The sequence below is a fragment of the Macaca fascicularis genome, chromosome 14 (genome assembly GCF_037993035.2).
Source record: "Macaca fascicularis isolate 582-1 chromosome 14, T2T-MFA8v1.1".
Lineage (NCBI taxonomy): Eukaryota > Metazoa > Chordata > Mammalia > Primates > Cercopithecidae > Macaca > Macaca fascicularis.
In genome coordinates this window covers 12,645,119-12,924,840 of record NC_088388.1, presented here as the reverse complement: position 1 = coordinate 12,924,840, position 279,722 = coordinate 12,645,119, and the positions used below count along the sequence as shown (strand labels likewise).

The 279,722-nt window shown below is 50.0% G+C and overlaps 13 protein-coding genes and 1 long non-coding RNA gene across 125 annotated transcripts in view; 11 read left to right on the top strand and 3 right to left on the bottom strand.

Annotated features, from left to right (window-relative positions):
- Positions 1 to 1,931, top strand: part of LOC135967002 (pepsin A-1-like) — a 9,699-nt gene extending 7,768 nt beyond the window's left edge. Inside the window, exons 7-9 of the mRNA XM_074012543.1 lie at positions 163 to 307; positions 409 to 507; positions 1,619 to 1,931. Of these exons, the coding sequence (XP_073868644.1) occupies positions 163 to 307; positions 409 to 507; positions 1,619 to 1,768 (394 nt within the window). The 3' untranslated portion in view covers positions 1,769 to 1,931. The remainder of the gene's footprint in view (positions 1 to 162; positions 308 to 408; positions 508 to 1,618) is intronic.
- A 10,761-nt stretch (positions 1,932 to 12,692) lies between these two features.
- LOC135967000 (pepsin A-like) lies at positions 12,693 to 22,534 on the top strand. The gene is made up of 9 exons (XM_065528111.2): positions 12,693 to 12,799; positions 13,281 to 13,443; positions 15,709 to 15,826; positions 16,694 to 16,812; positions 17,489 to 17,688; positions 19,620 to 19,736; positions 20,760 to 20,904; positions 21,006 to 21,104; positions 22,227 to 22,534. The coding sequence occupies exons 1-9, from the start codon at positions 12,744 to 12,746 to the stop codon at positions 22,374 to 22,376; spliced, it is 1,167 nt and encodes a 388-aa protein (XP_065384183.2). The 5' UTR covers positions 12,693 to 12,743; the 3' UTR covers positions 22,377 to 22,534.
- A 10,793-nt stretch (positions 22,535 to 33,327) lies between these two features.
- Positions 33,328 to 42,981, top strand: LOC135966999 (pepsin A-1). The gene is made up of 9 exons (XM_065528110.2): positions 33,328 to 33,383; positions 33,749 to 33,911; positions 36,150 to 36,267; positions 37,134 to 37,252; positions 37,929 to 38,128; positions 40,060 to 40,176; positions 41,200 to 41,344; positions 41,446 to 41,544; positions 42,667 to 42,981. Exons 1-9 carry the CDS (start codon positions 33,328 to 33,330, stop codon positions 42,814 to 42,816), a joined length of 1,167 nt encoding a protein of 388 aa, XP_065384182.1. The 3' UTR covers positions 42,817 to 42,981.
- Positions 42,982 to 53,792: 10,811 nt separating this feature from the next.
- On the top strand, positions 53,793 to 63,579 carry LOC135966998 (pepsin A). Its single transcript, XM_065528109.2, has 9 exons — positions 53,793 to 53,848; positions 54,330 to 54,492; positions 56,758 to 56,875; positions 57,743 to 57,861; positions 58,538 to 58,737; positions 60,669 to 60,785; positions 61,809 to 61,953; positions 62,055 to 62,153; positions 63,276 to 63,579. The coding sequence occupies exons 1-9, from the start codon at positions 53,793 to 53,795 to the stop codon at positions 63,423 to 63,425; spliced, it is 1,167 nt and encodes a 388-aa protein (XP_065384181.2). The 3' UTR covers positions 63,426 to 63,579.
- Positions 63,580 to 74,325: 10,746 nt separating this feature from the next.
- Positions 74,326 to 84,494, top strand: LOC135967249 (pepsin A-1-like). Its single transcript, XM_065529699.2, has 9 exons — positions 74,326 to 74,432; positions 74,914 to 75,076; positions 77,662 to 77,779; positions 78,644 to 78,762; positions 79,442 to 79,641; positions 81,573 to 81,689; positions 82,713 to 82,857; positions 82,959 to 83,057; positions 84,180 to 84,494. Exons 1-9 carry the CDS (start codon positions 74,377 to 74,379, stop codon positions 84,327 to 84,329), a joined length of 1,167 nt encoding a protein of 388 aa, XP_065385771.1. The 5' UTR covers positions 74,326 to 74,376; the 3' UTR covers positions 84,330 to 84,494.
- A 10,865-nt stretch (positions 84,495 to 95,359) lies between these two features.
- LOC135966996 (pepsin A-4) lies at positions 95,360 to 104,062 on the top strand. The gene is made up of 9 exons (XM_065528101.2): positions 95,360 to 95,466; positions 95,828 to 95,990; positions 98,256 to 98,373; positions 99,255 to 99,373; positions 100,053 to 100,252; positions 101,143 to 101,259; positions 102,283 to 102,427; positions 102,529 to 102,627; positions 103,750 to 104,062. Exons 1-9 carry the CDS (start codon positions 95,411 to 95,413, stop codon positions 103,897 to 103,899), a joined length of 1,167 nt encoding a protein of 388 aa, XP_065384173.1. The 5' UTR covers positions 95,360 to 95,410; the 3' UTR covers positions 103,900 to 104,062.
- Positions 104,063 to 123,595: 19,533 nt separating this feature from the next.
- On the top strand, positions 123,596 to 133,294 carry LOC135966997 (pepsin A-1-like). The gene is made up of 9 exons (XM_074013526.1): positions 123,596 to 123,702; positions 124,068 to 124,230; positions 126,477 to 126,594; positions 127,459 to 127,577; positions 128,255 to 128,454; positions 130,386 to 130,502; positions 131,526 to 131,670; positions 131,772 to 131,870; positions 132,982 to 133,294. Exons 1-9 carry the CDS (start codon positions 123,647 to 123,649, stop codon positions 133,129 to 133,131), a joined length of 1,167 nt encoding a protein of 388 aa, XP_073869627.1. The 5' UTR covers positions 123,596 to 123,646; the 3' UTR covers positions 133,132 to 133,294.
- A 7,403-nt stretch (positions 133,295 to 140,697) lies between these two features.
- Positions 140,698 to 178,492, bottom strand: VWCE (von Willebrand factor C and EGF domains). 47 transcript variants are annotated; one of them, XM_074013488.1, is made up of 22 exons: positions 178,106 to 178,222; positions 174,830 to 174,924; positions 174,612 to 174,701; positions 174,149 to 174,277; positions 173,742 to 173,839; positions 169,927 to 170,043; positions 165,738 to 165,850; positions 165,424 to 165,482; positions 164,734 to 164,862; positions 163,760 to 164,202; positions 163,584 to 163,677; positions 161,515 to 161,597; positions 158,674 to 158,854; positions 156,567 to 156,652; positions 155,237 to 155,354; positions 153,429 to 153,514; positions 150,999 to 151,095; positions 149,546 to 149,628; positions 147,179 to 147,269; positions 147,013 to 147,095; positions 146,545 to 146,635; positions 140,698 to 141,701 (listed from the first exon to the last, which is right to left on the bottom strand). In XM_074013488.1, exons 7-22 carry the CDS (start codon positions 165,755 to 165,757, stop codon positions 141,064 to 141,066), a joined length of 2,382 nt encoding a protein of 793 aa, XP_073869589.1. In that variant the 5' UTR covers positions 165,758 to 165,850; positions 169,927 to 170,043; positions 173,742 to 173,839; positions 174,149 to 174,277; positions 174,612 to 174,701; positions 174,830 to 174,924; positions 178,106 to 178,222; the 3' UTR covers positions 140,698 to 141,063. The 47 variants fall into 47 exon arrangements, 31 of the variants coding, with proteins under 31 accessions (XP_073869589.1, XP_073869585.1, XP_073869587.1 ...); XM_074013484.1 differs by lacking the exon at positions 165,424 to 165,482 and having other exon boundaries at positions 165,734 to 165,850; positions 178,106 to 178,492; XM_074013486.1 differs by lacking the exon at positions 165,424 to 165,482 and having other exon boundaries at positions 165,734 to 165,850; positions 169,990 to 170,043; positions 178,106 to 178,492.
- Positions 178,493 to 178,577: 85 nt separating this feature from the next.
- On the top strand, positions 178,578 to 182,342 carry LOC141408442 (uncharacterized). The gene is made up of 2 exons (XR_012423184.1): positions 178,578 to 179,107; positions 180,903 to 182,342. It is a non-coding gene; the product is annotated as an uncharacterized lncRNA (long non-coding RNA).
- Positions 182,343 to 182,348: 6 nt separating this feature from the next.
- DDB1 (damage specific DNA binding protein 1) lies at positions 182,349 to 218,612 on the bottom strand. The gene is made up of 27 exons (XM_005577677.4): positions 218,420 to 218,612; positions 217,050 to 217,198; positions 215,441 to 215,557; positions 214,840 to 215,061; positions 211,941 to 212,055; positions 210,471 to 210,568; positions 208,842 to 209,000; positions 207,291 to 207,374; positions 206,579 to 206,695; positions 205,876 to 205,978; positions 199,966 to 200,041; positions 199,759 to 199,867; positions 197,795 to 197,973; positions 197,532 to 197,695; positions 197,347 to 197,454; positions 196,984 to 197,191; positions 194,841 to 194,936; positions 194,636 to 194,747; positions 193,159 to 193,282; positions 192,655 to 192,819; positions 191,841 to 191,935; positions 186,441 to 186,611; positions 185,948 to 186,057; positions 185,485 to 185,654; positions 185,160 to 185,262; positions 183,721 to 183,844; positions 182,349 to 183,131 (listed from the first exon to the last, which is right to left on the bottom strand). The coding sequence occupies exons 1-27, from the start codon at positions 218,478 to 218,480 to the stop codon at positions 183,048 to 183,050; spliced, it is 3,423 nt and encodes a 1,140-aa protein (XP_005577734.1). The 5' UTR covers positions 218,481 to 218,612; the 3' UTR covers positions 182,349 to 183,047.
- Positions 218,613 to 218,751: 139 nt separating this feature from the next.
- TKFC (triokinase and FMN cyclase) lies at positions 218,752 to 232,110 on the top strand. 27 transcript variants are annotated; one of them, XM_074013496.1, is made up of 20 exons: positions 218,752 to 218,824; positions 218,940 to 219,169; positions 219,504 to 219,606; positions 220,139 to 220,250; positions 223,478 to 223,667; positions 224,589 to 224,699; positions 224,777 to 224,958; positions 226,609 to 226,687; positions 226,996 to 227,085; positions 227,636 to 227,670; positions 227,749 to 227,833; positions 227,930 to 228,019; positions 228,518 to 228,634; positions 229,033 to 229,152; positions 229,313 to 229,450; positions 230,419 to 230,525; positions 230,659 to 230,762; positions 230,907 to 230,940; positions 231,053 to 231,142; positions 231,547 to 232,110. In XM_074013496.1, exons 4-20 carry the CDS (start codon positions 220,248 to 220,250, stop codon positions 231,697 to 231,699), a joined length of 1,728 nt encoding a protein of 575 aa, XP_073869597.1. In that variant the 5' UTR covers positions 218,752 to 218,824; positions 218,940 to 219,169; positions 219,504 to 219,606; positions 220,139 to 220,247; the 3' UTR covers positions 231,700 to 232,110. The 27 variants fall into 27 exon arrangements, 25 of the variants coding, with proteins under 25 accessions (XP_073869597.1, XP_073869604.1, XP_073869600.1 ...); XM_074013503.1 differs by having other exon boundaries at positions 219,504 to 219,623; XM_074013499.1 differs by having other exon boundaries at positions 218,940 to 219,184.
- Positions 232,111 to 233,802: 1,692 nt separating this feature from the next.
- Positions 233,803 to 247,425, bottom strand: CYB561A3 (cytochrome b561 family member A3). Of its 27 annotated transcripts, none has more exons than XM_065528104.2 (8): positions 247,303 to 247,425; positions 245,241 to 245,341; positions 242,311 to 242,406; positions 241,092 to 241,290; positions 238,306 to 238,514; positions 237,509 to 237,663; positions 235,844 to 236,000; positions 233,803 to 235,289 (listed from the first exon to the last, which is right to left on the bottom strand). In XM_065528104.2, the coding sequence occupies exons 2-8, from the start codon at positions 245,241 to 245,243 to the stop codon at positions 235,266 to 235,268; spliced, it is 843 nt and encodes a 280-aa protein (XP_065384176.1). In that variant the 5' UTR covers positions 245,244 to 245,341; positions 247,303 to 247,425; the 3' UTR covers positions 233,803 to 235,265. The 27 variants fall into 27 exon arrangements, 22 of the variants coding, with proteins under 22 accessions (XP_065384176.1, XP_065384175.1, XP_073869617.1 ...); XM_065528103.2 differs by having other exon boundaries at positions 233,803 to 234,639; XM_074013516.1 differs by lacking the exon at positions 245,241 to 245,341 and adding an exon at positions 244,686 to 244,876.
- Positions 247,426 to 247,778: 353 nt separating this feature from the next.
- Positions 247,779 to 257,342, top strand: TMEM138 (transmembrane protein 138). Of its 11 annotated transcripts, none has more exons than XM_015434643.4 (6): positions 247,779 to 247,950; positions 249,957 to 250,223; positions 251,744 to 251,915; positions 253,578 to 253,653; positions 253,925 to 254,033; positions 256,362 to 257,342. In XM_015434643.4, exons 2-6 carry the CDS (start codon positions 250,096 to 250,098, stop codon positions 256,375 to 256,377), a joined length of 501 nt encoding a protein of 166 aa, XP_015290129.2. In that variant the 5' UTR covers positions 247,779 to 247,950; positions 249,957 to 250,095; the 3' UTR covers positions 256,378 to 257,342. The 11 variants fall into 11 exon arrangements, with proteins under 11 accessions (XP_015290129.2, XP_015290128.2, XP_005577726.3 ...); XM_074013521.1 differs by having other exon boundaries at positions 247,904 to 248,257; XM_045371967.2 differs by lacking the exons at positions 253,925 to 254,033; positions 256,362 to 257,342 and adding exons at positions 249,189 to 249,573; positions 254,077 to 254,537 and having other exon boundaries at positions 247,904 to 248,257.
- A 14,375-nt stretch (positions 257,343 to 271,717) lies between these two features.
- TMEM216 (transmembrane protein 216) lies at positions 271,718 to 278,679 on the top strand. Of its 4 annotated transcripts, none has more exons than XM_005577657.4 (5): positions 271,718 to 271,750; positions 272,305 to 272,406; positions 272,960 to 273,052; positions 277,606 to 277,807; positions 278,096 to 278,679. In XM_005577657.4, the coding sequence occupies exons 1-5, from the start codon at positions 271,738 to 271,740 to the stop codon at positions 278,109 to 278,111; spliced, it is 426 nt and encodes a 141-aa protein (XP_005577714.3). In that variant the 5' UTR covers positions 271,718 to 271,737; the 3' UTR covers positions 278,112 to 278,679. The 4 variants fall into 4 exon arrangements, with proteins under 4 accessions (XP_005577714.3, XP_065384152.1, XP_065384153.1 ...); XM_065528080.1 differs by having other exon boundaries at positions 277,558 to 277,807; XM_065528081.1 differs by having other exon boundaries at positions 271,718 to 271,764.
- Positions 278,680 to 279,722: the final 1,043 nt, after the last annotated feature.

The following is a 279,722-nucleotide window of genomic DNA, read 5'->3' as shown; positions in this document are numbered from 1 at the left end:
AATGAATGCAGGATGAATGAATGTGTAAACGAGAGGAACAGAAATTTCACTCACTGGCCAATGGATGGGTGGGGAAGAAATGTCTGGGGTCACCTCCTGGTTCCTCCTTGGAGAGATGTACCCCTGAGGGCTCAGGAACCTTCACTTGCTTCTTGCCCTCAGCATCACCATGAACGGAGAGGCCATCGCCTGCGCTGAGGGCTGCCAGGCCATTGTTGACACCGGCACCTCTCTGCTGACCGGCCCAACCAGCCCCATTGCCAACATCCAGAGCGACATCGGAGCCAGCGAGAACTCAGACGGCGAGGTGAGTCCAGCCCCGACGGCTCTGTTCTACACTCAAATAGTGGGTGTGCCAGGCACACGGGACCAAAACCCTTGTAACTTTTCTCACCTCACTCTTTCCAGATGGTGGTCAGCTGCTCAGCCATCAGCAGCCTGCCCGACATCGTCTTCACCATCAACGGAGTCCAGTACCCTTTGCCACCCAGTGCCTACATCCTGCAGGTGAGGGGGCTCTGGACCATCCACTAGAGGGGCTCACACAGAATGTGGCCACAGAGTCCCCTCTGCAGAGGGAAAGTGCGCTTCCACGAGCTGAAGCCGAGAGGCAGAGGCAGACGAACATCTGCCCCAGACAGCTCCGGAGGGAAGGAACAGATTGAAAACAAACGCAGGAATAAGAACTTGGATACAGCCCCCTAAGGGAACAAGTGAAGCAAAGGTTAATGGAGGGAAAAGAGGATTCTATTTGGACCCCTGGGTCCAAGTCCTGGGTCTGAATTACCAGCCCATTGATTCTGAGCAAGCCATAGCTCATCTCAGCCTCAGTTTTCTCATCCAAAATGTAGACATGGCAGCTTTCCCCACCCTCAGAGTGCGGTTAGGTTAACCAAGTGAGACTGATCACATCAGAGCTACCAAGGGTTGGGTAAAGGGAAATCCTCATTTCCATAGGCTGGGGCTTCCGACAAACCTACCATCTCTACCAGGTAGCAAATCTTTAGCTGTACGAGCCACAGGAAAACTCTCCCTTCTATTACTATAACGTCAGGTGGAAAACTGATTTTGCCAGTGGACTGATGTTACTCAACAAGAAGCACTGATGCCTGGGCTCCCCCAGTGATTTGATTACATTAGGAGAGGGCAAGGCCTGAGCAATGGGATGGGGCTACGGGGGTTCAAAGCTCCCCAGGTGACGTGCAGACAAGGTCACAGCCCAGTGACTTAGTGAGGCAAGAGGCTAACAGCTCCTCCGGTTTGCCCCTGGTCGGGATCACAATAATCATGAGAAAAGGCTGTGTGGGCTGAGTTTTCACACTCCTTCCTACCAGCTGAATTCTCCCCAAGGCCTTAGCTCTGATGCTGATGTCAGGGTTCCTGTGCCTGCCAGAAACGCCAGATAATGTCCAGTAATGCGTAGAAACCAATCGTGCTGTGGACAGCTTCTACAGGCCAACTCCAGGCCAACAACAGCCGAGTCCCTGGACACTGAGCCAGGAAGCTCCTCCTTGCACATGCCTTGCAGCTGGACATGGGCGCCCTGGATGTTTATCACCCAGTGCCTGTCACTGCTGAATCGGCGTCTCAACTCCACTTTTATTCTCCTTTTCTCCAGAGCCAGGGCAGCTGCATCAGCGGCTTCCAGGGCATGGACGTCCCCACCGAATCTGGAGAGCTTTGGATCCTGGGTGATGTCTTCATCCGCCAGTACTTCACTGTCTTCGACAGGGCAAACAACCAGGTCGGCCTGGCTCCCGTGGCTTAAGCCCAAGTCTTTCCAGCCACCTCCCAGGAAGATCTGACCTCCGTCCTCTGCCCACTTTAGATGTATCTAATTCTCCTGACTGTCCTTCCCAGGGGAGTGTGGAGGTCTTGGTCCTGTTCCCTGTCTTACCAATAATGTAGAATAAAAACATAACCTACTGAAACAGGTTTTGTGGAGCCGCTTCTCTTTGCTGGTCTTTTTCCTTCACATCACTGGGGTTAGAACGCCAGGGCAGGGACCAAAATGACCACATCCACTTGGATGGCAGCCAACAGGGTGACCCCAGCAGCGGACACTTCATGGTAGAGCCAGGAAGACAGAGGCCTGCAGGGGGCTGTGCTGGAAGCATCATAAAAAGACCTGGGGGCCAAAAATGCTGGGCTCATTCTCTTCTCATAGAAGGGACAGTGAGAGCTGAGATCGTGCCATTGTACTCCAGCCTGGGCAACACAGAGAGACTCCATCTCAAAAAAAAAAAAAAAGAAAGAAAAGAGAGAGAAAAAAAGAAAAAATAGCACTGAAGCTCTTAGTTGAGGGAGTCAACTTCTTACTTCTGCCAAAACCAGTAAGAGATTATGACAAGGCTGGGAGCAGTGGCTCATACCTGTAATCCCAGCACTTTGGGAGGCTGAGACAGACAGGTCACAAGTTTGAGACCAGCCTGGCCAACATGGTGAAATCCCGTCTCTACTCAAAATGCAAAAATTAGCTGGGCGTGGTGGTGCGTGCCTGGAATCCCAGCTACTCGGGAGGCTGAGGCAGGAGAATCGCTTGAACCGGGAAGGTGGAGGTTGCAGTGAGCTGAGATCGCACCATTGCACTCTAGCCTGGGCAACAGAGTGAGACTGCAGCTCAAAAAAAAGGAGACAAAGATCATGAGGAAAAGAAAGCAATCAGGAGAGACAGGAGAGGTGGACACTAATGGCGACGTCCCTAAGTAGACAGGATAGGGCAGTGTTGTCTACAAGACATGGACAGGAGAAGTGGAAGAAGCTGACACCCCACAATCTTCCAGGACGCCCCTGTGATTCGCTGGTGACCAAGACTCACTGTCAATCTCCCGCAGGGTCCCAGGCACAAGACCCTGAACACATCTGTTTCCCCGTCTGTAACAAACAGAATGGTGTTCCACTTCCCTGAGCAGAGGCTGTGAGACAGAGAATTAAGCACGCTCAGTAGCATATATGCCCTAGAAAGGTAAAGAGGAAATGGAGCAGTTTCTCAGACTGAGCTTGGTAGCAAAACGTACAATGGAAAACATAGTTTCAAAATAAGTACAGAACACACTACGTTCCAGGCCCTTCCCCAGGGCTCACCAGCTACAGTTCCCAATCAAAGGCTCTGATAAGTCCTGCTGCAAAGTGATCTGTTTCATTTTAACTCAGCTCAGCTTGATCTCAGACTCTCTCTTGCTAGGAAGTCTATTACAGCCCTGGGCCTCTCAGCATGCACACTGGGAAAATTTCCATAGCTCCTGCTTCTGGTAACAGCCAACCCAGGCTGTCTGCTGAAGGCAGGGCCAGAGGCTGGAGCTGGGCTGTAGGAGGGCCAGGGATGATCTCCAACGCCCAGTCTCCCCGGGGTCACTCTCACCCTCCCAAGCCCACTTTCCATAGCTGAGTCAACTTTATGAAACATACATTTCGTCTCATCCCTTCCTTGCTTAAAACTCTTAATGCCTTCTTGCCATTGCCTTTGGAACAAAACAGCAAATCTTTGGCATAGTTCCAGGTCCTGTGTGCTCCTTTCCCTTAAAACCTTCCCTTCCTCACTCTGATCCCACTGCCCTGAGCTCCCTCCACCCTGGCTCCCACGGCCACGATAACCCAAGTGCTTTCCCACCTGAGACTTTGCACATGTTGTTTCCTTTGCCTGGGTTGCCTTTCCCTCTTTCTTGCCTTGCTAACACCTAGCATCTGCAGACGTGGCTTAAATGTCACTTCCCAACCAGGTGCGGTGGCTCACACATATAATCCCAGCACTCTGGGAGGCCGAGGTGGGCAGATGAACTGAGGTCAGGAATTGGAGACCAGCCTGGCCAACATGGTGAAATCCCATCTCTACTAAAAATACAAAAAATTAGCTTGGCGTGGTGGCGGGCACCTGTAATCCCAGCTACTCGGGAGGCTGAGGCAGGAGAATCGCTTGAACCCAGGAGGCAGACGTTGCAGTGAGCTGAGATCACGCCATTGTATTCCAGCCTGGGCAAAAAGAGTGAAACCCACCTCAAAAAAAAAAAGTCACTTCCCTGTAAAAGTGATCAGCCCTCCCTGACCACTCTCCCATAGAGCCTGGGCCCACCTTATCCCTCATGGTACTTGGCACGACTTGTAACGACACATTTAAGTGTTTCAGATTCACAAGGGCAGGGATGGTTATCGTATTTAGGGTTGAAGCCTGAGCAGAAAGAACAGGGCTTGGCACATAGTAGGTGGTCCCTAAATTGTTGCTGAATGAGTGAGTAGCGACGATGTTTTAAAAGGAAACAACTCAGATCGGATGAGAGTATGAGATGTGGATAGGGTTTGAGGAAGGCCACGTGAATGACAACAGGGGGGTCAGCTCCCACCCCCACCAACATTCCATCCTCCTCACATTTTGTCATGGGATAAGCAGGTGGATATCTCAAGTTTCTGGGAAGGAATTTCACCCTGTCCTGGCTCCTTTGCTGGATTTGTTTTTCTGACATTTCCCACGTAGCTACTTTGAAGCTAGGCAGTGTGCTAGGCTCCAGGGATACGGGTAGGCCTTCCTGGATGCTATCTGTTCTCCTGCGCCTGGCCCCATCCTTTCTTCCTCCCCCATCTCAACCCCAACAGCTACAGCTCAGCCTCTCTCTCCCAGCACCTCTTTCATTCCCACCCTGGGATTCCCGAACCCAGCCAGCATCTAAAGAGCTTCCTCGTTAGACAGATCATTTGACCGGAAAGCCCTGTGCCAACATATCCGAAGGGATCCTCCCTATGTTGCTGCACGAGAGACGGTGAATTCACAAGCCTTTACTGCAGTCTCAGGTCTCTGCTTCATGCATCTTCCTCTAAGGCCTTGGGGGTCTAAGCACAGCTCCTTCTGTTCTTTTCATTCACACTCGTCCAGGAGTGTTATTTTAATCTCACAGGTCTCCTGCCCCATCCATCCTCACCTGTCCCAAATGATCACTCCACACATTGCTGGTGGAAGTGTAAATTGGCACCACCCTAAGGAGCATGATGTGGCTGTTTCTGTCAAAACTTGAAGGGGTGGCCTGCCCCTCCACACCTGTGGGTGTTTCTCGTTAGGTGGAACGAGAGACTTCAGAAAAGAAATGAGACACAGAGACAAAGTATAGAGAAAGAAAAAGTGGGCCCAGGGAACCGGCGCTCAGCTTACAGAGGACCCACGCCAGCACCAGTCTCTGAGTTCCCTTAATATTTACTGATAATTATCTTTACCATCTTAAAGATAAGGGAGTGGCTGGACAATAGGATCATGGTAGGGAGGAAATCAGCAGTAAGACATATGAACAAAAATCTCTGTGACATGAATAAGTTTAAAGGAAAATGCTGTGCCTTGAGATGCATATGCAAACATCTCCATAAACCTTTGAGCAGCATTGTTTCAGCCTATCACATGGGGAGAAACCTTGGACAATACCTAGCTTTCCTAGGCAGAGGTCCCTGCGACCTTTGGCCTTGTACGTGTCCCTGGGTAGTTGAAATTAAGGGAATGGTGATGACTTTTAACCAGCAAGCTGCCTTCTGGCACTTGTTTAACAAAGACACATCCTGCACAGCCCAAAATCCATTAAACCTTGAGTCACCACAGCACATGTCTCTTGTAAGGACAAGGTTGGGGGAAGGGTCACAGATTAACAGCATCTCAAATACAGAACAAAATGGAGTCTCTTATATCTACTTCTTTCTATATAGACACAGTAACAGGCTGATCTCTTTCTTTTCCCCACAAAAACTAAAAATGCATATGCTGGCCGGGCTCAGTGGCTCATGCCTGTAATCCCAGCACTTTGGGAGGCTGAGGCAGGTGAATCACCTGAGATGAGGAGTTTGAGACCAGCCAGGTCAACATGGTGAAACCTCATCTGTACTAAAAATACAAAATTAGTCGGGCGTGGTGACACATGTCTGTAATTCCCAGCTACTTGGGAGGCTGAGACAGGAGAATCTCCTGAACCTGGGAGGCAGAGGTTGCAGTGAGCCAAGATGGCGCCATTGCACTTCAGCCTGGGCAACGGAGCGAGATTCTGTCTCCAAGAAAAGCAAAAGAATGATCAATGTTCAAGACGATAAATATGCTAATTACTCTGATCTGATCACTAAACATTATATGTACGGAAACACCCCTATGTACCCATAAATATGGACAATTATTACATTTGAATTAAAAACAAAGGAGCCAGGCACAGTAGCTCACGGTGTAACCCCAGCACTTGGGAAGGCCAAGGTGGGAGGACGGCTTGAGCCCAAGAGTTCAAGACCAGCCTGAGCAACACAGCAAGACTTCATGTCCATTATTTTTAATAAATAAATAAGAGGAAAAGAACGAAGATATATATTATAAGAGAATATTCATAGAGCACTGTTCCTAAGAACCCCACACTGGAAGCTACCCAAATGCCTAGGAACTGAAAAAGAGATAAGTAAAGGGTATATTGATGCAGTGGAATAATACATAGCAATGAACAGGACTGAGTAACAACTCCACACGACACCAGTCGCGGATGCCTCAACTAAACATGATTTTGAGCAAAGAAGCTCAATGCAAATAAAGTGCTTGTTATGTGGTACTGCTTATCAAAAGTACAAAAACAGGTGAAGTGTATCTTTGCTGTTTGGATATTAGAGTAGTGATATGCTTGGTTTGGCACTGGGGTAGTGACTGGGAAGAGCCTGGGGTGCGGTCCGGGGGTACCTGACATGCTCTTTTGCTGGGTCTGGGTTGTGGTTACATGCGTGTGCTTGGTTTGTGAAAATTCATCAAGCTATTTCTTACGATATGCACCTTTCTGTGTGCATACAATATTTCAAGAAAGGTTTAAAAATGATAACGTAGATTTCTAAAAAATTACTTGCAAAATACAGGACCACGGTATTTCTTTTAAAAGCAGGTTCAGGGTACAGATAAAGTAGCACAGCAGATGTGAGCTGAGCTCATCAAAACGGGTTGGTTGCAAAGCAACATGTGCCATATCTTGTGGTGCTATATTTGCAAGTAAACCAATATATTAATTTACTATGCTAACGGTGCTCAGCGCTGGGTAGCGGGGTTATAAGTCATTTCACAATTTTTCTTTACCTATGAATAATCTAAAATGATCGTGTATTACTTCTATAGTTGAGCCAAAAATGTTATCATAAATTTAACTTTAAAAACCTGCTTGCATCTTTGGAGAAACAGCCCAGCTCTGGGACTGGGGAGTAGAAAACACATTGTTCTCTTTGTTGTTGGAAGATCGTGTCCCTGGGGTGAGACCTTGATTGAAAGCTGCTAGGGGACCAGCCGCCACAATGCTTATCAGACCAGCTCGATAACACTTACCCTGCTTAAGTGCTCTGTCTCAGTCTTGCCATAATTGGGTTCCTTAGATCTCATTGCATTGCTTGATTTGATTCGTTCATGGAACATTTCTGAACACCTGGGCCCTTGGCAGGGGCTACCCTGCATCAGAGACACTGCAACCAGTGCCCCTGAAAGCCAGGCACTACCATACTGAGGACCAGGCAGGGCTAATGGCAAAATAAACGTTGTTATCTAATCTTTCTGCCGGGCCAGTCTGGTACAATGAGATGATGTGGCTTCCTTGCTGGCAGCCACAGATCAGCCCTGGCTGACAATCAGATCTCATGGGAGCATGTGATGGCAGAATCAGGATTCCCTTTTCCATCCCAAGGGTTCCTCTGGTAACAGGGGCTGAGTGGAATGGCTTCTCCAAGTGCTCCTGGGATGGAGGCTGCAGCCATCATGGAATGTACATGTCACACACTAACCCATGAACAGAAACCGGGTGGATGTACATGGTCACACAGTCTGGTCAGGGACCAGAGTCCCCTGAGACCCAGGTTCAGCTCCCACCTGTGTCATTACTTGGTTATGTGAACCTGCACTGATCACTTAACCCCTCTGAGCTATGTCATTTGGGAAAAACTGGGGGTAATCGTATAATAATTTTTTTTAAAATAATTCAAAGCATTCAGAAAAGCACAAAGAGCCACAGAAATATAAGCACTGCTGTGTTGAGGGAGGTTTGCAGATGACCTGACCAACAATGTCACCTTTCCCCTTTTCAGATCACTCACATTGCCTGAGCAGAAAACCACCTAGCAGAGCACTGAAAAGGTCTCAAAACACAGAAGAGCAAGAGGCAGCCAGGTGGATCTTTCTGGAGATTTCAACGAGGTGTCCAGTCCTGTTTTCTATTGCTGAAGACACTGATGACAATTTAACACACATTTCATGACTTACAACAACTCACATTGACTATCTCACAGTTTCTGTGGCTCAGGAATCCAGGCTCCATACAACTGAGGCCTCTGTCAGTCAGGGATGTCAGCCTGGTCTGTGGTCTCATCTGAGGCTCGACTGGAGAAGGATCTGCTTCCATGCTCACATGGTTGCTGGAAGGATTCAGTTACTTACAGATTGTCACACTGAAGGCCTCAGTTCCTTGCTGGCTGTTGGCTGGAGGCCACCCTTGGTTCCTTCCCCTTGGGCCTCTTTATAGGGCAGCTTTCTTTCTCAGAGCCAGCAAGGGGAAGAGTCTATACAGAGAGTGTGCTAGCAAGACACAAGCTATGGAGCCTGTATAATGTAATCGCAGAAGCAACGTCCCATCTACTTTGCTGTATCCTGTTGGTTAGAAGCAAGTCCTGCCTACACAAAAGGGGAGGGGATTACACAGGGGTGTGAACACCAGCAGCATGAATAATTGAGGGCCATCCTAGAGTCTCTCTGCCATACCCCTGAATTGGTGGCAGCAAGCATACCAGCGCCCCTCAGGATGCTAAAATCTCCAATGTGGAGAAACATTAACATCTTCACCAATCCGAGAGCTTCCCCTCAATGCGATCCAAATATCCATCCAGGTGGAAAGAAAGAGCCCCTTCCACACCAGCTTTCCCTTGAACTGATCACAAACGCACCAAAGGCACGGCCTATTCCTACCATGCTCAGGGATGTACCCCCAGCAGCTAGAGCATCCCTGCACGGTACACAGCGAGTGCACAATCAGGCATTCGAATGAATGTGTTAAGGTGCTTGCAGGTTTCTGCCTGGGGCATCTTCCTTCTGCTTCCCAAATATACTTCTCCTCTGCTCAAAATTCCCATGTGGGCCCAAGACAAGCTGTGCCCCCAAAACCAGCACCCATCCTTGGGCTCCAAACTCCCTCCCTTCCATCTGGTGGCAGCCTTGAGTGAGGGGATTCCATCTGGTGCCCCCAAAACTTAGGCAGGCATCGTCAGGACCATCAAGTTCTTCATATGACTGCTAGGATCAACCCATACTTAAGGTGATGGATACTCCAAATACCCTGACTTGATCATTACTCTTTCTATGCATGTAACACAATATCACAGGTACCCAAAAAATATGTAAAATATTATGTTTCCATAAAGAGAGAGAGGGCCAGGTGTACTGTGGTTCACTGTAATCCCAGCACTTTGAGAGGCTGAGGCAGGTGGATCACTTGACCCAAGCAGATGGAAACCAGCCTGGGTCACATAGTGAAGCCCTGTCTCTACAGAAAATACAAAAGTTAGCTGGGTGTCGTGGCTCATGCCCTTAGTCCCAGCTACTTGGAGCCTGAGGCCAGAGGACTGATTAAGCGTGGGAGGTTGAGGCTGCAGTAAGCCATGACCATGCCACTACATTCCACCCTGAGTGACAGAATAAGACCCTGTCTCAAAAAAAAAAAAAAAAAAAGAGAGAGAGAGAGAGAGGCTTGAGAGGGAGGAAAGAGAGAGGAAGAGAAGCAGGCACCTGAAGACGTGAACGTGGGAAATACAAGGGCTAGTCATACTGGAGAGAGATTGACAGTTAAAAAAACAAACAAACGGCCGGGCGCGGTGGCTCAAGCCTGTAATCCCAGCACTTTCGGAGGCCGAGACGGGGGGATCACGAGGTCAGGAGATCGAGACCATCCTGGCGAACATGGCGAAACCCCGTCTCTACTAAAAAAAAATACAAAAAACTAGCCGGGCGAGGTGGCGGGCGCCTGTAGTCCCAGCTACTCGGGAGGCTGAGGCAGGAGAATGGCGTGAACCTGGGAGGCAGAGCTTGCAGTGAGCTGAGATCCGGCCACTGCACTCTTGCCTGGGCGACAGAGCAAGACTCCGTCTCAATTAAAAAACAAACAAACAAACAAACAAACAAACAAAAGAAAAAATAATGAGCCCAGGATTCACATTTGGGGCACAAACATGTCAACTAACAGGGAAGTCTGAAATGTCCACGTGTTTCCTACTAACCACCACTGTCCCTGAACTTATTCACACTGCCCACTTCTGAATACTTACCTGGAGGCACTAGGGGTAACTTGGAGATTTTATAGAACCTGTAGCTCTTATGGCTGGACAGTCTGAGGATTCCCCAGGGGATGTGATTTCAGAACAAGACCCTGAGACAGGGCTTCCTATCTACCTGGGGACCACCCCACTCCCCTGTCCTCCTCCCCAGTAATTTATGCATCAGAGTTTTCACTCTACTTTGTCCACTGAATAAAAGCTCACAAAGTGGAGGATCCATTACGTTGGTAAGCATCCTCTTTTTTGTTGTTGGTGGTGTTGTTTGTTTGTTTGTTTGTTTGTTTTTTTGAGACGGAGTCTAGCTCTGTCGCCCAGGCTGGAGTGCAGCGGCAGGATCTCCGCTCACTGCACTGTCCGGAATTAGTTCCTTCCGGTGGGTTCTTGCTCTCGCTGAATTCAAGAATAAAACCTCGGACCCTCATGGTGAGTGTTACAGTTCTTAAATATGGTGAGCCCAGAGTTTGTTCCTTCACATGTTCAGATGTGTCAGGAGTTTCTTCCTTCCGGTGGGTTCGTGGTATCACTGGCTTCAGCAGTGAAGCTGCAGACCTTCTCGGTGAGTGTAACAGCTCTTAAAGGTGGCGTCCAGAGTTGTTCCTTCCTCCCGGTGGGTTCCTGATCTCACTGGCTTCAGGAGTGAAGCCGTAGACCTTTGCAGTGAGTGTTACAGCTCATGAAGGTAGTGCAGACACAGAGAGTGAGCAGCAGCAAGATTTATTGCAAAGAGCGAAACAGCAAAGCCTCCACAGCCTGGAAGGGGACCCGAGCGGGTTGCCGCTGCTGGCTCCGGTGGTCTGCTTTTATTCCCTTACTTGGCCCCACTCACATCCTACTGATTGGTCCATTTTACAGAGATCGGATTGGTGCATTTACAATCCATTAGCTAGATACAAAAGTTCTCCAACTCCCCACCCCATTAGCTAGACACACAGTGCTGACTGGAGCATTTACAAACCTTTAGCTAGCAACAGAGTGCTGATTGGTGCATTCACAATCCTTTAGCTAGACACAAAAGTTCTCCAAGTTCCCACCCGACTCAGAAGCCCAGCCGGCTTCACCTCTCACAACCTCTGTCTGCTGGGTTCAAGCGATTCTCCTGCCTCAGCCTCTCGAGTAGCTGGCATTACAGGCACCCACCACCATGCCCAGCTAACTTTTCTACTTTTAGTAGAGATGGGGTTTAGCTATGTTGGCCAGGCAGGTTTTGAACTCCTGACCTCTGGTGATTCACCTGCCTCAGCCTCCCAAAATACTGGCATTATAAGCGTGAGCCACGGCACCCAGCTAAGCATCCTCTTTCTAAGTCACTCACCCACGAGTATGAATTCTTTGCCCAGATTGCTTTGCTCCATTGTAGCTGATTTCAGCCCAGTTGTAAGCCTGGAGCACCTGGAGAAATCACACCCAGGTGGGATCCCAAAGGTGGAGAGGGTGGGAAGGGAGCAAAAGAAAGAGAAGGGGTGCAGAAAGAGAGGGACACAGATTCCAAAGAAATACCTGGCCGGTCGATCTCAAGTTTGCCTCCTCCAGGAAGGGAAGGCAGCATTCTGGCGGTGCTCTCTCCCTCCTCCCCCATGTACTGCGCACATCTCCTTCCCAGACTCAGCCCAGTTGCCACCAAAAGCAAGCTAGAAGTCCCATAGGCTACTCACATGCCCAACAACCCCACACAATGACACTAAACTGGGGAATTGTGTCCTGAGTCCCAAATGACCGACCCCCCAGTGTGCTGTGACTAAGCAGTGACCACAAGCAGTACCACCTATCACTGAGTCGGGGAGCTGCTCTCTAAGAACCCCAGCGGCGTGCCCCACGGGGACAAATCAGGCCACCTGGGGCTCCTTCCCATCTGTCTGTCCAATGCTGTGCTAAACACACTTGTAACCAACTTTGTGGAAATGCTCAGCTTGTAAAATGTTAATGTGGGCCCTTGTCAATGCTAAAGAAATAAGCCTGTGACTGGGCGACAGAACAAAACTCCATCAGAAGAAAGAAAAAGAAAGAGAGAGAGAGAGACAGAGAGGGAGGGAGGGAGGGAGGAAGAAAGGAAGAAAGAAAAGAAGGGAGGGAAGGAGGGACAGAGGAGGGAAGGAAGGAAGGAAGGAAGGGGAAGGGGAAGGGGAAGGGGAAGCAAAAGAAAAGAAAAACTAAGCCTTCAGGCCATTGCTTCTCTCTCCCTCTGCGGGTCAACCCCCATGGCAACCTCCCACCCCCGCCCCTGTCCGCAATGGCGCAAGGTTACAATGGAAAGTGCCTCCACTGGAACAGTCTCAGAACTGTTCTCGGGGCAGCGACAATCTTATCAGGAGCTTTTCTGTTTGGGATCAGGGGAACGGGTGACTTTCCAAGAGGCCGATAAGGCAGGACCCAAGTTGCATATAAGGGGCAGCTCATGCTGCTGCTCTGCACCTTCCTCCCGTCTTGCTTCTCCCTGGAGTTGGGACCTGGGAAGAACCATGAAGTGGCTGCTGCTGCTGGGTCTGGTGGCGCTCTCTGAGTGCATCATCTACAAGTGAGTCCCAGTGGCATGGGTGTGAAGACGCCTGCCTCTCACATCGCCCTTCTTTACTCCTGTGTCTTCCTTCTTCCCTTTTTTCTCTCTCTGTCTTTGGCTGTCTCCATCCCCCTTTTCTGCTTCTCTCTCCAACCTTTGGGAGGCAGCTCTGCAGACCTGGTTAAAACTCGGGCCCAGCCCGAGTCTGGTTCCCAGCTCCATCCCTAGTCAACTTAACTTCTTTGCATTATTGCACAGACGTGGGAGCATCTCCCTTCCTTCCATCTTCCTCTCTTAGACCAGCTGGTTAAGAGTCCAGCCTGGGTTTGGTTCCAGCTCCACCACTAGGCAGCTGAACTTCTTTGCATTATTGCACAGAAGTGGGAGCGTCTCCCTTCCTTCTTCCTCTCTTAGACCAGCTTCCCTTCCCTTCTGGGGCTGCCACAGAACCCGGTGAGCAGAATCCTTGCCTAATTCCTCTTCCTCCTCCAAACCACAGGGTCCCCCTCGTCAGAAAGAAGTCCTTGAGGCGCAACCTGTCCGAGCATGGCCTGCTGAAGGACTTCCTGAAGAAGCACAACCGCAACCCAGCCAGCAAGTACTTCCCCCAGGCAGAGGCGCCCACCCTGATAGACGAACAGCCCCTGGAGAACTACCTGGATGTGAGTGTGTGGGCAAGCGGCGGGGCCGGCTCTGAGGACTTGGCCGGCAGGAAAGAGTGTTTCCCTGGGGTCTTGGAGGATGGGCCGGGGCTCTGAGGCTCCAGGCAGTGACCCAGGGTCTGCCCCTAGGTGTCAGTGGCCCCGGGCAGGCAGGAAAGTTCACAGAGCTGTTGCTTCTTGTTCATTCATTCATTCCTTCACTTGTTCATGCAATGTTCATTTCTTCTGAGCGCCTCGTTAAATATCAGGGCCTCTGTGGGGCTCAGGAGGAAACAGCAGTGAGCAAAGTCATAGCCAAGGAGAGAAAGACAGTAATCAAGGAGTCTTGCAAAGCAATGAAAAGAACAGGCAGCAGGAGGACCACAGAGTGAAGGTGTCACACTACGAGACTCTGCCACTTGGGCAGGGAGCCTCCGCGGAGCCATGCAGGAAGAGCGGGAATATCCAATAGAAGACAGAACTCCGCACAGCCTGATCACTTGTGCCGAACCCTGTGCAGGCGGGAGCACAGGGCATTTGAAGGAGAGCCCAGAGGGAGGGAAGAAGGGTGCTGCAGACTGCGGCCCGAGGAGCCGAGGGGTGGACGGAGAGAGGCTCCATCCTAACTGCCACTGATTTATCTCAAACAGGGGGTGACAAAATCAGATCCGAGTTTCAGAAAGATCACTCTGACTTTATTATTTCAGAGCCGACAGCAAACACCCTGCCTTCCCACAGATATCGTATGTCCCCTCTGTGCCTGGCACAGGGCAGAGGGCACAGAGCAGTGATGCCTGTGGTTCAGAGATTGGCCTCCGCCATCCAGCAGACCTAGTGCAAATGTGGGTTCTAGCGCCTCTAAGTCACAGGACCTTGGCCAAGACATTTAAATCCTCTGAGCCCGTTTCTTGGTCTGGAAAACAAAAACACTAATATCTACCAACAGAGGTTGTTGCCAGGAATTCACGCAATCATGTTTTCTGGAGTGCTTAGCATGGGGTCTGGCAGGCCCTTGGTAAGAGGCTTAGTTAGTGCATTTATTTAGTTAACAAATATTTGGCAAATATTGGCACCTCTCTATGTGCCAGAGGCTATGCAAGTGGCCAAAACAATGGTGAATAATCAAAGTTCCTGGAGCTTATATTCTACAGGGGATGACAGATAAGCAAGCGTGGAAGATAATTTCAGGTACTGATGAGGGCCAAGACAAATTAATTAATTGGACTATGGGGAAAAAGAAGATCGAAAGGGAGCAAATTTAGATAAAGTGGTCACAGAAGGACTGTTGGTAGAGGGGACATTTGACTACACCCGAATGATTGATTTTTGAAAAAAAAGATCAGCCAAAGAAAGATCTAGAATAAACATTTTCCTAGCACAAGGAATAGCCAATGCTAAGGCCCTGGGGCAGGAGTGACTAGTCATCACCAAAGAACAGCAAGCAGACCAGTGTGGCGAGAACAGAGCCGGCAAGGGGGGAAAGTGCTGCCACTCAGAATAAAAATACTGGTTGGTTGGCTGAGGTGGGTGGATCACTTGAGGTCAGGAGTTCAAGATCAGCCTGGAAACATGGTGAAACCCTGTCACTACTACAAATACAAAAATTAGCCGGGCGTGATGGCACACACCTGTCATCCCAGCTACTTGGGAGGCTGAGGCAGGAGAATCACTGGAACCCAGGAGGCAGAGGCTGCAGTGAGCCGAGATCGTGCCACTGCACTCCAGCCTGGAAAACAGAGCAAGACTTGCCTCAGAAAAAAAAAAGAAGAAGAAAAATACTGGCAATGCCCTTTCTTGCAACCTGCTCACACATCTAGATGTAGAAATAAGAAAACCAGCCAGGTTTCCATCTTTAGGTGGCTTGCTTAGCTTCTGAAAAACAATTTAAGGCACAAGCACTTAAGCTGTCACTTGCCCGGTGCTAGAAGATTCCACCCCCATCCTCTGAGATTCCATCCTCTGAGAACATGTGCTGTAAGGATGGGAAGACTGTGACAGACAAGACAATGGCTGAAGAGGGAACAGCAGACTGTTAGATGCTTGTGGTGCTTAGGAGAGAGCAGAAGGTAAATTGGGGGAGCAATCAGGGAAGACTTCAAGGAGGAAGGGACGCCAGGGCTGGGCTTAGAAGGATGAAGGCAGTGGCTGGGAAGAGAAAGACAAGAACTGTGAGGAGGGAAGGAAAAGGTAGAGAGGGCAACCGAGGAGGTGACCCAGAGAGAGCCCCTAGGGAGGCCCTGACAGAGAGACCCCGGTCCATGAACTGTGCTGTCCCGGCCTCGGCAGGTGGAGTACTTCGGCACTATCGGCATCGGAACCCCTGCCCAGGATTTCACCGTGATCTTTGACACCGGATCCTCCAACCTGTGGGTGCCCTCAGTCTACTGCTCCAGTCTCGCATGCAGTAAGTTCCCAGCCTGCCCCACCCCACTCTCGCTCCCCAGCACCAGCTGACCCTGGGGAACCCTGGACACCCGTGGGCTTCTGACAGCTCCCACCTCAAGCCTGCTGGAGCCACTCGACAGGCATTTACTGAGCACCTACTACGTGCCAAGCACTGGGCGCAGGTGCTCCACGGGGTAAAGGGATGAGTGATACGATCCCTGCGGTCAAAGATTTTCCAGTCTGTGGGGAAGAGAGAAGCTCCCCAAAATACCCACAGCCTGGGAGAGGAAATGTAGGGGCCCAAAGCAAGACAGGGCCAACGGGCTGTAGAATAGCCCGCTAGGAAAGAGTCCAGTGTGAGGAAATGGCTCCAAAGCCTGGCCCGGACAGGCTAGAGGTGAGTGCTGAGCTCCTTTAAAAAAAAAAAAGAAAAATCATTGGTTGCTAATGAAAGAGAGCTTGTCTTTGGAAGTCATGAACAATGTGTGTTGTGGGTTCCTTCCTCTTCTAATGTTTTCACCTGAGTTTTAATTAAGATGGGGTGCCTGTGTCATCATCCACATAATGGGAGCACTGGCCGCGGGCTGGGGGGTGAAAGCGCTCGTCACTGGGTAGCCACCAGCCTGCTCAGCTCAATGTTGGCCTTGGGGAGTCCCCGGTAGGCCCTTGGGGTTTCCTGGGTACCTGCCATCAGTGAAGGGTCCCAGGAGTTCAATGAGACAGGACAGAACATGGGGTCTCTTGGGGTCCAAGGGTCTAGGGGAAAAGGTCACTGCTCACCTCCAGAGCCCTTCCTGGGGCCAGGGCACCCCATCCCAGGAAGACATCCCAGCCTGTGACCTTCACCCAGCTCTCAGAGACTGACAATCACTGCTTGCCGTTGCAGCCAACCACAACCTCTTCAACCCTCAGGATTCCTCCACCTACCAGTCCACCAGCGGGACACTCTCCATCACCTACGGCACCGGCAGCATGACAGGCATCCTCGGATACGACACTGTCCAGGTGGGCGCCTGCAGGCTGCCGCTGCATCCCGCCATCAGGCACCCCCAGAATCAGCTTATTCCAGCACGATGAGTCTTGGTGATCACAAAAGTAACCTGATTGGGGGTACGGGCTGGGGGAGAAGCAGCAGAGATGTCACAGACGTTGCTAGCTCGGGTGGCAGTGAGTAAAAGGGTGGGCTGCCGGGAGCCATAAGCCAGCCTCAGCTCCACCCAAGCAGAATGTTATGGAGGGTGGAGAGAGTCAGTAAAGGCTCAATTCTAACTGGCACCTCCTCCTCTTCCTCCTTCTCCCAACCTGCAGCCCCCCCACGTCCTCAAATCTCCACAAGCCCTCTCTGCTACTTTTGGGGCATGGCAGGGGTCAAAGGCCCTGATTCGCCCGGGGTCTGCTTTGCATTTCTTCATCCGTAACACAAACACACAGTGAATCTGTTCTCCAGCAAAATCTCACACTGAGTCATAGACCGTGGCCATCTGCAGATCAGCTGCCATGGTTACCTCCAGCAGAGGAACGAGCATTCCAGGAGACAGTCCCTCTCCCCTCCTTCTGGGCTGATGCCCTAGAAGCCAAGTCCTGCATGGGATGAACCAGGGCAGCTGTGGGCCTGAGGCTGGCACCCAGAGCTCAGTGGACATGACCTGATGGTGAACATCATCTCGGTTCCCCCACCCAGGTTGGAGGCATCTCAGACACCAATCAGATCTTCGGCTTGAGCGAGACCGAACCCGGCTCCTTCCTGTATTATGCTCCCTTCGACGGCATCCTGGGGCTGGCCTACCCCAGCATTTCCTCCTCCGGGGCCACACCCGTCTTTGACAACATCTGGGACCAGGGCCTGGTTTCTCAGGACCTCTTCTCTGTCTACCTGAGCGCGTAAGTTGGGTGGAGAGGGGCCTCCTCCCACCTCCCCCTCCAGAGGTCACAGTGTTCTGGCCCAGCAGCAGCTGTTCAAGGCTGGCTGCGATGGAGAGGGTCTTGGGAAGCAAGGGATTTGGAAAGTCAATTTTTGAGGCTAGAGAAATGTGTCTTTGGAGAGTGATAGTGCCAAGTCTCTCTCTGACGGGCCATGTGCACTCCATCTCATTTACCAGCATCTTTATCCCCTTGATGTGCACAACTCAAATGTCCTCAGCCATTTGCCCCTCAGTGCCAGTTCCCTCATCCTTGGCCCCCAAAGATGCCACTGAAATGAATACACTTGGCCAGACACGGTGGTTCATGCTTGTAATCCCAACACTTTGGGAGTCTGAGACATGAGGATCACCTGAAGTCAGGAGTTCAAGACCAGCCTGGTCAACATGGCAAAACCCTGTCTCTACTAAAAAATACAAAAATTAGCCAGGCGTGGTGGCAGGCACCAGTACACCCAGCTACTCGGGAGGCTGAGGCAGGGAGAATCGCTTGAGCCTGGGAGGCGGAGGTTGCAGTGAGCCAAGATTGTGCCACTGCATTCCAGTCTGGGCAACAGAGCGAGACTCCATCTCAGAAAATAAATAAATAAATAAACAAAGTGAATACACTTAAAACAGAACAAAATTCCATAACACAAAAATGAAAAGATTTGATCAAGATATATCATGGATGATGACATTTTTAAATCATGAAAGCAAGTTTCTTTTGTGATTTAATAAAACCTAGGTTCCATTTGTGACCGTGGGCTAATTCTAGGAATGAACAAAGAAATACATGAACAAACAAACAAATGAACAAAGAATAAATCAAATGTCAATTTGGGCTGAGTAGAGTGTTACGCAAGAATATCTGAGGGCATCATCCACTTTCTTAAGACACTCAACGTTCCTCTAACACTCACGAACGTCCTCGTCTTTTGAAAGGATTTGCCGTCATTCACTTGTTTCCTCGGTTCGTAACTACACATCTAGGTCCTCGCTATATAGCATTACACTGTGAGACGTTCACAGCAAAGGTGGGTGGGTTCAGTGAGGGGGTCATGTTTTATACATGGCCAGTTCTCCGATGACTGATTTCTTATTGCCATCTACATTTGTTCTGCATCTACCCTGAAACTGCAAAGATTTAGAAAATGAATATTGAAATAACAAGGACTCCTGCAATTTACAACAGGAAGGCTCTTTGTCATGTGTTCCTCTTGGCCAGTTGATGTTCAAGGTGGCTCTGAAACATAATCTGCCTTTATGAGCACTTAAATATTTCACGTGGGGCCGTTGTATCTCCCCAGCTAGATCTGAGTCTCTCAATCTGGGCATTATTAACATTTCAGACCAGCATAAGTCCTTGCCAGGGACTGTCCCATGCATTGTAGGACATTTGGCAGCATCCCCAGCCTCTAAACATTAGATGCCAGTAGCATCCACTACCCCCACCCAATCAATCCAAAATGTCTCCAGACATTCCCCTGGGGGCAAAACTGCTCCCAGCTAAGAACAAGAGATCTCCACCATCAAGTCCTTAAGAGCCGACACTGTCACCCATTCACATCCCTGGGGTCGCCATGGCAACTAGAGTGAGTACCACAGTGGAAACCACACATCAACCTAAAAGACCCGTGTTCTTCCAAACGTAGTTCCACCACTCCCCCGCTGTGTGACCTTGGGCAGGTGACCTCACCTCCCTCAGGCTCAGTGTCCTCATGGTAAGTGGAAATAACAGTGACAGTGTCCACTGCGTGGGCCCTGGCCTAAGAGGACAAGAAACCACATTTGTCACACCCCAGGACAGCCTGCCAAGTGCCCAATCAAGGGTAGCTCCGAGGAGCCAACAGCAGATGTTCACAGAAATGAACGAACAGAGAAATTCATGTCTTCTTCCCTCACTTTCCACAGCGATGACCAGAGTGGCAGCGTGGTGATATTTGGTGGCATTGACTCTTCTTACTACACTGGAAGTCTGAACTGGGTTCCTGTTTCTGTCGAGGGTTACTGGCAGATCTCCGTGGACAGGTGGGACTGCCACAGATAGGCAGCATCCAGGCCTGGGCCCCACATCCCATTTCCTTATGGATTCATAGCTAACCAGCTTTCCAGAATCCCCCCAGGGAGAGCTGACACAGGGGAACACACTCCAGGGGGAAGGCGGAAGTTGGCCCGGCCAGAGAAACCATAGAAAGACACGTCCCGGGCGGAGGAGGGAAGAGCTGTCTGGGAAGCCGAGACTCTGCAAGCGTCAGATAGCCAATGTCCTAATAGTCACGGAGGCAGAACAATCCACCGGCATCCCTGGGGAAAGCTGGGCAACCACCTGTCCACACATCTCAATTTAACGGGCCTGGGAACCAGCAATGCTCCTCCCACTCGAAGAAATGTGTCACTTTCAGTCTAGAAGTAGGGCAAAATGGCTAAGAAATTGTGTGAAGTCATTTCTCAAGAGTGAACAATTCTCCAGGACAAGGACTTTCGGTACTAAAACCGGGACCATCCCAGGCAAACCAGGACACATTGATCACCTCATGTCTGCCCAGCCATGCTAGCATTTCACCAGTTCCTCCAACTCCTGCCCCAGCCCTCTGGTCTCTGTCCCTCCCCGCATACCGTCCCCTGTTGATGTCCTCCTTCTCTCTTCACCTGCCTGGAATCCCTGGGTGTCTGCTCCCCTGGCTGCTTCCCTCCACCGCCTCTCACTCTGGACGCTGTTTTGTTCCCTGCCGCACGCCTGGCTTATCATCCTGCCCTTCTGCCACCATAACTTATCTTGCCAGCCAGGCCGGGAGCTCCCTGCAGCCTGGAACTGTGAGGCTGTCTGGTTTAGCTTTGCGTTTCCCATGCCTGGCAGAGAGTGGGCACTTGCAAAATATTTGTTGCATAAATGAATGCAGGATGAATGAATGTGTAAACGAGAGGAACAGAAATTTCACTCACTGGCCAATGGATGGGTGGGGAAGAAATGTCTGGGGTCACCTCCTGGTTCATCCTTGGAGAGATGTACCCCTGAGGGCTCAGGAACCTTCACTTGCTTCTTGCCCTCAGCATCACCATGAACGGAGAGGCCATCGCCTGCGCTGAGGGCTGCCAGGCCATTGTTGACACCGGCACCTCTCTGCTGACCGGCCCAACCAGCCCCATTGCCAACATCCAGAGCGACATCGGAGCCAGCGAGAACTCAGACGGCGAGGTGAGTCCAGCCCCGACGGCTCTGTTCTACACTCAAATAGTGGGTGTGCCAGGCACACGGGACCAAAACCCTTGTAACTTTTCTCACCTCACTCTTTCCAGATGGTGGTCAGCTGCTCAGCCATCAGCAGCCTGCCCGACATCGTCTTCACCATCAACGGAGTCCAGTACCCTTTGCCACCCAGTGCCTACATCCTGCAGGTGAGGGGGCTCTGGACCATCCACTAGAGGGGCTCACACAGAATGTGGCCACAGAGTCCCCTCTGCAGAGGGAAAGTGCGCTTCCACGAGCTGAAGCCGAGAGGCAGAGGCAGACGAACATCTGCCCCAGACAGCTCCGGAGGGAAGGAACAGATTGAAAACAAACGCAGGAATAAGAACTCGGATACAGCCCCCTAAGGGAACAAGTGAAGCAAAGGTTAATGGAGGGAAAAGAGGATTCTATTTGGATCCCTGGGTCCAAGTCCTGGGTCTGAATTACCAGCCCATTGATTCTCAGCAAGCCACAGCTCATCTCAGCCTCAGTTTTCTCCTCCAAAATGTAGACATGGCAGCTTTCCCCACCCTCAGAGTGCGGTTAGGTTAACCAAGTGAGACTGATCACATCCAAGTGAGACTGAGCTACCAAGGGTTGGGTAAAGGGAAATCCTCATTTCCACAGGCTGGGGCTTCCGACACTCCTACCATCTCTACCAAGTAGCAAATCTTTAGCTGTACGAGCCACAGGAAAACTCTCCCTTCTATTATTATAACGTCAGGTGGAAAACTGATTTTGCCAGTGGACTGATGTTACTCAACAAGAAGCACTGATGCCTGGGCTCCCCCAGTGATTCTGATTACATTAGGAGAGGGCAAGGCCTGAGCAATGGGATGGAGTTGCGGGAGTTCAAAGCTCCCCAGGTGACGTGCAGACAAGGTCACAGCCCAGTGACTTAGTGAGGCAAGAGGCTAACAGCTTCTCCGGTTTGCCCCTGGTCGGGATCAGAATAATCATGAGAAAAGGCTGTGTGGGCTGAGTTTTCACACTCCTTCCTACCAGCTGAATTCTCCCCAAGGCCTTAGCTCTGATGCTGATGTCAGGGTTCCTGTGCCTGCCAGAAACGCCAGATAATGTCCAGTAATGCGTAGAAACCAATCGTGCTGTGGACAGCTTCTACAGGCCGACTCCAGGCGAAGAACAGCCGAGTCCCTGGACACTGAGCCAGGAAGCTCCTCCTTGCACATGCCTTGCAGCTGGACATGGGCGCCCTGGATGTTTATCACCCAGTGCCTGTCACTGCTGAATCGGCGTCTCAACTCCACTTTTATTCTCCTTTTCTCCAGAGCCAGGGCAGCTGCATCAGCGGCTTCCAGGGCATGGACATCCCCACCGAATCTGGAGAGCTTTGGATCCTGGGTGATGTCTTCATCCGCCAGTACTTCACTGTCTTCGACAGGGCAAACAACCAGGTCGGCCTGGCTCCCGTGGCTTAAGCCCAGGTCTTTCCAGCCACCTCCCAGGAAGATCTGACCTCCGTCCTCTGCCCACTTTAGATGTATCTAATTCTCCTGACTGTCCTTCCCAGGGGAGTGTGGAGGTCTTGGCCCTGTTCCCTGTCTTACCAATAATGTAGAATAAAAACATAACCTACTGAAACAGGTTTTGTGGAGCTGCTTCTCTTTGCTGGTCTTTTTCCTTCACATCACTGGGGTTAGAACGCCAGGGCAGGGACCAAAATGACCACATCCACTTGGATGGCAGCCAACAGGGTGACCCCAGCAGCGGACACTTCATGGTAGAGCCAGGAAGACAGAGGCCTGCAGGGGGCTGTGCTGGAAGCATCATAAAAAGACCTGGGGGCCAAAAATGCTGGGCTCATTCTCTTCTCATAGAAGGGACAGTGAGAGCTGAGATCGTGCCATTGTACTCCAGCCTGGGCAACACAGAGAGACTCCATCTCAAAAAAAAAAAAAAAGAAAGAAAAGAGAGAGAAAAAAAGAAAAAATAGCACTGAAGCTCTTAGTTGAGGGAGTCAACTTCTTACTTCTGCCAAAACCAGTAAGAGATTATGACAAGGCTGGGAGCAGTGGCTCATACCTGTAATCCCAGCACTTTGGGAGGCTGAGACAGACAGGTCACAAGTTTGAGACCAGCCTGGCCAACATGGTGAAATCCCGTCTCTACTCAAAATGCAAAAATTAGCTGGGCGTGGTGGTGCGTGCCTGGAATCCCAGCTACTCGGGAGGCTGAGGCAGGAGAATCGCTTGAACCGGGAAGGTGGAGGTTGCAGTGAGCTGAGATCGCACCATTGCACTCTAGCCTGGGCAACAGAGTGAGACTGCAGCTCAAAAAAAAGGAGACAAAGATCATGAGGAAAAGAAAGCAATCAGGAGAGACAGGAGAGGTGGACACTAATGGCGATGTCCCTAAGTAGACAGGACAGGGCAGTGTTGTCTGCAAGACATGGACAGGAGAAGTGGAAGAAGCTGACACCCCACAATCTTCCAGGACGCCCCTGTGATTCGCTGGCTGACCAAGACTCACTGTCAATCTCCCGCAAGGTCCCAGGCACAAGACCCTGAACACATCTGTTTCCCCGTCTGTAACAAACAGAATGGTGTTCCACTTCCCTGAGCAGAGGCTGTGAGACAGAGAATTAAGCACGCTCAGTAGCATATATGCCCTAGAAAGGTAAAGAGGAAATGGAGCAGTTTCTCAGACTGAGCTTGGTAGCAAAACGTACAATGGAAAACATAGTTTCTAAATAAGTACAGAACACACTACGTTCCAGGCCCTTCCCCAGGGCTCACCAGCTACAGTTCCCAATCAAAGGCTCTGATAAGTCCTGCTGCAAAGTGATCTGTTTCATTTTAACTCAGCTCAGCTTGATCTCAGACTCTCTCTTGCTAGGAAGTCTATTACAGCCCTGGGCCTCTCAGCATGCACACTGGGAAAATTTCCATAGCTCCTGCTTCTGGTAACAGCCAACCCAGGCTGTCTGCTGAAGGCAGGGCCAGAGGCTGGAGCTGGGCTGTAGGAGGGCCAGGGATGATCTCCAACGCCCAGTCTCCCCGGGGTCACTCTCACCCTCCCAAGCCCACTTTCCATAGCTGAGTCAACTTTATGAAACATACATTTCGTCTCATCCCTTCCTTGCTTAAAACCCTTAATGCCTTCTTGCCATTGCCTTTGGAACAAAACAGCAAATCTTTGGCATAGTTCCAGGTCCTGTGTGCTCCTTTCCCTCAAAACCTTCCCTTCCTCACTCTGATCCCACTGCCCTGAGCTCCCTCCACCCTGGCTCCCATGGCCACGATAACCCAAGTGCTTTCCCACCTCCAGACTTTGCACATGCTGTTTCCTTTGCCTGGGTTGCCTTTCCCTCTTTCTTGCCTTGCTAACACCTAGCATCTGCAGACGTGGCTTAAATGTCACTTCCCAACCAGGTGCGGTGGCTCACACATATAATCCCAGCACTCTGGGAGGCCGAGGTGGGCAGATGAACTGAGGTCAGGAATTGGAGACCAGCCTGGCCAACATGGTGAAATCCCATCTCTACTAAAAATACAAAAAATTAGCTTGGCGTGGTGGCGGGCACCTGTAATCCCAGCTACTCGGGAGGCTGAGGCAGGAGAATCGCTTGAACCCAGGAGGCAGACGTTGCAGTGAGCTGAGATCACGCCATTGTATTCCAGCCTGGGCAAAAAGAGTGAAACCCACCTTAAAAAAAAAAGTCACTTCCCTGTAAAAGTGATCAGCCCTCCCTGACCACTCTCCCATAGAGCCTGGGCCCACCTTATCCCTCATGGTACTTGGCACGACTTGTAACGACACATTTAAGTGTTTCAGATTCACAAGGGCAGGGATGGTTATCGTATTTAGGGTTGAAGCCTGAGCAGAAAGAACAGGGCTTGGCACATAGTAGGTGGTCCCTAAATTGTTGCTGAATGAGTGATTAGCGACGATGTTTTAAAAGGAAACAACTCAGATCGGATGAGAGTATGAGATGTGGATAGGGTTTGAGGAAGGCCACGTGAATGACAACAGGGGGGTCAGCTCCCACCCCCACCAACATTCCATCCTCCTCACATTTTGTCATGGGATAAGCAGGTGGATATCTCAAGTTTCTGGGAAGGAATTTCACCCTGTCCTGGCTCCTTTGCTGGATTTGTTTTTCTGACATTTCCCACGTAGCTACTTTGAAGCTAGGCAGTGTGCTAAGCTCCAGGGATACGGGTAGGCCTCCTGGATGCTATCTGTTCTCCTGCGCCTGGCCCCATCCTTTCTTCCTCCCCCATCTCAACCCCAACAGCTGCAGCTCAGCCTCTCTCTCCCAGCACCTCTTTCATTCCCACCCTGGGATTCCCGAACCCAGCCAGCATCTAAAGAGCTTCCTCATTAGACAGATCATTTGACCGGAAAGCCCGGTGCCAACATATCTGAAGGGATCCTCCCTATGTTGCTGCACAAGAGACGATGAATTCACAAGCCTTTGCTGCAGTCTCAGGTCTCTGCTTCATGCATCTTCCTCTAAGGCCTTGGGGGTCTAAGCACAGCTCCTTCTGTTCTATTCATTCACACTCGTCCAGGAGTGTTATTTTAATCTCACAGGTCTCCTGCCCCATCCATCCTCACCTGTCCCAAATGATCACTCCACACATTGCTGGTGGAAGTGTAAATTGGCACCACCCTAAGGAGCATGATGTGGCTGTTTCTGTCAAAACTTGAAGGGGTGGCCTGCCCCTCCACACCTGTGGGTGTTTCTCGTTAGGTGGAACGAGAGACTTCAGAAAAGAAATGAGACACAGAGACAAAGTACAGAGAAAGAAAAAGTGGGCCCAGGGAACCGGCGCTCAGCTTACAGAGGACCCACGCCAGCACCAGTCTCTGAGTTCCCTTAATATTTACTGATAATTATCTTTACCATCTTAAAGATAAGGGAGTGGCTGGACAATAGGATCATGGTAGGGAGGAAATCAGCAGTAAGACATATGAACAAAAATCTCTGTGACATGAATAAGTTTAAAGGAAAATGCTGTGCCTTGAGATGCATATGCAAACATCTCCATAAACCTTTGAGCAGCATTGTTTCAGCCTATCACATGGGGAGAAACCTTGGACAATACCTAGCTTTCCTAGGCAGAGGTCCCTGCGACCTTTGGCCTTGTACGTGTCCCTGGGTAGTTGAAATTAAGGGAATGGTGATGACTTTTAACCAGCAAGCTGCCTTCTGGCACTTGTTTAACAAAGACACATCCTGCACAGCCCAAAATCCATTAAACCTTGAGTCACCACAGCACATGTCTCTTGCAAGGACAAGGTTGGGGGTAGGGTCACAGATTAACAGCATCTCAAATACAGAACAAAATGGAGTCTCTTATATCTACTTCTTTCTATATAGACACAGTAACAGGCTGATCTCTTTCTTTTCCCCACAAAAACTAAAAATGCATATGCTGGCCGGGCTCAGTGGCGCATGCCTGTAATCCCAGCACTTTGGGAGGCTGAGGCAGGTGAATCACCTGAGATGAGGAGTTTGAGACCAGCCAGGTCAACATGGTGAAACCTCATCTGTACTAAAAATACAAAATTAGTCGGGCGTGGTGACACATGTCTGTAATTCCCAGCTACTTGGGAGGCTGAGACAGGAGAATCTCCTGAACCTGGGAGGCAGAGGTTGCAGTGAGCCGAGATGGCGCCATTGCACTTCAGCCTGGGCAACGGAGCGAGATTCTGTCTCCAAAAAAAGCAAAAGAATGATCAATGTTCAAGACGATAAATATGCTAATTACTCTGATCTGATCACTAAACATTATATGTACGGTAACACCCCTATGTACCCATAAATATGGACAATTATTACATTTGAATTAAAAAGAAAGGAGCCAGGCCCAGTAGCTCATGGTGTAACCCCAGCACTTGGAAAGGCCAAGGTGGGAGGACGGCTTGAGTCCAAGAGTTCAAGACCAGCCTGAGCAACATAGAAAGACTTCATTTCCATTGTTTTTAATAAATAAATAAGAGGAAAAGAACGAAGATGTATATTATAAGAGAATATTCATAGAGCACTGTTCCTAAGAACCCCACACTGGAAGCTACCCAAATGCCTAGGAACTGAAAAAGAGATAAGTAAAGGGTATATTGATGCAGTGGAATAATACATAGCAATGAACAGGACTGAGTAACAACTCCACACGACACCAGTCGCGGATGCCTCAACTAAACATGATTTTGAGCAAAGAAGCTCAATGCAAATAAAGTGCTTGTTATGTGGTACTGCTTATCAAAAGTACAAAAACAGGTGAAATGTATATTTGCTGTTTGGATATTAGAGTAGTGATATGCTTGGTTTGGCACTGGGGTAGTGACTGGGAAGAGCCTGGGGTGCAGTCCGGAGGTACCTGACATGCTCTTTTGCTGGGTCTGGGTTGTGGTTACATGTGTGTGCTTGGTTTGTGAAAATTCATCAAGCTGTTTCTTATGATATGCACCTTTCTGTGTGCATATTGTATTTCAAGAAAGGTTTAAAAATGATAACGTAGATTTCTAAAAAATTACTTGCAAAATACAGGACCATGGTATTTCTTTTAAAAGCAGGTTCAGGTTACAGAGAAAGTAGCACAGCAGATGTGAGCTGAGCTCATCAAAACGGGTTGGTTGCAAAGCAACATGTGCCATATCTTGTGGTGCTATATTTGCAAGTAAACCAATATATTAATTTACTATGCTAACGGTCGTTAGCGCTGGGTAGCGGGGTTATAAGTCATTCCACAATTTTTCTTTACCTATGAATAATCTAAAATGATCATGTATTACTTCTATAGTTGAGCCAAAAATGTTATCATAAATTTAACTTTAAAAACCTGCTTGCATCTTTGGAGAAACAGCCCAGCTCTGGGACTGGGGAGTGGAAAACACATTGTTCTCGTTGTTGTTGGAAGATCATGTCCCTGGGGTGAGACCTTGATTGAAAGCTGCTAGGGGACCAGCCACCACAATGCTTATCAGACCAGCTCGATAACACTTATCTTGCTTAAGTGCTCCGTCTCAGGCTTGCCATAATTGAGTTCCTTAGATCTCATTGCATTGCTTGATTTGATTCGTTCATGGAACATTTCTGAACACCTGGGCCCTTGGCAGGGGCTACCCTGCATCAGAGACACTGCAACCAGTGCCCCTGAAAGCCAGGCACTACCATACTGAGGACCAGGCAGGGCTAATGGCAAAATAAACATTGTTATCTAATCTTTCTGCTGGGCCAGTCTGGTACAATGAGATGATGTGGCTTCCTTGCTGGCAGCCACGGATCAGCCCTGGCTGACAATCAGATCTCATGGGAGCATGTGATGGCAGAATCAGGATTCCCTTTTCCATCCCAAGGGTTCCTCTGGTAACAGGGGCTGAGTGGAATGGCTTCTCCAAGTGCTCCTGGGATGGAGGCTGCAGCCATCATGGAATGTACATGTCACACACTAACCCATGAACAGAAACCGGGTGGATGTACATGGTCACACAGTCTGGTCAGGGACCAGAGTCCCCTGAGACCCAGGTTCAGCTCCCACCTGTGTCATTACTTGGTTATGTGAACCTGCACTGATCACTTAACCCCTCTGAGCTATGTCAGTTGGGAAAAACTGGGGGTAATCGCATAATAATTCTTTTTAAAAATAATTCAAAGCATTCAGAAAAGCACAAAGAGCCACAGAAATATAAGCACTGCTATGTTGAGGAGGTTTACAGATGACCTGACCAACAATGTCACCTTTCCCCATTTCAGATCACTCACATTGCCTGAGCAGAAAACCACCTAGCAGAGCACTGAAAAGGTCTCAAAACACAGAAGAGCAAGAGGCAGCCAGGTGGATCTTTCTGTAGATTTCAATGAGGTTTCCAGTCCTGTTTTCTATTGCTGAAGACACTGATGACAACTTAACACACATTTCATGACTTACAACAACTCACATTGACTATCTCACAGTTTCTGTGGCTCAGGAATCCAGGCTCCATTCAACAGAGGCCTCTGTCAGTCAGGGATGTCAGCCTGGTCTGTGGTCTCATCTGAGGCTCGACTGGAGAAGGATCTGCTTCCATGCTCACATGGTTGCTGGCAGGATTCAGTTACTTACAAATTGTCACACTGAAGGCCTGACTTCCTTGCTGGCTGTTGGCTGGAGGCCACCCTTGGTTCCTTCCCCTTGGGCCTCTTTATAGGGCAGCTTTCTTTCTCAGAGCCAGCAAGGGGAAGAGTCTATACAGAGAGTGTGCTAGCAAGACATAAGCTATGAGCCTGTATAACGTAATCGCAGAAGCAACGTCCCATCTACTTTGCTGTATCCTGTTGGTTAGAAGGAAGTCCTGCCTACACAAAAGGGGAGGGGATTACACAGGGGTGTGAACACCAGCAGCATGAATAATTGAGGCCATCCTAGAGTCTCTCTGCCATACCCCTGAATTGGTGGCAGCAAGCATACCAGCATCCCTCAGGGTGCTAAAATCTCCAATGTGGAGAAACATTAACATCTTCATCTATCAGAGAGCTTCCCCTCAATGCGATCCAAATATCCATCCAGGTGGAAAGAAAGAGCCCCTTCCACACCAGCTTTCCCTTGAACTGATCACAAACGCACCAAAGACATGGCCTATTCCTACCATGCTCAGGGATGTACCCCCAGCAGCTAGAGCATCCCTGCACGATACACAGTGAGTGCACAATCAGGCATACAAATGAATGTGTTAAGGTGCTTGCAGGTTTCTGCCTGGGGAATCTTCCTTCTACTTCCCAAATATACTTCTCCTCTGCTCAAAATTCCCATGTGGGCCCAAGACAAGCTGTGCCCCCAAAACCAGCACCCATCCTTGGGCTCCAAACTCCCTCCCTTCCATCTGGTGGCAGCCTTGAGTGAAGGGATTCCATCTGGTGCCCCCAAAACTTAGGCAGGCATCGTCAGGACCATCAAGTTCTTCATATGAGTGCCAGGATCAACCCATACTTAAGGTGATGGATACTCCAAATACCCTGACTTGATCATTACTCTTTCTATGCATGTAACAGAATATCACAGGTACCCAAAAAATATGTAAAATACTATGTTTCCATTAAGAGAGAGAGGGCCAGGTGCACTGTGGTTCACTGTAATCCCAGCACTTTGAGAGGCTGAGGCAGGTGGATCACTTGACCCAAGCAGATGGAAACCAGCCTGGGTCACATAGTGAAGCCCTGTCTCTACAGAAAATACAAGTTAGCTGGGTGTGGTGGCTCATACCCTTAGTCCCAGCTACTTGGAGCCTGAGGCCAGAGGACTGTTTAAGCGTGGGAGGTTGAGGCTGCAGTAAGCCATGACCATCCCACTACATTCCACCCTGAGCGACAGAATAAGACCCTGTCTCACAAAAAAAAAAAAAAAAAAGAGAGAGAGAGAGAGGCTTGAGAGGGAGGAAAGAGAGAGGAAGAGAAGCAGGCACCAGAAGACGTGAACGTGGGAAATACAAGGGCTAGTCATACTGGAGAGAGATTGACAGTTAAAAAAACAAACAAACGGCCAGGCGCGGTGGCTCAAGCCTGTAATCCCAGCACTTTGGGAGGCCGAGACAGGGGGATCACGAGGTCAGGAGATCGAGACCATCCTGGCTAACACGGCGAAACCCTGTGTCTACTAAAAAAAAATACAAAAAACTAGCCGGGCGAGGTGGCGGGCGCCTGTAGTCCCAGCTACTCGGGAGGCTGAGGCAGGAGAATGGCGTGAACCTGGGAGGCGGAGCTTGCAGTGAGCTGAGATCAGGCCACTGCACTCCAGCCTGGGCGACAGAGCGAGACTCCGTCTCAATTAAAAAACAAACAAACAAACAAACAAAAGAAAAAATAATGAGCCCAGGATTCACATTTGGGGCACAAACATGTCAACTAACAGGGAAGTCTGAAATGTCCACGTGTTTCCTACTAACCACCACTGTCCCTGAACTTATCCACACTGCCCACTTCTGAATACTTACCTGGAGGCACTAGGGGTAACTTGGAGATTTTATAGAACCTGTGGCTCTCATGGCTGGACAGTCTGAGGATGCCCCAGGGGATGTGATTTCGGAACAAGACCCTGAGACAGGGCTTCCTATCTACCTGGTGACCTACCACCTCCCCTGTCCTCTTCCCCAGTAATTTATGCATCAGAGTTTTCACTCTACTTTGTCCACTATATAAAAGCTCACAAAGTGGAGGATCCATTGCGTTGGTAAGCATTCTCTTTTTTGTTGTTGGTGTTGTTTGTTTGTTTGTTTGTTTGTTTTTTTGAGACGGAGTCTAGCTCTGTCGCCCAGGCTGGAGTGCAGTGGCAGGATCTCCGCTCACTGCACTGTGTCCGGAATTGGTTCCTTCAGGTGGGTTCTTGCTCTCGCTGAATTCAAGAATAAAACCGCGGACCCTCATGGTGAGTGTTACAGTTCTTAAATATGGTGAGTCCGGAGTTTGTTCCTTCACATGTTCAGATGTGTCCGGAGTTTCTTCCTTCCGGTGGGTTCGTGGTATCACTGGCTTCAGCAGTGAAGCTGCAGACCTTCTCGGTGAGTGTAACAGCTCTTAAAGGTGGCGTCCAGAGTTGTTCCTTCCTCCCGGTGGGTTCCTGATCTCACTGGCTTCAGGAGTGAAGCCGCAGACCTTCGCAGTGAGTGTTACAGCTCATGAAGGTAGTGCAGACACAGAGAGTGAGCAGCAGCAAGATTTATTGCAAAGAGCGAAACAGCAAAGCCTCCACAGCCTGGAAGGGGACCCCAGCGGGTTGCCGCTGCTGGCTCCGGTGGTCTGCTTTTATTCCCTTACTTGGCCCCACTCACATCCTGCTGATTGGTCCATTTTACAGAGAGCAGATTGGTGCATTTACAATCCATTAGCTAGATACAAAAGTTCTCCAACTCTCCACCCCATTAGCTAGACACACAGTGCTGACTGGAGCATTTACAAACCTTTAGCTAGGCACAGAGTGCTGATTGGTGCATTCACAATCCTTTAGCTAGACACAAAAGTTCTCCAAGTCCCCACCCGACTCAGAAGTCCAGCCAGCTTCACCTCTCACAACCTCTGTCTGCTGGGTTCAAGCGATTCTCCTGCCTCAGCCTCTCGAGTAGCTGGCATTACAGGCACCCACCACCATGCCCAGCTAACTTTTCTACTTTTAGTAGAGATGGGGTTTCGCTATGTTGGCCAGGCAGGTTTTGAACTCCTGACCTCTGGTGATTCACCTGCCTCAGCCTCCCAAAATACTGGCATTATAAGCGCGAGCCACGGCACCCAGCTAAGCATCCTCTTTCTAAGTCACTCACCCACGAGTATGAATTCTTTGCCCAGATTGCTTTGCTCCATTGTAGCTGATTTCAGCCCAGTTATAAGCCTGGAGAACCTGGAGAAATCACACCCAGGTGGGATCTCAAAGGTGGAGAGGGTGGGAAGGGAGCAAAAGAAAGAGAAGAGGTGCAGAAAGGGAGGGACACAGATTCCAAAGAAATACCTGGCCAGTCTCAAGTTTGCCTCCTCCAGGAAGGGAAGGCAGCATTCTGCCGGTGCTCTCTCCCTCCTCCCCCATGTACTGCGCACATCCCCTTCCCAGACTCAGCCCAGTTGCCACCAAAAGCAAGCTAGAAGTTCCATAGGCTACTCACATGCCCAACAACCCCACACAATGACACTAAACTGGGGAATTGTGTCCTGAGTCCCAAATGACCGACCCCCCAGTGTGCTGTGACTAAGCAGTGACCACAAGCAGTACCACCTATCACTGAGTCGGGGAGCTGCTCTCTAAGAACCCCAGCGGCGTGCCCCACAGGGACAAATCAGGCCACCTGGGGCTCCTTCCCATCTGTCTGTCCAATGCTGTGCTAAACGCACTTGTAACCAACTTTGTGGAAATGCTCAGCTTGTAAAATGTTAACGTGGGCCCTTGTCAATGCTAAAGAAATAAGCCTGTGACTGGGCGACAGAACAAAACTCCATCAGAAGAAAGAAAAAGAAAGAAAGAGAGAGAGGGAGGGAGGGAGGGAGGGAGGAAGAAAGGAAGAAAGAAAAGAAGGGAGGGAGGGAGAGACAGAGGAGGGAAGGAAGGAAGGAAGGAAGGAAGGGGAAGGGGAAGGGGAAGCAAAAGAAAAGAAAAACTAAGCCTTCAGGCCATTGCTTCTCTCTCCCTCTGCGGGTCAACCCCCATGGCAACCTCCCACCCCCGCCCCTGTCCACAATGGTGCAAGGTTACAATGGAAAGTGCCTCCGCTGGAACAGTCTCAGAACTGTTCTCGGGGCAGCGACAATCTTATCAGGAGCTTTTCTGTTTGGGATCAGGGGAACAGGTGACTTTCCAAGAGGCCAATAAGGCACGACCCAAGTTGTATATAAGGGGCAGCTCATGCTGCTGCTCTGCACCTTCCTCCCGTCTTGCTTCTCCCTGGAGTTGGGACCTGGGAAGAACCATGAAGTGGCTGCTGCTGCTGGGTCTAGTGGCGCTCTCTGAGTGCATCATCTACAAGTGAGTCCCAGTGGCATGGGTGTGAAGACGGCTGCCTCCCACATCGCCCTTCTTTACTCCTGTGTCTTCCTTCTTCCCTTTTTTCTCTCTCTCTCTTCGGCTGTCTCCATCCCCCTTCTCTGCCTCTCTCTCCACCCTTTGGGAGGCAGCTCTGCAGACGTGGTTAAAACTCAGGCCCAGCCTGAGTCTGGTTCCCAGCTCCAGCCCTAGTCAACTTAACTTCTTTGCATTATTGCACAGAAGTGGGAGCGTCTCCCTTCCTTCCTTCTTCCTCTCTTAGACCAGCTTCCCTTCCCTTCTGGGGCTGCCACAGAACCCGGTGAGCAGAATCCTTGCCTAATTCCTCTTCCTCCTCCAAACCACAGGGTCCCCCTCGTCAGAAAGAAGTCCTTGAGGCGCAACCTGTCCGAGCATGGCCTGCTGAAGGACTTCCTGAAGAAGCACAACCTCAACCCAGCCAGCAAGTACTTCCCCCAGGCGGAGGCGCCCACCCTGATAGACGAACAGCCCCTGGAGAACTACCTGGATGTGAGTGTGTGGGCAAGCGGCGGGGCCGGCTCTGAGGACTTGGCCGGCAGGAAAGAGGGTTTCCCTGGGGTCTTGGAGGACGGGCCAGGGCTCTGAGGCTCCAGGCAGTGACCCAGGGTCTGCCCCTAGGTGTCAGTGGCCCCGGGCAGGCAGGAAAGTTCACAGAGCTGTTGCTTCTTGTTCATTCATTCATTCCTTCACTCGTTCATGCAATGTTCACTTCTTCTGAGCGCCTCGTTATATGTCAGGGCCTCTGTGGGGCTCAGGAGGAAACAGCAGTGAGCAAAGTCATAGGCAAGGAGACAAAGACAGTAATCAAGGAGTCTTGCAAACCAATGAAAAGAACAGGCAGCAGGAGGACCACAGAGTGAAGGTGTCACACTACAAGACTCTGCCACTTGGGCAGGGAGCCTCTGCGGAGCCATGCAGGAAGAGCGGGAATTTCCAAGAGAAGACAGAACTCCGCACAGCCTGATCACTTGTGCCGAACCCTGTGCAGGCGGGAGCACAGGGCATTTGAAGGAGAGCCCAGAGGGAGGGAAGAAGGGTGCTGCAGACTGCGGCCCGAGGAGCCGAGGGGTGGACGGAGAGAGGCTCCATCCTAACTGCCACTGATTTATCTCAAACAGGGGGTGACAAAATCAGATCCGAGTTTCAGAAAGATCACTCTGACTTTATTATTTGAGACCCGATAGCAAACACCCTGCCTTCCCACAGAAATCGTATGCCCCCTCTGTGCCTGGCACAGGGCAGAGGGCACAGAGCAGTGATGACTGTGGTTCAGAGATTGGCCTCTACCATCCAGCAGACCTGTTGCAAATGAGGGTTCTAGTGCCTCTAAGTCACAGGACCTTGGCCAAGACATTTAAATTCTCTGAGCCTGTTTCTTGGTCTGGAAAACAAAAACACTAATACCTACCAACAGAGGTTGTTGCCAGGAATTAACGCAATCATGTTTTCTGGAGTGCTTAGCATGGGGTCTGGCAGGCCCTTGGTAAGAGGCTTAGTTAGCGCATTTATTTAGTTAACAAATATTTAACAAATATTGGCACCTCTCTATGTGCAAGTTGCCAAAACGATGGTGAATAAGCAAAGTTCCTGGAGCTTATATTCTACAGGGGATGACAGATAAACAAGCATGAAAGATAATTTCAGGTACTGATGAGGGCCAAGACAAATTAATTAATTGGACTATGGGGAAAAAGAAGATCGAGAGGGAGCAAATTTAGATAAAGTGGTCACAGAAGGACTGTTGGCAGAGGGGACATTTGACTAGAGACCCGAATGATTGATTTTTGAAAAAAAGATCAACCAAAGAAAGATCTAGAATAAACATTTCCTAGCACAAGGAATAGCCAATGCAAAGGCCCTGGGGCAGGAGTGACTAGTCATCGCCAAGGAGCAGCAAGCAGACCAGAGTGGCGGGAACAGAGCCGGCAAGCGGGGGAAATGCTGCCACTCAGAAGAAAAATACTGGTTGGTTGGCTGAGGTGGGTGGATCACTTGAGGTCAGGAGTTCAAGATCAGCCTAGAAACATGGTGAAACCCCGTCACTACTACAAAAACAAAAAATAGCCGGGTGTGATGGCACACACCTGTCATCCCAGCTACTTGGGAGGCTGAGGCAGGAGAATCACTGGAACCCAGGAGGTGGAGGCTGCAGTGAGCCGAGATCATGCCACTGCACTCCAGCCTGGACAACAGAGCAAGACTTGCCTCAGAAAAAAAAAAGAAGAAGAAAAATACTGGCAATGCCCTTTCTTGCAAACTGCTCACACATCTAGATGTAGAAATAAGAAAACCAGCCATGTTTCCATCTTTAGGTGGCTTGCTTAGCTTCTGAAAAACAATTTAAGGCACAAGCACTTAAGCTGTCACTTGCCCGGTGCTAGAAGATTCCACCCCCATCCTCTGAGAACATGTGCTGTAAGGATGGGAAGACTGTGACAGACAAGACAATGGCTGAAGAGGGAACAGCAGACTGTTAGATGCTTGTGGTGCTTAGGAGGGAGCAGAGGGTAAACTGGGGGAGCAATCAGGGAAGACTTCAAGGAGGAAGGGACGCCAGGGCTGGGCTTAGAAGGATGAAGGCGGTGGCTGGGAAGAGAAAGACAAGAACTGTGAGGAAGGAAGGAAAAGGTAGAGAGGGCAACCGAGGAGGTGACCCAGAGAGAGCCCCTAGGGAGGCCCCGACAGAGAGACCCCAGTCTATGAACTGCCCTGTCCCGGCCTCGGCAGGTGGAGTACTTCGGCACTATCGGCATCGGAACCCCTGCCCAGGATTTCACCGTGATCTTTGACACCGGATCCTCCAACCTGTGGGTGCCCTCAGTCTACTGCTCCAGTCTCGCGTGCAGTAAGTTCCCAGCCCGCCCCACCCCACTCTCGCTCCCCAGCACCAGCTGACCCTGGGGAACCCTGGACACCCGTGGGCTTCTGACAGCTCCCACCTCAAGCCTGCTGGAGCCACTCGACAGGCATTTACTGAGCACCTACTACGTGCCAAGCACTGGGCGCAGGTGCTCCACGGGGTAAAGGGATGAGTGATATGATCCCTGCGGTCAAAGATTTTCCAGTCTGTGGGGAAGAGAGAAGCTCCCCAAAATACCCACAGCCTGGGAGAGGAAATGTAGGGGCCCAAAGCAAGACAGGGCCAACGGGCTGTAGAATAGCCCGCTAGGAAAGAGTCCAGTGTGAGGAAATGGCTCCAAAGCCTGGCCCGGACAAGCTAGAAGTGAGTGCTGAGCTCCTTTAAAAAAAAAAAGAAAAATCATTGGTTGCTAATGAAAGAGAGCTTGTCTTTGGAAGTCATGAACAATGTGTGTTGCGGGTTCCTTCCTCTTCTAATGTTTTCACCTGAGTTTTAATTAAGATGGGGTGCCTGTGTCATCATCCACATAATGGGAGCACTGGCCGCGGGCTGGGGGGTGAAAGCGCTCGTCACTGGGTAGCCACCAGCCTGCTCAGCTCAATGTTGGCCTTGGGGAGTCCCCGGTAGGCCCTTGGGGTTGCCTGGGTACCTGCCATCAGTGAAGGGTCCCAGGAGTTCAATGAGACAGGACAGAACATGGGGTCTCTTGGGGTCCAAGGGTCTAGGGGAAAAGGTCACTGCTCACCTCCAGAGCCCTTCCTGGGGCTAGGGCACCCCATCCCAGGAAGACGTCCCAGCCTGTGACCTTCACCCAGCTCTCAGAGGCTGACAATCACCGCTTTCCCTTGCAGCCAACCACAACCTCTTCAACCCTCAGGATTCCTCCACCTACCAGTCCACCAGCGGGACACTCTCCATCACCTACGGCACCGGCAGCATGACAGGCATCCTCGGATACGACACTGTCCAGGTGGGCGCCTGCAGGCTGCCGCTGCATCCCGCCATCAGGCACCCCCAGAATCAGCTTATTCCAGCACGATGAGTCTCGGTGATCACAAAAGTAACCTGATTGGGGGTACGGGCTGGGGGAGAAGCAGCAGAGATGTCACAGACGTTGCTAGCTCGGGTGGCAGTGAGTAAAAGGGTGGGCTGCCGGGAGCCATAAGCCAGCCTCAGCTCCACCCAAGCAGAATGTTATGGAGGGTGGGGAGAGTCAGTAAAGGCTCAATTCTAACTGGCACCTCCTCCTCTTCCTCCTTCTCCCAACCTGCAGCCCCCCCACGTCCTCAAATCTCCACAAGCCCTCTCTGCTACTTTTGGGGCATGGCAGAGGTCAAAGGCCCTGATTCGCCCGGGGTCTGCTTTGCATTTCTTCATCGGTAACACATACATACAGTGAATCTGTTCTCCAGCAAAATCTCACACTGAGTCATAGACCGTGGCCATCTGCAGATCAGCTGCCATGGTTACCTCCAGCAGAGGAACGAGCATTCCAGGAGACAGTCCCTCTCCCCTCCTTCTGGGCTGATGCCCTAGAAGCCAAGTCCTGCATGGGATGAACCAGGGCAGCTGTGGGCCTGAGGCTGGCACCCAGAGCTCAGTGGACATGACCTGATGGTGAACATCATCTCGGTTCCCCCACCCAGGTTGGAGGCATCTCGGACACCAATCAGATCTTCGGCTTGAGCGAGACCGAACCCGGCTCCTTCCTGTATTATGCTCCCTTCGACGGCATCCTGGGGCTGGCCTACCCCAGCATTTCCTCGTCCGGGGCCACACCCGTCTTTGACAACATCTGGGACCAGGGCCTGGTTTCTCAGGACCTCTTCTCTGTCTACCTGAGCGCGTAAGTTGGTTGGAGAGGGGCCTCCTCCCACCTCCCCCTCCAGAGGTCACAGTGTTCTGGCCCAGCAGCAGCTGTTCAAGGCTGGCTGCGATGGAGAGGGTCTTGGGAAGCAAGGGATTTGGAAAGTCAATTTTTGAGGCTAGAGAAATGTGTCTTTGGAGAGTGATAGTGCCAAGTCTCTCTCTGACGGGCCATGTGCACTCCATCTCATTTACCAGCATCTTTATCCCCTTGATGTGCACAACTCAAATGTCCTCAGCCATTTGCCCCTCAGTGCCAGTTCCCTCATCCTTGGCCCCCAAAGATGCCACTGAAATGAATACACTTGGCCAGACACGGTGGTTCATGCTTGTAATCCCAACACTTTGGGAGTCTGAGACATGAGGATCACCTGAAGTCAGGAGTTCAAGACCAGCCTGGTCAACATGGCAAAACCCTGTCTCTACTAAAAAATACAAAAATTAGCCAGGCGTGGTGGCAGGCACCAGTACACCCAGCTACTCGGGAGGCTGAGGCAGGGAGAATCGCTTGAGCCTGGGAGGCGGAGGTTGCAGTGAGCCAAGATTGTGCCACTGCATTCCAGTCTGGGCAACAGAGCGAGACTCCATCTCAGAAAATAAATAAATAAATAAACAAACTGAATACACTTAAAACAGAACAAAATTCCATAACACAAAAATGAAAAGATTTGATCAAGATATATCATGGATGATGACATTTATAAATCATGAAAGCAAGTTTCTTTTGTGATTTAATAAAACCTAGGTTCCATTTGTGACCGTGGGCTAATTCTAGGAATGAACAAAGAAATACATGAACAAACAAACAAATGAACAAAGAATAAATCAAATGTCAATCTGGGCTGAGTAGAGTGTTACGCAAGAATATCTGAGGGCATCATCCACTTTCTTAAGACACTCAACGTTCCTCTAACACTCACGAACGTCCTCGTCTTTTGAAAGGATTTGCCATCATTCACTTGTTTCCTCGGTTCGTAACTACACATCTAGGTCCTCGCTATATAGCATTACACTGTGAGACGTTCACAGCAAAGGTGGGTGGGTTCAGTGAGGGGGTCATGTTTTATACATGGCCAGTTCTCCGATGACTGATTTCTTATTGCCATCTACATTTGTTCTGCATCTACCCTGAAACTGCAAAGATTTAGAAAATGAATATTGAAATAACAAGGACTCCTGCAATTTACAACAGGAAGGCTCTTTGTCATGTGTTCCTCTTGGCCAGTTGATGTTCAAGGTGGCTCTGAAACATAATCTGCCTTTATGAGCACTTAAATATTTCACGTGGGGCCGTTGTCTCTCCCCAGCTAGATCTGAGTCTCTCAATCTGGGCATTATTAACATTTCAGACCAGCATAAGTCCTTGCCAGGGACTGTCCCATGCATTGTAGGACATTTGGCAGCATCCCCAGCCTCTAAGCATTAGATGCCAGTAGCATCCACTACCCCCACCCAATCAATCCAAAATGTCTCCAGACATTCCCCTGGGGGCAAAACTGCTCCCAGCTAAGAACAAGAGATCTCCACCATCAAGTCCTTAAGAGCCGACACTGTCACCCATTCACATCCCTGGGGTCGCCATGGCAACTAGAGTGAGTACCACAGTGGAAACCACACATCAACCTAAAAGACCCGTGTTCTTCCAAACGTAGTTCCACCACTCCCCCGCTGTGTGACCTTGGGCAGGTGACCTCACCTCCCTCAGGCTCAGTGTCCTCATGGTAAGTGGAAATAACAGTGACAGTGTCCACTGCGTGGGCCCTGGCCTAAGACGACAAGAAACCACATTTGTCACACCCCAGGACAGCCTGCCAAGTGCCCAATCAAGGGTAGCTCTGAGGAGCCAACAGCAGATGTTCACACAAATGAACGAACAGAGAAATTCATGTCTTCTTCCCTCACTTTCCACAGTGATGACCAGAGTGGCAGCGTGGTGATATTTGGTGGCATTGACTCTTCTTACTACACTGGAAGTCTGAACTGGGTTCCTGTTTCTGTCGAGGGTTACTGGCAGATCTCCGTGGACAGGTGGGACAGCCACAGACAGGCAGCATCCAGGCCTGGGCCCCACATCCCATTTCCTTATGGATTCATAGCTAACCAGCTTTCCAGAATCCCCCCAGGGACAGCTGACACAGGGGAACACACTCCAGGGGGAAGGCGGAAGTTGGCCCAGCCAGAGAAACCCTAGAAAGACACGTCCCGGGCGGAGGAGGGAAGAGCTGTCTGGGAAGCCGAGACTCTGCAAGGGTCAGATAGCCACTGTCCTAATAGTCACGGAGGCAGAACAATCCACCAGCATCCCTGGGGAAAGCTGGGCAACCACCTGTCCACACATCTCAATTTAACAGACCTGGGAACCAGCAATGCTCCTCCCACTCGAAGAAATGTGTCACTTTCAGTCTAGAAGTAGGGCAAAATGGCTAAGAAATTGTGTGAAGTCATTTCTCAAGAGTGAACAATTCTCCAGGACAAGGACTTTCGGTACTAAAACCGGGACCATCCCAGGCAAACCAGGACACATTGATCACCTCATGTCTGCCCAGCCATGCTAGCATTTCACCAGTTCCTCCAACTCCTGCCCCAGCCCTCTGGTCTCTGTCCCTCCCCGCATACCATCCCCTGTTGATGTCCTCCTTTTCTCTTCACCTGCCTGGAATCCCTGGGTGTCTGCTCCCCTGGCTGCTTCCCTCCACCGCCTCTCACCCTGGACCCTGTTTTGTTCCCTGCCGCACGCCTGGCTTATCATCCTGCCCTTCTGCCACCATAACTTATCTTGCCAGCCAGGCCGGGAGCTCCCTGCAGCCTGGAACTGTGAGGCTGTCTGGTTTAGCTTTGCGTTTCCCATGCCTGGCAGAGAGTAGGCACTTGTAAAATATTTGTTGCATAAATGAATGCAGGATGAATGAATGTGTAAACGAGAGGAACAGAAATTTCACTCACTGGCCAATGGATGGGTGGGGAAGAAATGTCTGGGGTCACCTCCTGGTTCCTCCTTGGAGAGATGTACCCCTGAGGGCTCAGGAACCTTCACTTGCTTCTTGCCCTCAGCATCACCATGAACGGAGAGGCCATCGCCTGCGCTGAGGGCTGCCAGGCCATTGTTGACACCGGCACCTCTCTGCTGACCGGCCCAACCAGCCCCATTGCCAACATCCAGAGCGACATCGGAGCCAGCGAGAACTCAGACGGCGAGGTGAGTCCAGCCCCGACGGCTCTGTTCTACACTCAAATAGTGGGTGTGCCAGGCACACGAGACCAAAACCCTTGTAACTTTTCTCACCTCACTCTTTCCAGATGGTGGTCAGCTGCTCAGCCATCAGCAGCCTGCCCGACATCGTCTTCACCATCAATGGAATCCAGTATCCTGTGCCACCCAGTGCCTACATCCTGCAGGTGAGGGGGCTCTGAACCATCCACTAGAGGGGCTCACACAGAATGTGGCCACAGAGTCCCCTCTGCAGAGGGAAAGTGCGCTTCCACGAGCTGAAGCCGAGAGGCAGAGGCAGACGAACATCTGCCCCAGACAGCTCCGGAGGGAAGGAACAGATTGAAAACAAACGCAGGAATAAGAACTCGGATACAGCCCCCTAAGGGAACAAGAGAAGCAAAGGTTAATGGAGGGAAAAGAGGATTCTATTTGGATCCCTGGGTCCAAGTCCTGGGTCTGAATTACCAGCCCATTGATTCTCAGCAAGCCACAGCTCATCTCAGCCTCAGTTTTCTCCTCCAAAATGTAGACATGGCAGCTTTCCCCACCCTCAGAGTGCGGTTAGGTTAACCAAGTGAGACTCATCACATCCAAGTGAGACTGAGCTACCAAGGGTTGGGTAAAGGGAAATCCTCATTTCCACAGGCTGGGGCTTCCGACAAACCTACCATCTCTACCAAGTAGCAAATCTTTAGCTGTACGAGCCACAGGAAAACTCTCCCTTCTATTATTATAACGTCAGGTGGAAAACTGATTTTGCCAGTGGACTGATGTTACTCAACAAGAAGCACTGATGCCTGGGCTCCCCCAGTGATTCTGATTACATTAGGAGAGGGCAAGGCCTGAGCAATGGGATGGAGCTGCGGGAGTTCAAAGCTCCCCAGGTGACGTGCAGACAAGGTCACAGCCCAGTGACTTAGTGAGGCAAGAGGCTAACAGCTTCTCCAGTTTGCCCCTGGTCGAGATCAGAATAATCATGAGAAAAGGCTGTGTGGGCTGAGTTTTCACACTCCTTCCTACCAGCTGAATTCTCCCCAAGGCCTTAGCTCTGATGCTGATGTCAGGGTTCCTGTGCCTGCCAGAAACGCCAGATAATGTCCAGTAATGCGTAGAAACCAATTGTGCTGTGGACAGCTTCTACAGGCCGACTCCAGGCCAAGAACAGCCGAGTCCCTGGACACTGAGACAGGAAGCTCCTCCTTGCACGTGCCTTGCAGCTGGACATGGGCGCCCTGGATGTTTATCACCCAGTGCCTGTCACTGCTGAATCGGCGTCTCAACTCCACTTTTATTCTCCTTTTCTCCAGAGCCAGGGCAGCTGCACCAGCGGCTTCCAGGGCATGGACGTCCCCACCGAATCTGGAGAGCTTTGGATCCTGGGTGATGTCTTCATCCGCCAGTACTTCACTGTCTTCGACAGGGCAAACAACCAGGTCGGCCTGGCTCCCGTGGCTTAAGCCCAGGTCTTTCCAGCCACCTCCCAGGAAGATCTGACCTCCGTCCTCTGCCCACTTTAGATGTATCTAATTCTCCTGACTGTCCTTCCCAGGGGAATGCGAAGGTCTTGGCCCTGTTCCCTGTCTTACCAATAATGTAGAATAAAAACATAACCTACTGAAACAGGTTTTGTGGAGCTGCTTCTCTTTGCTGGTCTTTTTCCTTCACATCACTGGGGTTAGAACGCCAGGGCAGGGACCAAAATGACCACATCCACTTGGATGGCAGCCAACAGGGTGACCCCAGCAGTGGACACTTCAAGGTAGAGCCAGGAAGACAGAGGCCTGCAGGGGGCTGTGCTGGAAGCATCATAAAAAGACCTGGGGGCCAAAAATGCTGGGCTCATTCTCTTCTCATAGAAGGGACAGTGAGAGCTGAGATCGTGCCATTGTACTCCAGCCTGGGCAACACAGAGAGACTCCATCTCAAAAAAAAAAAAAAAAGAAAGAAAAGAGAGAGAAAAAAAGAAAAAAATAGCACTGAAGCTCTTAGTTGAGGGAGTCAACTTCTTACTTCTGCCAAAACCAGTAAGAGATTATGACAAGGCTGGGAGCAGTGGCTCATACCTGAAATCCCAGCACTTTGGGAGGCTGAGACAGACAGGTCACAAGTTTGAGACCAGCCTGGCCAACATGGTGAAATCCCGTCTCTACTCAAAATGCAAAAATTAGATGGGCGTGGTGGTGCGTGCCTGGAATCCCAGCTACTCGGGAGGCTGAGGCAGGAGAATCGCTTGAACCGGGAAGGTGGAGGTTGCAGTGAGCTGAGATCGCACCATTGCACTCTAGCCTGGGCAACGGAGTGAGACTGCAGCTCAAAAAAAAAGAGACAAAGATCATGAGGAAAAGAAAGCAATCAGGAGAGACAGGAGAGGTGGACACTAATGGCGATGTCCCTAAGTAGATAGGACAGGGCAGTGTTGTCTGCAAGACATGGACAGGAGAAGTGGAAGAAGCTGACACCCCACAATTTTCCAGGACGCCCTGTGATTCGCTGGTGACCAAGACTCACTGTCAATCTCCCGCAAGGTCCCAGGCACAAGACCCTGAACACATCTGTTTCCCCGTCTGTAACAAACAGAATGGTGTTCCACTTCCCTGAGCAGAGGCTGTGAGACAGAGAATTAAGCACGCTCAGTAGCATATATTCCCTAGAAAGGCAAAGAGGAAATGGAGCAGTTTCTCAGACTGAGCTTGGTAGCAAAACGTACAATGGAAAACATAGTTTCAAAATAAGTACAGAACACACTACATTCCAGGCCCTTCCCCAGGGCTCACCAGCTACAGTTCCCAATCAAAGGCTCTGATAAGTCCTGCTGCAAAGTGATCTGTTTCATTTTAACTCAGCTCAGCTTGATCTCAGACTCTCTCTTGCTAGGAAGTCTATTACAGCCCTGGGCCTCTCAGCATGCACACTGGGAAAATTTCCATAGCTCCTGCTTCTGGTAACAGCCAACCCAGGCTGTCTGCTGAAGGCAGGGCCAGAGGCTGGAGCTGGGCTGTAGGAGGGCCAGGGATGATCTCCAACGCCCAGTCTCCCCGGGGTCACTCTCACCCTCCCAAGCCCACTTTCCATAGCTGAGTCAACTTTATGAAACATACATTTCGTCTCATCCCTTCCTTGCTTAAAACTCTTAATGCCTTCTTGCCACTGCCTTTGGAACAAAACAGCAAATCTTTGGCATAGTTCCAGGTCCTGTGTGCTCCTTTCCCTCAAAACCTTCCCTGCCTCACTCTGATCACACTGCCCTGAGCTCCCTCCACCCTGGCTCCCATGGCCACGATAACCCAAGTGCTTTCCCACCTCCAGACTTTGCACATGCTGGTTCCTTTGCCTGGGTTGCCTTTCCCTCTTTCTTGCCTTGCTAACACCTAGCATCTGCAGACATGGCTTAAATGTCACTTCCCAACCAGGTGTGGTGGCTCACACATATAATCCCAGCACTCTGGGAGGCCGAGGTGGGCAGATGAACTGAGGTCAGGAATTGGAGACCAGCCTGGCCAACATGGTGAAATCCCATCTCTACTAAAAATACAAAAAATTAGCTTGGCGTGGTGGCGGGCACCTGTAATCCCAGCTACTCGGGAGGCTGAGGCAGGAGAATCGCTTGAACCCAGGAGGCAGACGTTGCAGTGAGCTGAGATCATGCCATTGTATTCCAGCCTGGGCAAAAAGAGTGAAACTCCACCTCAAAAAAAAAAAGTCACTTCCCTGTAAAAGTGATCAGCCCTCCCTGACCACTCTCCCATAGAGCCTGGGCCCACCTTATCCCTCATGGTACTTGGCACGACTTGTAACGACACATTTAAGTGTTTCAGATTCACAAGGGCAGGGATGGTTATCGTATTTAGGGTTGAAGCCTGAGCAGAAAGAACAGGGCTTGGCACATAGTAGGTGGTCCCTAAATTGTTGCTGAATGAGTGATTAGCGATGATGTTTTAAAAGGAAACAACTCAGATAGGATGAGAGTATGAGATGTGGAGAGGGTTTGACAAAGGCCAGGTGAATGACAACAGGGGGGTCAGCTCGCACCCCCACCAACATTCCATCCTCCTCACATTTTGTCATGGGATAAGCAGGTGGATTTCTCAAGTTTCTGGGAAGGAATTTCACCCTGTCCTGGCTCCTTTGCTGGATTTGTTTTTCTGACATTTCCCACGTAGCTACTTTGAAGCTAGGCAGTGTGCTAGGCTCCAGGGATACGGGTAGGCCTTCCTGGATGCTATCCGTTCTCCTGCGCCTGGCCCCATCCTTCCTTCCTCCCCCATCTCAACCCCAGCAGCTGCAGCTCAGCCTCTCTCTCCCAGCACCTCTTTCATTCCCACCCTGGGATTCCCGAACCCAGCCAGCATCTAAAGAGCTTCCTCATTAGACAGATCATTTGACCGGAAAGCCCTGTGCCAACATATCCGAAGGGATCCTCCCTATGTTGCTGCACGAGAGACGATGAATTCACAAGCCTTTGCTGCAGTCTCAGGTCTCTGCTTCATGCATCTTCCTCTAAGGCCTTGGGGGTCTAAGCACAGCTCCTTCTGTTCTTTTCATTCACACTCGTCCAGGAGTGTTATTTTAATCTCACAGGTCTCCTGCCCCATCCATCCTCACCTGTCCCAAATGATCACTCCACACATTGCTGGTGGAAGTGTAAATTGGCACCACCCTAAGGAGCATGATGTGGCTGTTTCTGTCAAAACTTGAAGGGGTGGCCTGCCCCTCCACACCTGTGGGTGTTTCTCATTAGGTGGAACGAGAGACTTGAGAAAAGAAATGAGACACAGAGACAAAGTATAGAGAAAGAAAAAGTGGGCCCAGGGAACCGGCGCTCAGCTTACAGAGGACCCACGCCAGCACCAGTCTCTGAGTTCCCTTAATATTTACTGATAATTATCTTTACCATCTTAAAGATAAGGGAGTGGCTGGACAATAGGATCATGGTAGGGAGGAAATCAGCAGTAAGACATATGAACAAAAATCTCTGTGACATGAATAAGTTTAAAGGAAAATGCTGTGCCTTGAGATGCATATGCAAACATCTCCATAAACCTTTGAGCAGCATTGTTTCAGCCTATCACATGGGGAGAAACCTTGGACAATACCTAGCTTTCCTAGGCAGAGGTCCCTGCGACCTTTGGCCTTGTACGTGTCCCTGGGTAGTTGAAATTAAGGGAATAGTGATGACTTTTAACCAGCAAGCTGCCTTCTGGCACTTGTTTAACAAAGACACATCCTGCACAGCCCAAAATCCATTAAACCTTGAGTCACCACAGCACATGTCTCTTGCAAGGACAAGGTTGGGGGTAGGGTCACAGATTAACAGCATCTCAAATACAGAACAAAATGGAGTCTCTTATATCTACTTCTTTCTATATAGACACAGTAACAGGCTGATCTCTTTCTTTTCCCCACAAAAACTAAAAATGCATATGCTGGCCGGGCTCAGTGGCTCATGCCTGTAATCCCAACACTTTGGGAGGCTGAGGCAGGTGAATCACCTGAGATGAGGAGTTTGAGACCAGCCAGGTCAACATGGTGAAACCTCATCTGTACTAAAAATACAAAATTAGTCGGGTGTGGTGACACATGTCTGTAATTCCCAGCTACTTGGGAGGCTGAGACAGGAGAATCTCCTGAACCTGGGAGGCAGAGGTTACAGTGAGCCGAGATGGCGCCATTGCACTTCAGCCTGGGCAACGGAGCGAGATTCTGTCTCCAAGAAAAGCAAAAGAATGATCAATGTTCAAGACGATAAATATGCTAATTACTCTGATCTGATCACTAAACATTATATGTACGGAAACACCCCTACGTACCCATAAATATGGACAATTATTACATTTGAATTAAAAAGAAAGGAGCCAGGCACAGTAGCCCACGGTGTAACCCCAGAACTTGGGAAGGCCAAGGTGGGAGGACGGCTTGAGCCCAAGAGTTCAAGACCAGCCTGAGCAACACAGCAAGACTTCATTTCCATTGTTTTTAATAAATAAATAAGAGGAAAAGAACGAAGATGTATATTACACGAGAATATTCATAGGGCACTGTTCCTAAGAACCCCACACTGGAAGCTACCCAAATGCCTAGGAACTGAAAAAGAGATAAGTAAAGGGTATATTGATGCAGTGGAATAATACATAGCAATGAACAGGACTGAGTAACAACTCCACACGACACCAGTCGCGGATGCCTCAACTAAACATGATTTTGAGCAAAGAAGCTCAATGCAAATAAAGTGCTTGTTATGTGGTACTGCTTATCAAAAGTACAAAAACAGGTGAAATGTATCTTTGCTGTTTGGATATTAGAGTAGTGATACGCTTGGTTTGGCACTGGGGTAGTGACTGGGAAGAGCCTGGGGTGCGGTTCGGGGGTACCTGACATGCTCTTTTGCTGGGTCTGGGTTGTGGTTACATGCGTGTGCTTGGTTTGTGAAAATTCATCAAGCTATTTCTTACGATATGCACCTTTCTGTGTGCATACAATATTTCAAGAAAGGTTTAAAAATGATAACGTAGATTTCTAAAAAATTACTTGCAAAATACAGGACCATGGTATTTCTTTTGAAAGCAGGTTCAGGGTACAGATAAAGTAGCACAGCAGATGTGAGCTGAGCTCATCAAAACGGGTTGGTTGCAAAGCAACATGTGCCATATCTTGTGGTGCTATATTTGCAAGTAAACCAATATATTAATTTACTATGCTAACGGTGCTTAGCGCTGGGTAGCGGGGTTATAAGTCATTTCACAATTTTTCTTTACCTATGAATAATCTAAAATGATCATGTATTACTTCTATAGTTGAGCCAAAAATGTTATCATAAATTTAACTTTAAAAACCTGCTTGCATCTTTGGAGAAACAGCCCAGCTCTGGGACTGGGGAGTGGAAAACACATTGTTCTCTTTGTTGTTGGAAGATCGTGTCCCTGGGGTGAGACCTTGATTGAAAGCTGCTAGGGGACCAGCTGCCACAATGCTTATCAGACCAGCTCGATAACACTTATCCTGCTTAAGTGCTCTGTCTCAGTCTTGCCATAATTGGGTTCCTTAGATCTCATTGCATTGCTTGATTTGATTCGTTCATGGAACATTTCTGAACACCTGGGCCCTTGGCAGGGGCTACCCTGCATTACAGACACTGCAACCAGTACCCCTGAAAGCCAGGCACTACCATACTGAGGACCAGGCAGGGCTAATGGCAAAATAAACGTTGTTATCTAATCTTTCTGCTGGGCCAGTCTGGTACAATGAGATGATGTGGCTTCCTTGCTGGCAGCCACAGATCAGCCCTGGCTGACAATGAGATCTCATGGGAGCATGTGATGGCAGAATCAGGATTCCCTTTTCCATCCCAAGGGTTCCTCTGGTAACAGGGGCTGAGTGGAATGGCTTCTCCAAGTGCTCCTGGGATGGAGGCTGCAGCCATCATGGAATGTACATGTCACACACTAACCCATGAACAGAAACCGGGTGGATGTACATGGTCACACAGTCTGGTCAGGGACCTGAGTCCCCTGAGACCCAGGTTCAGCTCCCACCTGTGTCATTACTTGGTTATGTGAACCTGCACTGATCACTTAACCCCTCTGAGCTATGTCAGTTGGGAAAAACTGGGGGTAATCGTATAATAATTATTTTTAAAATAATTCAAAGCATTCAGAAAAGCACAAAGAGCCACAGAAATATAAGCACTGCTGTGTTGAGGGAGGTTTGCAGATGACCTGACCAACAATGTCACCTTTCCCCTTTTCAGATCACTCACATTGCCTGAGCAGAAAACCACCTAGCAGAGCACTGAAAAGGTCTCAAAACACAGAAGAGCAAGAGGCAGCCAGGTGGATCTTTCTGGAGATTTCAACGAGGTGTCCAGTCCTGTTTTCTATTGCTGAAGACACTGATGACAATTTAACACACATTTCATGACTTACAACAACTCACATTGACTATCTCACAGTTTCTGTGGCTCAGGAATCCAGGCTCCATTCAACTGAGGCCTCTGTCAGTCAGGGATGTCAGCCTGGTCTGTGGTCTCATCTGAGGCTCGACTGGAGAAGGATCTGCTTCCATGCTCACATGGTTGCTGGAAGGATTCAGTTACTTACAGATTGTCACACTGAAGGCCTCAGTTCCTTGCTGGCTGTTGGCTGGAGGCCACCCTTGGATCCTTCCCCTTGGGCCTCTTTATAGGGCAGCTTTCTTTCTCAGAGCCAGCAAGGGGAAGAGTCTATACAGAGAGTGTGCTAGCAAGACACAAGCTACGAGCCTGTATAATGTAATTGCAGAAGCAACATCCCATCTACTTTGCTGTATCCTGTTGGTTAGAAGCAAGTCCTGCCTACACAAAAGGGGAGGGGATTACACAGGGATGTGAACACCAGCAGCATGAATAATTGAGGGCCATCCTAGAGTCTCTCTGCCATACCCCTGAATTGGTGTCAGCAAGCATACCAGCATCCCTCAGGGTGCTAAAATCTCCAATATGGAGAAACATTAACATCTTCACCAATCCGAGAGCTTCCCCTCAATGCGATCCAAATATCCATCCAGGTGGAAAGAAAGAGCCCCTTCCACACCAGCTTTCCCTTGAACTGATCACAAACGCACCAAAGGCACGGCCTATTCCTACCATGCTCAGGGATGTACCCCCAGCAGCTAGAGCATCCCTGCACGGTACACAGCGAGTGCACAATCAGGCATTCGAATGAATGTGTTAAGGTGCTTGCAGGTTTCTGCCTGGGGAATCTTCCTTCTACTTCCCAAATATACTTCTCCTCTGCTCAAAATTCCCATGTGGGCCCAAGACAAGCTGTGCCCCCAAAACCAGCACCCATCCTTGGGCTCCAAACTCCCTCCCTTCCATCTGGTGGCAGCCTTGAGTGAAGGGATTCCATCTGGTGCCCCCAAAACTTAGGCAGGCATCGTCAGGACCATCAAGTTCTTCATATGAGTGCCAGGATCAACCCATACTTAAGGTGATGGATACTCCAAATACCCTGACTTGATCATTACTCTTTCTATGCATGTAACACAATATCACAGGTACCCAAAAAATATGTAAAATATTATGTTTCCATAAAGAGAGAGAGGGCCAGGTGTACTGTGGTTCACTGTAATCCCAGCACTTTGAGAGGCTGAGGCAGGTGGATCACTTGACCCAAGCAGATGGAAACCAGCCTGGGTCACATAGTGAAGCCCTGTCTCTACAGAAAATACAAAAGTTAGCTGGGTGTCGTGGCTCATGCCCTTAGTCCCAGCTACTTGGAGCCTGAGGCCAGAGGACTGATTAAGCGTGGGAGGTTGAGGCTGCAGTAAGCCATGACCATGCCACTACATTCCACCCTGAGTGACAGAATAAGACCCTGTCTCAAAAAAAAAAAAAAAAAAAAAAAAAAGAGAGAGAGAGAGAGAGGCTTGAGAGGGAGGAAAGAGAGAGGAAGAGAAGCAGGCACCTGAAGACGTGAACGTGGGAAATACAAGGGCTAGTCATACTGGAGAGAGATTGACAGTTAAAAAAACAAACAAACGGCCGGGCGCGGTGGCTCAAGCCTGTAATCCCAGCACTTTCGGAGGCCGAGACGGGGGGATCACGAGGTCAGGAGATCGAGACCATCCTGGCGAACATGGCGAAACCCCGTCTCTACTAAAAAAAAATACAAAAAACTAGCCGGGCGAGGTGGCGGGCGCCTGTAGTCCCAGCTACTCGGGAGGCTGAGGCAGGAGAATGGCGTGAACCTGGGAGGCAGAGCTTGCAGTGAGCTGAGATCCGGCCACTGCACTCTTGCCTGGGCGACAGAGCAAGACTCCGTCTCAATTAAAAAACAAACAAACAAACAAACAAACAAAAGAAAAAATAATGAGCCCAGGATTCACATTTGGGGCACAAACATGTCAACTAACAGGGAAGTCTGAAATGTCCACGTGTTTCCTACTAACCACCACTGTCCCTGAACTTATCCACACTGCCCACTTCTGAATACTTACCTGGAGGCACTAGGGGTAACTTGGAGATTTTATAGAACCTGTAGCTCTCATGGCTGGACAGTCTGAGGATTCCCCAGGGGATGTGATTTCAGAACAAGACCCTGAGACAGGGCTTCCTATCTACCTGGGGACCACCCCACTCCCCTGTCCTCCTCCCCAGTAATTTATGCATCAGAGTTCTCACTCTACTTTGTCCACTGAATAAAAGCTCACAAAGTGGAGGATCCATTACGTTGGTAAGCATCCTCTTTTTTGTTGTTGGTGGTGTTGTTTGTTTGTTTGTTTGTTTGTTTGAGACGGAGTCTAGCTCTGTCGCCCAGGCTGGAGTGCAGTGGCAGGATCTCCGCTCACTGCACTGTCCGGAATTAGTTCCTTCCGGTGGGTTCTTGCTCTCGCTGAATTCAAGAATAAAACCTCGGACCCTCATGGTGAGTGTTACAGTTCTTAAATATGGTGAGCCCAGAGTTTGTTCCTTCACATGTTCAGATGTGTCCGGAGTTTCTTCCTTCCGGTGGGTTGGTGGTATCGCTGGCTTCAGCAGTGAAGCTGCAGACCTTCTCGGTGAGTGTAACAGCTCTTAAAGGTGGCGTCCAGAGTTGTTCCTTCCTCCCGGTGGGTTCCTGATCTCACTGGCTTCAGGAGTGAAGCCGTAGACCTTTGCAGTGAGTGTTACAGCTCATGAAGGTAGTGCAGACACAGAGAGTGAGCAGCAGCAAGATTTATTGCAAAGAGCGAAACAGCAAAGCCTCCACAGCCTGGAAGGGGACCCGAGCGGGTTGCCGCTGCTGGCTCCGGTGGTCTGCTTTTATTCCCTTACTTGGCCCCACTCACATCCTACTGATTGGTCCATTTTACAGAGATCGGATTGGTGCATTTACAATCCATTAGCTAGATACAAAAGTTCTCCAACTCCCCACCCCATTAGCTAGACACACAGTGCTGACTGGAGCATTTACAAACCTTTAGCTAGCAACAGAGTGCTGATTGGTGCATTCACAATCCTTTAGCTAGACACAAAAGTTCTCCAAGTTCCCACCCGACTCAGAAGCCCAGCCGGCTTCACCTCTCACAACCTCTGTCTGCTGGGTTCAAGCGATTCTCCTGCCTCAGCCTCTCGAGTAGCTGGCATTACAGGCACCCACCACCATGCCCAGCTAACTTTTCTACTTTTAGTAGAGATGGGGTTTAGCTATGTTGGCCAGGCAGGTTTTGAACTCCTGACCTCTGGTGATTCACCTGCCTCAGCCTCCCAAAATACTGGCATTATAAGCGTGAGCCACGGCACCCAGCTAAGCATCCTCTTTCTAAGTCACTCACCCACGAGTATGAATTCTTTGCCCAGATTGCTTTGCTCCATTGTAGCTGATTTCAGCCCAGTTGTAAGCCTGGAGCACCTGGAGAAATCACACCCAGGTGGGATCCCAAAGGTGGAGAGGGTGGGAAGGGAGCAAAAGAAAGAGAAGAGGTGCAGAAAGAGAGGGACACAGATTCCAAAGAAATACCTGGCCGGTCGGTCTCAAGTTTGCCTCCTCCAGGAAGGGAAGGCAGCATTCTGGCGGTGCTCTCTCCCTCCTCCCCCATGTACTGCGCACATCTCCTTCCCAGACTCAGCCCAGTTGCCACCAAAAGCAAGCTAGAAGTCCCATAGGCTACTCACATGCCCAACAACCCCACACAATGACACTAAACTGGGGAATTGTGACCTGAGTCCCAAATGACCGACCCCCCAGTGTGCTGTGACTAAGCAGTGACCACAAGCAGTACCACCTATCACTGAGTCGGGGAGCTGCTCTCTAAGAACCCCAGCGGCGTGCCCCACGGGGACAAATCAGGCCACCTGGGGCTCCTTCCCATCTGTCTGTCCAATGCTGTGCTAAACACACTTGTAACCAACTTTGTGGAAATGCTCAGCTTGTAAAATGTTAACGTGGGCCCTTGTCAATGCTAAAGAAATAAGCCTGTGACTGGGCGACAGAACAAAACTCCATCAGAAGAAAGAAAAAGAAAGAGAGAGAGAGAGACAGAGAGGGAGGGAGGGAGGGAGGAAGAAAGGAAGAAAGAAAAGAAGGGAGGGAAGGAGGGACAGAGGAGGGAAGGAAGGAAGGAAGGAAGGGGAAGGGGAAGGGGAAGGGGAAGCAAAAGAAAAGAAAAACTAAGCCTTCAGGCCATTGCTTCTCTCTCCCTCTGCGGGTCAACCCCCATGGCAACCTCCCACCCCCGCCCCTGTCCGCAATGGCGCAAGGTTACAATGGAAAGTGCCTCCACTGGAACAGTCTCAGAACTGTTCTCGGGGCAGCGACAATCTTATCAGGAGCTTTTCTGTTTGGGATCAGGGGAACGGGTGACTTTCCAAGAGGCCGATAAGGCACGACCCAAGTTGCATATAAGGGGCAGCTCATGCTGCTGCTCTGCACCTTCCTCCCGTCTTGCTTCTCCCTGGAGTTGGGACCCGGGAAGAACCATGAAGTGGCTGCTGCTGCTGGGTCTGGTGGCACTCTCTGAGTGCATCATCTACAAGTGAGTCCCAGTGGCATGGGTGTGAAGACGCCTGCCTCTCACATCGCCCTTCTTTACTCCTGTGTCTTCCTTCTTCCCTTTTTTCTCTCTCTGTCTTTGGCTGTCTCCATCCCCCTTTTCTGCTTCTCTCTCCAACCTTTGGGAGGCAGCTCTGCAGACCTGGTTAAAACTCGGGCCCAGCCCGAGTCTGGTTCCCAGCTCCATCCCTAGTCAACTTAACTTCTTTGCATTATTGCACAGACGTGGGAGCATCTCCCTTCCTTCCATCTTCCTCTCTTAGACCAGCTGGTTAAGAGTCCAGCCTGGGTTTGGTTCCAGCTCCACCACTAGGCAGCTGAACTTCTTTGCATTATTGCACAGAAGTGGGAGCGTCTCCCTTCCTTCTTCCTCTCTTAGACCAGCTTCCCTTCCCTTCTGGGGCTGCCACAGAACCCGGTGAGCAGAATCCTTGCCTAATTCCTCTTCCTCCTCCAAACCACAGGGTCCCCCTCGTCAGAAAGAAGTCCTTGAGGCGCAACCTGTCCGAGCATGGCCTGCTGAAGGACTTCCTGAAGAAGCACAACCGCAACCCAGCCAGCAAGTACTTCCCCCAGGCAGAGGCGCCCACCCTGATAGACGAACAGCCCCTGGAGAACTACCTGGATGTGAGTGTGTGGGCAAGCGGCGGGGCCGGCTCTGAGGACTTGGCCGGCAGGAAAGAGTGTTTCCCTGGGGTCTTGGAGGATGGGCCGGGGCTCTGAGGCTCCAGGCAGTGACCCAGGGTCTGCCCCTAGGTGTCAGTGGCCCCGGGCAGGCAGGAAAGTTCACAGAGCTGTTGCTTCTTGTTCATTCATTCATTCCTTCACTTGTTCATGCAATGTTCATTTCTTCTGAGCGCCTCGTTAAATATCAGGGCCTCTGTGGGGCTCAGGAGGAAACAGCAGTGAGCAAAGTCATAGCCAAGGAGAGAAAGACAGTAATCAAGGAGTCTTGCAAAGCAATGAAAAGAACAGGCAGCAGGAGGACCACAGAGTGAAGGTGTCACACTACGAGACTCTGCCACTTGGGCAGGGAGCCTCCGCGGAGCCATGCAGGAAGAGCGGGAATATCCAATAGAAGACAGAACTCCGCACAGCCTGATCACTTGTGCCGAACCGTGTGCAGGCGGGAGCACAGGGCATTTGAAGGAGAGCCCAGAGGGAGGGAAGAAGGGTGCTGCAGACTGCGGCCCGAGGAGCCGAGGGGTGGACGGAGAGAGGCTCCATCCTAACTGCCACTGATTTATCTCAAACAGGGGGTGACAAAATCAGATCCGAGTTTCAGAAAGATCACTCTGACTTTATTATTTCAGAGCCGACAGCAAACACCCTGCCTTCCCACAGATATCGTATGTCCCCTCTGTGCCTGGCACAGGGCAGAGGGCACAGAGCAGTGATGCCTGTGGTTCAGAGATTGGCCTCCGCCATCCAGCAGACCTAGTGCAAATGTGGGTTCTAGCGCCTCTAAGTCACAGGACCTTGGCCAAGACATTTAAATCCTCTGAGCCCGTTTCTTGGTCTGGAAAACAAAAACACTAATATCTACCAACAGAGGTTGTTGCCAGGAATTCACGCAATCATGTTTTCTGGAGTGCTTAGCATGGGGTCTGGCAGGCCCTTGGTAAGAGGCTTAGTTAGTGCATTTATTTAGTTAACAAATATTTGGCAAATATTGGCACCTCTCTATGTGCCAGAGGCTATGCAAGTGGCCAAAACAATGGTGAATAATCAAAGTTCCTGGAGCTTATATTCTACAGGGGATGACAGATAAGCAAGCGTGGAAGATAATTTCAGGTACTGATGAGGGCCAAGACAAATTAATTAATTGGACTATGGGGAAAAAGAAGATCGAAAGGGAGCAAATTTAGATAAAGTGGTCACAGAAGGACTGTTGGTAGAGGGGACATTTGACTACACCCGAATGATTGATTTTTGAAAAAAAAGATCAGCCAAAGAAAGATCTAGAATAAACATTTTCCTAGCACAAGGAATAGCCAATGCTAAGGCCCTGGGGCAGGAGTGACTAGTCATCACCAAAGAACAGCAAGCAGACCAGTGTGGCGAGAACAGAGCCGGCAAGGGGGGAAAGTGCTGCCACTCAGAATAAAAATACTGGTTGGTTGGCTGAGGTGGGTGGATCACTTGAGGTCAGGAGTTCAAGATCAGCCTGGAAACATGGTGAAACCCTGTCACTACTACAAATACAAAAATTAGCCGGGCGTGATGGCACACACCTGTCATCCCAGCTACTTGGGAGGCTGAGGCAGGAGAATCACTGGAACCCAGGAGGCAGAGGCTGCAGTGAGCCGAGATCGTGCCACTGCACTCCAGCCTGGACAACAGAGCAAGACTTGCCTCAGAAAAAAAAAAGAAGAAGAAAAATACTGGCAATGCCCTTTCTTGCAACCTGCTCACACATCTAGATGTAGAAATAAGAAAACCATCCAGGTTTCCATCTTTAGGTGGCTTGCTTAGCTTCTGAAAAACAATTTAAGGCACAAGCACTTAAGCTGTCACTTGCCCGGTGCTAGAAGATTCCACCCCCATCCTCTGAGATTCCATCCTCTGAGAACATGTGCTGTAAGGATGGGAAGACTGTGACAGACAAGACAATGGCTGAAGAGGGAACAGCAGACTGTTAGATGCTTGTGGTGCTTAGGAGAGAGCAGAAGGTAAATTGGGGGAGCAATCAGGGAAGACTTCAAGGAGGAAGGGACGCCAGGGCTGGGCTTAGAAGGATGAAGGCAGTGGCTGGGAAGAGAAAGACAAGAACTGTGAGGAGGGAAGGAAAAGGTAGAGAGGGCAACCGAGGAGGTGACCCAGAGAGAGCCCCTAGGGAGGCCCTGACAGAGACACCCCGGTCCATGAACTGTGCTGTCCCGGCCTCGGCAGGTGGAGTACTTCGGCACTATCGGCATCGGAACCCCTGCCCAGGATTTCACCGTGATCTTTGACACCGGATCCTCCAACCTGTGGGTGCCCTCAGTCTACTGCTCCAGTCTCGCATGCAGTAAGTTCCCAGCCTGCCCCACCCCACTCTCGCTCCCCAGCACCAGCTGACCCTGGGGAACCCTGGACACCCGTGGGCTTCTGACAGCTCCCACCTCAAGCCTGCTGGAGCCACTCGACAGGCATTTACTGAGCACCTACTACGTGCCAAGCACTGGGCGCAGGTGCTCCACGGGGTAAAGGGATGAGTGATACGATCCCTGCGGTCAAAGATTTTCCAGTCTGTGGGGAAGAGAGAAGCTCCCCAAAATACCCACAGCCTGGGAGAGGAAATGTAGGGGCCCAAAGCAAGACAGGGCCAACGGGCTGTAGAATAGCCCGCTAGGAAAGAGTCCAGTGTGAGGAAATGGCTCCAAAGCCTGGCCCGGACAGGCTAGAGGTGAGTGCTGAGCTCCTTTAAAAAAAAAAAAGAAAAATCATTGGTTGCTAATGAAAGAGAGCTTGTCTTTGGAAGTCATGAACAATGTGTGTTGTGGGTTCCTTCCTCTTCTAATGTTTTCACCTGAGTTTTAATTAAGATGGGGTGCCTGTGTCATCATCCACATAATGGGAGCACTGGCCGCGGGCTGGGGGGTGAAAGCGCTCGTCACTGGGTAGCCACCAGCCTGCTCAGCTCAATGTTGGCCTTGGGGAGTCCCCGGTAGGCCCTTGGGGTTGCCTGGGTACCTGCCATCAGTGAAGGGTCCCAGGAGTTCAATGAGACAGGACAGAACATGGGGTCTCTTGGGGTCCAAGGGTCTAGGGGAAAAGGTCACTGCTCACCTCCAGAGCCCTTCCTGGGGCCAGGGCACCCCATCCCAGGAAGACATCCCAGCCTGTGACCTTCACCCAGCTCTCAGAGACTGACAATCACTGTTTGCCGTTGCAGCCAACCACAACCTCTTCAACCCTCAGGATTCCTCCACCTACCAGTCCACCAGCGGGACACTCTCCATCACCTACGGCACCGGCAGCATGACAGGCATCCTCGGATACGACACTGTCCAGGTGGGCGCCTGCAGGCTGCCGCTGCATCCCGCCATCAGGCACCCCCAGAATCAGCTTATTCCAGCACGATGAGTGTCGGTGATCACAAAAGTAACCTGATTGGGGGTACGGGCTGGGGGAGAAGCAGCAGGGATGTCACAGACGTTGCTAGCTCGGGTGGCAATGAGTAAAAGGGTGGGCTGCCGGGAGCCATAAGCCAGCCTCAGCTCCACCCAAGCAGAATGTTATGGAGGGTGGAGAGAGTCAGTAAAGGCTCAATTCTAACTGGCACCTCCTCCTCTTCCTCCTTCTCCCAACCTGCAGCCCCCCCACGTCCTCAAATCTCCACAAGCCCTCTCTGCTACTTTTGGGGCATGGCAGGGGTCAAAGGCCCTGATTCGCCCGGGGTCTGCTTTGCATTTCTTCATCCGTAACACAAACACACAGTGAATCTGTTCTCCAGCAAAATCTCACACTGAGTCATAGACCGTGGCCATCTGCAGATCAGCTGCCATGGTTACCTCCAGCAGAGGAACGAGCATTCCAGGAGACAGTCCCTCTCCCCTCCTTCTGGGCTGATGCCCTAGAAGCCAAGTCCTGCATGGGATGAACCAGGGCAGCTGTGGGCCTGAGGCTGGCACCCAGAGCTCAGTGGACATGACCTGATGGTGAACATCATCTCGGTTCCCCCACCCAGGTTGGAGGCATCTCGGACACCAATCAGATCTTCGGCTTGAGCGAGACCGAACCCGGCTCCTTCCTGTATTATGCTCCCTTCGACGGCATCCTGGGGCTGGCCTACCCCAGCATTTCCTCCTCCGGGGCCACACCCGTCTTTGACAACATCTGGGACCAGGGCCTGGTTTCTCAGGACCTCTTCTCTGTCTACCTGAGCGCGTAAGTTGGGTGGAGAGGGGCCTCCTCCCACCTCCCCCTCCAGAGGTCACAGTGTTCTGGCCCAGCAGCAGCTGTTCAAGGCTGGCTGCGATGGAGAGGGTCTTGGGAAGCAAGGGATTTGGAAAGTCAATTTTTGAGGCTAGAGAAATGTGTCTTTGGAGAGTGATAGTGCCAAGTCTCTCTCTGACGGGCCATGTGCACTCCATCTCATTTACCAGCATCTTTATCCCCTTGATGTGCACAACTCAAATGTCCTCAGCCATTTGCCCCTCAGTGCCAGTTCCCTCATCCTTGGCCCCCAAAGATGCCACTGAAATGAATACACTTGGCCAGACACGGTGGTTCATGCTTGTAATCCCAACACTTTGGGAGTCTGAGACATGAGGATCACCTGAAGTCAGGAGTTCAAGACCAGCCTGGTCAACATGGCAAAACCCTGTCTCTACTAAAAAATACAAAAATTAGCCAGGCGTGGTGGCAGGCACCAGTACACCCAGCTACTCGGGAGGCTGAGGCAGGGAGAATCGCTTGAGCCTGGGAGGCGGAGGTTGCAGTGAGCCAAGATTGTGCCACTGCATTCCAGTCTGGGCAACAGAGCGAGACTCCATCTCAGAAAATAAATAAATAAATAAACAAACTGAATACACTTAAAACAGAACAAAATTCCATAACACAAAAATGAAAAGATTTGATCAAGATATATCATGGATGATGACATTTTTAAATCATGAAAGCAAGTTTCTTTTGTGATTTAATAAAACCTAGGTTCCATTTGTGACCGTGGGCTAATTCTAGGAATGAACAAAGAAATACATGAACAAACAAACAAATGAACAAAGAATAAATCAAATGTCAATTTGGGCTGAGTAGAGTGTTACGCAAGAATATCTGAGGGCATCATCCACTTTCTTAAGACACTCAACGTTCCTCTAACACTCACGAACGTCCTCGTCTTTTGAAAGGATTTGCCGTCATTCACTTGTTTCCTCGGTTCGTAACTACACATCTAGGTCCTCGCTATATAGCATTACACTGTGAGACGTTCACAGCAAAGGTGGGTGGGTTCAGTGAGGGGGTCATGTTTTATACATGGCCAGTTCTCCGATGACTGATTTCTTATTGCCATCTACATTTGTTCTGCATCTACCCTGAAACTGCAAAGATTTAGAAAATGAATATTGAAATAACAAGGACTCCTGCAATTTACAACAGGAAGGCTCTTTGTCATGTGATCCTCTTGGCCAGTTGATGTTCAAGGTGGCTCTGAAACATAATCTGCCTTTATGAGCACTTAAATATTTCACGTGGGGCCGTTGTATCTCCCCAGCTAGATCTGAGTCTCTCAATCTGGGCATTATTAACATTTCAGACCAGCATAAGTCCTTGCCAGGGACTGTCCCATGCATTGTAGGACATTTGGCAGCATCCCCAGCCTCTAAACATTAGATGCCAGTAGCATCCACTACCCCCACCCAATCAATCCAAAATGTCTCCAGACATTCCCCTGGGGGCAAAACTGCTCCCAGCTAAGAACAAGAGATCTCCACCATCAAGTCCTTAAGAGCCGACACTGTCACCCATTCACATCCCTGGGGTCGCCATGGCAACTAGAGTGAGTACCACAGTGGAAACCACACATCAACCTAAAAGACCCGTGTTCTTCCAAACGTAGTTCCACCACTCCCCCGCTGTGTGACCTTGGGCAGGTGACCTCACCTCCCTCAGGCTCAGTGTCCTCATGGGAAGTGGAAATAACAGTGACAGTGTCCACTGCGTGGGCCCTGGCCTAAGAGGACAAGAAACCACATTTGTCACACCCCAGGACAGCCTGCCAAGTGCCCAATCAAGGGTAGCTCCGAGGAGCCAACAGCAGATGTTCACACAAATGAACGAACAGAGAAATTCATGTCTTCTTCCCTCACTTTCCACAGCGATGACCAGAGTGGCAGCGTGGTGATATTTGGTGGCATTGACTCTTCTTACTACACTGGAAGTCTGAACTGGGTTCCTGTTTCTGTCGAGGGTTACTGGCAGATCTCCGTGGACAGGTGGGACTGCCACAGACAGGCAGCATCCAGGCCTGGGCCCCACATCCCATTTCCTTATGGATTCATAGCTAACCAGCTTTCCAGAATCCCCCCAGGGAGAGCTGACACAGGGGAACACACTCCAGGGGGAAGGCGGAAGTTGGCCCAGCCAGAGAAACCCTAGAAAGACACGTCCCGGGCGGAGGAGGGAAGAGCTGTCTGGGAAGCCGAGACTCTGCAAGGGTCAGATAGCCAATGTCCTAATAGTCACGGAGGCAGAACAATCCACCGGCATCCCTGGGGAAAGCTGGGCAACCACCTGTCCACACATCTCAATTTAACGGGCCTGGGAACCAGCAATGCTCCTCCCACTCGAAGAAATGTGTCACTTTCAGTCTAGAAGTAGGGCAAAATGGCTAAGAAATTGTGTGAAGTCATTTCTCAAGAGTGAACAATTCTCCAGGACAAGGACTTTCGGTACTAAAACCGGGACCATCCCAGGCAAACCAGGACACATTGATCACCTCATGTCTGCCCAGCCATGCTAGCATTTCACCAGTTCCTCCAACTCCTGCCCCAGCCCTCTGGTCTCTGTCCCTCCCCGCATACCGTCCCCTGTTGATGTCCTCCTTCTCTCTTCACCTGCCTGGAATCCCTGGGTGTCTGCTCCCCTGGCTGCTTCCCTCCACCGCCTCTCACTCTGGACGCTGTTTTGTTCCCTGCCGCACGCCTGGCTTATCATCCTGCCCTTCTGCCACCATAACTTATCTTGCCAGCCAGGCCGGGAGCTCCCTGCAGCCTGGAACTGTGAGGCTGTCTGGTTTAGCTTTGCGTTTCCCATGCCTGGCAGAGAGTGGGCACTTGCAAAATATTTGTTGCATAAATGAATGCAGGATGAATGAATGTGTAAACGAGAGGAACAGAAATTTCACTCACTGGCCAATGGATGGGTGGGGAAGAAATGTCTGGGGTCACCTCCTGGTTCATCCTTGGAGAGATGTACCCCTGAGGGCTCAGGAACCTTCACTTGCTTCTTGCCCTCAGCATCACCATGAACGGAGAGGCCATCGCCTGCGCTGAGGGCTGCCAGGCCATTGTTGACACCGGCACCTCTCTGCTGACCGGCCCAACCAGCCCCATTGCCAACATCCAGAGCGACATCGGAGCCAGCGAGAACTCAGACGGCGAGGTGAGTCCAGCCCCGACGGCTCTGTTCTACACTCAAATAGTGGGTGTGCCAGGCACACGGGACCAAAACCCTTGTAACTTTTCTCACCTCACTCTTTCCAGATGGTGGTCAGCTGCTCAGCCATCAGCAGCCTGCCCGACATCGTCTTCACCATCAATGGAATCCAGTACCCTTTGCCACCCAGTGCCTACATCCTGCAGGTGAGGGGGCTCTGGACCATCCACTAGAGGGGCTCACACAGAATGTGGCCACAGAGTCCCCTCTGCAGAGGGAAAGTGCGCTTCCACGAGCTGAAGCCGAGAGGCAGAGGCAGACGAACATCTGCCCCAGACAGCTCCGGAGAGAAGGAACAGATTGAAAACAAACGCAGGAATAAGAACTCGGATACAGCCCCCTAAGGGAACAAGTGAAGCAAAGGTTAATGGAGGGAAAAGAGGATTCTATTTGGATCCCTGGGTCCAAGTCCTGGGTCTGAATTACCAGCCCATTGATTCTCAGCAAGCCACAGCTCATCTCAGCCTCAGTTTTCTCCTCCAAAATGTAGACATGGCAGCTTTCCCCACCCTCAGAGTGCGGTTAGGTTAACCAAGTGAGACTGATCACATCCAAGTGAGACTGAGCTACCAAGGGTTGGGTAAAGGGAAATCCTCATTTCCACAGGCTGGGGCTTCCGACACTCCTACCATCTCTACCAAGTAGCAAATCTTTAGCTGTACGAGCCACAGGAAAACTCTCCCTTCTATTATTATAACGTCAGGTGGGAAACTGATTTTGCCAGTGGACTGATGTTACTCAACAAGAAGCACTGATGCCTGGGCTCCCCCAGTGATTCTGATTACATTAGGAGAGGGCAAGGCCTGAGCAATGGGATGGAGCTGCGGGAGTTCAAAGCTCCCCAGGTGACGTGCAGACAAGGTCACAGCCCAGTGACTTAGTGAGGCAAGAGGCTAACAGCTTCTCCGGTTTGCCCCTGGTCGGGATCAGAATAATCATGAGAAAAGGCTGTGTGGGCTGAGTTTTCACACTCCTTCCTACCAGCTGAATTCTCCCCAAGGCCTTAGCTCTGATGCTGATGTCAGGGTTCCTGTGCCTGCCAGAAACACCAGATAACGTCCAGTAATGCGTAGAAACCAATTGTGCTGTGGACAGCTTCTACAGGCCGACTCCAGGCCAAGAACAGCCGAGTCCCTGGACACTGAGCCAGGAAGCTCCTCCTTGCACGTGCCTTGCAGCTGGACCAGGGCGCCCTGGATGTTTATCACCCAGTGCCTGTCACTGCTGAATCGGCGTCTCAACTCCACTTTTATTCTCCTTTTCTCCAGAGCCAGGGCAGCTGCACCAGCGGCTTCCAGGGCATGGACGTCCCCACCGAATCTGGAGAGCTTTGGATCCTGGGTGATGTCTTCATCCGCCAGTACTTCACTGTCTTCGACAGGGCAAACAACCAGGTCGGCCTGGCTCCCGTGGCTTAAGCCCAGGTCTTTCCAGCCACCTCCCAGGAAGATCTGACCTCCGTCCTCTGCCCACTTTAGATGTATCTAATTCTCCTGACTGTCCTTCCCAGGGGAGTGTGGAGGTCTTGGTCCTGTTCCCTGTCTTACCAATAATGTAGAATAAGAACATAACCTGCTGAAACAGGTTTTGTGGAGCTGCTTCTCTTTGCTGGTCTTTTTCCTTCACATCACTGGGGTTAGAACGCCAGGGCAGGGACCAAAATGACCACATCCACTTGGATGGCACCCAACAGAGTGACACCAGCAGCGGACACTTCATGGTAGAGCCAGGAAGACAGAGGCCTGCAGGGGGCTGTGCTGGAAGCATCATAAAAAGACCTGGGGGCCAAAAATGCTGGGCTCATCGTCTTCTCATAGAAGGGACAGTGACAGCTGAGATTGTGCCATTGTACTCCAGCCTGGGCAACACAGAGAGACTCTGTCTCAAAAAAAAAAAAAAAAGAAAGAAAGAGAGAAAAAAAAAGAAAAAATAGCACTGAAGCTCTTAGTTGAGGGAGTCAACTTCTTACTTCTCCCAAAACCAATAAGAGATCATGACAAGGCTGGGAGCAGTGGCTCACACCTGTAATCCCAGCACTTTGGGAGGCTGAGACAGACAGGTCACAAGTTTGAGACCAGCCTGGCCAACATGGTGAAATCCCGTCTCTACTCAAAATGCAAAAATTAGCTGGGCGTGGTGGTGCGTGCCTGGAATCCCAGCTACTCGGGAGGCTGAGGCAGGAGAATCGCTTGAACCGGGAAGGTGGAGGTTGCAGTGAGCTGAGATCGCACCATTGCACTCTAGCCTGGGCAACAGAGTGAGACTGCAGCTCAAAAAAAAGGAGACAAAGATCATGAGGAAAAGAAAGCAATCAGGAGAGACAGGAGAGGTGGACACTAATGGCGATGTCCCTAAGTAGACAGGATAGGGCAGTGTTGTCTACAAGACATGGACAGGAGAAGTGGAAGAAGCTGACACCCCACAATCTTCCAGGACGCCCCTGTGATTCGCTGGTGACCAAGACTCACTGTCAATCTCCCGCAGGGTCCCAGGCACAAGACCCTGAACACATCTGTTTCCCCGTCTGTAACAAACAGAATGGTGTTCCACTTCCCTGAGCAGAGGCTGTGAGACAGAGAATTAAGCACGCTCAGTAGCATATATGCCCTAGAAAGGTAAAGAGGAAATGGAGCAGTTTCTCAGACTGAGCTTGGTAGCAAAACGTACAATGGAAAACATAGTTTCAAAATAAGTACAGAACACACTACGTTCCAGGCCCTTCCCCAGGGCTCACCAGCTACAGTTCCCAATCAAAGGCTCTGATAAGTCCTGCTGCAAAGTGATCTGTTTCATTTTAACTCAGCTCAGCTTGATCTCAGACTCTCTCTTGCTAGGAAGTCTATTACAGCCCTGGGCCTCTCAGCATGCACACTGGGAAAATTTCCATAGCTCCTGCTTCTGGTAACAGCCAACCCAGGCTGTCTGCTGAAGGCAGGGCCAGAGGCTGGAGCTGGGCTGTAGGAGGGCCAGGGATGATCTCCAACGCCCAGTCTCCCCGGGGTCACTCTCACCCTCCCAAGCCCACTTTCCATAGCTGAGTCAACTTTATGAAACATACATTTCGTCTCATCCCTTCCTTGCTTAAAACTCTTAATGCCTTCTTGCCATTGCCTTTGGAACAAAACAGCAAATCTTTGGCATAGTTCCAGGTCCTGTGTGCTCCTTTCCCTTAAAACCTTCCCTTCCTCACTCTAATCCCACTGCCCTGAGCTCCCTCCACCCTGGCTCCCACGGCCACGATAACGCAAGTGCTTTCCCACCTGAGACTTTGCACATGTTGTTTCCTTTGCCTGGGTTGCCTTTCCCTCTTTCTTGCCTTGCTAACACCTAGCATCTGCAGACGTGGCTTAAATGTCACTTCCCAACCAGGTGCGGTGGCTCACACATATAATCCCAGCACTCTGGGAGGCCGAGGTGGGCAGATGAACTGAGGTCAGGAATTGGAGACCAGCCTGGCCAACATGGTGAAATCCCATCTCTACTAAAAATACAAAAAATTAGCTTGGCGTGGTGGCGGGCACCTGTAATCCCAGCTACTCGGGAGGCTGAGGCAGGAGAATCGCTTGAACCCAGGAGGCAGACGTTGCAGTGAGCTGAGATCACGCCATTGTATTCCAGCCTGGGCAAAAAGAGTGAAACCCACCTCAAAAAAAAAAAGTCACTTCCCTGTAAAAGTGATCAGCCCTCCCTGACCACTCTCCCATAGAGCCTGGGCCCACCTTATCCCTCATGGTACTTGGCACGACTTGTAACGACACATTTAAGTGTTTCAGATTCACAAGGGCAGGGATGGTTATCGTATTTAGGGTTGAAGCCTGAGCAGAAAGAACAGGGCTTGGCACATAGTAGGTGGTCCCTAAATTGTTGCTGAATGAGTGAGTAGCGACGATGTTTTAAAAGGAAACAACTCAGATCGGATGAGAGTATGAGATGTGGAGAGGGTTTGAGGAAGGCCACGTGAATGACAACAGGGGGGTCAGCTCCCACCCCCACCAACATTCCATCCTCCTCACATTTTGTCATGGGATAAGCAGGTGGATATCTCAAGTTTCTGGGAAGGAATTTCACCCTGTCCTGGCTCCTTTGCTGGATTTCTTTTTCTGACATTTCCCACGTAGCTACTTTGAAGCTAGGCAGTGTGCTAGGCTCCAGGGATACGGGTAGGCCTTCCTGGATGCTATCTGTTCTCCTGCGCCTGGCCCCATCCTTTCTTCCTCCCCCATCTCAACCCCAACAGCTGCAGCTCAGCCTCTCTCTCCCAGCACCTCTTTCATTCCCACCCTGGGATTCCCGAACCCAGCCAGCATCTAAAGAGCTTCCTCGTTAGACAGATCATTTGACCGGAAAGCCCTGTGCCAACATATCCGAAGGGATCCTCCCTATGTTGCTGCACGAGAGACGGTGAATTCACAAGCCTTTACTGCAGTCTCAGGTCTCTGCTTCATGCATCTTCCTCTAAGGCCTTGGGGGTCTAAGCACAGCTCCTTCTGTTCTTTTCATTCACACTCGTCCAGGAGTGTTATTTTAATCTCACAGGTCTCCTGCCCCATCCATCCTCACCTGTCCCAAATGATCACTCCACACATTGCTGGTGGAAGTGTAAATTGGCACCACCCTAAGGAGCATGATGTGGCTGTTTCTGTCAAAACTTGAAGGGGTGGCCTGCCCCTCCACACCTGTGGGTGTTTCTCGTTAGGTGGAACGAGAGACTTCAGAAAAGAAATGAGACACAGAGACAAAGTATAGAGAAAGAAAAAGTGGGCCCAGGGAACCGGCGCTCAGCTTACAGAGGACCCACGCCAGCACCAGTCTCTGAGTTCCCTTAATATTTACTGATAATTATCTTTACCATCTTAAAGATAAGGGAGTGGCTGGACAATAGGATCATGGTAGGGAGGAAATCAGCAGTAAGACATATGAACAAAAATCTCTGTGACATGAATAAGTTTAAAGGAAAATGCTGTGCCTTGAGATGCATATGCAAACATCTCCATAAACCTTTGAGCAGCATTGTTTCAGCCTATCACATGGGGAGAAACCTTGGACAATACCTAGCTTTCCTAGGCAGAGGTCCCTGCGACCTTTGGCCTTGTACGTGTCCCTGGGTAGTTGAAATTAAGGGAATGGTGATGACTTTTAACCAGCAAGCTGCCTTCTGGCACTTGTTTAACAAAGACACATCCTGCACAGCCCAAAATCCATTAAACCTTGAGTCACCACAGCACATGTCTCTTGTAAGGACAAGGTTGGGGGAAGGGTCACAGATTAACAGCATCTCAAATACAGAACAAAATGGAGTCTCTTATATCTACTTCTTTCTATATAGACACAGTAACAGGCTGATCTCTTTCTTTTCCCCACAAAAACTAAAAATGCATATGCTGGCCGGGCTCAGTGGCTCATGCCTGTAATCCCAGCACTTTGGGAGGCTGAGGCAGGTGAATCACCTGAGATGAGGAGTTTGAGACCAGCCAGGTCAACATGGTGAAACCTCATCTGTACTAAAAATACAAAATTAGTCGGGCGTGGTGACACATGTCTGTAATTCCCAGCTACTTGGGAGGCTGAGACAGGAGAATCTCCTGAACCTGGGAGGCAGAGGTTGCAGTGAGCCAAGATGGCGCCATTGCACTTCAGCCTGGGCAACGGAGCGAGATTCTGTCTCCAAGAAAAGCAAAAGAATGATCAATGTTCAAGACGATAAATATGCTAATTACTCTGATCTGATCACTAAACATTATATGTATGGAAACACCCCTATGTACCCATAAATATGGACAATTATTACATTTGAATTAAAAACAAAGGAGCCAGGCACAGTAGCTCACGGTGTAACCCCAGCACTTGGGAAGGCCAAGGTGGGAGGACGGCTTGAGCCCAAGAGTTCAAGACCAGCCTGAGCAACACAGCAAGACTTCATGTCCATTATTTTTAATAAATAAATAAGAGGAAAAGAACGAAGATATATATTATAAGAGAATATTCATAGAGCACTGTTCCTAAGAACCCCACACTGGAAGCTACCCAAATGCCTAGGAACTGAAAAAGAGATAAGTAAAGGGTATATTGATGCAGTGGAATAATACATAGCAATGAACAGGACTGAGTAACAACTCCACACGACACCAGTCGCGGATGCCTCAACTAAACATGATTTTGAGCAAAGAAGCTCAATGCAAATAAAGTGCTTGTTATGTGGTACTGCTTATCAAAAGTACAAAAACAGGTGAAATGTATCTTTGCTGTTTGGATATTAGAGTAGTGATACGCTTGGTTTGGCACTGGGGTAGTGACTGGGAAGAGCCTGGGGTGCGGTCCGGGGGTACCTGACATGCTCTTTTGCTGGGTCTGGGTTGTGGTTACATGCGTGTGCTTGGTTTGTGAAAATTCATCAAGCTATTTCTTACGATATGCACCTTTCTGTGTGCATACAATATTTCAAGAAAGGTTTAAAAATGATAACGTAGATTTCTAAAAAATTACTTGCAAAATACAGGACCACGGTATTTCTTTTAAAAGCAGGTTCAGGGTACAGATAAAGTAGCACAGCAGATGTGAGCTGAGCTCATCAAAACGGGTTGGTTGCAAAGCAACATGTGCCATATCTTGTGGTGCTATATTTGCAAGTAAACCAATATATTAATTTACTATGCTAACGGTGCTCAGCGCTGGGTAGCGGGGTTATAAGTCATTTCACAATTTTTCTTTACCTATGAATAATCTAAAATGATCATGTATTACTTCTATAGTTGAGCCAAAAATGTTATCATAAATTTAACTTTAAAAACCTGCTTGCATCTTTGGAGAAACAGCCCAGCTCTGGGACTGGGGAGTAGAAAACACATTGTTCTCTTTGTTGTTGGAAGATCGTGTCCCTGGGGTGAGACCTTGATTGAAAGCTGCTAGGGGACCAGCCGCCACAATGCTTATCACACCAGCTCGATAACACTTATCCTGCTTAAGTGCTCTGTCTCAGTCTTGCCATAATTGGGTTCCTTAGATCTCATTGCATTGCTTGATTTGATTCGTTCATGGAACATTTCTGAACACCTGGGCCCTTGGCAGGGGCTACCCTGCATCAGAGACACTGCAACCAGTGCCCCTGAAAGCCAGGCACTACCATACTGAGGACCAGGCAGGGCTAATGGCAAAATAAACGTTGTTATCTAATCTTTCTGCCGGGCCAGTCTGGTACAATGAGATGATGTGGCTTCCTTGCTGGCAGCCACAGATCAGCCCTGGCTGACAATCAGATCTCATGGGAGCATGTGATGGCAGAATCAGGATTCCCTTTTCCATCCCAAGGGTTCCTCTGGTAACAGGGGCTGAGTGGAATGGCTTCTCCAAGTGCTCCTGGGATGGAGGCTGCAGCCATCATGGAATGTACATGTCACACACTAACCCATGAACAGAAACCGGGTGGATGTACATGGTCACACAGTCTGGTCAGGGACCAGAGTCCCCTGAGACCCAGGTTCAGCTCCCACCTGTGTCATTACTTGGTTATGTGAACCTGCACTGATCACTTAACCCCTCTGAGCTATGTCATTTGGGAAAAACTGGGGGTAATCGTATAATAATTTTTTTAAAAATAATTCAAAGCATTCAGAAAAGCACAAAGAGCCACAGAAATATAAGCACTGCTGTGTTGAGGGAGGTTTGCAGATGACCTGACCAACAATGTCACCTTTCCCCTTTTCAGATCACTCACATTGCCTGAGCAGAAAACCACCTAGCAGAGCACTGAAAAGGTCTCAAAACACAGAAGAGCAAGAGGCAGCCAGGTGGATCTTTCTGGAGATTTCAACGAGGTGTCCAGTCCTGTTTTCTATTGCTGAAGACACTGATGACAATTTAACACACATTTCATGACTTACAACAACTCACATTGACTATCTCACAGTTTCTGTGGCTCAGGAATCCAGGCTCCATACAACTGAGGCCTCTGTCAGTCAGGGATGTCAGCCTGGTCTGTGGTCTCATCTGAGGCTCGACTGGAGAAGGATCTGCTTCCATGCTCACATGGTTGCTGGAAGGATTCAGTTACTTACAGATTGTCACACTGAAGGCCTCAGTTCCTTGCTGGCTGTTGGCTGGAGGCCACCCTTGGTTCCTTCCCCTTGGGCCTCTTTATAGGGCAGCTTTCTTTCTCAGAGCCAGCAAGGGGAAGAGTCTATACAGAGAGTGTGCTAGCAAGACACAAGCTATGGAGCCTGTATAATGTCATCGCAGAAGCAACGTCCCATCTACTTTGCTGTATCCTGTTGGTTAGAAGCAAGTCCTGCCTACACAAAAGGGGAGGGGATTACACAGGGGTGTGAACACCAGCAGCATGAATAATTGAGGGCCATCCTAGAGTCTCTCTGCCATACCCCTGAATTGGTGGCAGCAAGCATACCAGCACCCCTCAGGATGCTAAAATCTCCAATGTGGAGAAACATTAACATCTTCACCAATCCGAGAGCTTCCCCTCAATGCGATCCAAATATCCATCCAGGTGGAAAGAAAGAGCCCCTTCCACACCAGTTTTCCCTTGAACTGATCACAAACGCACCAAAGGCACGGCCTATTCCTACCATGCTCAGGGATGTACCCCCAGCAGCTAGAGCATCCCTGCACGATACACAGTGAGTGCACAATCAGGCATTCAAATGAATGTGTTAAGGTGCTTGCAGGTTTCTGCCTGGGGAATCTTCCTTCTACTTCCCAAATATACTTCTCCTCTGCTCAAAATTCCCATGTGGGCCCAAGACAAGCTGTGCCCCCAAAACCAGCACCCATCCTTGGGCTCCAAACTCCCTCCCTTCCATCTGGTGGCAGCCTTGAGTGAGGGGATTCCATCTGGTGCCCCCAAAACTTAGGCAGGCATCGTCAGGACCATCAAGTTCTTCATATGACTGCTAGGATCAACCCATACTTAAGGTGATGGATACTCCAAATACCCTGACTTGATCATTACTCTTTCTATGCATGTAACACAATATCACAGGTACCCAAAAAATATGTAAAATATTATGTTTCCATAAAGAGAGAGAGGGCCAGGTGTACTGTGGTTCACTGTAATCCCAGCACTTTGAGAGGCTGAGGCAGGTGGATCACTTGACCCAAGCAGATGGAAACCAGCCTGGGTCACATAGTGAAGCCCTGTCTCTACAGAAAATACAAAAGTTAGCTGGGTGTGGTGGCTCATGCCCTTAGTCCCAGCTACTTGGAGCCTGAGGCCAGAGGACTGTTTAAGCGTGGGAGGTTGAGGCTGCAGTAAGCCATGACCATCCCACTACATTCCACCCTGAGTGACAGAATAAGACCCTGTCTCAAAAAAAAAAAAAAAAAAAAAAAAGACAGAGAGAGAGAGGCTTGAGAGGGAGGACAGAGAGAGGAAGAGAAGCAGGCACCTGAAGACGTGAACGTGGGAAATACAAGGGCTAGTCATACTGGAGAGAGATTGACAGTTAAAAAAACAAACAAACGGCCGGGCGCGGTGGCTCAAGCCTGTAATCCCAGCACTTTCAGAGGCCGAGACGGGGGGATCACGAGGTCAGGAGATCGAGACCATCCTGGCTACACGGCGAAACCCCGTCTCTACTAAAAAAAAAATACAAAAAACTAGCCGGGCGAGGTGGCGGGCGCCTGTAGTCCCAGCTACTCGGGAGGCTGAGGCAGGAGAATGGCGTGAACCTGGGAGGCAGAGCTTGCAGTGAGCTGAGATCAGGCCACTGCACTCTTGCCTGGGCGACAGAGCAAGACTCCGTCTCAATTAAAAAACAAACAAACAAACAAAAGAAAAAATAATGAGCCCAGGATTCACATTTGGGGCACAAACATGTCAACTAACAGGGAAGTCTGAAATGTCCACGTGTTTCCTACTAACCACCACTGTCCCTGAACTTATCCACACTGCCCACTTCTGAATACTTACCTGGAGGCACTAGGGGTAACTTGGAGATTTTATAGAACCTGTAGCTCTCATGGCTGGACAGTCTGAGGATTCCCCAGGGGATGTGATTTCAGAACAAGACCCTGAGACAGGGCTTCCTATCTACCTGGTGACCTACCACCTCCCCTGTCCTCCTCCCCAGTAATTTATTCATCAGAGTTTTCACTCTACTTTGTCCACTGAATAAAAGCTCACAAAGTGGAGGATCCATTACGTTGGTAAGCATCCTCTTTTTTGTTGTTGGTGGTGGTGTTTGTTTGTTTGTTTGTTTGTTTGAGACGGAGTCTAGCTCTGTCGCCCAGGCTGGAGTGCAGTGGCAGGATCTCCGCTCACTGCACTGTCCGGAATTGGTTCCTTCCGGTGGGTTCTTGCTCTCGCTGAATTCAAGAATAAAACCGCGGACCCTCAGGGTGAGTGTTACAGTTCTTAAATATGGTGAGTCCAGAGTTTGTTCCTTCACATGTTCAGATGTGTCAGGAGTTTCTTCCTTCCGGTGGGTTCGTGGTATCACTGGCTTCAGCAGTGAAGCTGCAGACCTTCTCGGTGAGTGTAACAGCTCTTAAAGGTGGCGTCCAGAGTTGTTCCTTCCTCCCGGTGGGTTCCTGATCTCACTGGCTTCAGGAGTGAAGCCGTAGACCTTTGCAGTGAGTGTTACAGCTCATGAAGGTAGTGCAGACACAGAGAGTGAGCAGCAGCAAGATTTATTGCAAAGAGCGAAACAGCAAAGCCTCCACAGCCTGGAAGGGGACCCGAGCGGGTTGCCGCTGCTGGCTCCGGTGGTCTGCTTTTATTCCCTTACTTGGCCCCACTCACATCCTACTGATTTGTCCATTTTACAGAGAGCGGATTGGTGCCTTTACAATCCATTAGCCAGATACAAAAGTTCTCCAACTCCCCACCCCATTAGCTAGACACACAGTGCTGACTGGAGCATTTACAAACCTTTAGCTAGCAACAGAGTGCTGATTGGTGCATTCACAATCCTTTACCTAGACACAAAAGTTCTCCAAGTCCCCACCCGACTCAGAAGCCCAGCCGGCTTCACCTCTCACAACCTCTGTCTCCTGGGTTCAAGCGATATTCCTGCCTCAGCCTCTCGAGTAGCTGGCATTACAGGCACCCACCACCATGCCCAGCTAACTTTTCTACTTTTAGTAGAGATGGGGTTTCGCTATGTTGGCCAGGCAGGTTTTGAACTCCTGACCTCTGGTGATTCACCTGCCTCAGCCTCCCAAAATACTGGCATTATAAGCGTGAGCCACGGCACCCAGCTAAGCATCCTCTTTCTAAGTCACTCACCCACGAGTATGAATTCTTTGCCCAGATTGCTTTGCTCCATTGTAGCTGATTTCAGCCCAGTTGTAAGCCTGGAGCACCTGGAGAAATCACACCCAGGTGGGATCCCAAAGGTGGAGAGGGTGGGAAGGGAGCAAAAGAAAGAGAAGAGGTGCAGAAAGAGAGGGACACAGATTCCAAAGAAATACCTGGCCGGTCGGTCTCAAGTTTGCCTCCTCCAGGAAGGGAAGGCAGCATTCTCCCGGTGCTCTCTCCCTCCTCCCCCATGTACTGCGCACATCCCCTTCCCAGACTCAGCCCTGTTGCCACCAAAAGCAAGCTAGAAGTCCCATAGGCTACTCACATGCCCAACAACCCCACACAATGACACTAAACTGGGGAATTGTGTCCTGAGTCCCAAATGACTGACCCCCAGTGTGCTGTGACTAAGCAGTGACCACAAGCAGTACCACCTATCACTGAGTCGGGGAGCTGCTCTCTAAGAACCCCAGCGGCGTGCCCCACTGGGACAAATCAGGCCACCTGGGGCTCCATCCCATCTATCTGTCCAATGCTGTGCTAAACACACTTGTAACCAACTTTGTGGAAATGCTCAGCTTGTAAAATGTTAACGTGGGCCCTTGTCAATGCTAAAGAAATAAGCCTGTGACTGGGCGACAGAACAAAACTCCATCAGAAGAAAGAAAAAGAAAGAGAGAGAGAGAGACAGAGAGGGAGGGAGGGAGGGAGGAAGAAAGGAAGAAAGAAAAGAAGGGAGGGAGGGAGGGACAGAGGAAGGAAGGAAGGAAGGAAGGGGAAGGGGAAGGGGAAGCAAAAGAAAAGAAAAACTAAGCCTTCAGGCAATTGCTTCTCTCTCCCTCTGCGGGTCAACCCCCATGGCAACCTCCCACCCCCGCCCCTGTCCGCAATGGCGCAAGGTTACAATGGAAAGTGCCTCCACTGGAACAGTCTCAGAACGTGACTTGGGGCAGCGACAATCTTATCAGGAGCTTTTCTGTTTGGGATCAGGGGAACGGGTGACTTTCCAAGAGGCCGATAAGGCACGACCCAAGTTGCATATAAGGGGCAGCTCATGCTGCTGCTCTGCACCTTCCTCCCGTCTTGCTTCTCCCTGGAGTTGGGACCTGGGAAGAACCATGAAGTGGCTGCTGCTGCTGGGTCTGGTGGCACTCTCTGAGTGCATCATCTACAAGTGAGTCCCAGTGGCATGGGTGTGAAGACGCCTGCCTCTCACATCGCCCTTCTTTACTCCTGTGTCTTCCTTCTTCCCTTTTTTCTCTCTCTGTCTTTGGCTGTCTCCATCCCCCTTTTCTGCTTCTCTCTCCAACCTTTGGGAGGCAGCTCTGCAGACCTGGTTAAAACTCGGGCCCAGCCCGAGTCTGGTTCCCAGCTCCAGCCCTAGTCAACTTAACTTCTTTGCATTATTGCACAGACGTGGGAGCATCTCCCTTCCTTCCATCTTCCTCTCTTAGAACAGCTGGTTAAGAGTCCAGCCTGGGTTTGGTTCCAGCTCCACCACTAGGCAGCTGAACTTCTTTGCATTATTGCACAGAAGTGGGAGCGTCTCCCTTCCTTCTTCCTCTCTTAGACCAGCTTCCCTTCCCTTCTGGGGCTGCCACAGCACCCGGTGAGCAGAATCCTTGCCTAATTCCTCTTCCTCCTCCAAACCACAGGGTCCCCCTCGTCAGAAAGAAGTCCTTGAGGCGCAACCTGTCCGAGCATGGCCTGCTGAAGGACTTCCTGAAGAAGCACAACCGCAACCCAGCCAGCAAGTACTTCCCCCAGGCGGAGGCGCCCACCCTGATAGACGAACAGCCCCTGGAGAACTACCTGGATGTGAGTGTGTGGGCAAGCGGCGAGGCCGGCTCTGAGGACTTGGCCGGCAGGAAAGAGTGTTTCCCTGGGGTCTTGGAGGATGGGCCGGGGCTCTGAGGCTCCAGGCAGTGACCCAGGGTCTGACCCTAGCTGTCAGTGGCCCCGGGCAGGCAGGAAAGTTCACAGAGCTGTTGCTTCTTGTTCATTCATTCATTCCTTCACTCGTTCATGCAATGTTCATTTCTTCTGAGCGCCTCGTTATATGTCAGGGCCTCTGTGGGGCTCAGGAGGAAACAGCAGTGAGCAAAGTCATAGCCAAGGAGAGAAAGACAGTAATCAAGGAGTCTTGCAAACCAATGAAAAGAACAGGCAGCAGGAGGACCACAGAGTGAAGGTGTCACACTGCGAGACTCTGCCACTTGGGCAGGGAGCCTCCCGGGAGCCATGCAGGAAGAGCGGGAATTTCCAAGAGAAGACAGAACTCCGCACAGCCTGATCACTTGTGCCGAACCCTGTGCAGGCGGGAGCACAGGGCATTTGAAGGAGAGCCCAGAGGGAGGGAAGAAGGGTGCTGCAGACTGCGGCCCGAGGAGCCGAGGGGTGGACGGAGAGAGGCTCCATCCTAATTGCCACTGATTTATCTCAAACAGGGGGTGACAAAATCAGATCCGAGTTTCAGAAAGATCACTCTGACTTTATTATTTGAGAACCGACAGCAAACACCCTGCCTTCCCACAGATATTGTATGTCCCCTCTGTGCCTGGCACAGGGCAGAGGGCACAGAGCAGTGATGACTGTGGTTCAGAGATTGGCCTCCGCCATCCAGCAGACCTGGTGCAAATGTGGGTTCTAGCGCCTCTAAGTCACAGGACTTTGGCCAAGACATTTAAATCCTCTGAGCCCATTTCTTGGTCTGGAAAACAGAAACACTAATATCTACCAACAGAGGTTGTTGCCAGGAATTCACGCAATCATGTTTTCTGGAGTGCTTAGCATGGGGTCTGGCAGGCCCTTGGTAAGAGGCTTAGTTAGTGCGTTTATTTAGTTAACAAATATTTGGCAAATATTGGCACCTCTCTATGTGCCAGAGGCTATGCAAGTGGCCAAAACAATAGTGAATAATCAAAGTTCCTGGAGCTTATATTCTACAGGGGATGACAGATAAGCAAGCGTGGAAGATAATTTCAGGTACTGATGAGGGCCAAGACAAATTAATTAATTGGACTATGGGGAAAAAGAAGATCGAAAGGGAGCAAATTTAGATAAAGTGGTCACAGAAGGACTGTTGGTAGAGGGGACATTTGACTACAGACCCGAATGATTGATTTTTGAAAAAAAGATCAGCCAAAGAAAGATCTAGAATAAACATTTTCCTAGCACAAGGAATAGCCAATGCAAAGGCCCTGGGGCAGGAGTGACTAGTCATCACCAAAGAACAGCAAGCAGACCAGAGTGGCGGGAACAGAGCCGGCAAGCGGGGGAAATGCTGCCACTCAGAAGAAAAATACTGGTTGGTTGGCTGAGGTGGGTGGATCACTTGAGGTCAGGAGTTCAAGATCAGCCTGGAAACATGGTGAAACCCCGTCACTACTACAAAAACAAAAAATAGCCGGGCGTGATGGCACACACCTGTCATCCCAGCTACTTGGGAGGCTGAGGCAGGAGAATCACTGGAACCCAGGAGGCGGAGGCTGCAGTGAGCCGAGATTGTGCCACTGCACTCCAGCCTGGACAACAGAGCAAGACTTGCCTCAGAAAAAAAAAAAAAGAAGAAAAATACTGGCAATGCCCTTTCTTGCAACCTGCTCACACATCTAGATGTAGAAATAAGAAAACCAGCCAGGTTTTCATCTTTAGGTGGCTTGCTCAGCTTCTGATAAACAATTTAAGGCACAAGCACTTAAGCTGTCACTTGCCCGGTGCTAGAAGATTCCACCCCCATCCTCTGAGAACATGTGCTGTAAGGATGGGAAGACTGTGACAGACAAGACAATGGCTGAAGAGGGAGCAGCAGATTGTTAGGTGCTTGTGGTGCTTAGGAGAGAGCAGAGGGTAAATTGGGGGAGCAATCAGGGAATACTTCAAGGAGGAAGGCACACCAGGACTGGGCTTTCAGGGATGAAGGCGGTGGCTGGGAAGGAATGACAAGAACTGTGAGGAAGGCCGGGCGCGGTGGCTCAAGCCTGTAATCCCAGCACTTTGGGAGGCCGAGACGGGCGGATCACGAGGCCAGGAGATTGAGAGACGATCCCGGCTAACACGGTGAAACCCCGTCTCTACTAAAAAATACAAAAAAAACTAGCCGGGCGAGGTGGCGGGCACCTGTAGTCCCAGCTACTCGGGAGGCTGAGGCAGGAGAACGGCGAAAACCCGGGAGGCGGAGCTTGCAGTGAGCTGAGATCCGGCCACTGCACTCCAGCCTGGGTGACAGAGCAAGACTCTGTCTCAAAAAAAAAAACAAAACAAACAAACAAACAAAAAAAGAACTGTGAGGAAGGAAGGAAAAGGTAGAAAGATGGGCTGAGGAGATGACCCAGAGAGAGCCCCTAGGGAGGCCCCGACAGAGAGACCCCAGTCTATGAAATGCCCTGTCCCGGCCTCGGCAGGTGGAGTACTTCGGCACTATCGGCATCGGAACCCCTGCCCAGGATTTCACCGTGATCTTTGACACCGGATCCTCCAACCTGTGGGTGCCCTCAGTCTACTGCTCCAGTCTCGCGTGCAGTAAGTTCCCAGCCCGCCCCACCCCACTCTCGCTCCCCAGCACCAGCTGACCCTGGGGAACCCTGGACACCCGTGGGCTTCTGACAGCTCCCCCCTCAAACCTGCTGGAGCCACTTGACAGGCATTTACTGAGCACCTACTACGTGCCAAGCACTGGGCGCAGGTGCTCCACGGGGTAAAGGGATGAGTGATATGATCCCTGCGGTCAAAGATTTTCCAGTCTGTGGGGAAGAGAGAAGCTCCCCAAAATACCCACAGCCTGGGAGAGGAAATGTAGGGGCCCAAAGCAAGACAGGGCCAACGGGCTGTAGAATAGCCCGCTAGGAAAGAGTCCAGTGTGAGGAAATGGCTCCAAAGCCTGGCCCGGACAGGCTAGAGGTGAGTGCTGAGCTCCTTTAAAAAAAAAAAAGAAAAATCATTGGTTGCTAATGAAAGAGAGCTTGTCTTTGGAAGTCATGAACAATGTGTGTTGCGGGTTCCTTCCTCTTCTAATGTTTTCACCTGAGTTTTAATTAAGATGGGGTGCCTGTGTCATCATCCACATAATGGGAGCACTGGCCGCGGGCTGGGGGGTGAAAGCGCTCGTCACTGGGTAGCCACCAGCCTGCTCAGCTCAATGTTGGCCTTGGGGAGTCCCCGGTAGGCCCTTGGGGTTGCCTGGGTACCTGCCATCAGTGAAGGGTCCCAGGAGTTCAATGAGACAGGACAGAACATGGGGTCTCTTGGGGTCCAAGGGTCTAGGGGAAAAGGTCACTGCTCACTCCAGAGCCCTTCCTGGGGCCAGGGCACCCCATCCCAGGAAGACGTCCCAGCCTGTGACCTTCACCCAGCTCTGAGACTGACAATCACCACTTGCCGTTGCAGCCAACCACAACCTCTTCAACCCTCAGGATTCCTCCACCTACCAGTCCACCAGCGGGACACTCTCCATCACCTACGGCACCGGCAGCATGACAGGCATCCTCGGATACGACACTGTCCAGGTGGGCGCCTGCAGGCTGCCGCTGCATCCCGCCATCAGGCACCCCCAGAATCAGCTTATTCCAGCACGATGAGTCTCGGTGATCACAAAAGTAACCTGATTGGGGGTGCGGGCTGGGGGAGAAGCAGCAGAGATGTCACAGACGTTGCTAGCTCGGGTGGCAGTGAGTAAAAGGGTGGGCTGCCGGGAGCCATAAGCCAGCCTCAGCTCCACCCAAGCAGAATGTTATGGAGGGTGGAGAGAGTCCGTAAAGGCTCAATTCTCTACTAGCACCTCCTCCTCTTCCTCCTTCTCCCAACCTGCAGCCCCCCCACGTCCTCAAATCTCCACAAGCCCTCTCTGCTACTTTTGGGGCATGGCAGGGGTCAAAGGCCCTGATTCGCCTGGGGTCTGCTTTGCATTTCTTCATCCGTAACACAAACACACAGCGAATATCGGTTCTCCAGCAAAATCTCACACTGAGTCATAGACCGTGGCCATCTGCAGATCAGCTGCCATGGTTACCTCCAGCAGAGGAACGAGCATTCCAGGAGACAGTCCCTCTCCCCTCCTTCTGGGCTGATGCCCTAGAAGCCAAGTCCTGCATGGGATGAACCAGGGCAGCTGTGGGCCTGAGGCTGGCACCCAGAGCTCAGTGAACGTGACCTGAGGGTGAACATCATCTCGGTTCCCCCACCCAGGTTGGAGGCATCTCGGACACCAATCAGATCTTCGGCTTGAGCGAGACCGAACCCGGCTCCTTCCTGTATTATGCTCCCTTCGACGGCATCCTGGGGCTGGCCTACCCCAGCATTTCCTCGTCCGGGGCCACACCCGTCTTTGACAACATCTGGGACCAGGGCCTGGTTTCTCAGGACCTCTTCTCTGTCTACCTGAGCGCGTAAGTTGGGTGGAGAGGGGCCTCCTCCCACCTCCCCCTCCAGAGGTCACAGTGTTCTGGCCCAGCAGCAGCTGTTCAAGGCTGGCTGCGATGGAGAGGGTCTTGGGAAGCAAGGGATTTGGAAAGTCAATTTTTGAGGCTAGAGAAATGTGTCTTTGGAGAGTGATAGTGCCAAGTCTCTCTCTGACGGGCCATGTGCACTCCATCTCATTTACCAGCATCTTTATCCCCTTGATGTGCACAACTCAAATGTCCTCAGCCATTTGCCCCTCAGTGCCAGTTCCCTCATCCTTGGCCCCCAAAGATGCCACTGAAATGAATACACTTGGCCAGACACGGTGGTTCATGCTTGTAATCCCAACACTTTGGGAGTCTGAGACATGAGGATCACCTGAAGTCAGGAGTTCAAGACCAGCCTGGTCAACATGGCAAAACCCTGTCTCTACTAAAAAATACAAAAATTAGCCAGGCGTGGTGGCAGGCACCAGTACACCCAGCTACTCGGGAGGCTGAGGCAGGGAGAATCGCTTGAGCCTGGGAGGCGGAGGTTGCAGTGAGCCAAGATTGTGCCACTGCATTCCAGTCTGGGCAACAGAGCGAGACTCCATCTCAGAAAATAAATAAATAAATAAACAAACTGAATACACTTAAAACAGAACAAAATTCCATAACACAAAAATGAAAAGATTTGATCAAGATATATCATGGATGATGACATTTTTAAATCATGAAAGCAAGTTTCTTTTGTGATTTAATAAAACCTAGGTTCCATTTGTGACCGTGGGCTAATTCTAGGAATGAACAAAGAAATACATGAACAAACAAACAAATGAACAAAGAATAAATCAAATGTCAATTTGGGCTGAGTAGAGTGTTACGCAAGAATATCTGAGGGCATCATCCACTTTCTTAAGACACTCAACGTTCCTCTAACACTCACGAACGTCCTCGTCTTTTGAAAGGATTTGCCGTCATTCACTTGTTTCCTCGGTCCGTAACTACACATCTAGGTCCTCGCTATATAGCATTACACTGTGAGACGTTCACAGCAAAGGTGGGTGGGTTCAGTGAGGGGGTCATGTTTTATACATGGCCAGTTCTCCGATGACTGATTTCTTATTGCCATCTACATTTGTTCTGCATCTACCCTGAAACTGCAAAGATTTAGAAAATGAATATTGAAATAACAAGGACTCCTGCAATTTACAACAGGAAGGCTCTTTGTCATGTGTTCCTCTTGGCCAGTTGATGTTCAAGGTGGCTCTGAAACATAATCTGCCTTTATGAGCACTTAAATATTTCACGTGGGGCCGTTGTATCTCCCCAGCTAGATCTGAGTCTCTCAATCTGGGCATTATTAACATTTCAGACCAGCATAAGTCCTTGCCAGGGACTGTCCCATGCATTGTAGGACATTTGGCAGCATCCCCAGCCTCTAAACATTAGATGCCAGTAGCATCCACTACCCCCACCCAATCAATCCAAAATGTCTCCAGACATTCCCCTGGGGGCAAAACTGCTCCCAGCTAAGAACAAGAGATCTCCACCATCAAGTCCTTAAGAGCCGACACTGTCACCCATTCACATCCCTGGGGTCGCCATGGCAACTAGAGTGAGTACCACAGTGGAAACCACACATCAACCTAAAAGACCCGTGTTCTTCCAAACGTAGTTCCACCACTCCCCCGCTGTGTGACCTTGGGCAGGTGACCTCACCTCCCTCAGGCTCAGTGTCCTCATGGGAAGTGGAAATAACAGTGACAGTGTCCACTGCGTGGGCCCTGGCCTAAGAGGACAAGAAACCACATTTGTCACACCCCAGGACAGCCTGCCAAGTGCCCAATCAAGGGTAGCTCCGAGGAGCCAACAGCAGATGTTCACACAAATGAACGAACAGAGAAATTCATGTCTTCTTCCCTCACTTTCCACAGCGATGACCAGAGTGGCAGCGTGGTGATATTTGGTGGCATTGACTCTTCTTACTACACTGGAAGTCTGAACTGGGTTCCTGTTTCTGTCGAGGGTTACTGGCAGATCTCCGTGGACAGGTGGGACAGCCACAGACAGGCAGCATCCAGGCCTGGGCCCCACATCCCATTTCCTTATGGATTCATAGCTAACCAGCTTTCCAGAATCCCCCCAGGGACAGCTGACACAGGGGAACACACTCCAGGGGGAAGGCGGAAGTTGGCCCAGCCAGAGAAACCCTAGAAAGACACGTCCCGGGCGGAGGAGGGAAGAGCTGTCTGGGAAGCCGAGACTCTGCAAGGGTCAGATAGCCACTGTCCTAATAGTCACAGAGGCAGAACAATCCACCAGCATCCCTGGGGAAAGCTGGGCAACCACCTGTCCACACATCTCAATTTAACAGACCTGGGAACCAGCAATGCTCCTCCCACTCGAAGAAATGTGTCACTTTCAGTCTAGAAGTAGGGCAAAATGGCTAAGAAATTGTGTGAAGTCATTTCTCAAGAGTGAACAATTCTCCAGGACAAGGACTTTCGGTACTAAAACCGGGACCATCCCAGGCAAACCAGGACACATTGATCACCTCATGTCTGCCCAGCCATGCTAGCATTTCACCAGTTCCTCCAACTCCTGCCCCAGCCCTCTGGTCTCTGTCCCTCCCCGCATACCGTCCCCTGTTGATGTCCTCCTTCTCTCTTCACCTGCCTGGAATCCCTGGGTGTCTGCTCCCCTGGCTGCTTCCCTGCACCGCCTCTCACCCTGGACCCTGTTTTGTTCCCTGCCGCATGCCTGGCTTATCATCCTGCCCTTCTGCCACAATAACTTATCTTGCCAGCCAGGCTGGGAGCTCCCTGCAGCCGGGAACTGTGAGGCTGTCTGGTTTAGCTTTGCGTTTCCCATGCCTGGCAGAGAGTGGGCACTTGCAAAATATTTGTTGCATAAATGAATGCAGGATGAATGAATGTGTAAACGAGAGGAACAGAAATTTCACTCACTGGCCAATGGATGGGTGGGGAAGAAATGTCTGGGGTCACCTCCTGGTTCCTCCTTGGAGAGATGTACCCCTGAGGGCTCAGGAACCTTCACTTGCTTCTTGCCCTCAGCATCACCATGAACGGAGAGGCCATCGCCTGCGCTGAGGGCTGCCAGGCCATTGTTGACACCGGCACCTCTCTGCTGACCGGCCCAACCAGCCCCATTGCCAACATCCAGAGCGACATCGGAGCCAGCGAGAACTCAGACGGCGAGGTGAGTCCAGCCCCGACGGCTCTGTTCTACACTCAAATAGTGGGTGTGCCAGGCACACGGGACCAAAACCCTTGTAACTTTTCTCACCTCACTCTTTCCAGATGGTGGTCAGCTGCTCAGCCATCAGCAGCCTGCCCGACATCGTCTTCACCATCAATGGAATCCAGTATCCTGTGCCACCCAGTGCCTACATCCTGCAGGTGAGGGGGCTCTGGACCATCCACTAGAGGGGCTCACACAGAATGTGGCCACAGAGTCCCCTCTGCAGAGGGAAAGTGCGCTTCCACGAGCTGAAGCCGAGAGGCAGAGGCAGACGAACATCTGCCCCAGACAGCTCCGGAGAGAAGGAACAGATTGAAAACAAACGCAGGAATAAGAACTCGGATACAGCCCCCTAAGGGAACAAGTGAAGCAAAGGTTAATGGAGGGAAAAGAGGATTCTATTTGGATCCCTGGGTCCAAGTCCTGGGTCTGAATTACCAGCCCATTGATTCTCAGCAAGCCACAGCTCATCTCAGCCTCAGTTTTCTCCTCCAAAATGTAGACATGGCAGCTTTCCCCACCCTCAGAGTGCGGTTAGGTTAACCAAGTGAGACTCATCACATCCAAGTGAGACTGAGCTACCAAGGGTTGGGTAAAGGGAAATCCTCATTTCCACAGGCTGGGGCTTCCGACACTCCTACCATCTCTACCAAGTAGCAAATCTTTAGCTGTACGAGCCACAGGAAAACTCTCCCTTCTATTATTATAACGTCAGGTGGGAAACTGATTTTGCCAGTGGACTGATGTTACTCAACAAGAAGCACTGATGCCTGGGCTCCCCCAGTGATTCTGATTACATTAGGAGAGGGCAAGGCCTGAGCAATGGGATGGAGCTGCGGGAGTTCAAAGCTCCCCAGGTGACGTGCAGACAAGGTCACAGCCCAGTGACTTAGTGAGGCAAGAGGCTAACAGCTTCTCCGGTTTGCCCCTGGTCGGGATCAGAATAATCATGAGAAAAGGCTGTGTGGGCTGAGTTTTCACACTCCTTCCTACCAGCTGAATTCTCCCCAAGGCCTTAGCTCTGATGCTGATGTCAGGGTTCCTGTGCCTGCCAGAAACGCCAGATAATGTCCAGTAATGCGTAGAAACCAATCGTGCTGTGGACAGCTTCTACAGGCCGACTCCAGGCGAAGAACAGCCGAGTCCCTGGACACTGAGCCAGGAAGCTCCTCCTTGCATGTGCCTTGCAGCTGGACCAGGGCGCCCTGAATGTTTATCACCCAGTGCCTGTCACTGCTGAATCGGCGTCTCAACTCCACTTTTATTCTCCTTTTCTCCAGAGCCAGGGCAGCTGCACCAGCGGCTTCCAGGGCATGGACGTCCCCACCGAATCTGGAGAGCTTTGGATCCTGGGTGATGTCTTCATCCGCCAGTACTTCACTGTCTTCGACAGGGCAAACAACCAGGTCGGCCTGGCTCCCGTGGCTTAAGCCCAGGTCTTTCCAGCCACCTCCCAGGAAGATCTGACCTCCGTCCTCTGCCCACTTTAGATGTATCTAATTCTCCTGACTGTCCTTCCCAGGGGAGTGTGGAGGTCTTGGCCCTGTTCCCTGTCTTACCAATAATGTAGAATAAAAACTTAACCTACTGAAACAGGTTTTGTGGAGCTGCTTCTCTTTGCTGGTCTTTTTCCTTCACATCACTGGGGTTAGAACGCCAGGGCAGGGACCAAAATGACCACATCCACTTGGATGACACCCAACAGAGTGACCCCAGCAGCGGACACTTCATGGTAGAGCCAAGAAGACAGAGGCCTGCAGGGGGCTGTGCTGGAAGCATCATAAAACGACCTGGGGGCCAAAAATGCTGGGCTCATTCTCTTCTCATAGAAGGGACAGTGAGAGCTGAGATTGTGCCATTGTACTCCAGCCTGGGCAACACAGAGAGACTCCGTCTCAAAAAAAAAAAAAAAAAGAAAGAAAGAAAGAGAGAAAAAAAAAGAAAAAATAGCACTGAAGCTCTTAGTTGAGGGAGTCAACTTCTTACTTCTCCCAAAACCAGTAAGAGATTATGACAAGGCTGGGAGCAGTGGCTCATACCTGTAATCCCAGCACTTTGGGAGGCTGAGACAGACAGGTCACAAGTTTGAGACCAGCCTGGCCAACATGGTGAAATCCCGTCTCTACTCAAAATGCAAAAATTAGCTGGGCGTGGTGGTGCGTGCCTGGAATCCCAGCTACTCGGGAGGCTGAGGCAGGAGAATCGCTGGAACCGGGAAGGTGGAGGTTGCAGTGAGCTGAGTTCGCACCATTGCACTCTAGCCTGGGCAACAGAGTGAGACTGCAGCTCAAAAAAAAAAAAAAAGAGACAAAGATCATGAGGAAAGGAAAGCAATCAGGAGAGCCAGGAGAGGTGGACACTAATGGCGATGTCCCTAAGTAGACAGGATAGGGCAGTGTTGTCTGCAAGACATGGACAGGAGAAGTGGAAGAAGCTGATACCCCACAGTCTTCCAGGACGCCCCTGTGATTCGCTGGTGACCAAGACTCACTGTCAATCTCCCACAAGGTCCCAGGCACAAGACCCTGAACACATCTGTTTCCCCGTCTGTAACAAACAGAATGGTGTTCCACTTCCCTGAGCAGAGGCTGTGAGACAGAGAATTAAGCACGCTCAGTAGCATATATGCCCTAGAAAGGCAAAGAGGAAATGGAGCAGTTTCTCAGACTGAGCTTGGTAGCAAAACGTACAATGGAAAACATAGTTTCTAAATAAGTACAGAACACACTACGTTCCAGGCCCTTCCCCAGGGCTCACCAGCTACAGTTCCCAATCAAAGGCTCTGATAAGTCCTGCTGCAAAGTGATCTGTTTCATTTTAACTCAGCTCAGCTTGATCTCAGACTCTCTCTTGCTAGGAAGTCTATTACAGCCCTGGGCCTCTCAGCATGCACACTGGGAAAATTTCCATAGCTCCTGCTTCTGGTAACAGCCAACCCAGGCTGTCTGCTGAAGGCAGGGCCAGAGGCTGGAGCTGGGCTGTAGGAGGGCCAAGGATGATCTCCAACACCCAGTCTCCCCGGGGTCACTCTCACCCTCCCAAGCCCACTTTCCATAGCTGAGTCAACTTTATGAAACATACATTTCGTCTCATCCCTTCCTTGCTTAAAACTCTTAATGCCTTCTTGCCATTGCCTTTGGAACAAAACAGCAAATCTTTGGCATAGTTCTAGGTCCTGTGTGCTCCTTTCCCTCAAAACCTTCCCTGCCTCACTCTGATCCCACTGCCCTGAGCTCCCTCCACCCTGGCTCCCACGGCCACGATAACCCAAGTGCTTTCCCACCTCCAGACTTTGCACATGCTGTTTCCTTTGCCTGGGTTGCCTTTCCCTCTTTCTTGCCTTGCTAACACCTAGCATCTGCAGACGTGGCTTAAATGTCACTTCCCAACCAGGTGCGGTGGCTCACACATATAATCCCAGCACTCTGGGAGGCCGAGGTGGGCAGATGAACTGAGGTCAGGAATTGGAGACCAGCCTGGCCAACATGGTGAAATCCCATCTCTACTAAAAATACAAAAAATTAGCTTGGCGTGGTGGCGGGCACCTGTAATCCCAGCTACTCGGGAGGCTGAGGCAGGAGAATCGCTTGAACCCAGGAGGCAGACGTTGCAGTGAGCTGAGATCACGCCATTGTATTCCAGCCTGGGCAAAAAGAGTGAAACCCACCTCAAAAAAAAAAAGTCACTTCCCTGTAAAAGTGATCAGCCCTCCCTGACCACTCTCCCATAGAGCCTGGGCCCACCTTATCCCTCATGGTACTTGGCACGACTTGTAACGACACATTTAAGTGTTTCAGATTCACAAGGGCAGGGATGGTTATCGTATTTAGGGTTGAAGCCTGAGCAGAAAGAACAGGGCTTGGCACATAGTAGGTGGTCCCTAAATTGTTGCTGAATGAGTGATTAGCGACGATGTTTTAAAAGGAAACAACTCAGATCGGATGAGAGTATGAGATGTGGAGAGGGTTTGACAAAGGCCACGTGAATGACAACAGGGGGGTCAGCTCCCACCCCCACCAACATTCCATCCTCCTCACATTTTGTCATGGGATAAGCAGGTGGATATCTCAAGTTTCTGGGAAGGAATTTCACCCTGTCCTGGCTCCTTTGCTGGATTTCTTTTTCTGACATTTCCCACGTAGCTACTTTGAAGCTAGGCAGTGTGCTAGGCTCCAGGGATACGGGTAGGCCTTCCTGGATGCTATCTGTTCTCCTGCGCCTGGCCCCATCCTTTCTTCCTCCCCCATCTCAACCCCAACAGCTGCAGCTCAGCCTCTCTTTCCCAGCACCTCTTTCATTCCCACCCTGGGATTCCCGAACCCAGCCAGCATCTAAAGAGCTTCCTCATTAGACAGATCATTTGACCGGAAAGCCCTGTGCCAACATATCCGAAGGGATCCTCCCTATGTTGCTGCACAAGAGACGATGAATTCACAAGCCTTTGCTGCAGTCTCAGGTCTCTGCTTCATGCGTCTTCCTCTAAGGCCTTGGGGGTCTAAGCACAGCTCCTTCTGTTCTTTTCATTCACACTCGTCCAGGAGTGTTATTTTAATCTCACAGGTCTCCTGCCCCATCCATCCTCACCTGTCCCAAATGATCACTCCACACATTGCTGGTGGAAGTGTAAATTGGCACCACCCTAAGGAGCATGATGTGGCTGTTTCTGTCAAAACTTGAAGGGGTGGCCTGCCCCTCCACACCTGTGGGTGTTTCTCGTTAGGTGGAACGAGAGACTTCAGAAAAGAAATGAGACACAGAGACAAAGTACAGAGAAAGAAAAAGTGGGCCCAGGGAACCGGCGCTCAGCTTACAGAGGACCCACGCCAGCACCAGTCTCTGAGCTCCCTTAATATTTACTGATAATTATCTTTACCATCTTAAAGATAAGGGAGTGGCTGGACAATAGGATCATGGTAGGGAGGAAATCAGCAGTAAGACATATGAACAAAAATCTTGTGACATGAATAAGTTTAAAGGAAAATGCTGTGCCTTGAGATGCATATGCAAACATCTCCATAAACCTTTGAGCAGCATTGTTTCAGCCTATCACATGGGGAGAAACCTTGGACAATACCTAGCTTTCCTAGGCAGAGGTCCCTGCGACCTTTGGCCTTGTACGTGTCCCTGGGTAGTTGAAATTAAGGGAATGGTGATGACTTTTAACCAGCAAGCTGCCTTCTGGCACTTGTTTAACAAAGACACATCCTGCACAGTCCAAAATCCATTAAACCTTGAGTCACCACAGCACATGTCTCTTGCAAGGACAAGGTTGGGGGTAGGGTCACAGATTAACAGCATCTCAAATACAGAACAAAATGGAGTCTCTTATATCTACTTCTTTCTATATAGACACAGTAACAGGCTGATCTCTTTCTTTTCCCCACAAAAACTAAAAATGCATATGCTGGCCGGGCTCAGTGGCGCATGCCTGTAATCCCAGCACTTTGGGAGGCTGAGGCAGGTGAATCACCTGAGATGAGGAGTTTGAGACCAGCCAGGTCAACATGGTGAAACCTCATCTGTACTAAAAATACAAAATTAGTCGGGCGTGGTGACACATGTCTGTAATTCCCAGCTACTTGGGAGGCTGAGACAGGAGAATCTCCTGAACCTGGGAGGCAGAGGTTGCAGTGAGCCGAGATGGCGCCATTGCACTTCAGCCTGGGCAACGGAGCGAGATTCTGTCTCCAAAAAAAGCAAAAGAATGATCAATGTTCAAGACGATAAATATGCTAATTACTCTGATCTGATCACTAAACATTATATGTACGGAAACACCCCTATGTACCCATAAATATGGACAATTATTACATTTGAATTAAAAAGAAAGGAGCCAGGCACAGTAGCTCACGGTGTAACCCCAGCACTTGGAAAGGCCAAGGTGGGAGGACGGCTTGAGCCCAAGAGTTCAAGACCAGCCTGAGCAACACAGCAAGACTTCATTTCCATTGTTTTTAATAAATAAATAAGAGGAAAAGAACGAAGATGTATATTATAAGAGAATATTCATAGAGCACTGTTCCTAAGAACCCCACACTGGAAGCTACCCAAATGCCTAGGAACTGAAAAAGAGATAAGTAAAGGGTATATTGATGCAGTGGAATAATACATAGCAATGAACAGGACTGAGTAACAACTCCACACGACACCAGTCGCGGATGCCTCAACTAAACATGATTTTGAGCAAAGAAGCTCAATGCAAATAAAGTGCTTGTTATGTGGTACTGCTTATCAAAAGTACAAAAACAGGTGAAATGTATCTTTGCTGTTTGGATATTAGAGTAGTGATATGCTTGGTTTGGCACTGGGGTAGTGACTGGGAAGAGCCTGGGGTGCGGTCCGGGGGTACCTGACATGCTCTTTTGCTGGGTCTGGGTTGTGGTTACATGCGTGTGCTTGGTTTGTGAAAATTCATCAAGCTATTTCTTACGATATGCACCTTTCTGTGTGCATACAATATTTCAAGAAAGGTTTAAAAATGATAACGTAGATTTCTAAAAAATTACTTGCAAAGTACAGGACCATGGTATTTCTTTTAAAAGCAGGTTCAGGGTACAGATAAAGTAGCACAGCAGATGTGAGCTGAGCTCATCAAAACGGGTTGGTTGCAAAGCAACATGTGCCATATCTTGTGGTGCTATATTTGCAAGTAAACCAATATATTAATTTACTATGCTAACGGTGCTTAGCGCTAGGTAGTGGGGTTATAAGTCATTTCACAATTTTTCTTTACCTATGAATAATCTAAAATGATCATGTATTACTTCTATAGTTGAGCCAAAAATGTTATCATAAATTTAACTTTAAAAACCTGCTTGCATCTTTGGAGAAACAGCCCAGCTCTGGGACTGGGGAGTGGAAAACACATTGTTCTCTTTGTTGTTGGAAGATCGTGTCCCTGGGGTGAGACCTTGATTGAAAGCTGCTAGGGGACCAGCCGCCACAATGCTTATCAGACCAGCTCGATAACACTTATCCTGCTTAAGTGCTCCGTCTCAGGCTTGCCATAATTGGGTTCCTTAGATCTCATTGCATTGCTTGATTTGATTCGTTCATGGAACATTTCTGAACACCTGGGCCCTTGGCAGGGGCTACCCTGCATCAGAGACACTGCAACCAGTGCCCCTGAAAGCCAGGCACTACCATACTGAGGACCAGGCAGGGCTAATGGCAAAATAAACGTTGTTATCTAATCTTTCTGCCGGGCCAGTCTGGTACAATGAGATGATGTGGCTTCCTTGCTGGCAGCCACAGATCAGCCCTGGCTGACAATCAGATCTCATGGGAGCATGTGATGGCAGAATCAGGATTCCCTTTTCCATCCCAAGGGTTCCTCTGGTAACAGGGGCTGGGTGGAATGGCTTCTCCAAGTGCTCCTGGGATGGAGGCTGCAGCCATCATGGAATGTACATGTCACACACTAACCCATGAACAGAAACCGGGTGGATGTACATGGTCACACAGTCTGGTCAGGGACCAGAGTCCCCTGAGACCCAGGTTCAGCTCCCACCTGTGTCATTACTTGGTTATGTGAACCTGCACTGATCACTTAACCCCTCTGAGCTATGTCAGTTGGGAAAAACTGGGGATAATCGTATAATAATTCTTTTTAAAAATAATTCAAAGCATTCAGAAAAGCACAAAGAGCCACAGAAATATAAGCACTGCTGTGTTGAGGGAGGTTTGCAGATGACCTGACCAACAATGTCACCTTTCCCCTTTTCAGATCACTCACATTGCCTGAGCAGAAAACCACCTAGCAGAGCACTGAAAAGGTCTCAAAACACAGAAGAGCAAGAGGCAGCCAGGTGGATCTTTCTGGAGATTTCAACGAGGTTTCCAGTCCTGTTTTCTATTGCTGAAGACACTGATGACAATTTAACACACATTTCATGACTTACAACAACTCACATTGACTATCTCACAGTTTCTGTGGCTCAGGAATCCAGGCTCCATTCAACTGAGGCCTCTGTCAGTCAGGGATGTCAGCCTGGTCTGTGGTCTCATCTGAGGCTCGACTGGAGAAGGATCTGCCTACATGCTCACACGGTTGCTGGCAGGATTCAGTTACTTACAGATTGTCACACTGAAGGCCTCAGTTCCTTGCTGGCTGTTGGCTGGAGGCCACCCTTGGTTCCTTCCCCTTGGGCCTCTTTATAGGGCAGCTTTCTTTCTCAGAGCCAGCAAGGGGAAGAGTCTATACAGAGAGTGTGCTAGCAAGACACAAGCTACGAGCCTGTATAATGTAATCGCAGAAGCAACATCCCATCTACTTTGCTGTATCCTGTTGGTTAGAAGCAAGTCCTGCCTACACAAAAGGGGAGGGGATTACACAGGGGTGTGAACACCAGCAGCATGAATAATTGAGGGCCATCCTAGAGTCTCTCTGCCATACCCCTGAATTGGTGGTAGCAAGCATGCCAGCATCCCTCAGGGTGCTAAAATCTCCAATGTGGAGAAACATTTTCATCCTCACCAATCTGAGAGCTTCCCCTCAATGCGATCCAAATATCCATCCACGTGTAAAGAAAGAGCCCCTTCCACACCAGCTTTCCCTTTAACTGATCACAAACCCACCAAATGCATGGCGTATTCCTACCATGCTCAGGGATGTACCCCCAGCAGCTAGAGCATCCCTGCACGGTACACAGCGAGTGCACAATCAGGCATTCGAATGAATGTGTTAAGGTGCTTGCAGGTTTCTGCCTGGGGAATCTTCCTTCTACTTCCCAAATATACTTCTCCTCTGCTCAAAATTCCCATGTGGGCCCAAGACAAGCTGTGCCCCCAAAACCAGCACCCATCCTTGGGCTCCAAACTCCCTCCCTTCCATCTGGTGGCAGCCTTGAGTGAGGGGATTCCATCTGGTGCCCCCAAAACTTAGGCAGGCATCGTCAGGACCATCAAGTTCTTCATATGACTGCTAGGATCAACCCATACTTAAGGTGATGGATACTCCAAATACCCTGACTTGATCATTACTCTTTCTATGCATGTAACACAATATCACAGGTACCCAAAAAATATGTAAAATATTATGTTTCCATAAAGAGAGAGAGGGCCAGGTGTACTGTGGTTCACTGTAATCCCAGCACTTTGAGAGGCTGAGGCAGGTGGATCACTTGACCCAAGCAGATGGAAACCAGCCTGGGTCACATAGTGAAGCCCTGTCTCTACAGAAAATACAAAAGTTAGCTGGGTGTGGTGGCTCATGCCCTTAGTCCCAGCTACTTGGAGCCTGAGGCCAGAGGACTGTTTAAGCGTGGGAGGTTGAGGCTGCAGTAAGCCATGACCATCCCACTACATTCCACCCTGAGTGACAGAATAAGACCCTGTCTCAAAAAAAAAAAAAAAAAAAAAAAAGACAGAGAGAGAGAGGCTTGAGAGGGAGGACAGAGAGAGGAAGAGAAGCAGGCACCTGAAGACGTGAACGTGGGAAATACAAGGGCTAGTCATACTGGAGAGAGATTGACAGTTAAAAAAACAAACAAACGGCCGGGCGCGGTGGCTCAAGCCTGTAATCCCAGCACTTTCGGAGGCCGAGACGGGAGGATCACGAGGTCAGGAGATCGAGACCATCCTGGCGAACATGGCGAAACCCCGTCTCTACTAAAAAAAAATACAAAAAACTAGCCGGGCGAGGTGGCGGGCGCCTGTAGTCCCAGCTACTCGGGAGGCTGAGGCAGGAGAATGGCGTGAACCTGGGAGGCAGAGCTTGCAGTGAGCTGAGATCCGGCCACTGCACTCTTGCCTGGGCGACAGAGCAAGACTCCGTCTCAATTAAAAAACAAACAAACAAACAAACAAACAAAAGAAAAAATAATGAGCCCAGGATTCACATTTGGGGCACAAACATGTCAACTAACAGGGAAGTCTGAAATGTCCACGTGTTTCCTACTAACCACCACTGTCCCTGAACTTATCCACACTGCCCACTTCTGAATACTTACCTGGAGGCACTAGGGGTAACTTGGAGATTTTATAGAACCTGTAGCTCTCATGGCTGGACAGTCTGAGGATGCCCCAGGGGATGTGATTTCAGAACAAGACCCTGAGACAGGGCTTCCTATCTACCTGGTGACCTACCACCTCCCCTGTCCTCTTCCCCAGTAATTTATGCATCAGAGTTTTCACTCTACTTTGTCCACTCTATAAAAGCTCACAAAGTGGAGGATCCATTGCGTTGGTAAGCATTCTCTTTTTTGTTGTTGGTGTTGTTTGTTTGTTGGTTTGAGACGGAGTCTAGCTCTGTCGCCCAGGCTGGAGTGCAGCGGCAGGATCTCCGCTCACTGCACTGTGTCCGGAATTGGTTCCTTCCGGTGGGTTCTTGCTCTCGCTGAATTCAAGAATAAAACCGCGGACCCTCATGGTGAGTGTTACAGTTCTTAAATATGGTGAGCCCGGGGTTTGTCCCTTCACATGTTCAGATGTGTCCGGAGTTTCTTCCTTCCGGTGGGTTCGTGGTATCGCTGGCTTCAGCAGTGAAGCTGCAGACCTTCTCGGTGAGTGTAACAGCTCTTAAAGGTGGCGTCCAGAGTTGTTCCTTCCTCCCGGTGGGTTCCTGATCTCACTGGCTTCAGGAGTGAAGCCGCAGACCTTCGCAGTGAGTGTTACAGCTCATGAAGGTAGTGCACACCCAGAGAGTGAGCAGCAGCAAGATTTATTGCAAAGAGCGAAACAGCAAAGCCTCCACAGCCTGGAAGGGGACCCGAGCGGGTTGCCGCTGCTGGCTCCGGTGGTCTGCTTTTATTCCCTTACTTGGCCCCACTCACATCCTGCTGATTGGTCCATTTTACAGAGAGCGGATTGGTGCATTTACAATCCATTAGCTAGATACAAAAGTTCTCCAACTCCCCACCCCATTAGCTAGACACACAATGCTAACTGGAGCATTTACAAACCTTTAGCTAGGCACAGAGTGCTGATTGGTGCATTCACAATCCTTTAGCTAGACACAAAAGTTCTCCAAGTCCCCACCCGACTCAGAAGCCCAGCCGGCTTCACCTCTCACAACCTCTGTCTGCTGGGTTCAAGCGATTCTCCTGCCTCAGCCTCTGGAGTAGCTGGCATTACAGGCACCCACCACCATGTCCAGCTAACTTTTCTACTTTCAGTAGAGACAGGGTTTCTCTATGTTGGCCAGGCAGGTTTTGAACTCCTGACTTCAGGTGATTCACTTGCCGCAGCCTCCCAAAATACTGGGATTACAAGCGTGAGCCGCGGCACCCAGCTAAGCATCCTCTTTCTAAGTCACTCACCCACGAGTATGAATTCTTTGCCCAGATTGCTGTGCTCCATTGTAGCTGACTTCAGCCCAGTTATAAGCCTGGAGCACCTGGAGAAATCACACCCAGGTGGGATCTCAAAGGTGGAGAGTGTGGGAAGGGAGCAAAAGAAAGAGAAGAGGTGCAGAAAGGGAGGGACACAGATTCCAAAGAAATACCTGGCCTGTCTCAAGTTTGCCTCCTCCAGGAAGGGAAGGCAGCATTCTGCCGGTGCTCTCTCCCTCCTCCCCCATGTACTGCGCACATCTCCTTCCCAGACTCAGCCCAGTAGCCACCAAAAGCAAGCCAGAAGTGCCATAGCCTAGACAGATGTCCAACAACCTCACACAATGAACTTATGTGGGGAATTGTGTCCTTAGTCCCAAATGACCGAACCCCCAGTGTGCTGTGGATAAGCAGTGACCACAACCAGTACCACCTATCACTGAGTCGGGGAGCTGCTCTCTAAGAACCCCAGCTGCATGCCCCACTGGGGCACATCAGGCCACCTGGGGCTCCTTCCCATCTGTCCAATGCTGTGTCAAACGCACTTGTAACCAACTTTGTGGAAATGCTCAGCTTGTAAAGTGTTAATGTGGGCCTTTGTCAATGCTTAAGAAATAACTCTGTGACTAAGCGACAGAGCAAAACTCAGTCAGAAAGAAAGAGCAAAAGAATGTCAGAAAGAAAAAAGGAAGAAAGAAAGGAAAGGAAAGGAAGGAAGGAAGGGAAAGGAGGGAAGGATGGAAGGAAGGAAAGAGAAAGGAAGGAAGGAAGGAAGAAAGAAAGAGAGAGAGAGAAAGAAAGAAAGAAAGAGAAAGAAAGAAAGAAAAGAAAGAGAGAAACAGAGAAAGAAAAAGAAAGAAAGAGGTAGGGAGGAAGGGAGGTAGGAAGGAAGAAAGGAAGGAAGGAAGGAGGGAAGGAAAGAGAAGGAAAAGAAAAGAAAAACTAACCCTCCAGGCCATTGCTCCTCTCTTTCCCTGCGGGTCCACCCCCATGGCAACCCCCCCCACCCCCACAATGGTGCAAGGTTACAGTGGAAAGTGCCTCCGCTGGGACAGTCTCAGAACTTGGCTCGGGTCAGCGACAATCTTATCAGGAGCTTTTCTGTTTGGGATCAGGGGAACGGGTGACTTTCCGAGAATGATAAGATGGGACCCAAGTTGTATATAAGGGGCAGCTCATGCTGCTGCTCTGCACCTTCCTCCCGTCTTGCTTCTCCCTGGAGTTGGGACCTGGGAAGAACCATGAAGTGGCTGCTGCTGCTGGGTCTGGTGGCGCTCTCTGAGTGCATCATCTACAAGTGAGTCCCAGTGGATTGGGTGTGAAGACGCCTGCCTCCCACATCGCCCTTCTTTACTCCTGTGTCTTCCTTCTTCCCTTTTTTCTCTCTCTCTCTTCGGCTGTCTCCATCCCCCTTCTCTGCCTCTCTCTCCAACCTTTGGGAGGCAGCTCTGCAGACGTGGTTAAAACTCAGGCCTAGCCTGAGTCTGGTTCCCAGCTCCATCCCTAGTCAACTTAACTTCTTTGCATTATTGCGCAGACGTGGGAGCGTCTCCCTTCCTTCTTCCTCTCTTAGAACAGCTTCCCTTCCCTTCTGGGGCTGCCACAGCACCCGGCGAGCAGAATCCTCGCCTAATTCCTCTTCCTCCTCCAATCCACAGGATCCCCCTCGTCAGAAAGAAGTCCTTGAGGCGCAATCTGTCTGAGCGTGGCCTGCTGAAGGACTTCCTGAAGAAGCACAACCTCAACCCAGCCAGCAAGTACTTCCCCCAGGCGGAGGCGCCCACCCTGATAGACGAACAGCCCCTGGAGAACTACCTGGATGTGAGTGTGTGGGCAAGCGGCGGGGCCGGCTCTGAGGACTTGGCCGGCAGGAAAGAGAGTTTCCCTGGGGTCTTGGAGGATGGGCCGGGGCTCTGAGGCTCCAGGCAGTGACCCAGGGTCTCCCCCTTGATATCAGTGGCCCCGGGCAGGCAGGAAAGCTCACACTCAGAGCTGTTGCTTTTTGTTCATTCATTCATTCCTTCGCTCGTTCATGCAATGTTTATTCCTTCTGAGCTCCTCGTTACATGTCAGGGCCTGTGCTGGGCTCAGGGGAAAACAGCGGTGAGCAAAGTCATAGTCTAGGAGACCAAGACAGTAATCAAGGAGTCTTGCAAACCAATGAAAAGAACAGGCAGCAGGAGGACCACAGAGTGAAGGTGTCACACTGCGAGACTCTGCCACTTGGGCAGGGAGCCTCCGCGGAGCCATGCAGGAAGAGCGGGAATATCCAAGAGAAGACAGAACTCCGCACAGCCTGATCACTTGTGCCGAACCCTGTGCAGGCGGGAGCACAGGGCATTTGAAGGAGAGCCCAGAGGGAGGGAAGAAGGGTGCTGCAGACTGCGGCCCGAGGAGCCGAGGGGTGGACGGAGAGAGGCTCCATCCTAACTGCCACTGATTTATCTCAAACAGGGGGTGACAAAACCAGATCTGAGTTTCAGAAAGATCACTCTGACTTTATTATTTGAGACCCGACAGCAAACACCCTGCCTTCCCACAGATATCGTATGTCCCCTCTGTGCCTGGCACAGGGCAGAGGGCACAGAGCAGTGATGACTGTGGTTCAGAGATTGGCCTCTGCCATCCAGCAGACCTGGTGCAAATGTGGGTTCTAGCGCCTCTAAGTCACAGGACCTTGGCCAAGACATTTAAATCCTCTGAGCCCGTTTCTTGGTCTGGAAAACAGAAACACTAATATCTACCAACAGAGGTTGTTGCTAGGAATTAACGCAATCATGTTTTCTGGAGTGCTTAGCATGGGGTCTGGCAGGCCCTTGGTAAGAGGCTTAGTTAGCGCATTTATTTAGTTAACAAATATTTAACAAATATTGGCACCTCTCTATGTGCCAGAGGCTATGCAAGTTGCCAAAACGATGGTGAATAAGCAAAGTTCCTGGAGCTTATATTCTACAGGGGATGACAGATAAGCAAGCGTGGAGGATAATTTCAGGTACTGATGAGGGCCAAGACAAATTAATTTATTGGAGTATGAGGAAAAAGAAGATCGAGAGAGGGCAAATTTAGATAAAGTGGTCATGGAAGGCCTGTTGGCAGAGGGGACATTTGACTAGAGACCTGAATCATTGATTTTTGAAAAAAGGATCAACCAAAGAAAGATCTAGAATAAACATTTTCCTAGCACAAGGTATAGCCAGTGCAAAAGCCCTAGGGCAGGAGGGACTGCTCATCGTCAAGGAGCAGCAAGCAGACCAGTGTGGCGAGAACAGAGCCAGCAAGGGGGGAAAATGCTGCCACTCAGAAGAAAAATACTGGTTGGTTGGCTGAGGTGGGTGGATCACTTGAGGTCAGGAGTTCCAGACCAGCCTGGAAACATGGTGAAACCCCGTCACTACTACAAATACAAAAATTAGCCGGGCGTGATGGCACACACCTGTCATCCCAGCTACTTGGGAGGCTGAGGCAGGAGAATCACTGGAACCCAGGAGGCAGAGGCTGCAGTGAGCCGAAATCGCGCCACTGCACTCCAGCCTGGGTGACAGAGCGAGACCCCGTCTCAAAAAAAAAAAAAAAAAAAAAAAAAGAAGAAAACTACTGGCAATGCCCTTTCTTGCAACCTGCTCACACATCTAGATGTAGAAATAAGAAAACTGGCCAAGTTTCCATCTTTAGGTGGCTTGCTTAGCTTCTGATAAAAAATTTAAGGCACAAGCACTTAAGCTGTCATTTGCCCAGTGCTAGAAGGTTCCATCCCCATCCTCTGAGAACATGTGCTGTAAGGATGGGAAGACTGTGACACACAAGACAATGGCTGAAGAGGGAACAGCAGACTGTTAGATGCTTGTGGTGCTTAGGAGAGAGCAGAGGGTAAATTGGGGGAGCAATCAGGGAATACTTCAAGGAGGAAGGCACACCAGGACTGGGCTTTCAGGGATGAAGGCAGTGGCTGGGAAGGAATGACAAGAACTGTGAGGAAGGAAGGAAAAGGTAGAGAGATGGGCTGAGGAGATGACCCAGAGAGAGCCCCTAGGGAGGCCCCGACAGAGAGACCCCGGTCTATGAACTGCCCTGTCCCGGCCTCGGCAGGTGGAGTACTTCGGCACTATCGGCATCGGAACCCCTGCCCAGAATTTCACCGTCGTCTTTGACACCGGCTCCTCCAACCTGTGGGTGCCCTCAGTCTACTGCTACAGTCTCGCATGCAGTAAGTTCCCAGCCTGCCCCACCCCACTCTCGCTCCCCAGCACCAGCTGACCCTGGGGAACCCTGGACACCCATGGGCTTCAGACACCTCCCCCCTCAAACCTGCTGGAGCCACTCCACAGGCATTTACTGAGCACCTACTATGTGCCAAGCACTGGGCGCAGGTGCTCCACGGGGTAAAGGGATGAGTGATATGACCCCTGCGGTCAAAGACTTTCCAGGCTGAGGGGAGAGAGAAGCTCCCCAAAATAACCACAGCCTGGGAGAGGAAGTGTAGGGGCCCAAAGCAAGACAGGGCCAAAGGGCTGGAGGAGAGCCCGCCAGGAAAGAGTCCAGTGTGTGTGAGAAAATGGCTCCAAAGCCTGGCTAGGACATGCTGGAGATGAGTGCTGAGCTCGTTTTTTTAAGAACAAAAAAATTTTAAAAATGATTGGTTTGCTAACGAAAGAGAGTTTGTCTTTGGAGGTCATGAGCAATGTGTGTTGCGGGTTCCTTCCTCTTCTAATGTATTCACCTGAGTTTTAATTAACATGAGGTGCCTCTAGCTTCTTCCACATCGTAACAGGAGCACTGGCCGGGGGCTGGAGCGTGAAAGCGCTCATCACTGGGCAGCCACCAGCCTGCTCAGCTCAACGTTGGCCTTGGGGGGTCCCCAGCAGGCCCTTGGGGTTGGCTGGGGACCTGCCATCAGTGAAGGGTCCCAGTAGTTCAATGAGACAGGACAGAACTTGGCGTCTCTTGGGGTCCAAGGGTCTGGGGGAAAGGTCACTGCTCACCTCCAGAGCCCTTCCTGGGGCCAGGGCACCCCATCCCAGGAAGACATCCCAGCCTGTGACCTTCACCCAGCTCTCAGAGGCTGACAATCACCGCTTTCCCTTGCAGTGGACCACAACCTCTTCAACCCTCAGGATTCCTCCACATACCGGGCCACCAGCAAGACAGTCTCCATCACCTACGGCACCGGCAGCATGACAGGCATCCTCGGATATGACACTGTCAAGGTGGGCGCCTGTAGGCTGCCGCTGCATCCCGCCATCAGGCACCCCCAGAATAAGCTTATTCCAGCAAGATGAGTCTCGGTGATCACAAAAGTAACCTGATTGGGGGTGCAGGTCGGGGAGAAGCAGCAGAGATGTCACAGACGTTGCTAGCTCGGGTGGCAGTGAGTAAAAGGGTGGGCTGCCGGGAGCCATAAGCCAGCCTCAGCTCCACCCAAGCAGAATGTTATGGAGGGTGGGGAGAGTCCGTAAAGGCTCAATTCTCTACTAGCACCTCCTCTTCTTCCTCCTTCTCCCGACCTGCAGCAGCCCCCCCACGTCAGGAAATCTCCACAAGCCCTCTCTGCTACTTTTGGGGCATGGCAGAGGTCAAAGGCCCTGATTCGCCCGGGGTCTGCTTTGCATTTCTTCATCCGTAACACAAACACACAGTGAATCTGTTCTCCAGCAAAATCTCACACTGAGTCATAGACCGTGGCCATCTGCAGATCAGATGCCATGGTTACCTCCAGCAGAGGAACGAGCATTCCAGGAGACAGTCCCTCTCCCCTCCTTCCGGGCTGATACCCTGGCAGCCAAGTCCTGCATGGGATGAACCAGGGCAGCTGTGGGCCTGAGGCTGGCACCCAGAGCTCAGTGAACGTGACCTGAGGGTGAACATCATCTCGGTTCCCCCACCCAGGTTGGAGGCATCTCGGACACCAATCAGATCTTCGGCTTGAGCGAGACCGAACCCGGCTTCTTCCTGTATTTCGCTCCCTTCGACGGCATCTTGGGGCTGGCCTACCCCAGCATTTCCTCCTCCGGGGCCACACCTGTCTTTGACAACATCTGGAACCAGCGCCTGGTTTCTCAGGACCTCTTCTCTGTCTACCTGAGCGCGTAAGTTGGGTGGAGAGGGGCCTCCTCCCACCTCCCCCTCCAGAGGTCACAGTGTTCTGGCCCAGCAGCAGCTGTCCAAGGCTGGCTGCGATGGAGAGGGTCTTGGGAAGCAAGGGATTTGGAAAGTCAATGTCTGAGGGTGGAGAAATGTGTCTTTGGAGAGTGATAGGGCCAAGTCTCTCTCTGTCGGGCCATGTGCACTCCATCTCATTTACCAGCGTCTTTGTCCCTTGATGTGCACAACTCAAATGTCATCAGCCATTTGCCCCCCAGTGCCAGTTCCGTCGTACTTGGCCCCCAAAGATGCCATTGAAAGTGAATACACTTGGGCAGGCGCAGTGGCTCATGCCTGTAATCCCAGCACTTTGGGAGTCTGAGACGGGAGGATCACCTCAAGTCAGGAGTTCAAGACCAGCCTGGCCAAAGTGGCAAAACCCCGTCTCTACTAAAAAATACATTCCCCTGGGGGTGAAACTCCTCCCAGCTAAGAACAAGAGATGTCTACCATCAAGTCCTTAAGAGCCGACACTGTCACCCATTCACATCCCTGGGGTCGCCATGGCTACTAGAGTGAGTACCACGGTGGAAACCACACACTCAACCTAAAAGACCCGTGTTCTTCCAAACGTAGTTCCACCACTCCCCCGCTGTGTGACCTTGGGCAGGTGGCCTCACCTCCCTCAGGCTCAGTGTCCTCATGGTAAGTGGAAATAACAGTGACAGTGTCCACTGCGTGGGCCCTGGCCTATGAGGACAAGAAACCACATTTGTCACACCCCAGGACAGCCTGCCAAGTGCCCAATCAAGGGTAGCTCTGAGGAGCCAACAGCAGATGTTCACACAAATGAACGAACAGAGAAATTCATGTCTTCTTCCCTCACTTTCCACAGCGATGACCAGAGTGGCAGCGTGGTGATATTTGGTGGCATTGACTCTTCTTACTACACTGGAAGTCTGAACTGGGTTCCTGTTTCTGTCGAGGGTTACTGGCAGATCTCCGTGGACAGGTGAGACTGCCACAGACAGGCAGCATCCAGGCCTGGGCCCCACATCCCATTTCCTTATGGATTCATAGTTAACCAGCTTTCCAGAATCCCCCCAGGGAGAGCTGACACAGGGGAACACACTCCAGGGGGAAGGCGGAAGTTGACCCAGCCAGAGAAACCCTAGAAAGACACGTCCCGGGCGGAGGAGGGAAGAGCTGTCTGGGAAGCCGAGACTCTACAAGGGTCAGATAGCCACTGTCCTAATAGTCACGGAGGCAGAACAATCCACCAGCATCCCTGGGGAAAGCTGGGCAACCACCTGTCCACACATCTCAATTTAACGGGCCTGGAAACCAGCAATGCTCCTCCCACTCGAGGAGACGTGTCACTTTCAGTGTAGAAGTAGGGCAAAATGGCTAAGAAATTGTGTGAAGTCATTTCTCAAGAGTGAACAATTTCCCAGGACAAGGACTTTCGGTACTAAAACCGGGACCATCCCAGGCAAAGCAGGACACATTGATCACCTCATGTCTGCCCAGCCATGCTAGCATTTCACCAGTTCCTCCAACTCCTGCCCCAGTCCTCTGGTCTCTGTCCCTCCCCGCATACCGTCCCCTGTTGATGTCCTCCTTCTCTCTTCACCTGCCTGGCATCCCTGGGTGTCTGCTCCCCTGGCTGCTTCCCTCCACCACCTCTCACCCTGGACCCTGTTTTGTTCCCTGCCGCACGCCTGGCTTATCATCCTGCCCTTCTGCCACCATAACTTATCTTGCCAGCCAGGCCGGGAGCTCCCTGCAGCCTGGAACTGTGAGGCTGTCTGGTTTAGCTTTGCGTTTCCCATGCCTGGCAGAGAGTAGGCACTTGCAAAATATTTGTTGGGTAAATGAATGCAGGATGAATGAATGTGTAAATGAGAGGAACAGAAATTTCACGCACTGGCCAATGGATGGGTGGGGAAGAAATGTCTGGGGTCACCTCCTGGTTCCCCCTTGGAGAGATGTACCCCTGAGGGCTCAGGAACCTTCACTTGCTTCTTGCCCTCAGCATCACCATGAACGGAAAGACCATCGCTTGCGCTAAGGGCTGCCAAGCCATTGTTGACACCGGCACCTCTCTGCTGACCGGCCCAACCAGCCCCATTGCCAACATCCAAAGCGACATCGGAGCCAGTGAGAACTCAGACGGCGAGGTGAGTCCAGCCCCGACGGCTCTGTTCTACACTCAAATAGTGGGTGTGCCAGGCACACGGGACCAAAACCCTTGTAACTTTTCTCACCTCACTCTTTCCAGATGGTGGTCAGCTGCTCAGCCATCAGCAGCCTGCCCGACATCGTCTTCACCATCAATGGAATCCAGTATCCTGTGCCACCCAGTGCCTACATCCTGCAGGTGAGGGGGCTCTGGACCATCCACTAGAGGGGCTCACACAGAATGTGGCCACAGAGTCCCCTCTGCAGAGGGAAAGTGCGCTTCCACGAGCTGAAGCCGAGAGGCAGAGGCAGACGAACATCTGCCCCAGACAGCTCCGGAGGGAAGGAACAGATTGAAAACAAACGCAGGAATAAGAACTCGGATACAGCCCCCTAAGGGAACAAGTGAAGCAAAGGTTAATGGAGGGAAAAGAGGATTCTATTTGGATCCCTGGGTCCAAGTCCTGGGTCTGAATTACCAGCCCATTGATTCTCAGCAAGCCACAGCTCATCTCAGCCTCAGTTTTCTCCTCCAAAATGTAGACATGGCAGCTTTCCCCACCCTCAGAGTGCGGTTAGGTTAACCAAGTGAGACTGATCACATCCAAGTGAGACTGAGCTACCAAGGGTTGGGTAAAGGGAAATCCTCATTTCCACAGGCTGGGGCTTCCGACACTCCTACCATCTCTACCAAGTAGCAAATCTTTAACTGTACGAGCCACAGGAAAACTCTCCCTTCTATTATTATAACGTCAGGTGGGAAACTGATTTTGCCAGTGGACTGATGTTACTCAACAAGAAGCACTGATGTCTGGGCTCCCCCAGTGATTCTGATTACATTAGGAGAGGGCAAGGCCTGAGCAATGGGATGGAGCTGCGGGAGTTCAAAGCTCCCCAGGTGACGTGCAGACAAGGTCACAGCCCAGTGACTTAGTGAGGCAAGAGGCTAACAGCTTCTCCGGTTTGCCCCTGGTCGGGATCACAATAATCATGAGAAAAGGCTGTGTGGGCTGAGTTTTCACACTCCTTCCTACCAGCTGAATTCTCCCCAAGGCCTTAGCTCTGATGCTGATGTCAGGGTTCCTGTGCCTGCCAGAAACACCAGATAATGTCCAGTAATGCGTAGAAACCAATCGTGCTGTGGACAGCTTCTACAGGCCGACTCCAGGCCAACAACAGCCGAATCCCTGGACACTGAGCCAGGAAGCTCCTCCTTGCACGTGCCTTGCAGCTGGACCAGGGCGCCCTGGATGTTTATCACCCAGTGCCTGTCACTGCTGAATCGGCGTCTCAACTCCACTTTTATTCTCCTTTTCTCCAGAGCCAGGGCAGCTGCACCAGCGGCTTCCAGGGCATGGACGTCCCCACCGAATCTGGAGAGCTTTGGATCCTGGGTGATGTCTTCATCCGCCAGTACTTCACTGTCTTCGACAGGGCAAACAACCAGGTCGGCCTGGCTCCCGTGGCTTAAGCCCAGGTCTTTCCAGCCACCTCCCAGGAAGATCTGACCTCCGTCCTCTGCCCACTTTAGATGTATCTAATTCTCCTGACTGTCCTTCCCAGGGGAGTGTGGAGGTCTTGGCCCTGTTCCCTGTCTTACCAATAATGTAGAATAAAAACATAACCTGCTGAAACAGGTTTTGTGGAGCTGCTTCTCTTTGCTGGTCTTTTTCCTTCACATCACTGGGGTTAGAACGCCAGGGCAGGGACCAAAATGACCACATCCACTTGGATGGCACCCAACAGAGTGACCCCAGCAGCGGACACTTCATGGTAGAGCCAGGAAGACAGAGGCCTGCAGGGGGCTGTGCTGGAAGCATCATAAAAAGACCTGGGGGCCAAAAATGCTGGGCTCATCGTCTTCTCATAGAAGGGACAGTGAGAGCTGAGATCGTGCCATTGTACTCCAGCCTGGGCAACACAGAGAGACTCCATCTCAAAAAAAAAAAAAAAAAAGAAAGAAAGAAAAGAGAGAGAAAAAAAGAAAAAATAGCACTGAAGCTCTTAGTTGAGGGAGTCAACTTCTTACTTCTCCCAAAACCAGTAAGAGATTATGACAAGGCTGGGAGCAGTGGCTCACACCTGTAATCCCAGCACTTTGGGAGGCTGAGACAGACAGGTCACAAGTTTGAGACCAGCCTGGCCAACATGGTGAAATCCCGTCTCTACTCAAAATGCAAAAATTAGCTGGGCGTGGTGGTGCGTGCCTGGAATCCCAGCTACTCGGGAGGCTGAGGCAGGAGAATCACTTGAACCGGGAAGGTGGAGGTTGCAGTGAGCTGAGATCGCACCATTGCACTCAAGCCTGGGCAACAGAGTGAGACTGCAGCTCAAAAAAAAAAAAAAGAGACAAAGATCAGGAGGAAAAGAAAGCAATCAGGAGAGACAGGAGAGGTGGACACTAATGGCGATGTCCCTAAGTAGACAGGATAGGGCAGTGTTGTCTACAAGACATGGACAGGAGAAGTGGAAGAAGCTGATACCCCACAGTCTTCCAGGACACCCCTGTGATTCGCTGGTGACCAAGACTCACTGTCAATCTCCCGCAAGGTCCCAGGCACAAGACCCTGAACACATCTGTTTCCCCGTCTGTAACAAACAGAATGGTGTTCCACTTCCCTGAGCAGAGGCTGTGAGACAGAGAATTAAGCACGCTCAGTAGCATATATGCCCTAGAAAGGCAAAGAGGAAATGGAGCAGTTTCTCAGACTGAGCTTGGTAGCAAAGTGTACAATGGAAAACATAGTTTCAAAATAAGTACAGAACACACTACGTTCCAGGCCCTTCCCCAGGGCTCACCAGCTACAGTTCCCAGTCAAAGGCTCTGATAAGTCCTGCTGCAAAGTGATCTGTTTCATTTTAACTCAGCTCAGCTTGATTTCAGACTCTCTCTTGCTAGGAAGTCTATTACAGCCCTGGGCCTCTCAGCATGCACACTGGGAAAATTTCCATAGCTCCTGCTTCTGGTAACAGCCAACCCAGGCTGTCTGCTGAAGGCAGGGCCAGAGGCTGGAGCTGGGCTGTAGGAGGGCCACGGATGATCTCCAACGCCCAGTCTCCCCGGGGTCACTCTCACCCTCCCAAGCCCACTTTCCATAGCTGAGTCAACTTTATGAAACATACATTTCGTCTCATCCCTTCCTTGCTTAAAACTCTTAATGCCTTCTTGCCATTGCCTTTGGAACAAAACAGCAAATCTTTGGCATAGTTCCAGGTCCTGTGTGCTCCTTTCCCTCAAAACCTTCCCTGCCTCACTCTGATCCCACTGCCCTGAGCTCCCTCCACCCTGGCTCCCACGGCCACGATAACCCAAGTGCTTTCCCACCTCCAGACTTTGCACATGCTGTTTCCTTTGCCTGGGTTGCCTTTCCCTCTTTCTTGCCTTGCTAACACCTAGCATCTGCAGACGTGGCTTAAATGTCACTTCCCAACCAGGTGCGGTGGCTCACACATATAATCCCAGCACTCTGGGAGGCCGAGGTGGGCAGATGAACTGAGGTCAGGAATTGGAGACCAGCCTGGCCAACATGGTGAAATCCCATCTCTACTAAAAATACAAAAAATTAGCTTAGCGTGGTGGCGGGCATCTGTAATCCCAACTACTCGGGAGGCTGAGGCAGGAGAATCGCTTGAACCCAGGAGGCAGACGTTGCAGTGAGCTGAGATCATGCCATTGTATTCCAGCCTGGGCAAAAAGAGTGAAACTCCACCTCAAAAAAAAAAAGTCACTTCCCTGTAAAAGTGATCAGCCCTCCCTGACCACTCTCCCATAGAGCCTGGGCCCACCTTATCCCTCATGGTACTTGGCACGACTTGTAACGACACATTTAAGTGTTTCAGATTCACAAGGGCAGGGATGGTTATCGTATTTAGGGTTGAAGCCTGAGCAGAAAGAACAGGGCTTGGCACATAGTAGGTGTGAAACTAGGCCTCATAAAACTTAGAAACTAGGCCTCATGTAGAAAAAATTAACACCAGGTGGCTCTGGATAGGGTCCCACCCTGTCTCGATAAGGACCAACCCTGATAGGGTCCCACCCTGCCAATTCTGGGAAACAACCTCATGGGGTCCCATCCTGCCAATTCCGGGGGTCCCACCTTGCCTCGAAGTTCCCGGAATCAACAACTCCAGGAAAAAACCTCATAAGGTCCTGCTCTAACCAATTAGCATAAGACACCTTGCTCAGGCCATAGCTAGACCCAATCATTTTGCGCCTTAAGCTTTGTTTGAATTTCGCGCCATAAGCTGTGTTTGAACTTGTGTTTGCCTATATAAACAGCCTGTAACAAGCAGTCGGGGTCCCAGGGCCAACTTAGAGCTTGGGACCCTAGTGCGCTAGTAATAAATAACTCTCTGCTGTGAATCTCGTGTCGGTGATCCTTCGCGGCGACCCCTGCCCAGGAGGGAATCGACAGTTCGGTTCCAACCTTTGGTGCGTTGGCCAGGAAGTGGGGTCGTCCGACGACCCCCGACCCATCCGGCGGAGACCCATCTGGCCTGGGCCACGGAATGCTGACTGAATGGACCCACCAGGTACTTTCGTTTTGTTCTGTCTGTCTTGCCGGCTAACTCTGAACTCTGGGGAGTACTCCTTCTGAATTAAGTGGGGAAGGGGGACATACGTGTCCGGCACCTTCCCACTTACGCCCCGGGGGACGCCCTGGCGGTAGTCTGGGAGAAGGCTGACGACTCAGTGAGCCTCCTCAAATCTGTAGGCAGGTCGCCCCTGCCATCTGAATATTTTGTGATCTTGTGGCGCCACTCTCTGGCCGCGTGTCTTCTCCTTACTTGTCTGGTCTTTATTTTTGTTACTTTCGTTTTGTCCTTGTTATACGTGGACGAAATGGGACAGACGTTGACGACTCCTTTGTCTCTAACCCTGACTCACTTCCCTGACGTCCGGGCTCGAGCCCACCACCTCTCTGTAGAAGTCCGCAAGGGACGATGGAAAACATTCTGCTCGTCCGAATGGCCAACCCTCCATGGGGAGTGGCCCCGGGACGGAACATTTAACCTCTCAATTATCTTGCAGGTTAAAGCAAAAGTGATGGATCCTGGGCCACTCGGACACCAGGACCAGGTGGCCTACATAATTATTTGGGAGGATCTGGTCCGAAATCCTCCCTCTTGGGTGAAACCCTTCCTCCATTCCCCTTCCCCATCCCAATCTACCCTCCTTGCCTTAGAAGCCCCAAAGAATCGGAATCCGGACCCGCCTAAGCCAGTCCTCCCAGATGAACCCCAGAGGGATCTCCTCCTTCTTGACCCCCTGCCTCCTCCACCTCAGAACCCCCTTCTGGGACCTCCACCTTACACTTCACCCTTGCCCCCTGTCTTGTCCCCAGCTCTTTCCTCTACCGCCTCGGCCCCTACCCTTTCTCCAACTTCTCCCTCGGCCCCTCCCTCCACCCCGTCTCCTTCTCCAGCCCCTCCCAAGCTCACCCCTCGGACGCCGCCGCCAACACCTCCACGTCTCCGCTTGCGGTGGACTGAGGACCCAGATGGCCCTTCCACTTGGCAATCCTCCCTTTTTCCCCTCCGTACTGTCAATCGCATGGTCCAGTACTGGTCCTTCTCTGCCTCTGACCTCTACAACTGGAAAACCCATAACCCTTCCTTTTCCCAAGACCCCCAGGCCCTAACCTCGTTGATAGAATCCATTCTCCTCACTCACCAGCCCACTTGGGATGATTGCCAGCAACTCTTGCAGGTCCTCCTAACCACTGAAGAAAGGCAGCGAGTCCTCCTGGAGGCCCGGAAAAATGTGCCAGGACCAGGAGGCCTCCCAACCCAACTTCCCAATGAAATAGACGAGGGATTTCCCCTCACCCGCCCAGACTGGGACTATGAAACGGCACCAGGTAGGGAGAGTCTCCGAATCTATCGCCAGGCTCTGTTGGCGGGTCTCAAAGGGGCAGGAAAGCGCCCCACAAATTTGGCCAAGGTAAGGACCATAACTCAGGAAAGGGACGAGAGCCTGGCAGCCTTCATGGAAAGGCTTCTGGAAGGGTTCCGAATGTATACCCCATTCGATCCAGAGGCCCTAGAACATAAGGCTACCGTAGCTATGGCATTCATAGACCAAGCTGCATTAGATATAAAAGGAAAACTCCAAAGACTAGATGGAATCCAAACCTATGGATTACAGGAATTGGTTAGGGAGGCAGAAAAAGTATATAATAAGAGAGAAACCCCTGAGGAAAAGGAAGCCAGGTTAGCGAAGGAACAGATGGAGCGAGAGGATCGTAGGGACTGAGTGAGGGATAAGCATTTAACAAAAATCCTGGCGGCAGTTGTGAGAGAGAAAGGACCAGGGAGAGAGGGAGAGAAGCGGAGGCGGCCAAAAGTGGAAAAAGACCAGTGTGCCTACTGCAAAGAACGGGGACATTGGATTAAAGATTGCCCCAAGCGTCCTAAAGACCAAAAGAAACCTGCCGCTGTCCTCACCCTAGGTGAAGATAGCGAATAGGGGTGTCAAGGCTCTGGAGCCCCCCCCCGAGCCCCGGCTAACTCTCTCTGTAGGGGGGCATCCCACCACCTTCTTGGTGGACACAGGGGCCCAACATTCAGTTTTGACAAAGGCAGATGGGCCCCTGTCTTCCCGCACATCCTGGGTCCAGGGGGCAACAGGGGGAAAATTGCACAAGTGGACTAACCACCGGACAGTTAATCTTGGACAAGGAATGGTGACACATTCCTTCTTGGTGGTACCTGAATGCCCCTACCCCCTCCTAGGGCGAGATCTTCTGACCAAGCTCGGAGCCCAAATCCACTTCTCTGAGACTGGGGCCCAAGTATTAGATCGGGACGGTCAGCCCATCCAAATTTTAACTGTGTCTCTGCAAGATGAGCATCGGCTTTTCGACGCTCCAGTCATCACTAGCCTCCCCGATGTTTGGTTGCAAGACTTTCCCCAAGCTTGGGCGGAAACGGGAGGACTCGGGCTAGCTAAGTATCAAGCCCCAATCATAATTGATTTAAAGCCCACGGCGGTGCCCGTGTCTATCAAGCAATATCCCATGAGCCGAGAGGCTCATATAGGAATTCGGCAGCACATTAACAAATTTCTAGAACTCGGAGTGTTGCGACCTTGTCGCTCGCCCTGGAACACTCCTCTTCTGCCAGTAAAAAAGCCTGGTACTCAGGATTACAGGCCTGTCCAAGACTTGAGAGAAATTAACAAAAGAACCATGGACATTCATCCCACGGTCCCCAATCCTTACAACTTACTCAGCACCTTAAAACCAGGCTATAACTGGTATACAGTGTTAGATTTAAAAGATGCTTTCTTCTGTTTACCTCTGGCCCCCCAAAGCCAAGAACTCTTTGCCTTTGAGTGGAAGGATCCTGAGAAAGGAATTTCGGGCCAATTGACCTGGACCCGGCTTCCCCAAGGATTCAAGAACTCTCCCACTCTCTTCGATGAGGCTCTTCATCGAGACCTGACCGACTTCCGGACCCAAAATCCAGAAGTGACTCTACTCCAGTATGTGGATGACCTCCTCTTGGCTGCTCCTACAAAGGAAATCTGTATACAAGGTACCAGGCATCTACTCCAGGCACTGGGTGAAAAAGGATACCGGGAATCCGCCAAGAAGGCACAGCTCTGTCAGACCAAGGTAACATATCTGGGGTATATCCTGAGTGAAGGGAAAAGGTGGCTCACCCCTGGGCGCATAGAGACAGTGGCTCGCCTTCCACCACCACGAAATCCCAGGGAGGTACGTGAATTCTTGGGAACTGCTGGGTTCTGTCGCTTGTGGATACCCGGTTTTGCTGAACTGGCCGCCCCCCTTTATGCACTCACCAAGGAGAGCACCCCTTTCACCTGGCAGACAGAGCATCAATTGGCTTTTGAGGCACTAAAACAAGCACTCTTGTCTGCCCCGGCCCTTGGGTTACCGGACACCTCAAAGCCCCTTACCCTCTTCCTGGACGAGAGGCAAGGGATTGCCAAAGGGGTCTTGACCCAAAAATTAGGGCCTTGGAAAAGACCGGTAGCATACCTGTCTAAAAAGCTGGACCCTGTGGCGGCCGGCTGGCCCCCGTGTCTTCGTATCATGGCAGCCACCGCTATGCTGGTCAAGGACTCTGCTAAGTTAACCCTTGGGCAGCCACTGACTGTTATTACCCCACATGCTCTAGAGGCCATAGTGCGGCAGCCCCCGGACCGATGGATAACCAACGCACGCCTAACCCACTACCAGGCCCTCCTACTGGACACGGACTGCGTCCAGTTTGGCCCTCCGGTCACCCTAAACCCTGCTACGCTGCTGCCGGTACCAGAAGACCAACCAAGCCCACACGATTGTCGGCAAGTACTGGCTGAGACCCATGGAACACGGGAAGACCTTAAAGACCAAGAACTCCCAGACGCGGATCACACCTGGTATACAGACGGCAGCAGTTACCTTGACTCAGGTACCCGGAGGGCGGGAGCGGCGGTAGTAGATGGCCACAACACCATTTGGGCACAATCACTACCTCCTGGCACGTCTGCACAGAAGGCTGAGTTAATAGCACTAACCAAGGCCCTAGAGCTGTCCAAGGGAAAGAAAGCTAACATTTATACTGATAGCCGGTATGCCTTTGCGACGGCTCATACTCATGGAAGTATCTATGAAAGAAGAGGTCTCCTAACCTCAGAAGGAAAGGAAATCAAGAACAAAGTTGAAATAATTGCCTTATTAAAAGCCCTTTTTCTTCCTCAAGAAGTGGCTATAATTCACTGCCCCGGGCATCAGAAAGGACAGGATCCAGTCGCAGTAGGAAACAGACAGGCTGACCAAGTAGCCAGGCAAGCCGCCATGGCGGAAGTACTGACCCTAGCCACAGAACCTGACGAAACCAGCCACATAACTATTGAACATACTTATACCCCAGAAGACCAGGAAGAAGCAAAGGCCATAGGGGCTATAGAAAACAAAGACACTAAAAACTGGGAAAAAGGAGGAAAAATAGTCCTTCCCCAAAAGGAGGCCCTGGCAATGATCCAGCAGATGCATGCCTGGACACACTTGAGTAATCGAAAGCTAAAATTACTGATTGAAAAAACTGACTTTCTAATCCCAAAGGCAAGTACCCTCGTAGAACAAGTGACATCTGCCTGTAAAGTCTGTCAGCAGGTAAACGCTGGGGCTACCCGAGTGCCAGAAGGGAAACGAACTCGTGGTAACCGCCCAGGAGTCTATTGGGAAATAGACTTCACTGAAGTAAAACCTCACTATGCTGGATATAAGTACTCACTGGTGTTTGTAGATACCTTTTCAGGATGGGTAGAAGCCTACCCCACCCGGCAAGAAACGGCACACATAGTAGCCAAGAAAATTTTGGAAGAAATCTTTCCTAGATTCGGACTTCCCAAGATAATTGGGTCAGATAACGGGCCGGCCTTCGTTTCTCAGGTAAGTCAGGGGCTCGCCAGGATATTGGGGATTAATTGGAAATTACATTGTGCCTATAGACCCCAGAGCTCAGGACAGGTAGAAAGAATGAATAGAACAATAAAAGAGACCCTTACTAAATTGACCTTAGAGACTGGTTTAAAAGATTGGAGACGCCTCCTATCCTTAGCTCTGTTAAGGGCCCGAAATACGCCTAACCGTTTTGGGCTCACTCCATATGAAATCCTCTACGGAGGACCTCCCCCTTTGTCAACCTTGCTTAATTCCTTCTCCCCCTCCGATCCTAAGACTGACCTACAGGCCCGGCTAAAAGGACTCCAAGCAGTACAGGCCCAAATCTGGGCCCCCTTGGCAGAACTGTACCAACCAGGACATCCACAGACCAGTCACCCCTTCCAGGTGGGAGACTCTGTCTACGTTAGACGGCATCGCACTCAAGGACTAGAGCCTCGGTGGAAAGGACCCTACATTGTTCTCCTGACCACGCCCACAGCCATAAAGGTTGACGGAATCTCCACTTGGATCCACGCATCCCACGCCAAGGCTGCTCCAGAGACGCCCGGACCAACTCCACCTAAGACATGGAAACTCCGACGCTCCGAGGACCCGCTCAAGATAAGACTCTCTCGTATCTAGCCCCTTGCTTATTACTAGCCCTCCTTCCCTGCGTCGCTGACAGTAATAACCCCCACCGGCCATATAACCTGACCTGGCAGGTAATTGATTTTAGTACTCATGAGGTCTTAGATAAAACCTCAAAAATTGCTCCTTTGGGGACTTGGTTCCCTGACCTCTATTTCAACCTAGACAAAATAGCAAAGATAGATGACATGGAAGGAGGAGAATGGAGAAAACAGGCTAGAAGGGTGTCCGTAAGCCGGAACGGGTTCTATGCCTGTCCCGGATTCAGGACAGGAGAAATGAGAAAAACTTGTGGAGAAATAGATGCCCTGTTTTGCACTAGTTGGTCCTGTATAACTACTAATGATGGAGAATGGAAATGGGCCACGAAACCCTGGTACATAACCATGTCCTTTGTCCAGCGCTGCACCAGAACCCGATATTCAAAAACTTGCAATCTGGTCTGCATCAAGTTTGAAGATGCAGCAAAATCTGATAACCATTGGATATCCGGGTTAATATGGGGCCTATATTTATACCAAAAGCCACTGTATGGAATCCCTATCCAAATCAAATTAATAGTCAACCCTATCACGGCCCCTGTCGCAGTAGGACCAAACCAAGTTTTATCAGAAACAAGGAAGCCCCTGGTTCCTGCACCAAGAGAGCCCCAACCAAGAGCTCCTAAAAGCACTTCCCCGCCCTTAATCTCCACCTCCTCTAAACACACACCCTCAGCCCAAAACGTCACCCGTGGGCCCCTTGACCTGGGAATAGGTGACAGGCTCCTAAATCTCATAAAAGGCTCCTATTTCGCTTTAAACCAGACAAAGCCAGAATTTACCTCCTCTTGCTGGCTATGTCTGGCAACAGGCCCCCCCTTACTATGAAGGCATCGCCTCCACTAATAATTTCACTAACTCCGCCAATCCTACTGGATGCGCATGGGAACAACAAAGAAAACTAACCCTGGCTGAAGTTTCTGGGTCGGGAACCTGCATAGGCCAAGTGCCCCCTAGTCATCAGCATCTTTGTAATGTAACCTTGACAGTACCCAGCTCCAATCACTATTTGGTCCCCTCCGAGACGGACTGGTGGGCTTGCAACACTGGACTCACCCCCTGTGTATCCACAGCCGTTTTTAGCAGTGGCACCCACTATTGCGTGTTGGTACAAGTTGTTCCCCGAGTATACTATCACTCTGGAGACTCCTTTGATCTCCTTTGAGCAAAAAACTCATACTAGACCAAAGAGAGAACCTATCTCCCTCACCCTCGCCGTAATGTTAGGAATTGGGGTAGCGGCTGCAGTTGGGACCGGGACAGCAGCCCTAGTGCATGGTAACCATCATCTGCAACAACTTAGAGTAGCCATAGATGAAGACCTTAGAGCCATAGAACAATCTATCACAAAACTCGAAGAGTCCTTGACCTCTCTGTCTGAAGTTGTATTACAAAACCGACGAGGACTAGAAATTGTCTTTCTGAAAGAGGGCGGGCTCTGTGCAGCCCTGAGAGAGCAATGTTGTTTTTATGCAAATCATTCAGGAGTAGTTAAAGATTCTATGGCAAAACTAAGAGAAAGATTAGACAAGAGGAAAAAAGAAAGAGAATCTCAGCAAAATTGGTTTGAAAATTGGTACAACCAATCCCCTTGGCTTAGCACCCTAATCTCCACCATATTAGGACCCCTCATCCTGCTCACGCTCATTCTGACTTTCGGGCCATGCATACTCAACCGCTTACTCACCCTTATTAAAAATAGATTAAACATAGTACATGCTATGGTTCTGACCCAACAATACCAGACCCTCAGGACTGAAGAAGAGGCTCAAGATTGAGCCTCTGACACAAAAAGAGGAGGGAATGAAACTAGGCCTCATAAAACTTAGAAACTAGGCCTCATGTAGAAAAAATTAACACCAGGTGGCTCTGGATAGGGTCCCACCCTGCCTCGATAAGGACCCACCCTGATAGGGTCCCACCCTGCCAATTCTGGGAAACAACCTCATGGGGTCCCACCCTGCCAATTCCGGGGGTCCCACCTTGCCTCGAAGTTCCCGGAATCAACAACTCCAGGAAAAAACCTCATAAGGTCCTGCTCTAACCAATTAGCATAAGACACCTTGCTCAGGCCATAGCTAGACCCAATCATTTTGCGCCTTAAGCTTTGTTTGAATTTTGCGCCATAAGCTGTGTTTGAACTTGTGTTTGCCTATATAAACAGCCTGTAACAAGCAGTCGGGGTCCCAGGGCCAACTTAGAGCTTGGGACCCTAGCGCGCTAGTAATAAATAACTCTCTGCTGTGAATCTCGTGTCGGTGATCCTTCGCGGCGACCCCTGCCCAGGAGGGAATCGACAGTTCGGTTCCAACAGTGGTCCCTAAATTGTTGCTGAATGAGTGATTAGCGATGATGTTTTAAAAGGAAACAACTCAGATAGGATGAGAGTATGAGATGTGGAGAGGGTTTGACAAAGGCCACGTGAATGACAACAGGGGGGTCAGCTCCCACCCCCACCAACATTCCATCCTCCTCACATTTTGTCATGGGATAAGCAGGTGGATTTCTCAAGTTTCTGGGAAGGAATTTCACCCTGTCCTGGCTCCTTTGCTGGATTTGTTTTTCTGACATTTCCCACGTAGCTACTTTGAAGCTAGGCAGTGTGCTAGGCTCCAGGGATACGGGTAGGCCTTCCTGGATGCTATCTGTTCTCCTGCGCCTGGCCCCATCCTTCCTTCCTCCCCCATCTCAACCCCAGCAGCTGCAGCTCAGCCTCTCTCTCCTAGCACCTCTTCCATTCCCACCCTGGGATTCCTCAACCCAGCCAGCATCTAAAGAGCTTCCTCGGCCGGGCGCGGTGGCTCAAGCCTGTAATCCCAGCACTTTGGGAGGCCGAGGCGGGTGGATCACGAGGTCAGGAGATCGAGACCATCCTGGCTAACGTGGTGAAACCCCGTCTCTACTAAAAATACAAAAACTAGCCGGGCGTGGTGGCGGGCGCCTGTAGTCCCAGCTACTCGGAGGCTGAGGCAGGAGAATGGCGTGAACCTGGGAGGCGGAGCTTGCAGTGAGCCGAGATCGCGCCACTGCACTCCAGCCTGGGTGACACAGCGCGAGACTCCGTCTCAAAAAAAAAAAAAAAAAAAAAAAAAAAAAAGAGCTTCCTCATTAGACAGATCATTTGACCAGAAAGCCCTGTGCCAACATATCCGAAGGGATCCTCCCTATGTTGCTGCACGAGAGACGATGAATTCACAAGCCTTTGCTGCAGTCTCAGGTCTCTGCTTCATGCATCTTCCTCTAAGGGCCTTGGGGGGTCTAAGCACAGCTCCTTCTGTTCTTTTCATTCACACTCGTCTAGGAGTGTTATTTTAATCTCACAGGTCTCCTGCCCCATCCATCCTCACCTGTCCCAAATGATCACTCCACACATTGCTGGTGGAAGTGTAAATTGGCACCACCCTAAGGAGCATGATGTGGCTGTTTCTGTCAAAACTTGAAGGGGTGGCCTGCCCCTCCACACCTGTGGGTGTTTCTCGTTAGGTGCAACGAGAGACTTGAGAAAAGAAATGAGACACAGAGACAAAGTATAGAGAAAGAAAAAGTGGGCCCAGGGAACCGGCACTCAGCTTACAGAGGACCCACGCCAGCACCAGTCTCTGAGTTCCCTTAGTATTTACTGATAATTATCTCTAACATCTTAAAGATAAGGGAGTGGCTGGACAATAGGATCATTGTAGGGAGGAAATCAGCAGTAAGACATATGAACAAAAATCTCTGTGACATGAATAAGTTTAAAGGAAAATGCTGTGCCTTGAGATGCATATGCAAACATCTCCATAAACCTTTGAAGAGCATTGTTTCAGCCTATCACATGGGGAGAAACCTTGGACAATACCTAGCTTTCCTAGGCAGAGGTCCCTGCGACCTTTGGCCTTGTACGTGTCCCTGGGTAGTTGAAATTAAGGGAATGGTGATGACTTTTAACCAGCAAGCTGCCTTCTGGCACTTGTTTAACAAAGACACATCCTGCACAGCACAAAATCCATTAAACCCTGAGTCACCACAGCACATGTCTCTTGCAAAGACAAGGTTGGGGGTAGGGTCACAGATTAACAGCATCTCAAATACAGAACAAAATGGAGTCTCTTATATCTACTTCTTTCTATATAGACACAGTAACAGGCTGATCTCTTTCTTTTCCCCACAAAAACTAAAAATGCATATGCTGGCCGGGCTCAGTGGCTCATGCCTGTAATCCCAGCACTTTGGGAGGCTGAGGCAGGTGAATCACCTGAGATGAGGAGTTTGAGACCAGCCAGGTCAACATGGTGAAACCTCATCTGTACTAAAAATACAAAATTAGTCGGGTGTGGTGACACATGTCTGTAATTCCCAGCTACTTGGGAGGCTGAGACAGGAGAATCTCCTGAACCTGGGAGGCAGAGGTTGCAGTGAGCCGAGATGGCGCCATTGCGCTTCAGCCTGGGCAACAGAGCGAGATTCTGTCTCCAAGAAAAGCAAAAGAATGATCAATGTCAAGACTATAAATATGCTAATTACTCTGATCTGATCACTAAACATTATATGTACAGAAACACCCCCATGTACCCATAAATACGGACAATTATTACATTTGAATTAAAAAGAAAGGAGCCAGGCCCAGTAGCTCATGGTGTAACCCCAGCACTTGGAAAGGCCAAGGTGGGAGGACGGCTTGAGCCCAAGAGTTCAAGACCAGCCTGAGCAACATAGAAAGACTTCATTTCCATTGTTTTTAATAAATAAATAAGAGGAAAAGAACGAAGATGTATATTATAAGAGAATATTCATAGAGCACTGTTCCTAAGAACCCCACACTGGAAGCTACCCAAATGCCTAGGAACTGAAAAAGAGATAAGTAAAGGGTATATTGATGCAGTAGAATAATACATAGCAATGAACAGGACTGAGTAACAACTCCACACGACACCAGTCGCGGATGCCTCAACTAAACATGATTTTGAGCAAAGAAGCTCAATGCAAATAAAGTGCTTGTTATGTGGTACTGCTTATCAAAAGTACAAAAACAGGTGAAATGTATCTTTGCTGTTTGGATATTAGAGTAGTGATACGCTTGGTTTGGCACTGGGGTAGTGACTGGGAAGAGCCTGGGGTGCGGTCCGGGGGTACCTGACATGCTCTTTTGCTGGGTCTGGGTTGTGGTTACATGTGTGTGCTTGGTTTGTGAAAATTCATCAAGCTGTTTCTTATGATATGCACCTTTCTGTGTGCATATTGTATTTCAAGAAAGGTTTAAAAATGATAACGTAGATTTCTAAAAAATTACTTGCAAAATACAGGACCATGGTATTTCTTTTAAAAGCAGGTTCAGGTTACAGAGAAAGTAGCACAGCAGATGTGAGCTGAGCTCATCAAAACGGGTTGGTTGCAAAGCAACAGGTGCCATATCTTGTGGTGCTATATTTGCAAGTAAACCAATATATTAATTTACTATGCTAACGGTCGTTAGCGCTGGGCAGCGGGGTTATAAGTCATTTCACAATTTTTCTTTACCTATGAATAATCTAAAATGATCATGTATTACTTCTATAGTTGAGCCAAAAATGTTATCATAAATTTAACTTTAAAAACCTGCTTGCATCTTTGGAGAAACAGCCCAGCTCTGGGACTGGGGAGTGGAAAACACATTATTCTCGTTGTTGTTGGAAGATCATGTCCCTGGGGTGAGACCTTGATTGAAAGCTGCTAGGGGACCAGCCGCCACAATGCCTATCAGACCAGCTCGATAACACTTATCTTGCTTAAGTGCTCCGTCTCAGGCTTGCCATAATTGGGTTCCTTAGATCTCATGGCATTGCTTGATTTGATTCGTTCATGGAACATTTCTGAACACCTGGGCCCTTGGCAGGGGCTACCCTGCATCAGAGACACTGCAACCAGTGCCCCTGAAAGACAGGCACTACCATACTGAGGACCAGGCAGGGCTAATGGCAAAATAAACATTGTTATCTAATCTTTCTGCTGGGCCAGTCTGGTACAATGAGATGATGTGGCTTCCTTGCTGGCAGCCACGGATCAGCCCTGGCTGACAATCAGATCTCATGGGAGCATGTGATGGCAGAATCAGGATTCCCTTTTCCATCCCAAGGGTTCCTCTGGTAACAGGGGCTGAGTGGAATGGCTTCTCCAAGTGCTCCTGGGATGGAGGCTGCAGCCATCATGGAATGTACATGTCACACACTAACCCATGAACAGAAACCGGGTGGATGTACATGGTCACACAGTCTGGTCAGGGACCAGAGTCCCCTGAGACCCAGGTTCAGCTCCCACCTGTGTCATTACTTGGTTATGTGAACCTGCACTGATCACTTAACCCCTCTGAGCTATGTCAGTTGGGAAAAACTGGGGGTAGTCGCATAATAATTCTTTTTAAAAATAATTCAAAGCATTCAGAAAAGCACAAAGAGCCACAGAAATATAAGCACTGCTGTGTTGAGGAGGTTTACAGATGACCTGACCAACAATGTCACCTTTCCCCATTTCAGATCACTCACATTGCCTGAGCAGAAAACCACCTAGCAGAGCACTGAAAAGGTCTCAAAACACAGAAGAGCAAGAGGCAGCCAGGTGGATCTTTCTGGAGATTTCAACGAGGTTTCCAGTCCTGTTTTCTATTGCTGAAGACACTGATGACAACTTAACACACATTTCATGACTTACAACAACTCACATTGACTATCTCACAGTTTCTGTGGCTCAGGAATCCAGGCTCCATTCAACTGAGGCCTCTGTCAGTCAGGGATGTCAGCCTGGTCTGTGGTCTCATCTGAGGCTCGACTGGAGAAGGATCTGCTTCCATGCTCACATGGTTGCTGGCAGGATTCAGTTACTTACAAATTGTCACACTGAAGGCCTGACTTCCTTGCTGGCTGTTGGCTGGAGGCCACCCTTGGTTCCTTCCCCTTGGGCCTCTTTATAGGGCAGCTTTCTTTCTCAGAGCCAGCAAGGGGAAGAGTCTATACAGAGAGTGTGCTGGCAAGACATAAGCTATGAGCCTGTATAACGTAATCGCAGAAGCAACGTCCCATCTACTTTGCTGTATCCTGTTGGTTAGAAGCAAGTCCTGCCTACACAAAAGGGGAGGGGATTACACAGGGGTGTGAACACCAGCAGCATGAATAATTGAGGGCCATCCTAGAGTCTCTCTGCCATACCCCTGAATTGGTGGCAGAAAGCATACCAGCATCCCTCAGGGTGCTAAAATCTCCAATATGGAGAAACATTAACATCTTCACCAATCAGAGAGCTTCCCCTCAATGCGATCCAAATATCCATCCAGGTGGAAAGAAAGAGCCCCTTCCACACCAGCTTTCCCTTTAACTGATCACAAACGCACCAAAGACATGGCCTATTCCTACCATGCTCAGGGATGTACCCCCAGCAGCTAGAGCATCCCTGCACGATACACAGTGAGTGCACAATCAGGCATTCAAATGAATGTGTTAAGGTGCTTGCAGGTTTCTGCCTGGGGAATCTTCCTTCTACTTCCCAAATATACTTCTCTGCTCAAAATTCCCATGTGGGCCCAAGACAAGCTGTGCCCCCAAAACCAGCACCCATCCTTGGGCTCCAAACTCCCTCCCTTCCATCTGGTGGCAGCCTTGAGTGAAGGGATTCCATCTGGTGCCCCCAAAACTTAGGCAGGCATCGTCAGGACCATCAAGTTCTTCATATGAGTGCCAGGATCAACCCATACTTAAGGTGATGGATACTCCAAATACCCTGACTTGATCATTACTCTTTCTATGCATGTAACAGAATATCACAGGTACCCAAAAAATATGTAAAATACTATGTTTCCATTAAGAGAGAGAGGGACAGGTGCACTGTGGTTCACTGTAATCCCAGCACTTTGAGAGGCTGAGGCAGGTGGATCACTTGACCCAAGCAGATGGAAACCAGCCTGGGTCACATAGTGAAGCCCTGTCTCTACAGAAAATACAAGTTAGCTGGGTGTGGTGGCTCATGCCCTTAGTCCCAGCTACTTGGAGCCTGAGGCCAGAGGACTGTTTAAGCGTGGGAGGTTGAGGCTGCAGTAAGCCATGACCATCCCACTACATTCCACCCTGAGTGACAGAATAAGACCCTGTCTCAAAAAAAAAAAAAAAAAAAAAAAGAGAGAGAGAGGCTTGAGAGGGAGGAAAGAGAGAGGAAGAGAAGCAGGCACCAGAAGACGTGAACGTGGGAAATACAAGGGCTAGTCATACTGGAGAGAGATTGACAGTTAAAAAAACAAACAAACGGCCGGGCGCGGTGGCTCAAGCCTGTAATCCCAGCACTTTGGGAGGCCGAGACAGGGGGATCACGAGGTCAGGAGATCGAGACCATCCTGGCTAACACGGCGAAACCCTGTGTCTACTACAAAAAAATACAAAAAACTAGCCGGGCGAGGTGGCGGGCGCCTGTAGTCCCAGCTACTCGGGAGGCTGAGGCAGGAGAATGGCGTGAACCTGGGAGGCGGAGCTTGCAGTGAGCTGAGATCCGGCCACTGCACTCCAGCCTGGGCGACAGAGCGAGACTCCGTCTCAATTAAAAAACAAACAAACAAACAAACAAAAGAAAAAATAATGAGCCCAGGATTCACATTTGGGGCACAAACATGTCAACTAACAGGGAAGTCTGAAATGTCCACATGTTTCCTACTAACCACCACTGTCCCTGAACTTATCCACACTGCCCACTTCTGAATACTTACCTGGAGGCACTAGGGGTAACTTGGAGATTTTATAGAACCTGTGGCTCTCATGGCTGGACAGTCTGAGGATGCCCCAGGGGATGGGATTTCGGAACAAGACCCTGAGACAGGGCTTCCTATCTACCTGGTGACCTACCACCTCCCCTGTCCTCTTCCCCAGTAATTTATGTATCAGAGTTTTCACTCTACTTTGTCCACTATATAAAAGCTCACAAAGTGGAGGATCCATTGCATTGATAAGCATTCTCTTTTTTGTTGTTGGTGTTGTTTGTCTGTTTGTTTGTTTGAGACGGAGTCTAGCTCTGTCGCCCAGGCTGGAGTGCAGCGGCAGGATCTCCGCTCACTGCACTGTGTCCGGAATTGGTTCCTTCCGGTGGGTTCTTGCTCTCGCTGAATTCAAGAATAAAACCGCGGACCCTCACAGTAAGTGTTACAGTTCTTAAATATGGTGAGCCCGGAGTTTGTTCCTTCACATGTTCAGATGTGTCCGGAGTTTCTTCCTTCCGGTGGGTTCGTGGTATCGCTGGCTTCAGCAGTGAAGCTGCAGACCTTCTCGGTGAGTGTAACAGCTCTTAAAGGTGGAGTCCAGAGTTGTTCCTTCCTCCCGGTGGGTTCCTGATCTCACTGGCTTCAGGAGTGAAGCCGCAGACCTTCGCAGTGAGTGTTACAGCTCATGAAGGTAGTGCAGACCCAGAGAGTGAGCAGCAGCAAGATTTATTGCAAAGAGCGAAACAGCAAAGCCTCCACAGCCTGGAAGGAGACCGCTGCTGGCTCCGGTGGTCTGCTTTTATTCCCTTACTTGGCCCCACTCACATCCTGCTGATTGGTCCATTTTACAGAGAGCGGATTGGTGCATTTACAATCCATTAGCTAGATACAAAAGTTCTCCAACTCCCCACCCCATTAGCTAGACACACAGTGCTGACTGGAGCATTTACAAACCTTTAGCTAGGCACAGAGTGCTGATTGGTGCATTCACAATCCTTTAGCTAGACACAAAAGTTCTCCAAGTCCCCACCCGACTCAGAAGCCCAGCCGGCTTCACCTCTCACAACCTCTGTCTGCTGGGTTCAAGCGATTCTCCTGCCTCAGCCTCTCGAGTAGCTGGCATTACAGGCACCCACCACCATGCCCAGCTAACTTTTCTACTTTTAGTAGAGATGGGGTTTCACTATGTTGGCCAGGCAGGTTTTGAACACCTGACCTCTGGTGATTCACCTGCCTCAGCCTCCCAAAATACTGGCATTATAAGCGTGAGCCACGGCACCCAGCTAAGCATCCTCTTTCTAAGTCACTCACCCACGAGTATGAATTCTTTGCCCAGATTGCTTTGCTCCATTGTAGCTGATTTCAGCCCAGTTATAAGCCTGGAGAACCTGGAGAAATCACACCCAGGTGGCATCTCAAAGGTGGAGAGGGTGGGAAGGGACCAAAAGAAAGAGAAGAGGTGCAGAAAGGGAGGGACACAGATTCCAAAGAAATACCTGGCCGGTCGGTCTCAAGTTTGCCTCCTCCAGGAAGGGAAGGCAGCATTCTGCCAGTGCTCTCTCCCTCCTCCCCCATGTACTGCGCACATCTCCTTCCCAGACTCAGCCCAGTTGCCACCAAAAGCAAGCTAGAAGTCCCATAGGCTACTCACATGCCCAACAACCCCACACAATGACTCTAAACTGGGGAATTGTGTCCTTAGTCCCAAATGACCGACCGCCCAGTGTGCTGTGACTAAGCAGTGACCACAAGCAGTACCACCTATCACTGAGTCGGGGAGCTGCTCTCTAAGAACCCCAGCGGCGTGCCCCACTGGGACAAATCAGGCCACCTGGGGCTGCTTCCCATCTGTCTGTCCAATGCTGTGCTAAACGCACTTGTAACCAACTTTGTGGAAATGCTCAGCTTGTAAAATGTTAACGTGGGCCCTTGTCAATGCTAAAGAAATAAGCCTGTGACTGGGCGACAGAACAAAACTCCATCAGAAGAAAGAAAAAGAAAGAGAGAGAGAGAGGGAGGGAGGGAGGGAGGAAGAAAGGAAGAAAGAAAAGAAGGGAGGGAGGGAGGGACAGAGGAGGGAAGGAAGGAAGGAAGGAAGGAAGGGGAAGGGGAAGGAGAAGCAAAAGAAAAGAAAAACTAAGCCTTCAGGCCATTGCTTCTCTCTCCCTCTGCGGGTCAACCCCCATGGCAACCTCCCACCCCCGCCCCTGTCCGCAATGGCGCAAGGTTACAATGGAAAGTGCCTCCACTGGAACAGTCTCAGAACTGTTCTCGGGGCAGCGACAATCTTATCAGGAGCTTTTCTGTTTGGGATCAGGGGAACGGGTGACTTTCCAAGAGGCCGATAAGGCACGACCCAAGTTGTATATAAGGGGCAGCTCATGCTGCTGCTCTGCACCTTCCTCCCGTCTTGCTTCTCCCTGGAGTTGGGACCTGGGAAGAACCATGAAGTGGCTGCTGCTGCTGGGTCTAGTGGCGCTCTCTGAGTGCATCATCTACAAGTGAGTCCCAGTGGCATGGGTGTGAAGACGGCTGCCTCCCACATCGCCCTTCTTTACTCCTGTGTCTTCCTTCCTCCCTTTTTTCTCTCTCTCTCTTCGGCTGTCTCCATCCCCCTTCTCTGCCTCTCTCTCCACCCTTTGGGAGGCAGCTCTGCAGACGTGGTTAAAACTCAGGCCCAGCCTGAGTCTGGTTCCCAGCTCCAGCCCTAGTCAACTTAACTTCTTTGCATTATTGCACAGAAGTGGGAGCGTCTCCCTTCCTTCCTTCTTCCTCTCTTAGACCAGCTTCCCTTCCCTTCTGGGGCTGCCACAGAACCCGGTGAGCAGAATCCTCGCCTAATTCCTCTTCCTCCTCCAAACCACAGAGTCCCCCTCGTCAGAAAGAAGTCCTTGAGGCGCAACCTGTCCGAGCATGGCCTGCTGAAGGACTTCCTGAAGAAGCACAACCTCAACCCAGCCAGCAAGTACTTCCCCCAGGCGGAGGCGCCCACCCTGATAGACGAACAGCCCCTGGAGAACTACCTGGATGTGAGTGTGTGGGCAAGCGGCGGGGCCGGCTCTGAGGACTTGGCCCGCAGGAAAGAGGGTTTCCCTGGGGTCTTGGAGGACGGGCCGGGGCTCTGAGGCTCCAGGCAGTGACCCAGGGTCTGCCCCTAGGTGTCAGTGGCCCCGGGCAGGCAGGAAAGTTCACAGAGCTGTTGCTTCTTGTTCATTCATTCATTCTTTCACTCGTTCATGCAATGTTCACTTCTTCTGAGCGCCTCGTTATATGTCAGGGCCTCTGTGGGGCTCAGGAGGAAACACCAGTGAGCAAAGTCATAGCCAAGGAGAGAAAGACAGTAATCAAGGAGTCTTGCAAAGCAATGAAAAGAACAGGCAGCAGGAGGACCACAGAGTGAAGGTGTCACACTACGAGACTCTGCCACTTGGGCAGGGAGCCTCCCGGGAGCCATGCAGGAAGAGCGGGAATTTCCAAGAGAAGAAGACAGAACTCCGCACAGCCTGATCACTTGTGCCGAACCCTGTGCAGGCGGGAGCACAGGGCATTTGAAGGAGAGCGCAGAGGGAGGGAAGAAGGGTGCTGCAGACTGCGGCCCGAGGAGCCGAGGCGTAGACGGAGAGAGGCTCCATCCTAACTGCCACTGATTTATCTCAAACAGGGGGTGACAAAATCAGATCCGAGTTTCAGAAAGATCACTCTATTATTTGAGACCCGACAGCAAACACCCTGCCTTCCCACAGATATCGTATGTCCCCTCTGTGCCTGGCACAGGGCAGAGGGCACAGAGCAGTGATGACTGTGGTTCAGAGATTGGCCTCCGCCATCCAGCAGACCTGTTGCAAATGAGGGTTCTAGTGCCTCTAAGTCACAGGACATTGGCCAAGACATTTAAATCCTCTGAGCCTGTTTCTTGTCTGGAAAACAAAAACACTAATATCTACCAACAGAGGTTGTTGCCAGGAATTAACAGAATCATGTTTTCTGGAGTGCTTAGCATGGGGTCTGGCAGGCCCTTGGTAAGAGGCTTAGTTAGTGCATTTATTTAGTTAACAAATATTTAACAAATATTGGCACCTCTCTATGTGCCAGAGGCTATGCAAGTTGCCAAAACGATGGTGAATAAGCAAAGTTCCTGGAGCTTATATTCTACAGGGGATGACAGATAAGCAAGCGTGGAGGATAATTTCAGGTACTGATGAGGGCCAAGACAAATTAATTAATTGGACTATGGGGAAAAAGAAGATCGAGAGGGAGCAAATTTAGATAAAGTGGTCACAGAAGGACTGTTGGCAGAGGGGACATTTGACTAGAGACCTGAATGATTGATTTTTGAAAAAAAGATCAGCCAAAGAAAGATCTAGAATAAACATTTCCTAACACAAGGAATAGCCAATGCAAAGGCCCTGGGGCAGGAGTGACTAGTCATCGCCAAGGAGCAGCAAGCAGACCAGTGTGGCGGGAACAGAGCCGGCAAGCGGGGGAAATGCTGCCACTCAGAAGAAAAATACTGGTTGGTTGGCTGAGGTGGGTGGATCACTTGAGGTCAGGAGTTCAAGATCAGCCTGGAAACATGGTGAAACCCCGTCACTACTACAAAAACAAAAAATAGCCGGGTGTGATGGCACACACCTGTCATCCCAGCTACTTGGGAGGCTGAGGCAGGAGAATCACTGGAACCCAGGAGGCGGAGGCTGCAGTGAGCCGAGATCGTGCCACTGCACTCCAGCCTGGACAACAGAGCAAGACTTGCCTCAGAAAAAAAAAAGAAGAAGAAAACTACTGGCAATGCCCTTTCTTGCAACCTGCTCACACATCTAGATGTAGAAATAAGAAAACCAGCCAGGTTTCCATCTTTAGGTGGCTTGCTTAGCTTCTGATAAACAATTTAAGGCACAAGCACTTAAGCTGTCACTTGCCCAGTGCTAGAAGATTCCACCCCCATCCTCTGAGAACATGTGCTGTAAGGATGGGAAGACTGTGACAGACAAGACAACGGCTGAAGAGGGAGCAGCAGATTGTTAGGTGCTTGTGGTGCTTAGGAGAGAGCAGAAGGTAAATTGGGGGAGCAATCAGGGAAGACTTCAAGGAGGAAGGGACGCCAGGGCTGGGCTTTGAAGGATGAAGGCGGTGGCTGGGAAGAGAAAGACAAGAACTGTGAGGAAGGAAGGAAAAGGTAGAGAGGGCAACTGAGGAGGTGACCCAGAGACAGCCCTTAGGGAGGCCCCGACAGAGAGACCCCGGTCCATGAACTGCCCTGTCCCGGCCTCGACAGGTGGAGTACTTCGGCACTATCGGCATCGGAACCCCTGCCCAGGATTTCACCGTGATCTTTGACACCGGATCCTCCAACCTGTGGGTGCCCTCAGTCTACTGCTCCAGTCTCGCCTGCAGTAAGTTCCCAGCCCGCCCCACCCCACTCTCGCTCCCCAGCACCAGCTGACCCTGGGGAACCCTGGACACCCATGGGCTTCAGAGAGCTCCCACCTCAAGCCTGCTGGAGCCACTCAACAGGCATTTACTGTGCACCTACTATGTGCCAAGCACTGGGCGCAGGTGCTCCACGGGGTAAAGGGATGAGTGATATGATCCCTGCGGTCAAAGATTTTCCAGTCTGTGGGGAGAGAGAAGCTCCCCAAAATACCCACAGCCTGGGAGAGGAAATATAGGGGCCCAAAGCAAGACAGGGCCAACGGGCTGTAGAATAGCCTGCTAGGAAAGAGTCCAGTGTGAGGAAATGGCTCCAAAGCCTGGCTAGGACAGGCTAGAAGTGGGTGCTGAGCTCCTTTAAAAAAAAAAAAGAAAATCACTGTTTGCTAACGAAAGAGAGCTTGTCTTTGGAAGTCATGAACAATGTGTGTTGCGGGTTCCTTCCTCTTCTAATGTTTTCACCTGAGTTTTAATTAAGATGGGGTGCCTGTGTCATCATCCACATAACAGGAGCACTGGCCGCGGGCTGGGGGGTGAAAGCGCTCGTCACTGGGCAGCTACCAGCCTGCTCAGCTCAATGTTGGCCTTGGGAGTCCCCGGGAGGCCCTTGGGGTTGCCTGGGGACCTGCCATCAGTGAAGGGTCCCAGGAGTTCAATGAGACAGGACAGAACCTGGGGTCTCTTGGGGTACAAGGGTCTAGGGGGATAGGTCACTGCTCACCTCCAGAGCCCTTCCTGGGGCCAGGGCACCCCATCCCAGGAAGACGTCCCAGCCTGTGACCTTCACCTAGCTCTCAGAGACTGACAATCACTGCTTGCCGTTGCAGCCAACCACAACCTCTTCAACCCTCAGGATTCCTCCACCTACCAGTCCACCAGCGGGACACTCTCCATCACCTACGGCACCGGCAGCATGACAGGCATCCTCGGATACGACACTGTCCAGGTGGGCGCCCGCAGGCTGCCGCTGCATCCCGCCATCAGGCACCCCCAGAATCAGCTTATTCCAGCACGATGAGTCTCGGTGATCACAAAAGTAACCTGATTAGGGGTACGGGCTGGGGGAGAAGCAGCAGAGATGTCACAGACGTTGCTAGCTCGGGTGGCAGTGAGTAAAAGGGTGGGCTGCCGGGAGCCATAAGCCAGCCTCAGCTCCACCCAAGCAGAATGTTATGGAGGGTGGAGAGAGTCCGTAAAGGCTCAATTCTCTACTAGCACGTCCTCCTCTTCCTCCTTCTCCCAACCTGCAGCCCCCCCACGTCAGGAAATCTCCACAAGCCCTCTCTGCTACTTTTGGGGCATGGCAGGGGTCAAAGGCCCTGATTCGCCTGGGGTCTGCTTTGCATTTCTTCATCCGTAACACAAACACACAGTGAATCTGTTCTCCAGCAAAATCTCACACTGAGTCATAGACCGTGGCCATCTGCAGATCAGCTGCCATGGTTACCTCCAGCAGAGGAACGAGCATTCCAGGAGACGGTCCCTCTCCCCTCCTTCCGGGCTGATGCCCTGGAAGCCAAGTCCTGCATGGGATGAACCAGGGCAGCTGTGGGTCTGAGGCTGGCACCCAGAGCTCAGTGGACATGACCTGATGGTGAACATCATCTCGGTTCCCCCACCCAGGTTGGAGGCATCTCGGACACCAATCAGATCTTCGGCTTGAGCGAGACCGAACCCGGCTCCTTCCTGTATTATGCTCCCTTCGACGGCATCCTGGGGCTGGCCTACCCCAGCATTTCCTCCTCCGGGGCCACACCCGTCTTTGACAACATCTGGGACCAGGGCCTGGTTTCTCAGGACCTCTTCTCTGTCTACCTGAGCGCGTAAGTTGGGTGGAGAGGGGCCTCCTCCCACCTCCCCCTCCAGAGGTCACAGTGTTCTGGCCCAGCAGCAGCTGTTCAAGGCTGGCTGCGATGGAGAGGGTCTTGGGAAGCAAGGGATTTGGAAAGTCAATTTTTGAGGCTAGAGAAATGTGTCTTTGGAGAGTGATAGTGCCAAGTCTCTCTCTGACGGGCCATGTGCACTCCATCTCATTTACCAGCATCTTTATCCCCTTGATGTGCACAACTCAAATGTCCTCAGCCATTTGCCCCTCAGGGCCAGTTCCCTCATCCTTGGCCCCCAAAGATGCCACTGAAATGAATACACTTGGCCAGACACGGTGGTTCATGCTTGTAATCCCAACACTTTGGGAGTCTGAGACATGAGGATCACCTGAAGTCAGGAGTTCAAGACCAGCCCGGTCAACATGGCAAAACCCTGTCTCTACTAAAAAATACAAAAATTAGCCAGGCGTGGTGGCAGGCACCAGTACACCCAGCTACTCAGGAGGCTGAGGCAGGGAGAATCGCTTGAGCCTGGGAGGCGGAGGTTGCAGTGAGCCAAGATTGTGCCACTGCATTCCAGTCTGGGCAACAGAGCGAGACTCCATCTCAGAAAATAAATAAATAAATAAACAAACTGAATACACTTAAAACAGAACAAAATTCCATAACACAAAAATGAAAAGATTTGATCAAGATATATCATGGATGATGACATTTTTAAATCATGAAAGCAAGTTTCTTTTGTGATTTAATAAAACCTAGGTTCCATTTGTGACCGTGGGCTAATTCTAGGAATGAACAAAGAAATACATGAACAAACAAACAAATGAACAAAGAATAAATCAAATGTCAATTTGGGCTGAGTAGAGTGTTACGCAAGAATATCTGAGGGCATCATCCACTTTCTTAAGACACTCAACGTTCCTCTAACACTCACGAACGTCCTCGTCTTTTGAAAGGATTTGCCGTCATTCACTTGTTTCCTCGGTTCGTAACTACACATCTAGGTCCTCGCTATATAGCATTACACTGTGAGACGTTCACAGCAAAGGTGGGTGGGTTCAGTGAGGGGGTCATGTTTTATACATGGCCAGTTCTCCGATGACTGATTTCTTATTGCCATCTACATTTGTTCTGCATCTACCCTGAAACTGCAAAGATTTAGAAAATGAATATTGAAATAACAAGGACTCCTGCAATTTACAACAGGAAGGCTCTTTGTCATGTGTTCCTCTTGGCCAGTTGATGTTCAAGGTGGCTCTGAAACATAATCTGCCTTTATGAGCACTTAAATATTTCACGTGGGGCCGTTGTATCTCCCCAGCTAGATCTGAGTCTCTCAATCTGGGCATTATTAACATTTCAGACCAGCATAAGTCCTTGCCAGGGACTGTCCCATGCATTGTAGGACGTTTGGCAGCATCCCCAGCCTCTAAACATTAGATGCCAGTAGCATCCACTACCCCCACCCAATCAATCCAAAATGTCTCCAGACATTCCCCTGTGGGCAAAACTGCTCCCAGCTAAGAACAAGAGATCTCCACCATCAAGTCCTTAAGAGCCGACACTGTCACCCATTCACATCCCTGGGGTCGCCATGGCAACTAGAGTGAGTACCACAGTGGAAACCACACATCAACCTAAAAGACCCGTGTTCTTCCAAACGTAGTTCCACCACTCCCCCGCTGTGTGACCTTGGGCAGGTGACCTCACCTCCCTCAGGCTCAGTGTCCTCATGGGAAGTGGAAATAACAGTGACAGTGTCCACTGCGTGGGCCCTGGCCTAAGAGGACAAGAAACCACATTTGTCACACCCCAGGACAGCCTGCCAAGTGCCCAATCAAGGGTAGCTCCGAGGAGCCAACAGCAGATGTTCACACAAATGAACGAACAGAGAAATTCATGTCTTCTTCCCTCACTTTCCACAGCGATGACCAGAGTGGCAGCGTGGTGATATTTGGTGGCATTGACTCTTCTTACTACACTGGAAGTCTGAACTGGGTTCCTGTTTCTGTCGAGGGTTACTGGCAGATCTCCGTGGACAGGTGGGACTGCCACAGACAGGCAGCATCCAGGCCTGGGCCCCACATCCCATTTCCTTATGGATTCATAGCTAACCAGCTTTCCAGAATCCCCCCAGGGAGAGCTGACACAGGGGAACACACTCCAGGGGGAAGGCGGAAGTTGGCCCAGCCAGAGAAACCCTAGAAAGACACGTCCCGGGCGGAGGAGGGAAGAGCTGTCTGGGAAGCCGAGACTCTGCAAGCGTCAGATAGCCACTGTCCTAATAGTCACGGAGGCAGAACAATCCACCAGCATCCCTGGGGAAAGCTGGGCAACCACCTGTCCACACATCTCAATGTAACGGGCCTGGGAACCAGCAATGCTCCTCCCACTCGAAGAAATGTGTCACTTTCAGTCTAGAAGTAGGGCAAAATGGCTAAGAAATTGTGTGAAGTCATTTCTCAAGAGTGAACAATTCTCCAGGACAAGGACTTTCGGTACTAAAACCGGGACCATCCCAGGCAAACCAGGACACATTGATCACCTCATGTCTGCCCAGCCATGCTAGCATTTCACCAGTTCCTCCAACTCCTGCCCCAGTCCTCTGGTCTCTGTCCCTCCCCGCATACCGTCCCCTGTTGATGTCCTCCTTCTCTCTTCACCTGCCTGGAATCCCTGGGTGTCTGCTCCCCTGGCTGCTTCCCTCCACCGCCTCTCACCCTGGACGCTGTTTTGTTCCCTGCCGCACGCCTGGCTTATCATCCTGCCCTTCTGCCACCATAACTTATCTTGCCAGCCAGGCCGGGAGCTCCCTGCAGCCTGGAACTGTGAGGCTGTCTGGTTTAGCTTTGCGTTTCCCATGCCTGGCAGAGAGTAGGCACTTGTAAAATATTTGTTGGGTAAATGAATGCAGGATGAATGAATGTGTAAACGAGAGGAACAGAAATTTCACTCACTGGCCAATGGATGGGTGGGGAAGAAATGTCTGGGGTCACCTCCTGGTTCCTCCTTGGAGAGATGTACCCCTGAGGGCTCAGGAACCTTCACTTGCTTCTTGCCCTCAGCATCACCATGAACGGAGAGGCCATCGCCTGCGCTGAGGGCTGCCAGGCCATTGTTGACACCGGCACCTCTCTGCTGACCGGCCCAACCAGCCCCATTGCCAACATCCAGAGCGACATCGGAGCCAGCGAGAACTCAGACGGCGAGGTGAGTCCAGCCCCGACGGCTCTGTTCTACACTCAAATAGTGGGTGTGCCAGGCACACGGGACCAAAACCCTTGTAACTTTTCTCACCTCACTCTTTCCAGATGGTGGTCAGCTGCTCAGCCATCAGCAGCCTGCCCGACATCGTCTTCACCATCAACGGAGTCCAGTACCCTTTGCCACCCAGTGCCTACATCCTGCAGGTGAGGGGGCTCTGGACCATCCACTAGAGGGGCTCACACAGAATGTGGCCACAGAGTCCCCTCTGCAGAGGGAAAGTGCGCTTCCACGAGCTGAAGCCGAGAGGCAGAGGCAGACGAACATCTGCCCCAGACAGCTCCGGAGGGAAGGAACAGATTGAAAACAAACGCAGGAATAAGAACTTGGATACAGCCCCCTAAGGGAACAAGTGAAGCAAAGGTTAATGGAGGGAAAAGAGGATTCTATTTGGACCCCTGGGTCCAAGTCCTGGGTCTGAATTACCAGCCCATTGATTCTGAGCAAGCCATAGCTCATCTCAGCCTCAGTTTTCTCATCCAAAATGTAGACATGGCAGCTTTCCCCACCCTCAGAGTGCGGTTAGGTTAACCAAGTGAGACTGATCACATCAGAGCTACCAAGGGTTGGGTAAAGGGAAATCCTCATTTCCATAGGCTGGGGCTTCCGACAAACCTACCATCTCTACCAGGTAGCAAATCTTTAGCTGTACGAGCCACAGGAAAACTCTCCCTTCTATTACTATAACGTCAGGTGGAAAACTGATTTTGCCAGTGGACTGATGTTACTCAACAAGAAGCACTGATGCCTGGGCTCCCCCAGTGATTTGATTACATTAGGAGAGGGCAAGGCCTGAGCAATGGGATGGGGCTACGGGGGTTCAAAGCTCCCCAGGTGACGTGCAGACAAGGTCATAGCCCAGTGACTTAGTGAGGCAAGAGGCTAACAGCTCCTCCGGTTTGCCCCTGGTCGGGATCAGAATAATCATGAGAAAAGGCTGTGTGGGCTGAGTTTTCACACTCCTTCCTACCAGCTGAATTCTCCCCAAGGCCTTAGCTCTGATGCTGATGTCAGGGTTCCTGTGCCTGCCAGAAACGCCAGATAATGTCCAGTAATGCGTAGAAACCAATTGTGCTGTGGACAGCTTCTACAGGCCGACTCCAGGCCAACAACAGCCGAGTCCCTGGACACCGAGCCAGGAAGCTCCTCCTTGCACGTGCCTTGCAGCTGGACCAGGGCGCCCTGGATGTTTATCACCCAGTGCCTGTCACTGCTGAATCGGCGTCTCAACTCCATTTTTATTCTCCTTTTCTCCAGAGCCAGGGCAGCTGCACCAGCGGCTTCCAGGGCATGGACGTCCCCACCGAATCTGGAGAGCTTTGGATCCTGGGTGATGTCTTCATCCGCCAGTACTTCACTGTCTTCGACAGGGCAAACAACCAGGTCGGCCTGGCTCCCGTGGCTTAAGCCCAGGTCTTTCCAGCCACCTCCCAGGAAGATCTGACCTCCGTCCTCTGCCCACTTTAGATGTATCTAATTCTCCTGACTGTCCTTCCCAGGGGAGTGTGGAGGTCTTGGCCCTGTTCCCTGTCTTACCAATAATGTAGAATAAAAACGTAACCTACTGAAACAGGTTTTGTGGAGCTGCTTCTCTTTGCTGGTCTTTTTCCTTCACATCACTGGGGTTAGAACGCCAGGGCAGGGACCAAAATGACCACATCCACTTGGATGGCAGCCAACAGAGTGACCCCAGCAGCGGACACTTCATGGTAGAGCCAGGAAGACAGAGGCCTGCAGGGGGCTGTGCTGGAAGCATCATAAAAAGACCTGGGGGCCAAAAATGCTGGGCTCATTCTCTTCTCATAGAAGGGACAGTGAGAGCTGAGATCGTGCCATTGTACTCCAGCCTGGGCAACACAGAGAGACTCCGTCTCAAAAAAAAAAAAAAAAGAAAGAAAGAAAGAAAAGTAAAAATAGGGCACTGAAGCTCTTAGTTATGGGAGTCAACTTCCTACTTCTCCCAAGCCAATAAGAGATTATGACAAGGCTGGGCGCAATGGGTCACGCCTGTAATCCCAGCACTTTGGGAGGCTGAGATGGACAGGTCACCTGTGGTCAGGAGTTTGAGACTAGCCTGGCCAACATGGTGAAACCCCGTCTCTACTCAAAATGCAAAAATTAGCTGGGCGTGGTGGTGCGTGCCTGGAATCCCAGCTACTCGGGAGGCTGAGGCAGGAGAATCGCTTGAACCCGGAAGGTGGAGGTTGCAGTGAGCTGAGATCGCACCATTGCACTCTAGCCTGTGAAACAGAGCAGGACTCCATCTCAAAAAAAAAAAAAAAGAGAGAGAGAGAGAGATCATGAGGAAAGGAAAGCAATCAGGAGAGACAGGAGAGGTGGACACTAATGGCGACATCCCTAAGTAGACAGGATAGGGCAGTGTTGTCTACAAGACATGGACAGGAGAAGTGGAAGAAGCTGACACCCCACAGTCTTCCAGGACGCCCCTGTGATTCGCTGGTGACCAAGACTCACTGTCAATCTCCCGCAAGGTCCCAGGCACAAGACCCTGAACACATCTGTTTCCCCGTCTGTAACAAACAGAATGGTGTTCCACTTCCCTGAGCAGAGGCTGTGAGACAGAGAATTAAGCACGCTCAGTAGCATATATTCCCTAGAAAGGTAAAGAGGAAATGGAGCAGTTTCTCAGACTGGGCTTGGTAGCAAAATGTTCAATGGAAAATATAGTTTCAAAGTAAGTATAGAACATGCTACATTCTAGGCCCTTCCCCAGGGTTCACCAGCTACAGTTCCCAATCAAAGGCTCTGACAAGTCCTGCTGCAAAGTGATCTGTTTCATTTTAATTCAGCTGAGCTTGATCTCAGACTTTCCTGGATCCTATCTGTTCTCCTGGGTCTGGCCCCATCCTTCCTTCCTCCCCCATGTCAACCCCAGCAGCTGCTACTCAGCCTCTCTCTCCCAGCACCTCTTCCATTCCCAACCTGGGATTCCCGAACCCAGCCAGCATCTAAAGAGCTTCCTCATCAGACAGATCATTTGACCAGAAAGCCCCGTGCCAATGTATCCGATTCGATCCTCCCTATGTTGCTGCACAAGAGAAGATGAATTCACAAGCCTTTGCTGCAGTCTTAGGTCTCTGCTTCATGCATCTTCCTCTAAGGGCCTTGGGGGTCTAAGCACAGCTCCTTCCGTCCTTTTCATTCACACTCGTCCAGGAGTGTTATTTTAATCTCACAGGTCTCCTGCCCCATCCATCCTCACCTGTCCCAAATGATCACTCCGACACATTGCTGGTGGGAGTGTAAATTGGCACCACCCTAAGGAGCATGATGTGGCTGTTTCTATCAAAATTAAAGAAGCATATACTGGCCGGGCGCAGTGGCTCATGCCTGTAATCCCAGCCCTTTGGGAGGCCAAGGCAGGCAAATCACCTGAGGTGAGGAGTTTGAGACCAGCCAGGCCAACATGGTGAAACCCCTTCTCTACTAAAACTACAAAATTAGGCCGGGCACGGTGGCTCACGCCTGTAATCCCAGCACTTTGGGAGGCCAAGGTTGGCGGATCACGAGGTCAGGAGATCGAGACCATCCTGGCTAACATGGTGAAACCGGGCCTCTACGAAAAGTACAAAAAATGAGCTGGTTGTGGTGGTGGGAGCTTGTAGTCCCATTAGTAGGGAGGCTGCAGCAGGAGAATGGCATGAACTCAGGAGGTGGAGCTGGCAGTGAGCCAAGATCGTGCCACTGCACTCCAGCCTGGGTAACAGAGCAAGACTCCATCTCAAAACAACAAGAAAAATACAAAATTAGCCAGGTATGGTGACACATGTCTGTAATCCCAGCTACTTGGGAAGCTGAGGCAGGAGAATTGCTTGAACCTGGGAGGCGGAGGTTGCAGTGAGCCGAGGAGATGACCACACCGCCCTCCAGCCTCAGCAACAAGAGTGAAACTCCATTTTAAAAAAAAAAACCATATGCCTTTTGGCTCAGTAACTTCACTTCTGGAAATTCACCTTAAAGATACACTTGTACGTGTGCAAAACGATATAAGGACATGATTCCTTGCAGCATCATGTGGAAAAGCAAGATTTGAAATGACCGAAAAGTCCATCCACAGGGGTTGCTTCAACAGCTTATGCTGGATCCACACAATGTACAGCTGGAAAAGGAAAAAGCAAATGTGCTCACTAGGTGCTAAGATGGAAAGTTTTTTGTTGGTTTGTTTAAGACAGAGTCTTGCTCTGTCTCCCAGGCTGGAGTGCAGTGGCGCGATCTCAGCTCACTGCAACCTCCACCTCCCAGGTTCAAGCAATTTTCCCGCCTCAGCCTCTCGAATAGCTGGGATCACGGGCGCCTGCCACCACACCCAGCTGATTTGTGTATTTTTAGTGGAGACGGAGTTTCACCATGTTGGCCAGCCTGGTCTGGAACTCCTGACCTCATGATCCACCCACCTCAGCCTCCCAAAATGCTGAGATTACAGATGCGAGCCACTGCGCCCAGCCTCAGAAAGATCTTAAAAAGAAGGTAAGTTAAAAAAACAAAGTGAATTATGTGATTTTGAGCCTCTGAAAGTTTGTCCTACTTAGAAACCTACTGTGACTTGCCTTCAGGCCATGCATCTAATAACCTTCAAAATCGGGTCTCTTGAAACAGATTTGATCATTCTGCCCTTTGGGAAGCTCCCAGGTGCAAGGGAAACTGAGGCCATAGAATAGGCTTCCAACACACCCCCATTCTGTTCTGTTTCTCAGAACCCTGAAAGTGGAATCCTAGCTCAGGAAAAATGCAGGGTGTCTCCATCCAAGAACAAACACCCCCTTGCTTGTTGGAGCCCAGGCTCCTGAGAATTCGAAGCAGCTCATCCCATTAAAGGCACTGCACACCCCGCTGGGGGCTTCAGGTGGACTCCTGCCTCCTGGTGCACTGTGGTTTATCGTGGGCAGAACATGTTCTTACCTGGCCCAGTGAGAGCCCTGGCCCAGCCCTCCACCGATGGCTCCTGCACCTCTGCCCCAAGAGTTTTCTGGTGCCTGGGGACGAGCAGAAAGGCAGGCTCAGTACTACGGCAAGGCCAGCTGGGTGTGCTAGAGAGCCAAGAGCCCAGGACGAGGCTCCACCAGTGAGGGACGAAAGCTGAGGGACAACTACTGGTGCATCTTCACACCCTTGGGGGACAATCCTGAGGCAAGGCATGGGCTCCACATTCTCTCAGAGGGTCCCTAGAAGGACAAAGTGCCATTTGCCTATAGCTGTAACCGGCTCATCAATGCCCCTTGGTCTTTTTCTCTTGGCTCTCATCCGAATACCATCTCCGGGTCTGCTTTAGGGGGAACCCAAACTCAAATAGTGTTCACAGGGACCCTCCTCAACTGTGGGCCATCAGCTGTCTCTCCAAACGCCAGCAGGAAAACCTCATCAGGTGACATGTGAAGCGAAGGAAAAATGCCTGGACTGGGAGTCAGAAAAATGGGGCTCTCCTCCCATTCAGCCGTCATAATCTGTGTAGCCTTAGAACACTCTCCTAACTTCTCTGAGCCTCTGCTTCTCAGCTGTGATACTGGATGGGGAACAGTCCAGTTAAGCCTGTTTTTATACTTGGAAAAACTTAGGAAAATTGTTTACAGCTGTCCCCTTGCCCCACCCCCCACTAACCTTTTTTCTTTCTTTTTTTTTTTTTTTTTTTGAGACAGGGTCTTGTTCTGTCACCCAGGTTGGAGTGCAGTAGTGTGATCTCAGCCCACTGCAACCTCTGCTTCCTGGGCTCAAGTGATTCTCCAGCCTCAGCCTCCTTAGCAGCTGGGACTGCAGGCATGCGCCACCACGCCTGGCTAATTTTTGTATTTTTGGTAGGGATAGGGTTTTGCCATGTTGCCCAGGCTTGTCTCAAATGCATGAGCTCACAGCGATCCACCTGCCTCAGCTTCCCAAAGTGCTGGGATTGCAGGCGAGAACCAAAGCGCCCGACTTTTTTTTTTTGGGGAGATGGAGTCTCACTCTGTCATCCAGGCTCTGGAGTGGAGTGGTGCAATCTCGGCTCACTGCAACCTCTGCCTCCTGGGTTCAAGCGATTCTCCTGCCTCAGCCTCCCAAGTAGCTGGGACTATAGGCACGTACCACCATGCGCAACTAATTTTTGTATTTTTAGTAGAGATGGGGTTTCACCATATTGGTCATGCTGGTCTTGAACTCCTGACCTCGTGATCCACCTGCCTCAGCTTTCCAAAGTGCCAGGATTACAGGCATGAGCCACAGTGCCCGGACTCCTTTTCTTTTTTTTAACATTCAAAATGAACATTATTGACATGAGTCCTATTTGCAGAGGCAGGTAGGGGGGACTAGTATTAAACTTAAATTGCATGCTAACTTATTGCATAAAAGAATAGCAATGAGGAAACTGACACTAATTTTTAGCCACTATCATTTTGACAGATGGACTTGTTTGAAAAGTTGCAGCATGGGGGCAATGAGCACTCTAGGCTTTCATCCTGAAATCAGACCCCATGTGGCATCACTAAGCCCGGTGGGCTGTAGCAAGCTTAGGGGCCACAGGGCCACAAGTGTAAACCACTGAGACTTACGGAGGCATTATCACACGTCAATGTCACAACTCCATAAAGCAGACCTGTTATTATCCCCATTGTCCAAATAAGGGAGCAAAAGCCAGGCACGATGGCTCATGCTTGTAATCCCAGCACTTTGGGAGGCCAAGGCGGGCAGATCACCTGAGGTCAGTTTGAGACCAGCCTGGCCAACGTGGTGAAACCCTGTCTCTACTAAAAATACAAAAACTGGGCATGGTGGTGCACGCCTGTAATTCCAGCTATTCGGGAGGCTGAGGCAGGAGAATCGCTTGAACCTGGGAGGCAGAGGTTGCAGTGAGCCAAGATCACGTCACTGCACTCCAGCCTGGGTGACAGAGCACGACTCCATCTCAAAAAATAATAAGGGAGCAGAGACCTAATATCCCACAGCTAGTCCAGCAGAGCGAGGTTCACACTTGAGTTTCATAGGCCCCAGACCTCACTCATGACCATGACCCTTTGTATCTTACTGGACAAAACAGTCTCTTAAGTCCTTTGCCTCTCCAAACTCTTTGGTTTCCATGCTCCTATCTCCCACATTCATTATTCCTGCCACCATGCTCAGGTGAGAGGCCTGACTACACTGTCATCCCGACTGGATACCAGGTTGCCTTTGCAGCCAGGGAACACTTCAGCAGACGCTTCGCCCTGGGACACAGAGTGAGCAGCAGGATAGAGAAGGGCTCAGAAGAGGGCGGCCTCCGCAAAGTGACAGGCTATGCCCTGGGGGTGCTTTCACTCTGCAGCCTCCATGGGTTTCAGCGGCAGCAAGTGTGGGGCCGCATGCCTGTAATCCCAGTACTCAGGGAGGCTGAAGTGGGAGGATTACTTGAGCGTAGGAGTTCAAGACCAGTCTAGGCAACACAGCAAGACCCTGTTTCTACAAAAATTTTTTAAAAATTAGACAGGCGTGGTGGCGTGTGCCTCTAATCCCACCCACTCGGGAAGCTGGGGTGGGAGGGAGGCTTGAGCCCATGAAGTTGAGGCTGCAGTGAGCCCTGATCATGCCACTACACTCCAGCCTGGGTGACAGGGCAACATCCTGTCTCAAAAAAAAAAAAATGGTAGCAAGTGGTGACTTGGTGACAGGGCCGCTTCTGCTTCCTAGCCCCACATCACTTCCCTTATCACAAATCCTCATTCCCCCATTCATGATGGCACTGTCCTCTTCCCATCTCTCATGCACACTGTGCTGCACTGCTCAGACCCCCTGCTAGGACTGAAGGATCAATCTCCGCAGAAAGCCCTGCCCCGTGGCCCCAGCTCAGGACAGCTCTGAAGGGCCAGCCTAGCCCCAGAGCTCCCAGAGGGGGCTGGCTGGGGCTTCGAGAAGGCCCAGCAGCCCTACTCTCCCTCCCCGCTCCTTCCCCTCTGCCCACAGGTGTTCATGCTGAAAACACGTCTTAAGAAACTGCTGGCCCGGCCAGGTGTCGTGGCTCACGCCTGTCATCCCAGCACTTTGGGAGGCCAAGGCAGGCAGATCACCTGAGGTCAGGAGTTCAAGATCAGCCTAGCCAACATGGTGAAACCCCATGTCTACTAAAAATACAAAAACTTAGCCGGGTGTTGTGGTGGGTGCCTGTAATCCCAGCTACTCAGGAGGCTGAGGCAGGAGAACTGCTTGAACCCGGGAGGCAGAGGTTGCAGTGAGCCAAGGCCTCACCATTGCTCTCTAGCCTGGGCAACAAGAGCGAAACTCCGTGTCAAAAAAGAAACTGCTGGCCTGTCATTTAGTCTCAGAGATTCCTTCCCAGAAGCAAGTCCCCTCCATCATCTTTTCCCTTCTCACTGTGGAAGACCCCCAGTGTCTGCATGGTATTCCATGGTGTACATACTACGCAGCCATAAAAAAGAATGAGATCATGTCCTTTGCAGGAACATGAATGGAGCTGGAGGCCATTATCCTTAGCAAAGTTATGCAGGAAGAGAAAACCAAATACGGCATGTTCTCATTTGTAAGTGGGAGTTAAATGATGAGAACACATGCACACATACAGGCGAACAGCACACACTGGGGTCTACGGAAGGGTGGAGGGAGGGTAGAGGGAGAGACTTAGGAAAAATAACTAATGAGTACTAAGCTTAATCCCTGGGTGATGAAATAATATAATCTGTATGACAAATCCCTGTGACACAAGTTTAACTATATAATAAACCTGCACATGTACCCCTGAACTTAAAATAAAAGTAAAAAAAAAGAAACAGAAACTAAAATCATGATCTTGGGGAAAAAAATAAAAAGAAGTCTCCCAATATAAAAGGCCGCCAAGTGCTTACAGGAGACCCTTTCCCAGCCCAGTCACAATTTAGTGCCAGCTTTTCTCCCCAGCAGTGGGGTAAAGGTGGGCGCTCACTAACCACCTGTGGACTTGGGGCCACGTTTCCCACCTTCCCACAGGTAAGTGGTGAATGAGCAGTGCAGCCTGGGGAAACCGAGACAACCTTTAATCAGGAAACCTCAGGGGGACGCATGACACCTGGCGGTACAGGCCCAGTGAGTGGAATCCCAGCCGGACGTGACTCTTCCTCTAGGAGAACTTGGCAGCCCCCGACCCTTCTCAAAAGATGAGCTGGCCACGCGGTCCAGGGAGGATGCTGACAGTGGAAACCACTTCCTCCATTCTTACAGCACATTCCAAACACTTCCTGGGAACAAGGTTACATCCAGCCTTGGGGGTCTTCCATCCTCACCAGGGCCCCTGCAGGAGGGAGCCCAGGCATCCCCACTAGGTTCACCCTTGGAGCCACTGGCAGAGTGTCCTCTCTCCTGAGTCTCCCGGACACAGTGACCGGCTTACATGGTGGACTCTTCCCCCTGAGAGGCCCCCACTGGGGGCTGCTGGGGGCCGTGGTGGGTGGTGGCTGCAAGGGCTGCAGAGAGTCTAGAGGTGGTGGAAGAAAGCGTGCGAGTCCCGAGGAGGGTGATGGGGGTCTTCGAGGGGCTGGGGTCCATCATGGAAAGTGCTGAAGCTTCTGTCAGGAGGGTGGCAGGCAGAGGAGGCCACCTGGATGCTATCTGGGCCCCAGAGGCTGAGAATGAGTGCTCTGGAGTCACAGGAGGTGGCTGAGGAGCCCCTGGGGAAGCTAGAGGTAGAGTGGGGGCTCCTGGAGGGGTCGAAGGCCCTGGTGAGAGTCGAGGGGAGGCCCCAGGCTCCCCTGGGAAAGTGCCTGTGGGCCCCAAAGCGGGTGAGTGTAGACCAAGAGCTCCTGCTGGGCTTGTAGGTAAAGTCTGTGTTTTTGTCAAGTTCGTTCTTAAAAGGAGCTGAAGCAGAGGGAGCGCTGGCCTCGAGAGTGATGCTATTGGGGTCCCAGTGCAGGAGCTACAGTTGACAGGGGCCTCAGTGTCTCCATGCAGGCTCCTAGCAGCTTTGCTGAACGCCACATTTCCGTGAGCGGAGAGCCCCTGCTTTTCTTCCAGGGGAGAAAGGGAATCTAGAGAGAGGAGGGCGAAACGAGATGCACAATGGTTCTCTCCAGTGGCCAAGGTGGCTCTGGGACAAGGTACGCCAGGGACACCCAAGCTCTGTCCTCAGAGGGGCCTCAGCACACCTGGTGAGGACCGGCCAGCAACTGCCTCCAGGAAGGGAAGACTGAAGGAGCCATGAACGGAGGGAGGCAGGCAGTTAGCTGTGTGACCTCACACAAGGCATGCAACTCCCCCGGGCCTGTTTCCTCATCTGTAAAATGGGCACAGCAGTAAGGACCGAGTGTGAATGAAAGGGTGCATGGAGAGTCTCAGCCTAAACCTCAATGTGAACTATAGACACTGGATGTCAATGACATGTCAGTGTCAGTGCAGGATCACCGATTATAACAAACATGCCACACTGGTGTGGGGTGCTAATAGGGGGCGATGCTGTGGCGTGTGGAGTCCGAGACATATGGGAACTCTCTACGTTCCACTCAATTTTGCCATGAGCCTCAAACTGTTCTAAAAAATAGTTTCTTTGAAGAATTTTTAGAAAAGTCTCAGCCTAGGGCTTGGCACATCATAAAGGCTCAGCACACAAGGAGAAAATAAACACAGATGTGCCTCGACTTACAATAGGGTCACATCCCAATAAACCTGTAAATCAAAAATGCATTTCTGACCAAGCACAGTGGCTCACGCCTGTAATCCCAACACTTTGAGAAGCCGAGGCAGGCGGATCACCTGAGGTCAGGAGTTCGAGACCAGCCTGGTCAATATGGTGAAACCCCATCTCTACTAAAAATACAAAAATTAGCCGGACGTGGTGGTGTGTTCCTGTAGTCCCAGCTACTCGGGAGGCTGAGGCACGAGAATCACTTGAACCCGGGTGGCAGAGGCTGCAGTGAGCTGAGATCATGCCACTGTACTCCAGCCTGGGAGACAGAGCAGGACTCCGTTTCACCAAAAAAACCAAAAAGGCTTTTTTTTTTTTTTTTCCTTCTTTGAGACAGGTTCTCACTCTGTTGTCCAGGCTGGAGTGCAGTGGTGTGAACATGGCTCACTGCACCCTAGACCTCCTGGGCTCAAGTGATCCTCCCACGTTGGCTCTCCTAGTCGCTGGGACCATAGTCACATGCTACCACACCTGGCTAGTATTTATTTATTTTATATTTTATTTTATTTTACTTTACTTTTTACTTTACTTTACTTTTACTTTATTTTAGTAGAGACAGGATCCTACTTTGTTGCCCAGGCTGGTCTCAAACTCCTGAGCTCAAGTGATCCTCCTGCCTCAGTCTCCCAAAGTGCTGGGATTATCAGCATGATCCACAGTGCCCAGCAAAAATGCATTTAATACAGCTCACTTCCTGAACCCTGGCCAACCTTATGCGTGTTCAGAACACTTACATTGGCCTACAGTTGGGCAAAATCATCTAAGTCAAATCCTATTTTTTTAATAAAGTGCTGAATATCCATGTGTCACATATTGATAACCCAGGAAAAGATCAAAATTCAAAATACAGCAAAATTTTGATGGTTTTGTACCTTGTAAAGTCAAAAAATCATTAAGATAAACCACCAGAAAGTTAGGAATCATTTGTGAAAAAAGGAAGAAGCTCAGCAAAAAGAAAATGAAGAGTGAAGAAGCAAAAAAAGAAAGAGTATCACGCCAGGCACAGTGGCTCATGCCCATAATCCCAGCATTCTGGGAGGCCGGGTGGATGGATCACTTGAGGTCATGAGCTTGAGACCATCCTGGCCAACATGGTGAAACCCCATCTCTACTAAAAATACAAAAATTAGCAAGGCATGGTGGTGCCTGTAGTTCAGCTACTCGGGAGGCTGAGGCAGGAGAGTTGCTGGAACCTGCGAGATGCAGGTTGCAGTGAGCCAAGATGATGCCACTGCACTCCAGCCTGGACAACAGAGCGAGACTCCATCTCAAAAAAAAAAAAAAAAAAGAAGAAGAAGAAAGAGTATCAAAGGTATGATCAAGGAAAAATCAGATGTTGTCAAGCACATAAAAAACTGGAATGATTATATTTTAAAAATCAACTATTCGTATTAATAGATGGTTGCATAACTCTAAAAATACGCTTTAAATGATTGAATCATATACTTTAAATGTGTGAACGTATGATATATGAACTATATCCTAAGAAAGCTGTTATACTTTTAAAAAATCATCAAAAGAGGCTGGGCTCGGTGGCTCATGCCTATAATCTCAACAGTTTGGGAGGCCAAGGCGGGACGATCGCTTGAGTCCAGGAGTTGGGACCAGCCTGGGCAACACAGCAAGACAGTGTCTCTAAAAAAATAAAATAATTAGCCAAGCGTTTATCACTTCATGGGCTTGGAAATAAAACAAAAAATTAGCCAGGCATGGTGACACGCACCTGTAGTCCCAGCTACTTGTGAGACTGAAGTAGGAGGATTGCTTGAGCCCAGGGGGTCGAGGCTACAGTGAGCTGTGATCGCACCACTGCAGTCCAGCCTGGGCAACAGAGTGAGACCCTGTCTCAAAAAAAAAAAAAAAAAAAAAAATCATCAAAAGAAAACATATTCTACTTCAATAAAAAGTTGTTTTCCCTTAAAGGGAGTTCTTGTTAATAAGAAGTATGTGGTAAACATAACGTGTTTCAGGAGAAGGAGCTGGGCTCTGGAGGTTACCTCTTTGTTTTGTTTTTGTTTGAGACAGAGTGTTGCTCTGTTGCCCAGGCTGGAGGGCAGGGGGCAGTCTCAGCTCACTGCAACGTCCATCTCCCAGGTTCAAGCAATTCTCCTGCCTCAGCCTCCCAAATAGCTGAGATTACAGGCGTGCACCAACACGCCCGGCTAATTTTTCTACTTTTAGTAGAGACAGGGTTTCACCACATTGGACAGGCTGGTCTCGAACTCCTGGCCTCAGGCGATCCGCCCACATCAGCCTCCCAAAGTGCTGGAATTACAGGCATAAGCCACCATGCCAGGCCTGAAGGTCACCTCTTTGGGCCTCAGTTTCCCCATGTGGAGGTAGGAGGGCAGGATGGGAAAGAGCAAAGGATAGGAAATAAGAGAGACCTAGGCTTAAGTCTTACACACCAACTAGAAACTTAACTTCTTTGAGCCTCCATTTCCCCACCTGCAAAATGGGGAACATAGCAGCCACGCTGGAACATTCCATGAACATTTAAATGAGGTAATACATTTAAGTAAGGTATAAAATGCTGAGTAACGTGCCTGGCACGTTAGCTAGCAATCAGTCTCTAGACATTCAGGGGACTAATATCCACTAGCATGCAGAGAAGTTTGTGGTGGTTATAATGAAGTACAATCTATGATGTCCCCAACATGATGGATTTAAAGGCTCAGTGGATATTCCCGGTGCCACCCGCCCTAAAAGCTCATCATCCACAGATCTGAAGAGCTGCCCCCGAAAAGAGAGCATACTCTTCGAAAGGTCAAAGGAGTTAAACAAATATTTTATAAAAAAGGAAATTCAGGCCACCATCAGTGAAAAAAAAATCCCTGTCTTCCTAGAATTTTAAAAAACATAAAATAGATCCAGCAATCCCACTGCTGAGTATTTACCCAGAAGATTTAAAGTCAGTTTGGGGAAGACAGCTGCACTCCTGTGTTCACTGTGACACTATTCACAGTAGCCAAGCTATGGAACCAACCTAAGTATCCGTCAATAGTACTTCATTGTGTGCATATACCACATTTCTTTATCCAGAATGGAATATTATTTAGCCTTTTAAAACAAGGAAATGACAGGCTCACGCCTGTAATCCCAGCACTTTGGGAGGCTGAAGGGGGCGGATCACTTAAGGTCAGAAGTGCGAGACCAGCCTGATGAACATGGTGAAACCTTGTCTCTACTAAAAATACAAAAATTAGCCGGGTGTGGTGGTGTGCACCTGTAATCCCAGCTATTCAGGAGGCTGAGGCACGAGAATCACTTGAACCTGGGAGGCGGAAGTTGAAGTGAGCTGAGATAGCGCCACTGCACTCCAGCCTGGGTGACAGAGTGAGAATCCTCAAAAAAAAGAAAAAGGAAATTCTGTCATTTGCAACAACATGGATGAAATTGGAGGACATTTTGCTAAGCGAAATAAGCCAGACACACAAAGACAACCATTGCAAAATCTCAGTTTTATGTGGAATCCAAAATGATTGAACCCAAAGAAGCAGAGAGTAGAATCGTGGTTACGGAGGCTGGTGGCGGCGAGGGGAATGGGGAGATGATTGTCAAAGGGTACAAAATCTCAGTGGGACAGGAGGAATATGTGTTGTGTTGTGTTTTGGGTTGTTTAGAGACAGTGTCTCTCTGTGGCCCGGGCTGGAGTACAGTGGCATCAGTTGCTGGGAATCAATCCACTGTCCTATCTAAAAGCATCGACTCCAGGCTGAAATCCTGGCTTTACCACCAATCAGCTATGTGAACTCAAGCACAGCACTTCACCTCCCTGGGTCTGTTCCTCACCTGGCACAGGATGACAGGAGTATTGCAGGGGTATAGACACATGAGGTGTCGCGGCACACAGTGGGTGCTCAATGCATGTTAGAGATTACTCTTCTGTAAAACGGACTTAGTTCCCATGTTGTAATTTAAAATAAAGAAGAAAGCAGAGGAAGAGATTAAGAAAGGAGATAAAGAAGAAAAAGGGAGTACAAATAAACAAACACCATCGTGTGTGGCATCATGAGCATGGGACGAGGGTCAGCAGGTCACAGCACAGCTGTACAACCGTGCGCGAGCTGCGTTCCCTCTCTGAGCCTAGCTTTCTCTCATCCGGCCCTTTATAAGTTCTACGTACTGGGGAAGAAGAGCAAGATGGAAGAAAATGGTGGAGACACTCCAGGACCCAGAGGCCCACTTACCTGGGCAGGAAGAGCAACAGTCCCCAGGGAGCAGGGCAGGGTCGGCACAGGCCCGCTGGCAGGAAACCTTCTCGCAGCTCACCTCTCCCAGCTGGGGAAGCAGAAGGACCCCCATGAGGAAGCCCAGAGCATCTTGCCTGCCCTGGGCAGTGCCCTCAAGGGCCTCTTGCACCAGCAGCAGGACCCATGGAAAGATCCCGGGACAGAGGCTGCAGTGCCTGAGCCCTCGCCTGGAGAACAGGTAAAGCCAGCCATGGCAGGACCCCCTTAGGGAAACCACTTCTCCCTCTGGACTTCCACAGAGGGAGAGATGGTCAAAACCACAGATATTCTGGCAGTTAATTAAAGGTGGAGGATGGCAGGAGGATGGACTCATGCCAGCTAAGGGGCTCCATGTTTTGCAAAGGGACAAAAGGCAAGAAGCCGCCCTCTTCTGGGGCCGCTCTTGGGTTCCCAGGCCCAGCTCACCTGGCACGTGCACCTGGTGCAGGGTTCATCATCCAAGGTGAACACCTGGCCATTCGCCACCTTCCTTCCCTCATAGTTGCAGTCTGTGGAGGCGGAGGAGACAGGAGCCCATGAGAGCCAAGGCCTGGCCGGGAGCCTTGCACGTGGGGTAGCTGGTCCCACTCACCTCGGCACACGGGACAGCACTCCCCGTCAGGGTGGAAAGGGTAGGTACAGGTGATGGGGCAGTCCACGGGGGAACAGGCCACTGAGCCCAGCTGCAAGACACAGAAAACACACAAGGCCCTCGGTTCAGGGCAGCTGATGAGACACTCAGGAAAATGCCGCTCCTATAGCCACTGAGTGCTCATCAGAACGATCAACACTGTGGGAGGAGACCATGGTGGGACAGTGGAGCAGTAGGCACATTTTCTCTGTTGGGGTCCATCTTCCCACTAGAATTCAAGCCCCTCAAAGGTAAGAACATGGCCCTGTCCACGGAGTGCATCTGTTAACAGATGCCTGTTGCATGAACTGCCCAGAAAAGATGAGCACCAAAACCCAAGAGAGGAAGATCCAGGGGCCACAGTTCCCCAAAGCCCGAGGCTGAGAACAACTGGGGCCTACGTGCAGTGGATCACTCAGGGTAAGTAGCCCAGGGCTGTTTACATGCACAGGGCTGTTTACCCTGAGTTTCTCAATCTTTCTGCAGATCGTGTCCCTTGTCACGCATGCACTCTGCTGAGGCTCACAGATCACCAAAGGAGTATTGCATCTGTACCCACGCCAGCAAAGCAGTGTCATCCCACATTCAGACCGTCAGCATAATAAGCATTAAGAATTTTTTGCCCGGAGCGGTGGCTCACTCCTGTAATTCCAACATTTTGGGAGGCCGAGGCGGGCAGATCACTTGAGGTCAGGAGTTCGAGACCAGCCTGGCCAACATGGCAAAACTCCGACTCTACTAAAAGTACAAAAATTAGCCGGGCGTGGTGGCACGCACCTGTAATCCCAGCTACTTAGGAGGCTGAGACAGGAGAATTGCTTGAACGTGGGAGGCAGAGGTTGCAGTGAGCCAAGATTGTGCCACTGCACTCCAGCCTGGCGACAGAGCGAGACTGTCTCAAAAAAAATAAATAAAAGAATTTTTTTTTCATCCGTACACAGTGGCTCACGCCTATAATCCAGCACTTTGGGAAGGTGAGGTAGGAGGATCACTTGAGGCCAGGAATTCAAGACCAGCCTAGGCAACACAGCAAGGTTTTTTTTTATTAAAAAAAATATTTTTTATATAAAAATATTTTTTATATAAAAATTTTATAAAATAAACTTTTAAAAAAGAAAAAACTTTTTGCCTGGGTGCAATGGCTCATGCCTGTAATCCCAAAACCTTGGGAGGCCGAGGTGGGAGGACTGCCTGAGCCCAGAAGTTCCATACCAGCCTGAGCAATACAACATGACCCCATCTCTATGAAAAGAACGTTTTAATTAGACAGGTGTGGCGGTAATCCTGGCTGGGTGTGATCCCACCTACTTGGGACGATCGCTTGAGTCTAGGAGTTCAAGGTTGCAGTGAGCCATGATCATACTACTGCACTTCAACCTGGGTGACAAAGCAACACCCTGTCTCAAAAAAAAAAAAAAAAAAAAAAATTTGTTTTCATTCTCCAAAAATTAAATGATACTACGTGACATGCTTTTTCAGACTGAGGGGCAGTATGACTCAGGAGAATACATGTGCATCTCGGAATCACAATGCTAGGGTTCCATTCTCAGTACTTTGATTAACTAGTTATGGGATCTTAAGCAAAGACTCTCTCTGTGCCTTGGTTTTCTCATCCAGAAGAATGAGATGATAAATTCTGGAATGGATTAGCTGAGTGCATGCCTATGAGGGGCCTGGCACACAGCAAGAGCTTGACCATGTGGGTCTATTGAAAAGGTTCCAGTACCAGGTTCTAGGTTTGTACGCTTCACCTCCACCCTCATCAAGAATCCCTGAGACCATCTCTAGTGGGTAACCCGGAAGCAGAGGACTTTGCCAGCCAGGTTTAAGAACATTTATCTGGGCTGGGCATGGTAGCTCATGCCCGTAATCCCAACACTTTGGGAGGCTGAGGTGGGCAGATCACCTGAGTTCAAGAGTTCAGAAACAGCCTGGCCAACATGGCGAAACCCCGTCTCTACCAAAAATACAAAAATTAGCCGTGCGTGATGGTGCATGCCTGTAGTCCCAGCTACTCGGGAGGCTGACACAGGAGACTCGCTTGAACTCGGGAGGCGGAGGTTGCAGTGAGCTGAGATTGCACCACTGCACTCCAACCTGGGAGCCTGGGTGATAAAGCAAGACTCCATCTCAAAAACAAACAAAAAAAATTTATCTGGCCCTGTCTAAAGGGTCACCCTGGGCAGGACTGGAGGGAGCTGACTTCCACCATGAACCAGAAGCATCCCTTGTCGTGGAGGTCTCTGGATTTTGCCTCTGGGATTCAGGAGCCGATGTCAGTTGTGGGGGAGTTTCCAGAGGCGGGGGTCAGATCTGGGTGGTCCATACCAGGCAGATGCAGCTCAGACATGGGTCCAGCACAGACGGGAAGGTCTCGTTGTTATAGAAGATTCTGCCTGTGTAGGTGCAGCCTGCCAGAGAGAGCACGTGCTGAGCACCAGCTGGGAGTGGCCAGGGACCAGGCTCCCCGCCAGGGCCAAGGTCAGAGGCTTATCTGGATAGCAAACGGGAGGCCATGTGCCTCCCCAGGCAGTCACCCTGGGAGTTAGGGAAGGGACGAAATGCCTGTCTGGATTGTCTCAATCGTGTATTGACTTTTTTCCCACCGGATTCAGCAAAAGGATCAAGTGTCTTGTTGGCCTCAGTATTCTCACCCTGGAGAGTGGGGAGATTCGTCCTCTACCTCCTCACCAGGGGGGATCAGGCGGAAGGACTGGAAATACGAGGTGTGTGTGAGGCCCCCCAACTCCTCTCTGCCTTCCAAACTCAGTCAAACCACCAACCCCGCCTGTCCAGAACATTCCCCAACACCACTCCCCTCTCTGATTCCTGACAGCCCCAGAAGCCTGATCTGAGTGATGATGCTATAACATACTGGTAAGTGTAAAAGCAGGTGATGAGATAGTAGGGGAAGCTTTAAAAAAAAAAAATATATATATATATATATATGTAAAATGTACATCTACTAAATGTGTGTGCGCATCACAAAAAGAGACTAGAAGGACATAAACACAAATTTAACAGTCATAATAGGTCCTTGTTACTATTTTTTATTTTTGCTCTCTGTGCTTTTTTCCTAAATTTTCTATAATGGAGTCGGGTGCGTTGGCTCATGCCTGTAATCCCAGCACTTTAGGAGGCCAAGGCAGGCAGATCACCTGAGGTCAGGAGTTCGAGACCAGCCTGGCCAACATGGTGAAACCCCGTCTCTACTAAAAATACAAAAACTAGCTGGGCGTGGTGGTGGGCACCTGTGATCCCAGCTACTCAGAAGGCTGAAGCAGGAGAATCGCTTGAACCCGGGAGGCGGAGGGTGCAGTGAGCTGAGATTGCACCACTGCACTCCAGCCTGGGAGACAGAGCGAGGCTATCTCAAAACAAGTAAAATAAAATAAAATAAATTTCCTATAATAAAACATTACTTCTGAAATCATGGAAAAGGTAAAAATGACTATTAAAAGGCAAAAATGACTATTAAAACTGCTCTCCTCTTGCTGTTTTCCCATTGTCTCACAGGTACAGCTCCTGTACCGCCCACCTGCACTGTAAGTCCTGCATGTCTTCAGATCTGCCTCCAGCACTCAGAGGCGGCCTGACTTGGGCAAATTGTTTTACCTCAGTTTCTTTATCTGTGCAATGGGGTTGTCCCTTGGGGTTGTTAGGACAAGAGATGAAGGTTGTATAGGGCTTAGCGCAAAGGAGCCCGGTGCAGGGTGAACCTGGAGGTGGGACCCCCTGAGATGCCCTGCCCTGGGGGCTGGGGGCGGAGGCAGGGGATTACCTGCTGAACAGTCTGGGCAGCACTGTCCAGGGATCCGGATCGGGTGAGGGCAGGAGTCCACACAGTCTGTTCTCTTGCAGCTCACCGAGCCATCTGCCTGGAGGAAGGAGGAACTTCACCAAGACCCCACCGGTGACACCAGCCCCTGCCTCCCCGCCCTGCAAAAGAAACGGCAATGTAGCAACCTGGCCAAGGCTTGCCCTGAAAGGCACCATGATGCAGCTGAAAGGTGGCAGGTCCCCCTAAAGAGGACCGGTTACTTGGGAAAGGCCATGTGAGCCTTCCAGGAAGTCTACGCATCTTTAAGGAGAAGGAAAGTCAGGGCTGGGATTCTGGTCTCCTCGGCTTCCTGTAGCAGCCAAAGGCTGCACCGTTACCCCCATCCAAATCCTTTCTCACCTTTTCCCTGGAAACCTGGCTCACCGGGAACCTACAGAGTACCATAAAACATTATTTTTAGAAAAAACAATGCCACCAGAAACGTCTATTTCAGAGAGCCAAAGTGCCATACAAGGTTTCTTTTTTTTTTTTTTTTAAGACAGAGTCTTACTCAATATTGCCCAGGCTGGAGTGCAATGGCGCAATCTTGGCTCACTGCAACCTCCACCTCCCTGGTTTAAACGATTTTCCTGCCTCAGTCTCCTGAGTAACTGGGATTACAGGCACGCACCACCATGCCAGGCTAATTTTTTTATATTTAGTAGGGACGGGGTTTCACCATGTTGGTCAGGCTGGTCTTGAACTCGTGACCTCAGATCATCCCCCCGTGTCGGCCTCCCAAAGTGCTGGGATTATACGCGTGAGCCACCGCACCCGGACTCTTTTTCTTTAAAAAAAAAAAAAAAATCTGACAGTTTGAACCTTTTGTATCACTCTCTCGGTGACTGATTATGGGTGCCCGAAATCAGTCATAAAGGAGAAGATAGCACAGGATGGACTTTCCTCCCGACTCTAATTTCAATGAGACGTGTTCAGCTTACAGCTTTTTAACCAACGGCTCATCGAAGGCACTAGAAGGCTGGGCTTCTCCCACATGAAAGTGCACACAAATCACCTAGAGGTTAAAATGCAGTTTCTGAGGGCAGAGGTGTGGGCGGGGCCTTGAAAGCCTGCACGTCTAACCAGGGCTCCCAACGCAGGCGCAAGAGACCTCCTTTTGAGAAATAAACCTCTAAAAGACTCGAAGCTCTTAAAGTAGAAAGGAAAGCCAGCATGTATTAGATTGGTGCCAAACTGCGGTTTTTGCCATTATACGTAATGGTAAAAAAACCCACAATGACTAGTGCTTCAATAATGAGCTAAAAGAGTTGTATTTCTGGCTGGATAGCTATGTTTGCATTGCTGTCCATCTGACTCAAACTCATGCACCTCCTTACCCATTTCTGAAATGGTGAGGTCACACGATTTGCAGTCATGAAGAAAACATTGCAATTTCACAGAAACAGCCTGAACAACTAGGTCTCAGGCTGCCCCACTCCCTCAGTTATCCATGCCTGGGGAAAACCTTCTATGAAGATTCCTAATTCTTACTCCTCATGCCAGCAGCTCCCTGCACATGCACAGTGTGTTACACACACTTTTTTTTTTTTTTTTTTTTGAAACAGGGTCTTTCTCTTTCACCCAGGCTGGAATGCAGTAATGTGATCACAGTTCACTGCAGCCTCGACCTCCTGGGTCAGCCTCAGGAGCTGAGGAAGCGATCCTCCCACCTTAGCCTCCCAAGTAGCAGGGACTACAGGGGCATGCCACTACACGCAGCTAGTTTTTGTATTTTTTTTGTAGAGACAGGGTCTCTCCATGTTGTCCAGGCTGGTCTCAAATTCCTGGGCTCAAGCAATCTTCCCACCTCAGCCTCCCTAAGTGTTGGGATTACAGGCGTGAGCCACCACTCTTGGACATACACACTTTTTTTTTTTTTTGAGATGGAGTCTTGCTTTGTTGCCCAAGCTGGGGTGCAGTGGCACGATCTCAGCTCACTGCAACCTCCTCCTCCTGGGTTCAAATGATTCTCCTGCCTCAGTCACCCAAGTACCTGGGACTACAGGAACCCGCCACCATGCTCGGCTAATTTTTTGTATTTTTAGTAGAGACGGGGTTTCACCATGTTAGCCAGGATGGCCTCGATCTCCTAAACTTGTGATCCACCCACCTCAGCCTCCCAAAGTGCTGGGATTACAGGCGTGAGCCACTGCGCCCAGCCAACCATACGCACTTCTTAAGGCCAACTGCCAAGCACCACGGTCCTCACACATCTACCGAGGGCAGGATAAACTGCGTCCAACCCTTTCTGTGAAAGTGGAACTTGACAGTGCTGGAGGGAGACTGCAGCCAGCCTGAGGCCAGCCTCTGGAGGGGCCAGGACGCTTGTCTCCTCTGGGTGAGGCGGGGCAGCCGGGTAAAGCAGCTGAAGGCGAGCAGGTTGTCATTCACCTGGCAGATGCATAACTCACAGGGGTCACCAGGCGACCAGATCTGTCCAATTGGAAACTCAACCCCATTGTCATCGAGAGAGCAGCCTGGATGAGGACAATGGCAAAGAAAAGACAGTGGGCACAAGACCTAGACTACAACAGCAGCAAGGACAGATGCCTTATGCGCACACACACACACACAAACACTGATATCACTCACACACATCGACACACAAACTTACACTCATACAAATGCACACTTACATATACACACAGATACAACTCACACACACATACTCATACAAATGCACACTTAAATACACACACACAGATACCATTCATGCACAGAGACACACACATACTGATACAAATGTACATTTGCATACACACACAGATACAACACAGACACACATACACGCATACAAATGTACTTACGTACACAGACACATGCACGCAGATACCATTCATGCACAGACACACACACTCATACAAATGCATATTTATATATACACACACACAGATACAGTTCACGGAGACACACATACACTCATACTAATGCACACTTACACATGCACGCAGATACCATTCATGCATACACACACTCATACAAATGCATATTTATACACACACACACACAGATACAGTTCACGGAGACACACATACACTCATACTAATGCACACTTACACATGCACGCAGATACCATTCATGCATACACACACTCATACAAATGCATATTTATACACACACACACAGATACAGTTCACAGAGACACACATACACTCATACTAATGCACACTTACACATGCATGCAGATACCATTCATGCACAGAGACACACACATACACAAATGCACATTTACATACACACACAGATACAACTCACACAAACATACACTCATAGAAATACACTTACATACATATACTCACACACACAGATACTACTCACACAGAGAGACACAAACTTGCACACAGACACACTCAGAATCAAACACTTACATGCATATACACATATACAGACACAACAAACACAAACATGCATGCTCACACAGGCACACACAAAAACACAAAACCAGACACAAACATAAATACCACAGAGACACACTCATACTACACAAAGCAGACACATGCTCATACATAAAGACACATGTACACAGACTCCCACACACAGATACCACTAACACACTGACACACACCCACAGAAAACTACTCACAAGCACAGAAACACACACACAGGCACACACTAAGACATACTACACAACACACAGATACACACTTGTACACGGGCAAAGACACATGTACACAAATTTACACACATTCATACAAATGCACACATACATATACATGCTCACAGACACACACATTACTCACACAGACACACAAACTTACACTCAGACACACTCATACACTTACATGCACACACACACATGCAGACACGAGAGACACATATGCAGACACAAGAGACACAAACATGCATGCTCACACAGGCACACACAAAAACACAGACACATACACACACACACCCCCACAGAGATACACATAGACATACTACACAAAACACAGACACACACTCATATACATAAATACAAAGACACACATACACAGGCTCCCACACGTAGGTACTACTAACACACCAACACACAACCACTCACAAACTCAGACACACACAAACTTATACAGGCACACACTCAGACACACTACACAAAACAGACTCACATTCATACACACGCACACAAACACACACACCAGCAGTCTCAACAGGTGGAGCTCAGCCTCTCTCCCCAGCATCCACGCCCTGCCCTGTGTCGGGGCAGCCCTGGGCCAGCTCACCTGTCGCGGGTGTGGGCTCCTGGCAGGTGAAGCAGCACTGCCCAGGGCCCAGCCGCCACTCTTCTCGGGGGCAGGCCAGCTCAGGGCAGGGCATGAAGGAGCACTCCACCTCCCCATTCTGGAAGAGAGCCCAGGCACAGAATGATGAGGGCAGCGCTCCGCCTGGAGACCATGGAGAGCTAGAGGAGGCTGGCAGGCTGCCATCACCCTCCCACTACTCAAGTGAAACTGACAAAGAAATCTCCAGGGAGCACAACAGTGGGGTGGGGAGAACCCGCAGTCCTTCAATGGGGGCTGGGTGTGAGCCCAGGAGGGCATGCTGGGAATAGGCGTGGTGTCCACCATCTCTCAGCCTCCTGCTGCCATCCAGGCTCCCCACTGTCTTCCACTCTGGCCCCTCCAATCGTCTCTTGGTCCGCAGCCAGAGAACTTTCTCCAGCACAATCTGATCGTATCCCTCCACGCATAAAACCATTCCGCAGCTTGACTGAGTGCAAAGCCCTCAATGCAGCTGGTGGAGCCCTTCAGGACTGAGTCAGGGCAGAGGCTGTCAGTGCCCACCCAGGTCCTGTCTCTGAAGTGCTGCCAGTGGCTGGCGGCAGCTGCATCCTCCAGAGGTGCCTGGATGGTCACTGCCCCCACTCCCTGGGGAACACAGAGAGTCTCTATAACTGACTGGCCCTGGGGTGCAAGAGCCTTGCTCCCCAGCGCGGTCCACTGTCCAGAGCTTCCCAGGGATCAGTGTGAAACCACACCTTCACCCTGCTTCCCTCGCTGGTTTCTCCTGAGAGCACTCCTTTGGTAAGTTGCCTGCACAGGCCCTGCTTCTAGGGAACACAACCCAAGATGCAACCCCGTCCTGCAGCCTTGCTGCCTGCCTGCCTCTCTCCGTGCTCTAGCCAGAATGGCCGTCTCCAGTCCTCCACCCTCTGCTGGGTACAGCAACCTCAGCTCCCTGCCTGATGAGTCCCCACCACCCTCTAGATCTCTACTTAACATCCCGCCTTCCAAAAAGGCATCAGGAGTCCTGGGCCCCTGGCCATCAACCCACCTAGGCTGTGGGCTTCTGGACCAAGGGGACTGGGACTTCCTTGTGCTCAGCTGTGTCCCCAGCACACAGTAGGTGCTCTGTAAATAGCAGTGCTGAAAGATGAAGTTCAAAGAGACTGTGGGAAGGCCTGGGGGATCCCTGTAGTGCCTTTGTTTCCTCAGTTTCCCTGTTGCTATATGGCAGCTCATGTTCTCCTAGTCAAGTCAACCTGAGTAAAGCGCTGTGCCTCGCTCCCCTCCCCATCAATTCCACAGGCTTCGGGACGCTCCACCACCATACCTGGCAGACACAGGTGGTACACTCGTCACCACCCCCACTGAACACGGCCCCGTCCGCGTACCACCGGCCGTGGAAATAGCATCTCACTGCAGAGGAGAAAGGAAGCAGCTCAAGGTCTTTGGGCAGAGGCAGCTAAAGAAAAGGGGGAACAAATGGGTGGGGAGCCCCGGGGCATTTAACACCCACCCACGACACTCCACAGCATGCTCCAAGCATGCTCCATGCCCAGGAACCCAAAGCACTTCTGCCCCTCCAAACCCCAGACACAAAACAAGGGCTGGGGTATGGCAGTTCACGCCTGTAATCCCAACATTCTGGGAGGCCGAGGTGGGAGGATCTCTTGCACCCAGGAGTTCGAGGCCAGTCTGGTCAACATAGCGAGACCCCATCTCTACAAAAACTTTTAAAAATTAGCTGAGTGCAGCAGTGTGTGCCTGTAGTCCTTGCTAATCAGGAGGCTGAGGCAGGAGGATGGCTTGAAACCAGGGGTTGAGGTTATAGTGATTGCATCACTCTACTGCAGCCTGGGCGACAGAGCAAGACTCCATCTCAACAACAACAAAAAATCTGACAAAGAATGAATCACATGTAAGACGAGGTCCTTAACTAAAAAAGGCAGGGGAAGCCCTAAATAACTAAAGAGTAACAGAAAAAAAGAAAGAAAAAGAGACTGTCCCAGACACCTAAGACAAAGGTGCCACGTTAGACAAATGTTGCTACCACCCCCCCTGGAGGCTATGAGAATCTGGGGAGAGCCTTTGATTTGAAGATCCACTCCAGTGAAAAAACAGCCTTAGAAACTGCCCAGGGTCACCTGCTGTTAGAATGCCCTGGGCTCAAATCCTAGCTACACAACTCACCAGGGAATGACTTTGGACAAGACACTTAAAGCTCTCTAAGCCTCAGTTTTCTCATCTGTACAATGGAACTGATAAGGGTTCCTATCTCATCCAGACTACATTGACTATGCAAAAATAAGTCAATTAAAAATAATATAACATTTAAATATTTAGAAAAAAATACTTAAAAAGAACACCAGCTTTGAAATCAGGTAGACCTGAATTCAAGTTCTGCTCCATTACTTAATGGTTGTGTGCCTTTAGGCAGTGACTTGAACTTCCCGAGTCTCAGTTTTCCCATCTATAAAATGGGGCAATAAATAGTACTGCCTTAGAGTGGTGACATAGGGTTTCATGAGATGGAGTTCCGGCAAGTGCCCCACACAGCAAGGGGCACAGGGTCAGCAGGGAACATCCATGACAGTGATGAAGCCATCCCAGGAAATAAAACCTTGTTTTTAACAAAGGACCAACTCATTAGTGGCTAAGGAGAGACCCCTCCCTGCCCTGGGACAGAGCAATGACAAAGGTGGACTGAAACCCAGTCCTGCCTGAGCTGAAGGTGCCTCCTAAGGCAGGGGAAAGCTGGGCTGTGAGTACAGTCTAGCATCAAACTGTTGTACACATAAAAAGTGCACAATAAAAACAGCCACTTTGAAATGCTTCACTTGATCTGAGTTTGTAAAGCAGAAACCAATCTCCTCCCTGACTCCTCCACTCACCCCACGCCGTCGCATACTCAAAAGACAACCTCCCCTGCACACACGAAGAAGCAAAATGTAAAACCAGGCTCTGGGGCTCACGCCTGTCATCCCAGCACTTTGGGAGGCCAAGGCAGGTCGATCACCTGAGGTCAGGAGATCGAGACCAGCCTGGCAAACATCATGAAACCCTGTCTCTACTAAAAATACAAAAATTAGACTGGCGTGGTGGCGGGCACCTGTAATCCCAGCTACTCACTACTCCGGAGGCTCAGGCAGGAGAATCACTTGAACCTGGGAGGCGGAGGTTGCAGCAAGCTGAGATTATGCCACTGCACTCCAGCCTGGAGAGCAAGTCTCCCCCTCAAAAAAAAAAAAAAAAAAAAAAAAAAAAAAAGCAAAATGCAAAAACGGGCTTGGGAGCTCATGTCTGTCATCCCAGCACTTTGAGAGGCTGAAGCAGGAGGACCACCTGAGGCTCAAGACCAGCCTGGGCAACATAGCGAGGTCTACAAAAAATCTAAAAAAAAAAAAGAAAAAGAAAAATGCTCCAAGAGTGTCACTTACCTGGAACACAAGTACAGCAATCTGACTGTGGGGAGGTCTGACAGGGGCCGGGGGGACACTCGGGAGAGATGCAGGACACGTTTCCAGCCTGAGGAGGAGGCAAGAGATGGCACTGGGGGTGCAGGGGTAGAACAGGGCTCATTCCCCATCTCACAGCAGGCCCTTTGAACAGGAAAGCTGCCTAAAGGAGGCCACCAGAAACCTTTAAATGCTGCCGTGTCACAGGGACACATTCCCGGTGTTTATGATGCTGATATGGTTTGGCTGTGTCCTCACCCAAATCTCATCGTGAATTGTAGCTCCCATAATTCTCACACTGAATTGAATTGAATCATGGGGGCGGTTTCCCCCATACTGTTCTCCTGGAAGTGAGTAAATCTCACGAGATCTGCTGGTTTGATGAAGGGTTTCCCCTTTCGCTTGGCTCCCGTTCTCTCTTGCCTTCTGCGATGTAAGACGTACCTTTCACCTTCCACCATGATTGTGAGGCCTCCCCAGCCACATGGAGCTGTGAGTTCATTAAACCTCCTTTTCTTTATAAATTACCCAGTCTCAGGTATGTCTTTATCGACAGTGTGGAAATGGACTAATACATATGGTGTGGTTAGAACACCTCCAGGCCGTAACACACCATTCCAGGAAAAAGGCCAGGGCAGCCCAGCGGGCAGAGCGTGCTCCCTTCCTTATGCAAATATGCCTGGGAGCTCTGGAAGGTACCGGGGAGCAGAGAACAGAGCTGACTCCTGCAGGGAAGGAGACCCCCACACACCTTCCCGTGCATCTGAGTTTTGAATCAGGTGGCTCATATTGGCTAGTCAAAGAATTAAATTTCAAAGTAAGTGTTTTAAATTTGACATTGAGACCAAAGAGCCCCCAGTTTTGGAGTCAGCCACACCTGAGTTCCAATATCTGCTCCTCCCCTATCAACACTTTGGGCCAAGTACATCACATCTCTGAGCCCCATTCTCCCCATCTAAGAAATAGGCTGGAATTGGCGTGTCTCTCGGGGTTTCCAAGGATTACGTGAAATGAGATCATGCATGAAAGCACTTGGGGCTGTATGCCGTGGCTCACGCCTGTAATCCCAGTACTTTGGGAGGCCAAGACGAGAGAACTGCTTGAGCCCAGGAGTTTCAGACCAGCCTGGCAACATAGGGAGACCCTGTCTCTACAAAAAATAAAATAAAATAAATTAGCTGGGGTGGTGGCACATGCCTGTGGTCCCAGTTACTCGGGAGGTTGAGGTGGGAAGATTGCTTTAGCATGGGAAGTCAAGGCTACAGTGAGCCATGATTGCACCCCTGCACCCCAGCCTGGACAACAAAATGAGATCCCATAAGTAAGAAAAGAGGAGAGGAGAGGAGAGAGGAGGGATGGGGGGAGGGGGAGGGGAAGGAGGAGGGGGAGGGGGGAGAAAGGAGAGGGGAAGGGGAGGAGATTAGGAGAGAAGAGAGGGGAGGGGAGGAGAAAAGAGGGGAGGGGAGAAGAAGAGAGGGGAGGGGAGGGGAGGGGAGGAGAGGAGAAGAGAGGGGAGGGGAGGGGAGGAGAGGAGAGGAAAGAGGAGGAGAGGAGAGGAGCAAGAGGAGATGAGCAGAAGAGGAGAGGGGAGGGCAGGGGAGGGGAGGGGAGGGGAGGGGGGAAAGAGAGAAGAGAAAGAGAAGAAAGAAACATGAAAGAAAGGAAAGAAAGGAGGGAGGGAGGGAACTTGGCTGCTGTGCTTTCATGTAGCACATAGGAAGAGTTGGATAAAGGGTGCTGGTGGTTGTCTGCATGCCCGATTTCACACTGCAGCTTCCACCTTTGATGCCAGAACAACAGACATTTAAAGATGGTCATGACCAGGTGCAGTGGCTCATCATTGTAATCCCAGCATTTTGGGAGGCCAAGGTGGGAGGATCACTTGAGCCCAGGAATTTGAGACCAGCCTGGGCAACACAGTGAGACCCTGTCTCTACAAAAAAAAAAAAAAAAAAAAAAATTAGCCGGGTGTAATGGCATGCGCCTGTGGTCTCAGCTACCTGGGACACTGAGATGGGAGGATCGCTCGAGCCCGGGAATTGGAGGCTACAACGTGCTATGACTGTACCACTATAATCCAGCCTGGGCAATAGAGCAAGACCCTGTCTCTAAAATAAAAAATAAAGATGGTCAGAAGGTGGCAGTGAGGGCTGGTGGACAGAGCCCTGACTTTGGGCTCAGAGAGACCTCAAATCCCAACTCTGCCACCTCCCAGCCTCTGTCTTTTCATCTGCAGAATAGGGGCAGTAAAGCTGAGCCTGAAAAGCTGCTGGGAGCCTCAGTGAGGAAAGAGATGAGAAGCACCAACCCTGGGCCTGGCACTCAGTAGATGCTCCTAATCAAATACACGGGACAGCATCTGGCAGGGCAGGCACACAGTAGGTGCTTAATAACTATTCTTGCAGGAGTGAATTTGCCCAAAGCCAAATACTTTTAACAAGCTGGGTTTGGTAATGAGCCTTCTTTCTCCCAAATGTGGAGACCTTTATTGTGCTGGCAAATATTTTGCCTGGAGAGAAAAACAGCCTCCCTGGTGGGAAGTTTCCGAGGGAGTTTCGTCCCCTCCCCTTCCTAAACAGACGACCCTGTGTGCCTGCTGGCTGTCTGCTGCGGAGTAGAAGCCTCCCTGACTCCACCAACCTTCCCGCTTTATACTTCCCTCCCCCTTTTCAATTCTACAGCTTCTAACCAAATTCCACAACCTGAGAATGTTCCCTTCCACTCAACAAGCTCACCTTTAACATCCGGTCTTTTCCCCTTCCTCTAAAACCCCCAAAGGTTAAGAAAACACCCATGAGGCTTTGAGGATCTTGTGACGCTTACCAGACAGACACAGACGGTGCAGTTCTCGTTGGGAGGTGAAAACACGTCCCCTTCAGCTCGGACGACACCACTGTGAAAACAGTCTTTGAAGGACAAATAGGAGGTAAAAGCATCAGACCTCTTCAAAGAGGAAGCTTGAGGTCTCGCTGCTTCTCCATGCTTAATGTACCTGGAACATTCTCTCACTGCCCTAGGTGTCCCAGGAGTGGCAGATTCAGGGTACTCTGACTGTGTGGTCCTGCAAGGATCAGTTGTGGTGGCCCCAGGAGGGTCCATCCCTGTCTCACAAACTCACAACTGTCTGGAGGGCACAGCATTTTCTTCCCAGAGGGCAGGAAAGGCAGCCTGGGTTCAAAACCTGAGGCCAGGCGCAGTGGCTCACACCTGTAATCCCAGCACTTTGGGAGGCCGAGGCTGGCAGATCACAACGTCAGGAGTTTGAGACCAGCCTGGCCAACATGGTGAAACTCTGTCTCTACTGAAAATACAAAAATTAGCCAGGCCTGGTGGTGTGTGCCTGTAATCCCACTACTGGGGAGGTTGAAGCAGGAGAATCGCTTGAACCCGGGAGGCAGACGTTGCAGTAAGCCGAGATCGCGCCACTGCACTCCAGCCTGGGCAACAGAGTGAGACTCCATGTTAAAAAAAAGAAACCCTGGCCCTCCAGCTCCATTAACCAGCTTGGCCCTGGACATGTTCACCTCTCTGGTATCCAGCTGTCTTCACTGCAAAATGAAAACACCACCATGTACCCTGCAGGGAACTTGGAAGGATCCAACACCTGGGCAATAAAGTACCCAATACTTCGCACTCAGGACTCAGCATGTATCGGGGACATAACCCACAACAGTAACTAAGAAAATCAAGCCAGGCACGGCGGCTCATGCCTGTTTTTTTTTTTGAGCCAAGGTCTCGCTCTGTCGCCCAGGCTAGAGTGCAGTGGCACAATCATGGCTCACTGCAGCCTCAACCTCCTGGGCTCAGGTGATCCTCCCACCTCAGTCTCCCAGGCAGGTAGGACTACAGGTACACGCCACCATACCTGGCTAATTTTTTGTATTTTTTGTAGACACAGGGCTAGTCTCAAACTCCTGGGCTCAAGTGATCCGCCCACCTCCGCCTCCCAAAGTGCTGGGATTACAGGCTTCAGCCAGCATGCCTAGCCAAGAATCTGCATTTTAATAAGAGTCCCCGGCTGGACGCAGTGGCTCAAGCCTGTAATCCCAGCACTTTGGGAGGCCGAGACGGGCGGATCACGAGGTCAGGAGATCGAGACCATCCTGGCTAACACGGTGAAACCCCGTCTCTACTAAGAAATACAAAAAACTAGCCGGGCGAGGTGGCAGGCGCCTGTAGTCCCAGCTACTCGGGAGGCTGAGGCTGGAGAATGGCGTGAACCCGGGAGGCGGAGCTTGCAGTGAGCTGAGATCCGGCCACTGCACTCCAGCCTGGGCTACAGAGCGAGACTCCGTCTCAAAAAAAAAAAAAAAAAAAAAGAGTCCCCTTGATCCAAGTGCAGAGCAAGTTTCGAGAAGCTCTGTGAAAGATCTCTGAAGAATTTGGGTCCCTATCCTTCCAGCAATGAGAAGCAAATGAAAAACCATCAGCAGATGGCGGGGGTAGTCAAAAAGGGGACAGAATTTAGAAACAATGACTCCTCCCCCTGTAGGAGGGGAACTGGGGCAGGAGAAGGGGACTGCACAGTGGATTTAAAGAGGCTCAATGAATGACTGAATAAATGAATGAGCAAATGAAGCTGAAAACAATGCCCAGAAGATGAAAAGTCCCCCTTGAGAGATATTACAGCATAAACGGGTGGTTCTCAAAGTGTGGTCACTAGACCAGGCACATCAGTATCACCTGGGAACCTGTTCAAATGCACATGTTCTGGCCCTATCCCAGACCTACTGAATCAGAAGCTCTAGGGACAGTGCCAAGGAAAGTGTGGCTTGGTAAGCCCTCCAGGAGATTCTAATGTACACTAATGTTAAAGAACAGCCTTTTGGCGGCAGGAGGGTGCAGAGAAAGGAAGAGGCAGGGCTATGTCCTTCCCTGGCACCAGCTCTCACCTGTGCATGATGGGCAGCACCCCCCATCTTTGGAGGGAATTGGGTGGGAACAAGCAGCTTCACACCTCACCTTTTCACAGGTCACCTTCCCATCCTAGAAGCACAACCAGGAGTTACAGCCATCACAAGGCCCCAGACTCCAGACCAAAGAAGTTCCAGGGACCCCTAGTACCCACCTTGCACCAGCACTGGGAACATCCAGGCTCTGTCCAGCGACTCCCTGATTCAAGCATGGCTCCCAGGTGCCAGCAGGGAGAGGGCCCTGCTGCCAGCCAGGGGGCCTGAGGGCCCCTGGGTGAGGAAGGGGTCCCCATCACTTCCCCATGAAGGAGTGAGGGGGGTCTGAGGTGCCCCAGCAGTGAGGCAGTAGGCACTGGGGTGGCCATCAGGGTGGACAGCAGCCACACAGGGGCAGAAGGGGAGGATGTGGGTAGTGGTGGGGTGGGAGATGGCAGGCGGGCGGTCCTGACTCCGGCTGGGGGCCCTGGAGCCCCAGAAGGAGGGCTATGTCCTGGGGACAGGGCAGGCCGGCCGGCCTCAGGAAGCAACAGGAGCATCTTGGACGGGTGTTGCCGCGGTTGCAGGATGGCAGATGGGGCCAGCACAGCTTTCGGGAAAGCTGAAACAGAAGCACGGAGGTCTGTTGGGGTGGGCAGCAGAGACAGGAGGCAAGGTTTAGGGAGACCTGGGCTCAGCTCCACCACAAGCCCCTGTTTACCCCCGTGGTCCGCGCAACATTCTACTATGTTTATGGGCACACTGTCGCCCTGCGACAGAGCGAACCACGGAAATGGTTGTCGCTGCAGCCCATGTTATTCTGACTCCTTGTTGGGTTTTATCCTTTTATCATTTAGGAAAAAACAGAAGGGCTGGGGAAACAGTGAAAAGAAGAGGGAAGAATGGATAAAGAAGTGGGAAAAAAAAAAAAGCGAGGAAGAAAGGAGAGTGTTGGAAGTAACAAACAAGATGAACTGAAAACAAGGGCAGACGGAAATAAGGGGGCCTGGCGCCAGGTGGGCGGGGCCGGGGCAGGGCAGGGCCAGGCGCTGAGAGGGCGTGGCTGGGTGCCCGGAGGGCGTGAATGGGGAGGGGACACGCTCTGAGGGGGCGTGGCCAGTCGCCGACTGTAGGGAGGGGAGGGGGACCTCACCTTCACAGGACACGCGGTCAGCTCGGAGCCTGAAGCCAGGTCGGCATGTGCATAGGAAGCTGCCCACGGTGTTGTGGCAGGAATGGTGACAGACTCGCCTCTCCAATGGTCTCCGACACTCGTTTACATCTGCGGGAGAGCCTCGCTGCGGACTGCTGCTTTGTTTGGGGTACCGAGCCCTTCTTCCGCCCATCCCTTAGCTCAGAAGACTTGGGGAGTTTCCCTGCCACGTTCTTACAAGGTCCATCCCTGCCCCAAGGTGCGGGATGTGACTCAGGCAGTTCGGAGCGGGGCTGAAATCTAGTGCTAGTCTCGTTGATAGGTTCACATATCCAGCAGGCATTTAATGCGAGTATCAGACTCAGCCCCAGCACTATGCAGTGGTAATTAATTGCTGCCTGGTGGGGATAAATCCCGCTGAGAAGCTCATCTCCAAACCTTCCACCCTCCCGTTTTTCTTTCCGAAAAAAGTCTCAAAACTCACTGAGCTGCTCAAGGTAGGCTTCGGGACAAATACCTAACTCCGCTAGAACAAGGTCTTTTTTCAGGCCCATGGGACCCCACCTTCAGCCCATGAGCCAAGCTCAAACCAAACATGCCAATCCCTTTCTGGAAATTTCTGCTAATGGGCTGAGAAAACAGGGTCTCCTTCTAAACCAGAGGAACCAAGACATAACGTGCTTTATTTACCAAGGGGAGCAAAGGCAGCCAAGAAAATGGGTGAGCAGAGAGGAATCCTTGGGGTGTATCTGGGAGAGGAGCGGAAGAGAAACATAACAGGATGAAAGTGGCAAATGGCCAGGAAAAGTCCAAGACAGGGTCTTCATGCAGAGCCACGCCAACCCCAGGGACAGGCAGGCTCTGAGCAAAGGCTCAAGCCCCTTCAGGCTCCAGAGGACCAGAAGGTCTGATTGTTAACCTTCCCGGGTCCCTGGGCTCCCTGTCCATCTTCCTGATTGGCAGCCTAAGTGTGCAGACCACAGCGTCCTCCCCACCTTACCTACACAGGAGTGCCGGTTGCCATGAAGGTGGAAGCCAGTTCGACAGGAACACTTGTAGCTGCCAATGCTGTTTTTACATCTCTGCTGACAGGGAGTCCCTAGGCATTCATCAGTGTCTGGCAGGAAAAGGGACAAGACTGGGGTTCATTTCCCCAAGAGAACTTTGGAAACATGTGGTCCCCTCTTCCTCTCTCATCTCCATCTCCTATCCCACACAGGGCTGTGGGGAACCACCTTAGCTGCCACTCTTCTGCACTGCCCACATCCAGTCCTAAATACTCTCTGGACCAGCCCACGTCTCTCATCCTCACTGCTACCCCTTAGCCCAGCCACATTCATCTCTAGTCTGGAGAATAGCCACAGCCTCCAGTGTGTCTCTCTGTCTCTACCTAGGTTCCTTCAAGTCATTCTCTGCACAGCCTCCAGGATGTTCTGACCAAAGGGCACTTCTAATCAGGGCCCTCCCTGCTCAAAACCCCTCCGCTGCTCCCACGGGTCACAGACCTCATCTTAGGGTAAGACACCAATGCCGCCCCACAGCTCACGACGCCTTTGAACATAGTCCTGGTTGCCTTGCCCACCTCCTTCCTTGCCCCGACCTTCACTCTGGCTTAAATTCTTTTATTGTTTGTTTGTTGTTGTTGTTGTTGTTTGAGACAGAGTGTCACTCTTTTTGCCCAGGCTGGAGTACAATGGCACAATCTCAGCTCACTGCAGTCTCCATCTCCTGGGTTCAAGCAGTTCTCCTGCCTCAGCCTCGCAAGTAGTTGGGATTACAGGCACGCGCCACCACGCCTGGGTAATTTTGTATTTTTAGTAGAGATGGGGTTTCACCATGTTGGTCAGGCTGGTCTCAAACTCCTGACCTCAGGTGATCCACCTGCCTTGGCCTCCCAAATCCCACGCCTGGGATTACAGGCGTGAGCCACTGCACCTGGCCACTGGCTTAAATTCTAGCCATCTTCCAAATGCACCATGCTCTTCTGGTGCTCCCCTTTTGCCCATGTTCTCTGTATGCCTGGAATGCCTTTCTCTCTTGTCTGGCTGGAAAACTCCTAGTCATACTTCAAAACTCAGCTTCAGTGGAACCTCCTCTGTAAAAGTCCCTAGTGCTGTTTGAAATTGTGAAAAACTGGAAATAATCTCCATGTTCATCAATAAAAGAAGAGTTAGTAAACTATGAAATATTTGCACTGCAGAGTCAGCAGTTAAAAGGAACAAGGCAAGTCTATTTACCCTGATGTGGAAAGATCTTCAAGACCAACATTGGGTGCGGGTTGGGGGAACAAGCAAAGAAATGACTAGGTTCAAATCCCAACTCTGGCTGGGAGCAGTGGCTCATGCCTGGAATCCCAGCCCTTTGGGGGCCGAAGGGGAAAGGACGGCTTAAGGCCAGGAATTTGAGACTAGCCTGGGCAACACAGCAAGACCCCATCTCTACAAAAAAAAAAAAAAAAAAGAAAAAAAACCTTAGCGCTAATGGGATCTTAAGCAAGTAACAATTTCCTTAAGCCTCAGCGTTCCTATCAATAAAATGGAGATAAATAATACCAACTTCACTGGGTAATTTTGAGGGCGAAAGGAGAAAATGCATGTAAAGTGCTTAGTCCAGGACCCAGCACCCAAGAGTTTAGCAACTATCGTATCTCTGTAAGTGCCGGTGTATGTACGTACACATCATGGGAAAGGGCAGTCAGGGCACACAGCAGACCAATGTCTGCGTGCTATGGACTAAACTCTGTCCCCTCAAAAATCATGTTGAAGCCCTCACCGCCAATGTAATGGCATTTGGAAGATACAAAGATAAGTAGATAAGAAGATAATTAGGGTTACATGAGGTCATTAGGGTGTGCCCTATTGATGGGATTAGTGTCCTTGTAGGAAGAAACATGAGAGGCCTAGCTGGGTGGCTCACACCTGTAATTCCAGCACTTTGGGAGGCTGAGGCAGGCAGATCATTTGAGGTCAGGAGTTCGAGACCAGCCTGGCCAACATGGTGAAACCCCGTCTCTACTAAAAATACAAAAATTAGCCAGGCATAGTGGCACACACCTGTAACCCTAGCTATTTGGGAGGATTGGAGAATCGCTTGAACCCAGGAGGTGGAGGTTGCAGTGAACCGAGATTGTATCACTGCACTCCTGGGCGACAGAGGGAATGTCCTCTGTCCTCCTCCATGTCAAAAAAAAAAAAAAAAAAGAAGAAAAAGAAGAAGAGATACCAGAGAGCTCTCTCTCCAAGTGAGGACACAGCAAGAAGACTACCTTCTGAAAGCCAGGAAGAGCCCTCACCAGAAACTGAATTAGCCGGTGCCTTAATCTTGGACTTTGCAGCCTCCAGAACTATGAGAATCAATGTCTGTGGTATAAGCCCCCAGCCTATGGAATTTTTTTTTTTTTTTTTTTTTTTTGAGACAGTCTCGCTCTGTCACCCAGGCTGGAGTGCAGTGGCGGGATCTCAGCTCACTGCAAGCTCTGCCTCCGAGGTTCACGCCATTCTCCTGCCTCAGCCTCCCGAGTACCTGGGACTACAGGTGCCCGCCACCAAGCCCGGCTAATTTTTTTTGTATTTCAGTAGAGACGGGGTTTCACCGTGTTAGCCAGGATGGTCTCGATCTCCTGACCTCGTGATCCGCCCATCTCGGCCTCCCAAAGTGCTGGGATTATAGGCATGAGCCACCGCGCCCGGCCCAGCCTATGGAATTTTATGATGGCCGCCCGAGCAGACTAAGACGTGCAGGCTATTCTCCAGGGAGGGCAGAGGGCAGCAGTGGGAAAGAGGGCCTGGGCTAGCACCATGGCTTTTTAAATTTTTCTTATAATTTATGAAAATGTCAAACACGGCCGGGCGCGGTGGCTCAAGCCTGTAATCCCAGCACTTTGGGAGGCCGAGACGGGCGGATCACGAGGTCAGGAGATCGAGACCATCCTGGCTGACACGGTGAAACCCCGTCTCTACTAAAAAAAATACAAAAACTTAGCCGGGCGAGGTGGCGGGCGCCTGTAGTCCCAGCTACTCGGGAGGCTGAGGCAGGAGAATGGCGTAAACCTGGGAGGCGGAGCTTGCAGTGAGCTGAGATCCGGCCAGTGCACTCCAGCCTGGGCGACAGAGCGAGACTCCGTCTCAAAAAAAAAAAAAAAAAAGAAAATGTCAAACACAAAGAAAATAATAATGTAAGATTCAGGGGGAGCTCACGATTATCTGCCTTGTGAGATTCTTTCCTTCCATAACGCGTAAATAAAAGGCATTTTAAAAGAATGAGTAATAATTGTAAGATCTCTTATCCTGCAAACTGAAGAAGGATTCCTTCTCTTCCCTGGGTTTCCCCAACACTTATCCCTCATCCTAACCTTGTTCTTCCGCTCCCCACCAGACTTGGGGGATCCTACTCCCCAGGGTAGCTCCAGAGCCTGGGCCAGCACTGGGGCAGGTAAAACTGATTAATGAAGTCAGTGAATGACCCCATCCTGGTATGCCCCTCCCACGGCTTCTCTGGTCTCACAGCCTGAGTCTCTTCTGGCCCTCCCGCTTCTCGGTGGCCTCCTTCCCCAGGTTGGTCGGCCCACTCTGCCCTGGCTCTCCTTATGACCCCTCTTCCATCACCATCCCTTTATCCTGCAACAGCAGCAGCAGGTACTTTGTTTTCTGAGACGAAGTCTCACTCTGTCATCCAGGCTGGAGTGCAGTGGTGCGATTTCAGCTCACTGCAACCTCCAACTGCTGGGTTCAAGCAATTTTCCTGCCTCAGGCTTTCGAGTAGCTGGGATTACAGGTGCTCGCCACCACACTTGGCTAATTTTTGTATTTTTAGTAGAGATGAGGTTTCACCATGTGGCCAACAGGCTGGTCTCAAACTCCTGACCTCAGGTGATCCTCCCGCCTCGGCCTCCCAAAGTGCAAGGATTACAGATGTGAGCCATCCCGCCAGGCCAGCAGCAGTCGTTAACCAACTGTTAGATGTGCTGGGATTCAAACTCTGACTCCACCTCTTACTAATGACTTGGCCTTGGGCAAGCCTCAGTCTCCACATCAGTCAAACAGGAACCATATCAGCATCTCCCTCAGAAGCCCGTGGTGAAGGTTCAATCCAGTGGCGCACAGAGCACACTGTGCTGGGCATGGCAGGGCTGAGTGTTCAATGTGGCATCCCCATTACCCCTCCCAGAACAGCCGTTCCTTCTCTGCAGCTCACCTTGGCAGCTGTGGCGGTCGGCAGACAGCTGCATGCCCGGCCCACACTCACACACAAACCCACCTTCCGTGTTCACACAGTGGCCCTCGCAAGAGGAGCTTACACATTCGTCAATGTCTGGAAAGAGAGAAAGCACATGTTGACACAGTGGTCCTCGCAAGGGAACTTACACATTCGTCAGTGTCTGGGAAGAAAGCACCCTTGCAGGCCGGGCACTGTGGTTCATGCCTATAATCCCAGCACTTTGGGAGGCTGAGGCAGGCGGATCACCAGAGGTCAGGAGTTCAAGACCAGCCTGACCAACATGGAGAAACCCTGTCTCTACTAAAAATACAAAATCAGCCAGGCATGGTGGTGCATGCCTGTAATCCCAGCTACTTGGGAGGCTGAGGCAGGAGAATCGCTTGAACCCAGGAGGTGGAGATTGCGGTGAGCCAAGATTGCACCATTGCACTCCAGCCTGGGCGACAAGAGCGAAACTCCGTCTTAAGAAAAAAAAGAAAAAAAGAAAAGAAAGCACCCTTCCACAGCCCTATCTGAACATGACTGTGACTCAGGAACAAATCAACCCCACAAGGACCCTGAGCCCACACCAAGCCTGCCCTCGGCAGCGTGGAATCCCCACCTGCACCCCAGGAAGAAAGAGCAGATACCAGGAAGGTCACTGGCTATGAGGAAACCCCAGGAAGGAAGAGGCCAAGGGATTGGCCTTCAGCCCATGGAGATCAGATGAGCTGATCTCCATGGGCTGATCTCCATGAGCTGATCTCCATGAGCTGATCTCCAGCCCAAGGACATGGCCTTCAGCCCATGGAGATCAGATGAGAGAAGACGGACCCAACTGTTTCCAATGGCCCTGCCTGCAGGGCAGCCCCAAGGGGCCCTCAAAAGGGCAGAGGGCAGTAGACAGGGAGGCCGATTAAATAATCAACAGAGTCATTCTCTTAAAGGTTCACTGAGCACCAACTGTGTGCTGCAGACCAGAGTGGGGCTGTTGAGGATGCAAGTGTAAGACACAGTGCTGACTCCAGATGTTCACAGTCTGATAACACAGGAGCCAAGACACACACCCAAGGGAGAACAGTGCCTGCTGGGGTGATATATGCCTCACCAGGGACAGACTGGCCCCAGCAGGCATGCCCTGGAAGAGCAACTGGCTGAGAGGACCAGGAGTATCGGGGGAGGGACTGCCCAGGTGAAGAAAGGGTCTGATGTGCTTCCAGGCAGCAGCTCCTTTCAAACTGTCCTGAGGCCCAGACTGGTTGAAGCTTGGGTTCCTTTCGAGGCAGCAGGAGACAGGACTGAAGATGTGAACTAAGAGGAGACTAAGGCCAGGCGCAGTGGCTCACGCCTGTAATCCCAGCACTTTGGGAGGCCGAGGTGGGCGAATCACGAGGTCAGGAGATCGAGACTACTCTGGTCAACATGGTGAAACCCCGTCTCTACCAAAAATACAAAAATTAGCTGGGCGTGGTGGCACGTGCCTGTAATCCCAGCTACTTGGGAGGCTGAGGCACCAGAATCGCTAAACCAGGGAGTCAGAGTTGCAGTGAGTTGAGATTGCACCACTGCACTCCAGCCTAGCTACAGAGCGAGACTCTGTCTCAAAAAAAAAAAAAAAGGTAAGACTAAGTTGTGGTAGGCTGGGCGCGGTAGCTCACGCCTGTAATCCCAGCACTTTGGGAGGCCGAGGCGGGCAGATCACTAGGTCAGGAGATCGAGACCATCCTGGCTAACCCGGTGAAACCCCGTCTCTACTAAAAACTACAAAAAACTAGCCGGGCGAGGTGGCGGCGCCTGTAGTCCCAGCTACTCGGGAGGCTGAGGCAGGAGAATGGCGTGAACCCAGGAGGCGGAGCTTGCAGTGAGCTGAGATCCGGCCACTGCGCTCCAGCCTGGGCGACAGAGCGAGACTCCGTCTCAAAAAAAAAAAAAGACTAAGTTGTGGTGACTAAACCCAAGTAGTACTTTAGGAAGGCGAGCCTAGTGAGATGTTCTGATCTGAGGGATGACAGGAGCTGGGAGACAAATCTCCCCAAATCATGCTGCATGCGATCCCTTCCCTGCCAAAGATCTGCGGCGGCTTCTGAGGACCTAAGGGCTCAGCTCAGTGTACTCAGTCTGCACTCACTGTGTAGTGAGTCTCCCCACTGTGGCCCCGAAGCCCATGGGACACCCCCGCTCTCCTTATCCCCTAGTTAGCCTTCTACCCAGCATCTACCCACTGTTCCCAACAGCTGGACGGTCAAGACCATGCTCAACACTGCTAAGAAACCGACCCTGACTAACCCCATTCCACTGGGATGTCTAGTGGCTACAGTCAGTGCCACCCTGTCCCTGCAAGTGCTCTGACTTTGTTCTCTGGCTTCTCCTTGATTCCGTTTGCCTCAGAAATAAGAAGTACGTGCAGAAAGTGCCCCAAGGTGAAAGGTATTCGGGAGCCGATAATTGCTTCCATTGTTTTTCCTATCTGGAGGAGATGCTGCAACAAGCAAGGAACTCCAAGACACCTTTAGTGAGACCCTCGGACCCAACAGCGTCCTTCTGGGAAATAGTCAGAGCAGCCGACAAGAAGCCTCTTTATGGCAGCATTATTTATGGTGGTGAAACACTGCAAACCTCTTAAATAAGGGACAACAGACAAATACTTATTTCAGTTACAGCAACCACATATGTAACTGCTAAAAACAATTTTTTTTTTTTTTTTTTTTTTTTTGAGACAGAGTCTTGCTCTGTCACCCAGGCCAGAGTGCAGTGGCACGATCTTGGCTCACTGCAACCTCCACCTTCTGGGTTCATGCAGTTCTCCTGCCTCAGCCTCCTGAGTAGCTGGGATTACAGGCATGCGCCACCACACCGGCTAGTTTTTGTGTTTTTAGTAGAGACAGGGTTTCACCATGTTGGCCAGGCTGGTCTTGAACTCCTGAACTCAAGTAATCCACCCGCCTCAGCCTCCCAAAGTGCTGGGATTACAGGCGTGAGCCACCAAGCCCAGCGGAAAAAAAAAAATTACGTTGCAAGAAATTGTTAGTGATACCTACAACATAAGATAGGAGAAATAATAAAAACTACAGGTAAGATACAACCCCAATTTTATAAAGCATACATCTATGCATGCTTAACATACATATACACACACAAACACAGACACACCCAGGGAAAAGGGCAGGAAAAAAAACTAGATTTTAGTAACAAATATCTCTGGGTGGGGACTTCCAGAGAATGCTTATTTTCATTTTTCTCCTCTTACTTTCCAAATGTTCTACAATGAACTATCTCCTGATTTTCTATTCAGGGGGAGAAACATTATTTTTACCAAGTTAAAACTCCAAAAAGGCTTTTGTCGCTCTGGAAAGATTGGCAAGAAACTGGTCACAGTGGCTGTTTCTGGTGAAGGTAACAGATTTTGTCCGTAGAAACGTTTTAAAAATCATAAACAAATAATACATTCACAAAATAATTATTGAGTTTAGCTTCCCTCATCTTTCAAATGTTATTTTCCCAAGAAGCCTCCCCTGGCCAACCCCACCGACTCTGGGTTCCATGCCCCTCTGTGGACCCTGGCACCTTGCCCTTCCCAGTTAAGGTCCCCACGACAACTGGGCTGTTCTTGTGCTGTTACTTGTCTTCCTTCCTCATATTCAGAAACTCCCTAACAGGGGCCGGGTGCGGTGGCTCACGCCTGTAATCCCAGCACTTTGGGAGGCCGAGGTGGGCAGATAACAAGGTCAGGAGTTCGAGACCACCCTGGCCAATATGGCAAAACCCCATCTCTACTAAAAACACAAAAATTAGCTGGGTATGGTTGCACTCACCTGTAATCCCAGCTACTCGGGAGGCTGAGGCAGGAGAATCGTTTGAACCCAGGAGGTGGAAGCTGCAGTGAGCTGAGACCATGCTACTTCACTCCAGCCTGGGCAAAAGAGCGAAACTCCGTCTCAAAAAAAAAAAAACAAAAAAAAAAACTCCCTAACAGGGACAGACTGTGGCTCCCATAACCGCAGTCCCTGGCTCAGTTCCTGCCCCTAAGATATATATATATTTGTAAAATAACAGAAGTGACACATTTCTCTTGTTTTTATGTCTCTCTGCCCACTCTGATACATCAGAGCCTATCTTGGCTCAGCCTGGCTCTTGCAATACACTGGAGACCATCCTGGCAGGATGGGGAGGAGATATAATTCCCGCTGTCCCCCTCCCCCACCACTCCCAGAGGTCTCACCTGTACACCTGATGCCAACAGCTGTCTCCGTCATCGAGAAGCCCACGGGGCACACTCGGGCCACCTCCTGACAGCCGCCATGGTTGCAGGTAAGGTCACAGCCGTACTCCCCACATGGTCCGTGGGTTTCTAGAGCAGGCATCGCATGGGTAAGCGTGCACCCTGTGGCAGTCCCAGCCACCCCCACCTCACCAGGATCCTCCTGAATTCTGTTGGGAGTAGCTCTGAAGGCAAACAGGCCTGGGTTTAAATCCAGCTCTGCCATTTACCAGCTGTGTGACCCGGGGCAAGACAATAACTTCTGTGTCTCAGTTTCTTCATCTATAAAATGGGCACAAAATGTCTACCTAATAGAGTTGTCTGAAGCTGAGATGCCAGGACCCATCTCAAGTGCTCACTGCCCAGCACATAACCTCAGTGCTCATTCATCTGTTCCCATCAGCCACTGCCCATCCCCAGTTACCTGGGCAGGTGGCCCCTTGCTCTCCATCCTGGCAGGAGCAGACGTTGGGAGCGATGCAGATGCCGCTCCCACAGCCGAAGGAGCAGAGGGCTGAGAGGAGAAGTGCAGGTGAGAGACAAGGGACTGGGGACCCCCGTCTGCCCCTCGGACCAGGGACTGAGGGCTGGCAACACACACTGCTGGAGGAGAAGGCTTGGGGCACAGGGACAAGCACTTACGCAGGGTGCAGTGTCCACCACCCATAGAGGGCGCCCAGCCAGGGCAGCAACCACTCCCGAACCCAGAGAGGCAGACGTGGGGGCCCAGCATGCGTCTGCAAGAGAAGAGAAAGCACTTTCCTCATCCTATACTAAAGGAGACATTGGTCAACAGGAAAGTCTCCCAGCCAGTCTGTAAGTCAATCAACGAACAGTTCTCAAGAACTGTCCGGAGGGGCAATGGGAAGTGCCAAAGAAAAATGACCCAGACAGTCTCTCCGGGAGGCAAGACAGACAAGTGTGAGACAATAGATACTGGCCTCCTACAGACATCTGCCACATGAACACACAGCAGAGTGGCCAGAAGAGGGGCCTCAGAGCTGAAGAAAGGCTGTGCAATGGATGAGGAGCCCCAGGGGTGGCTGCCTCAGGACCTTTGCACTTACAGTTCCTGCTCTAAGAAAGGTTCTTACGGCCGGGTGCAGTGGCTCATGCCCGTAATCCCAGCACTTTGGGAAGCCGAAGCAGGATGACCATTTTGAGCCCAGGAGTTTGAGACCAGTCTGGGCAACATGGCGAAACCTCGTCTCCACAAAAACTAGCTGGGCATGGTGACGCACACCTGTAGGGTCAGCTACTTGGGAGACTGAGGTGGAAGAATGGCTTGAGCCTGTGAGGCAGAGGTTGCAGCAAGCCAAGTTGGTGCCACTGCCCTCCAGCCTAGGTGACAGAACCAGACCATCTCGAAAAAGAAAGAAAGAAAGAAAGATTCTTCCTCAGACACACACTGGGCTCCCTCTCTCCCTTCACCCAGATCTCTGCCCAAGGCACCTTCTCAGAGAGGCCTTCCTTGTCGACCCTTACTTTGCTTTATTCTCCACAACATTTACTTCCTGGGACAATAGATTAGTTTTTAATTTATGAATTCATTGTCTCCCCTACAATTCCCTGATGACAAGGGTTTCTTATCTATTTACCCCAGCACCCAGAGCAGTGCCTGGCATATAGTGGGTGTTCAATAAATGGCTGTTGAGGGAAAGGTTGAGAAGGGCAATGGCATAGGTGACATCTCTGGAGTGGGTGTGGGGTCATCAGTGAGCCGCCCAAAACTGGAGGCAGTGGGGGTCTGTTCAACCAGGAATGAGGTCCAGAAAGGGTGGGAAGCCAGATGCATCCAACTGGTGCTGGGTGCTGAGTGAGGCGTGACCATACAGCCATAAACAAGCTACTGCCCCCGCCTTCAAGGAACGTAGGGCAGACCAGGAGCCAGATGATAACAGCATAGAGTGACAAATGCCATAATGGAACGGGCTGTGGAGCCCTGAGGAGGGTCAGTGGGTTTCCTGGAAGGGCAGCATCTAGGCTGAGGTCAGAGAGAAAACTTTGGGAGGCCAAGGCAGGTGGATAACTTGAGGTCAGAAGTTTGAGAGCAGCCTGGTCAACCCAGCAAAACCCTGCCTCCACTAAAAAAAAAAAAAAAAATACAGGCCGGGCACGGTGGCTCACGCTTGTAATCCCAGCACTTTGGGAGGCTGAGGCGGACGGATCACCTGAGGACAGGAGTTCGAGACCAGCCTGACCAACATGGGGAAACCTCATCTGTACTAAAAATACAAAATTAGCCGGGCATGGTGGCGCATGCCTGTAATCCCGGCTACTTGGGAGGCTGAGGCAGAAGAATCGCTTGAACCCAGGAGGCGGAGCTTGTGGTGAGCCGAGATCAAGCCATTGCACGCCAGCCTGGGTGACAGAGTAAGATTCTGTCTCAAAAAAAACACGTGGGGCAGCCAGCAAAAGAAGAGGAAGGGAGAGGGTGTTCCAGCAGGAGAAACAGCACAACTGCAGGGCCTCGAGGGGGACAGAGAGGACAACTGCAACCAGCTCCAGTCATGGACTGGACAGAGGGTGATGAAATCCAGCCTGGTTTGAGCTTCCAACCCCACCGCAACAGAAAAGGGACAAGAAACCCCTTCCCAACGGTATTCCACCAGTGTTGAGAGCTGAGGGAAGACGATGCTGTGAGGCAGGCACTCTGTAAAGCACCCACTCTGCGCTGCGCACCGCACCAGGCACTGGGGACATGGGACAAGGCAAACTTATCGCGTTCTTGGGGAGAAGAATCTGTGCCAAAATGTGACAAGTATTCCGGAAAAGGAAGCTCAGGGCGCCATGGCAGCACAGAAAAGTCTGAGGAAAGCTGTCCCTGGGGCCTTTTTCCCTCTCTGAGGTCATCACAGAGGAAAGGGGGGCCCTCCTGCTGGCGGGAGCTGGCAGTGAAGCCTCACCCACCCCCTTGCTGGAGTGAATATGGCAGCAGTCTGACAAGGAGGGGACCAGGAGAATGAGCGGAGCCTTGGGACTCTCAGAAACTGACAGGCAGTGCCACCAAGGCGGCAGATAAAAGGGTGCCCAGGGAGGCTGATGGAGTCGAACTCTCAGGTGAGCCGGGACCGAGCACCCGCCAGATTGCCCCAAGGAGCCTCCTAGGGCTGGTGACAGAGGGACAGGTGGTGGGAGCCTGTGGAACGCTGCGGCGCCGGGGCCGGATCTGAGCAGGAACTGGCGGTGGCTGTGGAACACACGTGCGAGTTGCAAGCTTGGCCGGGCCGCCCCCGCTGTGCGCCCCCCGGAGGACGTGGCCGCGGGCCAGGCCGCCCGCTGACACCGTGTTCCCTAGCTCCGAGCATCACGCACACACGCTCACCGCCCCGCCGCCGCAGTCCGGGGGAAAGCACGCGTGGAGGGCGGCATTCCTCGCGAAAGACGGCGGAGGGGCATGCACCCCCACCCCCCACCCCGCCACGCGCGCACGCACGCACGGACAGAAAACGAAAGGTGACCCAGAGACCCCTGCGGTTCCAAGGTCCACGACGTTCTTAGGGCCAAGACCTAGGGAAAGCCCCGCGCAGTGGGGGAGGCCAGGCGCTGCCCAGACAGAGCCATGGGCACGCTGCGGGGTGAGCCAGACAGTCCGGATACCAGATGGCACGTCCTGGGCTCCCCTCTCCGGAGGTCCGCGCTCCAGGGCACATTAGGAGTCACCCAGCGCCTGGACCTCCGTCCCCCTAGGTCCCAGTCAGGACAGCCCCAGCCAGGGGCGCACTAGGAGCACCCGCCTAGAGGCACAAGTTGCTGTCTCTTTGTCCCGTCCCCGAGCTATGCCCGCGCTGATAGCACCCCAGAGGAATCCCCGACCCGTGGCTGCCTGCGGCTGCTAGGCGCCGCTCCGCGCCTCTCGGCTGCACGCGGGTAGCGCTCTCCCGGGCGAGGGGGCGGGGAGGAGCTCGGGGCGCTTACCTCTCGGCCGCGAAGTGCCCGGGCGGCTTCCTCCCGGTGTAGCCTCGGGCTGGAGCCCCCGGCAGCAGAAGCGCGACACAGGCGGCCCGAAGAAGCAGTCCGGCCCACATGACCGGCGGCGGCGGGTCCCCCGGGCTGGGCTCAGCTCCTGCGCCGCGCGCGGGGGAGGGGGCTGCCGGCTCTCGCCCCTCCTCCTGGCGCCGCGGGGAGCGAACCAGCAATTCCCGAACTGGCAAGCGGAGCTGAGCAGGGGGGCTGGGGACGCCGAGAGGAGGGGCCGAGGGCCGCGAGGGGACGCGGCGGACGGCTTTGGGGAGGGTCTCCGGCACCTCGAAGCGAAACACACAAAGGCAACGCCGTCCGCCTGCTGATGCCTCTCCGAGAGGCGCCGAGCCCGGGGCCGGGGCAAAGATCAGGGACCCCTGGGGGCGGGGTTTCGCCCTTGGCCCACACCCCCTGCCCGGGTTTGGGAGTCGGCTTCCTGCGAAGCGCTGACTGAGGGCGTCAGACCGAGGCCCCAGGAGGAAACAGACTTCAGGAATAAGGCTAGCGCCCGAGGCTGCGCGCCCGGGGCATGGCCCCTGTCGGTGGGACCTGAGACGCCTTGTTTTCATGAGGTGGGAACCGTGGAAATTCGAACCCAGGACGCCAGGTCGCTGCGCCGCTGGGCAGTTCTAGGCCTGCCCCCAGCCTGCCAGCAGGTCTGCACCCTAACACCGGAGTGCGTAGATCTGTAGGTCCAACCGCCCCCTGGCCGACGTGCGCTGATCTGTAGGTCCAACCGCTCCCTGGCCGGGGGCCCTAGCCACTCTTGAAGCCCCGGCCTCCTCTGGGCACCCAGGGGGCAGATGGCTGGCCTCCCGACTGCTGGTGGCAAGGCGATGAAGCAGCTGGCGCCGTTGGCAGTGGAGAGGCAGAAGCAGATCTGGAACGCTCCTCTTTGCCCCTTCTGCAGCTGCCCCAGGCTGTGGTCAGAGACTGGGGGTCCGCGTAGGGATTTAGGTAAGGAAGGGGTGCGGAAATGGGTGCGTGGAAATAAAAATCATCCCGCTGGGAGAAAGCTGAAAGGATAACTGATTTTACCTTCTGCTCCATGCAGTAATCTTTCCCTTAGCCACTCACAATTAGTCAAGATTTTGCTTAAATACTTCCAGGGGTAAGAAACTCACTACCTGTTAAGAAGCAGCCCATCCAGTTTTGAACCACATGTGTTTTAAAGTGTCTTCACTTCCCAGCTGAACAATCCCAGGTCCTTTAGCCTTCCTGCTACCTCTGCCTTTACTGAGGTGCTTAACATTGGTGGCCACAAATGGACATGGCATACCAGCGGTGGCCTGGACTCATGCCTCCTTCCTGCAGACAACATATTTACTAATGCACCCTAATATTACTTTTGGCAACCCCATGATGTTAATTATGACACACTGAGTTTGCAGTAAAGAAAAACTGCAGGTGGCCCGGTGTGGTGGCTCAGGCCTGTAATCCCAGCACTTTGGGAGGCCAAGGCGGGTGTATTACCTGAGGTCAGGAGTTCCAGACCAGCCTAGCCATATGGTGACAGCCCATCTCTACTAAAAATACAGAAATTAGCTGGGCGCGGTGGCGGGTGCCTGTAATCCCAGCTACTCAGGAGGTTGAGGCAGGAGAATTGCTTGAACCCGGGAGGCAGAGGTTGCAGTGAGCCAAGATGGTACCATTGCACTCTAGCCTGGGTGACAGAGCAAGACTGTCTCAAAAAAAAAAACAAAAACAAAAACAAAACGCAGGCATTTTTTGTTGTGCTTTTACGTTATTTAAACACAAGCTGCCAAGTGGTCTTCCTACCTGAACCTGTGTGGCTACATTTTTGCAGACATTCACCTTGAGGCTTTATCTCACCTTGTTTGTTTTGGCCCATTTTCTAATCTAGTCAACATATTCTCAACAAGTAGGAGCCAAAATATTCTGTAATATAAGATGAATGCCACGTCCATCATATCCATTCTGAGTTCCAAGGACTCTCAGAATCCTAAGGCATCTTTCTCTCTTTCCCCAAACATCTGAAGGTTGCACTTTCCCCCTCCACTGCCCCTAAACCACCAATGTCAAATAGGTGCTCTTTCTTCCTGGCCCTAGGGGAGCTACCCAAATTTTCAACAGGCATACACAGAACAAGTGTCCACATGACTACCATATTTCATGCCATCTTCTTTCTCACACTCCAGCACACCTCAGCTACCTCTGTTCTTAGCTACATTATGGAGCCCCACCCACTCCACCTCACCCTGTAAAACTCACTCTCTGGCAGTTTGCTCCATATTGGCCAAAGAGCAGCTGCAATAGCTGAGATGCAACTTTGTGCTTGAAGAAAACCCACATCTACCCTAAGGAATTCAGGATACTTAATACATAGTAAATTCCTGTTAGTGAATCTCCAAATAACGTCCAAACTGCCCTTGGCATTTCTTTCATTTCCCCATAAAGTTGTGGTGACCTTATGGCATTCACCTTGCTCCTATCAACATTTGCCCCTTTAGTTTGGTTTTTGTTTTTCTTGTCTTTTTGTTTGACCCTGAGGTTTCTCAGTTTGGACACAGAGTCTCTTACTATTGTTCAAGACTAGTTCAGGCATATCCCTTGATTGCAGTTCCTGTGTTCCTTCCCCACTTCTGTGGCTTGTGGTTTCTCGGTAACAAAAGGGACCCTCCACCGAGGGTGGAGGATCCAAGTTGTTGTTGGCTGCAGAATGACGGCCTCTGGCTTGTGATCCCTCCAAATGGTCATGTGATGAGTCAGTGTTTCTATTATTCTCCCAAAGGTCCCTTCGTGCAGAGGCCTGGAGTGATGCTAGCTCATCAGCGCCTACATGGAATGGAGCTGTTCCAGCTGGCTAGAGCCATGCTCCAAAGACAACCTTTCACCCTAGAGAGGTGATTAATGGTTTTTAAGAGGGGATGTGGGAGTATGGCAGCAGAACATCAGTTTCCGAAGTTGGAATTCAATCCCGAGTGAATATACCCAAGAGTGTATGAAACAAAAAAACAGCAAAACATAGCAAGGACTCCACAAGCCTCCAAATTCAAGACAAGTCATTGACAACCTTCTTCAATAGCAGGTCTCAGCAGCTGCAGGTCAGACCACGAAAGTGCCCCAGAATGATCATCCCAACACATTCCAGTCTTTCTGATCATGACACCTTATAGTCAGCACTCCCACCTAGGATTAAATTTTTACAATGTGGAGACTGTTGCTTGCCTGCCTCATTAAAGCTGGCCTCTGGGGCGGGGAGGCCCTTTCAAATTCAAACCATGACTTTTAGAATTCAAATCACAATGTTAGGTTTCCAGTTCAAACTGTGGTTTTTGAGATGCTGATTATTTTTTGTTAAGACCTTATCCCCCACCCCCAGAACTCTCAGAAGACTAAGGGGAAAAAAGGGTAGTAAAACACAAGGAATTCCTTCAGGGAAGGAAACTTCCTCCAGAAGACCCTCAAACCAGGGATGCTTCTTTGCTCTTTTCCTTTTAAGCTAGAATCTCTCAAAACCACAATTTGAACTTGTAACCACAATTTTCCTGACACTGTATCAAAGGCTGGTCTTAAAGGAGCCACCAATATGCCTAGGATCAACCCTACTCCACTGTGGGGACAGAGCAGCCTTTCTTCCCACTGGATCACTGGGAGAAACGTGGGCCCAGACACTGGCCCACCGAGCTGAAAAGAAGACAGGCTTTGTTTGCCAGACAGAAGAGAGAACCCCATATGTGCCCTACTCCTGCTGTATTTTCAAACCAAAAGCACCAAATGGTCACTTGATTAGATCAGAGGAAACAAAATGAGGGTTCAAAGGGCATGTGGCAACAAGCAGCTGGAAGGCACATGAGAAGCTACTAGGTGGCCTGCAGGCTAGATGACTAGACACTGCACACACAGTTGGCTGTAAAACCAGGAAAGGCAGCCCAGGCCCAGCAGGTTACTGGCAGAGGCAAGTAAGAATCAAATGGTGTCAAGGACAACCAAAAAGACCAGTGAATTTCTAAACCCATCATCCTTGGGATCCCATCAAACAATCACGTGATCAAGAAGAGGTATCGATGTCTTCACTTTCACTACCTGAAAAGAGTTGTTCTAACAGCAAGGGCAAGTGAATGCAACAGCTGCCATAAACAGTAGAATACTGCCTACGTTCGCAGTAAATTAGGAATAGTATACCTGAGGTCCTGGATAGCTGGGCAGGGTGAATAAAAGCAAAAACAAACGTACCTTTCTTCTTAGATTCTACTTTATTTGGTAAAACTCAGAAACTAACAATTCACATCCTCCCACCTCCTTCTTTCCGAAGAAGGCAGTTTGCAGAGACAAAAGGGCTGTGGTGTGGGGATCATCCACCATCTCCAGGTTTTACACACAGGCTGCCCATGGCCTGGCAGGCCTCTAGGCCTGATGCTCTCAGAGGCAATAGAAGAAAAGTAAAAGGAAGGTCTCACTTCACAGACAATGAAACCCTCCCAACCCTCTTCCCCACTACCCACAACTCCCTACACTGCCAATCTAAATAAAAAGAGGACAATGCATGGGTGTGAGATATACACACACACACATACATACACACACACACACACACACACACACACACACACACAGCTTCCTTTCAGCCAAAGAACTGCAAAATCCCTCCCTGGAAGGAGGACAACTGGCAACACCAATCAAGGCTTGGTGGTCCAAGGTGATGGCTGGAATCGTGTGAGACTGGTAAAAATCCAGGGAGAAAATGTTTCACCTTCAGCTCATTCCCAGGTCTCTATGAAGCCCGCCCCACTTCCACGTAGGGGAACTACGGCTCTGGGGGCAGCTGGCTTAGGGAAAGGCCTCCCATGGCCAAGAAGACAATAGTGGAGAGGAGGGGGAGGGCAGCAGGGCAAAGCCTTTGGGGAGGGTCAGAAAGGGGGCCCCCTGCCCTTGGCTAATGGATCCGAGTTAGCTCCTCCACAACCTTGATGAGGTCGTCTGCAGTGGCCTCTCGCTTCATACCGCTGCCATCGTCATACTGCAATGAGAAGACGGGCGGGGCTGTGAGGACCAAGAGGGCGCTCACCCACGGCTGGGGAAGGGAATGCCCCCAGTGAAGGAGGCACAAGACTCCACCATCGTCATGGCAGAGAAAGGACTCACCAGAAACCCACACCTCCCCCTGAGTGGTACAGGTCAGCAAGGACACCACCTGGTCTATTTCTCCCTCTTCGAGATTCTCCCTCTTCTGCTGTCCCTCAGACACCATCTCCAGTGAGCAATATCCTGAACTCCAGAATAGTGGCCATTTCTCCTCCCTACAGGATCCTGACCCTGCCTCCTACCTTTGGGTCTTGCCAGAGATCCCAGATGTGTCTTCATTGCTCAAGGATGGGGTTAACATGGGTAGAGTTACTAGCACAGCATCTGGTACCTAGTAGATACCCACAAGCCACAACTACAAACATCTCTTTTCCCTCAGACTCCACCTTCTCTCTGGTAAGGATTACACAGAGGGCCCCTCGCACCTTGGAATTGAGGGGGAGAGGTGCCCAGAGACAGTCTCCTGGCATGCCCCAACCTGCACCGGACTTGTCCGGCCCAGGGCTAAACAACACACAGCTCACCTGTAGGTTTGCCACCACCTCCTGCATCTTGGGGCGGCTGATATCCAGGAAACTCTCAATCAAGTCACCATCGATGAAACCTGTGGCTGGTTCTGTCTTCCGCTCAGTGTGAAAGGATCTCCAGGTGGACGGGTGAGTTAAGGAACATGTGCTTATCAGGAAACACCTTCCTCAGTCATCCCCACCTTTGAATAAGACCACAATCTAAAAGCAATCATCAGGATTCAAAAGGAAATGACACTTTCCTTTCGCCTTGGTTTTTTTTGGACATTTTTGGAATTGAAAAAAATGTAAAAATATGACCTAATCTAATTGGTTCTCAATTGGGGTGATCTTCAAAAGTTTTTAAAAGTACAGATCAGAGTCTATTAATGTGAAGACCATACGTGTATGCAAGTTCTTTAAACGTGCTCTAGGCAAAGCTGATGCACAAAAACCACTTGTATAAGTCTAGCCTCAGAGCTTCATAGAGGAGTCAGTGTGGTGGCAGCTCACGCCTGTGAACCCAACATTTTGGGAGGTTGAGGCAGGAGGATCGTTTGAGTCCAAAAGTTCAAGACCAAACCTGGGCAACACCATGAACTCCTGTCTCTACAAAAAACAAAAATTTTTTAAAATTAGCCAGGTGAGGCATGTGCTTATAGTCCCAGCTATTCGGGAGGCTGAGGTGGGAGAATCACATGAGCCCAGGGTGTCAAGGTTGCAGTGAGCCATGATCGTGTCACGGCACTCCAGCCTGGGCAACAGAGCAAGAACCCATCTCAAAAAAAAAAAAGAAGAAAAGCAGCAGCTCCCTTGATGAATAAACTGAGATTCAGTGAGACAGGGCTGCCAAAAGTCTTGATAGTTAGCAAAAAACAATAAATCAGCCCATCAGCCCTCCTTGACTAGAGCCGGGCCAGAGTCACAGGCAGGAGCTCCTCCGACCTCCAGCGGGGGCAGGGAGGGCCCTTTATATCTCCTATACTAAACCAACTTCCAATAGCACTTGGATTCTGGGGGTCCCAGGGTGGTAAATTCTTGCGCTTCAGCGTTTTCCGCTTCTTCACCTTTCCCTTTCTTCTGGTAGTCTCTCTAGTCTCAGACACTGTTGCCCTCAACCAAATCCCTGAAAGGATGTGCTCCTGTGTTGTGATCTAAACTTACATTTCACCTGCTACACCAAGGGCCAGAGGCGGACACATTTCAGGAATATAAACGTGCATTTCCAAGATGGACCAGCGGAAGCTGAGTGATAAGTGCTTTGGGAGTCAATATACTGTTCTATTGTGTATGTTTGAAATTTTCCACATGAAAAAGTCAAAAACAAAACAAAACAAAAAACCTGTTCTGTACAGGAACCTAATCAAGACATGTAGCAGCTTCCGGGTAATGTGACTCCATGTGCCACATATGCCGGGACATGCTTCCCAGCAAGGGGATGGCTCTGGGAAGGATATAAGGAGTGCTCGATCTTCCCCACACTTTTGATGACTTTATTGAGACGATTCTGCATGTCCAGCAGGAGGTTGTACCAGCTCTCTGACAGTGAGGTCACCAGCCCTGAAGAAGTGAAGGAGGCAGTGAGCTGCAGGGAGGTCAACCTCACAGCACGCATCCTCTACGTAAAGGGCAGCCCAGGCGAGCAGCTCGGGGAGGGCTAATGTGCTGCAGCCTCCTCTAGTAAACACCTAGGTCTTATCCAGTTGCTCTCCCCAGTCCCTCAGAATGGTGGTATCAGGAAGGAGGCCTGTGTGGGGGTATGCCGCACGGGGGTAACCTTACCTATCATGCCGTTGACCGTGCCAAAGAGCACCGAGCCTTGTGTGGGGGTGGAAGTCTCACCCAGATTTTGCATTACCAGAGAGCCGTGGCAAAAGACATTGACAAACTCGCCCAGGTGGAAAAGACCAACCTCCTGGAGGTGCTGCCGCTCCTCGTCCGTGGTGGCAGCGCTGAAAGGTGGTGAGAAAGTAAGTTTCTGAACCTCCTGTTTCCACCACAGGCCCTGAGACAGGACCACGTGCAGTGGTCACGGTGCTGAACTTCCCTGGGAAGCTGACATACTCCACAGTAGGGGAGCCAATCTAAAGAGGTGGATTTCTGTCACCTTTTACTCTCTCACGAAGAAAGTGCTATCTCTGTAAAGAGGAGCACCTGAACCTGACACAGAACCCAATGCTTGTATCCACCAGAGACCCGGGAGCTCCCAACCTCCCCACCACTCCCAGAGCTGGCCACTACTCACCTGTCCTTTTGACACACAAACAAGTTAAAGGCATTTTCGGCCCCCAGAAAATTGTCATCATCCAAGATTTCCACAGCACTCATCCAGTTGGGATTAAAGTCTCGAGCAATCTTAAAACAGACAAGGTGAAACAAGAAAACACAATCAGAAGTTTGCATGGAATCCAGTTCTGGGACTTGTGTTTCCTTTATTCAGGAGCAAGGCCCCACCCTGCAGAAGATGTAGCCCAGTGTTCAACAAGTGTCACCCTAGAGGGATTCTCCCCCGACCTCTCTGCCAACGCAGCCCATTTGATTGCCAACTGCCCAGAGATGGAGCCTACTCAGAGTTCGAGTTGGGAGTCTCTAAAAATACTTAATCAAGGTAGAATGTCTGCTCCACAGAAAACATTTCTGCCCCTAATACTCGGCTGGATTATCCTTCCCCACCAGAGACACTTGCAGGGGCCATGGCTCAAGAAAGAAGTCTGCTCCCATCCCCCCACCAGCATCACCTCTTCAAAGTTTCCTTCCATGGGCTTGTAGGCAAGCAGCAGCACTGAGCGCATAAGGTCGCCCACCAGGATGAAGTCGCCCTTGGTCTTCAGGTAGAGGGCCATGATGTTGTTGTAGTGGTTGCACTCAGTGCGCAGCTCCTTCTCTGTTGTCCACTCATAGAGCCGCACCTGGGAAGGGCATTGTCTCTCTCAGTCAAAGGGGCCAGAGCACTCTCAGAACGACTGCCCCCCGACTCCTCGACCCTCCATCTACAGCACCACTTCTCAAAGTGCAATGCGGGACGGGAACCAGTTTTATGAGGCACTGGGGTAAACATTTATTATTTCGCTATTGTACATTTATGGAATATGAAAACACGATGAACACACCAAACTAGGAATACAAGACTTTCCAAGTTTTCCTTTACACAAAACAATAAGTCCATGTAAAGGAAACAGTAATGTGGGTAGCCGGGCTTGGTTGTGTACACCTGTAATCCCAGCAACTCAGGAGGCTGAGACATAAGAATTGCATGAACCCAGGATGCAGTGAACTGAGATCATGCCACTGCATCCAAACCTAGGTGACACAGCGAGACTCTGTCTCAAAAAAAAAGAAAGAAAGAAAGAAAGAAAAGTCCAACAGAAAACATTGTCAAATAACTAAAGGAACCCAAAGAACTTGATTCTATGGCCACCCTCTACCATCCCACAAGAGGGAAAAAGAAACTGTGTGGCCGGACATGGTGCCTCACGCCTGTAATCCCAGCACTTTGGGAGGCCGAGATGGGCAGATCACACGGTCAGGAGATGGAGACCATCCTGGCTAACGTAGTGAAACACCGTCTCTACTAAAAATACAAAAAAAAAAAAATTAGCCGGACATGGTGGCGGTCGCCTGTAGTCCCAGCTACTCGGGAGGCTGAGGCAGAAGAATGGCATGAACCTGGGAGGCGGAGCTTGTAGTGAGCCAAGATCGCACCACTGCACTCCAGCCTAAGGGACAGAGTGAGACTCCGTCTCGAAAAACAAAAAACATGCTTTTTTCTGTCTCCACCATAGTGCTTCTTCAATTACAACCACATCTCCAAAAGAATGAAGATGCTTTATCATCAGTAGACAAATGGAGAGATACTTGGCATGGCCCAGTGCTGAAGAAGACAGACTCAACCCATCTGAACTGACAAGCCTTCCCTGGCACATCCTTCAGGATCCAGATAATCCCCATGGCCTCTGCACATCTAGAAACTCCTGAGTAGAACATATTAATTAAACCACAATTTCTCAAGATTTGTCCAAAGAACCCTAGCAACACAGGAATATATTCCAAGAGTCATTTGTAATAATTACAATGGTTGGCCAGGCACGGTGGCTCACACCTGTAATCCCAGCACTTTGGGAGGCCGAGGCAGGCTGATCATGAGGTCAGGAGGTCGAGACCATCCTCGCCAACATGGTGAAACCCCATCTCTACTAAAAATACAAAAATTAGCTAGGCATTGTGATGCATGCCTGTAATCCCAGCTACTCGGGAGGCTGAGGCAGGAGAATTGCTTGAACTAGGGAGGTGGAGGTTGCAGTGAGCCAAGATTACACCACTGCACTCCAGCCTGGCAACAGAGCAAGACTCCATCTCATAAATACATACATACATACATATATACATACATACATACTATGGTTACCACACCTCTATCACAGGGTACAAGGTACCTCCAGAGTGCCCCCTCTTCAGGTAAGCCCACCCTGCTGGGCCTACACACCTCCAACAGGGAGAGTGAAGGTGGGGGGCCTTAGAGTTCCACATGTTCCTGCAAACACCTGCCACCACTCTCTCTCCACACTCTCAACCTCCCCATCGCCTTGGAGAGAGTCAAGACCAAGGCCAGACACCGCCAGAAGCCCAAGACTCCCATTCTCTTCCCAAAAGGTTGTAGATTTCCACTGTTCAACATGGTAGTCACTAGCCACACATGGCTATGAAACACTTGAAATGTGCCTAGTCCATGCTGAGATGTGTTCTGACTGTAAAATACATACCAGATTTTTGAATTATTAGTATGAAAAACTGTAAAATATCTTAAGTGTTTTTTATACGGATTACATGTGGAAATGCTAATATTTTAGATAGTGGGTTAAATAAAATACCTTATTCATTTCACCTGATTCTTTGTGCATTTGTTAATGTGGCTACTAGAAAATTTAGAATGACATACATTACTCATATAGTATTTCTACTGGCCAGCCACAGAATAGATATGTCCTCACCTGACCTCAATGCCACCCTCCACCCTCCTAATCCCTGTGCCCACTCACTGCACCCTCTGGAACAGTCATTAATCATGGACAGCCTCTTCTCTGGGCAAACCCTTCACCTTCTCATTCTAACCGATATCCATGGCTTTTTCCTAAGGGCCTTGTGGCACTCTTGTCTGTTTTCTCTTCCACTGTCCCTTGTAACACTGGAACAGGAGGTAGCACAGTCTCCCATGCTCCTCGTCTGCTCTTTCAGACTTGTCACTCCCTCCCTTGAAACACCAGTTTTGAGGCTCATACCACCAGACCACACAACCACCATCACCCACTAAAGCAGTCACCTGAATTCCCACCCCACCCATCACTCTCTCCCACACAACCCCCTATAAGTGTTGATGACTATAATATTCACAGAGAAGGTCCTTCTAATACCCTCACATCTTAGCTTTTCTGACCCCTCCTTTCCCACTTAGTCCACTCTTATGACCACCTCTTAAAGCCTGGCATTACAAGTAACCGCACTCTTCCTGAATCTTGTGTCCTCCACTCTGCCTCTTCTCAGATGCCCATAGTCCACCACCATAATCACATAGTAACTGTCTTGCAGATTCCAATGCCCTGACTCCTCTCCCCTTTCTCATGCTCACCCAACAAAACTCGACTTGGATAAAATTTTCATCTTCCACCACAGGTAAGAAAAACCAACAGGATGACTGTTCTTTTAAATTCAAGACTAATAACTGAAAGGGGGTTCCTAAACCTCTCAGGAATCATGCATTTTCCTACTCCATTCACTCTTCTGGTCCTAAAACAATGAAGTCATCCTTTTTCCACTCTACTCAAATTGCCAATACTTCCTTCCCATCTTCTCTCTCAGCAATTTTACAGAGAACAGAGACACAGCCAAAAGGGCATTTTCATGAACTTCCATGTCTGTTCCCTTCTCTACCACTGGGTTTGAGATCCCACCTCCTTTTGCCTGGCCAAGAACAATGGCTCTCTTTCTAACATCAGTCCCATCAGCATAGAAAACATGCAGCAGTGTTTCCCAGCTTGAAAACTTAAAAACAGAAAATTATTATCCTGAAATTTCCCTGTCCACATCACTCTCTCCTTTACTGCAAAACTCCTTGAGGGGTTTTCTGTACCAGCCTCCTTTCCTCCTACTCTCCGTTGAGCCGACTGCAATCAGGTTTCTAGCGCCACCACTCAACCAAGAGTTCTGATCAAGTTTACCCTGACTTCCATGTTACTAATCTTTTTTTTTTTTTTTTTTTTTTTTTGAGACAGAGTCTTGCTCTGTCGCCCAGGCTGGGGTGCAGTGGCCGGATCTCAGCTCACTGCAAGCTCCGCCTCCCGGGTTTAGACCATTCTCCTGCCTCAGCCTCCCGAGTAGCTGGGACTACAGGCGCCCGCCACCTCGCCCGGCTAGTTTTTTGTATTTTTTAGTAGAGACGGGGTTTCACCGTGTTAGCCAGGATGGTCTCGATCTCCTGACCTCGTGATCCACCCGTCTCGGCCTCCCAAAGTGCTGGGATTACAGGCTTGAGCCACCGCGCCCGGCCCCATGTTACTAATCTTTATGTTACCTGACCTGCCGGCAACACTTGCAGTTTACCAATTCCCTCCTGCTTCAAATACTTTTTCTCCATGGCTTCCAAAACACTATTCTCTTGGTTCTCCTACTTCACAAGTCACCCTTCGTTTGGCTGGATCTTCACCCTGTCTTTGAAATACTGGACAGCTCCAGGGCTATCTTCAGATCCTGTCTCTACGGGCTCTCAGCAGATGGTCTGGCGATGTCAACCAGACTTTTAGCTTTAACTGCCATGCTAGTATCTGCAGTGTACCTCTTCCCTGGATTCCATACCTCTCTCATTGTTACCTAGTGAACATCTCCACTTAGATAACCACTGAAACTGAGTATATCCAGAACCTCTGGTTTCCACTCCAAACCTGCTGCACTATCTTTCCATCAGTAAATGGCAAAGCCAAAACCCCTGACACTTTATTCCTCTGCCTCTCATACCTCATCTTCAATCTATCGAAGTCCTTCAATCCTACCCTCATAATATAAGCAGAATGTGACTACTCTTCTTCATCTCCTCCATCATCGCCTGGTCCCAGCAACCACCAACCACATCTGGATTACTAGAAGAGCCTCCCCTAACTGACCTATTCTACCACTGCTTCTACCCCTGCTCCCCTATAGCCTTTCCAGAGAAGCAACATTATCTTTTAAAACACAAGTTCAATCATGTTCAAACCCTTGCTCAAACCCTCCAGAGGTTGCCATCACGCTCTGAATAAAACACTGACAAGCCTACCAGGCTCTTCACGCTCTGGTCCCTGGCTGTCCACTGGACTCATCTCTCACCAGACCATCAGCTCAGTCCCCGCAGACACCAGGCCCGCCCACTCTCGCCTGTGACCTACCACCCCTTGCTTCCTTGTCTTCCCCAAGCACAGGTAGGGTTCTTACCTCCCTTCATTTTGGAATCTGCTCAAATGCCACTGTGTATCCACGAGACCCTCCCGACCATGTGATATGAAACAGCAAACCCCACTTCCCATGTTCATCCCGGCATTCCTCCAGTCCTGTGCCCCTTTTATTTCTCACCATTTCATGTACTATGTACTTTATTTGCTCAAAAACTCCAAAAGGGCAGCTCACTGTCCATTTTGTTTGCTGCTATCTCCCTACTCCAAAACATCAAGTTGTCCATTTTCGATATACAAAATTTTTGTCAATTATACCTCAATAAAGATGGAAAAAAACTTTTTAGCAAGGGAGGTAGGGTCATGGCAGAAGCAGTGGAATATTTCAAAGGACTAGCTTTCAGGGATGCACTCAGGATATTCTGATTTGGCTCATTTTCTTTTGGCATGGAACACCCTACATGCAGGGACCATAGGTCTCACTCGTTTCTCAAGTCCCACAGCACTCAGGATCTGAAACACATGGGGGTTCATGTAACCTAGTTCAATGCCTGGTTCAACCTCAGTTTCCCAGATTCTCAACTCAGAGATCTATCCTCCACACCCACTACTTTGTTCTCCTTCAAATCTGACACACACGCGGCACCGGACAACCTGAGAGAGACACATTCTGCAGACAATGATGGGCAGCCTAAAGTAAGTACCAAGTGGTCCAGGCCTCACCGTGCTATTGATGCTGGCTAACAGCTTCCCGTTAAATTCCACCATAGAGTACACGGCCCCTTTCACTTCCTTTTCAGCCACAGTCTGTAGTTTTCCTGGGGGTGGAAAAAATATGTTTGAGTCTCTCTATAAGCCCATACCTTACCTTGTCAAAAGAATCCTCTGGTTGCCCCTCTGGTACTAATTCTTGCCCCCGCAAAGCCACTCATCTAAAAAAACAACACAGACTCAGTATCTACTGGAGTTAACCACCACCTGAAGTATGAGCCCCAAGATAAAGTGCAGAGAAATACACTTGGTGTCTAGGATCTGCCCCCCACCCTGAAACTCTAGATCTGTCTCTCAAGATGGAAACCAAATCTGATTTCACCTATCTGATCTGAGATTTCCAGGCTGATAGTCTTTAGAGCCCTCTTGGGTGGGAGTAATGAGAAAAGATATTAAAAGATAAACACAGTGCTGAAGCTGGAAAGAGCACCTAAATGCCTGAGCAACCAAGTGGAAAACAATTCTAGGATTCTTAATTTTTACACCTGTCGTCACTAGATTCCCTTACCCATCATTCACTTCTCCCACCCCTCCTTTTGTTCTTTTGGCCTTTCAAAGACTAGCAAAGAAAGAAATGTAAGCTAAATTTTACTGTGTACTGTTCACATGCTCCAAAATTCAATCAAATAAAGAAGAGAACTGCTCTTTACAGCAATGAACCCAACTTCTTCTACTGCTTAACTGAGGCTCTCTGAAACCTCACAATGGCCTGCTGACTTTCTCAGCATTTCACATCCCTCAGAAACCGGAGAGTGCGCCCCCTTACCATCCGAATACTGAAAGACCACAATGCGACCCTGCTTGGGCTCTGCCTCTTCAGGATACACCATTGCTGTGCCCACAATGAAGTAAGTGTTGGGGTCTTTGCCCAGCTTGCAGGAGACCAGGCTGAGGGCATATTCATTCTGCAGAAACTGGTGAGCATGAAGCACTAAATAGAGAGTACAGAGATGACTATGTGACGATAGGTTACCCATATCTGCATGCACAAGTAACCATGTATTTCTGTGAGGCCTGCGGCTTAGGCAGTGACAAAGCGTGTGCCACCTGCTGTCCCTGTCTCATCAGATTATCCGTCCCCCACCAGCCTAAGCTAAGGAGAGGATGACCAGCCCTCCAAACTCACTGCCATCTCAAAGAGGTCCCACCCCTCCTTTCTGTTCCTCCTGGGATAATCTGCCACATCTGTCAGGCTTTGTAGGTAACAGAGCCCAGAACAGCTGGATTAGGGAGGGCATAGATAAAAATTATCGAAAGAGCTCATGTGCACCTTCAAAGGTGTGTTGGTCAATGATAAGTAGGTTGTGCACCTCCACCTCTTCTCCAAAGGAGGTCTCATGAGGAGCAGTGCTGCTGGAGAACAGCTTGCTGGAGCTGACACTGCTGGAAAGAGCCTGCAAACAGAGAGAATGCACATCATCCTTCTCAAACGCGGAAGAGGCGCTGAGACATCATTGTGAGGGAACCCGTCAGATTGGGACAGAGGCTGCAGCTAGCCAAGAACTCTGATGGCTGGCAGCTCAAGGAGTCTGAGGAGAATGTTTCAGAGGAAACATACAGTTGAAACATCAATCTGAAACACAGTAAAATTCTAAGGGTCATTAAAGACAAAACAGTGATGCTGCAAGTCAATCAAATACAGTTAAAAAGGAACTCAAGTGACCTAATAAAGGGACAGACTCCACTGCCCTCAATGGAAAGAGGAGCGGGGCACTTCAAATAAAAACAGAAGCCATGAAGACTTCAACTCTGGACTACAGAGGGAGGTCCTATCGCAGATGTATGGAAACAAGAAAGGCAGAGAATACATGGAAGAAAATGACCAGCTGGTATCTCCACTGAGCCTAGTTATGTGTAGCTCCAGACTGTCCTGTTATCTGCCTCATTCTGCAGGTAAGAAAACTGAAGTTTAGGCTTTCCCAAGGTCACACAGCTAGCAATAAACCTGGAAGCCAGGCCACGCACAGTGGCTCACGCTTGTAATTCCAGCACTTTGGGAGGCCGAGGTAGGTGGATCAAAAGGTCAAAAGTTCGAGACCAAGCTGGCCAACACAGTGAAACCCCATCTCTACTAAAAACACAAAAATTAGCTGGGCATGGTGGCACGTGCCTGTAATCCCGGCTACTCGGGAGGCTGGGGCAGGAGAATCACTTGAACCTGGGAGGTAGAGGTTGCAGTGAGCCAAGATTGCGCCACTGCACTCCAGCCTGGGCAACAGAGTGAGACTCCGTCTCAAAAAAATAAATAAAATAAAATAAAAAATAAAATAAAATAAAATAAATAAAATAAAATAAAATAAAAAATAAAATAAATAAAATTTAAAAAATAAAATAAAATAAAATAAAATAAACCCAGTAGGCACTTTTGAAAAGCTGGTTTCTATCTTTAAAAAAGAAAAAAAAAAAAAAAACCTGGAAGTCCGTTCTGTCGGACTCCAAACCCCATGCTCCTCCCCTATTCTACTACTCTGCCCTACAAAGGACCCAAAATGATGGTGACAGAAAAGGAATTATTCATGCTGCAAGGCCACCAAGTAGGAACTGTTTTTTATAAATACACTTTTATAGAAGTCAGCTATGCTCACCTGTTGCCTACGGCTGCTTTCAGGCTACGATGGCAAAGTTGAACAGTTAGTGGTAACTGAGACCACATTGCCTGCAAAGCTGAAAGCCTTTACTACCTGGCCTTTACAGAAAGCTTGCTGGCCCCTGCTCTAATGTCATCTTTCTTTGTCCATTGCCCTTACCTGGGTGCTAGCGCTGGGCCTCAAGGCTGTTGTGCCCCCACTCGTGTCTTGGACTTCAATGCGGCTGGAGAGGACCCCGAAACACTGGGACACTTCCTGGTAGCAGATCTTCCTGCAGAACAAGTATGGAACAACAGTGTCACTTACAAAGTCAGAAGCGCCCTACACCAACTCCCACACCCCACTCTCCCACCCCAGGCCTCACCTTGGAGACTCATAGAGGGGAACTGTGCGAATGTGCAGCTTCTGGATCTCATCGATGGTGCCAATGGTGAGGGTGCTATTGTTGGCCAGTGCCAGGCTGGAAAGAAGGGTCTGGGTTTAGACTGAGGAGACTCAAGGAAGGCAAAGATTCTATGAGGCAACTCCACAGAGGAAGCAAAACAAGGCAGGGGCCAGACGCGGTGGCTCACGCCTATAATCCCAGCACTTTGGGAGGCCAAGACGGGCGGATCACGAGGTCAGGAGATCGAGACCATCCTGGCTAACACGGTGAAACCCCGACTCTACTAAAAAATACAAAAATTAGCCGGGCGCGGTGGCGGGCGCCTGTAGTCCCAGCTACCCGGGAGGCTGAGGCAGGAGAATGGCGTGAACCTGGGAGGCAGAGCTTGCAGTGAGTGGAGATCGCGCCACTGCACTCCAGCCTGGGCGACAGAGCGAGACTCCGTCTCAAAAAAAAAAAAAAAAAAAAAGAAAAACAAGGCAGGATTATACCAGCTTTGACTCCACGCTAAACATCACCTGGAGAGACAGACAATTCTGATTCCTGGTCCCATCCACAAGATACTCTTATTTCATTGGTCTGGGTGAGCCTAGGCTGAGATTTTCAACAGCTTTCCATTTAATGATAATGCGCAGCCAGTTAAAAAAATCACCGCTCCAGGAAAGTGACTTTCAAACTACTGCCTGTGTCAGAGTCAGCTGGAGGGCTTGTCAAAACAGTCTGCTGGGTCCCCTCCCAGTTTCTGATTCTGTGAGTCAGGATGGGGCCTAAGCATCTGCATTTCTTTCTTTTCTTTCTTTCTTTTTTGAGAGAGAGTCTCAGCTCTGTTATCTAGGCTGGAGTGTAGCGGTGCAATCTAAGTAAGCTCACTGCAACCTCCACCTCCCTTTTTCTTTTTTTGAGACAGAGTTTTGTTCTTGTCACCAGGCTGGAGTGCAATGGTGAGATCTCAGCTCACTGCAAACTCTGCCTCCTGGGTTTAAGCGATTCTCCTTGAACCTCCTGAGTAGCTGGGATTACAAATGCCTGCCACCACACCCAGCTAACTTCTGTATTTTTAGTAGAGATTTTTAGTAGAGATGGGGTTTTGCCATGTTGGCCAGACTGGTCTCGAGCTCCTGACCTCCAGTGATCCACCCACCACAGCCTCCCAGAGCTGGGATTACAGGCATGAGCCACTGTGCCCAGCAACCTCCCAGTTTCAAGGGAATCTCCTGCCTCAGCATCCCAAGTAGCTGCGATTACAGGCACGTACCACCATACCTAATTTTTATATTTTTAATAGAGACAAGGTTTCAACATGTTGGCCAGGCTAGTCTCAAACTCCTGACTTCAAATGATCCTCCTGCCCCGGCCTCCCAAAGTGCCGGGATTACAGGCGTGAGCCACCGTGCCCAGCCAGAGAATCTGCATTTCTAACAAGTTCCCAAGTAGTGCTGTAGCTGCTGGTTGGGGCCACCCTTTGAGAACTCCTGCTCTAGAGGGACACAAAATGATCTCTGAATTAGGGGTTATGAAACAATCATCTGAATCACCTGATAAGTTTTCTGAAAATACAGATTCCAGAGCTCAACCTCAGACCTACTGAATCAGACTCTGAGGAAGATTCCAAAAACTCTGCAGTTTCAAAAAACTTCCCAGGTGTTTCTAGTGGGTAGCCAGATTTTTTTTTTTTTTTTTTTTTTTTTGAGACGGAGTCTCGCTTTGTCGCTCAGGCTGGAGTGCAGTGGCCGGATCTCAGCTCACTGCAAGCTCCGCCTCCCGGGTTTACGCCATTCTCCTGCCTCAGCCTCCCGAGTAGCTGGGACTACAGGCGCCCGCCACCTCGCCCGGCTAGTTTTTTGTATTTTTAGTAGAGACGGGGTTTCACCATATTAGCCAGGATGGTCTCGATCTCCTGACCTCGTGATCCGCCCGTCTCGGCCTCCCAAAGTGCTGGGATTACAGGCTTGAGCCACCGCGCTCGGCCTGGTAGCCAGATTTGAGAACCTCTGCACTATACCTCTCATCTCAGTTACTTATGACTTTGACACCGGAAAAAGGCTTTGAGGTAAGGGTTTGAGGAAAACATCATGATCCCCTCAATCAATAGCTCTCATTACATAAGGAAAAAGAGATTCACCTGTCAGGATAGCCATCTGAATTGAGGGGACACATGTAGTTCACTTCCTTGAGGTTGACATTTGAGAAGACCAATTTGTGGTTGCTGCTATAGATGACAGTGGGGCGGTCAGAGCAAGCAAAGACGTTGGTAGTAGACAGAGAACGAAAAGTCCTCAATACGGTGGGCTGGGTGCCTAAAGTCACCTTCTTACGGTCACTCAACAGACCTACAGAGAGAATGACATCAGGAGAAAGGAAGAAAGAAAACAGGACAAATAGCTGGCATGTGAAAGTTCAAAAGCAGAACCCTGGGACTAAGAATTCTGTGTAATTCTAAGACTCCATTTCTGAACGAGTCCCTCACTCAAAATACTACTCTCACCTGTCTCAATGTTGAGCCCAAAGTAGAAAAGCGCTCCATCTCCCAAGGCACAAAGGAGGTAGTGGCTACTCTCAAAGGTGGTCATCAGGATGGAGCGAGGAATGATCTCTGTGAGAAATGGGGACATTATGTTCTTGTTCCACATTTTGACTCTGTCCCAATCCAGGTCCCTAAATGACACATACCTCCACCCAGCATCTCCTTGTGCAGTAGTTCAAAAGAAGGCAACTTCAAGATACGAGCCGAGATGTCCGTCCAGAGGCCAATGGCACAAAGAGGGGACAGTCCATTGCTATCTCCTAATGGGGTGATGTCCAAGCAAGCCACTTCATGTTCCATCTCTGTGTGGCTGAACAAAGAAGAATATGGCAGAGGAAGGAATCCAAGGATCAAAGAAGTCCTAGAGAAAAGAGGAGGAAAGCAAGCAGATAGGAAAAAAACCACACACCTGATCTGCCGGAGCTCCTGAGGATGGATCTGCAGATAGTAGAGGGCCCTGCCCACAGCTACCACCACCTGGCTGCTGTTGCAGGAAGCCACACTGATGTTCTTGGCCTGAGGCTCCTTCCATTCACTGACCAGAGCTTTGGGTTCTTGAGAGACCAACCTCACCGACGCTGAAGTGATCTAGATAAAGAGCAGATGAGCAAATGTCTCCAAGAATCTGCCAGGGTCCACACAGGAGTGGAAAGGTGGTAAATACAGCCCTAATAAAGCCCTACGAATAAGCTACACGAGGCTTCTATTTCTTATTCCCCAAAGTCCTGCTAATGATTATAATAGACATCATTTTTGGATGAACGCCTGAAGGAGGCCAGCTTAAAAGTAGCTTACAGCTTTCAAACCTACAGCCAGTGGGGAAAAGGACTATTTCATTCTAATTGAGGCTTACTTGGGTAATACAAACTGCATCCTGTGGGAAGATATGAATACAGTAAGACCCTGTGATCACCAGTTTTTTGGCTTTTTTTTTTTTTTTTTGAGACAGAGTCTTGCTGTGTCGCCCAGGCTGGAGTGCAGTGGCGCAATCTCAGCTCACCACAACCTCCGCCTCCCGGGTTCAAGCCGTTCTCCTGCCTCATGCCTTAGCCTCCCGAGTAGCTGGGATTACAGGCGCATGCCACCACACCTGGCTAACTTTTGTATTTTGGGTAGAGACGGGGTTTCACCATGTTGGCCAGGCTGATCCTGAACTCTTTACCTCATGATCCACCCACCTCGGCTTCACAAAGTGTTGGGATTACAAGCGTGAGCCACCATATCTGGCTGTAACCACCAGTCTCAGCAGTTTTTCTTATCCCCCAAATCAGACCTCTAAAATATCTAAGTTCTTTACTGTGTATGAGCCAGTTAAATTATTTAAAGTTCCTTAATAAAGGTTACAAAATTGTATAGAAATATATTGTATAAATTTATCACTGAAATAAAACAGGAAGTAGGTTGGTGACAGTTATCTATTCATTCATCTTACCTAGCATGATTGAGTTTATATTTAAGGATGAAAGCTTTAATAATAGATAGGTGAGCTGGTGCCAGTCTTCAGGCCAATAGTTAGATAACACTGACAAAGCAATGACTCAGTATCTGGGCACGTCCCACACTTGGTTTGCAAACTGACAGAATTTCCCTCCAGTTTTACCAATCTACCACTGCCAGGTGGCTAAAAGGAAAACCGGGTGGATAAAAAGAAGGAGACAGTTCATTAATCCTTAGGCACTCCAGTGCCCTACCCACCAATGGCAAGATGGACTCTGGCCACAGAGTCAAGAACAGCTCAGAAGGTTAGGAGAGAGTGCAAAAAGCTAAAGGATGTCAGGGTCACTCCAAACTTCAAACAATTGCTGAGGGGTGGAAGGGTGTCAGAAATGAGGTTCTCGTGGATAACAAATGCCAGAAGGCTATCTGTCCCCATATCGCAGATAGATTGAAAGTAAGGATCAGAATAGGATAAGCTTCAGTTATAATTAACATGTGGAAAGAGTCATATTGGATGGTAGCATCATGATAAATTTTTTCTTTTTTTGTGCTTTTTGGTATTTTCCAATTTTTTAAATAAGGATGTATCACTATTTTAACAAAGGGAAAAAATTTGAGTGTCTCGGAAAATAAAATTAGCGCTAAAACAGGATCCGAAACAATATTTTTATATTTATGTATACAACGATCCAAGTCTATAAAAGAAATTGTAAATACACATACATTTGCAGAAAAAAATAAAGCTAAAAGGAGCAACTCTAAGGTTAAGAGCTGTGATCTCTGAGTAGTGGGTTATCTATAATTTTTTTCCCCTAGAATTTTTACATTGTTTTTGGAGCCATAAAAATTGGTTGTTTTAAAATCCCGTGGTGCTCTGTACTGCACTCTAGGTCAATTCAAGTACATGGTAACACCTGCCCCTTTCTCAGTTATCACCTGGATAAGCTGCTGATGAGCCACGTTGCCACAGAAGAAAGTCTGCTGATCATCCACGAAACCCATCAGTTCGGTTTCTTCTACCTCCTCTCCATTTAACATGAGAACTCTGCAGCAGAATGGAGGGCCTGGGTCAGCCTGGGACCAGCTTCCCCACCTCACAACCTTCTCACCAGCACCAACAGCTGGGACTAGACCCATCCTTACCTTGTCTGGCCCACAAAAGAGAGCACCAAAGTGTCATCAGTCTCACGATTAGGGTCAGACCGCAGTGGCCATAATCCTGGAACAAGGACCAAGGATTCAGATGCATAGGACAGACCAACACTTAGCGTGCATATCTACAGACAGGGAAGGCCAGGGGCAGTGGCTCATGCCTGTAATCTCAACACCTGAGAAGGCTGAGGCAGGAGAACTGCTTGGGACCAGGAGTTCTAGACAAGCCTGGGCAAAATGGAGAGACAGACCTTGTCTCTGCCAAAAATACAAAAGAACTTGCTAGGTGTGGTGGCACAAAACTGTAGTTCCAGCTACATGGGAGGCTGAGGTCGGGGGATTGCTTAAGACTAGGAGACAGAGGCTGCAGCTATGATCATGTCATTGCACTCCAGCGTGGGTGACACAGCAAGATGCTGCCTCAAAAAAAAAAAAAGGTATATATATGGATAGGGCAGCCTGACACCACTGGAAGGGCTGGAACTTGGAGCCCTGAGCTGAAACCCCCTCTCGCTCCTTCTTGGTTTTAAGGCTCTAAAAAGTTAGTGGTCTTTTTTTTTTTGGCCTTTTTTTTGTGAGAGTCTCGCTCTGTCGTCCAGGCTGGAGTGCAGTGGCCCGATCTCAGCTCACTGCAAGCTCTGCCTCCTAGGTTCATGCCATTCTCCTGCCTCAGTCTCCCAAGTAGCTGGGACCACAGGTGCCCACCATCATGCCCAGCTAATTTTTTGTATTTTTAGTAAAGACAGGGTTTGGCTGTGTTAGCCAGGATGGTCTCAATCTCCTGACCTCGTGATTCGCCCTCCTCGGTCTCCCAAAGTGCTAGGATTACAGGCGTGAGCCACCGTGCCCGGCCAAAAGTTAGATTGTTTTAAAGCTGTTTTGAGCCTGTTTTAAATTTGGGACTGGATTATATACATTTCCATTACCCAAAGTCTAAATTTATTTATTTATTTTTTTTTTTTTTTGAGACAGAGTCTTGCTCTGTCACCCAGGCGGGGGTGCAGTGGCACGATCTCGGCTCACTACAACCTCTGCCTCTGGGTTCAAGCAATTCTCCTGCCTCAGCCTCCTGAGTAGCTGGGACTACAGGTGTGCATTACCACGCCCGGCTAATTTTTTCTATTTTTAGTAAAGACAGGGTTTCACCGTGTTAGCCAGGATGGTCTCGATCTCCTGACCTCATGATCAGCCAGCTCAGTCTCCCAAAGTACTAGGATTACAGGTATGAGCCACTGCACCCGGCCTAAATATATTTTTTAAAAGTACACAGAAAAGTCTCATTTCCATACCTCCCTCCAACCCATTCCCCAAACAAGTAATCAATAAAGGCATCTTGTTTAGCCTTCTGGTAAAGAGATGGGGTGTGGGGGGATCTTACTATGTTGCCCCAGTCTGGCCTCCATCTCCTGGGCTCAAGTGATCCTCCCACCTCAGCCTCCTGAATAGAGAGGACTACAGGCCCACCACTCAACACCAAGCTTAATTTTTTTTTTAATTTAAGGAAATAGAGTATTATAAGCAAATACAACTATAATATAGTTTATCAAGCACTATTCTGCACCTTGTTCTTTCGTTTAACAATATATGCTTAAAGCCCTTATCGGAACACAGTATTTAATTGTGTAAATCATTTATCTATACAATTATTATTAAATCATGCAGATTAACAAATTCCTTCTCATGACATTTACATAGTATTTTGCTATAACATACAATGCCACAAGAAATAAGCTTGTATTTTTATGTCACTTTACACATATGAAGGTCAGGTAGAGGCTCAGAACTGGGACTACTAAGTAAACTGCTAAATGCTGTTTTTGATATTGCCCAATTCCCGTCTATAGAGGATGCACAAGCACGTTTATTTTCTCATGCCTGACCAACATCACGTATGGCCAAACTTCTGGATTTTGGTCAACTAGTAGAGTTGTTTGGTGTTAATGTGCATTTCTCAGGACTGTTGCCTGTCCATTCATGTCCTTTGCTAGTTTGGGGACAGAAAATTTAGTGATCTTCCTATAAATTTCTTATAAATTAGGAAGACTGGGCCTTTTGTCTATAAGATGAACTACAGAATATTTTTATCCAGTTTGTCATTTCTTCTGACTTAGCTAATAGTGTTCTGTTTTGCTTTTGCTATGAAGTGTTTTATCTTTATATAGTTGAATTTATCAATCTTTCTTTCTGGCTTCTGTACTTTGAGTCATAGTTATGGCTTCATTTTTTTACATTAAGTTTTTCATCCATTTAGATTCTAGCCAAGTGTACATTTGGCAGGCAGTAGGAACCCAAACTTGTCTTTTCCCAAATGACTATCAGTTATCCCAAAAACACCATCTATTAAGTCCCAACTTTAAGCTAGGCTCAGTGGCTCACGCCTGTCATTACAGCACTTTACAAGGCCAAGGCAGGAGGATCGCTTGAGCCCAGGAGTTTGAGATCAGCCTGGGCAACATAGGGAGACCCTGTCTCTACCAAAAAAATAAAATTAGCCAGGCATGGTGGCACATGGTTGCAGTACCAGCTACTGGGAGGCTGAGACAGGGAAGATCACTTGAGCCCAGGAGACTGAGGCTATAGTAAGCCATGATCATGCCACTGTACTCCAGCCTAGGTGACAGAGTGAGACCCTATCTCAAAAAATGAATAAAAATAAAAATAAAAATTTTAAAAGTCCCAACTTTACTCACTGAACTGAGAAGCCACCACTATCATACACTGAATTTCCACGTGTAATTGTCATTTCCGGACTTCTGAATCTGCCCATTAGACTCTGCCTATTCATCAGCAATACAACACTTCTAATTATAGAGGCTTAACAGTACGTTTCAGTACCTGGTAGGGTTAACCTGTCTCACTGGTTTTTTTTGTTTGTTTTTTGTTTTGAGACAGAGTCTCGCTCTGTTGCCCAGACTAGAGTGCAGTGGCGAGATCTCGGCTCACTGCAAGCTCCACCTCCCGGGTTCATGCCATTCTCCAGCCTCAGCCTCCCAAGTAGCTGGGACTACAGGCGCCCCCCAACACGCCTGGCTAATTTTTTGTATTTTTAGTAGAGATGGGGTTTCACCATGTTTGCCAGGATGGTCTCGATCTCCTGACCTCATGATCCGCCCGCCTCGGCCTCCCAAAGTGCTGGGATTACAGGCGTGAGCCACCACGCCCAGCCTCACTGCTTTTTTTTTTTTTTGAGATGGAGTCTCACTCTGTCGCCAGGCTGGAGTGCAATGGTGCAATCTCGGCTCACTGCATCCTCCACCTCCCGAGTTCAAATGATTCCCCTGCCTCAGCCTCCCGGGTAGCTGGGACTACAGGCACGCGCCACCAACCCCAGCTAATTTTTTGTATTTTAGTAGAGACGGAGTTTCATCATGTTGGCCAGGATGGTCTCGATCTCCTGACCTCGTAATCTGCCCGCCTCGGCCTCCCAAAGTACTGGGATTACAGGCGTGAGGCATCATGCCCTGCCTCTCACTGCTCTTTTTAAAGTTTTCCTGGTTATGCCTGCTTCTTCCTTTTTCCATTCGGACTTGTCTAAGTCAAGGAAAAAATGTATACATATTGAGGTACATTATATACAAAGAGAGAACAACTTTATATTGATTTGTAGACCTTGGTGTGTCTTTTTCATTTGATCAACTTGTTCTTTTCATCCTTTAGGAGTATTTTTAAGTTTTCCTTGGCCGGGCGCGGTGGCTCAAGCCTGTAATCCCAGCACTTTGGGAGGCCGAGACGGGTGGATCACGAGGTCAGGAGATCGAGACCATCCTGGCTAACATGGTGAAACCCCGTCTCTACTAAAAAATACAAAAAACTAGCCGGGCGCGGTGGCGGGCGCCTGTAGTCCCAGCTACTCGGGAGGCTGAGGCAGGAGAATGGCGTGAACCCAGGAGGCGGAGCTTGCAGTGAGCTGAGATCCGGCCACTGCACTCCAGCCTGGGCGACAGAGCGAGACTCCATCTCAAAAAAAAAAAAAAAAAAAAAGTTTTCCTTGTATAGGTTTTGCACAATTTTGTTAAATGTACTCCTTGGTACTTTATCATTTTCTTGTTATTGTAAATTGCCCCCTTTCCTCTACTATACTTTCTAATTGTGTTTACATGAAAGCTATTAATTTTAGTACATTACTTTTATATCCTGCTACCTCAGTGAATTTTTATTGTCTATAGTAGTTTTTCAGTTGATTATCTTGGGTTTATAGTTACATGATCTCTTCCTTTGCAATTTCATATACTTCTATTTCTTTTTTTTTTTTTTTTTTTTTTGAGATGGAGTCTCATTATGTGGCCCAGGCTGTAGTGCAGTGGCACAGTCTCAGCTCACTGCTACCTCTGCCTCCCAGGTTCAAGTGCCTCTCCTGTCTCAGCCTCCCAAGTAGCTGGGATTACAGGCACCCACACCATGCCTGGCTAATTTTTTGTATTTTTAGTAGAGACAGGGTTTCACCATGTTGGCCAGGCTGGTCTCGAACTCCTGAAATCAAGTGATCCACCTGCCTCAGCCTCCCAAACTGCTGGCATTACAGGCATCAGGCAACATGCCTGGCCATACTTCTATTTCTTTATTCACCTTTTCCCATACTTTTTTTTTTTTCATATTCTGAATTACTCCTTTTTTTAAATTGAGATGGGATCCTGCTACATTGCCCAGGCTGGTCTCAAACTCCTGGACTCAAGCGATCCTCCTGCCTCAGCCTCCCAAGTGGCTGGGACTACAGACACACGCCACTGCACCTGCCTTCAGAATTACTCTTTTAAAGATGTGCCTCCTATATACAACTTTAAGGTGGTTTTGTTTCATGATTTGATCTAATTATGTTGTCCTCTAACAGGACATTTACATTTACTGACATGACAGCTATGATCCATATCAATTCTGCCATATTGTTTTAGGTTACGCTTATACATTGTAAATGTCTTTCACTGTGTAGCCTTTTTTTTTTTTTTTTTTTTTGAGACAGAGTCTTGCTCTGTCGCCCAGGCTGGGGTGCAGTGGCCGGATCTCAGCTCACTGCAAGCTCCGCCTCCCGGGTTTAGACCATTCTCCTGCCTCAGCCTCCCAAGTAGCTGGGACTACAGGCGCCCGCCACCTCGCCCGGCTAGTTTTTTGTATTTTTTAGTAGAGACGGGGTTTCACCGTGTTAGCCAGGATGGTCTCGATCTCCTGACCTCGTGATCCGCCCGTCTCGGCCTCCCAAAGTGCTGGGATTACAGGCTTGAGCCACTGCGCCCGGCCTTTTTTTTTTTTTTTTTTTGGTGAGACAAGATCTCACTGTCGCCCAAGCTAGAGTGCAGTGGCACAATCATGGCTCTCTACAGCCTCAAGGCTACAACCACCTAGGCTAGAACCAAGTAGCTGGAACCACAGGCATGCACCATCACCCCTGGCTAATTTTTAATTTTTTTATAGAGATGAGGTCTACATTACTTAGGCTGGTCTCAAACTCTTGGGCTTAAGCAATCCTTCCACCTTGGCCTCCCAAAGTGCTGTAATGACAGGCATGAGCCACGCCACCTTGCCTAGCCTCTGATCTTTTTTTAATTAAAATTCTCCTGGAATTTAGGAAGATTTATATTTTTTATCTAGAAGTTACATTTATACATATATCTTCATAAAATATCCTGTCTATGAATTCTACCAGTTCCCTCATAAAAACATTAAATTTAATTTATAATCTTTTAATCCCCTGTCCTCTATTCTACTACCAATTTTGATTAGTAGCATTTTTTTTTAAAGTTTACTTTTATACTTTCAGATATGTTTAAGCTTCTGATCTGTTGTTATGACCTTCACTCTTCATTTGATTTGCTTTCCTCTGGCTCTCACCAAAACACCTTCACAACATATAACAAGGCCAAAGTCCCTCATATAAGATCTGCATCCTGTGTTCACCAAAAAAGCTACCTTTGATGCCTGGTAAGTCAATGCTGGCATGCTCGTGGATTCCAATTCCATTCCGGATGATCCGCAAGGAACCTTCCTTGAAAGCCCCAGAGCAAGTGACCAGCTGCAAGCAGAGAAAACATTTCTAAAGAACCCCCTCAAGATACTGGGCCAGTCATACTGATGCCCAGAAAGCAAACACGGTATACCTAAATCCAAGAACCTTTATTGTGGGGCTGGTTTGAGAATGCAGACTTGGCAGAGGTTGATTTCCAAAGTTTTTCAAATTTACGGAGCAGACAGGACATCCTAGTGCAGGAAGCAAAAAGCTTCTACCACTGCTCCTAGCAAGCTTGCTTAGATCCCTGGGACCTAGTTTACTGGAATGAGCAAAGGATCTGGAGTTATATACACCTGCCACTTACTAAGTTAGGTGACTTTGGAAAAAGTTACTTAATCTTTCTCAGCACTAATTTTCCTCACTTCTGAGATGGCCAAAAATCCCTATCTAGGGTACTTGTATAATTAGAGATAATATATATAAAGTGCCTGGCAGACCAAGATAGGCACTCAATAAACAGTAGTTATCCTTATATCATTCGGATTCATGAGGCAGCTCTTAAAAGTATTTTCACTGCACCCTCCCCATTCTAGATAAGTATAGCTAGGAGGACACAGTTTGAGTGGGCATATACCAACTATCCACTTTCAGAATGGCCCTTACCTGCCCCTGTCCCTGCCTCTCCAGGTCCACCACGCACATATCCACAATGGGTCCTAAGTTAGTAAATGTTTCCATGGCCACTACATAGGAGCCTTGTTCATTACTGTCAACGTTGAGCTAAGAAGAAAGAACAATGTTATGTTAGTCCTAGAACACCCTAACAGACCTACCCAAAAGGGATGGTTATTGTCCAAAAGAAACTCTCAATAACTAGTTTCTAGATCTGCCATTCTTGTGTTCCAAGGGATGATTCCAAAAGGGGATTGTTGATTAAGGAATATGGTTGTCTTACAGGTGATCCATTAATCAGCCAAGGATGGCTGACCTAGAGTCCATGGATGGATTTCAGAGAAGTGGTGAATGTTTGAAAATTAATGTAAAATGTTTGCATGCATTTTCCTGCAGAGAAGGTCCGAAGTTTTCATATTCTAGAAGTCCATTACATTAAACTATAACCTGTTTGAAGGTAGGAGCTGGGTCTTACTCGTCAATGTATCCACAGCACCTAGCACCTTGCCCGGCAAATTTGCTGAATGAACCACAAAGACAAAGAGCTGGTCAGAGGTAGGATGTTAAATTAACCAAGTAGAAAGCTGGACAGTAGGGATGTGGATAAAATGGAGAGATTCTGAGAGGCACCAAACATAGGAGAAATTTGATGAAGAAACAGTGAGGACAGCGAAAAAGAAACCAGAAACAAGTGTCTTCTCACCTTCACAAGCTGGGAGTCACCCAGGCGAGACCCAACAAACACAACACCATTATCAAGGTATGTCAAGCACTCAGCAATAGAGGTCTGGAAGAAAGTAAGCAACGTGAAAGAAATGAGAATGGACTCCACATGGGATCCAGATACTACCCACATCTCAGACATCTGCTGAGAAAAATCCCAACTGCAGCCATAATTCAGGACAGTTCTGTTTCAAATTCCCAGGTCACACTAAGCAAACATTTCTAAATCTCTGAAGTTTGTGATTCTTCATCTGTTGCATCCCTACAGTCAGAAAAATCTATCATTTGTCTTGCATATTCCTGCTTCAAAAGATACTTCCTTTTTTTTTTTTTTTTGAGACGGAGTCTCGCTCTGTCGCCCAGGCTGGAGTGCAGTGGCGCGATCTCGGCTCACTGCAAGCTCCACCTCCCGGGTTCACGCCATTCTCCTGCCTCAGCCTCCCGAGTAGCTGGGACTACAGGCGCCCACAACCGCGCCCGGCTAATTTTTTTTTTTTTTTTGTATTTTTAGTAGAGACGGGGTTTCACCGTGGTCTCGATCTCCTGACCTTGTGATCCGCCCGCCTCGGCCTCCCAAAGTGCTGGGATTACAGGCGTGAGCCACCACGCCCGGCCTCCTTTTTTTTTTTTTGAGACAGAGTCTCACTCCATTAGCCAGGCTGGAGTGCAGTTGCGCTATCTTGCTCACTGCAAGCTCCGCCTTCCGGGTTCATGCCATTCTCCTGCCTCAGCCTCCCGAGTAGCTGGGACTACAAGTGCCCGCCACCATGCCTGGCTAATTTTTTAATTTTTGTATTTTTTTAGTAGAGACAGGGTTTCACCGTGTTAGCCAGGATGGTCTCGATCTCCTGACCTCGTGATCCGCCCACCTCGGCCTCCCAAAGTGCTGGGATTACAGGCGCGAGCTACCGCGCCCGGCTCTAAGTATTAATATTAAACTTTTTGGGAACCTCCTCCCAGAACTGAAATCAGCAATTTTTTTTTTTCGAGACAGGGTCTCGCTGTCACCCAGGCTGGAGTGCAGTGGTACAATCCTGGCTCACTGACTGCAACCTTGACCTCCCCAGGCTAAGGTAATCCTCCCACCTCAGCCTCCCAAGTAGATGGGAATACAGGCACACACCACCATACCCAGCTAATTTCTGTACTTTTTGTAGAGATGGCGTTTTGCCATATTGACCAGGCTAATCTCGAACTCCTGGGGCTCACACAATCAGCCTGACTCGGCCTCCCAAAGTGCTGGGATCACAGGTGTGAGCCACCAAAACCAGCTAGATTGATATTTAATTCCAGATTATATCCTTTTGTTTCCCTTTCTTTTCCTTTTCTCACGGGCAGCTTGGGTAGATTCTCACAGGATCCTGTGAGACAATACCTAACTCATTCAATAGTCAACTTCCACAGCAAGAACAACAGTTTGTTGTTAGGTGTTAAGTAACATAATTCCCAGAGTTGAGGTGTGGGACCACACACTTGGGATCTTTAGGAACCTAAGAGAATATTGTAGAGCAACAGGGAGAACAAGTTCTACCTCTCCAAGGAGTTCTACACGGAGATCCTTGAGCGTGACGGTACCATCCATCTGTTCCTCCTTCTCCAAAAGCAGCATGAAAAGCCGGCCTTCCATGTCTCCCAGCAGGTATCTTGAGCCATTAGGGTCCACTCGATTGTGGCACACAATCGTGCTTTGCTGCCAATGGGGAGGAAACAGTCATTAGATATTCAGCATCTTCCACACCAGAAAACAAACCCTACTGGACCACTCCCTTTACCAAACCCAGCCATTTTACCGGCAGACAAATCGCTCAGATAACATTACATGAAAATGAGGATAGATCCTATTCCCCATTAATACAAAATGGGGAGCTTTTTTATTTTGAAGATAATTTTCTGAGGAGCTCCATCAATATATCTTATATGTTTACTGATATGTCGTCATTCTGCAGGAAAATAGAAATACACAGAATAGGAAGCTGCTGCCAAAATTCACTGAACTATGCATGCTATTACAAATGTAGTTATTTATTCTTAATACCACTAATTACCCCCTACCACTGTGGCAATGCTACCACAGATTTTGTTCTTTTTTAGAGACAGGGTCTCGCTATGTCACCCAGGCTAAAGTACAGTGGCTATTCACAGGCATGATCACAGTGCACTGCAGCCTAACTCCTGGACTCAAGCCATCCGCTCAAGTGGCTAGGACTGCAGGCACTTGCCACTGTAGCCAGCTAGATTTTGTTCTTTTTTCTCAAAAAGTAAGTAAAATGAAACTTTTAAGGCTTAATTTTTACAACTTGATATTCTAAGTCCGTGAAATTTTTGACTTTTTTAGCCTTTATAATTTATCAATATATTACTTTATATGATTTGAGCCCTGAAAACATTACATGCAACAGAAATTGCCAATATTATGGCCAGGCACAGTGGCTCATGCCTGTAATCCCGGCACTCTGGGAGGCCGAGGCGGTGGATCACCTGCGGTCGGGAGTTTGAGACCAGCCTGACCAACATGGAGAAACCCCATCTCTACTAAAAATACAAAATTAGCCAGGCATGGTGGCACATGCCTGTAATCCCAGGTACTAGGGAGGCTGAGGCAGGAGAATCGCTTGAACCTGGGAGGCAGAGGTTGCAGTGAGCCGAGATCGTGCTATTGCACTCCAGCCTGGGCAACAAGAGTAAAACTCCATCTCAAAAAAAAAAGGAAGGAATTGCCAAAATTTTCCCTTCTTAAAGTTGCCCCATGTGGTAGTTCATGCCTGTAATTCTAGTTACTCGAGAGGCTGAGATAAGAGGATCACTTGAGCCCAAGAGTTCAAGGCTACAGTGAGCTACAATCATGTCACTGCATTCTAGCTCTCCAGCCTAAGCAACAGAGTAAGACCCTGTCTCTTTGACAAAAAAAAAAGTGCCCCAGTCAATGAAAAGGGGAAGCCTGTTTTGATTATCATTTATCTAAGCTAGCAACCAAGCTCTCTGCAAGCAAATCCAGGCTAATCTCTTTCCCTGTTCCCAAAGGCCAACGCAGTATCTTGTATAAACAGAAAATCGTGTAACAGGCATCTGTGAATCTCCTTTTGACACACGAGAGAAAGGGAGGAGCAAGGTGAGGACAAGGAAAGATGAAAGGAAAAAAAGATAGAGGACTGCTGCTCACCTTGATGATAGGAGGGGCAATAGCCAGGTATTTGTCACCATTGTGATAAGTGATTGACTCCTGTCCAATGATGATGGCCCCCCCAAAGGGCTCTGGGACTGCAGGAAAGACAGCAAAATTAGAACGCTCAGCACTCTGGGTCTGCCAAGCCAGGACTGGCAAGAGCACAGGTCTAGTTAGCCCCAAGACAAACTTTAAGATCATCATTATTTTAAAAAGGACATCAAAACCCAGGGAACATGATAGCCTTTACGGAGATTCTTAGAATTTGTTGACTGGCCATTATCTAATCCCGGTAATATTTTTACTGCCACTCTTCTGGTATTTGACTATTCCTATGGGTGGGAAGTCTTCTCCATGTTCTTTCCCATGCATTCTCCCCCATTTTTCTTCTCAACTTCTAATCCTTTCCAAGTAAAAGCTTTTACTTTTTTTTTCCTGGTCTCTACTCTTGTTTCTTAGCTTAACTTCCCCCCATTATCAGGGTCACCATTTAGAAGAGCCAGTCTTCTCTTAAGAGTTTTTTTTTTTTTTTTTTTGAGGCGGAGTCTCGCTCTGTCGCCCAGGCTGGAGTGCAGTGGTGCGATCTCCGCTCACTGCAAGCTCCGCCTCCCGGGTTCCCGCCATTCTCCTGCCTCAGCCTCCCGAGTAGCTGGGACTACAGGCGCCGCCACCACGCCCGGCTAATTTTTTTGTATTTTTAGTGGAGACGGGTTTCATTGTGTTAGCCAGGATGGTCTCGATCTCCTGACCTCGTGATCTGCCCGTCTCGGCCTCCCAAAGTGCTGGGATTACAGGCTTGAGCCACCGCGCCCGGCCTCTTAAGAGTTTTAAAACTTCCCTACTGAGTGAGACAAACATAATGTAAGGGCAGAGTTAGGACAAGGAGTGAAGAGGCCTGGATTCTAGCCCAGGCTAGATCATGGACAGACATGGGCAGGTCCCTCTGGCCCTGTTTCCTCATCTATGAGGTAAAGAAATCAGATAAGCGCTATTGCTCCCTTTTGGTTTTTTGTTTTTTGTTTTTTAAAGAGATGGGGTCTCATTATGCTGCCCAGGCTAAACTCAAACTCCTAAGCTCAAATGAGCCTCCCAACTCAGCCTCTTGAGTAGCTGGGACTATAGATCCTGGCTTCCTTTCAATTTTAAATGTTATGCCCAGCAATAAAATAATGAGACTCATTTCCATACGCCACTGTGCAAATCAATCTCAGTGTTTTACAGTCAATCCCTCCACCCAAGTAAAACAGAAGTTATACTTTTGGGGGGAGGAATGAAAAACAGAAAATCTCAAAGACAGAAAAAAACAAAGCAGACATAGAGAAAGCAGACATAAAGGTGTGGTAAACAATGCACACCTTCAATAATACTGAGCGCCAAAACGAAGGGCAGAGAAGGTGAGAGAGGGAACAAGAACAGGGAACTAGCCTAGACCCGGGTGGAGGCATATTTCCTAAACCCCCAACCAACCTGCAATCACCATGGAAGCTTCAGCTTCGACATTTTCCTGTTTCCAAGGGCCCTTATTGAATTCCTTCTCTCGGAGAGACACCTCATAGGTTTTTACATGCCGCCCCTGAGGGTCCTGGGTGGGGGAAAGGTGAAATGGTTAGCCCTTAGGAAGGGTAAGCCTTGGGCTAAAGAGAGGTGCTGAAAGGGACAAGCTACCACCACCCAGCATCTGACAGTCCCGTCACGTCAGCCCTCCCACCCTCATCCATCAGTACACTGACAATCACCAGCTGAGCCTGGGATTAATTCCTAGGTAGACTGCAGCATCTGAGATCTACCATTCCTAACAATTCAACCAACCAAGAAACGTTTAAAGAATTAGAAAAATGAACTTGTCACACTGCACTAGGTACTATAAGAGATACTGTGTGCCAGGCACAGTGGCTCATGCCTGTAATCCCAGAACTTTGGAAGGCTGAGGTGGGTGGATCACCTGAGGTCAGGAATTCAAGACCAGCCTGGCCAACATGGCAAAACCCCGTCTCTACTAAAAATACAAAAATTAGCCCTGCGTGGTGGCGCACACCTACCATCCCAGCTACTCGGGTGGCTGAGGCGGGAGAATCGCTTGAACCCAGGAGGCAAAGGTTGCAATAAGCCAAGATGGCACCACTGCACTCCAGCCTAGGCAACAGAGCAAGACTCCATCTCAGAAAAAAAAAAAAAAAAAAAAAGATACTGTGTGTGTGCCTGTGTGTGTTCCTTAGCCTCAAGAAATTTACAAAACGCATTGATAAGCTATACCTATGAGATTTTTTAAAATTGATACAATTCTCAAGAGCATTCTGATGGAGTAACAGTAGAGAACACAATTGATTGCTCTGTTAAGTGAAACCTTTCAGTCCTGCCATTGTCAACATCATCTTCCCCTCCTTTTTCTGAATTATGACTCATGTCAGTCCTGGGACTGCCAAGGTCACCTTTAAGATGCTAAAGAGCAGGGACGGGAAGAAAGCTACACTCAGCCAGTGGAAGACGGCTTCAACAAAGAAGTTATGGAAGGAATTCAGCAATGTGTTTCAGGGCAGGGATCACATCTTAGTCACTGTTATAGCTCCTGAAGCAGGAATACCTTTCACATAGCATTAAGCAACTAAATATTTGTCAAATTGAATTTTTGGCATAAAACAGGAGATAGTAATTTTTGGCTGATGAAAACATTTTCCCATCAATGAGTAGGGTTATGACACAGCTTCGCAAAAAGTTCAAGTGTGGATTTGGGCCTCTGAGACACACATGCAGAAATGAAGATCTGATCACAACTGGCAGCCCTGAAGCTGAGAACAACCAACCTTGAATAATCAACAACATCAAAGTTCTAATGACCTAATATTTACAAAACTAAACAGAGAGAAATTCTAAGTTTTTATTTTAACTCATACTTGGTAAGATCAAACAAAATCTCTTGGTTTCAACCTTATTCAATTGGGCCTTATTCCAATAGCCTCAGAACTACAGTAACACTAAGAAATATACAAAAAGATATCAGCACTTCCAACACCTAACAAGGCCATCAAGCTGTCTACGTGCCCACACACTCTATGTGGGACTAGACTATCATCTCTTTCCGTCACTCATTCAGCCACACACAAATGAACTGATCTTAAGGCTGCATGGCCTTTTGTTAAAGGGCTGAGATTTTACCAACATATTGGCATGTTAGCCTGGTGCTCTACCACCCCACCCCCACTTAACAGATCTGGACCAGAGAACAGCTGCCCAGGATCAGCTCTGCTAAAGTTTTAGGCACAGACTAAAATAGAAGAGCCAGCAAGTTGCCGGGTGCTCATGTCTGTAATCCCAGCACTTTGGGAGGCCGAGGCAGGAGGGTCATGAGGTCATGAGTTCGTGACCATTCTGGCCAACATGGTGAAACCCCGTCTCTACTAAAAACACAAAAATTAGCTGGGCATGGTGGCATGCACCTGTAATTCCAGCTACTCAGGAGGCTGAGGCAGGAGAATCGCTTGAACCCAGGAGGCAGAGGTTGCAGTGAGCCAAGATCAGGCCATCGCACTCCGGCCTGGGCGACAGAGTGAGACTCTGTCTCAAAAAAATAATAATAAAATAAAATAAAAACAAGCCAGCAAATCACAAGTGATTGCTGGACAAAATGTAAACCTCTTCTTAAAAAACACATATAGCCGGGCGCGGTGGCTCAAGCCTGTAATCCCAGCACTTTGGGAGGCCGAGACGGGTGGATCACGAGGTCAGGAGATCGAGACTATCCTGGCTGGCATGGTGAAACCCCGTCTCTACTAAAAAATACAAAAAACTAGCCGGGCAAGGTGGCGGGCGCCTGTAGTCCCAGCTACTCGGGAGGCTGAGGCAGGAGAATGGCTTGAACCTGGGAGGCGGAGCTTGCAGTGAGCTGAGATCCGGCCACTGCACTCCAGCCTGGGCGACAGAGCGAGACTCCGTCTCAAAAAAAAAAAAAAAAAAAAAAAAAACCACATATAAAGCATCACCAAGACAATTTCTCTTTACTTAATACAAAGGCAAGATCTAGATAACTTCTCGACAGCTAAGTTTTAATAATCCCCTAGCATTCCAGTAAGAGAATCAAAGTATAAACTAGGTCATCCTGTGAAATCTCCCAAGGCCCACAACCAGAGTGTAATCTCAGGATTAAAACCTGCTACAAGCCCCAGAGAGCTTGCTGCCTCCACAATAAGCACTACTGCACTCAAGAAGCAACAAAAGTCTGACCCATATTAATTGTGTTGTTCAAAACATTTCAGGACAAACACAGTAAACACTTCTCTCTAGCCTACCAAACCCAGATATTCCAGTTAGCAAAAACAACTCCTATCACATCAGCCTCACAGTTTCTCCCCCTCTCCTCCCGATCCAGTACCTGGTAGACAAAGCAAATAGTAGGTGCTTGGCAACCATATAGGAACTTGACATCAATGACATGCAGCTCCTCCAGGCGGATGTTGAAGGCCTTGAGTTCTTTATTATCACGATCTAGTGGAATAACCTTGAAAAGGCCATCATAGAGACGCAGGCCAATCATCCGGCACTCAGGGTCAATGATGCCAATAATGCCGGTCTCCGAGGGGCGGCCAATGCGGTCCTGAGAAACAAAATTGGGATTAGGGAAGAACCTCAACATCCACAGAGCAACAGAAGACACTGGGCACCACTTGCAAAGAAAAACTTTAGGAGAGGAAGTAAAACTAATGGATCTATTTGATAGGCCAAATAGTTGGAGACCCAATGTCAGTGCATGTCTTTTTCACGAAACACTGAATCTCAATGAATGAATTATTGCTCTGTCCCTTGGGCCTTGAGTGAACTAAAGGAGTCTTTTCTCCAAAAAGCTCAAACCCATAGTGTCTTCTCCTCGTTTCTCTGATCAAATAGCGAGCTGCCCCCAGCATTTTAATTTTTTTTCCATGAATCATGACAGTCCTACTTAGAAAACTTTTGTCAGCCTAAAGCAGCCACCTCACCTGGACATTGCCATGGGCTCGTGTAATGATGTCAATGCTCTCGCCACTCTGCTTATACTCCAGGATGCAGGCATTGTACTTCGCTGTCAAGATAAACAGCAGGTCCTTGCTCTCCCCCTGGAAACCAATGTTATGCTATCAAAAGAGATTCTTTTTAAAACAGGAACAACCTGTCTAGTCTTTAAGCACACCAAATTCTTTAAGAATTTTCCAAATTCTTCTCTTCCTAAAGAGAAAATATATGGTGAGCTTGTAACCCACACTAGGTACACATACACCCTAAGGGCACGTACAAAAAGCCAGAACTGAAGCTGGTAAACATCTATTTCTCACTTTCATTATTCTCCATCTCTCTGTTCTATATACAAAGTCTTCATCTATTTCAATCTCAAGCTAATCTCAATTATCCCATTCAAATTCTGAAACACGAATGTAATGCCTCCTCCACTCCTCTCCAAGTATTTGAAGAAAGAGAAAAAAAAATGTGGGAATAACAACGGAAGCTAAAATGGATCAACAAAGTCTTACTTATTTAACACAGACTCCAAAAAATTACTGTTTTGTTCAAAGGGTTATAATTAAAATTCTGAACCCACTGCTTTCTTGCCAGATTCAGTTAGGACATCATAAAGGAATGTAGTGGTGATTTGGGTGAATACATTTGCACTAAAATAATAAAAATACTGATGGTAATTGTTTTTTTGTTGTTGTTGTTTGGTTCTTTTTTTTTTTTTTTTTGGAGACGGAGTCTCATTCTGTCACCCAGGCTGGAGTGCAATGGGCACCATCTCCGCTCACTGCAACCTCCGCCTCCTGGGTTCAAGCAATTCTCGTGCCTCAGCCTGCCAAGTAGCTGGGATTACAGGCGCATGCCATCACATCTGGCTAACTTTTGTATTTTTAGTAGAGACAGGGTTTCACCATGTTGGCCAGGCTGGTCTCGAACTCCTGACCTCAGGTGATCCACCCACCTTGGCCTCCCAAAGTGCTGGGGTTACAGGCGTGAGCCACCACATCCAGCCTGGTAATTGTTAACATAACTTTAAATGCTTGCTATATGATAGGCCCTGTGTTACCGAATCATTTCATCTTCAAAATAACCTAGGGGACTTGATCTGAAAGGTGCCTCAAGTGACACCTAAAGTCAGAATTAACAAGGAATGAAGCCAGGACTGCCCCACTCTGTAACCTATCCTCTGAAACAAACTGCTTTAATTTCTGTCTCCTAAAGAAGTCAACTTCATAAATGTTTCCCTAATAAATCTCTCCTTTTACTTCTAGAAAGCTTGGTCAAGAGTACATACTGAAATTTGCCATCCAAAGAGAGAAAAAAGAGAAGAGAGTTTCTCTCCTAAGGTATATTCCACCCATCCCAAGAATTCGCAAAACAATGTAACACAGCCCAGGCACGGTGGCGCATGCCTACAATCCCTCAGCTACTCTACTCCAGAGGCTGAAGCGGAGGGATTGCTTGAGCCCAAGAGTTCAAGACATCCTGGGCAACACTGTGAGACACCCGTTTCAAAGGAAATAAATAAACAAAAATAACATAAAACAACCTACAACCAACAGTTCTCCCTCCACTGCTTGTCCCAACTGCAACACTTACCTTGGGCCTGAAAAGCTCCATGACCGCAATCTTCCCGTACATGCCCACCTCTTTGACGGGCCGAAGCCCCTCGGCAGTGACCACATAAATCTCTAATCTCGTGTTTTTGGCAATCAACAGGTTTAAGTCTTCGGCTGAAGTAAAGTGTCCTGAAAGAACAGACCGTCTAACTTTTGAACTCAGGGGAAGGGCCTCCCATCCCTTCAAAATAATCCTATAACTTATGCCTAAATACCTCCAAAATTCTCATTTACTTCACATACTTCTCCAACTCCCTCCAGGTACTACTCCCCTTCTTATCATACCCGGCACCTCAAAGAGTCTCAGTTCATGCATTCAACAAAGCTACTTTCCTAATCAGACTAAGAAAACTGGACTGGACCTAAGAGCCGTGTGTCCTCCAACTGACAATGACTTCGTAATCCCTTCTCATGGCTCTCGTCCCTCAAATTTTACTGTTCTTATTACAGTTACAGTGGCAGGCTCTAATTGAGAATGCCGGAGAAAGTGTTCATTTCTTCCAGTGTTCATCTAAAGTCTCACAAAACTTTTATCTGACAGACCAAGTCAAATGAAAAGTCCCCGAGCTTTACACGAAAACACTGTTTTGTCCACACTCCCTGCCCTCCTGGTAGTCTACCAATACCCCCATCCACACTCAGCTACCTCCAACTCTGAAAAACAGCTTTGTTTTGGAATCGTGATTAGGGTGTATATAAACATGCAAGCTTGGGGTCGGCATATTCAGCTGAGAATGTGGGTTAAGAGGACTCTTCCCGGGTTCTGGACTTCGGTGTCCTTAACAGTCCAAGCGCATCGTCAATAAGGAAAACCCAGCACTGGGCCAGGCAAACCAAACCCTCTTCTCTAGCACGGCCCTCATGTAAACAACTGCCCCAGGCAAAGGGGTTAGCCTGAAGAGGGCTCCTCTCCCTCTGTAGGATAATGCGGGCATTCCTCACATCCCTCCACCTCCTGGGCCCCCCAGACATCCCCACAGGAAAATCCTGACCCCAAAGTCGCCATTACCACCTCCCCCTTTCCCGGCCACAGGAGGCCAATCTTCCGGGCCAAATAACACCGCACAACCAACTCACACTCCTCTGTCTCACTGGGCCCGCCCTGTCCTCGAGGCCGAGTGACCTCCCCAGGACGAAAGGGGACCCTCGAGAGCGGCTTCCAAGCCCCAAAAAGCGCGTACTGGGACGGCTCTTTCGAGGTCGCGGGGTTGGCGAGGTTCCTCGGCCGCCAGGGCCTTCCATTAGCCGAGCCGACTCCTGCCCGGCCGCCCCGGGGACCGCGGGCCTCCCTAGGCCGCGGCTCCCCCCAGCTCCCTCCCTCGCCGGGGTCTCCGGTCCCGGCAGCCTCACCGGTCACGCAGCCGTTCACGGCGGTGGGCTTCTGGGCCGTTACCACGTAGTTGTACGACATGTCGAGGCTTAGAGCGGCTCGTCGGGACGCGAGCGCGACACTAGAGAGACGGACACAAGCGAAGAGACAGGTGGCCCCCAACAGCGCGCAGCGAACTCCACTGCCGCTGCCTCCGCCCCAGAGACACGTTGCAGGCCAGAGCGGCCGGGGCGCGGGGCATCACGGGACGGCCTCACCTGGCCTCTTGGAGGACTCCCGAAGCCCGAGGCCGCCAACCGAAGGAGGCCCCGCCCCCGGAGGCGCCGCCTCGCCTCTTTCCGCCAGCGCCCGCAGGACCCGGATGAGAGCTCACCACTGGGGGTCCCCGGGAAGTCGCGGAGACTTCGGAGGTGGCGGATGTGGCTGTGAGCTGGCGGGGGAGGTGCGCCAGTGTCCTCGGAGCTCGCCCGCGGACTCCCCACCCCGTTCCGCGCCCTTTGCCCTTCCCCGCATCCAGTCCTCTTTCTTCCGTTGCTCCAGGAGCCCTCGGGGCTGTTCCTCCTTTTGGAACGGGAAGGACTGCGGAGGCCTAGAGAGGGAAGGGAGACGACCGCTATTCGTGCACATCCCAGACTAGAACCTTGCCTGCCTTCCTTTCACTCTCTCAGTTCCTCCAGATCCAGCTGGTGCCCTCGCCTGACGTTAGAACGACCACCGGCTCACCTCCTCCCTTTTGCGCGTTGATTCTTCAGACTTCGAAAGGCCCACTGGTCTGCTTGCCCAACGTGATTGGTGCCCCTATTACTCTACAAATTCGAACCTCAAACACAAAACCAACATTTCTCCGTAGGGAACCTTAATGAGCCAGGAGGGCAGTCAGCCCTGCAGCCTCCAGGGTGCCCCACATCAAACAGGCTCCCCGGGAACAAGAGGAGAACCACATGGCTTGGCACACTAGCAGAATGCCAGAGAGGAGCCAACCCCCATTTTACAGATGGGGAAGCTGAGGCTTAGGGAGGAATTGGTTTACCTAAGACCCTCCCCCCAACCCCAAGTAGGCTGAGGCAGAGCTATGTTGATTCTTCCTATTGTGCACCCACACAGAGGCCAACACGCGGCTGAACCAGGCTGAACTGAGGAAAGCTAGAACGTCATCGTGGTTTACGTCTTGCCCTTGCCACAGCAGAGGCTCTGCCTGACTTTGGAGGCACGGAATTATCAGTAGTAAACACACACTCCTGGTAGAAAAGCTAGACATGGATTTAGATCCTGGCTCCTACCTGTATGACCTTGGACAGGTCCCTAGAGTTCTCTGAGTCTGTTTGCCAGAAGTAAAATGGGTCACAAACCTGGCTAGCTCTCCCCATTCCCTGCCCTTTTGGTGCCAAGGACAGTGAGGGCAAGCGTGTGAACAGCTTTGTTAACTTTTTCACTGCACGTGATGCCCGTGTAAAAGATAGTTATTCTGAGGATCACTGTTCTTTAGTGATGAAGTGGGTGCTTTTCCTGGGCATAAAGGCAGCCCTGTGCTTGACATGGATTGATCTGTCTTCTGGCAGCCAGGTGCAGGCGTGAACCTTGGTCAACCCCACACTCTTCTCCATCCGTAGCCCACGTACTAGAGTTTGGACTTGGACCGAAGTCTGGGGCAGCTCCCTAATTACTAGGGCGCTTAAGCGTGATTGTGCCAGTCGGCTGTGAGTGCCTTCTGCAGCTTGTACCATTACCCACTCCTGCAGGTGCTGCTGCTGCCTCCACTGTACTCAGACCCGGGTAGCACAAGATTGTCCATCCTCCAGCAGTTCAGTGCAACGGTGTGAACTCAACCTGTTTCAGAGCCTCCCCACCATGGTGAGTCATACAGGGCCGGGGTAGGGGAATGGCAGCATGGTCTCAAAGCAGGATCCCAGCCTTGGGCATGCTAGAGCTTCTTACACCTTGACTGAGAGATGCTGCTGCCTCCTGAGGCTCACAGGTGAAGAGAGAGGGTCCTCTCTCCCAGGGCCTGATCCCTGCTTTTCTTCATTTCCTGGAGGCCACTGGTCCCAGCCAGGCCTGGGGCTGCAGCCTCTTGAGTCCCTTCAGAGCCGTTGTGCCCCCTATCTGGGTCTTGCATTCAAAGTGAAACAGTAATAGTTACCTGCTCTGTAATAGATACTGTACCAGTCACAGAAGGAACCATGAAGAATGATCATGTGACTGTTCCTAACCTTGGGGCTTATGTGGGCCGGTCTGGAGCTGGGATCTACAGTGTGGGAGGCTGGCCATGTCCCTGGGCTTTGCTCCAGGCCCACTGATTTGAATCAAAACAAGCCTTGAACATATCTGGATTCAAATTTCAGCCTGCCACTGACCAGCTGCATGACCTTTTGCAGAAGATTTGACCTCTCTGAGCCTCTTTTTCTTCATCTACATTACAAGGCAAATTAAGGCCTATCTCTAGTGGTTGTGTGGTGTTGATCAAGCAGAGTCCTGGAGGCCTCACCTGACTTCCTTTCCTTTTCCATCCTCTCAGGCCACTGAAACCAGGGATAGCACTGGTCCCTAAACCCTCCTCTGGCTCTGGCAGAGGGATTGTTGAAAATCTCAGGCAAGACAGATTATCAAGATGGGGAGCAGGCCACTTTCTTGGAGGGTAGTGGTGCTGGAGGCTGGGCTTGGAGTGAGGCCAACTCACAACTTCATTGTATGTTCCAGTCCCTGATAGGCTCTGAGAGCCACAAGCCCATGCCCTTTCTAGGGCAACCTCCGTCACCCTCCACCTCCGTCACCCTCCACCTCCCTCCAGCCCCTCGAGAAAGCAGCATGATATGGCCAAAAGGGAACCAGCTTTGGAGCCAGGCAGACCTGGACACCTGCTGGCTGTGTGACCTTGGGCAAAATCGTTTAACTGTGCCTCAGTTGCCTCACTGGGCTCATCTTTCCTCCATAGGGTTGTTGGGAAGTTTGTTTTTGGTTTTTGGTTTTTGTTTTTTGAGACGGAGTTTTGCTCTTGTTGCCCAGGCTGGAGTGCAATGGCGCAGTCTCGGCTCACTGCATCCTGTGCCTCCCAGGTTCAAGTGATTCTCCTGCCTCAGCCTCCTGAGTTGCTGGAATTACAGCCATGCACCACCACGCCCAGCTAACTTTGTATTTTTAGTAGAAATGGGGTTTCTCCATGTTGGTCAGGCTGGTCTTGAACTCCCAACCTCAGGTAATCCGCCCACCTCGGCCTTCCAAAGTGCTGGGATTACAGGCATGAGCTACCACACCCGGCTTGTTGGGAAGATTAAATGAGACATGCTCAAAAACACTTAGAACTGAGCCTGGCGCTTAGTCACTGCTCGGCAAATGGAACCAATCTTACTCTTCTTCTCGCTCCCTACAAACCTAGGCTACTCTGAAGCAGGTGGCTTAGCCCTGGCCCTGGCTGGGTGCAGGACAGGTTGGCAGGGAGGCAGCAGAGCCAAATTTTGTACAAAGGAGCTGGTGCTAGCCGGGTCAGGAAGAAGCCACAGCCAGAAGTTCACCTTGCCAGGCCCTGGCTCAGCTGCAGGTTCCCACTGGGCCACCAGGTGGCGGTGGGAGCCCAGCCCTCTGAGTCCAGGTTGCGCCCCAGTCTCTGTCTTCAGGACAAAACCAGGGGCTACAGCCCTTGTTCAGGCTTTTCACAGCCTGTTTGAAAAAGGGAGTCGCTTCCTGTGATTGAGTTTCCACTATATCACGGGCATATACTCTGTTCTAGTAAATCTCTATTTTACAGAGGAAGAATTATAGCTCCCAACAACGATGTTATCTTCCCCGAGTTCCGGCAGCTAATCAGAGGCAGAAGTGGGATTTGAACCCAAGTCCCTGTAACAGCAGAGCTCAAGCCATGCCCCATTCTGGCCCCCACGCTACTCACTTCTGTCTGCACCCCGTATCCACTCAGCCAAGCCTGGTGGTGCTGCTCTGCAACCCTCCACCAGCCTGCCCACAACCCCTCCTGAGGCTGCCTGTGGCCAGCCCTCTCCTCCTCACCCCTCCCTGCTGGTCAACCATGCTTCCTGGCACCACCACACTATTCACTCATCCAGGCCTTGGCTTATGCTCCCCCTCTGGCTGGAAGAGCCTCCCTTTTCCCTCCCCCCATACCTCCTGCCCCCTTTTGCCTACCCCGGTCCTGCTTATCCTTCACAGAGACCTCCAGGCCCCTCAGAAGGCTGCGGCCCCTCCTCCATGCTCCCATGGTGCACGTGCACTCCTCACATAGCGGTGCCCACCACACATGGTTGTGACCTCTGCTGTGTTTCCCCTGAGGGCAGGAATAGCGTTGTTATCTCTTTTTTTATTTCTGAGATGGAGTCTCACTCTCACCCAGGCTGGAGTGCAGTGGCACGATGACAGCTCACTGCAGCCATGACCTCCCAGGTTCAAGCGATCCTCCCACCTCAGCATTCCCAGTAGTGGGACTCTAGGCATGCACCACTATGCCTGGATCATTTTTCATATTTTTTGTAGAGATGGAGTCTCATGTTGCCTAGGCCAGTCTCAAAGTCTTGGGCTCAAGCGATCTGCCTGCCTCAGCCTCCCAAAGTGCTGGGATTACAGGCATGAGCCACCGCACGTGGGCTGTTATCTCTACACACTGTCTAGCACTGGGCCTGGCATGCCAAGAGGCTGGGGAAATGTTGGTCCCACATTGGAGCACCAGGGAGCAGCGGTGGCTGTGAAACCTGCTCAGCTCCTCCCCCAGCATTGGAGCCTCAGCCTGGGGCTTTTCTTCCTTTTGACAGAAGAAGGTGTTGGGCCCCATTTTATTAAAATATTTTACACTGCAGACAACAACTCCCCCATTTTCTTTGTATTGCAGCCATTTTTTCAGAATAAATTGAAGGTATGGTGCAAGACACTTCATAAATTAGGTACTGAATAGAAAGTCACACATTATTGAAAACTCACAGAAATACCCACCTGTCACCCAACTCAAGGAAGTCCTGCGCTCCTGGAGTTCGTAGGTGGATGCGGGAGAGGGGTCTACACAACAGCAGTGTGGCTGGGCAGGATGGGGGTGTCTGTGCTGACCACACTCTGACATCCTTCTCACTCCTCCCCTGCAGACCTCCAAGAAGCTGGTGAACTCGGTGGCTGGCTGTGCTGATGACGCCCTTGCTGGCCTGGTGGCCTGCAACCCCAACCTGCAGCTCCTGCAGGGCCACCGCGTGGCCCTCCGTTCTGACCTGGACAGCCTCAAGGGCCGGGTGGCACTGCTATCGGGTGGGGGCTCTGGCCATGAGCCTGCCCATGCTGGTGAGTACCCTGGGGTGGGGCAGGGGGTACTGGTGGAGTGGACAGGGCCTCCTGTGAGATCCTCAGTGCTGCCACGAGGTGCAGGACGGAGCCCAACCCAGACTCAGGAACTGGGGCCGCTTCCCACTCTCCCACTCCCTCCGGCTGGGATCAGGGGCCCATCACGGCCTCTCTGAATCTGTTTCTACATCTACAAAACTATGAAGTTGGGCCAAACAATCCCTCAAGTCCTTCTAGCTCTGAGAGTCGGTGAGTCCATGAATCTTCTGGACCCTCCAGGCCCAGCAGACCCACCCCCTCTTCCGTGAAGGCTTCCTGACTCTTCCAGCCTAGAGCAGCGCCCCTCTTCTGAATTCCCACCTGCCGTGTCCCACACCTGGAGCCAGGGACGCGAACTCTCCTTGAGGGCTGCTGGAGGGCAGGGACTAGGAAGCGCATCATTTGTCCCCTTCCTGTCTTCCTTCAGCAAAATCCATTCATTTGGCAAACACTCATGAGCCCATTGTGTACCTGGCACTGTACTGGGCACTAGGGATACAGCAATGAAGCAGACAGGCAAGGTCCCTGCCCTCGTGGAGCTTTTATTCTACTTAGGGGAGATAGACAATAGCCAGGTAAACACGAAAGGAAATGAGATCATTTCAGAGGGTGCTAAGTGACTTAGTACAGACAGTAAAACAGGGCAAAGGAACAGTGAGTCCCTGGGGAGGGAGTTGGTGACTGCTTCAGGCGGGGAGGTCGCAGAAGGCCTCTCTAAGGTGCCTCCTAAGAAGGAGTCAGCCATTTGAAGACCTGGGGGATCTTTGAGCACCAAGCACACAGTAGGGCTCACCAAACCATGACCCCCGGAGCATGGGAAGCCCCAGTGACTATAGGCGCAAGTCCCACCTGCCATGCTCACTCTACCCCTTCCACCTCCAGGTTTCATAGGGAAGGGGATGCTGACCGGGGTCATCGCAGGAGCCGTATTCACCTCCCCAGCAGTGGGCAGCATCCTGGCAGCCATCAGGGCAGTGGCCCAGGCTGGCACAGGTAAGCCTGGCATGCAGGAGGGGCTGCGGCGGGGAGGGCACAGTAAGGGTGCTGAGCCCTGCCGGCTGCTCCCGCAGTGGGGACCCTCCTCATCGTGAAGAACTACACTGGGGATCGGCTCAACTTCGGCCTGGCCAGGGAGCAGGCCCGGGCTGAAGGCATCCCGGTGGAGATGGTGGTGATCGGGGATGACAGCGCCTTCACCGTCCTGAAGAAGGCAGGCCGGCGGGGGCTGTGTGGCACGGTGCTTATACACAAGGTAGGCTTCCACTGGGGACACAGAGACTGGCCAGCCCCTTCCAGCCTTCCCTTGCCTGGCAGCACCCTGTAACTGGACCTTTCCAGCCCTTCCCCAAGAAGCTACTTCTTTTTCTCCAGTGTTCCCTGATCTCAGAAGGCCCCGCCATCCCCTCAGCTACCTAAGCCCAGATACAGGCATTTTCCCAGACTCGTGCCCTTCTCTTCTCCACACCCAATCAGTTGCCCAGTTCTGGCGCTTCTACTCCCAAATGTATATAACACACATCCTCCTCAGACCCTGCCCTCCTGCTTTGCCTTGGTTCGGGGGTCATCTGCTCATGCCTAATGGCTGCAGCCACCTCCTCACTGGGTTCCCCTGCTGCTTCCTGCCTTCTGGTCTTGCTCATCCATTCTTCACACGACTGCCAGAGGTGTCTTTTTAAAATGTGTATCTGACTAGGTTCACCCACTGAAAGCCTTCTTGGGTCTTGGAATCAACACAAGCCCTCACCCCAGCTCCCTGACTCCCCACCTTCATCTCCCATCATCCCTGCATTCCTCTTTTAAATTTTCTTTTATTTATTTATTTTTAAATTTATTTTTCTTTTGAGACAGAGTCTTACTCTTGTTGCCCAGGTTGGAATGCAGTGGCGCAATCTTGGCTCACTGCAGTCTCCGCCGCCCAGGTTTAAGCGATTCTCCTTCCTCAGCCTCCCCAGTAGCTGGGATTACAGGCGCCTGCCACCACGCCCGGCTAATTTTTGTAGTTTTAGTAGAGATGGGGTTTTACCATGTTGGCCAGGCTGGTCTCGAACTCCTGACCTCAAATGATCTGCCCTCCTCGGCCTCCCAAAGTGCTGGGATGACAAGCGTGAGCCACCGTACCCTGCCATCATTGCCTTACTCTTACGGTCCATTCACGCCAGCTCCTGTACCTGCCAGGCTGTGGGTCATCTCTGGCTTTGCTTATGCAGTGTCTGTGGCCTGGAAAATTCTTTCCTTGTCCTGCCTCCTTTTGGCCTGGCTAACTCCTACCATTCTGCAGAGGCCCAACTCTGATGTCTCCCCACCCGGAAGGCTCTCCCTGATCTCCATCTCCCCAGTACCCTGAGCTGGCTGGCAGCCCCTCCTAGTGTAATTGTAATTACCACCTCACATAAATTTTCCATCTGTGCGTGTCTGCTTCCCTAGCCTCTCTCCAGGCTGTGAGTTCTTGAAGGTGGGGACTGTGACTTAGTTGCCTTTTTTCCTTTTCAGCATATGCTAGATGCTTGGTAAAAATTGACTGGATGGATGGATGGATAGATGGGTAAAGTGACCCACAATAGCAAGGCTATGGGAGAGAGAACTCTGGAACTCTAGAGTTGGGAAACTGGCCACCCACTGGCTGTGTGACATTGGACAAGTCACCTCCCCTCTCTGGGTCCATTTCCCCATTTGTAAAGTCTCTTCTGACTCCAACAGACTAGAATTTTTGAAGATTTCTGGCAGGTACAATGTGAATGGCGGGAGTTTGCTCTTCTGCCCTAAATGTGATGGGCCAGGTTGAGTGTGGAAATCGTAAGAGGTTCCCCCTTCCCAACAAGAAACTCACCCCCTGCCTGTCTTCTACCCCACGTGGTACAGTGATACCCGCCCCGCTGGGGCTTTTAACTCTGTGTGGCTGCAGGTGGCAGGTGCTCTGGCTGAGGCAGGTGTGGGGCTGGAGGAGATCACAAAGCGGGTGAACGTGGTCGCCAAGGCCATGGGTGAGTGCCGGCCTGGGAGTTGGGCAGGAGAGTGGGGAAGGTTGGGACATCCCCAGGATGAGGAGCAGGTTCCTGTTGGCTGCCTAGCGGTGCTCCCCAGGTTATTTCCCAGGGGTCTAGGGAAGGTATCCCTGGGGGAGCTCCTGGGGACTGGTGGCCTTGGGTACCATGGCTGAGGTGGAGAGTCCGGCAGCTTTCTCAGAGAAGAGGGTGTCTGTGGGCAGGGCTTCTGAGATGCTGCTGCCGCCCTTCCTGATGCCCAGTGCTGAGAGTGGAACAGTCATCCCTTCATGCCTTGTTTCTCATAGGTACCCTGGGGGTGAGCTTATCCTCCTGCAGCGTCCCTGGTTCCAAACCCACCTTCGAGCTCTCGGCCGATGAGGTGGAGCTGGGCCTGGGTAAGCTTGTGGCCGCCCATCCCAGCCCTGCCTGCCCCTTAGCCCTGGACTTTGCCCACCTTGTATACCCTGAGAGCCATCAACCTGCTCCTCTCCCCAGGTGGTCTTAGCATTTTTACTTGGGCATTTGAGGCCCAGCCTGGCCCAACCTACCTGATTCCTACCGGCTTTGCCGTCTACACCCAGGGCTCTGGCCATGTGGAGCTCTGTACGCTGCCCACCTCCTTGCCTTTGCCGACCATTCCCAGGTCCTCCTGTCCCTGCCAGAATACACCCTTCTTTCAAGGGCTCTTCAAAGATCCCCTGGCTGCAAAGCTTTCTGCTTCCTCCCCTGTGCTTCCACCCTGACTACCTCCAGTTAAAGCTGTCTCCACCACCAAGCCACAAGCTCCCAGAGAACAGAGACCATGTTTTTCATTATTCTGTCCCTTTCCATCCCCGACTCCCGCCCACTTACTGTGTGAGTCCAGCACTGTGTGTGTCCTTGATAAAAACGATGAGCAAATCCCCAGGCCCTGAGTGGGTCAGCAGTGACCACGTCTATCCGCAGGGATCCACGGGGAAGCTGGTGTGCGCCGGATAAAGGTAAGTGGTCGCCCTGGCGCAGGCCACCCTAAGGCCAAGGCCTCCCAGATGTAGCTCATTCCTGGCTCCCTGTGACAGATGGCAACTGCTGATGAGATTGTGAAACTCATGCTCGACCACATGACAGACACCACCAATGCGTCCCATGTGCCTGTGCAGCCCGGTGGGTAGCCTCTCGCCCACGTCTCCCAACCCTTCCTACACCTCTGGGCAGGAGACGCCCAGAGGGTCTCACCTGGGGTGTCATGTCTACCCACAGGCTCTTCAGTTGTGATGATGGTCAACAACCTGGGTGGCCTGTCATTCCTGGAATTGGGCATCATAGCCGATGCTGCCATTCGCTCCCTGGGTGAGCCATGCACTGGGAAGGGGAGCCTGCAGCCCTCTGGAAAGGGCTGAGGGAGGGCCTTGTGATGGCAGAGAACACGGACTGTGCGTCGGATAAGTCTGAGTTAAATCGTCTCTCTGCCACCTAATTGCTGGATACCTTGAGCCTCTGTTTATTTTCTTGTCTGCAAATTTGGGGTAATAATAATGGTACCTGCATTATACCGTTGTTGTGAGGATTCAGTGAGATTAAACATATGTAAGGCACTCCACACAGCACCCAGCACCTGGCACGAACTGAGTAAATGAGACCTGTAATTGCTCATCCGCCGTGAAGTAGGGGACACCTCCAGGGAACATGGTCATTTGTGGGGTTGAGGGATGCCTGCCAGGAGGAAATCAGGCCATCCCCGTCCTGACCTCAGTGCCCCAGCTTGCAAGGTCCTTGCTTTTCTGTTGTTTTGTTTCTTTCCCTGATGCCCATTTTTCCCTTCTGGACCGCCATGCTCTGGTATTGCAGAGGGCCGCGGGGTGAAGATTGCCCGTGCCCTGGTGGGCACCTTCATGTCAGCACTGGAGATGCCTGGCATTTCTCTCACCCTCCTGCTGGTGGATGAGCCTCTCCTGAAACTGATAGGTGAGACTTGGAACCTGGGATCACCCAAGCCAGGGCTCCTTGTAGCTGGAAGGAGTCAGGGAGACTTGGAGACTCCATCAGGGCTGACCGTGACAATCAGGGCTCTGCAGCCTGTGAAGAAGGACCTTTCTGGGCTTCTCCAGCCTTCTCCAGCTGTCACCGGTACTAGGAGGAGTTGGTATTGGGATCCTCCTCAGATAGGCCTGACCCTTTTCCTAGGGACCCTCTCTCCATACCCCTGTACACAGTAGGCACTCAGTCCATGCTTGCTGAGGTGGACTCCCTTCCTCCAGGGCTGCTGAGGGAGCCAGTCCACCAGGGCCAGGATGGGGGGGTCCAAGCCCTGCTGAATCCCTGTTGGAAAGCCATGTCTAAGAGAGTTATCTTGCTGCTCTTAGATGCTGAAACCACTGCAGTAGCCTGGCCTAACGTGGCCGCAGTCTCCATTACTGGGCGGAAGCGGAACCGGGTAGCTCCTGCCGAGCCCCAGGAGGCCCTTGATTCCACTGCTGTAGGAGGTACCAACTCCTGCCTCTGGGGAAGGGACAGGCTTCCCAAAGGATGCAGGGGTATGCGGTGGGGTGGGTAGGGGCCCTGGCACCCACATCTCCCACCCCAGTCAAGTGTGGTTGTGAGAAGGGCCTGGTGGGCCTGTTCTTCACCATCCTCCCTTTCTAGGCTCAGCCTCGAAGCGGATGGCGCTGGTGCTGGAACGGGTGTGCAGCACCCTCCTGGGCCTGGAGGAACACCTGAATGCCCTGGACCGGGCTGCTGGTGATGGCGACTGTGGCACCACCCACAGCCGTGCGGCCAGAGGTTGGTGCCAGGGACTTTTCCAAGTTAGGTCATTCACAAAACCCTAGCCCCCCTTCCACCTGTTGCCTTGAAGACAGGGACTTTTCTTTTTTTTTAAGAAGGAGTCTTACTCTGTCACCGGGCTGGAGTGTCCAATGGCGTGATCTCGGCTCCCTGCAGCCTCCGTCCCGCCGGGTTCAAGCAATTCTCCTGCTTCAGTCTCCCGACTAGCTGAGATTACAGGCGTGCGCAGCCACGCCTGGCTAATTTTTGTGGTTTTAGTGGAGGCAGGGTTCGCTATGTTGGCCAGGCTGCTCTCTAACTCCTGACCTCAAGCCATCGCTCACCTTGGCCTCCCAAAGTGCTGGGATTACAGGCATAAGCCACTGTACCTGGCCGACAGTGACCTTCTTAACAGCACAAATGTATGAGGTTATTATCTTAGAATTAAATGAAATCCTTCACAGTGAATAACTTACAACTCAAGCAAAACATATTCTGTTGTCCTTATTTTTCTCAGTTTACCCAGACCAGTGAAAAGCTCTTAACTGTCCAGCATCATTCATTCGAGAAAAAGGTATTTGGTGTCTGCCATGGGGCAGGCACTGCTCTCAACTGTGGATACAGTAGTGAACAGAGCAGACAGAAATCACCGCCCTCATGGCTATGTTCTGGGTGGAAGACAGTCAACAAGATAAATCAGTAAAACAGAGGATGTTAGGACAAAGGGCTAAGGAGAAAAAACCAAGCCAGGAAGCGGAGTGCACAGTGTCAGGTGGAGGGGCTTCGAGGCGGGCCTCACCTCCCCAGGCCCTTTCGGTTCTACAGTCCAGCCCCTCTCTAGACTGCACACTGAATGTGGAAAGGGATCTTGGGAAGCCTTCATTTCACCTCCCTGTCAGCCTTTTCCAGCGTCATTGGTGCTGGCTGGAAGTCTGGCAGATGGAGGGAGGGTCTCTGAATTCCTCCCCGTCTCTCGGTGCCTGCAGCAATCCGGGAGTGGCTGAAGGAGGGCCCACCCCCTGCCAGCCCTGCCCAGCTGCTCTCCAAGTTGTCTGTCCTGCTCCTGGAGAAGATGGGAGGCTCATCTGGAGCGGTGGGTGCCTGGGGGCTGAAGGGCTGACAGGGAGGTAGGTGGGTGCCTGGGGGCTGAAGGGCTGACAGGGAGGTGGCTGGGCCGGCTGGGGTCCAGGCCAGCACCACATGCTCAGTGTTCTCATCCTCCCCAGCTCTATGGCCTGTTCCTGACTGCAGCTGCCCAGCCTCTCAAGGTCAAGACCAGCCTCCCAGCCTGGTCTGCTGCCATGGATGCCGGCCTGGAAGCCATGCAGAAGTGAGCCGGGGCCCTGTGCATCAGACCAGGGGTGGGCTGGGGGAGGTGGTTGGTGACATCTGCCCCCCGCCAGGCCCTAGCCCCACCCTCAGAGTGATTCCCTTGGTTCCCTATAGTGAGCCTCTTTCATTCTCTCCCTGCTAGGTATGGAAAGGCTGCCCCAGGGGACAGGACTATGGTGTGTACTCGGGCTGTGGCCCTAGACCTTTCTCCTTTTGAGCCTGTAAGCCCTAAAGAGCACCCTCAGTTGCAGGGCCTGTGCTCAGCCCCCTCTCCCTCACCTTGTCCAGCTGGATTCTCTGTGGGCAGCAGGGCAGGAGCTCCAAGCCTGGAAGACCCCAGGAGCCGATCTGTTGCAAGTCCTGACCAAAGCAGTCAAGGTGAGTGAGGCTGGGCCCAGCCACCCAGGGAGACAGGCTTCTAGCCACCAGACTCCTGTCTCCATGTGACCCTGAGCAAGTTAATAACCTTCCTGGATCACAGTTTCCTTCTCTGTACAATGGAGATGAGCACCTATCTTAGAAGGTGGTTATGTGGCTAAGGAAATATGTAGAGCCCTGCACACCGCCTGGGATGTGACAGGGCCTCAGTGAATGGTGACCCTTTTCCCTGCTGGAAGTAGATGAGAGGCAACTTTCCATTTGGTGACAGAGCAGAGGGTGCTGGCAGAGCCAGGGCAAGAGCATGCAGGGCCAGGCTGCATGGCAGAGACGTTCTGCCCATGGCAGGAAGGAGGAGGCCTGATGGCCTGCCCTTGAACCTGCTCCCACACCCCATCCCCCAGAGTGCCGAAGCTGCAGCGGAGGCCACCAAGAATATGGAAGCTGGAGCCGGAAGAGCCAGTTATATCAGCTCAGCACGGCTGGAGCAGCCAGACCCCGGGGCAGTGGCAGCTGCTGCCATCCTCCGGGCCATCCTGGATGTCTTGCAGAGCTAGGATGTGTGACTGCCTCCCTTGGCCTCAGCTCCTCTCACTGCTGTGCTGAGGTGGCCTTTGGCACTTCTTTCTGCCTTCCAACCGTCACTTTCCCCTGGCCTGGCTCCATTGGCCCACCCTCTAAGTTGAGCAGGAAATCCTCCACCAAGCTTCCAGAACTACAGACAGCACCCAGAGCGAGCTGGAGTGGGTCCCCGTGCCTCTCCAGCATGCCCTTTCCCTTTGTGAGGGTGGAGTCCCTGGGTCATGCCCTCCCCTGCCAGTTCTGGGCTTCAGAGATAAGGCATTTTCCTTGTGCAGCCTTTATCTGGCAATCCTGTTTTAAGACTCTCTGTGAAATGCCTTCTGCACCTTAATCCCAATGAGCATGGAAAAGAAAGTTAATAAACTATAATACATGGAAGCAAGAAAGCCACTGCCTCCTCTGAGGGACTTTTCCCATGCATGTAAACAAAGGGGCCCACAGCCCTGGCTGCAGGCATCATGACCCATCTTCTACCAGGCAGATCTTTATTACCTGAGCCCCTAAATCAGTGTCTCCTCAGCTGGGCTGCTTCCACCGAGACCCCCGACCTGTCCCCTTTCCAGTACACACACCTGCATGGTGGCTCACACCTGCAATACCAGCACTTTGGGATCCCTTACACTCAGGAGTTCAAGACCAGCCTGGGCAACATGGTGAAACCCTGGCTCTACCAAAAAATACAAAATCAGCCAGGCATGGTAGTGTGTGCCTGTAGTCCTAACTTCCTGGGAGGCTGAGTTGGGGGGATGGCTTGGGCCCAGGTGGTCGAGGCTGCAGTGAGCCGTGATCATGCCACTATACTCCAGCCTGGGCAACAGAGCGAGGGGAGGGGAGGGGAGAGGAGGGCTGTGGCCAAGCCAGCCCCTAGGTCTCTTTCTAGAGCAATCACTGATGGCACCAGGGTGAGAAGGGGCATTCTGTGCGTGTGGAGACCAATAGCACGTGCCTGGCACACATGTAGGGTAGGGAGTGGTTAAAGGCACTGGCTGTTGACTTATACACATGATCTGAAATCTGGTTCTGCTTTAACCTGGTTACATGAGCTAAGGCCTATTTTTTAGCTCCTTGGGATCTGTAAAATCAGAATGGTACCCACCTCACGGGGACATGAAAGGATTCCAATGAACTGATGAAGATGAAGCCCAGCACAGTCCAAGTGCTCACTCACTGGGAGTTATCACAAGGGTTGGGCCCCCAGCCCCTCCCAGGTCATCCGCTCCACCACTAGCTGGTAGGAAACAGCCTCCTGTGCCCCCCAACCCCTGCCACCTACTTCGCCCAAATTGGCTGTAGGCTTCCCCAGTGCCTGGGCTTCTCTACCCAGGGTCCTGTCTGTCAGCTGCACCATATGTCCCTGACCACAAGGCGTCCTGCACAGGGGTGTGTGCCCAGCAGCTGCGAAGGAGGCTGGCCTCAGACGGTGGCCTGTGGATCCCAGCTCTGTCACTTCCTGGCTGGGTGACCTCAACCTAGTCACTTAACCTTTTTGAGTCTTGTTTTCTCAGATTATGAAATAGGAAAAATTTCCTTCCTCGTGAGATAAGCAAGTGCCATTAGCAATTAAGGACATCTGCACATAAATGAGCTGCATGTGAATCCACACATGCCATTCCATGAAGACAGAGGATCATGTGGATCTTTGGTGCCTTCCAGTTGGCCCCTCCCCAGGTCTGTGAGGGTCAGACCTGTCCTGAGGCTTTTACAAATTGGCCCAGAACTCATTTAACCACAGCATCATTTCATCAGAGGGCTGCTATTAGAGACTGAATGAATACGTCCCCCCCGCAAATTCCTGTGTTGAAAGGCTCACCCCTACTATGGTAGTGTTAGGACATGGGGCCTTTGGGAGGTGGTTGGGTTATGAGGGTGGAGCCCCAGAGAGCTCTCATGCCCTTTCCACCATGTGAGGTTATGGTGAGAAGACGGTCTCTGAGGAAGCTGGCCCTTGCCACACACCACATTTGCCAGTGCCTCAATCTTGGATGTCTATAGCCTACAGAACTGTGAGAAATAAACGCTTGTTGTTTAAGCCACCCAGGCTATTATATTTTTGTTATAGCAGCCTGAACAAAGACAGCTTTGATTCTTAACATATTTAATGAAACTCGGGCTTCATAAACCAGTGAAATGCCTACCCCTATGGCGACAGGGAGCTGGTCACGGGACCTAGGTGCCTGGAGGACATCCCAGTGGCTTTGAAGGCTCCAGCCAATCAAGATGTTCAATATTAGCCCTTCTGCCAACATCTGGCAATGTGAGGCTGGGGCGGACAGTTGGCCTGATGTTGCCAGGAGTAGGATGCTGATGCTGCTAGAGAGTAGGTGGGCTCCAAACCCCAGGCTTCTCACTTGCCTACTAAGCACAGCAGTCTGGAGCTTGGGACCTGGCAGTGCGTCTTTGGAGAAGGCAAAAAAGCCACAGCAGCAACACTTAGGAGAGGAGCAAGACCCTTCCCCTCCCCACCGTATTTCCTCCTCTGAAGAACAATAGCTCAAGCTCTAGCATGGCACAGAACACTGGGTTGGGCTAGGCAAGCAGCCATGGTGGGGGCAGGTGAAGCAATGTGGGTCTCAGCAAGGAACCCCTCTGAAGGTGGCAGTGGCTCCCAGGGCTGCTGCACACAGGACACCACAACTTTGGCATCAGTTGCATGGTGAGCTGCAGTGATCAGAGGGGCTGGGGCCCTGCCAAGAGAGCAAGGCCAGATCGGCCCAGCAGGAGGTAGGAAGGCCCTGATCCAGCAAGGGGAAGTAAAGGAAGTCTACAGCCATCTGTTACTCGTCGCTACTGGGACATCTGGGGACAGGCTCTGTTCTTGGGAGAGCAGGTTACCAGGATTCATAGGGCTGCCTGCCGGTGACAGGCATGTAAGTCACAGGGAAAGGCCAGGATCCAGGCCTCGGCTGTAGCAGCAGCTGGAAGAGGTGGAGCCGCGCGGTCACAATACACGCAGACACAGAGCAGCAATACGAAACAACGGCTCAGAACAGTCAGCTCCTCAGCAGAAGCTGTGTGGGCCGCCACTCCCCGCTTCTGCAATCACCCCATGATGTCTCCACCCCCCCTCACATCCAGACGGGGCTGGACGGCAGAGCAGATGAAGCCTGCTCTGTGGCGGGGCAGCCTAACTGAAACGCACGCCTTCATGGGGGAAGCGGACGGACACCTCACCTCCCTCATGGTTCACATCGTGGACTGCACTTGAGTCCCAGCTCTTCACCACATCCCTAGGAGTCTTAAGAGGAAATCAGTCTGATTTCTTCAGACAGGAGCAGCAAGAGTGGCCAGAGCAAGGAGGACCTCGTGTGAATGGAGGACCTGAGAGGCTGATGCCAAGGAGAACAGAAGCCAAAGCCACCAAGAAAAGCAGACAGGCAGCAAGCGGCTGGAGAAGGCAGGCCCAGTACCCAGGCGAGAAGTTTGGGCCCAGCATTCGAAGAAAGTTGCCTGCTGAAACCAGCTGGGAGCCCTGGGAAGAGCAGAGCTTCTGGGGGACACAGGCTGCACCACCAGGAGCTCCTGGGAGCCCCTTCCTGCTGCTTCACTCCCCATCATGCAGCAGGGGCTGGAAAGACAGGCAGATGCCGAGGAGTTAATGACATGATGCAGGAGTCACACCAGGCCCAAGCTATTCAGAGAGACCCCCAACCTGCAGGGTGGTCCCCACCCAAGCCACCACATCCCTCAGGGAAGCCCCAAAGTCCCTGAGCCTGGTACACACCCCATCAAGACCTGCTCCGAGCACTGAGCTGGTCACCACGTACCCATCCCACTAGACTAGCCCCCAGGCTGGTAAAGGAGAAATCACACACCCTTGTCATAGTCAAGCCCTTCCTTGGGGAAGAAGATAACGCCACACTTCACCCCACAGAACCACAGTAATTTGGGGGGAAATTCTGTCGCCCAATGGACAGACCCTGGGGAGTCCCAGCATTTCGCTGGGATGCGCTGGTTTGGAACCAGTGCTCCCCATCAGCCACCCTAACTCTACCCTCAAGTTACTTGGTTTCCCACTGTGCCACAGGGTTAGTCTTCTTGTTAAGGCCCCAGCCTTTTGTGGGAGATCCTTCTCTAAACCTGGCCCTGTCTCACCCTGGAATGTGGGACTGGAACCCATACCTGTCTGTCGGTCAAGATCCCTGGCTCTGGGCGCTTCCAAGATGAAGCCAGAAGGATGTAGAGCACCAGCAGCCCGAAGGCCACCACCAGCATCCCGGTGCTGTTGGCAAAGACCGCCTCACTGGGCAGGCTGTTGTATGGCCTGGTGGTGTTTTTCCTGAAGATGACAAAACAATGTGAGCCCTCGAGAGATTTTTCCACCTATTTTTGTCTAGTGGGAGACTCGATGTCACTAAGAGAGGGTGAGAAAACCTTCCCGGGGCCACATGTGATCTAGAATTTTAACACCCTTTCTAAGTCCCTGCAAATATTTGTATAATGAGCCAGGCACAGTGGCTCACTCTTGTAATCCCAGCACTTTGGGAGGCCAAGGCATGAGGATTGCTTTACCCCCGGAGTTCCAGACTAGCCTGTGCAACATTGCAACATAGTGAGATCCTGTCTCTACAAAAATAAAGCTTAGCTGGGTGAGGTGGTCCATGCCTGTAGTCCTAGCTTACTTGGGAGGCTAAATTGGGAAGATCGCTTGAGTGCAGAAGTTTGATGCTGCAGTAAGCTATGGTGACACCATTGCTCTCCAACCTAGGCAACAGAGTGAGATGCTATCTCTTGGGGGGGCGGATAAAAGGAGAGAGAGGGTCTTCCTACGTTGCCCGGGCTGGACTCCTTCCACCTCAGCCTCACTAGTAGCTGGGACTACAGGTGCATGCCACTGCACCCAGCTGTAATAATCCTTTTACCCATGAGGAAACTGAAGCTCAAAGCAATGAAATTAACTTGCCCAAAGATGCATAATTAGTAAATGGCACAGCCAAGATCGAAACCACAGTCTGACCTTAAGTCCTAGTTGCTTTTCACTACACCCCACTGCCTCAAAAAAATGGACAGTAGTGGTCAGGCATGCAAGCTCTAGAGTCAGACTGCCTAACCCGAGCCTCAGCTCTGCCACTTACTGGCTGTGTGCCGTTGGGTAAGTTTACGTAACCCCTCTGTTCCCTCATTTGTTTTGTTTTTTTCCTTTTTACCTGAACAGTCCTATTGCAGAATCTGTTCCAATTGAAAATGGCAATGATGGCATTACAGGCACGGTGGCTCACGCCTGTAATCCCAGCACTTTGGGAGGCTGAGGCAGGCGGATCACGAGGTCAGGAGTTTGAGACCAGCCTGCCCAGCATGGTGAAACCCCATCTCTACTAAAAATACAAAAAATTAGCCGGGCATGGTGGCGTGCTCTTGTAGACCCAGCTACTTGGGAGGCTGAGGCAGGAGAATTGCTTGAACCCGGCAGGTGGAGGTTGCAGTGAGCCAAGATTGTGCCACTGCGCTCCAGCCTGGGCGACAGAGCGAGACTCCATCTCAAAAATAAAGAAAATAGCAATGACAACAATACCAATGATGTAGGGTGGTTGACAGGATTAAATGTAAGCTGCTTAGGACAGTTTCTGACACAAAGCAGGTGCTAAATCAAACTGATGCTCAATAAATATCTGCTGACTTACCAATTTCAACCTAAAGAAAGATCAATTCTGTTACCTTTCAGATCAGGAATGGGCCCAACCCCAAAAGCTCTCCTCCCTTGGGTGAGTCCTGTGATCACAGGGTGTATCTTTTGAAGACCCTATTCCCTCCTCTTCACCTTAGAGTTGGGGACCCCACTGCACTCACAAACTGAAGAAAAGCTTCTCATTAATGCCGGAAATGACGGATGCGATGGACAGAGAGAGGATGGCGGCTCCAAAAAAGACGTGGATGGGTTTCAGGAGGCTGCGCAGCCACATGGACGCCCAGGGCAGGAGGAAGACAGCAAAGCCCAGGCACCACTGTGGACAAAAGGGAGGACGCACCCAACTGTGCTGTGTGTGACCAAAGCACAGCCCACCCCAGCAGCGCCTCCTCCCCATCTCTACTCCCTGGATCTTCTTTCACAACTCAGACCCTCCCACCAGGCATTGCCCACCACCATGCTAGCTTCCTCAATGTGGCCTATTACCCAAGCAACAAGAACAGTAAATGACATGCTTAGCTACCATCCCACTTCCAGCAAACCTAACCACCTTGTTTGTCTCTGCTTCCTTCCAGTCCTTGCTCATAAAACTCCTCACTTGCACAGGCCTGAGATCAGAATATGGGAAGCACTTCTAGAATTCTTTTGGTTCACAGAGGTGGGAGTGGGGAAAGTGGAAGCCAGATGGCTGATTAGAGTCCGCATGGTACGTGCCATGACAACGTTAGCAGAGAGGGCTCTGGGACAAGAGACAGGCAATGGGAGGGATAAAAGGAACAGAGTAAGTTCAGGCCACCGACCTCCCACAGCCCTTGAAGAAACTGTCAATTCTACAGGATACAACCTCCAAGGCTCTCTCCAGGCAGTGAGCAGAAGGAATATTTGGTGCTCATGCAAGTGAACCCCCAACCAGAGCTCATGGCTCTAGGAACCTCGAGGAGGAGCGCAGAGAACCCACCTGGCAGGCGAAGAGGAAGACAGCGGTGATGCCCAGCCAGCTGTGCAGGGAGTAGAGGTTGGCAATCTTTCCATGGTTGTGAAACGTAAAGACAGCAACCAGCCCCACAACAGTGAGGATGAAGGCCATCAGGTGCAGCGCTGCATGGAGGAGTTTCCAGGGCAGTTTGGGCCCCACCCATGACTGGGGCAGGCGGTACACCAGTGACGCTGCAGGAGAGCAGTCCTAGGGCTCAGCATCCAGGAGAGGGCAGTCCCAGGGCTCAGCCTCTCCCCTCGTGCTCACCCAGACATCAGGGAATAACCCTGATAGGATCCTACACGGTTTCCCAGCAAGGGAACAGGAAATGCTAGGGCACTGGTATCAACTCCTTGGCATCTTTTATCCTCCCATAATTTGTGGGATAACAGTCAGCCACGAAGGGAGGAGAGAAGGGCCAGTTAAAAAGGGAGGAGGGGTCGGGCAACGTGGCTCATGCCCATAATTCCAGCACTTTTTGGGAAGCCAAGGTGGGAGGACTGCTTGAGACCAGGAGTTTGAGGTTACAGTGAGCTATGATCATGCCACTGCAATCTAGCCTGGGCCACAGAGAGAAAAAAATAAATAGATTCAAATTAAAAAGGGAGGAGGGCTGGGCACGGTGGCTCATGTCAGCACCTTGGGAGGCGAGAAGTTCAAGACCAGCCTGGGCAACATAGCAAGATCCTGTCTCCACAAAAAAAAATAAAAATAAATTACCCGGGCGTGGTGGCACATGCCTGTACTCTCAGCTACTTAGGGGCTGAGGTGGGAGGATCACTTGAGCCCAACAGTTCAACGCTGCAGCAAGCTATGATCATCCCACTGCACTCTAGCCTGAAAAAGAGGGAAACCCTGTCTCCCAAAAAAAAAAAAAAAAAAAAGTGGAGGGGAGAAGCAGGTTTCTTAGACCTCTCATTCTATTTTTACAATAATAAATTCAGCTTGTTTGCGGTTTCCAGGCTAAAAAGCATCGTGACAGTCATTATTTCATCAAACTGAATTGTTACAACTGAGGCTGGCTGTCAAAAACACAGGTACTAAGGTCAGGCAACATAGGTCCAAATCCAGGCTCTGCCTCTTAGCTGTTTGGCCTCTCCTTTCTAACTCTCAATTTCCTCATCTGTAAAAGGGACATAACAGAGCCCACCTCACAAACTTGTAAGAACAAAATGGGATGATACATGTGAACTGCACATGATAGGCTGCTATGATCAATGGCATTGTATTGCCATTTTGCAAGTGGGGAAAATGAGGCTCGTCGGGGCCCCAAAGCATAGATTTGAAAGCATGGGACAAAGATTACTAAGATGGATCCCAGGCTGGGCACGGTGGCTCACGCCTGTAATCCCAGCACTTTGGGAGGCAGAGGCAGGTGGATCACCTGAGGTCAGGAGTTCGAGACCAGCCTGACCAACATGGTGAAACCCCATCTCTACTAAAAAATACAAAAATCAGCTGGGTATGATGGCAGGCACCTGTAATCTCAGCTACTTGGGAGACTGAGGCAGGAGAATAGCCTGAACCCAGGAGGCAGAGGTTGCAGTGAGCCAAGATCATGCCACTGCACTCCAGCCTGGGTGACAAGAGCAAAACTCCATCTCAAAAAAAGAAAAAAAAAGAAAAAAAAAAAAAAAGATCCCGGAAAAGCAAGCAAGTCCCTCATTCAGTGGCCTGACTAAACCATGAGAGGCTTCAATCTCCTGTTCTCTAGAGCTGGTTAAAAACTACAGCTCAGGCCGGGCGCGGTGGCTCACGCCTGTAATTCCAGCACTTTGGGAGGCTGAGGTGGGCGGATCACGCGAGGTCAGGAGATCGAGACCATCCTGGCAAACATGGTGAAACTCTGTCTCTACTAAAAATACCAAAAATTAGCCGGGCGTTGTGGCGGGCACCTGTAGTCCCAGCTACTCGGGAAGCTGAAGCAGGAGAATGGCGTGAACCCAGGAGGTGGAGCTTGCAGTGAGCCGAGATCATGCCACTGCACTCCAGCCTGGGCAACAGAGCGAGACTCCGTCTCAAAAAAAAGGCCGGGCGCGGTGGCTCAAGCCTGTAATCCCAGCACTTTGGGAGGCCGAGACGGGCGGATCACGAGGTCAGGAGTTCGAGACCATCCTGGCTAACACGGTGAAACCCCGTCTCTACTAAAAAATACAAAAAACTAGCCGGGCGAGGTGGCGGGCGCCTGTAGTCCCGGCTACTCGGGAGGCTGAGGCAGGAGAATGGCGTAAAAACCCGGGAGGCAGAGCTTGCAGTGAGCTGAGATCCGGCCATTGCACTCCAGCCTGGGCGACACAGCGAGACTCCGTCTCAAAAAAAAAAAAAAAAAAAAAAAAAAACCAAAAAACCAACACTACAGCTCAAAGGCCAAATCCAGCTCGCTACCTATGTTTGCAAATAAAGCTTTATTGGAACACGTGAGCCACACTAGTGTTTATCTGTTGTCTATGGCTGCTCTCACAATACAGTGGCAGAGCTGAGTACCTGCAACACAGATTCTATGTCTTGCAAAACTGAAATATTTATCTGACCCTCTACAGAAAGTTTGCCAACTCCTACCCTAGAGTATCTGTGAAGCCACCCTTCTGAGATGCCCCCAGTCTTAACCCCTTCCTCCCCCAAATGACAGCTGGGCCCAGAGACAGCCCAACCCACCCTACCCACATAGCCCCAAATCCAACATTAACAAGGGCCAGCCTTGGAGAGGGAAAGTGCAGCTTTATCCAGTCTGGGCCCTACCCCGCCTCCCTTCCTGACCTCTTACTCACCACCTCCGTAGAATACCACCATGCCAGCAACCATAAGCACTGGGTGCCAGTTGAACATGTAGATACTGCCATTCCAGGCAAAGCCACCACGCCAGTACTGCATCCAGTAGATAGTGAAGAGGATGCACATGGAGCCCAGGGACCCCAGCAGCAGGCAGGACAGGTAGAACCATCCCGACGCCATTCTGATCATGCACTCCTGGAAGAAGGAGAAGTCACAAGTCTCCACTGGCTCAGGTGCACCCAGTTCTCTGGCTAAAGGACATAACACTGATTTCGCTCTTGACCTGTGGGACGGAATCTTTTTGCTTCAGTTCCCCTGCATCAGCCTGCGCACCACCCCCCCACCCCCGAGGCCTCAATGTCTGGGTGGGCCTGATCTTCAGTCACAATGACTGAGGCCCCACCCCAGCACCTGGCAGTGCCCAGACAGAGCAGCAAGCTCAAGGCTGTGGCTGGCCGTGGTGAAGGCCAGATGCCAAGCCCCAAGGCCCAGAGTCCTGGGATTGCTCTCCCCTCACAGGACCAGAAGGTAAAGAATTACCACCCCACACCCCCCAGGAAAAAAGGGACAGGAATCAAAATCCAGGCTAAATCACGCAAATGCCCAGGCCTTGGGTTCTAACATAAGAAGGCGAAACTTACAATCTGAAAAGAGCAAACACCCCACTATTACACTAGACAGGAAGAAGTCAGAGAAGTTCTTCCCCAGAGAGTGAGTGCTACGGGGCTAATCTTCACTGGAGAGGTAACCAGGCCTTCACTCCACTGCCCACACTCCACACCTTGAACCAGCTGATGCCCCTCAGCTGTCTCCAGCCCTGAGACTTCTGCTTTCTCTTCCTCTGGGGAAAGTCCAGAGAAGAAAAGAGGAAGCAACAACTCATGGTCCAGAAAGCAAGAGATTTATTTTGAGATTTCCGCAAGTCCTTGATAAACCCAGAAACCAACTCTGGTTTCAGGCATGGCAAATGCTTAAAGCCCTGAGCAGTTGCTCTTAAACCCTAGACAAGTGGGCAAAGCCGCAGGACTGGCCCTGCTTTCAGCTAATACGTAGGCAGCCTGGGCCCAGGCATCAAGGTAGTCACCCTGTCCCATGGACTCACGCCAAGAAGGCAACAATGTGGCTTCCTGCATTGAGGCCCCTCACTCAGAACCAGCCAATAGAGAGAAGAAATAGCCAATAGCCCCCATGGAGGTAAAACACTTGACTGCTCACTTTTAGCCCTAATGATAGGCTCAGAGAACTGGCCTGGGCTCCAATACCTGCGAAATGGGCACCTTGAGCAAATCGCTTAACATTTGCAGGACTCACCTGCAAGAAAGACGTGGCAATAAGAATACTTGAACTGGCCAGGCGCGGTGGCTCAAGCCTGTAATCCCAGCACTTTGGGAGGCCGAGACGGGCGGATCACGAGGTCAGGAGATCGAGACCATCCTGGCTAACACGGTGAAACCCCGTCTCTATTAAGAAATACAAAAAACTAGCCGGGCGAGGTGGCGGGCGCCTGTAGTCCCAGCTACTCGGGAGGCTGAGGCCGGAGAATGGCGTAAACCCGGGAGGCGGAGCTTGCAGTGAGCTGAGATCCGGCCACTGCACTCCAGCCTGGGTGACAGAGCGAGACTCCGTCTCAAAAAAAAAAAAAAAAAAAAAAAAAAAAAGAATACTTGAACAATAAGAATAACGAACACCAGCTATGAGCGCCAGAGCCTTACACACAAGATCCCATATTCCTCTTAACCCTGGGAGGCATATTACCCATGAGGAAACTAAGGCTGAGAGAGAGAAGTAATTAGTATGAGGACCCAGTGAGTGGGTGGGGAGTTCCAAATCCTGTATGTTTAGCTTCAAGGCCCACGCGCTTCCTTGACCACAGGTTGGCAGATCAAGTGAGAAAATGAATGTAGCACATTGTAGAAGTCAAGTATTAGAATTCTTGGCTAGGCGCAATGGCTTACGCCTGTAATCCTGCACTTTGGAAGGCTGAGGCAGGTGGATGACCTGAGGTCAGGAGTTCGAGACCGGACTGATCAACATGGTGAAACCCCATCTCTACTAAAAATACAAAATTAGTTGGGTGTGGTCGTGGGCACCTGTAATCCCAGCTACTCGGGAGGCTGAGGCAGGAGAATTGCTTGACCTAGGTAGGCAGAGGTTGCAATGAGCTGAGAGTGTGCCCATTGCACTCCAGCCTGAGCAACAAGAGCGAAACTTCATCTCAATAAATAAATAAATAAATAGGCTGGGTGCAGTGGCTCACGCCTGTAATCCTAGCACTTTGGGAGGCCGAGGTGGGCAGATCATGAGGTCAAGAGATCAAGACCATCCTGGCCAACGTGGTGAACCCCGACACCCATCTCTACTAAAACTAAAAAATTAGCTGGGCATGGTGGCGCATGCCTATAGTCTCAGCTACTCGGGAGGCAAAGGCAGGAAAATTGCTTGAACCCAGGAGGCGGAGGTTGCAGTGAGCCGCGATCACGCCACTGCACTCCAGCGTGGCGACCGAGCAAGACTCTGTCTAAAAAAAAAAATAGAATTCTTAGTCATGCTGTCACGCACTTCATCCTAACTACTAACAAAAACATGCAACTCATGTTCCTTGTGCCTGCCCAGGCCTCTCAGTGGCCCTCAGTCATGCCATACCAGCTCTCCCCATGCTAGGGGTCCACCTACTTAGGTGAAAATGCTGCACTTTCACAAGGTGACCCAACTTGGCAGTAATCTCTGAGAAAGGAAGGTCCAGCCACGCACGGTGGCTCAAGCCTGTAAACCCAGCACTTCGGGAGGCTGACGTGGGCGGATCACCTGAGGTCAGGAGTTCAACACCAGCCTGGCCAACATGGTGAAACCATGTCTCTATTAAAAATGCAAAAATGTGCTGGGTGTGGTGGCACTCACCTATAAGTCCAGCTACTAGGGAGGCTGAGGCAGGAGAATTGCTTGAACCCTGGAGGTGGAGGTTGCAGTGAGTCGAGATCATGCCACTGCTCTCCAGCCTGGGGGACAGAGCGAGACTGTCTCAAAAAAAAGAAAAGAAGGTCCAAGGACGGGGGGGGAAAAGCTTCCATGAAGCTGGCAGGAGCAAATCATGCCACCAGCTCCTAGAAGCTTTGTGACTCAACTACTTAACTCAGAGATTTACTACCCAGCCTTAGAACTGCCTCCTCAATTCCTCCAAGGGCAGAGGACGTTTCAGGTCACCAGATGTTCACCTAAAACCCTCTCCATCCCTCAATGAAATATAAGAGATCTTGATCAGCAGGCTCACTCATCTGACAGTATCGACTTCCACAACTGTTTTTTTTTTTTCTTTGTAAAAGTAAAAAATAAATGTAGTCCAAAAGGATCTGAAGCCATACCCTAGAAGAGGTCCTGGTTTACTGCTCTGTGACAGACTTAGAATAGACCCTGGGCACACTTTCCTGACAGAGAGCTGCAGAGTTATATTGCCCTGCTCACAATACACAGATAAGCCCTCCTACTTCCTGAAATAGAGCAAAACAGGAGAAAAGGAAGAATGCAGTGAAGGACCAGCAGTGATTCATGCCTGCAATCCCAGCACTTTGGGAGGCCCAAGGCAGGTAGATTACCTGAAGTCAGGAGTTGGAGACCAGCCTGGCCAACATGATGAAACCCCGTCGCTACTAAAAATACAAAAATTAGCCAGGCACAGTGGCATGAGCCTGTAATCCAAGGTACTCAGGAAGCTGAGGCACGAGAATTGCTTGAACCCAGGAGGCAGAGGTTGTAGTGAGCCAAGATCACGCCACTGCACTGCAGCCTGTGCAACAGAGGTAGAATCTGTCTATAAATAAATACCCAGAAGTTCCAGACCAGCCTGAGCAACAGTGAGCCCTCATCTCCACAAAAAAAAAAAAAAAAAAAAAAAAAAAAAAAAATAGCTGGGTGTGGTGGCATGTGCCTGTAGTCTCAGCTACTCAGGAGGCTGAGGTGGGAGGATGGCTTGAGCCCAGGGGAAGGCTGAAGTGAGCTGAGATTACACCACTGCACTCTAGCCTGGGCGACAGAGCTAGCCTGTCTCAAAAACAAAGGAAACCAGTGAAAATTGCAACGCAAATGCTTGAAAATATCCTCTCATTTGTTCTAAGAGGGCAGGCTGGGCTGTGATCCCAGGGTGTGCTCACCATGGTTCGGCCTCCTGTTGTGCCCTCACTTTGCAGAGCCCCATTCTAAGGCAGCAGTCAGCAAGCTCTTCTGTAAAGGTCCAGGTAGTAAATATTCTAGGCTTTGTAGAGCACATGGTCTCTGTCACAACTATGTCATCAACTCTGCCCATGCAAGAGCAGCCACATAAACATCTTAACAAATGAGCACCACGGCTGTGTTCCAGTAATATTTATTTATGGACTCTGAAGTCTGAGTTTCACATAATTTTCACGTCACAAAATATTATTAATTTCTTGTGAAAAAGGATTCTCCCGGCTGAGCTAAAACAGGTCAGGTCCAGGGGTAAGAAAAGGTAGTTCCCGGCTGGGCGCAGTGGCTCCACGCCTGTAATCCCAGCACTTTGGGAGGCTGAGGCGGGCAGATCACGAGGTCAGGAGATCGAGACCATCCTGGCTGACACGGTGAAACCCGTCTCTACTAAAAATACAAAAAATGGGCCGGGCGCGGTGGCTCAAGCCTGTAATCCCAGCACTTTGGGAGGCCGAGACGGGCGGATCACGAGGTCGGGAGATCGAGACCATCCTGGCTAACATGGTGAAACCCCGTCTCTACTAAAAAATACAAAAAAAAAACTAGCCGGGCGAGGTGGCGGGCGCCTGTAGTCCCAGCTACTGGGGAGGCTGAGGCAGGAGAATGGCGGGAACCCGGGGGGCGGAGCTTGCAGTGAGCTGAGATCCGGCCACTGCACTCCAGCCTGGGCGGCAGAGCGAGACTCCGTCTCAAAAAAAAAAAAAAAAAAAAAAAAAAAAAAAAAAAATACAAAAAATTAGCCTGACATGGTGGCGGGTGCCAGTAGTTCCACATACTTGGGAGGCTGAGGCAGGAGAACGGTGTGAACCTGGGAGACGGAGCTTGCAGTGAGCCGAGATTGAGCCACTGCACTCCAGCCTGGGCAACAGAGCCAGACTCTGTCTCAAAAAAAAAAAAAAAGAAAAGAAAAAAAAAGAAATGTTAGTTCCCATCCAGCCCTTAGTCTTTGAAAAAGGATCTACTCAGGCTGGGTGCGGTGGCTCACGCCTGTAATCCCAGCACTTTGGGAGGCCCAGGCGGGCGGATCACATAAGGTCAGGAGTTCAAGACCAGCCTGGCCAACACGGGGAAACCCCGTCTCTATTAAAAATACAAAAATTAGCCGGGCGCGGTAGCGGGCGCCTGTAATTCCAGCTATTTAGGAGGCTGAGGCAGGGGAATCGCTTGAACCCGGGAGGCGGAGGTTGCAGTGAGCTGAGATCATGCCACCGCATTCCAGCCTGGGCGACAGAGTGAGATTCCGTCTCAGAAAAAAAGAAAGAAAAAGGCTCTACTCCAAACTCTTGCAGTGTTACTTTTATAATTTAGAACCACAAATAAATGAAGGGGTAGAGAATCAGTTTGCTGCTCTCCTTCCCCGATGGACTGGGGTACTTCAAGAATCTTGAGGACCAGACTTAGGATATAAGTCCTAAACCCTCATCTTACAAATCAAAACACTGTGACACTGGGGCCCAAAACGAGAAAATGACTTTGCCAAGGTAAGTGGCAGGGCTGGTACAGGAATTCGGGTCCACTCCCTCTCAGCTCTGAGGATTCCTTATTCTCAAAAGTAGCTTCTGTTAAAGGCGGAACATCAGGAGTGAGGGGCTCAATATTCCAGCCAAGGAGGTAGGTGAACAAGTTACCCCTTAGCACTGGAATAATTACACACCCGGACTTCAGCCTGTGCCCAGGTCCGGCTCAGGTGACCAAAGAACCGTTCCAGGGGCCCGAGGGGTGATCCCTGACTCCTCTGCTGGGTGCTCGTGCCAGCTAACAATGGGTGAAAATTGGGGCGAGGAGCTCAAGCTGCTTTCTGCGCCCTCTGAAGAGCTTTTGTGCTTTTATAACCACCACGTTGGAAGGAAGAGCGCGGAGAAAGGTGCCTACTTTCTAAAAGAGAAAATTGAGGCCGAGCAAGGGGGTGGCGACAGTGCGAAGCGAGATAGCAGCGGAGCCAGCATTCGAACCCAGGTCCCTGAACTCCCAGCCGGGGATCTTTCTCACCCCTAACCACAGTGGGACGAAGTGGGGCCGGGATCTCCGGAACCCGCCTCTCGCTACCAGGCGCCGGAGCTGCAGCTCCCGAGGTTCTTAGGAGATGCAGAAGACACTGCCCCGAACGCCTACAGCGGGCTGGCGCCGGCTCGCCTTCTTATAGGCTCGCAGCACTTCCGGTCGCGCGCGAGGCCTCCTGGGAAGTGAAGTCCAGAAGCCCGGGGTTGCCGGCTCCCAGCGCGCCAAGGTGCTAGCCCCCTAACTCCCGTTCCTCCTCGGCGTTTCTTCCCCAGGTCCGAAGTCAGGGTCCAGGACTGCTGTGATTCATCAGTTTCGCCTCTCATCCCCCATCTAGAGGGGACGGAAACGCTCAGGTGAACGCGAAGCCTCCCACCACTAGCCGGCCCTAAGCAAGGCCATGCGCAGTGTGGGCGGGAGCCCTAAGTCAGCTAGCGGCGAAGCTGGGAGGGCCCGGAGCAGGCCGCGCCCCGAACGGCGAAGGCTCCAACATGGCGGCCGGACTGGCCATTGAGCGGGAAGACTAGCAGGCAGCACGGCGCAGACGGGGCCCGCGTCCTCCCTTTACTTCCGGGATTTAAAAGCGGCTTCCGGAAGCCGGGACGGTGTCCCCATGACAACCGACGTTGGCGTTTGGAGGTGAGAGTGATTGACGAGAAGTGGGTTAAGAGACCAGAAGTCAGAATTTTTGGTGCTGTTGTTTTGGGCTTGGGTTTTATGCTTTGTTGTTGTTTGCCAAGGAAGCCTTGTTTTTAAATGGATTGGGAGGCGTGAAGAATACTGCCCTAGGTACAAAGGGAAGGCGGCAGGTAGCGGTGGACGAATTAAAGAGCTTCATGAGCTTGCGAATCCCCACTGCCCTAAACTGGAGGGGATCGTCGTAAGTAGAGACAGCCATGGGCGTTTCTGCATAACGGATCCTCAAAACAGCCCTGGATGGTGGCCTGTGAGTAGTGATTAAGAGCACGGATTTGGCGTCGCAGTTACGAAGCCTGGTTCTGCTGACTTGAGACCTGGAGGAATGCCTTGAACTCTGACTCCTGTGTCCTTTCCTGTAGAATGGGAATAATTCCCACCTTGCAGAGTTGTAGGGAGGATTAAAGGAAATGATCTTGGTTGACAAGTTTATCGTGGTGTGGGTACCTAGGTAGTAGCTATCAGTATTATTTAATGCGGCCGGGCGCGGTGGCTCACGCCTGTAATCCCAGCACTTTGGGAGGCCGAGGCGGGCGGATCACCAGGTCAGGAGATCAAGACCATCCTGGCTAACATGTGAAACCCTGTCTTTACTAAAAATACAAAAAATTAGCCAGGCGTGGTGGCACGCGCCTGTAGTCCCAGGTACACGGGAGGCTGAGGCAGGAGAATCGCTTGAACCCAAGAGGTGGAGGTTGCAGTGAGCCGAGATCATGCCGCTGCACTCCAGCCTGGCAACAGAGCAAGACTCTCTCTCTCTCTCTCCCCACCCCCCCATATATATATGTGTATATATATATTCTCTCTTCATATATATATGTGTGGGTGTGTATATATATTCATTATATATATATACATATATATATATTCATTATATATATATACACATATATATTCATTATATATATATATAAATTCACATATATATATATAAATGAATGAGGAAAGCGCGTACATACGTCCAGTAAGGTGGGACTTCACCAGCTGAGGTGGAGGAGGTGCCTTAACCCTCTGGAGCCTCTGTGTAAAATGGGGATAATATACATTATAATGGCTACTTCTCAAGATGGTTGTAGGATTAAGTAAGGTTAGAAATATGAAAAGAGCTTATACATTGCAAAACATTTTACCGATGCTAATTTAATCGCTAATACTCAAAGCATTTTGAAATTTCTTTATAGATTTGGCACAGCAGCAGGGTCATAGGACACCCCCAGAGCAACCTGTGGGTCTTGGAATAGATGAAAAGAAACAACTGCCACTGTGTTGCTACCATAACCCTAAAGATAAAGCCTTCCGGGAGACCCCTATTTCCTCTCTGCTTTTTCTGCCTACCGCACTTCACACAGGCACTTCACACTTCTGTGCCGGCATTTTTCCTGCCTAGTTAAGTATCGGTCTATTAGTTCTGTAAGAGACAGCTTAAGTCTAGTAGTTAAGAGCACAGACTGTGGACCCAGGCAGCCTGCATCCGAATACCATCTCTGCTACTTACTAACGATGTGACCTTGGACAAATTATTTTACCTCTCTTGGCCTCAGTTTTCTCATCTGTAAAATGGAGAAGGTAATAATGTATTATATCATCTACCTTGTGAGGTTTAAATAATGTTAGTGCTTGTAGAGCACCCCCTGGCTCATTGTAAGCAATGTGTAAGGATTTGCTGCCATTTTTGTTACCACTGCTACTACATGACCAGGCAGTCATTCTTCTCAGTAATACTACTAGGTTCCTTTGGTTAGAGACAGCTCTGCATTTAGAAGGTTCCAGGCATGGAGAAAAGTTGGTGAAGGTCCTAGAATAAATGACTTCTTGGGGATTTTTGGTTGTTGGTTTTTTCACTAAAGTATCCCATGCGACTGGAGTGGTACCTGGCACACAGTAGGTCCTCAGTAAATGTTTATGGTATTAATACACTTCTAACCTTGCTTATTTTTTCGCCCCAACAGGTGCTTGCCTTAGAGCAAGGGAAACAGCTCTGATTCAAAGGAACTAGAAGCATCTCCCTTAGTGGTAGGGAGAGAGCCAGGAGCTGTTTTCTGGGAACTGTGGGATGTGCCCTTGGGGGCCCAAGAAAACAGAAGGAAGATGCTCCAGACCAGTAACTACAGCCTGGTGCTCTCGCTGCAGTTCCTGCTGCTGTCCTATGACCTCTTTGTCAATTCCTTCTCAGAACTGCTCCGAAAGGCTCCTGTCATCCAGCTTGTGCTCTTCATGTGCGTGCAGTAAGGCACTCTGGAAAGCTGAACCCAAGCAATTCAAAGGCCCTGACAGTGGTGATTTAGTGTCTAAAGTTATTAGTAGGCTGGGTACAGTGGCTCACACCCTTAATCCCAGGACTTTGGGAGACCAAGGCAGGAGGATCTTTTGAGGCTGGGAGTTTAAGGACCAGCCTGGGCAACATAGCAAGACCCTATCCCTACCTAATAAAAATTTTCAAAATTAGCTAGGCGTGGTGCCACACACCTGTAATCCCAGTGATTCAGGATGCTGAGGTGGAAGGATTACTTAAGCCCAGGAGTTCAAGGCTACAGTGAGCCATGATCATGCCACTGCACTCCAACCAGGTGACAAAGACCCTATCTCAAAAAAAAAAAAAAGCAGGCACGGTGGCTCATACTTGTAATCCCAACACTTTGGGAGGCCAAGGTGGGCAGATCACCCGAGGTCAGGAATTCAAGATCAGCCTGACCAACATGGAGAAACCCCATCTCTACTAAAAATACAAAAATTAGATGGGCGTGGTGTCACATGCCTGTAATTCTAGCTACTTGGGAGGCTGAGGCAGAAGAATTGCTTGAACCTGGGAGGCAGAGGTTGCAGTGAGCCATGATCATGCCACTGTACTCCAGCCTGGGCAACAGAACAAGACTTCATCTCCAAAAACAAAAAAAAATGTTAAGAGTGTCAGATAGCCTGGGCAACATAGTGAGGCCTTGTTTCTACTAAAAAATAGTTGTTGTTTTTTTTTTTTTTTGAGACGGAGTCTAGCTCTGTCACCAGGCTGGAGTGCAGTGGCATGGCACAATCTCAGCTCACTGCAACCTCCGCCCCCTGGGTTCAAGCAATTCTGCCTCAGCCTCCCTAGTAGCTGGGATTATAGGCGTGCACTACCACACCCCGCTAATTTACCACACCCAGCTAATTTTTCTATTTTTAGTAGAGATGGGGTTTTGCCATGTTGGCCAGGCTGGTCTCAAACTCTTGACCTCAAGTGATCCACCCACCTCAGCCTTCCAAAGTGCTGGAATTACAGGCATGAGCTATTTTTTTTTTAATTAGCTGAGTATAGTGGCACACACCTGTGGTCCCAGCTACTCAGGAGGGTGAGGCGGGAGGATCACTTGAGCCCAGGAAGTCGCTGCAGTGAGCTGTGATCATACCACTGCACTCCAGTCTGGGCAACAGAATGAGACCCTGTCTCGAAAAAGAAGAGTCTCAGAGAATCTTCTATAGGACTATGTATGGAAGAAATTTTAAAAATAAAGAGAGTATCAGAGCAGGAAAGCCTTGACTATGGACTGCAATCTAACTGATGGGGCCAGTGGGTAATTTTAGGTAATTTTAGCTTCCTGTCATTCAGGTCCCAAAACCCATGTTATCTCTGTGAGGGTTTAAGATGTCAGATGCCTATCTCACAGGAAAGGACAGGCCTCGTGGTGTCCCTCAGGACATAGAACCTGCTCTTGGGTCCTCACACAGGCCTCCATTGGTTATACTTTTTTTATGTCTACAGCATCCAGGATATTGCAGTCCTCTTCAACATCATCATCATCTTCCTCATGTTCTTCAACACCTTCGTCTTCCAGGCTGGCCTGGTCAACCTCCTATTCCATAAGTTCAAAGGGACCATCATCCTGATAGCTGTGTACTTTGCCCTCAGCATCTCCCTTCATGTCTGGGTCATGGTAAGAGTGGAAGTCTGGATTCTTTTTTTAATTTTTATTTTAAATAGAGATGGGGTCTTACTATGTTACCAAGGCTGGTCTCGGACTCCTGAGCTCAAGCGATTCTCCTGCTTCTGCCTCCCAAAGTGCTGGAATTACAGGCGTGAGTCACTGTGCCCAGCCTGAACTCTGAATTCCTGAATCCCTAAAGGGCTAGGGATAACTTTTCTTTCCTTTTTTTTTTTTTTTGAGATGGAGTTGCGCTCTGTCGCCACGCTGGAGTGCAGTGGCACAATCTCAGCTCACTGCAACCTCTGCTTCCCAGGTTCAAGCAATTCTCCTGCCTCAGCCTCCTGAGTACCTGGGATTATAGGCACACGCCACCATGCCCAGCTAATTTTTGTATTTTTAGTAGAGACAGGGTTTCACCATGTTGGCCAGGATGGTCTCAATCTCTTGACCTCGTGATCCTCCCGCCTCGGCCTCTGAAAGGGCTGGGATTACAGGCATGAGCCACCGCACCCGGCCACTGGGATATCTTTTCTCTGGGAACTCAGCTTCATTCTTTGACATCTCAGGCAATCCTTCATAGAGAACAGGTGAAATGAAAGTGGTTTGAGTTGGAACTCTGGGCATGTGAGAGTTTCATAAGGTGCTCTTGACCAACCTTAAGTGTTGAAAAACAGCCTTGTCCAAGAGTCACCGGACTCTTCCAGAACATGCAATTCACCTTTGCCCCAAACAGGCCTACCAGGGCTAAAACAGGTAGTTGAATGTGTTTCATCATTAGTTATTTGGGCAGGTGGATGTCGATACAGGTTATTAGGCATCAGTGCCCCATGGCTAATGCTGTAGGCAGTGGCCATTTCTGGGAAGTAGCCAAGCAGGATTGCTGCTTGCCCTTGAGCGCTCCATGCCCTCTGCCGAGCTCCCATCACTTTAACTAGGAGAACCGGCCTCCAAGATGCCTCCCTTTGGTTCTAACATAGGCCTCAGATCAGATCCAGTGTCCATGGTTTCAGATTTCTTCTGCTTCACAAATTCTTCCAGCTCTTTGAATATCTTATATGTTTCTCATGCACTCGATTGAATTGAACTCTTTAAAACCTCAGGGTTCTGTAGTTGTCACTTCATTATTAAAGCCACTTTCACACCCGAACCCCCTGTTAGGTTGCGCTTGTGATTCCACAGAGAGAAGTAGAACTCCCAGGAAAGAAGCAAAGCAACACCAGAGTCTCTGGGTGCTTCCTGAAGAGGATTCTGTGCTCTGGTTCCTGGAGCCAAAATAGGTCCTAGCTTTGTACTATAAAAGCCGTTAATCTCATTAAACCCTGAGTGCACCAAAGTCTTTATCTGACAAGAGCTGAGCCAGCGTTTTTCAAGGCAAGACAGTGACCAGCTGAACTCCTGAGATAATGAGTATATCATTTCTCCTTGGCAAAGGTTATAGAATGAAAGAGGATAAATAACTTAGTTCATACTTCCTCCCTCAAAGTTAAAAGGATATTCCCTTTGCAGCAAAAAAGGGAGCTTGAGGCTCCTTCGAGAAACACTCGTTGGGGTTGCAGAAAGGAAGGAGAGGTTAGCGTGATTTTAAACCAACTGGCATCTGCAGCTAACCAAGTTGGAGACATTAGGGCCTCTTGTGGCCATTAACCTTTGTGTGTCTCACATCTCCTTCAGAACTTACGCTGGAAAAACTCCAACAGCTTCATATGGACAGATGGACTTCAAACGCTGTTTGTATTCCAGAGACTAGGTAAGGACCAGAGCAAGATCAGTCCTCTCTTGGGTCCCACATGTGTCTCTTTCAGTAAGGCCCTTGATTCCGGCTTCTCAGCCCTGTCCCAGCTGGTTTGGGATGGCTGCAACAGCCACACCAGGAACAGGAGGGATTACTGCCCCTGCCCTTGCTGGAAGACCATGGGAAATCAGGAGGCAGAGCTGCCCAGCCTCATTAGGTTCTGTTCTTAACCTGAAATGATACTCAGGAGCACCCCTGAGGCTTCTCTTCTGCTTCCTCCCTGCAGCGGCAGTGTTGTACTGCTACTTCTATAAACGGACAGCCATAAGACTAGGCGACCCTCACTTCTACCAGGACTCTTTGTGGCTGCGCAAGGAGTTCATGCAAGTTCGAAGGTGACCTCTTGTCACACTGATGGATACTTTTCCTTCCTGATAGAAGCTACGTTTGCTGCTCTGCAGGGAGAGTTGGCCCTATGCATGAGGAAACAGCTGGACTTTCCAAGGAAGGTTCAGACCAGCTGTGTTCAGCATTCAAGAAGGAAGATCTTCCCTCTTGCAAATCAGAGTGTCCCCATCGGTCTCCAGTGCAGCATCCCTTCCTTGCCTCCTACCTCCGTTCCACCCCCTTTCCTTCCTTTCCTCTCTGTACCATTCATTCTCCCTGACCCGCCTTTCTTGCTGAGGATTCTGTGGCTCTTACCCTTGTGAAGCTCTTCCTTTAGCCTGGGACAGAAGGACCTCCCAGCCCCAAAGGATCTCCCAGTGACCAAAGGATGCGAAGAGTGATAGTTACATGCTACTGACCGATCACACCGCAGACATTTAGATTTTTATAACCAAGGCACTTTTAAAAAATGTTTTATAAATAGAGAATAAATTGAATTCTTGTTCCATAAATGGTGGAGTCTGTCTGTCTAGCTAGATCTCTTCATGGTTAAGAGGCATGCTAACGTCCAGCTTAGCATCTACTTGACCCAGAGGGAAGATTGAGCCACAGATGAAATACAGATCTTTATTGAGTTCCACTGTGAGTACAAAGTATTTTAGTGGAAATTCAAGATGGAATCTGATGCTGCATCCCCCACTCCTGGAGTTCCAGATTTCTGTGCTCTGTTCAGACTCTCCATATCAGAAACCTTAACTGCCCTCAGAAGAATAAAAATATTCCTTAGCCAGTTTTGGCAAAAGCAATTTTTAAAATTCATGTGTCCATAGTATCAGTTTTCTATTGCCGGAATACTGTGTGACAGACCACCACCAAAGTTCAGGGGCATACAGCAATAAACAGCTGCCAGGCTCTCTGTCCTGGGTTCAGCTGATCAAGGCTGTGTGTGGGTGGTTTCAGCTGGGCTCACTCATGTGTCTGGTCAGCCGCAGGTCAACTAGGCATCTGTGATGGCCTTGGGATCCATTGGCAGTTGGCTAGCCTGCAATGACCTCAGCTGGAGTGACGAGTTACTCAGCTCTGGTTTGCAGGATTCACTTCCCACAGACTAGCCTGTGTCTGCTCACATGCCAGTGGCAGAGCAGGAAAGTCCCGTGTGCAACCCCATTTCAAGCCTGTGCTTGTCTTGTATCTCTTAGACTCCTATTGATCAAGGCAAGTCATGCGACTAAGCCCAGAATCAAAGTGGGAAATTGTTACCAACCACAAGTTCTTAGACTCTTATTGCTATAGAAGTTGACATGAGGCTAAAAGAATTTGCCACCAAGGCTTCATTGGAGCTTATGCCTGGGCATAAGGTACACAACACAAATGAAAGAGTTTCCTGACTGACTCCGAAAAAAGCCTGCAGGGTTTTTCTCTTAGGCAAAGTGTTGGAATTGACCTCGGGTAGGGTAGGCAGGCTGGGCTGAGCAAAGCACGTGACGGGTAGGGTGTGCAGGTCAGCATCTTGCTGTGAGGGTTATCTTGAATAATGGACCACCAGGTGGTCTGGCCAATGGCAACAAATCTGTATTCTTTCCTGAGGAGGGACACTCCACACACAATGTTGGTTTGATATTTTGGACCTCCTAAGGCCAGTTCCCGGAATTCTAAGTAAAAGGCCTGGGTAAACATTGTGAGAGCACAGAAGATGAATACAAAATGGCAATTTACTTTGTATGACTAACGCGTTGGCAATAGTGGATACATCAGCAAGGTAGAGGTGTCAGTGGGGATGCATGACAGGATGCTGTAGTGGGGGTGAGCTGAAGCCATGCCCTGTCTCTACTCTGTCTCAAAAGCACTACAAAGTTTCGGCCGGGCACGGTGGCTCACGCCTGTAATCCCAGCACTGTGGGAGGCCGAGGCAGCCGGATCACAAGGTCAGGAGATGGAGACCATCCTGGCCAACATGGTGAAACCCTGTCTCTACTAAAAATACAAAAAATTAGCTGGGCGTGGTGGCGGACACCTGTAGACCCAGCTACTGGGAAGGCTGAGGCAGGAGAATGGCGTGAATTCTCCTGTTGCAGTGAGACGAGATCATGCCACTGTACTCCAACCTGGATGACAGAGCGAGACTGCATCTCAAAAAAAAGAGAAAAGAAAACTGGAAAGAGAAAAACTGTTTCAAGGACTATAGCACACCTGTTGTTAGAGTCTAGTCTTGCCTAATATTTTTCAATTTTATTATTTTCTACAGTTTGGACTGAATTCTAATTTTTCTTGGCTACAAGTCTTCAAAATAATGTTTTCAATTTTTTTCTTCTTTTTTCCATTTTTTTCTAATTTAGAGTCACGGAAAACTAAGCTGTGCTTTCGTCAAGCCCTGCAAACTGAATCTAGACAACTTCAGAAGAAAGTAACAGCAACTATTTACAGACGTAAGCCACTTACATACCTGCCTACCGATGTATGGACTTCAGAGTAATGTGGCTTATAGCGATTTTCCAGGATTGTGCTTTTGTTTGTTGTTGTTGTTCTCCCTTCCTCCCCCATTTTCTCTTCGTAGGACATGACACTTCACAACTTTCTAAAAATGAGTTTTCCTAATAACTCAGGACCTACTTGTCTAGAAATAAACCTTCCTAGCCATGAGAGATCAGATGAAACCTGAGACGATAGACTCATTTTTTTCTAAAATGCTTTCTCTAAAAGATTTTTAAAAAGAAAAAGGAGGAAATGTGAAAGGAAAGTATCTTGGGCCCCCAAATCACTCAGCTAAAGGCAAAAGTCAAGCTGGGAACTGCTTAGGGCAAGCCTGCTTCCCATTCTAATCAAAGTCACTGCTCTGCTCACTGAGACAAATGCATATCTGATTGCCTCCTTTAGAGAGACTCATGAGAAACTCAAAAGAATGCATCCATTTGTCTCTTGTCTACCTATGACCTGTAAGCCCCTCCCTGCTTTGAGTTGTCCCGCCATATTGTTTCACTGAGCCAGACTAAGGCATACGTGACTATTCCTCTACCCTCCTCTCACATGTAAATTGTGCATTCAGTGAAAGGTTAATCAGAAACTCAAAAGAATGTAATTGGTTGTCTCTCATCTACCTATGACCTGGAAGTCCACTCCCCTGCTTAGAGTAGTCCCACCTTTCTGGACCAAACCAGTGTACATCTTACACATACTGATTGATGTCTCACGTCTCCCTAAAATGTATAAAACCAAACTGTGCTCTGACCACCTTGAGCACATGTTGTCAGGACCTCCTGAGGCTGTGTTGTTACAGGCACGTGTTCTCAACCTGGCAAAATAAACTTTCTAAATTAACTGAGAACTGTCTCAAATTTTCTGGGTTTACACTAACTTGGCGATCCAAGATTTATTTTCCTTTCACACTGGTCAATTGTGCCTGAATTCCAAAGGGAAGAGAGTATAATGAAGCATGTCCAAACACCTCTTCCAATTACGACCTGAACTAGTTTTTCAGGTTTAGTTTGGAATCCCCTTGGCCGAGAGGAGGGTTCATTCAGTCTATTAGGGGACTTAGAATATTACTTTTGGTCTACACCAGGGAGGACATGGAAGCTCCCTGGCTCTTTTCTATACATTGTCCTATGCGTCTCTTCCATCTGGCTATTCTAGAGTTCTTTCCTTTTGTAATAAACCAGCAATCTAGTAAGTAAACTGTCTTCCTGAGTTCTATGAGCCATCCTAACAAATTACTGAACCCAAGGAGAGGGCTGTGGGAATCTCTGATTCATAGCCAGTGGGTCAGAAGTACCACAGAGCCAGACTTGCGATCAGCATTTGAAGTGGGGGCATTCTTTTTTTTTTTTTTTTTTTTTTGGGACGGAGTCTCGCTCTGTCGCCCAGGCTGGAGTGCAGTGGGGTGATCTCGGCTCACTGCAAGCTCCGCCTCCCGGGTTCACGCCATTCTCCTGCCTCAGCCTCCCAAGTAGCTGGGACTACAGGCGCCCACCACCTCGCCCGGCTAGTTTTTTTGTATTTTTTAGTAGAGATGGGGTTTCACCATGTTAGCCAGGATGGTCTCGATCTCCTGACCTCATGATCCGCCCGTCTCGGCCTCCCAAAGTGCTGGGATTACAGGCTTGAGCCACCGCGCCCGGCCGAAGTGGGGGCATTCTTGTGGGACTGAGCCTTACTTAACCTGTGGGCTCTGATGCTAACTCCATGTAGTGTCAGAATGGAATCGAATTCTAGGACACCCAGCTAATGTTGAATAATTCGTCAGTGTGGGAAAACACCCACACATACCATCATACCTGGCTAATTTTAATTTTTTTTTTTGTAGCGATGGGGCCTTCCTACTGTTGCCCAGGCTGGTATCAAACTCCTGACCTAAAGCAATCCTCCTGCCTGGGCTTCCCAAAGTACTGGGATTACAAGCGTGAGCCACTGCACCTGGTGGAAAAAAGCACTTTGAAAGGCCTTAGAGACTTCCATTCTTCTAACTGACCAACACTCCAGTGACGAACTAGAAAAGCCAGATTGAAAAAAAAAATCATATATATATATATATATATATATATATATATATATGATTTTCAGTTTGAGGCTCTTTTTTATGAGATGGAGTTTCACTCTTATTGCCCAGGTTGGAGTACAGTGGCGTGAGAGATATATATGTATATATATGTATATATAATATTTAATATATATATATAGTATTGTTAGTAGAGACGGGGTTTCGCCATGTTGGCAAGGCTGGTCTTGAACTCCTGACCTCAGGTGATCTGCCTGCCTCGGTTTCTCAAGGTGTTGGGATTACAGGCATGAGCCACTGCGCCCAGCCTAAATAATAATGTTTAAAAATCATATTTTTAATATTATCAGAGAGCTGGTGAAGAAAGAAGGACCAGCAGGCCTAAAATTCTAGAGTAGGGAGAATCATAAAGAAGCCAGCTGACAATTGCCACAGATTCCTCCCCGGGGCATTTACTAATTCTATGATTGAGCAAGAGGCTAAGAATCCAAGCATTGCCCAGACAAGGTTGCAGAAAAGCCAGCTGAGCTGAGTCATCTCCTAACCCTGAAGGAAGAAAATCAGGACGTCAAAGAGCCTTTAAAACATAACAGAATTTTTCCTTAAGATATTTGCCAAATTCTGAAGCTGTGTAGAACTAGAGGTTATAAAAATCAAAGCCTCCGGCCAGGCGCGGTGCTTCATGCCTGTATTCCCAGCACTTTGGTGAGGCTGAGGTGGGTGGATCATCTGAGGCCAGGAGTTCGAGACCAGCCTGGCCAAAACGGTGAGCCCCCTGTCTCTACTAAAATTGCAAAAATTAGCCGGGCCTGGTGGCGTGTGTCTGTAATCCCAGCTACTTGGGAGGCCAAGGCAGGAGAATCACTTGAACCCAGGAGGCGGAGGTGCAGTGACCATGCCACTGCACTCCAACCTGGGTGACAGAGCACGACTCTGTCTCAAAATAAATAATAATAATAATAATAAAATAAGCCCCAAACCTCTGAGAAGCAGAGTAGAATTTCTTTTTTTTTTTTTTTTTTTTTTTTTTGAGACGGAGTCTCGCTCTGCCGCCCAGGCTGGAGTGCAGTGGCCAGATCTCGGCTCACTGCAAGCTCTGCCTCCCGGGTTCACGCCATTCTCCTGCCTCAGCCTCCTGAGTAGCTGGGACTACAGGCGCCCGCCACCTCGCCCGGCTAGTTTTTTGTATTTTTTAGTAGAGATGGGTTTTCACCGTGTCAGCCAGGATGGTCTCGATCTCCTGACCTCGTGATCCGCCCGTCTCGGCCTCCCAAAGTGCTGGGATTACAGGCTTGAGCCACCGCGCCCGGCGCAGAGTAGAATTTCTGACTGATACTGATGAAGATTAGAATTTAGGACCCACCTGGGCAAAGGGATTGGCAAACACACAGGGCTTTCATATGAATGCTCAGGAGGGCTTCTTACTGGAACAGGATGAAACAGGTGGACTGAAATTTGTCAGAATTGTAGTGCAGGCCAGGTGTGGTGGCTCACGCCTGTAATCCCGGCACTTTGGAAGGCTAAGGTGGGCGGATCACGAGGTCAGGAGATCGAGACTAGCCTGGCTAACATGGTGAAACCCTGTCTCTACTAAAAGTACAAAAAATTAGCTAGGCACGGTGGCACGTGCCTGTAGTCCCAGCTACTCAGGAGGCTGAGGCAGGAGAATCGCTTGAACCTGGGAGGCAGAGGTTGCAGTTAGCCGAGATCACGCCACTGCACTCCAGCCTGGGTGACCGAGTGAGACTCCATCTCAAAAAAAAAAAAAAAAAATTGTAGTGCAGCCTCAAACCATAAAGTCCCTGAGGGGGTTAAAGTGATCAGCACCCATTCTATCTGCCTAGCAAGGAAAGGGTGGAAGAAAAAAACATCTGTAAGTTTTTATAGACAATTTCTGGGTCTAATAAAAATTACTAGCTTGCTAAGAGGTAGGGCCATATCAATAAAACAAGAGAAAAACTAGGACATAGAAATAGGTGATCTCAGTGTTAAAAAAGGCAGACAAGGAGTCAACAATAGAGGAAAACAAAAATTAGCCAGGCATGGTGGCGCATGCCTGTAATCCCAGCTACTTGAGAGGCTGAGGCAGGAGAATCTGTTGAACCCAGGAGGTGGAGGTTGCAGTGAGCTGAGATGGTGCCGCTGTACTCCCGTCTGGGCAACAAGAGCGAAGAGTGAAACTCCATCTCAAAAAAAAAAAAAAAAGGGCCGGGCGCGGTGGCTCAAGCCTGTAATCCCAGCACTTTGGGAGGCCGAGACGGGCGGATCACAAGGTCAGGAGATCGAGACCATCCTGGCTAACACGGTGAAACCCCGTCTCTGCTAAAAAATACAAAAAACTAGCCGGGCGAGGTGGCCGGCGCCTGTGGTCCCAGCTACTCCGGAGGCTGAGGCAGGAGAATGGCGTAAACCCGGGAGGCGGAGCTTGCAGTGAGCTGAGATCTGGCCACTGCACTCCAGCCTGGGCGACAGAGCCAGACTCAGTCTCAAAAAAAAAAAAAAAAAAAAAAAAAAAAAAAAAAAAAAAAAGCCGGGCGCGGTGGCTCAAGCCTGTAATCCCAGCACTTTGGGAGGCCGAGACGGGCGGATCACGAGGTCAGGAGACCGAGACCATCCTGGCTAACACGGTGAAACCCCGTTTCTACTAAAAAATACAAAAAACTAGCTGGGTGAGGCGGCGGGCGCCTGTAGTCCCAGCTACTCGGGAGGCTGAGGCAGGAGAATGGCCTGAACCCGGGAGGCGGAGCTTGCAGTGAGCTGAGATCCGGCCACTGCACTCCAGCCTGGGCAACAGAGCAAGACTCCGTCTCAAAAAAAAAAAAAAAAGGAAAATATGGAAGAAATAAACAAAATATCATTAACTTAAAATAATCAAAAGGGTCAGAATGTATTTTAAAGAGTGTATTCAAGAGCAAAGATTCTGGCCAGATGCAGTGGCTCATGCCTGTAATCCCAGTACTCTGGGAGACTGAGAAGGGTGGATTACTTGAAACTGGGAGTTCAAGACCAGCCTGGGCAACATAGGAAAACTCCCATCTCTACATACAAATTTTAAAAATTAGCTGGGTGTGGTGGTATGCATTTGTAGTCCCAACTACTCGGGAGGCTGAGGTGGGAGGATTGCTTGTATCCAGGAGGTTGAGGCTGCAGCGAGCTGTGATTGCACTACTGTACCCCAGCCTAGGCAGCAGAGCAAGACCTTGTCTCGAAAGAAAAAAAAAAATTAAACCAAGCTAATTAAGAGAGGGAGTAGTTATAAAATTGTTCGTCAGGAATTATCATTGATTTACAGAAGGAACATTGGTTCGTGATTGGCTATACCTTGTTGAACTGTCGGGTTTATGGTATTTTATGGCTCCTTGGCGTCAGTCTAGAGTCCACATAGCAAGTGGCTTCAAGAGGTGATTATCTAACTCAAGGGGGAAATGAGACGTGACTGTGGCTATGTTTTTTTTTTTTTTTTTTTTTTTTTTGAGACGGAGTCTCGCTCTGTCGCCCAGGCTGGAGTGCAGTGGCCGGATCTCAGCTCACTGCCAGCTCCGCCTCCCGGGTTCACGCCATTCTCCTGCCTCAGCCTCCCGAGTAGCTGGGACTACAGGCGCCTGCCACATCGCCCGGCTAGTTTTTTGTATTTTTAGTAGAGACGGGGTTTCACCGTGTTAGCCAGGATGGTCTCGATCTCCCGACCTCGTGATCCACCCGTCTCGGCTTCCCAAAGTGCTGGGATTACAGGCTTGAGCCACCGCGCCCGGCCTCGTGGCTATGTTTTTAAATGCATTTCTGAGCCTGACAATTTAAAGAGACCCATGTTCCTCAGACAAAAGATTTTTCTCCTTCTCAATTTTTTTTTTTTTTTTTTTTTGAGATGGCGTCTCATTCTGTCACGCGGGCTGGAGTGCAGTGGCGCGATCTCAGCTCACTGCAACCTCCACCTCCTGGGTTCAAGAGATTCTCCTGCCTCAGCCTCCCGAGTAGCTGGGATTACAGGCACCCACGACCACGCCCGGCAATTTTTTTTTGTATTTTTAGTAGAGACGGAGTTTCACCATGTTGGCCAGGCTGTTCTCGAACTCCTGACCTCGTGATCCACCCACCTCGGCCTCCCAAAGTGCCGGCATTACAGGCATGAGCCACTGCGCCCGGCCTCTTTCTCAATATTTAAACAGGGTCCTGCATGTGAGCAACTGAAACCACTAGAGAGGAAGTTGGGAATCTTAGAAAGGAAAGAGCCACAGAGGGAAATCCCCACATTCCATCTGCCCACACCTCCACCCAAGCTCTGAACCCCACACAGGCAACTCAGACTCCACGCAGCTCAGTTAAAGACAGAAGATCTAAACTGGCCAGGTGTGGTGTCTTGCACCTATAATCCCAGCTACTTAGGAGGCTGAAGCCAGGAGTTCAAGACCAGTGTAGGCCACATAGCAAGGAATCATCCCCCATCTCTAAAAATAAAATAATAAAATAAAAAAGATCTAAACTGAGGATTGGAGCTGCCAACTCAATAAGGGTGACTGCAGTATATATGTAACTGAGCTAACCACCTGATAAAATTAAAGAATCATCACTCTTTGGAGAAAAGTAACAGAAACGAGTCTCCAACATTTACAACTGCCACCAACAATGAGATGGTCCAGATATCGGAATTAACAAACAAGAATATGAAAACATCAGTGAAAATAGTATCTCAAGGCTGGGCACAGTGGCTCACGCTTATAATCCCAGCACTTTGGGAGGCTGAGGCAGGCGGATCACCTGAGGTCAGGACTTAAAGACCAGCCTGACCAATATGGTGAAACCCCATCTCTATTAAAAATACAAAAATTAGCCAAGCCTGGTGACGTGTGCCTATAGTCCCAGCTACTTGGGAGCCTGAGCAGGGAGAATCGCTTGAAGCCGAGAGGCAGAGGTTGTGGTAAGCCGAGATGGCACCACTGCACTTCCAGCCTGAACTCTGTCTCAAAAACAAACAAACAAACAAAAACAAACAAAAGATAGGCTGGGCACGGTGGCTAATGCCTGTAATCCTAGCACTTTAGGAGGCCGAAGTGGGTCAACTGAGGTCAGGAGTTGGAGACCAGCCTGGCCAACACGGAGAAACCCTATCTCTACTAAAAATACAAAAATTAGCCAGGCATGGAGGGGCATGCCTGTAATCCCAGCCACTCGGGAGGCTGAGGCAGGAGAATCACTTGAACTTGGGAAGCAGAGTTTGCAGTGAGCCAAGATGGCGCCATTGCATTCCAGCCTGGGTGACAGAGTGAGACTCTATCTCAAAAAAAAAAAAAAAAAAAAATTACTAGGGCTGGGTGTATTGACTCACACCTGTCACCTCAACACCTTTTTTTTTTTTTTTTTTTTGAGATGGAGTCTTGCTCTGTTGCCCAGGCTGGAGTGCAGTGGCACAGTCTCAGCTCACTGCAGCCTCTGCCTCCTGGGTTCAAGCAATTTTCCTGCCTCAGCCTCCCGAAGTAGCTGGGATTACAGGCATGTGCCACCACACCTGTCTAATTTTTGTATTTCTAGTAGAGACGGGGTTTCACCATGTTGGCCAGAATGATCTCGAACTCCTGACCTCAACTGATCTGGCTGCCTCGGCCTCCCAAAATGCTGGGATTACAGGAGTGAGTCACTATGCCCAGCCAAACCCAGCACTTAGGGAGGCTGAAGCAGGAGGATCACTTGAGACCAGGAGTTTGAGACCAGGCTGGACAATATAGCAAGATCTTGTCTCTATTAAAAAGAAAAAATTAGCTAGGCATGGTGACATGTGCCTATAGTCCTAGCTACTTGGGAGGCTGAGGCAAGAGGATTGCTTGAGCCCAGGAGGTCGAGGCTGCAGTGAGCTATGACTGCAGCACTTCACTCCAGCCTGGGCAACAGAGCAAGACCCTGTCTCAAAAAATTTTTTAAAAAATAGAAAAAGTAAAAAAGTATTAAACTATAATGAGAGGAATTATAAGGAAGTAAAGAGGAAGGTACCCAAGGAAGGACAAACTCAGTAGAGTCCCCACCCCAAGGCTGGGGTTCAGACTTCACTGTATGCCGCCCACTGGGTGGGTGGTGAAGTTCACTGATTAGCCCAGGCCAGAGCTGGTTCACAGTTGCCAGGCAAGAAACAACCCTCCAGGCCAAAAGCAAGCTAAGGCTGGTGGGCAGGTGCTCAGAGCACATGCAGACACCACCTGCCCAGAGCATACAGCACCCGCATTGGGAGGCCCCTAGGAAACAATCTTCCAGGTCACAGGTGAGCCCCGGCTGTCAGACAGATGCATCAAAAGAGCTGGAGTGCTCCATGTGCTTGGAGTGCACGGTGTCCACACAGGGTATGGAGGATGGGAATCAACCCTCTGGGATGCACAAGAACTCAGATTGATGAGCAGACGCGCAGAGGAAGTTGGGGGCACAGCCTTGGGCGTACGTTGTCCATGCCTGCAGGGCTTTGGGGAAAACCATCCGTGGCATAGGTAAGCCAAGACTAGGGGGCAGGTGCACAGAGTTAGGGAGCTGCCCCGGGCAGAGGGCCTGGAGTAAGCGGCAACCATCACAGGGAGTCCACAGCAAGTGGGTCACAGGGCCTAGACCAGATCGGCAAAGTTGCCAAGGGAGTGCCAGCTTTGGGCGTGCAGCTGGAGCAGAGCACCAGCAGATCTCCCAAGGCGTGCTCTGCTGATGGACAACGGAGCAAAGCCCCTAGTTGGAGTGCACTGGAACAAGAAGACAAGCCCTTTCCTTCCTGCAATGTCCTTCTAGCGTCCTCTGCTGACAAGGCCTAAAATTGTACTCACTGTAGGGAGAAATGCTTCGAGTCCAGTTATTATCGCTTAACAGACACTGAAAGGTAAATAATGAAGCTGAGAGGCAAAAAACAGGTAACTGGCAGAGACCATTCTTCCGGCTACCCACTACCATATGCACTCTTTACACAAACTTTGAACTCCCTTAGTAGCTACATTCCTACTAACAAGATATCTCCTCTATAAAAGTGAAGTTCTCAGCCTTCCCGCTGAGAAAATTATCCGGGTGTGGTGGCACACACCTGCAATCTCAGCTACTCGGGAGGCTGAGACAGGAGAATTGCTTTGAACCTGGGAGGTGGAGGCTGCTGTGAGCTGAGATCGCACCACTGCACTCCAGCCTGGGCAAGAGTGAGACTCTGTCTCAAAAAACAAAAACAAAAACAAAACAAAAAACATAAAGTAAGAAGAAAGAAATTATAAAGAGTAAAATCTGTAAAATTGAAAACAAATATACAATGAAGAAAAAGAAAGTCAAAAGCTGTTTTTTAAAAAATTAATAAGGCCAGCATGGTGGCTCACACCTGTAATCCCAGCACTTTGGGAGGCTGAGGAGAGTGGATCATGAGGTCAGGAGTTCGAGACCAGCCTGGCCAACATGGTGAAACCCCATCTCTACTAAAAATACAAAAATTAGCCAGGTGCAGTGGCGGGCGCCTGTAATCCTAGCTACTTGGGAGGCTGAGGCAGGAGAATGGCATGAACTCAGGAGGCAGAGCCTGCAGTGAGCCAAGATTGCACCACTGCACTCCAGCCTGGGCGACAGAGTGAGACTCCATCTCATAATAATAATAATAATAAACCAGGCATGGTGGCTCATGCCTGTAATCCTAGCACTTTGGGAGGTCGAGGCAGGTGGACTGCCTGAGCTCACGAGTTCAAGACCAGCCTGGGCAACATGACAAAACCCCGTCTCTACTGAAAAAAGCCAGATGTGGTGGTGCATGCCTGTAGTCCCAGCTACTTGGGAGGCTGAGGCACGAGAATTACTTGAGCCCAGGAGGCAGAGGTTGCAATGAGCCAAGATCATGCCACTGCACTGCAGCCTGGGCGATACAGTGAGATCCTGTCTCATGAAAAAATAATAAAAAAAATAAATAAAACATTAATAAAATTGATAAACACCTATCAAAACTACTGAAGAAAAAATATGAAAGAAAAGGGACATCACTGCAGTTCTTACATCCATTAAGTAATATTTAAGGACTGCCTGGTGACTTTTCTAATTTTTAAAAATTAATTAGTTATTATTATTTTTTAGACAGAGTCTCGCTCTGTTGCCCAGGCTGGAGTAGTGCAGTGGCATGATCTTGGCTCACTGCAACATCTGCCTCCCGGGTTCAAGCGATTCTCCTGCCTCAGCCTCCTGAGTATCTGGGACTACAGGCAGGCGCCACCACACCCAGCTAAGTTTTTTGTATTTTTAGCAGAAACAGGGTTTCACCATGTTGGTCGAACTCCTGACCTCAAGTGATCCGCCCGCCTTGGCCTCCCAAAGTGCTGGGATTACAGGTGTGAGCCACTGTGCCCAGCCCGACTAGTGACTTATAATACAGAAAAAAGAAAAAAAAGAATTGAGGAATGTTATGAAAACCTTCACGCCAATACATCTGGAAATGTATACAAAATGATTTACTCAAACTTTACTCAAGGTTTACCCAAACACAAATTCACGCAAACCTTGCTGGAGAAGTAGAAAATCTGACTGCTCTTATATATAGTACAGGGATTTCATTATTTTAAACTTTCCCCCCACCAAAAATGTTAGGTTTAGATGGCTTCATCAGTGTATTCTTTCAAATATTTGAAGAAGAAATATTACCTAGCTTCTACTATCTCTTCCAGAGAATAGAAAAAGAAGAAACACCTCTTGCTTTGTTTGATGAAGGCACCTTAACCTGGATACCCACCCTTGAGCAGGTCCTTGACAAAGAAAGTTAAATTACAGACCAATCTCTCTCATGAACATATGTAAAACCTGAACAAAATTAGCGAGTGAAATCCAGTGACATATAAAAAGGATAACACATCTTTGTCGGGGGTCTCCAAGATCATGCCCAGGTTGGATGATTTGCTATGAGGACTTACGGGACCCAGCATACAGGTGTACTCAGGCCTCTGATCTATTACAGTGAAATACAAAGCAAGGTCAACAAAGGGAAAAGGTACACGGGGCGCAATCGAGGAGAAACCAGCAGCACGCTTCCAAGAGGCCTCTCCCGGGGGAATCACACAAGACATTCATCATTCCTGCAGCAACAAATTCTGATAACATACGTGCAATGTTGTCTGCCAGGAAAGCTCACTTGAGACTCAGTGTCCAAGCTGTTTTGTTTTGTTTTGTTTTGTTTTTGAGACAGTTATGGTTCACTGCAGCCTCTTTCCTCTACCTCTTGGGCTCAAGCAATCTTCCTGCCTCAGCCTCCGAAGTAACTGGGACTACAGGTGTGCACCACCATGCCTGGCTAAATTTTTTTTTTTGTTTGGGTAGAGACAGGGTCTCACTATATTGTCTAGGCTGGTCTTGAACTCCTGAGCTCAGCTGATCCTCCTGCCTCAGCTTCCCAAAGTGCTGGGATTACAGGCATGAGCCACTGGACCCAGCCCCCAAGGTTTTTATTGGGAGCTGATCATGAAGGCACCCTCTGCCTAACACGTCTCAAAACTCCAGATTCTGAGAAGGAGAACAGGTATTTAGCATAAGCCACATTGTTTGTGCAGTTTAGGCACTGTGAGCCACTTTAAATTGGTGGGAACACTCCCAAAAGCCAAATTCCCTTACACCAGGCAAGGCTCAACCTTGCAGTTAGGCCTCTCCAAAGACAGCAGCCTCAGGTCTGCTATGTTAAGTTTTTTTCTGTACAGTATCATAAGCAAATGGGTTTTTTAAATTTTTTCCAAGAAGACATGGTTGGTCATACCTCTGAAAATCAATGTAATTCATATCAGCAGAATAAAGGAGAAAAATCATATAGTCCTCTCAATAGATTAAGAGAACACACTTAATAAAATGTATCATAAGCCTTTTAGCAAACTAGGATAATAAGGGACTTTCTTAATCCGATAGAGTGTCTACAAAAAATACCTATAGCCACCATATTAACGGTGTGATACTGAATGTTTCCCCTGAGGTTAGGAACAAGACAAGACTATCCATCATCACCATTTCTAGTCAACATTACACTGGCAGTCCTGGCCAGTGCAATAAGGCAAGAAAAAGAAATTGAAGGTACAGAGATTGAGAAGGAAGAAGTAAAAATGTGTTTATTTACTGATGATGTGATCATGTACATAACAAGCCTCCTAGAAATAATCAATTTAGCAAGGGCACTGGCTGTTGGGACAGTCTTATATGGGTCCTAAGCATCCCTGCATGTTCTTACTATGTCAAACTGAAAAGTCTGTCTCCTGATACTGAGCCCACAAGCAATCGCAATTAAGTAGACCAAAGTGACCATAGTGTGATGACAGTGTAATTTCTCCCACCCCAGTGGAAGGGGCCTGGCTTTATTTGCTGCTTACTAAAACAGGTACTGAGCCTTTGGCTCTGGACTCTGCCAAGCTGTGGCATAACTCCTTGAGTGCAGCACCATCTGGGGTCATTGTGTCACTCATAGGACTTGGGAGCAGGGGGCCCAGGTTGCCATGCTGATGTTCCTGCTGTTTGCCATCAGTAATTTGGCCTCACTGTCAGCTTTTGGCATCTGTGACGTTGTGGCATACTCTGACATAGGTGAGCAAAATTTTTCTTAAAGGGTCAGATGGTATTTAAGGCTGTGGGCCATGTAGTCTCTGTTGCAACTACTTAACATTGCCATAACAGCATGAAAGCTGCAATATATAATAACATGTAAGTAAGTGACCATGATGATGTTCTCCAAAGAACTTTCATTTACAAAAACAAGCAGCTGGCCCACTTTCTTTCTTTTTCTTTTGAGATGGAGTTTCACTCTTGTTGCCCAGGCTGGAGTGCAATGGCTCGGTCTCAGCTCACTACAACTTCCGCCTCCCAAGTTCAAACGATTCTTATGCCTCAGCCGCCCATGTAGCTGGGATTAGAGGAATGCGCCACCATGCCCGGCTAATTTTGTATTTTTAGTAGATGGGGTTTCACCATGTTGGTCAGGCTGATCTTGAATTCCTGACCTCAGGTGATCCACCTGCCTCGGCCTCCCAAAGTGCTGGGATTACAGGTGTGAGCCACCGCAGCCGGTGCAGCTGGCCCACTTTCTTTCCATGAGGCTCAGAGCAGGAACTTGTCTAATGTCTCTTGTCTTGTAGGCAGCGAAGATGGGGAAGCAGGATTTGGATCCCTTTCCACCTTAACCTCTGTGCTCTGTGCTTTCCTACTGACCCTAAAAAATGTATTTAAGGGCTTCCTTGCCCTCCAGCTTGCAGTTAAGTTGTACCAGTGGGAGACACAAGCAGAGATCAGAGACGGGAGAAGGGAAATGGAGGTCCCTGCTATTTCTTTTTTTTTTTTTTTTTTTTTTTTTTTTTTTTTTTTTTTGAGACGGAGTCTCACTCTGTCGCCCAGGCTGGAGTGCAGTGGCCGGATCTCAGCTCACTGCAAGCTCCGCCTCCCGGGTTCACGCCATTCTCCGGCCTCAGCCTCCCGAGTAGCTGGGACTACAGGCGCCCGCCACCTCGCCCGGTTAGTTTTTTGTATTTCTTAATAGAGACGGGGTTTCACCGTGTTAGCCAGGATGGTTTCGATCTCCTGACCTCGTGATCCGCCCGTCTCGGCCTCCCAAAGTGCTGGGATTACAGGCTTGAGCCACCGCGCCCGGCCGGTCCCTGCTATTTCTCCACTAGCCTCCTAGAGTGTGGGGTTTCCTAGTGGGAGGCCTTCTATGCACATATTACTCTCTCCAGCTTCAGGGAATTGTTTCAGGCCCTTCCCTTTTAAGCCTAGAAGTAACAATTACTGCCCCATCCCATCCCAATTAGCGAGGGGTACAGCACTTGGCTTAAAGCTTAGTCACTCTTGGCCGGAGGCAGTCGCTCCCGCCTGTAATCCCGCACTTTGGGAGGCCGAGGGGGGGCGGGTCACCTGAGGTTAGGAGTTTGAGACCAGCCTGGCCAAGATGGTGAAACCCCGTCCCTACTAAAAATACAAAAAAATATTAGCTGGGTGTGGTGGGGGGCACCTGTAATCTCAGCTATTTGGGAGGCTGAGACTGGAGAATCACTTGAACCCAGGAGGTGGAGCTTGCAGTGACCAGAGATAGCGCCATTGCACTCCAGCCTGGGTGACAAGAGCAAAACTCCGTCTCAAAAATAAAATTAAATAAATAAAATAAAGCCTAGTCACCTTCCTCAGGTTACCTGGTTGGAGCGTGCCATCTGTTTCCGGCTTTACCCTGATTGACAACGGGCTAACAGCCAAGTCAAGTCAACCTGAGTACTCTCAAAACCCTTCTTTTTGCACTTCCCTGCCTGCAGCAACACGTTTTTGTTTGTTTTTTTGTTTGTTTTGAGACAGAGTCTCACTGTCGCCCAGGCTGGAGTGTGGTGGCACAATCTCGGCTCACTGCAACCTCCGCCTCCTGGGTTCGAGCGATTCTCCTACCTCAGCCTCCCAAGTAGCTGGAACTACTGGCGCGCGCCGCTACGTCTGGCTAATTTTTGTATTTTTAGTAGAGACGGGGTTTCGCCATGTTGGCCAGGCTGGTTTCGAACTCCTGACCTCAGGTGATCCATCGCATCGGCCTCCCAAAGTGCTGGGACTACAGGCGTGAGCCACTAAGCCCGGCCAGCAACACGCTCTTACCGCTGCAAACCCGAATCAGGCAGGCTTTGAAGCCCAGCTCACAGGCCGTCTCTTGGAAACTGACTTAGATTTCCACCTGGGAGCACTTTGTCCTCTCAGCTCCCACTGCACCGCTTTAGGGATCGCGTGGTGACTCGTTTCAGTTTATTTACGTGTGCTCCTGGAAAGGATGCTCTATTTCCCTAGTGTCTCTACCTGGTAGGTAAATAGGCCGCAGAAAAGACCAATGCTAACTCCCATCCCGCATTTGCAGAGATCCGTCGCTCACACCGTTTCTCGTCTTCCGTCGAAAAATGGGAATCGTGGGAGTAGGACCTATTTGCCAGTCTCCTGGTAACATTGTCACAACTGGCCACTTCCGCCCAACGCCCGGTAGCCCAAGGGCCTCCAGGGTCCTACCCCACAACCCCGAGCTCCTGCAGACGACGGCGTCGTGGGCGGTCACTGTTTTCCCTTAGGTCTGGAGAGGGGACATCCGAGCGAGGGCCACTTGCGGCCTGGCCCGAGCTCGTCCCGCTCCGGGTGACCACAGAGTGCCGCGGGCGGGCAGAGGGGCCGGAAACCCCGGCCGCTCAGTCCCTGTTTCCGGCAGCGCCGCGCTGCTCCGGGAGCAACTGTGGCAGCTTACGCAGTTTCCACGGGGACTGAAGATGGCGCCGCGAGGTGAGATTCCGGAGGTGTGTGAGTCGCTGGTCCCTTTCCCTTTGATCCCTCCCTCGCACCTCTGTCCCAGAGCTTGACCTAAACCCTCCATTCTGTAGCGTTAGGGACATCGCGCCTCCCTGGTCCAAAGCGGGCTTCCGCGGACCCGCCCACCCTGGGTCCCTGAAGGTTTCAAGGTGCGTGGCTCAAATAGCCGCAGATCCTTGGCTGGGCCACTTCTAGGATGGCTCAGGTACGAATCTGTTGGTCTCCACGCCCCAACTTCCCCTCCCAAATAGTGACAGGGTGAGATCTTTGAGATGTCTGTCAGCTGCGAGTTACCTCTTAACTTTTACTCCTGAAGCCGAAGAGTCGAGTTTCGCGGTGATTCCTGGGAAACGAGGGAAGCCTCCTCCACATCCACCCCGTACCCTCATTATCAGCAACCAGAAGTGCCCCTGGGTGGCCGGTCCCATTAGTTGCGGCGTCTGGTTTCCCCAGTTAGACACCAACCCATAGGAGCAGAGAGGGAGCTGCCTTCCTGCCCATCCCACTTTTCTGTGCTGCTGTTTCAGGTAAACGGTTGTCCTCCACCCCGCTGGAAATCCTGTTCTTTCTGAACGCGTGGTATAATGCTACCTATTTCTTGCTGGAACTTTTCATATTTCTGTATAAAGGTAAGGAAGGCATGGGGCTTGACGACAGCACCCCTTCCCCACTTCAGCTCAGAGCCAACTCCGACCAAGAACCTTCTTATTTTCCGCTCTTTTCTGCCCCCTGCGGTTCTTTGTCGCTGCAAGGCAGGCCTCCTCATCAGATGGCTTCTTTGAGTATGAGTATGGCATCCCCTCAGCAAGAATTTCTTGAGTTTGGGAAATGTGGGCTTCTCCATTCTGACTCTGCCCACATCACTGGTCTTTGCTGAGCTCCACTGTAAGCCCATTGATGACCCTTAGAAACTATTCAGTGGCCCGTGTACCCATGTGCATCCACTCATTCTGGAGAGAGGAGTCCCCAGAGTCTTTTGGAGTTAGGAGTAAAATGGCATAATAATGAGCCTGGGTTGCACTGTGAGTTTATGTATCCTGCAGCTGTAATAATGCCCACATTTCACTAACTAGCTCATGGAAAGCTGAGACTGATGTCCTTGAGACTGATGTCTCAAGTGTGTGGCAGTTCTTGTGGATGCTGTTTTATGCTATTTGCAAACTCTGGCTTTTGTATTCGCAGGTGTTCTGCTACCATATCCAACAGCTAACCTAGTACTGGATGTGGTGATGCTCCTCCTTTATCTTGGAATTGAAGTAATTCGCCTGTTTTTTGGTGAGTGTTGTCCAGAGAATATTTCCACTCTTTATGAGACAAGCTGGTATCTCTAACTTGATTAACAAGAAAAGTACATCACCTAGGTTGACTATCAGAGACTGGATCTGTATATCCCATTACTCCCTCTCTGAAGTTTCAAGTTGCTGCTTCATACATTGGGTCAGGATTTACCTGTTTGTTGCTCTGTAAGGCTAGAGATGGGCAATAGAATGGGATATTAGATGATTCCTTCCCAGCTGCCTAACAGCAAAAGGAGTGCCTGGTTCTTCTCACTAGTATTCTTGGGGGAGCAGGTTCAGTTGTAACTCCATGTCAGGGCAGGCAGCGTATCCTGCACAGATCAGTACTAAGATCCCTAACAATACTCTGAATAAGGATCTCTGTAGGATTTTTTTTTTTTTTTTTTTTTTTTGAGATGGAGTCTCTCTCTATCGCCAGGCTGGAGTGCAGTGGCACGATCTCGGATCACTGCAACCTCTGCCTCCCGGGATCAAGCGATTCTTCTGCCTCAGCCTGCCGAGTAGGTGGGACTACAGGCGTTCACCACTGCTCCCAGCTAATTTTTGTATTTTTAGTAGAGACGGGGTTTCACCATATTGGCCAGGATGGTCTCCATCCCTTGACCTTGTCATCCGCCTGCCTTAGCCTCCCAAAGTGGTGGGATTACCACTGCACCTGGCCGGATTTTTGGTTTTTTTTTGGAGACAGAGTCTCACTGTGTCTGCCAGGCTGGAGTGCAGTGGCACGATCTCGGCTCACTGCAACCTCCGCCTCCCGGGTTCAAGCGATTCTCCTGTCTCAGACTCTTGAGTAGCTGGGACTGCAGGCGCCCACCACCATGCCTGGCAAGTTTTTGTATTTTTAGTAGAGATGGAGTTTCACCATGTTGGCTATGATAGTCTCGATCTCCTGACCTCATGATCTACCTGTCTTGGCCTCCCAAAGTGCTGGGATTATAGGTGTGAGCCATCACACCTGACCGGATTTTGTTTTTTAAACATTTACTTATTTGAGACAGGATCTCATTCTGTCACGTAGGCTGGAGTACAGTGGTACGATCATAACGCACAGCAGCCTTGAAGCCCTGGGCTCAAGCAGTCCTCCAACTTCAGCCTCCTGAGTAGCTGGGACCACAGGCATGCGACATCATGCCTGGCTCATTTTGTGTTTTTTGTAGAGACAGTGTCTTGCCTCATTGCCCAGGCTGGTCTGAAACTCCTGGCCTCAAGCAATCCTCCCGCCTTGGCCTCCCCAAGGTGCTGGGATTACAGGCGTGAGCCAACATGCTTGCCCTGTAGGACAAGTTTTATAATCCCAGAAATAACAGAGCAAAACCCTTATTTGTTAGAATATGTCATCCCTGAAATAAATGGTTTTTTTTTTTTTTTTTTTTTTTTTTTTTGAGACGGAGTCTTGCTCTGTCGCCCAGGCTGGAGTGCAGTGGCCGGATCTCAGCTCACTACAAGCTCTGCCTCCCGGGTTTACGCCATTCTCCTGCCTCAGCCTCCCGAGTAGCTGGGACTACAGGCGCCCGCCACCTCGCCCGGCTAGTTTTTTTGTATTTTTTAGTAGAGACGGGGTTTCACCGTGTTCGCCAGGATGGTCTCGATCTCCTGACCTCGTGATCCGCCCGTCTCGGCCTCCCAAAGTGCTGGGATTACAGGCTTGAGCCACCGCGCCCGGCCAGAAATAAATGTTAAAGCACAAACTTAGGAACAAAATTACTTGCAACACATAAGAAAGGATAAAAGAAGGCTCACATAAATCACTAAGGAAAAGACAAAATAAATTTAAATATTGGCTGGGCGCAGTGGCTCACGCCTGTAATCCCAGCAGTTTGGGAGGCCAAGGCGGGTGAGGAGTTTGAGACCAGCTTGGCCAACATGGTGAAACCCCATCTCTACTAAAAATACAAAAATTAGCCGGTTGTGGTGGTGCACGCCTATAATCCCAGCTACTCGGGAGGCTGAGGCAGGAGAATCACTTGAACTCCCAGGAGGCGGAGGTTGCAGTGAGCCAAGATGACCCACTGCACTCCAGCCTGGGCGACAAAGTGAGAATCAAAAAAAAAAAATTTGGTTAAGAGACATTAATAGGCATTTCATGTAAAAATAATTACAGAGAACCAGTAAAACTTGACAAGATGCTCAAACTCACTAATAAAAATCAAATTGAAACAAAGTAATGTTTTTTACCCATCAGACTGGCAGAGATAAAGATTTATAACACCCAGTATTAGGGTGTAGGGAACAGATTGTTATATACTTTTGTGGTAATTTAATTTAGTACAACTCTTTTCAGTAATAGTTATTACCATGTAATATTTTACTCTTAACCCCAACAATTTCACTTCTAAAACTAGATTAAAAAAAAAATTCCACAGATATGCAAAGATAACTATATGAGAATGTTTATTGCCAAAAATTTGGTAACATCAAAACACTATAAACAAACGAAACCTGTCCATATGGGCTTGTTAAATAAGTTATGGCACTGATTCAACAGACTTAGATATAACCATTAAAAAAGAACAGTTGCTAGGCACGGTGGCTCACACCTGTAATCCCGGCACTTTGGGAGGCCGAGGCAGGCAGATTACGAGGTCAGATCAAGACCATCCTGGCCAACATGGTGAAACCCCGTCTCTACTAAAAATACAAAAATTAGCTGAGTGTGGTGGCGTGTGCCTATAATCCCAGCTACTAGGGAGGTTGAGGCAGGAGAATCACTTGAGCCCAGGAGGTGGAAGTTGTAGTGAGCCGAGATCGCGTCACTACACTTCAGCCTGGCAAGAGAGCTAGACTCCGTCTCAAAAAATAAAAAAATTTTAAAAATTTAAAAATAAAAAAGAACAGTTAAGGCCAGATGCAGTGGCTCACGCCTGTAATCAGAACTTTGGGAGGCTGAGACAGGAAGGTTGCTTAAGGCCAGGAGTTTGAGACCAGCCTAGTCAACATAGTGAGACAAAAAATAAAATAAAGATTGGCCAGGCTCACGCCTGTAATCTCAGCACTGTGGGAGGCCGAGGCAGGTGGATTGCCTGAGGTCAGGAATTCGTGACCAGCCTGGCCAACATGGTGAAATCGTGCCTCTACTAAAAAATATGAAAATTAGCTAGGCATGGTGGCGGGCACCTGTAATCCCAGCTACTTGGGAGGCTGAGGCAGGATAATCGCTTGAACCCGGGAGGTGGAGGTTGAAGTGAGCCAAGATCGCTCCATTGCACTCCACCCTGGGTGACAAGAAACTCTGTCTCAAAAAAAAAAAAATTAGCTGGGCATAGTGACGTGTACCTATAGTGGGAAGATCCCTTGAGCCCAGGTGTTTGAGGCTGCAGTGAGCTATGATGATGCAACTGCACTCCAGCCTGGGTGACAGAATGAAACACTATCTAAAAAAAAAAAAAAAATTAGAGTAGCTATGTGTGTGGAAAAATGTCTGTGGGGAAAAATAAGTTGCGAAACAGGATGTAGAGTATGCTTCTATTTTTATAATAATAAATAGTAATATGTGAATATATACATATAAAAAATCTGAAACAATACACATCATTCTCTAATAATCTTCAGGGTGCAGGGACATGGAGGCCTTTCACTTTCTATATACTCAAAAATTATTTTCTGTGTTGAAATTTTTTTTTTTTTTTTTTTTTTGAGACAGAGTCTCACTTTGTTCCCCGGGCTGGAGTGCAGTGGCATGATAGCTGCTCACTGCAAGCCCCGCCTCCTGGGTTCACACCATTCTCCTGCCTCAGCCTCTGGAGTACCTGGGAACAGGTGCCCACCACCACGCCTGGCTAATTTTTTTATTTTTTTATTTTTATTTTTATTTTTTTTTGAGACGGAGTCTCGCTGTGTCACCCAGGCTGGAGTGCAGTGGCCGGATCTCAGCTCACTGCAAGCTCCACCTCCCGGGTTTACGCCATTCTCCTGCCTCAGCCTCCCGAGTAGCTGGGACTACAGGCGCCTGCCACCTCGCCCGGCTAGTTTTTTGTATTTTTTAATAGAGATGGGGTTTCACCATGTTAGCCAGGACGGTCTCGATCTCCTGACCTCGTGATCCGCCCGTCTCGGCCTCCCAAAGTGCTGGGATTACAGGCTTGAGCTATATTTTTTTGTATTTTTAGTAGAGACGGGGTTTCACTGTGTTAGCCAGGATGGTCTCGATCTCCTGACCTTGTGATCCGCCCGCCTCGGACTCCCAGAGTGCTGGGATTATAGGCGTGAGCCACCGTGCCCGGCCATTAAAAATTTTTAAATGATTATATATTATTTTTATAATAAAAAAAAATTTTTTTCCCAAATAAAGATCCCATTGTCTCTTGAGTGGGGACCAGACTGGAAGCAGGACCTCTGGATTAAGTGACTTTAATCTTGTAACTCTGCCAAGCCTCAAACTTTCAGTACAGTGGGACCCCATTTATAAATCTGTGCACCCCACTCAGGATCATTTTTTGTGCCTTGCCATTCCATCACATATCCCACATCTTTCCCCTGGGCCAGGAAAAGCAGACCATTTGGAGATGACTCCATGGGTTCTGTCTGACACAGGTACAAAGGGAAACCTTTGCCAACGAAAGATGCCACTCAGTATTAGCGTGGCCTTGACCTTCCCATCTGCCATGATGGCCTCCTATTACCTGCTGCTGCAGACCTATGTACTCCGCCTGGAAGCCATCATGAACGGCATCTTGCTCTTCTTCTGTGGCTCAGAGCTTTTACTTGAGGTGCTCACCTTGGCTGCTTTCTCCAGGTACTGCTTCGCTGAGGGACCATTTCTCATCACCAGAGGGTTGGGTTCCCATCCCAGGGAGGGATTCAGTATTCTTCTGAAGCCTAAGGGATCTAGAAGACTTTTCTCTAGTGGGGGAAAGGGGTGGCTAGTGGATTGCCTTTCCTGTTTAGGGTAGGTAGATCGATTCCCACTCAGGGAGGATACTCTCCCTATTCTTTGGGGCCAGGAGACTTGGAATATAGAACAGTTGAGGCCAGCTACTCTCATTCACTGGTCTTTTAACATTTTCTTTCTTTCTGCCATCAGTATGGACAGAATTTGAAGTACAGAATTTCAGCCAGCAGCCCATCAGGCTGACACCACACATATTGCTTCTGGTACTTTAGCCACACCAGTGAGAATTGGTGGGGCAAGTTATCCTGAGAAAGGCTGTGTGGCTTTTCTTCAGCACATACATTTGGGCAAGCAACTCAGCATAAGGCCAGTGGGTGCCATCTTCTAAACCAGGACATCAACCCGAGAGACTGTTCTACACTCCAGCATAGGGACGGGCAAGGTTATTCCCATCCTGCCCCTTCTCAGAACCAGTCCCCTGCTGACCTCAAGTTCTCCTCTTTGATCACCGTGGCCAGAGCATCTCGTGTGGACCATCTAGGCTCCTTGGGCTTCAAGCAGGACCTGAGCCACATGCTCCCTGTACGAGTTGTGCCATACCTGTCCCACATGAGCACAGAGAGCCTCATGTTGGTGGGTTTCCAGAGTGATGCGAAAGCCTCTCACCCCAGTCCTCGGAGACTGAGTTTCCAGAACGTTTTTAGTAGCTCATAGTGTTATTTTTCTACTGTCATCATGTAACTAACTTTATTTTTAATAAATATGTATTTTCTGTTGTGGGGGTTGCAGCCTTTCCTTATGGCACCTGTCCCTAGAATTCATCTACTCCAAGAGAGGGTCGTGACTATCCCAGCGGTTTGTTCTCAGGAGCTTTGCTTAGTGATACAGTGTGCACACAAAGGCAGTGATGACCACTGATTTTCTTCCCCAAGCTGCAGCCTAAATTAAACCCTGAATGCACTGCCATCCTCTGTATCTTATTCAAGTCTCTCATCATGCAAAAGACTGCTTATTTGCTTCACTCTGCCCCAAAGTCAGCATCTGGTCTCACTCTTCTTACAGGGAATTGTTAGCTCTTTTCCAGTGGGCCATGTGTAACTGGAAGAAGCGTATTCTAAACTAACTTTTTTTTTTTTTAAAGTTTGGAGACAGTGTCTTAGTCTGTCATCCAGGCTGCAGTGCAGTGGCATGATCTTGGCTCACTGCAACCTCTGCCTCCCTAGCTCACGCGATCCTCCCACATCAGCCTCTCAAGTAGGTGGGACTACAGGCACACACCATCATGCCTGGCTTTTTTTTTTTTGAGACGGGGTCTCACTCTGTCACCTAGACTGGATAGACTGCAGTGCAGTGGCACGATCTCAGCGTACCGCAACCTCTGCCTCCTGGGTTCAAGCGATTCTCCTGCCTCAGCCTCCCAAGTAGCTGGGAATACAGGTGTGCACCACCATGCCGGGCTAATTTTTTTTTGTATTTTTGGTAGAGACGGGGTTTCACCATGCTGGCCAGCCTGGTCTCAAACTCCTGACCTCGTGATCTGCCTGCTGGCCTCCCAAAGTGCTGGGGTTACAGGCGTGAGCCACCGTGCCCAGCCAACTAATTTTTGTATTCGTTGTAGAGATAGGGTCTCTGTTGCTCAGATTGGTCTCTAACTCCTGAGCTCAAGCAGTCCTCCTGCCTCTACCTCCTAATGTGCTAGGAGTACTGGTGTGAGCCACTGCAACCAGCTGATTTTTTTTTTGGTCACTTATTTTAGTATTTTGAGGCCTGGCACAGTGGCTTACACTTGTGATCCCAACACGTTGGGAGGCTGAAGCAG

Bases quoted from the DNA above. Each gene is read 5' to 3' on its own strand.
- LOC135967000 (XM_065528111.2), top strand. From the start codon at position 12,744: ATGAAGTGGCTGCTGCTGCTGGGTCTGGTGGCGCTCTCTGAGTGCATC. The intron at 15,827-16,693 runs GTAAGTTCCCAG...TTGCCGTTGCAG, and splicing joins CTGCTCCAGTCTCGCATGCA to CCAACCACAACCTCTTCAAC. The intron at 19,737-20,759 runs GTGGGACTGCCA...TCTTGCCCTCAG, and splicing joins TGGCAGATCTCCGTGGACAG to CATCACCATGAACGGAGAGG.
- LOC135966999 (XM_065528110.2), top strand. From the start codon at position 33,328: ATGAAGTGGCTGCTGCTGCTGGGTCTAGTGGCGCTCTCTGAGTGCATC. The intron at 33,384-33,748 runs GTGAGTCCCAGT...TCCAAACCACAG, and splicing joins TCTGAGTGCATCATCTACAA to GGTCCCCCTCGTCAGAAAGA. The intron at 37,253-37,928 runs GTGGGCGCCTGC...TCCCCCACCCAG, and splicing joins TCGGATACGACACTGTCCAG to GTTGGAGGCATCTCGGACAC.
- LOC135966998 (XM_065528109.2), top strand. From the start codon at position 53,793: ATGAAGTGGCTGCTGCTGCTGGGTCTGGTGGCACTCTCTGAGTGCATC. The intron at 54,493-56,757 runs GTGAGTGTGTGG...CGGCCTCGGCAG, and splicing joins CCCTGGAGAACTACCTGGAT to GTGGAGTACTTCGGCACTAT. The intron at 62,154-63,275 runs GTGAGGGGGCTC...CCTTTTCTCCAG, and splicing joins CCAGTGCCTACATCCTGCAG to AGCCAGGGCAGCTGCACCAG.
- LOC135967249 (XM_065529699.2), top strand. From the start codon at position 74,377: ATGAAGTGGCTGCTGCTGCTGGGTCTGGTGGCACTCTCTGAGTGCATC. The intron at 81,690-82,712 runs GTGGGACAGCCA...TCTTGCCCTCAG, and splicing joins TGGCAGATCTCCGTGGACAG to CATCACCATGAACGGAGAGG. The intron at 82,858-82,958 runs GTGAGTCCAGCC...CACTCTTTCCAG, and splicing joins GCGAGAACTCAGACGGCGAG to ATGGTGGTCAGCTGCTCAGC.
- LOC135966996 (XM_065528101.2), top strand. From the start codon at position 95,411: ATGAAGTGGCTGCTGCTGCTGGGTCTGGTGGCGCTCTCTGAGTGCATC. The intron at 98,374-99,254 runs GTAAGTTCCCAG...TTTCCCTTGCAG, and splicing joins CTGCTACAGTCTCGCATGCA to TGGACCACAACCTCTTCAAC. The intron at 102,628-103,749 runs GTGAGGGGGCTC...CCTTTTCTCCAG, and splicing joins CCAGTGCCTACATCCTGCAG to AGCCAGGGCAGCTGCACCAG.
- LOC135966997 (XM_074013526.1), top strand. From the start codon at position 123,647: ATGAAGTGGCTGCTGCTGCTGGGTCTAGTGGCGCTCTCTGAGTGCATC. The intron at 123,703-124,067 runs GTGAGTCCCAGT...TCCAAACCACAG, and splicing joins TCTGAGTGCATCATCTACAA to AGTCCCCCTCGTCAGAAAGA. The intron at 127,578-128,254 runs GTGGGCGCCCGC...TCCCCCACCCAG, and splicing joins TCGGATACGACACTGTCCAG to GTTGGAGGCATCTCGGACAC.
- VWCE (XM_065528082.1), bottom strand. From the start codon at position 178,215: ATGTGGGCCGGACTGCTTCTTCGGGCCGCCTGTGTCGCGCTTCTGCTG. The intron at 161,598-163,583 runs GTGAGAGCTGGT...TGTCCTTCAAAG, and splicing joins GTGCTGCCCATCATGCACAG to ACTGTTTTCACAGTGGTGTC. The intron at 149,629-150,998 runs GTAATCCCCTGC...TCTCTCTGGCAG, and splicing joins CTGCCCAGACTGTTCAGCAG to GCTGCACCTACACAGGCAGA.
- DDB1 (XM_005577677.4), bottom strand. From the start codon at position 218,480: ATGTCGTACAACTACGTGGTAACGGCCCAGAAGCCCACCGCCGTGAAC. The intron at 210,569-211,940 runs GTTGGTTGGGGG...TCTTTCCTGCAG, and splicing joins AGCTTCCATGGTGATTGCAG to TCCCAGAGCCCTTTGGGGGG. The intron at 197,974-199,758 runs GTGATAACTGAG...CTCTTTATCTAG, and splicing joins CTCATCAGCAGCTTATCCAG to ATCACTTCAGCGTCGGTGAG.
- TKFC (XM_065528093.1), top strand. The intron at 227,834-227,929 runs GTGGGTAGCCTC...GTCTACCCACAG, and splicing joins CCATGTGCCTGTGCAGCCCG to GCTCTTCAGTTGTGATGATG. The intron at 229,451-230,418 runs GTTGGTGCCAGG...CGGTGCCTGCAG, and splicing joins CCACAGCCGTGCGGCCAGAG to CAATCCGGGAGTGGCTGAAG.
- CYB561A3 (XM_065528103.2), bottom strand. The intron at 237,664-238,305 runs GTGGGTTCTCTG...TTTTGTCCACAG, and splicing joins TCTTCCTCTTCGCCTGCCAG to TGGTGCCTGGGCTTTGCTGT. The intron at 234,640-235,843 runs GTATGGGTTCCA...CACCTCTTCCAG, and splicing joins GGATCTTGACCGACAGACAG to CTGCTGCTACAGCCGAGGCC.
- TMEM138 (XM_005577669.4), top strand. From the start codon at position 250,096: ATGCTCCAGACCAGTAACTACAGCCTGGTGCTCTCGCTGCAGTTCCTG. The intron at 251,916-253,577 runs GTAAGAGTGGAA...CATCTCCTTCAG, and splicing joins CCCTTCATGTCTGGGTCATG to AACTTACGCTGGAAAAACTC. The intron at 253,654-254,076 runs GTAAGGACCAGA...CCTTCCTGATAG, and splicing joins GTTTGTATTCCAGAGACTAG to AAGCTACGTTTGCTGCTCTG.
- TMEM216 (XM_065528080.1), top strand. The intron at 272,407-272,959 runs GTAAGGAAGGCA...TTGTATTCGCAG, and splicing joins TTTCATATTTCTGTATAAAG to GTGTTCTGCTACCATATCCA. The intron at 273,053-277,557 runs GTGAGTGTTGTC...CCCCTGGGCCAG, and splicing joins AGTAATTCGCCTGTTTTTTG to GAAAAGCAGACCATTTGGAG.